This window comes from Gobius niger (genome assembly GCF_951799975.1).
Source record: "Gobius niger genome assembly, chromosome: 4".
Taxonomy (NCBI): domain Eukaryota; kingdom Metazoa; phylum Chordata; class Actinopteri; order Gobiiformes; family Gobiidae; genus Gobius; species Gobius niger.
The window spans coordinates 12,565,136-12,831,348 of NC_136855.1; the positions used below are offsets into that span (position 1 = coordinate 12,565,136).

Here is a 266,213-nt window from a genome sequence, read left to right on the forward strand (position 1 = left end):
CTGCTCGTTGTGCGTCTCATTGAGGAGTGGAGTGGCGCGCGGTGTGGGAACAACCGCCAATAAAACCACCACTGGAGCCATTGATAAGATTACCAGAGGTCGAGTAGACAAATTATTTACTCAAGTAAAAGACTTGGAAAGTTTTTTACTCAAGTAGACTGGTGATAGTAGGGGAAAAACACACTCTTTCGGCCGCCTTGCACATGCCTTTTCAGCTCTGCCCACACATTTCACCTGGATTGAGATCAGGACTTTGTGATGGCCACTTCAAAACATTGACGTTATCCTTATAGGAATAGTTCACCAGTTTTCCATACTGAGATATGTTCTTACCTGAGCTTAGACGAGTTGATGCGTACCTGTCTGGTCTTTGTGCGTGCCCTCAGTCACGCAAAACGACCATAGATGTTGTTAGCATTTGGCCTCTCCCAGTATATTCCTATAGCTCCAAACGGGGTGAAGTTGGAAGCTACCACGCTCTTCCACGGGCACAGACAAAGACCAGACAGGTACGTATCAACTCGTCTAAGCTCAGGTAAGAACATATCTCAGCATGGAAAAACGGTGAACTATTCCTTTAAGCCACTTTGTAACCATATGCTTTGGGAATTGTCCATTTGGTAGATCCATCTGCGTCCAAGCTTTAACGCCTTGGCTGATGTTTTGAGATGTGGCTCCAATATTTCCACATAGTGTTCTTTCTTCATGATGTCATCTATTTTGTGAAGTGCACCAGTCCCTCCTGCAGTAAAACAGTATTTCACAGTTGGGAGGGTGTTCTCAGGCTTGCGAGATTTCCCCTTTTTCCTCTTCATCCTTTTTTTATTTGCAAACTCCAGTCTGTCCTTTTCATGTTTCTTTTGGAGTAAGGGGTTGATATTCACAATTCAGACCACAGCACGTTCATCTCTGGGACACAGAGCCCGCCTTCTTTCTGATTTTTCTGATCTGTATGATGACTGGATGATCATGGTTTTAACCAATGAACCTAGTGTCTTAAATTTACACCCAAGGAGCAACCAGACTTGTGCTTCTAAGGTCATGAAATCGCCATCTGATCTTTCCCAAATTGTTTAAAGGTATAGTAATCATATGTAAACTTCTGACTTTGCAAAAAGTAATAAAGAAATTGTGTAGAAAATTCTATCTCTCATTCTTTTTTTCAATTTGACTAATATATATATATTTTTTATTATTCTAATTGACCGAGGAAAAATAAAAGTTAATTCTGGTTTCATCTCAGACAGTGTGAAAAAAAATGCAAATGTGTCTTTTTATGAAGTGTAAACATATGGTTCTCACTGTAGATAGATAGACAAATGTAAACATCAAGTGTTTATTCGGTTCGACACGGAGAGTTCACTGGCACTTTTCCATCGAGGCTTTTTAAATTCTTTATGCATCATTGTATATATAACCATAAATCTCTGGAAACTGGACATTCTTTATAATTCACCCACAGAGACTGAGGTAAGGCAAACACGTCCTCATGATTGGACCAACAATCTGTTATGATGTGACCGATCATACACATTCAAGATGTTCCCAGAGAGCTTAAAGGCGTTATTCAACTTTTTATGTGGGGAAGAAAATCTGATATTTGTGAGTATTTGACCTTGTAGTGACCCAGTGGCTGCATGAGTGGTCAGCATGGCGCATTTACTTTCGAAACAATTCCAAACAATTGATCCTTGAGCGTCCTAGAGACCACCGTGATGGAAAGGCGCCATTCTGACCACTCATACAGCCATTGGGTCACTGCAAGGTTGAATACAAACTAATATCAACTTGGTTTTTCTGCATAAAAAAGTTGCATAATTTACCTTTAAGGTCAGAAAACATAAATGATCTGTCCTCCTTTGTCCGATAGATCATAATTACACTTTTTAATGTAGTTGTTCTTCTCATCCTGCAGCTCCGTACAGTAAACAGAGCACACATGTAACAATTGCTCAACCGGCTGAACTCAGGCGAAACACCACCAGGTCGTCCGCATACAGAAAGTGATTGATTAAAGCACCTCCAACCAGACAACCTGTTTTGCACATATTCAAATGTCTAGAGCCATTTTATTTTTTACAGCAAGAAAGTGGCTTATCTTCTGCTGTTGTAAGAAGCATTAGGCCAAGTATTGAAATGAAGTAATACAAAACTTGCCTTTGTGGATGCTGTTAGAGTGGCAAATATATCCGAGGCACTCAGATGGAGAGAGTGCCTCAGATTAAAAGTCTTTTATTGGGAGAAAGGGACGCGTTTCGACCAACACGCTGGTCTTCTTCACAGCCTAACACACAAGCTCTGAAGAAGACCAGTGTGTTCTACTAGTGCCAACATTGCTCCCTGACCCACAAGCTTGGCCTGGCCTATAAATACTGCCCGTGTTGTTCTGCAAATCAATCTAATTCAAAAATCAATGCTTCTTGCTCTGAATCATCATTCTTACATTTACTTCAGAAATGTCAAGGAGGAAAATGAGTTAGACTTATTAGCATTATTGGCTTTTTTCCTGAAAGGTGGCATGTTTTTCCCCCCTCCCAAGGCAAGAGAACAAAACACAGCCACAAATCACAGTTTGCCAAAATAAATAAATAAATGATACAGGAAGGCTGTTTGTTCTCACCTTCTAAGAACTCCTGAAAAAGCTTGGTACAAACACATGATGACACCATGGCGTAATTGGCACAAAAAGCACAGAGTTACAGCTGAGGCTCACCACGTTTCAGTAGAAAAAAAGAACAATATGGTGGCTTGGGGGATTCTGCGTTTAAAGAAATTTCTTGCAAAGTGCACAGTCTGAATAATTTGTCATCAGTATGACATTAGTACTAGGGATGTCCCGATCAGGTTTTTTTGCCCCCGATCCGAGTCCGAGTCATTTGATTTTGAGAATTGCCCGATACCGAGTCCCGATCCGATACCTAATACATTGTTTAAAAAATTAAGAAAAAAAAACTATATTATTCAACTTATTTTCATTCATGGTTATGGATATAGAGAGTAACTCTACTTTGTCTGTTTTTTCTCAAGTAAGCAAGACTATTAGTCTTTACAGTGTAATATAGTTTTACACAGAGAGGCTGATCTAAAATCCCATTCTTTATTAAATGTGTTTGTTGATTGGCAATGAAAACAAAACTTGGGCAATACATTTCTTATGCACTGCAATGTAAAAAAAAACTGTCTGGCAGCACAGAAAAAAACACTGCAGTAATGTGGCCAAACAGTTAAATAACACAATATGTTTGGCCAAAAGCTAAATGTGCCATGTTAACTTGATTACAGTCTCTTTAATAAGTAGATATACGGTGACCACATTTCCCAGCCTGAAAACCGGGACGGGGTCGAGGTCGAGGTCGAGGTCGAGGCGCGCCGTTCACCGTGGCTTGAGCGCGTCATCTACTGTGGGCGTGTACAGGGTGCGTGTGTTTTATTAAAGGTTTAAAACAACCAGGAGTGACAACAAGTGCTTCAATTCACCTCCTGAACATAGCGCGGGGATAAGTGAAGAGAGGAGGCAGTGGTTATCAGGTTGTAGAGACGAAGTTTCCCCTCGTCTTTCAGCGTTCGCGCACGTATGAGCGCAGCGGCCATCACGGACTTTTAAACATCTCGGCAGAAATGCGTGGAGCGTCTCTCTGCTCAGTGCGGGTCTGAGTAGGCATGGTTTAATCACATGTAGCGGGGTAATAGCGATTAAAACAGCCGCTTGCTACTTCTTACCGCTCTCCCCGTGTCCTGTCTTCCCGTCCGTTCTCACTCCTCTCTTAGCCTACAGTAAACTCTGCACGGGTTATCAGAGATGTTGTTGTTGTTCTCCTGCGCTGGAACTTGTGTGGATTTGTGGATTTCTCAGACGAAGGGGGACACGGACTGAGCGATGGTGTGAGTGGTTTGACGCAGCAGGTGGAGTGAGTGACAGAGGCGCTGGGGGAGGGGACAGAAAGTGTTTCGCCGTAGCTCGAAATCTGATCAAAAATAAGGAGAATGGACACGCATAATTATCCGAGTCCTGATCAGGTGTTGTCCGATTCTGATCGAGTCTGTAACCACGTGATCGGGCCCGATTTCCGATCCCGTGATCGGATCGGGATATCCCTAATTAGTAAAGCAATATGCAGCACCATATGTCCCTGCTCCCTGTATAACAATAAACCAGATCTTGCAATTATCTCCTGTAGTTAAACTATGTCGCTTAAAAGCTTTTGTCCACATCCCATATAGTGCAGTGTATGACTCACGTTGGCTGTTACACTGAGAGAAAAGGGTCATCACTAAGCGTTCAACCTGCACAAAACTCCTCTTTCATGTGGTGATTTTGTGCTGAAACCAACATGAAGACACGGTGATGAGCAGAAATCCTGTTTCATGTGCACAGGGGAACAGGCATGGATAATCACAGCGTATCTCTGAGGTGGAGTGGATTAGCCAGGACATTTTAAGAGGTTTACAATGTCCAGAGTGCACAGCAAATAACAGGTTCCGACGGGCCTGATGTCTTTGTGTGACAAGAATAGATATCAAAGATTCGAGCACCCCTTCATTCGAGCACTCCTTTATTGGCAAAAAGGCTCCCCTGAGAATGAAGCACTTTATACTGCTTCGCTGTGGTTGCAGCTCGAACTATGGTCTCTGGTTCTGGTTAAACCTTACAGGTGAAACTCGGAAAAGTAGAAGATCGTGGAAAAAGTTAATTTATGTCTGTAATACAACATCAAATGTGAAACTAATATATGACATAGCCTTTGTTATAATTTGGATGATTTTGGGTTACAGCTTGTAAAAAATAAAATTCAAAATCTTTAGAATATTACATGAAATCAATTGAAAACTTGTTTTAAACAGAGAAATGTCGGTCCTCTGACCACTATTATCATCCATATGTACTTAGTACTTGGTTTGGGCTTGAATTACTGCCTTAAAGCAGTACTAAGTAACTTGTTTGCCTTAGCAAATCCTTTCCGTAGTCCCTCTGGGGGTAATACAAGTGTTTATGGGATGATTGGGAGGTCTTTCATCTGTCCCTGATGTCTCTGGCCACAAAACCGCAATTGCAACTTCACTGCCACCGGGTAGGGGTCGCCAATACACACTAATGAAATCACGAAGAAGAAGCTAACATGCTAACGGGCAAAGCTAACTCTGGGCTAGCGCCACTTAAACAGTATTTACAGCCAAGTTTGAGTGAAAAAAATGATCTCCATTATGTAATTGGATGTACAATATCCCTCCCTCCCTTTGTCTTTTCTGTCAGTGTAGTATTTACTCTCACGGACAATTAATGAGTAAAAAAACATGCTACCACACCTGCAGTGGAAGTTATGGCCTTTAGGGCATGAGTTACGTAGAACTGTTTTAATGTGGCTTGGCATGGATGCTATCAGCCTGTGGCACTGCTGAGGTGTTATGGAAGACCAGGATGCTTTAATAGCTCCTTCAGCTCTTCTTCATTGTCTCATGTCTGTCTCTCATCTTTCTTTTGGCAATGCCCCATAGATTCTCTATGGGGTTCAGGTCAGGCGAGTTTGCTGCCCAATCCAGCACAGTAATGAAGTCAGCATCTCCATAAAGCTTGTCTGCTGAAGGAAGCGTGAAGTGCTCTAAAATCTCCTGGTAGACGATTGCGTTGACTCTGGACTTAATAAACCACAGTGGACCAACACCAGCAGAAGACATGGCTCCTGATCAAGACAGCTGGTTAAAAACTATAATCGGTTTCTTTCCACCAGAGTGCACCAGAGAGCTACAACATGGTCAGTGCTCATGCTTCACAGCTACAAGGTCCCGGGGCGGGTTCACTCCCCGAACCGGACAGTTCCTTTTTATGTGGAGTTTGCATGTTCTCCCTGTGTCTATAGGTTCCCTCCGGGTACTCCGGATCCCCCACCACTAAAAATGTGTACAATAAGCCAGGATGAATGAGAGTGCCTTTCTGTGAATCAGTTGTTTGAGGCTATGTGTTTGTATTTTCTCTGTACATTACGTTATGTTCAGAATACTTATGGTGGTGACCGTTGTCTATCAACTCATCTCACTGACAGGGTCTTCATGTTCTGTAGCGTGTAAGCAAAGCATGAGTCAGAAGTTTGTTCAAATTTCCTGACAACCCTTACAGTGCAGTATATTATAGCCTGAAACCAAGGGCATAGTTGGCCAATCAAATCCCTATTCCACCTTCAAATTGTGTGTGCCAGGCTTTGATCACTCCTGACTTTTAAAGTCTGTTCACATGATTCTCATTTTGCTACACAAAGTGTCACCTCATAAGGGTTAGGAACTTGAAAACCCCATGAAATCGGATTAAAAGTATGTATAATAGACCATTTATGTACAAACTAAAAACATATTTGTCCAAACAAAAGTGACAGATGCAGCTTTCCACAGTAGTTCCTAGCCCTGTCCACAAGAGTACGCCAAAGACCTTTAAATTGTGTTCACATATTTTGATCACTTCTAACTTTAACCTGCAAGGAGATGTTTTAGTGCAATCAGCAATCATGTTTTCAGTATAGGCCAAGTTTATCTTCCTCATAATCAAATGGCTTTGCACATAGTGTTTTATTGATGTACGTACCATTTTAAAGGTCTCTTGTTTTGTTTTTTTATCTGTGGTGCAATAAAAGTTTCTAGTGCATTTACAGTGCATTTACAGTACATTGTATGGAAGCCCGTTTCTGCCATGTTAAAAAAATAAAAGCCCAACGGGAAGTAGAAATTACAAGATTTAAAGTCAGAATTCTGTGTTTAAAACACAAAATTTTGAGTTTAAATCTCAAAATTACAACTTTTAAACTCATACTACGAGTTTAAATCTTGAAATTATGAGTTTAAATCTCGAAATTTCGAGTTTAAATCTCGAAATTTCGAGTTTAAATCTCGAAATTACGACTTTTAAAACTCGGAATTTCGAGATTTAAACTCGGAATTACGAGTTTTAAAGATCCGTGATCATAGACGTCACCCCTATTTTACTTTGAAAATCCGGATGTTGTTGCCGTTCTCTTTCCCGTCTGATGCGTCTGAACTGTGGAGCTTGATCTGGCCAGCCTAGCCGTATCTTGGAATCGTATCATGCCTGAAAAACAATTGCTATTTTGGGGCAAACTCGTGCCTCTTTGCCTTTGCCATATCCTATGGACGGAGGGGTTCATAGGACATGGCAGAGGCAAAGATGGTTTGATAAAAGGGCGATGCTGGTGGACAATGACTAGTCTAGGTTTGCCCGGTTAGCATGTGTGCAATCCACCTCATTGTTGATTAAAAAAAAGTCTGCAATCAACCACCAATGGGTCAATCCCGACCCAGCGTGTGATAATCTTCAAGGCTGCATTATGTGGTTACGGCTTTATTGACGTTTTTAGTGTATAATACCTAATTTCACAAGATCCATTATTGGAGCTGGATGCTAGAGCTGCCAAGAAGCTACGGCTACGGCCAATTGTACATGAAGTGTGAGTAATAAACTGCAAAATCAACCAGCACGGCTCAGTGTGTGATCGTTGTTAAAGGGATGCTTTATGTAGACGGTGGTTTTATTGACTTTATTCAGGCATGTTTCCCATTTTCACATGATCATGATCATCCGAAGTTCATCGAAGTTCATAATGCTACGATCGTAGCATTAGCTTTGGGAATGCCCCTGCATCATCAAGGCCTAAACACATTTCTATCGTGGATACAGCCGTTTTTAATAACTTTTCTTGTCACTGCTTTTAATCCTGGGTGTTGAGGTAAAATAAACACTTCTGTGTGTCTTTGTAAAAGTCCCAGAGTTGCTGTAGCTCCGGTTCACAACACGATGAAGCTAATCCTCCATGACTGTTTACATCTGCACCAGTGGTTCCACTGTCCCGCCGTACCGACGTCTATGATCACGGATCTGAAAAACTCGAAATTCCGAGTTTAAATCTCGAAATTCTGAGTTCTAAAAGTCGTAATTTCAAGATTTAAACTCGTAATTTCGAGATTTAAACTCACAGTATGAGTTTAAAAGTCGTAATTTCGAGATTTACACCCGAAATGTTGTGTTTTAAACACAAAATTATGACTTTAAATCTCGTAATTTCGACTTCCCGTTGGGCTTTTATTTTTTAACATGGCGGAAACGGGCTTCCATAATATTGTAATTGGACACATGTGTAAAATAAAATAAAAACAAGGTGCATCTAATAATAAAAGTCTTTTATCTAAAATCTCTTTTTGAAAATAAAAATATAATTTGTTCCAAAGTCTAAGGGATACAAACTTTCACTCTTCATCAGTCACTCTTTTTTTTGTCATTCTCTTTTCATTTGACACTATTCAACCTTTAAATAAAAAAAATGAAATAAAAAAAATATATCACAGAATATTTGACACACTACAACGACCGAATTTTGACTGAAAAATAATGAATTGCCGATGTTTAGTCCAAAGTTTAAGGAACGAGAAGAAGATCCAAAGGCTCGTGACGTCGTTTTAAATTTAAAGTTGACTGTTTTAGAGGAAGGCGCTGTCCACGTGGCGGTGCTGAAACGTTTCCTCCACTTCACTCACCAATTGTTGAGATGCAGAGTTGTTCCTGCCCATTCCCTGGACTAACCGGAGGCGCTGCAAAAACCAAACAGAAAGTAAATCCCTGCACGTGGCTAATGACCATAAGTAAACCCCGCTGGATTCACAAACTTCTTCTTGTTGTCTATAATGTTGCCTATTTAAAAAGAAAGGTTTAATATGTGGGCTATAGTTTTATCCAGATATGGGGGGATACTGCAGTAGCCAACTTCGCATAAGTTGCTGGAACAGCCAACACAGACTGAATCTCTTGAGTTTTCCCCACAATCCTATTATTAATGGGATTGTACTGTGTGCTGTGGTCAAAATGAGTTGAAGAATAAAAACAGAGTCCTGGAGTGAAAAGTTGGATGCAACAAATTATATTTTGTTTTTCCATCACATTTTGGTGCTCCTGCGGGAGGTGTTCCAGGCATGTCCTAGTGGGACAAGGCCTCGTGGAAGGCCCAGGACACGCTGGTGGGACTGATGTAGGGCTGAAACAACTAATCGATTAATCGACAACTAATCGATTACTAAAATAGTTGTCAACTATTTCAGTAATAGATTAATCGTTTTCTAGTGAACACAGACAAAAATAGAGCAAAAATGACATGACAATTATGTATTTTGGATGAAAACCTACTTTATTTTGAAAGTGAGGGTCTGCAGTGTTTTGTACATTGTAAATTTCATAAATATCTGTCTTTGTCTCGTCCAATCAGAAAGCAGAATTAGAACAAAGAGCCTCCAACAAATGTTTACTTTAAGTTTACTCCATCAACATGTCCTCAAGCGCCGCCACTTTAGCTTTATGTGATAAAAAAATTGAAAAAATACAATTTCCATGCACCTTTCACAGCCAAGCGATTAATCGATTAATCGTGAAAATAATCGGTAGATGAATCGATTATCAAAATAATCGTTAGCTGCAGCCCTAGACTGATGTCGCCTCGGGGTCCCCCCAGAACAGCTGGAGGAGGTGTGTGTGGATCGGGAAGTTTGGGCATCTCTGCTGAGACTGCTGCCCCCGCGACCCGGCCCCGGATAAAACGGAAGAAAATGGATGGATGGATTTTGGTGCTCATATGCATTTAATAATTTTAGTATTCGCCACAGAAAGCTCACTAAATCTCAGAAATGTGATGATACAATCCCGAGCTCACCAAGCAACCAAATGCACAAGACTGTCAACCTCTTTTAGACTAGCTATTGTATCCGAATGTCCACACTATTCCCTACATGTAGTGACTATAGTGGTCACGCCATTTTGTAGGACTGTCCGAATGTCCAGAGAGATAAAAGTAGTGCACTCGAAATTTCCCACAATGCATCTCGAAAAGTAGTGAGCATGAAATTTCCCACAATGCATCTCGAAAAGTAGTGAGCATTGATGGTCACTGAACGGGTCGATATAGACCACAATGCATTGCGAGAGTCGGAGAAGAGCCTGACAGCGACAGGTCTTTGAACTAAACAACAGACTGAAGTAAATCAGATGTTTCAGTCGTGTGTTTGTATTTGTCATGAATAAATGCTAATGTTAGCTGCTTACCTTTAGTCTGAGCTGTTAAATGACCGATTGTTTCCTCTCGAATAATCCAAGCCATTCATGTAAAATCCATGTGAAATAAAGTGTATCTGACTATTATTATATATTTATTTATCCATAAATATTCCACTGTCTCTGAGATTGGTTGGTCTTTATCACAGAAATACATTATTCCCAGAGTTCAGCGAATTTATAGCAGATGTAGTGCTACAAATAAAACGCCTGTAAAAGTGCCAAAACAGTCGTTCTGTTTCATAAAATAAACGTTTGTAACAATAAATAAATTCAGATTAAAAAAATTAAAAAAACACATCTGCACGCCGCAGCGCGCGTGACGTCACGCAGCGCAGAGAAAGTAGTGGCTTGTGTCCGAATCGCCAACATTAGAATCAGTGACTATGTAGCCTACTCGACTATATAGTGCGGGCCTATGAATGAGGGGTTAGTGTGGACGTTCAGACACGTCCTTGTTTGAAAATCAGTCGCATTCCATGTTTTTGATCAAACCGCATGACGTCATGAACATTCGTAGTTAAATAGATCTGTGGGTGAGGATTCTAACGGGGGCGCGGTGGCCTAGCGGGTAGCGCGTCGCGCACAACCACGCTGTCCGTAGGGCGCCGCAGTGTGTGGATGCTCGCGACTTCGCGCCGTATCTGCATGGGTATGTAGGACGGGCTCGCCCTGCGGTAGAGACAGGTTAGGTACCTTCTAGGGGTTAGATGGATTAGAGCTCTGGCTGCGCCTCCCTCTTTTCATGTACAAGGCATGTTCTTTAATTCAGTCTCAAGGTCGCTGGTTCGAATCCCGACTTGGGGAATATGTTGAATCTCTCTCCCCGCAATTCAGTCTCTTAACAGATCATTCGTGAGATCAATAAAGGTTTATCTTATCTTAAAGTAAAGCACAGATAAAGGTAAAGAGCTTTATTTAGTAGATTGTACAACGAAATTGCGGATATCAGATGAAGAGTTACACGGGGGCCACACCGCCGTGAATAAAGTGGGGCGATGATTGTGGCCACACCACCAGCAGCAGCGTCCGGCCGCGCCACAAAGGAGAAGAGGCTTCCTGTCAAATAAATGTTTGTGCTTGACGCACGCCTCCAAAAATAGGATTGATTCTATCTTCTAAACGCGTGGCGCCACTAGCGCCCTGTGCCTCGGGCTGAGTAAGAACTCAGCTGATGCCAGCAGCACTTCGCACGCGGTGGTGTGGCCCGGCCTAGTCCTCAGCCGACTAGACAAAACGCAACTTTTCCATTTCAAAAAAATTAACCTAGAAAATGAATGATGGATCATCTTTTGCCAAATGCGTTAGAAATATTTGTATTGAATCAGTCTCGTGTTATTGTGACCTTGCTGTGCTCGAACCCGTGACCTTGAAGTCGGCGTGTTTCCTAAAAAAATCCTAAAAATCTTTAGCCACTGTACGGCTATTCGAAGCAGAGACCCCCTTTCCCCCGGTTACTACAGCTCGTGTGAGCGCGCACACGAAGCCGAGTGCCGACGTCCTCAAGGTGTGCGGGGCTCTACCCGGGCGGGCGTTGCGCATGTGGCGGCGGAGCGCGCTCTCCGCTTGGCCACCGCTCGCCGAGAGAATCCAGGACCACGAGTCCTTTTATCATTAACGCATCAAAACACTACGGTGCCCATGGAAACCTCAGTTCTAAGTGATGACGTGATTGTTATTATTTAAATGATCACACAATATTTAACACATTAGACTATCAACTTTTCACTGAAAATAATGGAGGATAATGTTTAGTCCAAGGTTTAACCTCTTAACCCCCACGTGAGCCGAGTAGCCTACATGTTCTCCAGTTTGGCATTACCCAAATCTAAAAGCTTTGTAAAAAAAAAAAAAAAAAGAAACAAAAACGTGCAGGAAAGGCAACAATAGCACAATTAAAAAAGCGACAAAACCACAACTTAAAAGTGACAAAAACATGACAAAAAAGCATAAAAAACTAAGAAGAAAAAGCGAAAAGAAAGCAACAAAACATGGCAAAAACGACACAAAAAACCAATGAAAACAACATGAGCCGGTGCATGATTCTAAAGAGCTTTAGAGCAGCTATAGCTTCACACTTCACGGTTCGACACTTGTCCCGAACATCAAAATAATCAATGTAGGCCTATCTAGATACTAATCCTTACACCAGCATCAAAACTCTAGATACTCATCTGGACTTTCAAGAATCTTTAGCAGAAGTGGCGGAGGTTAAGAGGCTAAAAGCATGAATTTGTCATATTCCTAATAATCAACAATTAACAGTTTAAGTCTTTGGGATATTATTTTTAAGCCTTTTGAAGGAGTCCTCTAAAAAGGTTGGAGACCCCTGGCCAGGGTTGGACTGGCAGAAAAAATCGGCCTTTTTGGGTCAAGACTGGCCCTCTAAAAAAAACAGTCATGTTCAATGCAACAGTCGAGGTGATGAGCAAAACAATAGGCCCTTGGCTTGAACTAAAACAGTATAAACTACGAATCGAGGACAATGTGGTTTCTGCCGAAGCATCTCATAGCACACAACACTTTAATCTTGTCAATTACAACTTGATGGAACTTTTGTAAAATTACTTAACAATCTTAAAATGTGCGTTCCGTTAATGAAGTTCCTCTCGAGACTGTGACACAAATAAACTTCTCCAAACCAACCAAATGATCCCGCTGTAGATTGAAGATGAAATGGTCAAACTCACCACGGATTTAGAGAAGTGCGGAGTGAAAATAGAAGTCCCCAAAAGGCCAAACATTGTAAATCCTTTCAATGGAAACTAGAAGATTTCCAAACTGCGCGCAGTATTAGAACATAATTATCATTGTCGAGTGTCCCACATGGGTGTAATATAATACTAACCACACGAGGGCAGTATTTCTTCAGAAATAACAGCTTCCTTTATTGCTAAGAAATCTGAATTCCTGCTCCTTATCCATCCATTCTTGCTTACGGTATTCCCATCATTTATCCAGGATTGATTACATTTCTACAACTGAACGCGACATCCAAAAAGTGTTTCAAAGGTTGTGATTGGAGAACCATAAACATGTCTCCTTGACAAAAAGCTGTTTGTGTGTGACCGGCGGATTCTTCTCCGGGACCCGCAGCCTGGAGCCCGTGTCCGTTTGGTTCCATCTCCAGGCAAAAATGGCAGCTGACTCTGTAGCACCTGAAGAAGCCCTGGTGTTTGTGAATCACTGGACTTGCAAAAACAAGGACGTTGACTCTCTGTGTCTGACAACTACAAACTCACCTGTTATGACCAGACCACTGGAATGTAATAGTGGCACAACTGAAAAAACAAACTCCTCTGTCTCTGCTCTGTTTATAACACTGTACTTACAACTCCCCAAGGCTTTCTAAATAAGCCATGAACAAAAAAGACAATACAAATCATCTTTCTTATTTACTTAGGTTTATTTATCACTGCTCAAAGTGTTCTACAGGTGGCGCTGCAGAGTCAGGGGGACACGGCTGCAGCGCCGTCTCACCTCTGCCGGAGCTCCTCTACGGGCAGGTCAGTGACATGTGACTTCCACAAGACAGGAAGACAGTGGTGCAGATGGTAGAGCGGGTCGTCTCGTGACTGGAGAGTCGCTGGTTCAAATCCTGCAGGTGCAAACCGTCATTGTGTCCTTGGGCAAGACACTTCACCCTCCTTGCCTCCGGTGTCTGTGTACACTGGTGAATGAATGAGAGAGTGAGTGGTTCCTTGATGTAAAGGTGCTTTACAAATGTGACCATTTACCATTTAGAGCGGGTGGTCTCGTGATCAGAAGGGGGGATTCCTGGCTCCTGAGCGTTGTGTCCTTGGGCAAGTGGCCCACCTGGCCTCCAGTACCTGTGCACATCGGTGTATGAATGAGAGTGTGAACGGGTGAGCGGCTCCTTCTATATATACAGTATATACATATATTATACATACATTTAAAGTTGAGACAGTTTACCATTTATAAAGAGCAGTGGTCTCCTGAGAAATCACAGGTCACTCCGAGGTCGTGTGGTGTCGGGTCAGGACGTCCTCTGCTGGTGCGGCGAGCACTCCCAAATGTTTCCCCTGTAAAACAAAACAAACACACACAACCCCACCGACGAAAACACAGTCCTATTCATCTCTAATATTCATGTATCCGTCGTAAATGAAGGCATTAGGTGAAGATTTCACAGCAGTTTTGGCATATTTAAAATTAACTTTTTATTATAATATTTTTATGAAATGATAAAAAGCTCCTTCTCTGTCACACCTTTTAATGTTGGTTTTGTTTCTTTTGCAAACCAAAATCAAGTGCAAAGAGACAAGTCAAATCTTTTTATTAAACATATTAATACAGTTAATACAATACCAAACAAAAACATGAGAAACGGGGGAAGTAGGGAGTGTCCCACAAACTGCTGAGTTCATTGACAAACCCAAATCTCTAGTTGATTACAGTCAGATTACACTGGGGGCAATGCGGGTCAAGTGTCTTGCCCAAGGACACAACGACAGTGTGCACTGCCAGTATTAGAGATCGAACCACCAACCTTTGAGTTAGAGGTCGAACTCTACCAGCTGAGCCACTGCTGCCCCAGAACAACGTTCAGTTTACAACACACACACTATGGTAGAAATCACATCGAAAAGTTTGACTGAAAACACAGAGAAGCAGTCGCACCAACAACCCTCTGGTTATGGGACGTCCTGTCTAACCCTGCCCAGAGTGGAAAAGGGCCCACACAGAGATGAAACACACACAGCTACTAAAACTAGAAACACAGATACCTACTACTACTACTACTACTACTACTACTACTACTACTACTACTACTACTACTACTACTACTACTACTACTACTACTACTACTACTACTACTACTACTACTACTACTACTACTCTTTTGGTGTTTTGAAGCACACGCAGACACGACTAAGTGAAGGTTATTTACAGGTCAAAGGTCAGCGACGTGGACGGTGGTAAATGTCGCCATTCTGGACTTTCCAGGTCGAGTTCAGAGGCTAAAATTCAGTCCGAGTCTGAATCCGGGTCCTGGAGCAGGTGGGGGTGGAGGAAGTAGCGGGTGAAGCCCCCGGGCGTCCCTGCTGCAGTGGAGGGGCCGTCGGAGCCGTCTTCAGAGGAGGAGAGGCGCGGGCGCTTGGCGTCGTCTTCCTCGTCTTCATCATCTTCATCCCTGCTGCGCTTGGATCCACCGAGGGGCAGGAAGTCCAGAGCAGGGCCTGAAGACAAATCCAGGACGGGACGGGAGGGTGCAGGGGGAGAGAGCATCCTCTGCAGGGCGCTGAAGGCTGGAGACGGGCTCTCTGCTCGCTCCTGTGGGGCAGGGATCTGGGGAAGACCCACCGGCTCCACAGCTTGAGCAGGAGGGGCCCGGAGCTCCTCTCCAGGAAGGCGCTGGTCTTCATCTTCCTCTTCCTCTGCCAGACTTCCATAGCCAGAGTCCCCGTCGTCCCAGTCCTCCTCCTCCTCCTCCTCTTCATCAGAAAGCACGACCACCTGCAACAAAACAGGAGCCCAATGCACATGAACCTCACCTACGTCGTCCTCGTCTGAGTCGACCGCCTCCTCTGGAGCGTCCCACAGGTCGTCCCACGGGTCGTCCCACCACGGAGCGTCCACAGGGTCTGAAACGTACAAACATGAGCAACTCGCACCAACCAGTGTTCATTGTGACAACATAATTTTAGTTCTAGTCTTTTGACGGAAAGGCAATTCAATTTTAGACACGATTCAGTCAAATAGTTCTCTTCAATTTCACTCTAGTTTTAGTCGACTAAAATTGTGGGTAAAATTTTGTCGACCAAATCTAAGACAAACCTTTTATTTATTATGATCATTTTGAATCAAGGTCCTCGGCTTCATGGAGCTTCTCCTCATGAACAAAGCTCAGAGCTGCTCCTTTGGCACTGACTGTAAATGACATGAGGCTCTTTCAAACTGTCATTGGAAGTTTGGATGATTTTAGTTTCTTCTTTACATTTTTATCTAATATCTGGACATTCTAGTTATAGTTTTAGTCTCTTAAACAACTTTTCATTTAGTTTTAGTCCAATTTTAGTTGACAAAAATATTCACAGAATAAAATTATGACTAAATATTTGAGTCAACAAAATTAACACTGGCACCAACACATGTAAAACCAATTCATGTTAATAATTCAATATGACTGACCTCAGGCTGGCATCTCTTGTGTAAGTTTACAGGGCACCTGGTAATGCTGTCCAAACCTAAAAACGCAGCAAAAGTTAACCCATATTAATCTACTTTTAAGCAAAGCAAATGCATTTCTGAGAAATAATCGACCAAGTTAGAATGTTGGGCTGGAAAGGTTTACATCAAACAACAATGATTTTCGACGCCCAGAAACTAAACTATCTCCTACTGATAAATTTAAAGCATTTTTATCAGGTATTAACCACGTCCAAAATAGAAATAGAGGAATGAAAGTTACCAAGTGCTCTCAAGACTGACCGTTTCGTTAACTTGACCACGTCGTGAAACTAAACTACATCATGTTTCCAACAAATTCCTGCATAACCTTTTACTTAGGACTCCTGCTGATAAATGTCAGACAGTTTTATCAGGTATTAACCATGCTCTAAAAAGTTATCGTCGAGTGAAAGTTACTAAACCTGACCAGTTTCATTAGCTTTAGCCACTTTGAGCACTTTCGACAAAAACAATAGCATTAGCAAAAGCCACACTGCCCCCACACGGACAAAACGGGTACTAACATTGAAAATTCAAGCTATTTTTGCAATATTTGTTGATATACAGTATTATAAAGACACTTACCACCAGGGAAGGGGTGCAGATTCGGTGCCATGATCGATCAGAGTTCAGCGTTTGTTTGTAAATCTGGGGGGAAAAAACACATAGAAGCACAGGAACAAAGTGTTAGAAAGCGTTTTGAATGTGTCTATGAGAAAGAACTGACATAAACTTGGTGAGAAATGACGATACAGACCTCTCGTGTAGTCTCTCAGTCGAGCTCAAAGTGACAGTGAAAAATGACGTTCCAGGTGCGGTTTAAATAGTGCGCCCGTTGCCAATGGCAATGACGCCGACGACGCAGAGGCCATGAGTCATGACACACACGTGAGATTTATTAAAAGCAATAATAATAATGATAATAATAATAATAATAATATTAATAATAATAATAATAATAATAATAATAATAATAATAATAATAATAATAATAATAATAATAAATATAATAATGAATTTTAGGCGAGGGAATAATCAGTTCTGCTCCATTGTTCTAAGAGGTGGTCCCAGGTCTTATTGTACTTTGGAGACTGACTGTGCTCACCAAAGTTGTATGATCTGTTAGCAGATTGTGCCATTGATTGACGTTGGTCATCTTTGGCAAAGCAACTTTTTAACTGGGTTGTTGGACAGAGTAGGCTGGCTAAAATATGTATAACTGTGTATCATCAGCATAACTGTGAAAGTTGACTGTGTCGAGGGCAATGAGTAGCTTACTGTTAAAATTGTCAACAATAAAATCACAGTTAGCAGATAAAGTCACTGGAGGAATTTGTTCTAAAGCATAAATACATTTTGCAGCCACTTCAGGGGTCAAATGAAAATTACTCACAGTTTTTGCCGAGGACTTTCGCTGTATCAAACCGGTGACATTAAAAAACCCGCAGACGCAGTAATGGTCAGAGACAGCCAAGTGGACGATAGAGGACACAGTAGTGGACAGGCCATACGTGATGACCAGGTCCAGACTGTGTCCTTTCTCGTGAGTTGGCTGCGTGACGTGTTGTGTGAAATCCATGTAGTTAAGAACATTCAGAAACTCGGTTGAAATGGGGTCTAAGAGGTTGTCTATGTGTAGATGAAAATCACTGGTTAGAATGATCAGATTAAAAGAGCTATGTAAAATTGATAGAGACTCTGAGAATTCATTAATAAAGAGGGGACATCTTTTGGGCGGTCTGTAGATAGTGACACATAAAATCGGGGGCTACTAAAAATAATTGCGTGGTGCTCGAAACTCAAGTATTAATCAAATACAATAGGTTTTGTGGCAAGAGTGTTTATGCTTATAGAGGCAGTCCCACCACCCCTTTTTCCATTTCTAGTTGAAAAGGCACTATGCTAGAAGTGAGTGAATAAACAAGTAAGTGGCGTTTTTGTCATTGTACAACCATCAATCAAAATCAATCAAAACTTTATTTATAAAGCGCTTTTCATACAGAGTTGTAACACAAAGTGCTTTACAGATTAAAAGCAGTTCCCGCCCACCCAACCACCCACTCTTCCAAACAGACAACAACACTGCTCACCCCACCCCCCTCCCCATAGCCACATACACACACGCAGGCACACACACACACACAGCCACACGCACACACGCAGCCACACACACACCCATACACGATGAAATAATGGACGTAGTGCTGAGGCTGGATACAGATGAACCAGGTAAGGAAATGCCATCAGAGGAGCCGTACAACCATACAACCAAACTGTGTCCTGAGCGTCACCATGTGGGCCAACCTGACCAGCATGTTTTTGGAGGTAGTTTTGGTTTTGGTGGCTGGCTGCCTTCAGTGCTCCTCTGATCCTCTGAAATGGTGCACCGCCTCCTCCTTTGACAATGTTTCAGAGCATGGTGTCCTGCACTGGTCAGCTCCTCCTCCTCCTTCTTCCTCCTGCACAGCTCCTTACGCTCCACAACAGTCTTTCACCATCTTCTCCTTTGTCCCTTCCTTGTTCCCTGTTGCTCCTCTTGTGATGCCTCCATTGTGCTGCAGGTGTGAGGGGCTCTCGGTGCCACTTCAGTGTTTCAGAAGAACAAATGTGTAGGTCTCATATGCCCTTAGAATAAGAATAAAGTATATAAACACAAACTACATCTATTTTATGTGTCAAAGTAAAGTTGTTTTTTCTAACTGTGGAACGAGTATCATTTTTACTCATATAGAAGTACACATACTTCATTAAAATATTACTCAAGTAGAAGTATAAGCTTGTTCTATCAGCTCTCAAGAAACACTCAGAGGGTGAAAAACAGGCAGGAAATGTGTAATCAAGTAATGGTAACTAGACGTATTACTTGATATATCCTGTGGGTTGTATTCCTCGATCCCTGCACACTAGGAATAATTAACAGCAGGGGCGTAGCACCAAATTCTGGGCCCTGGGTACAAACTATCTTGGTGACATTACAGAATCCACCTCATCAAGTCACTGCAGAGTTGAAGCGCACGGTGCTGAACACCGGTGTGGGCTGAACCATTTGGCACATTTTTAAAGGGGTGTCAGGGCCCTGAGATATTATCAATCAGTGTTGTTTGTGCAAAATTCTGTGTAGCAACCATTGTATTTTAGCCCGGTTGTGTTCAGTTCTTATAGCATCAATTATGAGGAAACTATAGAAAGTACAATACAGAACGCTTTTTGCAGCATTTTTGAGGGCCCCCACCCTGCTCTGGGCCCTGGGTACCTTTACCCCCCCATCCATTACTGTGCCCAGCTAGGTAATTGTACTGGTTAACTACCTCCACGGTGTGCCCATTTATCAGAACTGCAGGGAGGTCAATGCACATTTCTTTCGTCTTGGACACATTTTTGTGCAAAAGAGATGAACGGCACCACTCAAAGAAGTCCGACAGCACAGGGCCACAGGAGCATCACCATTAAATACAACTTAATCTGCGAAAGGACATTTTTTGATAAAATTTGTAAATCAATTCCACAGTCTTTGATTCAGTTAATTCAAAACACACTTTTGTATTCTCAGGTTGCAATTGCACTGCCAAAATTGAAGATAAATGATTTCAAATGTAATAATAAGTTCATCAACAAGTGTCTGAGGCAAATAATTTATCACGACTATAATGGAACTTCTTTCAGGAAATTGGACTGTTCAGTCGATCATGAAGCCAAACTCAAGGCACACTCGGCCTTTATTAAATGGCCAGTTTCTCCTAAAGTGAAGGAGACTCATTTTAAATTAATAAATAATAAGATAAGATAAGATAAACCTTTATTCATCTCACAAAGGAGAAATTCACTTGTTACAGTCGGCGTTACTTCACAGTCTTATTGTACAGTCTGGCAGCAGTGGGGATGAAGGCTTTGCGGTAGCGCTCCGTCCTGCACTGAGGGTGTCTCAGTCTGCCACTGAGAGAGCTGCTCAGCTCTTCTACAGTCCCGTGCAGTGGGTGGGAGGTGTTGTCCATGATGGAGGTGAGCTTGGCTAACACCCTCCTGTCCCTCACCTCCTCCACAGAGTCCAGGGGGCAGCCCAGGACGGAGCTGGCCCTCCTGACCAGCTTGTTCAGTCTGTTCTTGTCCCGCTCTGTGCTGCCCGGGGCCCAGCACACGACAGCGTAGTGGAGAGCAGAGGCCACCACAGAGTCATAAAAAGTCCTGAGCAGAGGCCTGCTCACTCCGAACGACCTCAGTCTCCTCAGAAGGTGGAGGCGACTTTGGCCCTTCTTGTACAGGGAGTTGGTGTTGTGGGACCAGTCCAGTTTATTGTTGAGGTGAACACCCAGGTAAAACTAACGATTATCAAATGTCATTAATATTATTGTGCTTTTAGCTAAATATCATATTCATTGCTGCAAATGGAGGGGAAATAAGCCATCCTTTCCCTGCTTTATCAATTAATTTAAAATGTTTTACAGCTCCCTAAAAACACTAAAAGACTGGAAAACAATCAGCCAGCAATTTTCAAAATTGCTTGTACTGTTAATCACATGTCTCCCAATGCTAAATGCCTTAATATTATATAGTTGTTTGCTGCCCCCTAGTGGACGGATTTAATTTAGGTTTTGTTTTTTGCTACGTGCAGTCAGTAACAGCATGGCCAGTCTACGGTGCGGTTCAGGTGTCAGTGTCTCTTCGGCAGTTTTCAGCCTTGGAGTATCTTAGTCCGTAAGTCACAAAATATGCATGTTGCAATATTTTGCTTTCTAAAATGTGTAAATTGTTGTCGATTAGCAAAAGTGTTCTGTTAGCTACTGTTTAGCTCCTGTGTAATAAGCTACTTCATGCTAACTATACCACATTTTTACCACATAATTAATTCATATTGTGTGCTATTTGTGCGTTATTTTCTTTATAATGGTACACTGTCTGTACAATTTATTCATACACAATTTTATGTGTTTTACAGTTTTACAAAAAAAAAAAAAAAAATATTACAACTGCCTGATGCCAGTAAAGACACAGCAACTCTACATGGCCTCCGGAGTCTTTTTTGTTCGCTATCTGTCTAGCCCTGGTAGTGACACCATCGTGAGGACAGAATATTGCTCTTATTTTAAAAGAATTTGCTCCATTATTGTAAAAAAAAAAAAAGACTTTCTTCAGTTAATTAAAATAAGAAGAAAAAAAAGGACCATCAGCATTTACCAGACAAACAATGACTGAAGGGCGATGAAATGCAACCCCGCGGTGCTCCAGTAGAGGACGCCAAAGAGTCAGACAAAGTGCCAATCTGCAGTCAGTTCTGTTTGTTAAAAGTCAATTAGCCAAAAGATCAGATTCACACTGATAGATTTCAGTCTCTCGGCCAATACGCGTGGCTGGATAGAGTTAAATGCAGATTTGAAACCTATAACGAGCAGGGGAGACACTGCCATTGAAGGTCTCTTTTACTCACTGGCTATTGCATTTTCCTGATTCTCACCCCCATTACGCATGTGCACCAGTCCCGGGATGTGTGTTTCCCATCCAACCAGTTTGACAGGTCCCATAACACTTCGCCTGTTGTTCAAACTTACTTCTCCATTACCGCACCACCCCCAAAGTCTACTCTCAACATTACGCATTACTTTGTCTTTCACCACACCGAGTTAATTGTTTAACCAGCCACGATAGGCATTCGTCTGACTTAATCTAATGCAGTTTTACGCACAGCACGTAGGCTCCAGTGCAAGCCTCAGTCAATTCCCAAAAAAAATAACATAGTAGTTTATATCCTGTGTTGTCGGGACCAAAAACTAAGCCTACTTTATCTCAGGCCGTGTCCCCCAAATGCCAGGGATATTCTGTGAAAGGGACAAGCTCCAACAAGTCACGCAACGCTCAAGCAATCGAGCTTCCTCATTGGCTGAAGCACCTGTCCGTCACGAAAGGTTGGGCACCCGCCTCCGTGGCGTCGGTTGACAGGACGCCTCCAGGTTTCGATGCAAATACTGCAGGTCTTGGGCGGCTCCGGCTGCCAGTGTTTGAATTTAGATAAATCTATTTTCTGTTGTTGCTTTTTCTTTAGATCGCACTTTGATAGAGGATCGCAACGATGGGGTGCTTGATATTTCCGCTGGCTTTGCTGTGTTTGAGTGAGTAAACATCTTTACCCGTGGTTTACCTGCGCCTTGCCACACCTGTTTTCGCGCTCCTCAGGACAAACAGGCCAAAGGCTTTTCTCCACTCTGCTATTCCTTTGTTTCCTCGAAAATAACAGCCTTACTTCAACTAAATGTGTTTACAAGTCCGCATTAAACTTGACTTTAGCAATTTCAGCATTTTTACGAGTTAAATATGTAGGTTAACAGACACATTGTGCCAATACATGGAGGTAATTAAAGCCTATATTTCACATTGCAGTTTTATAGAGACAGAAAGTATGAAAAAATACGGAACATTGAAATGTATTGCCATTGAGAGATGTAGCCACAGAGGAGCTTACACAAAAGTGTTGCGCTTGTGAACAGTTTGGGTGGGGCTTAGAGTTTAGTAGGTCGTTATGGTTGAGTATAGGACATTTTTGACATATTTGCATATGTACCTAGTAATGTGACCAGATTCAGTGTCCAGTCTTAATTTAAAATAATGACCAATGAATACATTACTTTTGTTTCAAGTACAATTGTGTGAAAAAATTACGTTTGCAACTCCAGACCAGATGCATAATACTTCGCCACCTTTTTGTTTTCTTCCATGAAGCCACAATACTTGGCAAAATTGCTGAGGCTTCCATCTGAGATACACACACACACACACACACACACACACACACACACACACACACACACACACACACACACACACACACACAAAAACTCTCATTCAAATCAGCTGGTTACGGCTGCAGTGAGAGGTGATTCCTGAACAGAAAAGCTTAAGTAGATTATATCCACTTCAATGGCATTTTATCTATTTTTTCTAATTAAAATGTGTCAGTTACTTGGTCAATCACACATTTGCAGGACATGTACACACAGGAATGTGTGCGGTAATAGCATAAAGTATGTGTCATTGTCAGGCTATTTTGTGTATTTATTGTCATCCTGGTTGCAGAAGAGGAGGAAGCACTTATATTCCCTCAAGACTAATCCTGATGACTCAGTTTTGAAGCATCCGTTCATCACTTGTTAATACTTCAAGTTTGCTGAGGTGTTACTTCAGTAAGGCTTGGTTTCTGAAGTATTGGCTAATCTATGGCTACAGAGGCCCCAACCAAACATGTACTGAAAAGCTGCATTTATTTTTCTATTGACATATTTTGTGTGTAAAAGTGTAGCAATGACATTCTCAAACTTTCTCACCAAGTAACGCCTCCTTAAACCGTCGACCTTTCGAGTAACCATGAACCTAGATGACGGTCCAATCAGGATTAAACTAAAAGGAGTAAAATGGACCCAAATTGGACAGAATGAATGATGGTGTAATGATGTTTAAGTGTGACTTTCTGAAGCGTTGTTAGGCCAATGGATCAAAAGCAGAGGACAAAGTCTACAAATACAAATGTTTTTATCCACTCTTGTCAAACATTTTGGTATCTGGCACATTGATCATATTTTATCATTTCCTCTCTCTCAGCTCTTGTGTCAGGAGTCGGCAGCCTCGAGGTAATCATTCCACAGAAACTGTATGAGCACGCCAGAGGAGACAACATCACACTTCCCTGCACCTTCACGTCCAAACTCACCACTCCCGGTCTGGTCATCGTCACCTGGAGCGCCCTGAAAGTGAAACAGGAAACAGAAGATGTGAGTATTATATATACTCTAGTCGCAGTCCTCAAACTGAGGTGATAGCGGTGGGTCATTGGCAGTTAAAGAAAAAATCCAAGATTTTGGATAATGTCTTAAAGTTATTGTTATGTTTGTGATGAGATTTGCAATTTCTTAATAATCAATCTTCAGTTCACAGTGGACATTTTAAACATGTCCTGGAGCATTTACATTTGAGAGTAGACTGAAATACAAAATGTTGAGCTCATACAAGAATCACATGCTGCAAAAACAGGAAAAATAAATACGAATCCTGTATTATTATGTAGCTGCAACTACGTGCAATTGTGTTTTGTGATTTTGGTTCATAATCCTGTATGGGGCACCAATTGTAAAAAAAAAAAAAAAAAAAAAAGATTAGATTAGATTAGATTATTTAAAGGGGCTAGATGCAAGTTAGCCATTTTATACCCACTACTGCCACCTCAGGTCATACATGTAACTGCAGCTTCTATATTAAGCTCGTGCATGACGGCACTTAGGACCCGAATTAACACCTTTTTTAGAGGCAGTTGTGGTGAACAGGTCTGGGCTCATTCTACACATTAGGACATGGCTGGAACATGTAGGGGGAGGAAAATACATAATTTTTACATTTTTAATCTCCGTATAGTCCCTTTAATGTCACTTCTTCACATTATTGCTACACTTAAGTAAAAAGTAAATCTTCAATCAAAATCCAAGTAATATACCTGAATCAGGACTATTTTTCTTATATGACTATGCAAATGAGTGAGCGGCACCTAACGTGAATAATGTATCCTAAATATTTATTTTTAAATGTGAAGAAATTGTCATAAATGTTTAATAAAGGAAGAAACTATCATATCTGTTTGTAAAGAAATGTGAAGAAATTATTGTCCTTTTCCTATAGACCGTGATCGCGACCTTCTACTCACACAATGGAAGGACAGACTACACCTCGAAGTATGAGCGCCGCGCGAAGGTGGACGTGAAAGTAGCCACAGGAAAAGCTGACCTGAGGCTCTACTCCATCACCATGGACGAAAACAGAAGCTACGAGTGCAGAGTGCAAATCCCCGGGGACGATGAGGGGACACCGGCCGACATCGCTGAAATGGTGGTGCTGGGTAAGACTGTGGATGACCCTGAACAGCCACTCTTGCAATTTCACAGACAAAAATCGGTGATGAAAGAGCATGTAGTTCATCAATTGAGAAAGCAAAAAGATCCACACAGCTTGAATGCTCCAATCTATTTTTTATGTTTATGGCTGCCATAAGTCAGCCCTTCATCAGACTAGTCTAGTCTAGTCTTGTGGCCCGAAATGTCACTTTCGTGGTGCACAAAATAAAAAATTGATTGGGGAGCATTGTAGCTGTGCAGATCTTTTGGCTTTCTCAACGAGTTCTTTGGATCCTGCACACTTTTTTATGTGCGTGTCTGCTCATAGCTGACACGCACATAAAATATATCACGAGTTAATATCATCAACTCGTGATATATTCTTGTAATATCACGAGTTGATGATATTACAAGAATATCATCAACTCGTATATTTGTCTTGTCCACAGTGGCTCCGTCGACTCCCATCTGTAAGGTTGTCGGTGAAACGGTGTATGGTCAGGACATCAAGCTGACCTGCCATTCTGAGGAGGGCTCTCCACCCCCGACCTACAAATGGGACAGTCGGGATGTCCGCAACATGCCTAAAGTGAAAGACGCAAGGACCACAGACGGTGGGTACAGACACCACCACAGCAGGGATCACAGGGAATTGGGCTGCATATTTTGTCCCATCACAAAGCCTCATGGTGAACACTCCAGATCAGTCAGTGGCGATGTACAGGTGCAATTCCTCTCAGGAGTCTCCAACAGGTGGCCCATGAAATGATTCAATCCGGTGGTAGAGCACAAATCCAGAAGTATGTAAAAGTACATCTCCAGCCCATTCCTGTGCGGAGAGAATTTTTAAAGAAATAAATATCCAGCTCACCTCAGCAATTAGGGGGCAGCTTCAATAAAGTGTGGAGTGAATATTTGATAGATTTTAGGAATGCGACATAATCATCACATCAAAGTTGGGCTTCATTTGTGCTAACATAAAAAGTAATTTGGATAACTTTTGAAGTTCTACTTCTCAAGATTATTTTCCACATAGATTTTGTACAAAATGGCCGTCATCCATTACAGCAGACGGCATTGCCGTAGTAATATTTTTTGCTCAACTTGTCCTTTTACATCTGTACAGATTTTTTTAATTCTACGACAAACTTAATTTTTGCCTTTATCCTATCTCACAATGTTAAAAAAAACTGAGGTGGCGCTATCGTACCACTATTTTGAAATTCGAAATCTGGAAATAGCCAAAAGTTGTGTTTGATCGAGTTTAAGTTTTGGACCAAAAAGTGTGAATTTTCATGTATGAAAATTGTGCCGTGGTGACGCTGGGCTTTTATGGGCTCTGTACAATTGCAATGTTCAGTTTTGCATTATATATGTATGTGCACGGGACGTTCACGACGAGAAGAGTGCGTTAGTGTATGTTTGAAAGGAAGCCAACGATTCGCGCTTGTTTTTTGTGCTCCGCACGTTCTATATGATTTCAAGAGCCCCTTCGCCAGCCCTGATAGCGTTCGGCCTATTTACTGGGAGAAACTGATGCAAGCACAAAGAGTCAAGCTGAGCTGATCACCGCAAATAGTCAATCTACCCAAGCTTTGACTGGGCGCTGTGGCAATCTATTCGCAGATGTTAAAGAAGTCAAAACTAGTGTTGAAATAGTCCAAACAGCCAGCCATCAACAGAGGGTGGCACATCTGGAGGAGAAGACTAACGAGATGGAAGAGATTAACCTGAGGCTGTACGGTCTCCCAGAGGTGGAAGGGGAGAACGTGAAGCAGCGGGTTTTGGAGATCTGTTCCTGGGTGGTGCCTGATGCCCGACACGCCGTGCTTACCCTCTTTGTGGATGTGTGCCAGAGAGTGGGCATGCGGCAAGAGAACAGGACGCGCCCTGTCATCATTCACTTCACATCTAGAGAGTTCAAGGACAAGCTATGGAAAAGCGCCAAGGGGTCTGAGTACTTGATATTGAGGAAACTGAACTTCGGACAGGACCCGGCGGCCAAAGACACACGACACAAGTTATGGCATTACAAGGGTGCGGCAAAGAAGAAAGGTAAACAGCTCTCTGTCAAAGGAAAACTGGATGGAAAGTGTTTAAAAGTATAGTCAGCCATGCTTAAAATGGATTAAAAGCAGACAATGAGGAAGGTAATAAGGTGCAATAATTTAGCAAGTTTCTCTCTGTTTCTTGTTGCCTTTGTATTTTTGCATTCATTTTTGGCTTCTTTCTTGTACTATCAAAATAGCTTTCCTGCCTTGTTTCATTGAAAATGTCTTATTTGTCTCGACAGAGGGAGGAGTCATGTCCCTGTTCAACATCACCAAAGACACATCTGGGTACTACACCTGCACCTCCAGCAACAAGATCCGCTCAGCCTCCTGCAACCTCACACTCACCGTTATGCCGCGTAAGGAGCTAAACTTCAACTCCATAGACAGCTTAATTTAACAAACATTCCACATATTGTGGCAATATCTTAAACTAGTGATGGAAAAATGAAGGCTCAGAAGCTTGGTTCACTTCCTCTGTATTTGCCTTCAAAGCCTGAGAAGATGGTTCGATTGTGCTCCACTGCCCCATCAAGTGGACAATAAAATGTAATGCAGCTGATATATAGCTTTCATGAATGATCATGAACCACGTACATGTTTACTTAGGGATATAATTAAACCAAAACGCCAGAAAGGCTGATTGAGAAAACAAATCTTATGAGACAGATAGTCTACAGCGCACAACAATGGCAAATCATGTCCGGTCGGTAATGTGTCTGTTCCTTCCTTTAGCCTCGATGCTGGGGTCTGTGGGTCAGACGGCTGGCATCATTGCAGGAGTAGTGGCCGCTCTGCTCATTGGGATCATCGTCATCTACTGCTGCTGCTGCAAGAAGAAGGCCAAAGATGAGGAGTATGCCATGGGGTGAGTTCAGCATCTCGAAGACATGCTTGACTAATCATTGTTTTGTGTAATGGTGAACAAGTAAAGATATAATGAAGCCCCATCCACAAGAAGACAAGCTCAGGCCTTAACACATTCATCAAACTTTGCATTTTGGGGTTCTGTAAACGATCATTTTTGAAGCTAGGTCCCAGAGTGGAACGTTCTAAAAACACTGTTTACATGGCTCAGTTCTGCCTCTATGCAACATGTCCTGACATTATAGTGCCATTATAGCATTGTATATGCTATTTTTATAATTTATTGACCATACATAATGACTGCATAATCCACCGCACTGATATTGTATTAAGTCCAGACCATCAACTGTCTAGTTCTGTTTTTGATGCGTTCAGAGCATTGACCTGTTGTGTTGTGGCTGACAGAGTGCGTGAGGAGGAGTACCGCGACAAAGAGCCGACAGAGAACGGCGAGCGCCGTGAGCTTCGAGACGAAGACCACGCTGAGAGAGATCCCAGGGACGACCGCCGCGACGAATACGGTGATGGCCGAAGCGACTACAACGATCGCCGCAGTGATTATGACGATCGCCGTAGCGACTACGATGATCGTCGTAGTGATTACACCGAGAGACGCAGTGACAATGACGACAGACGCAGCGACTACACTGAGCGCCGTGACCGCTATGACGATGACCGAGACCGCCGCTATGACGATGACCGAGACCGCCGCTACGATGATGATGATGACCGTGACCGCAGAGACCGCCGCGATGACGACGACAGGCCCCCGCTGCCCAAAACCAAACCTCCAAGACAAGACTACGATTATTAAGATTTAAGTCACAGTTATGCTCATAGCCCGGTGTACACTGCACAGTTTATCTTCCTCTAAAAAGACTTTTAAATGTCACACTCCAAGACGTGGGGAATGTAACATCATGAGGTGCACTCGTCTCTAATGTGCGATGGCCCAAAGACTGAATCACCGCTGTGAGTGACCAGAGTCTTTCATAGCCAGTTAGGCTCTAAACGGCATGAGGCTAGCACAGCCTGTCAGTGCTGTTTATTTTTACAGAAAAGTGCAGGGAGGATAAAATACAGTCCCATCCATGCCAGGGCACTGTTGCTTTTGACTCCGGCGGTGCTGGGGCTGTATTTTGTCGATAACCTGCCTGTCAGAGATCATCGCTGCAGCGAGAGGATGATTCACTCTGCAACTAGCGTTCAAAGAATATCAGACACTGCTGGAGGTCTGTCACAGCTTGTCTTTGGTCGTACAAGGGTTGGATATTTCATCTTTGTCTCACTGTGAGACCTACGACCTGCTTTTTTGAGGTGCAAAATAAGATTTTCCCCATGACGAGTGATAGTCAAATTGTGCAGCGTACACCTGGCTTAACTTAAGCCAAATCTGAGTTTCTGCCTCAAAGAAACTACTGTAGATCAAGTCAAATGTAAATGTCCACGTCACCTGGATCTTTACTTGATTTGTGTCAAAACATGATATGTTATTGATTTATTTTACTTTTAAGCTCATTTTGACAGCTAAAGATCTGCCTAACGTCCACAAGTACATGATATTAAAATGCTAATACACGTGACCAAAGACCAAAGATTAACGGACTAGCATGATTAACTCATAAATTAAACTACCATCAACACAGGGTCAAAACTCATGACCTTCAAGGGAATCAGATGGAATATTATTATATATTTTTTTTTACTCAATCAGGAAGAATTGTACCAGCTTTGCACCTGTTGCACATTTATCTGTAATATAAGCCATTAGAATAAAGGTCATAATCGACATCAGTCTAATGAAACGGATTGTGTCGCTATGAAATGTTCTTTGCCTGAAGCTGTTGATGTTTTTTGTTTAATTTTAGTACGTGTGTGCGTTATGCGACAGTTCTCAAGTGTGGTTTTAAAGTAAGATTAGCATTTTTTTGTTTAGTTTTCAATTCACACAATCTGCATTTTTAGTACATATATATATTCTAAATGTATGTTTTCATTGGTATGGGGTTTGGATTACTTCTCTATTATGTGGACTTTTGTGTGGACCATGTTGTACAGTTTATAGCAGCACTATGGAAACACCTGCATCTCTCTTCCCTTTTACATTGTTACTGAAACTGAATGAACATGATCACAAATAATATGATGGTGCCTCTTTTTAACTGAATGCTATTGTTCGATGTATTTTTTGTTTTGTCTGAGTTTAACACAATGAAATGATATTGTACTAGAAATAAAAGAATAGAAAAGAGGTGTGTGTGTGTGTGTTTTTTTTTTTATTCTGACAAACCTGATGACAGATTTCACAAGTTTTTGGTTTCTCAAATGGAGTTAGGGCTTGAAATTAATCAAAAGGTCTATTTTTTTCTTGCCCCTTTGACCAGATCTGACTTTGTATAAAATAAAGTTAAACATGTTACACCTATTTTATTTTATAAATAAGTTATAACCGACCATCTATGATCTACACATAGGCTGAAGTAAACAAGCTCAGTAAATAATTAAATTGGTGTTTGAGTAACACTTGATAAGAGCCACAGTGGCCAGAGAAAAAATAAATCTTTGTCAAGCCCTGATTATAAATGAATTATCCATAAACATGAACAATCTGGTACTATATTGATGTCAATGTGCTTAAATCATTATAAAATAGTAAAAGTCTGTTGAAGCGAAATGTATTCTCTGAAAATGTTAAATTAGAGCAAAACAAAACAACAAATAATGCCATTTGGGTCAAGACATTTCGGAATAGGCTTTGTCCATGTGTATACCAAAAAAATAAAAAGTGAAAATGCAAAAATCCCATTCCAATTTAGTGCCTATGCATTTTTTAGGCCTTTAGTTAATTCATATTTGCCTTTTTGTCGCAGTAGTTGTTGCAATCCACATTCTTTTGCTCAATGCACATGAAGACATACACTACAACTATTGGTCACATGGACAGGTGCCTCTATTTGGGTTCAGTGGTCACGAATTTGTCATCTGCAGCTGGAGTAGAGTAGACTTCCCCTCAGTGCTTCGTGTCTTAGCGCCTTCCAGGAGCAACATTGAGACCATGAACACTTTAGTGCTTTTACAATTTACTCTGCATGTTTGGGGTGAGTCAGGAAATCTAAATACTTATTACTTGGGACGGCAGAGCATAAATGTTGCTACTTCTGTGATTTTTTTTTTTCTTTAGGTGGATTTATATCCCAAAATACTGAAATGTTTGGATCAGTGTTTAGTAGCCTATGATTATAACTTCAGTATTTCCCTTAGAGTTCTTGATGGATCCATTTTGGTGTGGTGTTGCAGTCCTATATCCTTCCTATGTTACTTTGTAGCAGATCAAAACGGAAAACAACCTGGTTTTGCTCAGGGCCGTTGATACAAATGGGACCAGTGAAGGGGCCCTTATTTTATATCCAGTCATTTTCTCCACTCTGATCACGCTTTTTATCCACACTGATCATATTTTACAATCTTCTCTCTCTCTCTCAGCTCTTGTGTCAGGAGTCGGCAGCATCGATGTAGCCATCCCAGAGAAAGTATACACGCACACCAGAGGGGACAACATAACGCTGCCCTGCACCTTCCAGAGCAAACTCACCACTCCCAGTCTGGTCATCGTCACCTGGAGCGCCCTGAAAGTGAAGGAGGAAACTGAAGATGTGAGTACTTTATAGTCGCAGTGGTCTTCTGTCGATGAGCAGTGAGTCATTGCTATTTAAAGAAAAAGTCCTTATTATTCTGATCACACTTTATTTTACACTACCTTCATACATTGCACCTGCCAAATTTAGTACAATGTAATCTGCTTTATAACAATCTGTAATAACTTGTACCTGTTACATAGCACATTACATTGTACTAAATTTGTCAGGTACAATGTATCAAGGGTAGTGTAAAATAAAGTTTTACCGGACAATTTAAACATGGAGCATTAACATTTGACAGAAGACTGAAGTAGCAATTGTTGAACTCATACAAGAATAACATGCCACAGCAACAGGTTTTTTATAACAACAACTCATGTAGAAAGGACATTGTGTTTTTTTTTTTGCATAAATCCAAATCCTATAGCTTTAACTGTATATGTGATTGTGGTGAATTTGGCTCATAAATCTCAGTTGTCTTGTCCTTTTCCTATAGACCGTGATCGTGACCTTCAACTCACACAATGGAAGGACAGAGTACGCCTCTAAGTACGAGCGCCGCGCAAAGGTGGACGTGAATGTAGATACAGGAAAAGCTGACCTGAGGCTCTACTCCATCACCATGGACGAAAACAGAAGCTACGAGTGCAGAGTGCAAATCCCCGGGGACGATGAGGGGACAGAGGCTGATATCACTCAAATGGTGGTGCTGGGTAAGACTGGGATACTATTTTTTTTCAAAACCATTATGGCTAAACCAGGAAAACACCTAATGTAAATGCATTACTAAAACATCTGTGTAATGGCTGACCGCCCATAAAGTAGCCACAATAAAAAAGGTCAAACGATCATCATTTGGTTGGACCACTTTTAGCTTTGATTACAGCACACACTGGCTGTGGTGTTTATGTTTATGCTTATTAACATATCATTCTCAATATCATGTAACGTCACAACGCTGATATCACAGATTCTGTGTTCATAGGTATCGTGAACATCCCACAAATGCGTTATCAACATGTCAAAGGGGACAACGTTGCCGTCCCATGTCACTTACAGAGCAGAATCCCGAACCCTCAAACAGTCTTCATCTCCTGGTCTGCCCTCACATTTAAGCAGGACAATGAGGTTTGTGATTAGTGTATATTAAAAAATGTATTGTTATGACTATGTTTGGACTGCCCGGCTTGAACTTCTGACATTTAGAAGATCTGTGGTGAAATGTATATAATAATCACAAATCTATCTATCTATCTATCTATCTATCTATCTATCTATCTATCTATCTATCTATCTATCTATCTATCTATCTATCTATCTATCTATCTATCTATCTATCTATCTATCTATCTATCTATCTATCTATCTATCTATTATCTATCTATCTATCTATCTATCTATCTATCTATCTATCTATCTATCTATCTATCTATCTATATATATATATATATATCTTTTTCCTCAGGTCCTCTACCAGAGATAATAGCTCTGGGCAGGTAAAACAATGTTCACAAACAGGGCATTACTTCCTTTGCGCTGTCAAAGATCAATAATTTCATGAAACTGCATGAGACGGATGCATCAGTGGTTGCCTACAATAACAGTAATCGCTCGCACAACATGAAGACATTGAAGTGACATTCAAGGCTCTCACATTTATTCTGTGTCAGACTCTCCTGTCCATCTCTCGATGTAACCCTTTCGATGCTGGGATGGGGTTTCTGGAGAGGGGCCGCAGCACAAAAAGGACCTGCAAACCATCCTGCTGTGAGGTAAGACATAAAACATTGCAGTTGTGTGAACTTATAAGCTGAGATACTCGGAAAATAAACCATCCATGGTTGGAACATGTACAGAGACAGGATAGTTTACATGTTGTGCTTGGGAACGTTTTTGAAAATTATATATTTTATAAACTCAACAGGTTTCAAAACTATTATTATTAAACTCTTATTTTTTGCCTGTTACACATATGAGATTTCATTTTTCACAGTTTTTAAAATAATAATCTTTAAATGTCAGCCTCTATTGTCAGTGCACTGATTCAGAATATTTTTTAAAGTTTTGGTCAACTCTTTCAAGCATGTTGATCGGTATATTGATAATTTCGGGGCAGATGTTTTTCAGAAGGTCTTCACTCAGGGTCTTTGCACAATCACAATGAACCAGGGATTTGACATAACCCCACAGGAAATAAGCAGAGGCTAAATCTGGCAAGTTTAGGGGGCCTTTCAGGGAAATCAGTTGGCTGTGACACCATCTGGCCGGAACCACACACTGTCCAGTTCCATTTCTTTGAGAGCAGGTGAGAAAAACACCTGGATTATTGTCTAATAAAGCTCTGAATTGGCGGTCACACCATGTCCAAAAAGGACCAATGATCCCTGAAAGCATTCACGACAATAAAATAGATTTGTGATCGGGAACATATAGCCTTGTGGTGATATAAAATAAGCGTTGCCTGGCGATGACAGAGTGAAAATACACCTCTATGGCAAAAGTCTCATAGCATATTTTTGTAACAAACAGGTATGGACACAAACCATCCATCCAGTCCCTTCCATTGGGCCCTCACCTCACTGTGACCCTCCTTAGCATCACCACACCCGTTTCACAAAGTTCCCGTGCCCCACCCTGTATTTGGGTTGAAGGGTGGGGTCAGTGGTGCTGACTTTGGAGCTGCCAGGAAACAGGAAGTCCATCCATCATTCACCAAAGAGAGAGAATTATGGATGCAGTGAAAGAGAACTGCTGATGGAGAACATTCAAACTAAATTAGTTCCTTTCTCTTCTGCAGGAGATTCCAATTCTTATTCACTCATCGACATCGACTGAAGAGACACCTACAATCTTCCAGCCTGAATACGAGGGTCGTGTGGCGGTGGAGCGTTTGGATGGAGCGTTTGTTTTTAAGCTGTTCAATGCCAAAGTGACAGACAACACATTTCTGATGTGTCGAGCCCAGATCCCTGAAGACGACGACGTATTGGAGGCAGTGACCAAGCTGATAGTTAATGGTGCTGTTAATCAAACTCTTTCTACTATTGCTTAACACTGTCTTGCCCGAGGAAAGTTTTAGACAACTTATTTTCTTTCCAGCGCCTCCCTCTCCACCCGTGTGTAAGGTCGAAGGTAAACCAGAGCAGGGCCAGAACATCAGCCTCAGCTGTTTGTCGGAGGAGAGCTTTCCACAGGCTGTTTACTCCTGGGACGTCCCGGATATGACCAACGCACGAGGGAACACTCACAGTGAGCATCAGAAAGACAGGTTTTAAGATTGAGTTTAGATATAGCAAAATACAACTTCTAACTGGGAGTTCTGTGACTATGAAGTACTTGGTGGCGAAGAGAGACTAATGATGCAAAATGGGTAAGTCTGTCTCAGGACATGTTTAGGGGGTGAGTGGGAGTGGGACCGCCACACATCGTCATCCAATGCTCCTTACGGGTTTCCCCAGCGGCGTCGAAGGATGGGTCAAAGGACCGACTTCCGGTTGGTTTTATTTCATTAGATTAGATTATGAAAGGTCTTGTCTTGCAGGGGGGAGTGTCCTGTTTTTAACCAACATCAGCAGTGACACATCTGGACTCTACACCTGCACATCGAGCAACAAGTTGAAAGCTAAGACCTGCTGCATCTGTCTGTATGTTAGCCCAGGTATAGGAAAGTTTTTTTTTTCCATGTTTTTACTTTCTGACAAAAAAGAAGTTGCCACGGAGATTTAAAGCCGGGGTACTTGACTTTTTGTTGTTGTAGATGTAGTTTTTCCATCACAGATTATGTTGTAGCTTCTTGACCTCATTACAATATCTTCCTGTGTTATTGTTGCATCCCTAAATTAAATGTCTCTTTTCCCAACAGCTTCCACTTTTGAAGCCTCCGACTGTGGCCTCAGCGTTTGCATCAACAGAGCCATATCTACGGCCATTGTTTTTGTGATAATCTGTGCAATTGTTGTTTATTTTTTCTGTTGTCAGAGGAAGAAAAGTAAGAACAGGAAGGAGGAAAGCGATGCACTGTATATGAATGCTGTGGTGACTGAGGACACCATATAACATTAAAAACTCTGTCTGTCGGGGCAATGTATTTTATGCAAAACAGCCAACCACACACCGCCTGGTAAAACACAATTTGTAAATGTGTTTTTCTATCAGAATAAATACATGACATGTATAAAATGTGTTTTGTTTATTTAGGCCTAATGATATATATTTGTATTCTTTTTTTTTTATCTAATGTTATAATGATTAGTATTTCTTGTCTAAATGTAATTTTATGTACCTACTTTAAATAGCACATTCTGTAAAGCGCTTTGTCTGCACGAACTGAGCTCCACAAATAAACTTCCATTGCCTCATTATTTTTCCCTGATTAATAAGCTGATCTTTTTAGTCACTCCAATGACGTCTCAGCCCACACAGACAACACGACTTTCAGCTTTTCACATTTTGAGGTGAGAGCCCTCCTTCTGTTCTGCTCTATTCATTCATTTGTGAGAGCCTATAACAGCAAGTGCAGCAATAAACCAAAAGTGTAATAAACCAAAGCCTGACTAAATTTGATTGATAATGGGGAATCAAGGCAAGAATGAACAATCAAAAATAAACAAGATTGTAACAACATTGTGATATGGACATTAGTGTCGCTTCGAGGCTGAAAACTGCGCATTAAACCTGGCAACCCATGTCCGCAGTGCGCGTGTACAGCGCCTCCGCTCGTTTACAGCGTTATTAACCACAGCGACCTACCTGCGCGATGTATGTATTATTCTAACCATGCTCATTCCGTTACATTGCCTTTAGCTGTGCTCTAAAAGTCGCCGCAGGATGACTTGCTGGTTGTTCGTGGTCGCGTCGGTTTCTTATTTGGGCGCGTTTGGGGTCCACGGCCAAAGGCAAAGGGACGTGTTGACGAACCACTGGGCAGTGCGCGTCACAGGTGGCCCCATCCAGGCGGACCGAGTGGCGGCCAAGTACGGATACAGGAACCTCGGGCAGGTCAGTGTCAGTGGACGGGACACTTCTGGGTTAACTATTACAAGTGCTTCAGAAGTTTGCAAAGATATTAGTTTCTGTTAAACTTTGGCACGAGCTTGAGTTTATAATATAGGCAAATATAGTTTAAACACGCAAATAGAGGAAGAAAACTTAGCTGCAGACTACTTGATCTTTCACAAACACAATAGTGAATTACTGTATAAATGAACACATTTTGCTCGTGGGCCATGGTTAACATTAAGGAGATTCCTTCCCTTATAGTGGATGAATGTGAGAGTGCATGGTACTTTTCCTACATGCATGTCTCAGGGTTTTCCTCCACCTTCTTTATTATAGCCATTAGAGGCAAATACCTGAATTAAAAGTGTAGAAATGGGAAAAAAACCTGCAGTCTGAGCCAGGGCACGTTGCAGGAATATATTACTGTCAGCTGTTTCTAAATTCCTGCTCGAATTCTTGGTCCAAACTCAACCCAGAGAAACGTCTTTACTCCTGAACTGACAAGGCTTTGGACTTGACTTGTGAGTGTTTAAACTGAAGAGTAATCAAAACCAAAACAAGTGCAGTCGAGGCAAGTGGAAAACAGAATAAACTTGATGGTTTAGTTTACTGACTGATGAACTGGAAGACTACAGTATGTATAACAGTGGAAAATACTGCTGTAGCGACCTCAGATCATAACAGTTTGTTTACCAGGTGGCCTCTATTCACTTTTGGTCCGTCAGTGTAAATATCTCATCTCCTGCAATCATCTGACATTCACTCACTACCTCAAAAATACCATAATGTCCAGATGCAAGCGGGACTAAACCGAGTCTAAGTGAAGTTCATGTATTCAGCTAATGTTGTGTGATGTGTGTGTTGCCTGTGGGCCAGATAGGGAGTCTGAAGGACCACTATCACTTCCATCACAGCAGAGTGGTTCGGAGAGCGGCGTATTCCTTCAGAGGGACACACAGCTTCATTCACATGGATCCACAGGTGACTACGGCAACTCTGAGTGATAGTATGTTTCAGTTCGATTACTTGGTGAAGAACAAGTGTACTTTAGGGCATATTTGGTGTTTTCCCTTATTCTTTTTAATCTCCCCGTCTTAACCGAGCAGCACAGTTCTCCAGTTTGGCTTTATCCAAATCTAAAAGCTTCATGAAAAAAACAATTACATCAAAATAGAGACGGAAAGGAGCCGGAAAAGCAGAAGTAACATGATAAAAAAGTGAGGATAACGCAACAAAGAAGAGGCACAAAAGCAGCGATAAAGCAGTGAAAAAGAGACAAAAAAAAGAGAGAAAAATGCCTCAAAAACGTGGATTCGTTTTGGCATTACACTTGTCCGGCTGTAAGCTCCAGCCCAGAGGCTTTTCAACTTGGTTAAAGCTGAACTGGTTATGGTTAAGTTCGAAGGGTTAAACCAGTTCCAGATTCCCTTTGGTAGCTTCTCACAAATTGTGCTCTCAACTCGCTCCGCTTCACCAGCTCTAATCACTTAAAGACGGGGTATTATGCTTTTTTCAATCACATAGCACCAGTCTATATCACACCACAATGATGACGAAACCTTCTGTTGGTCTGTAAATGCAGTAAATTAGAATAACTGCCTTGTATAAAATTGCTCTCTCAAAATGGCTGTAGTGAATGTCTTGAAATAGGCCTCTGTCTCTTTAAGAACCTCTGACCCTTTCAGACACGCCCCCTCCACACTCTGTCTGTGGCATCAGTGGGGAGGGGGTTCTGCTGAGGAGCAGTGGTTGGTTACTCGGCTGGTGACGAAAGCTCGGAGGCGTCTCCAGGAGGTGGGGGCGTTCCTAGGAGGACTCAGGCAAACCTATCCCTAAAATGGCCGCCATCAGAGTTTTTACAGATTACTCAAAAATACGTGAATGTGCCAAGGCAACACTTCAGGCATGTTTTTATTGAGGGAATGACATAATAACATGATGTAAAGCTTGAAAAAGTCGATTTTGCATAACACCCCCCCTTTAATCAAAAGATCTGTGGCGTCTCAAAATATGTAGTGTTTTGGTGTTATGGTCTTAAGAAATATTTGCGAAGATTATGCTCATAAAAACCTCAAAATTGCACCAAACTTTGATATATTATACAGAATGGGATTCACAAGATTTGACATCATTAGCAAATAGAAACAACATTATTTTGGTGCGTGAAGTGAATTCATATTTTGGGATGAACTCCCTGGCTTGACTAGCCTGGCTAACACCAGACTAAAATCACAAGTGATAGTGATTAGTCTGGGGACCACCAATTCATTTTCTCGTAGGAGAGGTGTGGCTTACGAGCGTCCATAGTCGTTTATTGGGCGATACGAAAAAAAAAAAAAAAAAGTCTCATGCGTCTGCACGCAGCCCCAGCCAATCATATCATCGTATGAGATGACGTATGACGTACCCGCTGTAAACTTTTGAGCTAAATTATTTAGAACAAGGTCTAAAGCTTGATCAAAAAATACCATCGTGTCTGCTGCTGTCATGTTGGATCCGTAAATAAACTTTTTTTTAAATTATCCGTAAATAAACTACAAGCTTCCATATATCGAATAGCGCGTCATCGTCTTGCCGTCCCTCCTCGCTCTGTGATTGGTTCCCAAATCCACCGGAGATTTGGCCATGGTCCCCAGGCTGTTGTGCAGTTCGAAATAATTCGAGCGCACACAGCAGCCTGGTGTTAGCCAGGTTATGGCTTGACAGTGTTGTCTTGTATCCCCTTACGTACCGTTGTGACCACTTTATTGTAAATCTTCAGGTGCACTGGGCTGAGCAGCAGAGAGTAAAAACCAGAGAGAAGAGATCTGTTCAAAGTGACCCAAACTTTAACTTCAACGACCCCAAATGGTCCAGCATGTGGTACATTGTAAGTGTGTAGATGAAGTTCTCACTCAGTATTGCTTTTACTAATATCATTTTGTGAACAGCACTGCAATGACAAGTCCAGCCCGTGCCGCTCTGACATGAACATACTGGAAGCCTGGCAGAGGGGCTTCACCGGTAAAAATGTTGTGGTCACCATTTTGGACGACGGTATTGAAAGAAACCACCCGGACCTCGCTCCCAACTATGTACGTCCGTGCGCTCAACTTCAACTCTGAAATCGAAAAGAAAAGATCTATAACTTTGTATTGATCTTGCAGGACCATCTGGCGAGCTATGATGTGAACGACAACGACTACGACCCGACACCTCGCTATGACTTGCGCAATGAAAATATGTACGATTTGCACTTCTGGTCCTGGTTCTCTGTTGATTTTATATTTATTTAGGTTAATTTAGAGACATTTACGTTTTTTGGTCGATATAGATGAGGCCTCAGACAGATTAAACAGCAAAAATAATAATAGAAACCAATGACAAAAAGAAAAAACCATGTCGTTTCTTCAGTCAGATGCAATTTTCTGACATAATCAAACAATATTCGGCCTAATAGGAGTTATAATTAATATACCAGAGAGTCGATACATGACCATATTGACCATAGATTATAGAATTTAATTATTAAATCAATGAGAGTTTAATTTTGTTTGTCACTAGACATGGGACTCGATGTGCTGGAGAAGTGGCTGCTGCTGCCAATAACTCGCACTGCATTGTAGGAGTGGCCTTCAATGCTCATATTGGAGGTAGTCACTTATTTCTCCTTCATTTTATTCATGCTTCTTATGAAAAAATACACTGGTTTCTAGGATTTCCGACTAATACCCTTTTTTTTTTTACAATAACAGCCACACACAAAAAGGCCGTGTTTTGTTTAAAGCAGTTTTTAGAAAACATTTCAAACTTTGTACCACCTTAGAAAATGCTGTGCTTTCAGTGTCATTAAATATACTTTTACATACTTTTTTTTTTTACCATGTTACAATGTTGTTCTCTTATCAAAAACTTACCCGGAGTATCTTTGAGTAGTCTTTGAATCTATTACATTTATACAGTGTAATACATTGTGTCCTTGGGCAAAACACTTCACCCAATGCCTATGTGTGAGTGGTTGGTGGTGGTCGGAGGGACCGATGGCGCAGATGTGAGCAGCCTCGCTTCTGTCAGTCTGCCCCAGGGGAAACTGTGGCTACAAATGTAGCTCACCACTATCAGCATGATGGTGAACCCCCTCCCTTTCATGTGTGAAGCGCTTTGGGTGTGACTTATGTCATATGAAAAGCGCTATACAAGTAAGATTCCCTTCCCTCCCTAATACATTTCTGAAACAAAAATGCAGCAGAGACATTATGGCTTAGTCACTCATATTTTTAGTTGTTATTTTAGTAGTGAGGGCAGCACACACCTTTTCATTTTGTTTATGAGAGTAAATAGTATAGTTATTTTACTGAATAAATGATCAGTATTCTTTTATCTGATATCTGTCTGCATGTCCACACTGTCTCTGCTTCGCAGGTATCCGCATGTTGGATGGAGACGTGACTGATCTGGTGGAGGCCAAGTCTCTGGGCATTCGACCCGACTACATCGATATCTACAGCTCGAGCTGGGGCCCCAAAGACGACGGGAGGACAGTGGACGGACCAGGCCTTCTGACCAAAAGGGCCTTTGAGCAGGGCATCAAGAAGGTCTTTCCAAACAAAAAATTACCTTCTTTTTTCTTCTTTGGTAGCCGTAAAATGTCACCTACATAATATAGTTTGACCTTCGTAATATAGTTTAATCTATGGAAAGTTTTGAAGGCTTTTATTCCACAGAACTGTAATAACATTTAGAAAGTTTACCATAGTTCTACATTGGCTGCCTTTTTATGAATTTGTGTAAATATGGATATATCGATAAAGTGTATTGAGTGTATTCTGTGCTTTCCTATCTAGAGCTTTATTATAGATCTGTGGGAGGAACATCCAATAGACTGTCAAACTCAGGACTCAAACAAAGGTCAATTTTCCTCCTCCAGGGCAGGAAGGGCCTGGGCTCGATCTTCGTGTGGGCGTCGGGGAACGGCGGCCGCCAGTTCGACCACTGCTCCTGCGATGGCTACACCAACAGCATCTACACCGTGTCCATCTCCAGCACCACGGAGCACGGCAACAGGCCTTGGTACCTGGAGCCTTGCAGCGCCATCCTCGCCACCACCTACAGCAGAGGAGAGCTCAACGACAGGAAGATCGTGAGTGTGGCTGCACAACTGAGGAAAAGTCATTTGAATGTTTTAATTTGCAGATTGCAAAGGATACAGTCGTTTACTTCAAACAATATCCGTTGCAAACGACTAAATCTGTGTCATCTGTTGTTCACCCTGATAAACGTGTAGTTCATTGATTAGTTCAGCAGGTCATATTTCAATCCTCTCGTAAATGTTTATGTTCCTGGACCTGTTTAAAATACAATGTGCTGAATCTGTACATTACCACTCTAATATCCATCAATACACTCTGACCCTAAGAACTGCCACCTTAACGTGATGGGGGTGTTTGAGTGCCCGAAAGATCCTAGCAGCTGTGTTGTCTATGGCATTATGCCTCTGATAGGGTCTCCCATGGCACACAGGTCCTTGGTGACGGGTCAGACTAAGAGCAGTTCAGAAACCCCTATGGAGAGAGTATCAACGAGGACGGTGACATCGCCCAGTATGGCGCAGCCGGGACCCCACCCAGGCCTGCGGTTGGGGCTCGCATGTGAGTGCCTAGTGGTTTGAGGTAGGGTGAGGAGCTCAGTTACCCAGCTCAGAGTAGAGCTGCTGCTCCTTCACATCCAGAGGAGCCAGTTGAGGTGGCTTGGGCATCTGTTCCTAATGCCTCCTGGTCGGGAGGAGGCCTTGTGGAAGACCGAGGTCTTTGAGCTGGCCTGGTGTCGTCTCGAGGTCCCCCCAGAATAGCTGGAGGAGGTGTGCGTGGATCGTCTCTTCTCTGACTGCTGCCTATGCGACCCGGCCCCAGACAAAGCGTAAGAAAATGAATGGATGAATTGTACTGAATCCTAATTTTGAAACATAAATGTAATGCAGCTGGAGGTGGGACGTAAACAACAGAAAGAAGATAAAAGTAAAACTAGCAATCGCAAGTATAAAGTTACAACTCTAAAATGTCATCCAGGGGCTGTAAAATAATGTTTTGATATATCCAGCAACAGTAAAACACATCACAACTAATATAATAGCTAAGCTCCGCCCATCACATACAATTATTTGGCCGTGAATTAGAGAAAGCTACTATTTGCATCTGTCTAAAGCTATCAATTTATGATCACTGCCACAGATTGAAACAGTCAGTTTGCCGCTACATACATACGTAGTTTTGGCATAGATTGTTGTTTTTGAATGTGACTTAAAAAGCAACGTTTTAAAACGAAAACACAGAATTTACAAGATTATTACCAAGCGTGAATATCCAATGAATGAAACTATTGACCTGTACCTGACATTAACCTCATAAACCTCAGTCAGAAAAGCAAATATTAAGTGTCCACATGGCCAAAGGGCAACTGACTGTTTGTTTGAGCGGTGTGTGACCTGAAGGGAGATGTCAGAAAAGGCTACAACTTTCTATTATATACAACAATGTTCCCAAATGTTTGTGAAGATATACTTATTGTTATGACATGTACACCAACCACTGCACCACCAAAACAATAATGACTGTATTTAATATATTACTTATATGATTTCAAATTATTTTTTATGAACAGTAACAGTAACAATTATTTTACAGTGGGATTGTTTGCCGGTTATTTTGGGGGTAGCGACCTGAAAACTTAGTGAACTCCTGTGCGTGGTGAGAATTTTCTGCTGCTTAGTTTTTATTTTGATCTGCTGTCCTCATGTGTGTGATTTGTGTGCTCCTTTAGGTGACCACGGACCTGCGCCACCGCTGCACCGACGGTCACACTGGGACCTCTGTCTCGGCTCCCATCGTGGCCGGGATCATCGCTCTGGCTCTGGAGGCAAAGTCAGTCGAAAGATAATTTTGGGGGGTATTTTGCGCAGCCCTATTATTGTGTTCAATGTTTGTGCCTCAGCCTTCTTCTGACCTGGAGAGACGTGCAGCACCTGTTAGTGAAAACATCTCGACCTCTTCACCTCAGAGCGGACGACTGGAAAAGCAACGCTGCCGGACTCAGAGGCACACATTTAACACTCACATAGTACTTCACCTGTTTTATGCACACAGGCATACATAATACAGCCCGCTCTTGTGTTGCATTGAAGAAACTCGTGTTCTGTGTGTCTTCATAGTCAGTCACCTTTATGGATACGGCCTGGTCGATGCTGAGGCCATGGTCCGAGAGGCGTCAAAATGGAGGACAGTCCCGCCGCAGCATGTCTGCTCCCACAGACCAGTGAGGGCAAACAGGTCAGGATTTGTGTGTCTCCTTGTGTGTCTGAAGTGTGCAGCTAGTGATGTTCAAGGAAGTTGTGCTGTGTAATCTGGAAACATAAGCTGCAGTTAGAAGGTTTTCACTGCTGACAGAAAACCGACTAAACAACTGATCCTGGACCGTTCTTGAGACCACTGTGATGGAAAGTAAAGGTGCCAGGCTAACCACTCATAGAGCCGCTGGGTCACTACAAGGTCAAATCAAGATTTTTTTGTTTTTTTTTCCTCACATAAAAAGTTGCACCATGCACCTTTAAGAAATAGTGTAGAGCAGTGGTTCTCAAAGTGGTGTCCAGGGGTGGCTGTTAGAGACTGCATGGGTATATTAAACAAGCGCAAAGAAAAAAATCTATATTCAAAAGAAAATGTAAGTGTATTTCTTAAAATCAGCCTTTTAAGCCTACAGTCATTGCTATTCATAGTTATTTTTTAAGCAGTAAAAACATCCTCTCTTGAATTATTATCCACTGGTTGTATTTGACTACTTTTTAAACTAGAGTCCCGGGGAAAGGGTTAAATTGGCATAATATGGTGGCCTTTAAGCCGTTCTCCCCCAAAGCTTCATCTAAGAACAACTTTTCTTGTTTTCAAATGTCTTTATGGACTTGTATCAGAGCATCTCTCTGAGCTCTTGTCTGTCTATGTCCCAGTCAGATCAGGGACGTATCAGCTGCGCTCGAGCCCAGATCCCGCTTAAAGACCCGAGGACTTTGGGCTTTTGGTGTGGCTGCCCCCAAACTCTGGAACAGTCTACCCCAAAACATTAGAACTGCTCCAAACTTAGAAACTTTCAAAACCGCCCTTAAAACTTACCTGTTTGCGCTGGCGTTCGATTCAGGTTGAGCTGCATTTTGACACAACTGTGTGTCTTTTATGCTCTATTTTTATACTGTTTACAATGTGTCTTTTGCCTTGTATGCGAAGCACTTTGGGCACCTTGCACTGTTGAAAATGTGTCTTACAAATAAAGTTGACATTGACATTAAAACAGACACAGCTGATATTGTGGGTAAACTATGCAGAGCTCAACATTCCCATCCACCTCCGGTCCAGGTTCACTTCTCTGATTAATTGTTTTGCTTGTCGAGCTATAGTGTTCTGCAGCAGACTAATGTGGGTGCAATACTCTGCTGTCTCAGCTACATTCACGCCGGTCAGACCCTGAACAGCTCCTCCGTGTCCTTGGGATGTTCGGACGAAGCCGATCGACAGGTGACTTTCCTGGAGCACGTGGTGGTGAGCGTCCTGCTGACACACCCACGACGCGGCGACCTCCAAATCCACCTCATGTCTCCATCCGGGACCAGGTCGCAACTGCTGGCCAAGAGGTGAAAACAGGAAAAGGAACAAGTACAAGGCAATGTGTGACTGGTAAAAATATCAGTCTAATCAAAGGCCTGTGTTTTTTGCAGACTGTACGACAGTTCAAATGAGGGCTTCAGAAACTGGGAGTTCATGTCGGTTCATTTCTGGGGGGAAAAGGCCGAGGGCTCGTGGACTCTGGAGATCAAGGACTCTCCTTCGAAACTACGAAACACTGAAGTCCTGGGTAACACCTGTTGTATACTGCATTTTCATTAAGAGTCACAGGCTAGTTCAATGTAACTTAAGGCGAGACACTGCAGGTGATTGCAAGTGAAATAATCTGTAAAAGTTCAAATGTTGCCTTGTGTTTTGTGGCTCAAAGATAGCTCAAATTCAGGCAGGAATTAGAACTTGAGAAATAGTCCTAAAATAAGCCTCATCATGGGAGAATTTTGTCTATTTTTACTATGACATTAAAACTAGAATGTTAAAGGACATAACTAAGCTAAAAATGTGAATAATTGGCATTTCCACCTGCCATGTCTCGCCTAAATTTCAGACTGTGAGGTTCAAAATGTCAGTAAAAAAGTAAAAGCAAAAGATATAGTTGAAATGTGTGTCTTAGGTAACCTCAAAGAGTGGTCACTGACTCTTTATGGCACGTCCGAGGACCCGTACCTTCAGCACTCCAGCTCCAAACACCAGGACATAGAAGTCGCAGATGAACTGGATCTACGGGAGGATGAAGAGAAAGAGGAGGCAGAGTACAACGGTAAACCTTCACTGCCAGACTCCGACCCGTATCCGCGACAAGTTCACTCACTTCATTTTTAACACATTTGAATTGGGGGGGGGGGGTCATGGAGTATCAGGCGCAGTAAACATGAAATATTCTCATAAATGAAAGTGTATTTTGAACAAAGGGCCATGTCACAGTGAGTGCGGCGACCAAGGCTGTGATGGACCTGATGCCGAACACTGCCTCAACTGCATTCACTTCAGTCTGGGACGGCCCACGACTGGCAGGTACCCGCTTAAGGCAGATTCACATTGTTGTCATGTACTGTGATAGCCAACTGTGTGTCCGTGTGTGCATGTTTGTTGTTGAACATATACATACATATACATTTTATACTAGCTTATTAGAAATGCATTTTTACAACTTTTATGGCTAATATATCTCAAATGTGTGGGCTTATCCACATGAAACACTAACTGGCTCAAAGTTTAAGGCCCTTCTGCGTGATGTTGGTCTGTAGAAAGGACTTACAGCCATAAGATTACCATAATATGGCAGGTTTGGAGATCCATTAACTACCAAATGCCCTTCTTCTGTATTATGTCATTATAACTTATTGACTCATTAGACCCCTGATTTTAGCCTGTAGGGGCAGAATATCTAAAATGACTTTGCTTTTAGGACCTGCGTGAGTCACTGTCCTATGGGATATTTTGGAGACGTTGGAGCCCATCGCTGCAGACGGTGCCACAAAAACTGTGAGCACTGCCTGGGCCGGACACAGACGGAGTGTGTGTCCTGTAGAAGAGGCCTCTACAAGAGCCCTCTGAGCTCCAGCTGTGTCCACACCTGTCCCGAGGGGTTCTATGGGCATGAGAGTGAGTGCACAGTCTTTAGGAGAAACAGAAATCCCTGCTCACTTTTGAGCTGTTGTTGAATTCCAGCAATAATCGCCTGGTTTCAAAGCTTTTATTACAGTTTGTTAGGGTGATACAGTTGTATTTTTAACTAAATAACCAGTATACTCATTCCGGCCACTGGGGTCAACTTAAATAAATAAAAAAGAATTCCACACGTGTCCAGCAGAGGGCACTGACATAATAAGAGATTAGGATATAAACAACACATTATAGCCACGTGGTAAATGAAGCTTAACCACCACAGTGTGGAGTGAATGAATAATGACGACAGTACTTTGAAAAAGTTGTGACACAGGCTTGTAAAGCACAATACAAGTGCAAGCAGTTATTACTTTGGTCACATTGCGCTATGTTTTATTTGAAAATAAAAATGACTGGAATACCTGTGGTATTTCAAATTTAAACAAAGTGTGAAGACTTGATTACTATTTTTGCAAACCACTACAGATAAACAAATATGTGCCTGGAATCAAGTGCTGATCTTGTGGATATAGTAGTGAGGACGACTGTGCAGGCGAGTAATCTCTACTTCACAATGAGGCCTGTTGCATTTTGGTTTGGGTCATACAATTCTATTAAAATGCTATTAAAATGTATTAAGTATGACTTTCTATATCAATATTTACAAAGAAATACATGTCTAACAGCACTTAATAAGGTTACTACTTTGCCAGAGAGACAGAAATACATTGTGTTTATTTATTTATTATTTTTTCAGGGCAGCAGTGCCTGAAGTGCCACGATAGGTGCAGTGGGTGTTTGAAGGATTCCGACAGATGCACGGCCTGCAAACAAGGATACAGGTGACACTTCTAGGATTTCGAGTGTAAAAGCACATTCAATAATTTAGTACATTTTAAAGTACTGTAAATAGCATGTGTTAGTGGTTTATAAAAGATACTGTAATGCAATGACAACTCAGCCTCTGTTGCCTTAAGCAGCTGCAAATAACAAGAACAAAACCTGACTCACTTCTTCACAGTCTGGCGGGGATGACCTGTGTCCCACAATGCACCAACGGGACATTTTTTCATTTGGAAGAGATGAGCTGCAGCCACTGTCATCCGTCGTGTCAGACATGCACAGGTGGGTTAAATAATTTGAACCCAAAGTGTTACAATAATATCAATAAGTCCTAAGAGCTAATGCAAAACACGAAGCTCAGACACACACACATCCCAATACACGGAGCCACTGTACCTCAATTTTACATCCCATTTTTATTCCCATATTTGTGATGTCATTCGGATTGTCTTCTCTGCAGGGCCTGGTAAAGAGGAGTGTATCCGCTGTGCCGAGGGCCTCCTGCAGCAGGAGTGGAGGTGTGTTCGTTCCTGTGCTCCCGGATACTACTCTGGACAAACATCTGGAGACAGGGAGAGGAGGTGCCACAGGTGAAGCTTGACAACAAAACTCTTTCCCTTTGAACAACAAGATAACAAACAATGTTCAAATCATTCGTGTGCAGTGAAGCTGTGCTAGTATGTCCAGGGTTTGATGAGACGTTTGCATGTTCGCCCTGTGTCTGTCTAGATTTTCTAAGGGTGCTCTGGGTTTTCCCTACCATGAACAATATGTACAATAGGATCCAAGAATTGCCTGAAAAACACATTCTTGATCTCAGTGGGACTTTCCTGGTTAAATACAAAAAAGGTCAAATAACTAAATGAATTATTACATGGAAGTCTGACACCGAAGAAATGAATGGAATAAATCTTCACTCGTGTGAATTTTACACTTATACCTTTTTTCTATACAGGATATGTTTTAATTCATTAATAGTTAATAGATTTAAAAATGTGTGTGATATTCGATCTGACCATTACACACTACAATATTTACTACTTTCACCGACAGTGACATAGACAGGTAAGGTTTGTGTGTTTTTAGACTTTCCGAGAATCACATGAACTGTAATATTCATTCATTTTTCTCCCAAGTATCTTTACCATCTAAACAATAAATATTGTATTATTCTCTGCAGGTGTGAGGAGAACTGCCTGAGTTGCAGTGGACAGGGAACAGCATGTCTCAGGTGTAAAGACGGCTACATTCTCGTGAGCAGGACGTGTGTGATCAACTCCTCCTGTAACAATGGTAAGAATTAGTCTATGATGTTGAAATTTAAAAAGAAGCTTTCATTTGACTTGTATTGTCTTGATATGGCCTTTCAGTAGTTAATTCAATCCATGTCTTGAGTTTAAATGGATGTAGCAGACAGAAACAAGTTGGTAGTGCTTCATAATATGAGGAAAATGGAAATACTGTCTTATCTTGTGAATATTGCAATAATGATATTATTGGAATATTTGCCAGTTCACTCAGTGTGCTCCATTAACTTAAGCATATCTGGAAGCACATTATTCTTTCATCAAGTTATGTCAGAACAACACTTAATACCAACAAGTTTCTTCAACGTAAAGAATAAAATGCTGACATGAAATTGCGTTTTGGTTTTAGCGGATGAGGTTTTCTGTGAGATGGTAAAATCCAATCGTTTGTGTGAGAAGAAACTTTATCGTCAGTTCTGCTGCAAAACCTGCCTCATGAATGGATAAAGACCGGCTGCTTTTGACATCAAATCCCTGCTTCTTTCTAAAGCATGTCGTCAGTATCTCTGCTATAACTATGAATATTATGTAAAAAGTACTGTTTATATTTTGCAATATGTGTAAAGTATATTTTTTACAATTATAAACAATTATAAACAGTTATATTCTACTTAAATGTAAATATTAAAAGCATGTAAATGAAATTTACTGAAGAGTCATTGTCACTAATTATGTTTCAAACACAGTCACAGAAGCGGAAACACAGAGCTTTATACCAGATTGTAATATCAAAATAACGTCTCATTAACACAATAAAGATGGCCCTTAACGCAGAGATAACTTGGCTCTTCTTCTGATGGTACTCGACATTTTAGTCTTAATTTATTTTTTATTATATTGAATTTCTTTGAATATTCTTTAGTAGTACAGTCTACCCAACCACTAAAAACATGTACAATTAGTGAATCCTCTGGCTAGGTTCGCCTGGCTTCACATCGAGAGATGGCAGCTCACTGCTCCTACAGGTCGCCGGCGGCATGAGGATGGGTCAAAGGCAGAGAACGAATTTCCCTACAGGGATTAATAAAGTTTAACTTAACTGAAGTCAATTTTAGGCCCTTTTTCTGGTTTAGTCCTGATTTGGTTTTATTCTAGAACTCTTTAGCATGTGTCCACTAGGTGGTAGTCTAAGCCCAATAAACCATGCATGAAACTATTTTACAGTAACGTATTTTTGGCGCGGCCTACCGACCAATCAAGACAGACGATGGGAAGGGGTCTCATAACATCAAAGCCTTTTTTTAAATAAAACTGTCATGAAGTTTCTCTCAAATATTGCACTTCATAAAGAATATAGGCCATAGTTCTTTCTGCATCACTGACAAATATCCCACTGAAGAAATTGTGTTTAAAAACAATACAAGATAAAATAAACCATTCTTTATTTATTTTTGAGCATAAACAGTAGATCTGAGATTTGCCAGGCACACAGTAGAGGGTGTAGCTCGGAGCTGGAGCCACTGTCTCTGAGGCACAATCGTCTTTTGTTTTCATTTCACTGCAAGGAACAATAAAATGCAGATTTAGGCCATGACAAGAGGACGCTGCTGCTGATAAAGCCAAGACCCTACACTGTATAACAGGCTGTTAATGGACGGTCTCGCTAGACAGGCTGGGAAATTCTGAGAAACATGTGGTTCTATGTATTACACTTCAAAACTAAGGCTTTATAAACTCCTTTATTGCGCCTTAGCGTTGGTGTGTTATGGGTTACTTTTAATTGATACCAGTCAGGTTCAGTCAGTGACCACCGTGCAGCTCCCATCTCCAAATCTGAGCCTGGATAAATATAGGCTACTAGAGTAGTGGATCCACAGCTGAGAGCCTCCTCACAGCGCTAGAAGGGTACAAAAATACTTTATATAATGTAAAAGTTTGTTTTGCTTTATTCATGCTCTTTTCAAACCAATGATCCAATCCGAAGATTCAGAGCAAAATGAGTCCCACACTTTAGGGTCATCTTGGAAATGAACATAAGGGGACTCTCTCCTCAGTCTCAGGGACTAAACTCTGGAGGTCTTTTAGCTTTCAATTGAGGAATGTCATGAGTACATATATAATTAAACTTGTGCTTGTGTCTCGTCTGCAGCTTAAGTAAACTCATGTTCAGTAGTAGTGTAATGTATTTTATAAAACACATACTGTAGAGGACATCCTACAGCCATTCCCTTTAAATTCCTCATTTCTGATGCTCAAAATAAAAGTATGTAGCCTTAAGTTATAAATCTACAAGATTCAACATTATTAAATTGACATTTGAGACCTACAAATGTCTTCTTCTGAAACACTGAAGAGGCACCAAGAGCCCCCCACACCTGCGGCACAGTGGAGGCGTCACAAGAGGCGCTACAGGAAACAAGGAAGGTACAAACGAGGAGGTATGAGAGTCAGCTGAGTCCAGGTGAACCGGTCTTACAGGTAGAGAGAGAGTCAACACCTAACACCGTAAGTTTGTCAAAATGTCTAGAATGTAGGTTTATCTGTATGTTTATAATGCTTCTTTTCTGTTTGTATGGTTTGGTTCTGGTTTGGTTAGAGTTAGATCTGATTTCATCCTGGATTAGTTATAACTACCATAGTTAAATCCTTTTTTCCTTCATCAGTCCTAGTTTAGACCCCTTTCAATAAAGCTCTATTCCTGAAGGGTTCAGATTGTTTTTTTGTTGTTGTTTTTTTTTAAGGTTTCGAGGTTCTTACTTACCACAAGAAGGCACTAAATTCAATGGTGATACTGTATATGTTGGCCTAACATGTTTTCTGATTTTTACCCTCAGAAATTCACACAACAAATTTTGATTTAAAACACTGTACACTTGATACAAATGTCTCAATTTTAACCTATACTAACCTGGATAAATGCAAACGTTCATAGGCTATTTGTACTTGTTTGTATTGGGAATGTGTTGTTATTGTGTACAATATGTACATTCTAAATTTCGGGTGTGTTTTTGGTGAAGAAACATCTAGCCAATGTAGTATATATTATACCTGCAGAAATCCCCAAAACATACTTACATGATATGACCTGAATCTGGGAGAAGGATGGACCAACGAGAGCCAGACCGCAGCTATGAATTCGTGAAAAATGACTCATCCATGGATCAGCCACTGGCTTTCAAAGTTGGTTGTCCTATTCCCCTGAGGTCAGAGGTTAGACAGCATTACGCTCGCTCTGAGTTAGGCTTGGCTCTGAATTACTTTCCATCAGCAGGGAGAGTCCAGGCCCCAGCTGTGAGTCTATGAAGAGCGATCGGTCCATGAATCCTCCGCTGATTTTTAAAGCTGGCGACCCTGTTCCCTTAAGGTTAGTGTTCAGTGTCACTTCCATACAGGGTTAGTTTCAGAGCTGAACCTGTTCTGTTTCCATCAGGAAGAAGAATCCAGGCCCCAGCTGTGAGTCTATGAAGAGCGATCGGTCCATGAATCCTCCTCTGATTTTTAAAGCTGGCGACCCTGTTCTCTTAAGGTTAGAGTTCAGTGTCACTTCCATACAGGGTTAGTTTCAGATCTGAACCTGTTCTGTTTCCATCAGGTCCATGAATCCTCCGCTGATTTTTAAAGATGGAGGTTCCTCTGAACTAAGGTGAGGCTCAGTCACATGACTCTGTCAATGTCTTACCCTTGCTGAAGGTATCAGAAAGAGTACGATCAAATTCCAATATTTGTTTTTTTGTACTTTAATCCAGCAGTGACAAATGAGTCCAAAGACAGGAATTGGTGTCTTCTCACATTATTTGGTATGTGTTTATCTATTGTTTAATAGGGAGTCAGCCTCAGAAGCACCCCAGACCCAAATCCAGCTGGACGCCATTTTCACAGTGAGTACCCAATGATCGCAGCATGTGTGAGATTTCCTGTAAAATTCCTCAGTCTGTGAAACAACAACTAATGTGTGTTCAAGGAACTGGAGGAGCACATCATGATGTTTGTCAAAGAGCAGCTGAAGAGGCTCCACAGACTCCTGGCCTCAGAGCACAAAGAGAGTACCTCAGAGAGTGAGGAGGAGCAGAGCAGCAGCAGTGAAGCTGTGCTGAACATCACTCTGGACTTCCTGAGGAGAATGAAGCTGAAGAATCTGGCTGAGCATCTGAGCATCAGTAAGAAATGTTTGTGTTTAGCTGTCAGTCAGACAGGAGTTAGAGTGGGAGATAGAGCTTGTAGGAGAGGAGAAATGTTCCTTAACAGGCTGCATGAGCTACCTTTACAGTCAGGTTCTTTGCTTCTGCTGTCACTCTATTGTAAGCTCGATGTCATTCTGGCCCGTAGAGAGAAAAGAGATTTGGGCATAGAGGTAAAGCACGAATCCAAATCTAAATATGCAGCACACGCGTGAGAATTCTAGTTATTATAGTTATGCTAGAAATATAATTCTGACCTGTCAGTTATAATTATTGACACTAAGAGAGACCTCTAATGTGAGATATGTTTGTTCTTTCCGCTTTTCCAATTCAGTAAGTTCTGTTGGCGTGTGCAGGTCTAAGATGAGGACCTATCTACAGCAGAGGCTCAGTCATGGGTTTGAGGGTGTGACTCAAGCAGGAAACCCCATACCCTTGCACCAAATCTTCACAGAGCTCTTTATAACAGAGGGAGGGTCCTCAGAGGTCAATCAAGAACATGAGGTCAGACACATCGAGACAGCGTCCAGAAGACCAGCCGAGTTCACCATCAAATGTGAAGACATGTTTAAAAGCCCCTCACACAGACAGCCACCAATCAGAGCGAAGGTGACAGAGGAGGAACCAATCAGAACAGTGCTGACAGAAGGACAGGGAGCAAATAAAAAATCTATATTGAAGAAAGTATATGAATCAGTTATAGCAACATACAAAAAGGCTCCTTTACCAATCACAGCAGACCTGGCGGAGGCACCAATGAAAGCGGAGCTGATAGAGGAGGAACCGATTAGAACAGTGCTGACGAAGGGTGTGGCTGGTGTGGGTAAAACAGTCCTGACTCAGAAGGTCAGTCTGGACTGGGCTGAAGGCAGAGCCCACCAGGACGTCCAGCTGCTGCTCCCCTTCACTTTCCGAGAGCTCAATGTGCTCAGAGACACAGAGTACAGCCTGATGGAGCTGCTGCACCACTTCTTCAGTTTAACCAAAGGTCTCTGCAGCTTGCAGCAGGTCCAGGTACTCTTCATTTTTGACGGTCTGGATGAGTGCAGACTTCCTCTGGACTTCAGCCGGACCCGGGTCCTAACTGAGCCCACAGAGAGCGCCTCACTGGAGGTGCTGCTGGTCAACCTGATCAGGGGGAACCTGCTTCCCTCTGCTCACCTCTGGATAACCACACGTCCAGCAGCGGCCAATCAGATCCCTGCTGAGTTCGTCTCCATGTTGACAGAGGTGCGAGGGTTTGCAGACCCACAGAAGGAGCAGTACTTCATAAAGAGGTTTAGAGACGAGCAGCAGGCCACAGCTGTCATCTCCCACATCAAGAGTATTCACAGCCTGTACATCATGTGCCACATCCCAGTCTTCTGCTGGATCCTCTCCACAGTCCTGCTCCATCTGATGGAGACAAGGGAGAGAGCAGAGCTGCCCCACACCCTCACCCACATGTACATCTACTTCCTGGTGGTCCAGGCCAAAGTCAAGAACATCAAGTATCATGAGGGATCTGGAGCAGACCATCACTGGACTGCAGAGACCAAGAAGATGGTCCAGTCTCTGGGAAAACTGGCCTTTGAGCAGCTGCTGAAAGGAAACCTTATCTTTTACGAGAGTGACCTGAGCGAGTGTGGGCTGGACGCTGCCTCCGCCTCAGTGTACTCCGGAGTCTTCACACAGGTCTTTAGAGAGGAGCCAGGCCTGTACCAGGACAAGGTCTACTGCTTCATCCATTTGAGTGTGCAGGAGTTTTTGGCTGCTCTTCATGTCCATCAGACCTTCATCAACTCTGGGGAGAACCTGCTGTTGCCACAACACTCATCTACAAGTCCTGACCTTGACGCCTTTTACCGCTCTGCTGTAGACCAGGCCTTACAGAGTCCAAACGGACACCTGGACCTGTTTCTGCGCTTCCTTCTTGGACTGTCTCTGCCGACCAATCAGAGGCTGCTGAAGGGTTTGTTGAATGAGACGGGGGATAGCGCATGGAGCAATCAGGAGACTGTAAAGTACATAAAGAAAAAGCTGAATGAGGGTCTCTTTCCAGAGAGGAGCTTGAACCTGCTCCACTGCCTGAATGAACTGAACGACCACAGTCTGGTGGAAGAAATACAGGAGAACATCAGAAAAGGACGTCTTTCCTGGTTAAATTTGCCTGCTGAGTGGTCTGCCCTGTCCTTCATCTTATTATCCTCAGACTCAGACCTGGAAGAGTTTGATCTCAGGAAATACTGTTCCTCGGAGAGAGCACTCCTTGGTCTGCTGCCACTCGTCAAAGCATCCACCAAAGCCATGTGGGTATACATTTGATTTAAAAAGTTCAATCATGGTATTGTGGTTATTCTGTAATATTCTCTTAAAGTAATATAAAGCTGATTTTACACAGTCCCAATTCACAACAGGAGCTCCTTGCAGGGCTGCACCAATATCATAAATACAAATAGAAAACAGCAATATCACAGACATCAAACAGTGAAACAGATCTAGTGTCCACATGAACAGTCAGTAGTGGTCAAAAGCTCTAATTCCTATTGTGCTGTGAGAGACTCTAGAAGTCCAGCAGCCCTGCATTTTGAGGCTAATGTGCAGATCATCTTAGGATAGATTGGAGCCATATCAAAGTAGGCTCTTTAAGTGAGGGGAAGGATTTCAAAAGGAAGACAGAGGAGAGCCTTTAGCACACGGGTGATGTGCTCTCTTCTATTAGTTCCTGACAAACTGCACCCCCCACCCCCACAGTCTGTCCTGGTGCAACTTGACAGAGAGCAGCTGTGGAGCTCTGGTCTCAGTCCTCAGCTCCGCCAGTCTGACACACCTGGATCTCAGTGAAAACCCCCTCCGGGACTCGGGAGTGGAGCTGCTGTGTGATGGACTGAAAAACACCTCCTGCAGACTACAGTCCCTCAAGTAAGATGGCTCTATAATGTATTCTATTGTTATGTCCACAATAGGGGGTAATGTTGTGTGTCTTTAGCCTGTCTGGATGTCTGATCTCAGAAAGGGGTGGGACTTCTCTGGCCTCAGCTCTGAGCTTCACCCCCTCCCATCTGAGAGAATTAGACCTGAGCTATAACCATCCAGGAGCCTCCACCAAGCTCCTGACCGCTCTGCGGGCCCCCCACGGCCCCCTGCACTCACTCAGGTGAGTTTCTCAGCAGTGCGTCTAACAGTTTGGACCATGGTTGGTCCAGAGTTTGGTCTGGTCTACAGTTAACCGAACTTGTGTGTTTCAGGCTGGATCCTGCAGGAGAACAGTACATGGTCCCAGGTGTGAGGAAGCGTGAGTCGGTTTTGCATTAATTTCATGAGAATGGTGTCTGCTGCAGATCTTTCCTGTCAGAGCTTTTTAAGTGTAAAAGCACAAATGTAATTTCTCTCACACCTCAGAGAAAGAAGGTCTGTGTCTCTTTCATCAATCAAAAAAAAAAGAAAAAAAAGAAAAAACAACACATACTCTATATCAGGGGTGCCCAAACTATTTGTCTCTGAGGGCCAAAATGAAAAAGTGCCTGTGAGTCGCGGGCCAAACACGGCGATGTCAAACACGAAAAACACATATAGCTGCAAATTATAAAGTTACTTTAGTTTATTTACTTTTTATTTTTTCGATAGCCCCGATTTGCATTTGATTCTATCCATGCAAATAATATGCTATATTAAAACAAATGGTAACTATGGCAAAAGCCTAATTTTAGTATAACAAAATCAACAATTGTAGCAATTTAGTGCAACACCAGTGACTTTACCTCATTCGTTAACTCAAAGAAAATGCCACTTTAGATTATTAAGTGTAAGTGTATAAGTGTCAGTTCAGCTATATTCTTTTATTAGTAATTTTTTTAACATATACTGTTGTTAATGTTAACAACCTTCTCAATAAAAGTTGGAAAACTGTGAAAGTTGCTGCTACAACACTCTGCTATTGATAAATACCAAGACACCACAACAGTGTTTCCTTAACTTTGCGAAAGGAGTGAAACAGCGCCCCCAATTTGACGCTGGTGGTCAAAAAGTGTACTGCATCCAAATTTACCATTGAGAATGGATGGAAGAGAGTTAGTATACACTGTAGCGCAGAAGTAGGTCACCCTCTGGCGGGCCAACAGAATTGTTTCGGCGGGCCAAATTTGGCCCGCGGGCCCCACTTTGGGCACCCCTGCTCTATATGCTAAAACGTTTACTCGGTTACTAACTTACAACTGACCATAAACGTAGGCTAAGCTCTGAATAATTGTCACCCACTGCAAAGCCACCAATGGGTCTGACAACCCTGTTGACAGATTCAACTCAGATGGCCCGATCTTGTGTTTCTAAACACAGACTATTCACCTTATTCCGGAAGTTCGCGTGGGCGCCACCATGAATTGTGTCCGCCCCTTTTCTCCTATCAGTTAACATGGGACTGGAGAAGTCCACATAAAATCAATTACTACATGAAAACAAAGCCGTTAACAGGCCGAGTAGAGAAACGGTGCAGTGTTGACATGTTGGTGCAAATGAACATTGGATATTTTACACAAATCAATCTACTAAACATCAGATTTGAGCGGCAAACATTTTCCCTCTCGCTCGACCGGAAATGTCCGGACAACGGAAGTGCAGAGACAAGGCAAAAAGAGGCAAAAGTGGGCAGGGCGGAATAAGGTGAATAGTGTAACTTTTTGCGCTTAGCAGGAGTGCACTTTCAGATCTTGCAGACTCCCGTGGCCAATGGCGCTGTTATGTAGAACAACCTTTTTCCTCCAAACAGACTCTGAGGGCAAGAGAGAGGGGTGGTGAGGGTGAACACATGCTTTTGTTTGGGTCACGTTTATGAAATTGAGTGCAGACTGACACCTACTTTGGCAACAGTTTTCTAGAAACAAACCACACACACCTTCAAGTGCCCCGACATCAGCTGTTCAGCTCCTAAACATGACGCAAAAGCTGCGCCATGTGCAAGATAGCACGTGTCCAACATCGTGTTTGGAGTAGGGCTGTCTTTGCGCCAGAGGGAATCCTTCAGTGTCAACTGTAGAGAACACTTTATCCTGCACAGGACAGTAAAGTAAGCTAAAACTATGCACCTGAGATAAAGACGATCCCAGGTAAACAAGAACTGATTGTTTGCCATAATTTAAAGAATTTATTATTACATTAACAATCACAAGTGTTTCATTAATGTATCTTTTTAAGGATTAAGTACAATATTTCTGCTGTCCAGGCAGTTATGGAGTCATACGACCAACTACTCAGAAGAAGAATGTTGTTGATGAGCATGAGGTTTCAGTAGGATGTGTTGTGTTTGTGTTCCACAGATTCCTATGAGTTCTCTATGGATCAAAACACAGCTCAGAAACATCTTCTTCTGTCTGAGAACAAACGCACTGTGACCTGTGAGTGGGTGGAGCATCAGTATCCAGATCATGAGGATAGATTCATGGAGTTTTCTCAGGTCTTGAGCTCCTCTGGTCTGACCGGATGCTGTTACTGGGAGGTGCAGTGGAGCGGGGATGTTAATATAGCAGTGAGTTACCGAAGAATCAGACGGACAGGAGAGAGGGATGAGTGTGAGTTTGGAGACGATGATAGGTCATGGAGGCTGAGAATCTACGGTGGACATTATACTGTCTGTCACAACAAGAGAGAAACACCAATCTCGTCTTCTTCTCACTTACGCTCAGGCAGAGTGGGTGTGTTCCTGGATTTTGAGGCTGGGACTCTATCCTTCTATAAGATACGCTATAATGGGAAATTGTCCCACCTGCACACCTTCAGCCACAGCTTCACTGAGCCTCTGTTTCCTGGGTTTGGGCTGTGGGCTCACGGGGATTCTGTATCTGTGGTGGACTTGAGGAGGGCCCTTCCTGGTGGGAAACTGTGACACAGACAGTTTTTTTTATGTTTATTCCAGTCACCACGGAAAACATGATTCTAACAATCACTCACATTGGTGCATAGTTTTTACATTTTTTTTTCTCTACAATAAAAAAATCATAGGACACCCCAAAAAACAAAAATGTCACTGATAGTATATTTATTAAAATAGAGTAATCATCTTGTCAACATCTATTTAGATATGGGCAGTAGGATGCATGTGTCTCAATGGGGCGACCTGCAATTAACCCATTATGTAAGATTAGGGTACAATTTTAGGTATTTTTGTCATTGTGATTTGTAACACTAAAAGTAAATCTAATGGGGTTGTATTCCACATGTGATAATGAATAAAAGAAATCCTATTTTTGAATGAAATTGTTTGCAAACAATTGATGAAGTGAAAATGCGTTCAATTATGTTATGTGACTGGAGTCTGATGTAGGAATGTAAGATGTGGATTCCCCCTAAAACTGATGTACGTACTGTACTTTTTTGGATAGAAAGCCTGAGCTGATCCTCTGTTGGCACAGAAGGGAGTGAAGCAGTGTAAAAAACAGTCATTAGGTGGCACTTAATTGGAAGACGTTAGTCGTAGTAAAGGCAATTTGAGAGATGAACCTGAGAAGCAACACATTATGGCATCAGCAGGTGGAGTGTTTTGATCTTTTTCATGTGGGTATTTATTTATTATGTATTTGTACAGTCTTTGGGGAAACGGGTTGATTCTGCAGGAACTATGAATGAATAAAAACTCAACATTATGCCCAGTTAAGAGCCCAAAAGTCAGTTTAATATAAAGTCCTTGAGTCAATTCAAGAAGTGCTATAGTTCAGAAAGAACAAATATTGTTTTCAGCAGTCATTCATAAACTTATTAAAAATACAAAAATAATCACTGTATGATATCATTATTGTATTTACCAGCAAATTCACATTCAACTTTCTCTGAAATGTCTTGCCCTATTGATTGTGGGTTGTGCTAAATAAATAGGCAACCATTGTACAGTTCCAGTCAAATGTATTGTGTGACTGTGGACAAAACCATGAGCTTACACAGTCCATCAGCCGATTATCTCGCTCAGTGGTTTTAGTTCTGTGTTTCAGTCTCGTAATGACGGCAGTATCTTCTTGTAGACCTCGGTCAAATGAACTTCCTCAAACGCTGCGCAAAGCTCCGACAGAGATAGGCACTCCTTCACCACAAAACCCTGCAGACTGACACAGAAAATAGATGATAATAATAAATGATCAATAAAAACGATTAACTACCGGTGGATATACTGTATCAACACAGAAATATTCTTAATTTAATAAATTAAATACGCATCGACGTTGCTTATAATTTTACCTACTGTACACAGTTTTATACTAGTGGCAGCAAATAAAATGTAATACTTTTACACTATATTTAATGGCACAAAAGTGAAAAATCTGTGCTTTTTTAATTTGTTAAGATTTGCAAACATTCTATAAAATAAAGGAAAGAAAAAGAAAAAGAAAAAAAAATACACTGAAGACATAGCATACAACTAGATATAATATGAATGTGTTTTAGACCATCATTGTTGTATATGACATTATTCTGGCACAGCTAATGCTTTTTAAAGCCCCGCTAAAACCCTGTGTATAGTTTGTAGAAAAAAATCATACTTAATTCAATGCTTTGAGCAGGAACGTCTAAGAATGTATGTGTATATCATTTTTGGGGAGAAATCATAATGTAAATACATTAAACAAGGGCATTTAAAATGATGGCAATATTATAAAGCAACTTCATATTCAATACTTTTCAGTTGTTGAAATCATATAGCAATCATAGAATTGCATAGAGATAGGGTTTGAGTTCCTCTGTACAGCCAGTACCTGTTTTCAGTGGACAAAGCTGATGGTGTTTCAATGAGGACCTTCATCAGCCTCTCTTTACATTTTCTCCCCGAAGAATCCACATCCACCTTGACTGTCTTCAGGAGGCAACAGAACTCCTGAAAACACATCATAAATGTAATTAATTTAGTGTAAGGAGTATTGAATTGTGTCAAGAGCTGTGGTATAGTTTTTACTCCATCTGACTTGGGAAATGCAGTTTATCCCATGAAGAAGACGACAATTTAGTGGAAGCAAAAAAAAGACCAATTTTGGAGATCTATTGTGGAGAAACTTGACCAAATTACCTTCACATCCTTATACAGTGGAAGGAAACCAGCTCAAATATTGGGAGTTTGATTCAACAATTACCTTGATGCCAGCTCTGCTTCCCTGCAGCAAAACCAGGATGTTTCTTCCCAATATTAATCTCCCACTGAGCTGTAGCTGCTTGCTCCATCGCTCGAGCAGAGAGACGTAACGGTTTCTGGATCTGATGTGGTCCAGGGACAAAACTGAGATCCACTGCTCTTGGTCCTGGTCTGGTGTGATCGCTGACTCTGCTCCAGGACTGGACTCCGACACCGCTAAGCTCTGGAAAAGGGCGAGAAACCCATCTTTGCGTTTAGATTCAGATTCAGTTTATTTGCCATTTGCAGTATAAAAACCACATTGGAAAAAAAAAGTTGCAAGTAGCTGAAGGTGCACTGTGAAACTCATTACATCACTCATAACATAAAAGATTGTCTTAAAAACAAACAAGGCACATAGTTAAAAAAAAAAACATTACAATTGCGTTTAAAGATAAATTTGTCTTAGTTCTAACAAGTAACATGGGCATGGCACAACATTTTCAATAAGATATTTCAAGATTTGATGTATCATGGTCAATTCAAACATTGTTCTGTTTATTATTAATGCATTTGTGCTGCAGTATAAAGATGACGCATCAAATTTAAAGCTCTACCTGTAAGCTCTCGATCAGTTGGTGGATCATTGCTTCTGGAGGTAAAGTCCCAGCGTGTAGCAGAAGTTTTTGTCTGATGTCCTGACACTGGGTTCTGGACAGAGTGGAGGAGGAGACGGAGATGTCCGGAAGGCAGAGGGGGTATGTGGGGGGCAGGTGGAAGAGCACAGTCACCTTTTCTCCATTGACTACTGAGGAGGTAATTTGCACTGTCACACCATCAGCTGTAAAGAATAAGTAACACATTTATTCAACTTTGCCTACGGCCAAAATGTATTAAGTTGTTAGAGTTCTTTATTGTTTATTTAGTATAAAACATGTACCCCTATCACAGCCAAAAAACATTTTAAGTATATAAGGCTACATTGTAATATATTATTATCATTGAATGGTGCTCAGTGAGAACTTCATTTAAATCCCTACTTTTATGCATTGATGAATAACTGTATTGATTATTTATTTTTGCATTAATGCCTATGTTTGAATCAAAGTCTGGATAGTTTATGAGGGTGTTAATTACTCTATGGTTTAATGATGTAAATAATAGTGTCCGCACCACTCTCCTGCAGCAGCTCAAACTCTCCCTCCCCGCAGTAAATTGAAGACAAAACTGAAACTTCCTCTAACGCATCTTCAGACATGTTTTACTGAACAAGGTCATGTCGCTACTGAGGTGTGAAGATGATTAAAAAACTACAGTGTAGACACTCCAAAACACGTCTCTTTACATCCATGCTTCCGCTCAGTGCACGGAATGTTTTTGGCTAACTTCCGGTTGGCTAATGCAGGGGTAAAATTCTACTTCCGGTCGAAAAATAATAAATAAAATACATGATAAAACTTAAATAAACGTTAAGCCGAGTGTGTTTCTAAGAAATAATTTCAGATGCTGTCGCTATTTTAACATTTGTTAGCGTTAAATGTTAGCCTCAAGGTCATTTATCAAGACAGCTGCTAAACAGTGTGTGCAAGCCATTGACAGTGGCTTCTTCAGTCAGTGGTGCAAGCTGAAAAATAAAATTATGATTTTATGGACATGTTTCAATTAATGTAGCATTTGAAATTTCCTGTACAGTTTAGGGACCCAAATCTGATATGTAAATGAGGGAATGTTGTGTGAGAAATAATGTAACATGCTTTGTAACACTGTATAATAATTATCTATTTCTATTATTTCAGAATTTGTAGAGACATTTTTAGAATCATTCATCATCATGTGGACATTTCATTATTGATTGATTAATTTATTATTTTTGCTTACAGGACCAGCAATGTCAATTTATTTTTTTACTGACTTTTTCCTAATAAACACAGACAATAGTTCAGTGTGTTTGTGTGAACTTCATTTTAGCAAAAAACTAAACAAAAAAAAGCCCTTTCTTCAAAACGCTACAACAAACATCTATGTCAAGTCTCTGGGATTTGACTCTTCTAGGGTTCCCCATACGGAGGACCCTGGAAGAGTAAAATTTCAGAGTTTGTTGATCATGTGGAAGAAAGGGCTTTTGTCGCTGAAGTAAAGCTCACACAAACACACTAACCTTAAGCAGAAGTAGGATCCTGTGTGAATTGTCCATAAAAACAACCAACCTTCCAGGGTCATAATATGTTTACTGAGGTTTCTGGGTAATTATTTTTTCCCGTCCCTGTTTAGACCCAGCTTAGTCCTGGTTTAGGTCCACACTTGGCCCCAGTTCTCTGTGTAAGGTCATTCACGCAGTCGCAGCCCAGCAGTCGATCCCGTTCTGGTCTCTGGAAAACTCTGACTCGGTTCTTGGTGAGTGCCTGCAGTTTGGAGACGAGTGCCACGGGAAGAGGCACTGGGTCCTGCGTCTCCAGCAGCCGTAACTCCGTCAGTGCAGCCAGACTGAGGAAGGCCTCTTCTGGGACCCGCTCGTGTCGGAGGCGGAGGCTGCGGAGACCGGGGAAGAGACGCGGGAGCAGCGCCGTGACTGGGCCCAGAAAGACGTATGGCTCCAAGTGCAAGTGTCGCAGGTTTGGCAGCTGTGCTGACAGTGCAGTCAACTCGGCAGAGGTTATAGATTTGGGGCGCAGGGTAAGGTGTGTCACTGAGGAGGGGATGGACCCGACAAAGTCCCTGGCAGGTGGACCCCCTAACACCAACAGAGAGGACAGGGCAGGCAGGTTCCTTAACCAGGAACAAATTGACACATTTTTTGAGACATTATAACTATTGCTAAAAAACAGGGCTAGGCTGTGCAGAGATGGCATCATCTTCATAATGTCACTTGGTAAAATATCAACAAACTCAATGATTTCCAGGCTGGACAGGGAGCGGTGCTGCAGCAAAGGCGGCTCAGGAGGATCGTAATCCACAGGGTCAGTGTGGCGGTACGAATGGCCCAACACAGAGAGGTGTGTGAGCTGAGGTAAGGCTGACAGGATGGTCGGCAGAGCAACTTCAAGCTCCACACCAAAAGAACAGTGACAAACCAAAGATGTCAGGTTGGTGAGGTGTGGCGCTGTGACAAAATTTAAAACATTAATATAACATTTCCCAAACAACCTCCCCTTGTTGTCAAACTCACACACACTCAGATGCGTGAGCTGTGCAGGGAGGAGATCGAACAGCTTGTCCAATAACATGTTTTTAGGTCGTCTCAGATACAGACGCTCCAAGTTAGTGAAACACTGTAAACTCTCAAGAGCAGCTTCACTGTCATTGTCTAAGATCAGAGAGGTCAGCCGTGGGAGTTCGGTGGCGATGTGCGTCCAGCCACGTGGAGAGGACAGCACCGCGGAGGATACTCTCCAGCGGCGGAGTGTTCGCCAGAACTGCTTGTTGTATGCACCCTTCACACTTTTCAGGGTCACGGTCCAGTCCCTCCACAGACCGCTGCCGTCCACCAGGTCTCTGAAGTTTTTACAAACCGCCCGTACTCGCAGTCTGTCCGTGGGAGACAGGTATCCCAACACCTGGGTCCACACTTCACTGGGTAGCTGCCAACACTGACAGAACATGGTTCCTGTAGGAGACACGTTTGTTTACTGTAGTTCATTATCATTCACAGAAATATGCAGTAAATCATGTTTGGGAGATTAACTCAACAATAGTTTAATTCCATTTTGGGCAAAAACAACATTCACAATTAGAGCATCGTCTACCTTTGCACTGGAACTGTGGTCTACAAAAAATAGCGCAGGCTTCATGCACTTTTTGCGAATGATTTAATGCAAATACAGTGAAAATCACGCAAATAAACATCACCGACCACTCATACTATGGTTTATTATTATAATAAAATTCATAGTGCAAATTTAAATTAACACAATTGTATTGTGTGTTGATTTACAAAGGTTATCCACTCAACAGGTTTACTTTGTCATTTGTTAAAGTAGTGAAATTCCACGCTGCATTAACTGCAGAAACTGATTCATATTGGATGAGTACAGGAGTTATCCATCTTTAGTGGATATTCTTGAGTCATCATCTGCACTCTGTAGTTGAAGTGTAGGACACGCCTCTCATCCAAGGGGCTTCATCAGCAACTCTAGTTTCCAGCTCTGACAGGATAAAGAGTTTTGCTACTTAGCCAAGTTAACCTCTCCCAGGGGTCTTTATCTAGTCCACGTCAAAGCTGGAAAGTTTAGTGTCGCTGACGAAGCCTTGGATGAAGAGGCGAAACGTCCTACACTTTAACTAGAGCACAGATGATTCAAGAACCTACTGGGAACTTCGCTTGGATCGCTCACTACTGCCGAAGATCTGACAAAATAAATGCGACACTGACTTTATTGAGGAAGTATTTTACAGGCCTTTAAACCCCGTCTGTCCGTACCAATAAACCTTACCGCGGGAGAAAGTGAAGCTGTTGACAAAAAAAATCCACGTGCATTTACTGCTTGTTTCGACACGATCCTAAGGGAAGTACAGTCACGATTAAAAGACACAACTGCGCATGAGCACCGATAATTCGTTGCCCCGGGTTTCTTACCTTAAATGGTTGTCATGACAATCTTCTGACGATCAAAAATGGTCGTACATCGCTTTAATGCTGATGGTGAATATACCTGTATGTGTCTGGTAGGAATGTCTATGGTAGAAACGTGAATATACCAGAATATGCCTATGATAACTACGGAGCCCCCAAAGGGACATAAAAAAGAAAAGAAAAATCGAGAGCTTCAGTTTTGTTTCACAGAACAAAGACGCGCTCACTACTCAGGTATGAAGATGATTATTTTCTTAATGTAAAAAATAAAATAACTCCTAAAAGCATATCATGTAAAATGTATTTGACATCAGATCCATGCATCACCCACACCCAAACAGCCCGAGCTCATAACAAAGGTGCACCCGTCCGCACGCTCTTTGGTCCGACTGTTTGAAGAAAGTGATAAAAGGTTCCACTTTGGCAGCTCATCACTAATACATCCGTGGCTGAAATGAAGTTTGTTTTTTGTTTTCTTCTTTCTTTTTTTTTTTTTTTAATCTCCTCGCATTAGAAATATTCAGTTCTCATCAGTCATAATAACTTAATAGAAATTGTACTGAAATTGATTTTTACAAGGTGAAATTTACGTCATGTCTGTATAGCCTCTTTTTCCTTTGCCAATTAATAAACACAACACAACAGCTAAAATGTGGTGTTAAACTGTACAATGTTCCCAAAGTGTGAAATTCAGTAGAAAGTTGTAATAAATATGGTGTAAACACTGCTGCCTGTTGGTGACTCTGGGATTGTACATCTGGAGGAGACTGAATCTCGTGGATGCTTCAGCGACTAGAGAGTGTGTCGCCAAAACTAACTGTGATTTTCAACACTGTTCTTCTACCCACACTTAGTTTGTGTATCTCAAACCTTGGTCAATCCTATCCCACCGGGTCCTCGCTCTACCTCGCCCCTGATGATGATGAGACGCGCTCATCGCTGGGTGTAGAGTTGCCCCTCCTTAGTATTCAGCACTAAAATGCGAACCGGAAACCAAACTTTTTTTTTTTCTTCGAACTTTTTTCACAGTTGGGTCAAATGAGCGAAATGCACACACGCACGGGAGGAGCGTCAGTCCTTGTCACGAACTGAAAAACTCGTCGCTGCACAGTTCCTTATTTCTACGCACTCTTTTTTCTGTGGACATTTTTGGAGATGTGTCCAGCGCCCAGCAGCCAGCAGCGGAGAAGCGAAGAGTTTGTAGCCGGGATAGGAGCTTGAGGGAGCGGCGACGTCGAGTGAATTCAGCCCATATAACGGACTTTATCATGGAAGATGTGAGTAGAGTCGTTCACGCTGATCTGTCGATGCCTTTCTGGAGCTGTTACGTGGTTTTACGCGCAAATTGAGCCCAAGTTTTGCATTGAAGCAATACTTTTTTAGTTATGTTAGGAAGACCGCATCGAATTGAACTCACACCTTAATTTGCATTTGGACAACGTTTTAATAGAGACTTCGTTTTTTTGCACTTTTACATAATGCCCAATTATGGTTAAGACTATTTGGCACCAAGCACCTGCCCACCTGCCAATCTTGCTGCATCTTTATTGCTCTCTGGCGCATTGGGCGACGCTACAAAAACAAACTCCCTTTAAAAAAAAATGGTGTTGTTTAAGGTTTTACGAGGTGCTGGGTTAGGTTAATGTCTCGTACAACTAAAGATGAGACTTCTAGAGATCATTTCGGCGGCTGGAGTCATTTCGGAGTTGCTTTATCGCTCGTAAAACAAGCATTTGAAGTGCGTTTATTGGGCCACACTGGTAGGGGAGAGGTGGAGAGAAACAAGTCTTTGGTCAGAAATGAAGTTGTCAAATGAGTTTAGAGCGGCAGAACCTTATTATGTTTACAGGTGTGTTAATAGGCAGTTAATAACATTGCCTTTACACGAGGCAATCAGTTAAATTAGTGTTTTTGTATGCTTCCAATCCAGTGGTTGTCAAACTTTTCACACCTACCACCAACATTTGACCTTTCAAGTACCATCAAATGAAACGAGAACTTGACTGGGTGTTAAAGAGTCCAAAATGAACCATGTGTAACCTAGAAAAACACCTAACTGGAATGTATTACTAAACCATCAAGCATTATTTGTGTGCAGAGAGCGAGATTTACTTTGAGGAGGCCATGATTCCGCTCTCCTTGCACAAACTGTTTGTGTGTCGTGACTTGAATCTGCAGTATGTGTGTTTATGGAACAAAGCAACTTAATAGAGCTCCAGGCTACTAGTTGTTGAGGTGGGCACTACTGGTTAGTGGTCACCCTAAAAAACATAGGTGGTGCTTGAGCGGCCCAACTACCTGGGGCCACCGATAACTATAAAGTTCTTAAGCTACAGTATGTGTGCACAAAATGAATTGGAATAATTGCTCTGTAATGGAAAAAGTACAGCACGAGTCTGATGTATGAACAATTTAGACCAAAGTTTACTTCCTGCTATAACTACCACAGCACTACCGCTACTACCACTTCTAACATACACTTAATACAACATATTACTGCCATTTTATCCTATACTGTAGGTATAGCTAGTAGAGTATGTACATTCTTCTTACAGTACGTTGGAGGCCTGGTAAATAAAAGTAAGTTATATAATGAAGTAAGTAGTTGTTTCAGTTTATGACACAAATCTTGCTCACGATTGAGATGCCTTTTCTGAAAGGGTTGACAGGATCTTTTTCAATGTATCAACAACTTCTATGTCGTCAGATAAATCAGTTGTATTGGGGCTTTTCTCATCCCTTCGATAATGTTGCAACTTATGTGTCTTATATTAATTATTTACATCTGATCTGAAACATGACTAAACCTGAGCTTGGAACTCACTTTGAGGAAGCCAGTTCAACCGAAAAAGGAAGCAGCAGGACCACGCTTTGCTACCTCTTCAGGGAAGTTACAGCAAGCTTTCGAAGCACTGTATATGGAGCAGCGCCTCGACCCTTTTATTAGAAACATGAAGACGTTTATTTTAATCAAATAAAAAATGAATTAAGACCAAGAGTCAAATCCATTAAATAAAGGTAAAAGAAATGAATGAATGCAAACAGTTTTCTTTTAATATACAGAAATCTTGTTTAAAGGCGTAATAAATAACTTGACATAAAAAAGGAACATCGTAGTAGTAGTAGTAGTAGTAGTAGTAGTAGTGTAATGTAGTAATTTGTTGTTTTAGAAGAAATATAGCAGAGATTGCTAGTCCTGCAGGGGTCGGGCCAAAGTTTCACAGGCCTGTCCATGTTCAGAGAATTATAATAGAGATGCTATTTCGATGCTTTTACTAATTGTTCGATAATATTTAACCATTTAAAGTGATAGTCTGGAAGTCTAAATGTATCCTCCCGCTTTGACCAGTGTGACGAACCTGTGAACCAGCCTGTCAGGTCCAATCAGGAGGGAGGGGGGGAGTTGTCCCTTGTGACTGAAAGTCTAATTTACAAGAGAGACCTGTTACGAACATTGTAAACAGTACAAATAAAAATAAAAAATACAACGCATACTAAGAAGGGCTTTTTGGTTCAAGAGGGGAGGTTTACTTTAAAATTTCTCTTTAACTCCCCTCACTTTGCAAACTTACAGCCTGTCACTGTAAATTGAACTAATAATTGTCCTTAAGCTACAGTAGTTGGTCTGCGGTTAGAAAAGAGTGAAGTATCCATCAGTGAAAGGGGTCACTGTGAGAAAAAGGTTGAACGTTACTGAAATATAATGATGATGTATGTTATATTTTCAGACGTTTCTGCCACTAATTCAATTGTTAAACATTTTGGTAACATCCTGGTCTTAAAGAGTAAGTATCGTCACATAAATGAACTTAAAATGTGCAATAGTAATTTAAGGGTCTGTGCAAGAGTGCTTCTCCCATGCCAGAAGTGGTAAATAGGATTTCTTCTGGAATAGCATCTGACGTAATACCTTGACAAATAAATATATGAGTGATTACAGATTTGGAGGCCAAGGAAGAGTAGCTCATAGAAAAGACAGAGCCAAGCGATAGAAGTCATAAAGCAACTCTCACTAAAGCTTTGTAAACCTTTGTCATAAATAACTAGTTTACTCCCTGGACTCGCAGCTGCAGCCGGTGCACCTCGCGTTAGAAAGCAGTCGCAGACACATTTTTGGAGGTGATTCACTGGAAATGATGTTGAAATGAGAAGAGCAGAACCATGACGTCAGCGCAATCGAGTCAGAGGCAGGAATTTTATGGGAAACGGCAAAGTTCCCTCTCTGTACTTTCGATACCGCACTGGTGTTGGTTAGTGCAAAAAAGATAATACAGTACAAAGGATTTATGGTTGAACAATCTAACATATCTAATTGCAATTTTTTCCTTTTTCAACCAACTCCAGACTATGACCACATTTGTTAATTGTTTGAAATTTTAATAGTCTAAGCTTTTACTCGTATCTAGATGAAAAGACACAGTGAAATGTTAAAACTGACCTAAAGCTATATGGTTTTACAACACCACAAACATATGGAGACCTTATAGAGTATGGTGTGTAAAAGTACTTCAAATGAGCCCTGCCCCACCATGTGCAGTAGTAAAATAAAAACATATGCATACTCTTCTGTAATACTTTTTTTTTGTTACTTTTGTTACTACACAAACCGGGACATCATCATCATATAGAAAAAGTACAGAGGAGTTGGAATAAGCATCAATTTATGGCAGTCGTATCACATTAGTTTTATGTGTATGTTCTTTAAAGTTAAAGTGAACATAACATTTACAATTGTGGATTATTAACCTGAATTAGGGACTTCAGCTGTGATATTTATTATATTGTAATTCACCCAGGGATTTGTTGTTTGCGTCTCAAAGCTTTGTTGCTTAAAAACATTTTTGCGAGAGTTCATTCTTATTAACAAATCCACGGCACCCATTATGAATACAGTTTTAAGTTCAGTACAGCTCGGGTGATGTTTTATAGACTTTAAAAATACAGAGGACACTTCTCATGTGTATGTATGACTCAGAGGAAGAAGAAACAACAAAATGTAAACAGGATTGTTGCGTGAATGAAACGGCATATTACTCCACATTTGTTTTCGACAAAAGAAAAATGTTGTAACATGGTTTAAAGTCAACAAAGCATATGTTTCCTTTAGTGCGGCTATAAATCTATAACATGTATGAGCTGAATGTTGATGGTAAATACAAATGGGAAATCTAATTGTCAACTACAGTTCTCTAAAGTTGTGTAGCCCTGGTGGGAAATGTGAGAAAACCACTTTACATTTCTTAATTGTAGTGTGCCAAAATTAAAGGCCTTAGAAAACATTTAAAAGCATCATATAGGATTCCAACTGGCATTAAATCTTAATCTCTTAGAAAATAATGACATTGCTCGGCTATTTTTGCTGCATATGTTTGTCTTATATATCTTAAGAAACTGATTGGGTTTGTGGCATTAAAACCGTATTATGCATTTGAGCATAATGATGGAGTTAAAAGGCATTCAGTTTGACTTGCAGACCTATGTATGAAGTTTAGACACTAGTTTCAATATTGATTACCATCTGGGCACCGATGTTTTTTATCTACTGTACGTGAAAACATTTAGCCTGACTCTGAACATCTCAGCAGTGAAGTGGCCCCTAAACTTGCACTGAATCTCGTCCCTGTTTCCCAGAGGAGCCCCCTGAGTGTCTCCATGGGCACACACATGATTGTATTGTGTGGCGAGAGGAGCGCAGAGCGGCCCATAACAGATACAGGGTTAATTGTTTGGTGGCATGACGCATAATGTGGCAGTCTGTTTTCCTCTTCTCGCAGCGGGTCAGTGAACGCGTCACTCCATAGACCTCTCCGTAGAGTGAGAGGTCCCTGCCATAAAAGGCTGATTCAGACGGGCTCATGCGGCCGTGTTGCGGTGGGATAATGGCCACTGGAGAAATGACAAACGTAGCATTGAGGAGATAAGTGGTGCACAGCTGGTTTTGAAACGCACTGCGCAGAAAGAGCAAACAGCAAATCATTTGAGAGTTGCTAATCCGAGGGCTAATAAAGACTGGGATTATCAGATTGACCAGAAGCCACGATCTGTAAGACGCCCAGCAACACGTCCGCGACATGAAGCAACCTATAGTTTCGGTTTGTGGTGTCAAGAAGTAAGCTTATTCAGAAACAAAAGTATTCCTCGGATGTAAGGAAAGAATGGGAGGTCTCAGGTTCAAACTGCTGAGCCGCCTGATAATGGGGGAATGCCTACCCTCACTGTGACATTCTTAACCCAAAATTGTCATTGATTGCAAGCAAAAACTGCATTTGTGAGTTTCTTGATTGACAGTCTTACCCAACGTACTACTTCTCTGTGCCATTTTCTAGATAACTTCCCTATATAGCATTTACCCCGTGACCAAGTGTCTTATTGACGTAAATATTGTTCCACTGAATCACCTGATAAATTGGGTTTGTCTCTGTACTTTTGTGCCCACGCTCTGAATATGACAAAGTGTTGTAAAAATAGATTTCCTTCCACTTTGTGCCGAGTTGAGAAAGTGCCCCGCTTCTGCAACTCCGGCACTTTTATTATTTCTATTTATGGTGTAGTCTTAGAAATAAGCAGTTCTGTTGCGAAGGACCAGGGTTTTTTTCCCGGCGAGTGGAGATAAAGGGTGGTTCATTTGTCATGTGAATTAGCCTGACAGCCGCAAAATTAAGTGTGTAAGGGATCATCAAACAAGCAGAAAAAGGAAATTATGCCACCACATCCAGTAATAGGTGCGTGTAGGTGCTGATTTTGAGGTCTTCACAAATTGCATCAAAAAAACTGGCTAAAACACTAATCCTGGCTTACACTTGTATTGCGCTTTACAAGCCTGTGTTACCAAGTTTCTGAAAGAGTCATGATGTAGTCGTTATTCGTTCATGCCTTACTCGGTCAGTGGTGGTAAGCTATGAGCTGCCCTGGAGTAGAAATGAGGCTGCCAGTCTGCACCATTGGCCCTGCTGTCTTAGTGACGACACTCACCCTAACCCTAACCCTAGGCATAATGTATTACCCAGGCCCTGAGCCCCTAACCTGAACCCTAACCTTAACCCAATTCTAACCCTAACCCTACAACCACATCTTTACCCTCAAACAGTGAGGACCACCCAAAATGTCCTCACTTTACAAAAATGTCCTCACTCTGTAGGTTAAAAACTCACACTGGTCCTCACAATGTCGTAAGTACAAGAACATACACACACACACAGGCACTCTCACTCCTTCTGCTCTATTGTACATGTTTTTAGTGTTAGGGGAAACAGGAGAACCCGGAGGAAACCTACACTGGCACGGGGAGAACATGCAAACACCACAGAAAGGCCCTGTTCAGCCAGGGGATCAAACCCTTCTGCTGCTCACAATGATTCCCGGAAGATCTTATTTGTTTTTAAAAGGAGACTAGAACATGCCATTCATTTTAGCATTTTAATATCCCAATTAAACATAAAACGATCAAATCTAGAAAACTTGACAATCTTGGCACATTTTGTAACAACACAGAGTGCAGTTAAAAAGTCCGTAATAGTTTGCAAATGTCTGTGACTTCATCTTTTGGGAGTGATTTGTCTTACGTTATGTGCAGCCAACACCACCCAGTCCATAAACACGATCCTTCAGATGTGTCGTTCCAAATGAACCCTTTACTGCTCACTTTGTTTTTTCGGAAAATGCTGCGATTTTAATTTGAAATGTGTTTTTAGAATAAAGATTCAGTCGACAGTGCACACCTTAAAACATGTGAAGACAATTTTACATGTGAGTTTAGACTGAGATATGAACCACAAGCTTCTCAGAATTTACTTGTGGAAGTTAGAACTACAGAGTGACAAGTTGTGCATTGTCCTGGGACAAATTTGAGGAATTACAGCTTTGACTTTGCTGTTGTATTAATATTCAAACCCAGAAAGCTAGGACTAGGGCCTGACTGATTTGGATTTTTAGGGTCTGATTTGAAGAGGGTTGGCATGACCGATAGCCGATATATTAGGCCGATATTTGAAGTATTTAATGTAATGTATTTAAACATTTATTATTATAGTAAAGGTCTCATCAGAGAAATATATCTAGTAGAGGTTGACCGATGTGTTTTGTTTTGAGGCGGATCATTGGGGATTTGATTGGCCGATGCCGATATGCACCCCTGATATTGTTGGGCCAATATTTGTGGCCACATCTTTTTAAATGTCTCGTCTATAATTCTTTCCTTGAGAGACATAGCTTTGGTGATTTGTTAATGTTCAAAATGTGTTGTAGTTTGCTTGCAATTTATTATACAGCCCTACATTATTGTCACAAAACATTCTTTTCCAGTAAAAGCAAAAGCAAAAGCAAAAGCAAAAGCGGCGTTAAATGAGAAGTTAATGTTGAGCATAACAAATAAACCTGAAATTTGACTCATACTATTGTATAGTTGCTAAACAGCATCCAACTGTAAAGAGACACATCATCCTTTGTTAGTGGGATTTCAAATAGATTCAGAAATCTCCAAATTGGAAATCAAAATTTTAGGGGTGGAGATAATAGCCGAAGCAACTATGTACTGTGTGCATGGGACAATGATAAGAAAGATTCTGTTTTATCAGTTTGGCAGTTCATACTTCAGTCTCAAACGGCGATGCCCCCGGACATGTTTAAAAGTGTGAAAAATGTTTCTACCCTAATAACAGCAGCTGTGTTACTAATTGTAGTAGTGGGGCAAAGTATCAAGTATCAAGTGTCATCAAAAGTGCATCAAAAGCAGCTCTTTTTGTCACTTATCGACAACATTTTGTACTTGCACTTTTGTGAGCAATTTGTAAGCACTTTTACCGCTCTGCTCTGTGTATTTAAGCATTACTTTTTTACTTAAATTGGACACAGAGTGAACTGCAGTCAGTGATGAGTTCAGGTCAAAATGAATGGGATCCAGATGTTTCCCCTGTCCCAGATGTGGATCAGAAACATGTGTGGAAGAGGGAGTGAAAGAGGGAGAGGTACTTGTTTCCTCTTAAAACCACGCCTGCTTTAATAACACTAGATATAGTATTTCAACATACTATGAGCTCGCACAGAGCCGGGTGTCGGCCAAAAACTTTAGCATTGCTCCGTGTAACTAACCTGGCAAGCGCTTTTTCACTACATTCAGCTTTAAAGTAGAATTGAACATGTTGTGACGGGGAAAAATACATTGTCAAATTCAGCCACAACATTTATCACCTTTTGCTATTCACAATATGCATCGTCTGACCCAAAAAAAAGTTGTTTAAAAAAAAGGTCACAGACGCTAATATTTTGTTGGACCGCCTTTAACTTTGATTACAGCACACATTCACTGTGGCTTTGTTTCAATAATAAGCTTCTCTAATGGCAAAAGGTGGAGTGTGTCGCCTTTAATTTTCATCAAGGTCGAGTATTGATGATGGGAGAGAGTGAACACTGTGTGCATAGGCTTCTCCAGCACATCCCAGAGACTCTCAATGGGTTTAACCTCACCTTAACATTTGCTACAGCTCAGCTAGTAACACAATACAATCATGTGAGTAGCCCCTTATTTGACACTGACCTATCATCTAAACAAATCATTTTTCCTTGCGCTGTTGCCGTGTTGTCGTCACTTTTTTTGTTGTGTTTTGTGTCACGTTTTAGTCCCTTTTCCATCCCTTTTTTTTTATCATCACGTTTTTTTGTGGTTAGCTTCTGAATAAAATGTACATTGTTCATGTCCATTTGAACTTTTACACTTTATTTACTGTTATACATTCAATCCACATTTTATCGCACATTTTATCAACATGTTGAATGCTATGAAATGGTGTCATTCATAGCATTCAACATATTACAATAAATATTTTATCTCATTAATAGCCAGCTCTTTGCTTTTGCGCCGAGGTACGATCTAGGAGCTGCTCGATTAACGTGATATTAGAGAAGCCACAAAGGAAGTAGTTAAAGGACACAAATGGCTGTAGAGTCTGTGGCTGGTTTTGGTTTGTGCTCGATGTCAAAACGGACTTCCTGTCACAGTTTGAGTGGCTTCAGGCCCAGTTCATATCACGCCAGGATAAAGTTTCAAAGATGTATAAGAAGATTTACTTAATTGCTGGCCCATTTTTGTCAGAAGAATATCTGAAACTGGACATTATTATCTATTTCCTGAGAATTGTAGCTGGCCAAACCATCCAACTTGATGCTTCTCAAACCATGATTCAGGTTGAACTCGTTGCTTTGACCTTGGGCCTTGCCCTTTTAAGGTTCATGTCAAATTTAGTTTTTCCTGTATTTATTTAATGCTGAAATTACCATCTGGAATCTATTGAATATTTTTGAATTATATTGTGTCATGTACAAAGATAACAATAGATTTTTTTGTGGTGTAGTGTTTATTAGAGTTCAATTTAAGTATGAAGGGGGTGAACAGTGGGGAGAGAGACTTTCAGCAAATTGTCAGAGTCAGAACGCTGAGGTCGGCAAACTGTCCAGCACACTTTCTTTATTACTTTCTTCATATAGCACCATCTTGCCACTCTGAAGAGCTTTCTTTTGCAATGTAAACAACGGCTTGTTAGTCCCTGTCCTTTGTGACATTATAACTATTTCACATCCCCAGGAAATTACAGTTTAGAAACTATACACGCAAAAGTAATGCTTCTTTTTTTCGATGTTATGGTCCTTTCAACAGAGAAAGTGGAAAAAACAGAGATGACCTCCCACCTAAAATACAGTATATCCTGTGGAAATGACTCCAACAGAAACAAAGGCTGGGAAAGTTGCAGACACCTGCAAAAGATAGATTTAGTCACGCCACAAAGACAATATTTGGCTTCAAAGAAGAGAGCTTACTCTGCAGTTACTAAAAGAGTTTTAGCTTCATGGAGGCGGGATTTGTCCTAATGTTGATTAAAAAAGCTTTGATTCAGGAAGTATTAACTGCCTTGGTTTAGAAAGTAAGTAATATTAATTTGTGGATGAGGTTTGTGTTTAACGGTTTATAACTTTTACAACGCTCATATGAGTCATATACAGTACAAAGGGATCAGGAGCATACTTTTTTTTTTATCTTCATGTTTCAGATAAAATGAGGCTGAAAGTTAATCTAAATTGAATCAGCATTTGAATGGCTGAAATATATAAAGAGCAAAATACCATTGGGTCCTCCTCATAGGTATAAAATAGGGCTGCACAATAACAAACAATTTAACAAGAGTCAACAGGCAGTACATTTATTTCACTATGAAGAACACCTCCAGTTTCAGTTCCTATGTGTTATTTTCAGCTTCTCTGTTTAATCTATGTGGCCTTTTGTGGCCAAAGAGTCATTGTCCAACTAGAAACAGAGAAGTGTCACATGTACGTTTCAAAGTGAGAGGTAACAGGAGCTTGTGTCACTGTGTAGAGCTGCGTTTTGCTCATTTGTGCATTTACAAAAAATGCACAAAAACATCTCCTTTGTTTTATACCAAACTTTCTATGTTTTACGGCAATTTCAAAACGGAATCTCTTGTCAATCAATCAAAACTTTATGGAAAGTGCATTCATCATCCTTTTTGTGCATGAATCCTGTGGTAGTAACAGCACTTGGTTTGGAGTTTAGAAGAGAGTAAAATGTGTGTAAAATGGCATTGGAGTGGAAAGCGTTCATTCTTATTTAGTATAATCTGTATTCATCCCTGCAGTGGTCAGAGCGAGGTCAGAATCTAGGAAAAAGTGGTCCAAGAAAGACACTGCGGTGAACCTTGGAGGCGGTGATGCATGTGGGGAGTGAGGTTTTGTCCGTAAAGAAGGTAGAAGGGTGTGAAAGTGAAATAAGTGTGAAATTACAAAATTTGTTTGGGCGGATGATTCTTACTCACCAGGAAATGTTGATGTTATTCTATGATAGCTTCACTGACACCAATACCATACACGTGCCAACATTTCGATCTGTAACTGATTCAGATGCTAAATAGTGTTATAACTATTATATAAAGTATTATTTTTGTTGCACTTTTGCAGCTGTTATCACATTTTATTTTAATTAAGCGATGAAATAGAATCTTAAACTAGCACGATAGTCTAAGATCAGAGCAATTCACTCTCAGGCTTTTCAGTCCCCCAGAGCAGAAGGAGAGAAGGAATACGAGATTAGTGAATGAGGGTTGGGTGAACAGACCAGTGGAACCAGGACAGGTGGTACTTTCAGGGCAGAGATCGGCAATGGTGAGTGAGGTGTGGTCCTGCTCCTGAAACTTAAGATAACACTTATCTTCATTTATATGCAAAATGTTTTTCTTCTTGTGTCATTTTGATTAAAAGCCACACCACGTAAGAATACCTAATAAATGACCAAACAAACGTGTCTTTGTTCTGAAGACCTGACTGTAACTTCACTGGGAGCTGTAGCTAAACCTGCTCCTCCTGAGGATCTCACAGGCAACAGCAGGAATATATAAAGAACAGGAACAATCAACTTTAAAGTGATTGATCTCATCATCAAGTTACATCGTATCTTCTATTTCTTGAAAACTTGAAACTGTAAGTGTGAGACTTTCTTCCTCTTGTGACTCCGCAGAAAGAGGACCCTGCGGTGAGGACCAAAGCCGGGTTCCAGGGAAAGTGCGGGTGGATGAAGAAGGCCCACGGTCGAGTCCTGTCCAGCTACAAAGACCGCTACATCAGTGTGGACAAGACCGAGATCCTGGTCTATGAGAACGAGGTGCACTGGATTTACAGAATATGCATTACTTAAAGCAGTACTAAGTAACTCATGCCCCTAGAGGCCATAAGCGCCACTGCAGGTGTCGGAGCATCTTACTTTTTTTACTCATTAATTGTCCGTGAGAGTAAATACTACACTGACAGAAAAGACAAAGGGAGAGACGGATATGGTACATCCAATACAGATAATTTCTTTCACTCAAACTTGGCTGTAAATACTGTTTAAGTGACACTAGCCCGCAGTTAGCTTTGCCTATTTAGCTTCTTCTTCGTGACTCCATTAGTGTGTATTGGGTCTCCGGGTCGGAGCAGGGAAAGTTTCAAGTGTGTAAGTGCAAGTGTAATGCAAGTTAGCCATTTTATACTCACATCTGCCACCTCAGGTCATACATGTAACTGCAGCTTCTATTTTAAGCTTGTGCATGACGGCAATTCGGACCTGAAGTGACACCTTTTTGAGCGACAGTGCAGGATTTTAGAGGCAGTTGTGGTGAACAGGTCTGGGCTCATTCTACACATTAGGAAACTGTTGGAACATTTAGGGGGAGGAAATTAGATAATTTTACCATTTTTAAACTCCGTATAGTCCCTTTAAGGCTTTGAATGGCAAAATGGTGCGTGAGGGGGTATTTACAAGACTAGTCCAAAAAGTAGTGTTTAGTTGATTGGGGCAGGACACCCTCTTAATATGCAGATTTTGTTGGGGATAGATTTAACAGAACATTATGTGATGGCGGCACAGCGTCTCAGAGGTCAGCGCTCACAGCAATAAGGTGCAGGGTTTAATCCCCAGGCCATTCTGTGTGGAGTTTGGTTACCCCAAGCCACCACTAAAAACATTTACAATAGACCAGGATGAATGAGTTAGACTGGGACAGCAGAGGGGAAGAAGAGGCGGCTTACAGTGAGATCCTTCCTAAAAACAGGAAGTGAAACTGCTGGTTTTGGGACATTTTCTAAACATAAGATAAATATGTGTTTGACATTATCACCAAATACCTGCAAAAATCATAATACATGCTATGCCCGAAACAAATAGACAGGAAACAAATAAATCGGTCCCTTCTGACTTTAGTTTAGTATCATAGCTGTCACATGAACACGACAAATGTCACACCTTCACAGGAGTGTGAAGGTGTGCCTATACACAAGCTGTACACAGCTTGTGTATAGGCACATTGAGTTGTTAAAAAATAAGGTCCATTCTCAAGGCTTTTCTTGAATCCCCTGTGAATATTTTAATGGTAAAATGGTAAATGGTCACATTTACAGTTGTGCTTGAAAGTTTACATACCCTGGCAGAATTGTTTATTTTTTGACTATTTTTCAAAGAATATTAAAGATAACACACACAAAAAATTCACTCATGGTTAGTTGTTGTGTAAAGCCATTTATGGTGAAACAACTGATCAAAAGTTTATGATCAAGAGGAATGTGCTTTATCATTAGATTATATACAGAACCTTCTAAACAACTACCACAGAAGACTTCAAGCTGTCATTGACGCTAAAAGGGGAAATAAACAGAATTGGGGAATGTTAACTTTGGATCAGGGTAATTTTGGTACTTTCTTTTTTCATTATTATTTAAAAATAGCAAACTCAATTGTTTCACCATAAATGGCTTCACACAACCACTAACAATGAGTGAAAAAAGCCCTTTTGTGTTATCTTCCATATTCCTTAAAAATGGTCAAAATTTCTACCAGGGTATGTAAACTTTCAAGCACAACTGTTTATAGCGCCTTTATACCAGCTTTAGGCACCCAAAGCACTTTAAATCAAGGAACCAGTCACCCATTCACACGCTCATTCATACACCAGCGTACGCAGACACTGGAGGCAAGGAGGGTGAAGTGTCGTTACGACCCGGCTCTGCTAGTTAAAGGAAGTAACAAAAACCAAGATGTAAAATGGATAAATAAAGTTGTAATTTAATAAAAGGAGTGTACAAGGTAAATTTAACAAAGGAGTAGCAAAAATAACCATAAGAACAAAGGCTGCTTACAATATGTACAAAGGGTTAACCAAACCCAAGGTACTAAAACAAGTGTACAAAACCAACTAGACAAAAGCTTACGAGTGTCTCCAAAACTTGTCACAAAAGGCCTAATAACAAAACGAGTGACAAACAAAATGAGACACAAACTAACACGAGTGTTCCTGGAAAACACTGAAAGTCATTACTGACACGAAGGGACACAACACAAAATGGCGTACTGGCCACAAGGACCAGCGGCCTTGAATGAGCCACGGTGGAGTCCTTTTATAGGAGTGGCTGGCACAGGTGGCTTTAACGAGCTCCCCCCAGGTGTTGAGCTGCTCCCCCAATCAGGCGGCAGCAAAGCCCAACCAGCAGCCAGGACCCCAATGCACTCCACCAATCGCAGCCCAGGACCACAGCAGCAAATATACATGGGAGAAAACAGGTTTAGGCTACACTAACAAAAATATACAAAAAGAAAGGAGGGAGCCTGGAGGCCTGGGGCCGTAATAAGTGTCTTGCCCAACAGCCGATCCTCCGATCACAAGACGACCCACTCTACTATCTACAAAATATAAAGAGTAATGCACATTTATTTTACGTTACATTCAAATCAAGATTGACAAAAGACAAAGTTTACTGTTTCATTATTTTGATGAACTGAAGAAAATCAGACCCTTGGACAGACGACTAAACTGATTAAAAATGTGGGCTAGAGTGGCCACAGTTTGTGATAATCGGTGGAAGGAGATGGAGGGGACGGGAGAGAGTTCAGCTTCTTGATAGCCTTGCGAATGAAGCTTGTTCTTCAGTCGGCTGGACCAGGGGAGTGGGGAACTGAGGATCTTCTTCTCAGCTGCTCTCACTATGTGCTTTGTACAAGTTCTAATAGTCTTTACGTATCTTCCAGGACCAGAAGAATTGTCTGGAGAGAGTGGATCTGGAAAACTACGACAAATGTCACGAAATGAAAAGCGGCTTCAAGAGGAAGCACAAGCTCGTCCTGATCCGGTCTCCCAAATCTCCAAACAAGGTGAACCGGGCGCTCCCTCACGCTGCTCAGTGTAACAGTATTTTTAGGGGAGGCGGTAATCTTGTATTTTAACAGGTCAGTATTAATTATCAACTGGTCCATCAAATCATCACAAGACAAGCAGCCGAAGTGGCAACAACAGTGCACAGACTAAACTTACTAAAACGCACATAGGGAGTGCAAAGCCTCAATTTGGAGTAATTTAGAGACCATTTTCAGACGAGCCATTGCTTAATCGTGGATATACGCCTACACGAGATGAACTTTAACTTGCAGGCCAGTTTCACGTTGATTGTGGGCTGTTGTTTTCAGTACTTCCTTTTTGTGGTGAAGTGTTTGTGGTTGCTTTTGTGGAGGGAGTTGGACAGAACATTTAAATGAAATGTGTTTTTCTTTACATGGTCATGCATCATATTAACATTACGCCTTTAAGAATGAAACACTTTGCATCTGTAAACGCACACGTCTCCTCCTGTGAAGCATCATCGACATACGTAAAGTTTTAAACATCTGCAACACCGTCTGCATATTTTCTGCCACTTTGTGTCTAAATATTTTCATTTCAACGAGACGCGGCTAACTCCCCATAGAAACAAAACAAGAAGAGGAATGCAGATGAGACTGGCGGAGAAAATGTACTGATGTGTGTGGAGAAGGGCACTGATCATCTTTTTTTATTTGTCAAAGGGGGGGGTAGAGGGGTACAGTACATAAAACTATCACAGAGTATAAATGCACCACAACTTGGCTAAATCATGACTAAAAGTGGTTTCTTGTTTGTAAAATTTTGTTCTTAATTCCCGTATTTTTCAATTGAGTAATGTTCTATTACCAATTTTAGTGTTTAAGTCTCCAGTGTTTCTTCCCAGTGCAATAATGGCCAAGGCTTAGGTTAGGACTCGGTCTGGTCTTCTTACGTAAGTGTGCCCGGAGTTGTGAATGAAGTGAGCGGTTCCTGGCTGAGTCCTCGCATCTCCGTGGAAACCGTCTTTAATGAACAACACAAAAACCTATGGTTCTGACCCAAACAACACGCTTTCCCTATAGATTTCGGGATCAAAAGTTAGAAATGCAGCATTACCGCTGAAATGAATGTCAGGGGTTTCTAGCAAGTGTTGTCCGTAGACTAACGTGTGTTAAAAACAATATAAAGAGAGCTGCAGAACACGTCCTGTTTGTTTTTCCTGGCTGTGGTTCGGTTTAGGTCTTGGGCACTCAATAACCTCGTGGTACAGTATGCCCCAAAAGAAAGTGGAAACTTCACTTTTCATTACATTTGTGGAAAATAGTCTCCAGCTGCTTGTAAATCTATTTTTATAGGATTTTATACCTTCAACATATTGTCTCTTGTATGATGTAACACGTTCTGTGCCATTGGCTCGTTGCAAGTTATCTCACCTTGTATTTGGACATCTATACTGTATAATTAGGGTAAAGTACGGCAAGTTTTTTTTGTCATGCCAGAAGCTATTTCAATGTAATGAGTCGTGTTATGTTTTCGTTTTGTCAATTTGTTTTCAATATTCCATAGGTCCACGATTTGAAGTTCCAGGCCCAGTCGGCAGAGGAGAAAGAAGCTTGGATTAAAGCCCTGAGTGACGCAATAAACCGGTCAAAGAACAAGATATTTGACGAGGTACGATAATGTTTATTATTTTATTGCAATATTGTTCTTTATCAGGAATGTAATGGGGAACTACAAAACATTTGACCAAAGGTGGCAAATGTATGTAAAAAGTCAAGCAATGGATATGTGGGGGATTAAAGACAGAGTGTTTGTTATGCAATGTCTCGAACAAATTAAGACATGAAATCAGGTGGTCAAAAAATTACTTAATTAATTTTGTGAATGTACTGTATTATTTGCTGTTGAAAATACTAAAGTATTCAGAGTGGAAAGCACAAATCAGCTGATGAACTGTATAAATGAGTGTCCATAGAATTGTTTACATATTCTGTCACAATTTTGGCATTTTCGTGCAAATTAGTTGAAAGATCAAACCTAAAATCGTAAGTGAGGCGCTCTCTACAGGTGAACTGTCTGTACTGCATTAGATTTTTGAAGTTGGCGCCCCTATTCGCGTAGGCGTGAGGAGTGACGTCAGTTGCCCCACCGCTGTGGGCTGTAAAAGCGCCCCAGCCCTGGCCCTGCCTCGAGTGAGGGGGGAGCGGGGGAAGAGGGCTGTTTCAAGCAAAGGTCGTTAATATTTTAGCATAATTTCTCCAGTGGTATGAAAAATAACATGGCAGCTTCAAACACAAAGATTTGTGCTCTAATTCACTACCCCCGGCAGCACAACGAGGACAAACATTCTTCCTTGACAGTGCATCATTCGGCACACTGCCACCTACTGCCCTGGAGTGGCCATTTTGAATTTGAACTTTTCAAAAATAAGCAACACATGGTCAAATTTACTTTTTACTTTGGTGAATTCATAGAAATGCAGTGGAGTTGTCAGTATTATCTTTATCTTTCAAATGTACTGGAGTAAAGTGTACATCCTCAAAAACTACTTAAGCACTGTACTTGAGTAAATTAACTTTATTACAGACCGCTACTGCATAAATAGATAAGGACGGTCTCTTCTTGCTGATGCTATCAAACCTGAGATCCACATCTATCTTTATGTTTTCACATCCTACATCAGGTGCCTAAACACACAGATAATTTGTCCCTTTTTGTTGTTTTCTATTTTGATAAATGATGTGGTGGTTAGTACAAATCTGGATACACTGCTGCCTGCCTCAGATACCTGCAGGTTTTTCCCATGATGGTTGTTTCATATCTCTTGTTTCCCAATCCGGTGTATTACCCCCTCGCTAATGTTCTCGTTTATGCACAACAACAGGTGAAAGTGGACGAGACCAGTAACTTGGAGCATGTCACTCGAACCAGACCCAAAGGAAACAGAGGCCGCCGCCCCCCGACTCGCATTCACATGAAAGAGGTCTGTGTAGGATAAATAGATTATAAATAAGCTAGCACAATCTCTCAGTATTACGTGTCTTTAATGACTGAATATATTTTCAACTGACAGATTGAATTAATATCAGTGCCTTGTACGTTTTATTTATACATAATGGCTTGAACTTTTGCTTGTTTTCCAGGTTGCGGATGTTTCTTCAGACGGAATCCTGCGTCTAGACTTGGATCTTGAAGATGCCATGATGCCCAACGGGACCCACTCCTCTTCTGCTGTGGATGGAACTGAGAACCATGAGAAAACAACCTCCCCCTCCTCCAGTGACTCGACCGAGGACAAAGCTTTATCCACTGTAAACGAGGCAGAAGACGAGGATCAGAGTCAGACCAAGGTCCTGAAGCCTCCCATGCCGCCATCAAAACAGACAGCCCTCATCGAGGAGGGAAGGGAGGAGGAGGAGGTGCCTGAGAAGAAGGTTGGTGCATCAATAAGGATTACATTGTTCTGTATTGTGCTGGCCTTAAGCAACAAACCTGGTACAAACAAAGCACTAAGACCATGGACACTTGCGAGGATATTGTCTGTTAATTTCTGAAATGCAGCGTCTTTTACTTCTAGACTACAAAAGTCAAGTATGAACCAGATTTGTAGAAAAAAGTATTAAAATGTGCAAAACTCCTGAAACCAGTCCCACCAAAAAGGCCAGAATGTGCCACCTATTCACACCAAGAAAGAAATCGTTTGTACTGATGTTTTACAGTTAAAAGCCTAGTGTCTGAAATAGATTTTTGATCATAGTTGAGTCAAATCCATTTTGCCTTCTTGTTGTATGTGCAGCGACAATAAAAAGGTGGGAGGTGTGAAGCAATAATGAAGTAGGGCTTGGAAATAGATTTGGCAAAGACCATTTAAGTAAAGGATTGACATTTTCTGTAGTTTTTGCTGCTTGTTGTAAGTATTATTTTAGCTTTACTTAGTGATGGACATAGTGAAGCCGCGTGACGCTTTCCTTGCAAAAGACTCGCTAAAGACTCTGAGCTTCAGTGCTGCTTCATTCTGTTTGAACACTGACATCTTGTGGGCAAACTTTGTTATTGCGACTTCTCATAAAACGACTGCAGCACAGACACACCCAAGTCAATGTGTGCAATATAAGTTTTGAAACAGCATTTTCTTTAATTGCATAGACAACCTGCTATTGATGTTTGAATGGTCAAACCAATCATAGGCCAATAAATAAGAGTATTTTTTTTGTAATGTGGTTCTGTGCTTCCACGCTCCATACATTATCCACGGCCCAGTGCTGAGAACTTGAATCTATCAAACCAAGGCAACACACTGAAACGCTCTAGGTTCAGCAACACTATGTGCCCAATCAGCTGACGACCCGAACATCCTGAATGACCAGGTTATTATACAAAGATGACAATGCCAAGATTCATGGGGCTCACATTGTGAAAGAGTGGTTCGGGAGCATGAGACCACATTTTCACACTTGGATTTGCCACCACAGAGTCCAGATTTTAACCCCATTGAAATTTTTTGGGATGTGTTGTACAAGGCTTTGCACTGTGGTCACACTCTCCCATCACAAATACAAGAACTTGATGAAAAAATGTATGCAACTTGGCTTTTTAACCTGGCAGAAGCTTATTGAAACAATGCCGCAGCGAAGGTGTGCTAAAGGCTAAAGGCGGTCCAACAAATTATTAGAGCGTGTGACCTCCTTTGTTACGGCGACTTTTTGGGGGGGTCGGCCATTGTATTTGCAATAATACCTTGACTTATATTCCTCTGACTGTTTTTTGTTTTGTTTTTTTCAGATTGTGATGCCTCCGGTGCCTCCTAAAGACAGGAAGCCGTGTGAGACTACAACGGACAAGACTCCAGAGACCAGTCCCGATTCGAAGAAGAAGATTCCGCCGATGCCGCCAAACAAACCGCTATCTTCCCTCATTACCCCAATAGACCCATCCCCGTCCAAAACCACTGTGCACCCTCCCACTCCCCCAAGCAAGGAGAAGAAACCCAACGCGTCTGCTGAAATAAGCCAAGACTCCACTGAAAATGTAGAAAAAGAAGAGATTGACAAGACAGATCCAGAAAAAGATAACGCAAATGAAGAGCTTATTACTCCGCCAACGCTTGCGAAGAGCCCAAAATTGCCAACTAAGCAAGAAGAGCGCCCTAAATCCGACGTCCCTGACCCAGTAGAAGAAGTTGGGGAGTGTAAAGGGGATGTCCCGGTGGTAGAGGTGTGTCTAAAAGATGAAGAAAGTGTGAATTTAAGTCCATTGCTTGGTCGTATAGGAGAGGACAAGGAAAAGAGAGCGGAGGAGAAATCGCTGGACAGTGGTCAGCATTCGGACGAAGATGGATTGGAGGATTCTGTGAGTGACGATGCGATGCCAACCGGGGAGAGCAATAACAATTTGGATGCGTTGAATAGCAAGAATAACAAAACAGAGATTTTGTTAAGTTTAAAACCGCAGATTTGCTCTAGCAAGGGCTACACGGCATGGGATTTGAAGCCGCCAACTCCGCTACAACCGAAGACGAAAGCGCGGTCCGCTTCAAGCAGCGATCTCCTGTCCTCCGATTTGAAGACCGGAGACGTGAGAAACCTAGAGACTGAGGTCGCTTTGCAGATGGAGGACACCAGCGAGCTTCTCAGCAGGGCGTCCCGAGCGCAGACTGTCCCGAGAGGAGACAAAAACCCGGAAAACCTATTGGCCGAAGCGATGGAGAAATTGAAGACGGCGGATCACATGCTCAGAGAGGTCAAGAAACTCAAACTAGCAAAGGACACAAGCCGCAGGAAAAGCTGGTAACAGAAATATCCAGGCGTTTGGTGCAGTTTGTGAAAAGGCATTCGAGATATCGTATATTCCGTCCAGTGAGTTCTACAGCGAATGTCAGCCCCAAAGCATGCAGTGTTTTTGCATATTGTTTGTGCCTTGGTTTGGAAGCTGGATGCCGCTCCGAAGGGTTTTTTCAGGCTTGGAACTGAGTCGGCTTGTTATGTGTCCTTTGCCTTGACTCATGTTTTGTTGACGCAGCTACCTATGGTTATTTCCTTTCATAGAAAATACACACCCTGTTGCCACTCATAAAGTTATGTTTTTAGTAAATTGTTTTTGGACTAAATGGGAAAAAGCCATTACTTCATGACAGATGTAGAAATGAGAATGGGAGGGGAAATCCAGTCCATAAGACAACTTTTCATTGGACTTTATTGGATTCTGGCTGTAGCTGCTTATCACTCTCATAAATACACTTTATCAGTTTATTGTTTTTCATCAACGATCAAAAGAGCTGCACCAGAGGCTTTAAGGAGCGGCATGTGACTCTTGAGATAGACATTGCTCAGCCCCTGTGTATGCTCTCGTTATTGTAGAGATATGAAAATGATTGAGTTGGGTTGATTACATTGAGGACATTACGCTTACAGAAGCTTCTCCTCGCTCTTGTTGACAAAATGTAAGACTGATTGAACACACAAGCTCTATTGATGTTCAGAGTTGTATAATTCAAATTAATGCCCATGCGTGGAATAATAAGCACTGTATCTCGTATGTTGCTTGGAGCACTGTCCGCTGGAAACTACATACAGTTTTTTAGCCAAAGGCATGTGAACAAATCAAGGGCGCTGTGATAAAAGCAGTTTGACTGTCCGGCGATAGTTAAGGGGTTTGACAATGCGATGGACACTTCTGTCTATGACACAAAAAAAGTCCAGAAAATACATATCAGAGCGCTTTGAAGACACGACCAAAGTAAACAGCATTACTGCGAGGAGGGTTGTTTTTGTTGAGGGAGCGACATTTTAACATGGTTAAAAGCTCAAAAGGTTTGCACAATATGTCACCTTTAACATGAAACAGTATATCCCCAATAAGTTTATCATCAGCTTGATTTAGGGTTAAGTCAGTTACTTAAGGTACGAGTATTAAAGCACATAAAAACTCTTTGGTTGATACAGAATTTCCTTTTCAATGGGTCAAATCAGTAAAAACAGGAAGCGCCGCTCATGTCTGCGAGTATCACTTCCTGAAAATCTCTCACAATAAGTAAACAGCATTTTAAATAAACATTATAAATATATTTTTATAGCGAGGGGGAAGACTTGTTGACCAGTCTGTTCCATAGGTGGACTAATACGTGAACTAGGCCTTAATGTAGCTTTTTTTTTTTTCTATCTTTTTTTTTTTGCAACAGCATCACTGTGCTACTCATAGTTTGTTTTACTATTAACTAACAGAAAAAACAATAATATCACAATACAGTTTGGGAGTAAGAGTGTTTTTAATGACATGTTTTAGGGAGTCTGCCTGTACTGCACATTGCTTTTTTTAGGCTGCAATATTTGCTCTTACTGCAAATGATAAATGTTTACCAACTTAGCTCAGGTTTTGTATCAAAATGAAACTAATCATGTGAAAAACTGCTTTGCATAAAGAGGGAATACTTATGTTAGTAAAAAAAAAAAAAAAGAAGTATTGTAAATAAAGTAAATATAACAGAGCGGAGACTAAACCTGATTTTTCTGAATTGACAAAACGCTTACCATGTCTGTGTAAATGTCTAAATATAAAAAATGTCTAACTGTTTTTCTAACGAACTGTATTTTGTACTCTTTGATACAAAACTTGTATTGCTCAAATAAACAAAGGTAAGCAGCAGTCTTGTGTCCTCAGATTATTGTGAAAGTGCTTCTTAGTTTTATATGAATTTATGATGATTATACTACATTTTCTTTTTCTTTGTACCATCTTGATAAGCTTCTCAAGGCGCTTCACTGTTTTGGCACTAAATTATTTTATTTTGAAAGGAGTGACAGGAAGTTAAAGCAAACCGTTTCATCGCAGGCTTGACTGATCCATCCCACTTACTCCAGGGGTTTGGCTTGTGTTTTACGCGCTGCCAGACTCTGACATGATTTCGCCCTGAGATAAATTAATGAAGATGAGAGGAGACATGGCGACGCACAGAGGCAGAACTCGTCTCTGAAACACACGAAGATGGAGGACGACCTCGCCTCAGAAGATGATATTTGTGAGTAAAAGAGCCATTATTGATGAAAACGGGGCAGGTTGTGGATGTGTCTGTCAGCGCGCGGCTGCAGGATGTCCGTGTACTGTTCCATTCAAGCGCGTAAATAATGAAAAAGAGCTTTAACCCAGTTATTCCTTACAGTCGATAAATGACAGAAAGTAATATGATGACGGCAGCCCTATAGCTGTTGATACAGTGAAGAGGAAAGTGTTATGAACAGGTTGCCATGTTAAATAAATTGCCTCTATTGTTGCTGTCCGTGTGCCCTGATTTGGTTCTTGAGTAAATATTTGCTTATAACAACAATTACATGACAGTTTTCTGTGAGAATGAGCAGTAATGAAAAGAAAAACAATAGTAGGCTGGTGGTTCAACTCCCATTTGCCCCAGAGGAAATGCTGTTCATTTGCTCTTGGGCAAGGCACTTTCTGAAACTGTATGAAAGGATTTTAGTTTTTTTGACTCCTTTAGACAGGGCAATTTAATCTAGAAGGGGTGAAGATTCAGAAGAGACAATCAGCAAATGGCCAGAGCCGAAGCTGAATCCATAACACTGAGGACAACAAAATGCCCATAGCAGGATGGCTGAGTATCTAACCCTCAAGGCCCCTCCTGGTTTTATTTCCTGGCCTGGTGGGGCTTTTTGAGTGAAGTTTCCATTCTCTCCCAGTCTGGGTGAGTTTTTCTCCAGCTGCTCCTGTCGCCACCATCAACCTGCATAAAACTTACAGCTATAGGCTCATCCTGACCATGAACTCAAGGCATTTTCTGGGGATGACTCCCAGAGAGCTGCCCTGTGGTCATTGCTCCTCACAGGTTGCCCTGGGGGCCTGATGGAAGGATGGGTCAAATGCAGTACGTGGGCATATTTCAATAAAGTAACATATATAAGGTTAAGGTTAAGGTGTACTTTATTAATCCCCGTAGGGAAATCCATTCTTTGCATTTGACCCATTCTCTGCATTTGACCCATCCTCAATGCCGCTGGGGCGACCTGTAGGGGCAGTCAGCTGCCAGCTTGGGCCGGTGCTCGGGGACCCATCTCCATGATGTGCAGCCAGGCTGGTGGTCAGAAACACCTGGCTGGAGGATTCACCTATTGTACATGTTTTTAGTGGTGGGGGAAACCAGAGTACCAGGAGAAGACACAGGGAGAACATGCAAACTCCACACAGAAAGGCCCCGTCCCTGGTGGGAATCGAACCCGGACTTTCTAGCACGAGCGCTAACAGCTGTACTACCGTGCCGGCCGTACACATATATGGCAAGAATGCACAGCATAAAGCAACCCACCTATTGTGCACTTTGGGTTTAGAGCCTTTTTCCATGCCTGATCAAGCATTTTTATTGCACTTATAATGTCATCTTACAAACAGGACGTCCGTTAAGTGATCTCTGTGACCAGGATGCGAAATGTTATATCCAGCTTCAGTTCTATGTCAACAACGTGGCTCCAATGCTGCGCTTAAGTTAATCTGTGTGTTTGTTTGCCGACAGTGCTGTGCTCAGAGAAGGAGTTTCACGATGCAGCCAAGAGAAACGACACCAACAAGATGCAAGAGCTCGTCAAAAAGGGCGTGGACCCCAAAGCCAAGAATAAAGTAAATACATGAAGACTTAATGCGCAGTTTAACGAGGCTTTGACACACCACAACAGCAATGAATAAACAGGCTGGGAATGGTATTTCTCAAACACTGCGTGGGAACAAGTCAAAGAAGCTGCGCTCATATGCATTTAGTCCATCATAGAGAGTAAATATTCCAATTATAGAGCTGTCTTAAATCACACAAGATGAGTAAATAAATAATGTATTTAAAAATGTAAGAGTATGAATAAACTATAGGTGGAGTAGACCAAGTTAATCATAAAAGGGGTAAGTTTGTGAGTTCTCAGTCATGCATATAATGTGTCTCTAGCCACCACTGCCGATGTTTCCGTGTGGTTAACCCTCTCTTCCTCTGGCTGTACTTGTGCAGGTCGAGCGTAAAGCAATGCACTGGGCGGCTGGAGCCGGGAGTGTCGAGGCCATGCGATTTCTCCTTCAGCACGACACTGATGTGGACGAGCAGGATTCTGTGCGTCTGATATTTACAAAAACAGTTACACAGGACAGTTATGTAAAGTATAAAGTATAAAGTATAAAACAATCAAAACAGCTGGATATTTCGTCAGCCTCAGTTACATTCCTGTTGTCTTTTTAGCATACAACAGCGAGATAGTGTTGCATAAATAGTCCATGATTATGTGTATTTTTTTGACATTTAGTTGTGTCATTTCAGTACGGGATGAATGCCCTGCTCCTCGCCTCCTGGTTTGGACACATCAAAATCCTGCAGATGCTGGTGTCGTGTGGAGCCAAGCTGAACAGTGAAAACAAAGTACAGGCCTTCAGCTGCCAAAGTGAAACAAAAATAACAGTGATATCAACCATAACGGCAATGTTTTTATTTGTAAACTTAGGATGGACTGAGCATGCTCCACTGTGCTGCTCAGAGAGGTCACGCCCACGTCCTGGAGTTTATTATGGAGGATCTGGAGGGAATTCATTTGGACAGAGCTGATAAGGTGACTTTAGAACTGTGGACTTTTGAAGTATTGATCAAGTTATACATAACTGAGTCAGTATTTTGTGACAACTTAACTGTCTTATCAGTTACCAGTTGGTAATAATTGTTAAAGGGAGGGTGTGAAAGATGTGCAGAATAGTGACAAGCTGGAAATATGCACATATCTATTTGTGGGCATGTTGAACCCAATTTACCATTTGAAATTGTGTGTATTAGTATTAGTGCTGATGTGATTTGTAAATGAGAGAATGCTGTGTGTGTCAAAAATGCTGTTTTGAGTCAATCATGATCAATCAATCAAATGACAGTGGTTCTCAAACGAGTTAACATGATACTGTATATTTGACCTTCCACCAGGCCTCAGATCAAATCAGGGCTGAACCAATCTAAAATAGATCAAAGTTTGGCAAAAATATTGGCTAAAACGGGTGTAAACTAGGGCTGCACAATATATCGCGAAAAATATCGTATCGCGATATTAGCTGATGCAATATCCATATCGGGAGAAGCCACAACATATCACAAAATCACCATAGCCTTCATCTGACTGAGATCGACCCATTTTTTTGCAAACTCAAACTCATGCATTGAAGTCATGTGTAAAAGTTCAGTTTTAGTTTAACATTTACTAGCTTTGTTAAATTCTACCCTTGTTTTGGTCCTGATTGGGTGTTTTTAAAATCTTTTTTTGACACAATTTGCTGAAAAGAAAATGGAACATTTCGTGTTTGGTGAAATATCGCAATAATATAGTTATCGCGATATTACACAGCCATATCGCATATCGCAAGTCACTTCAATATCGTGCAGCCCTAGTGTAAACCATGTCTAAACCAGAAATAACACATTACTTATATTACTAAAGCATAAACAACAATAAAATAAATAAAGTCTGATGAAAATTACTGATTTATAAATCCTACATTCCCAGCCCCCTTATTCGCAATGTCAAACATACTTTATTTTTTAAAGATGTAATGTACCATAGTGAGGCAGTTGATAAATGTGAACAATTCTGTGTGTACTGTTGGTTCGGTGAATATGCTGAGAAAATTAATAAATAAAAAAAATATGTTTTACTTTTTAGTTGGGAAAAACGGCTCTGCATCTGGCCTCTGAACAAGGACAACTGGAGGTGGTGGACTTCCTGATTGGGATGGGCTGCAGACATGGACTTAAGGACAAGGTACACATTCATATAATATCTCAATCTCAATAGTAGCTCCTACAGTAAATGTATAAATCTTTAAATACCTGTTAAAACACGTTCAAGTAAATATGGACTCTCCAAGCTGCTCTGAGGGGGAGTTTCACTTCACTGTAGTTAATGTTCGCTTCCTCTGTTGACGAGTGTGAGCGGAGGAAGCAGTGCTGAGTGAGTGTCATGTTTTGGTCTGAACTGAAGGAGGAAAACACTGCGATGCATTTAGCGGCGAAGCATGGCCACAGCGACGTCCTGCACAAGCTGCTGGAGATGGGACTGGACGTGGACGAGAGGAACATAGTGAGTTTCAATGCTATATATTATTCAAATTTACTTTTAGGATGTCAGTTTCATTTATTAGTCACATAAAAGGGGGGGGGAAATACATACAAAAGGTTGCTCAAAACCTGCTTGTTGTGTCAGATTGACTTTTATTTGTGCAAGTTTTGACAATTTAATGCATAGAAGTTTTGTATTTGTGACATTAAAGATCATGTTTCTGTGATAATACAAATGTCTGAATTTCAAGATATGAGACTTTTCAGGCATTAGTCTGGTCATAAAGCGTTAATCATATTTGTTTTTGCTGTAAGATGATAATGATTCGTGGTTGTGTCTCAGGACGGTCTGACGGCGCTGCACTTTGGGGCCGATGGAGGCCACTCTCTGTGCGTGCGGCTCCTGATCGAGGCCGACTGTGACATCAACGCTCTCACAAATGTAAATATGAAACAAACCTGACGCGGATGAGTCCACGGCAGCAAAGATCAAAGTCAGATCATTGTAAATGTCACCCCATGAACAACTGCACGTCTGCTAATTGTCAAACTTTACATGAGGTGCTTTGTTAGTATTGTCAGACTTTTGCAAATTGTCCTTGACCCCCTGAATTTTTTGCTAGAAAAACAGAAACGCGCTGCACTTTGTGGCTGAGCACGGCTGCGATCGAGAGGCCAGTTTACTCCTCGAGGCCGGAATCAACATTGACGCTGTGGACAATGTAAGTTTCTATTAAATGAAAAAACAAACAATTACATTCACAGTAAACGATACTCTCTTTTAAAATAGCTGAACACCACGCCTCTTCATTTGGCTGTGTCCAACAATCACACTGATGTGGCCCGCATCCTGATCGATGCTGAGTGTAACTTGGACATCACTGATAATGTGAGTATGAAGATGTCCGTCGATGGATGTACATACTACTGTATTATTACAATGTCAAATATTCTGATTCACAGAGGCTACAGACAGCTTTGCACATAGCGGCAGAGAACGGATGGCAGGACTTGGCTGAAATGATGCTCATTTCTGGTGTGAACCTCAATTTAACTGATAAGGTAGGTTTTCGGCCACATGTGCGTTTTACTTGCTTTACTTTGCTTCACCTGGCTCTGTGTTTGGCATTGAACCACCTATGGCAGCTCTACGGTGAAATAATTAACAAAAGTACCGTACGCTTGTATTTACATTTACAAATACAGAACCAGAAAAAGCAACAATCAAGCATCAGCATCAGCATCACACCTCTGATGGGTTCTATGTCATGGTTTGGTGTTTCTATGTTCCCCACAGCAGGATAAGACGTGTGTGGAGGTGGCGTCCAGAGGAAACCACGTCGTCCTGGTCGACATGATCATCAAAGCAGATCGCTTTTACAAATGGGAGAAGGTGAGTTTTTTTAGACAAAGCATGAGTGCTAAGTGCTCATAATTCTCGCTTCCATGTTTTTGATGTAATCGCATTCAAGTGTAATTGAGTTAATTTATGGTATGTTTACGTATGTAGTACTTTTACTTTTATGTAGAAACTGGTTTCAGCGATAGGATCTGGCTAGCTTTGGTGTGGGTTACATATTGTGATATAAAGTAAATAAATCGCCACCAAAAAAAAGTCACGCACTCTAATATTTGGTTGGACTGCCTTTAGCTTTTACAGCACACATTCGTCGTGGCGTTCTTTCAATAAGCTTCTGCGGTGACAAAAGATCCTGTTTTGTATACATTTTCACTTAGATCTTGGGTCTAAGATCTAAGTCATAAACGCATGCAAAAGAATTAAGAATCAAAAGAAGGTTTGCATTGAATGGCACACCTAGTATACTTCTACTAAGGTAGCATGTTGTTTCGTATCTGTCTGCAGGATCAGGTGAGCAGTGACCCGGAGTCGTGCCTGTGTAGACCCCTCGGTTTTAAACAGGACCGGAGCCCAGAGACGCAGCACATTCGCTCGGTGCTGTGGACTTTAGCCACGAAGCACCTCTGCAGAGGAGAGTGGAAACTACTGGCTCAGCACTGGGCCTTCTCCGACGCTCACATCCGAGCCATAGAGCACCAGTGGACAGGTACAGGCACTGCAGGGGGTCAAATGAATGTAATGAAATAAGTTGCCGTAGACTCGCCTTGGTACCAGGGAGTTCTCGGTTCAAACGTTGCCTGAGCACATACTGATTGTTGTCTCTCTGCATAAGGCACGTAAACATAGTTTTTTCCAGTTAAAAAGTAATATTCATCACAACATTGACAATCAGAAAAGGGTAGAGCCAAGTCTTTTCTTTTTCTTTTCTGAGTGAAAAGAAGTGAAAATACAATTGAGTAAATTATTATTATTTTTTAAATACATACTTTTACTTTTTTCAATATGAAGCTTTTTTCACTACTCACAGTGACTCACAGTGCACGTAACTCTACAGTATTTCATTCAAGTACAAGTTTTGATTTGACCTTTATCTAACCAAGTCCCACTGAGATAAAAAAGAAAAGAAAAAATCCTGTCCTGGCCCCCTATTGTACATACAGGTATTATCTATCTAAATCTACACAGTACGCAGACCCGGGTAGAATATGCAAACTCCAAAATCAAACCTGGGTCCTTCTAGTTTTAAGGCACAAGCACTAACCACTGTGCTATGGTTAAAAGTACTATGTGATAATAAAACTACTCTTTACTTACTTCATAAAGTCCAGTCAAATCTCTTGTAGGACTCCAGGCCGCCACTAAAAGCTGTGGTTGGCATCAGAAATAGTATGCACCATAAATGACACATGATGTTTCTAGAAGCACCCTCAAGTCCTCCATCCTTATGTGAGCCAGGGGCACTCAGAAGAATCACCAAGCTCTTTTTCAGGTATGAAGAGCTACAAAGAGCATGGGCACCGGATGCTGCTGATCTGGCTTCATGGTGTAGTAATGGCTGGAGAAAACCCGATCAAAGGCCTTTATGAAGGACTGGTAGAGATTCAACGCACTGATTTAGCAGGTAAGATTTGCATACATTGGATATACAGTAATTTAAATGTCCTTTAAGTCTTTAAGTAGCTATAAATCCTGCTATTGCTGTGCCCTTTAAATGTTGAAAGCAGTGAGTTAAGTTAAACCAATGCAACTTTGTTCGAGCTCAGGGAGTGCAGCAAAAAGTGCATTATCTGCTGACTTTTTTGTTTTCTTGTTTTCTTTAATTATCCCCCAGAGTCCGTGCGACAAAAGGCCAACGCAGACACCAGCTCGCCCAAAAAATGCGTGGCCATGTGAACGGCGCGGTGAGTGAGTGGACGTGGGGACCAATAAGGAAGAAAAAACGTGGCACAACAAGAGCAGCTATGGACCGAGCAGCTTTACATTAGTGTACGTCCATGTTCCTGCACAGTAGTGGGATTGGTCACCCTCAATTCAACTACAAAAAAGAGACAGAAACTCTACTGAAGCTACGTATGCCACATGCTGTTACAAAGCACAAATCACTGTAGAAGCACAAAATTCCATATAGTTGCTTTGGTCCTTTGTGTCATTTGGCAAGACACTTCATACTCCAAGCCACTGTGAACAAACGTGTGACCGGTGGAGGTTGTGTGGGTCAGTGTGGTTCACGGTTTTCAGAGTCGCAATACACTTCTTTTTGTTGTTCTTCTCAATTGGTGGGCCGGGACCAGAAAGTGGGTCGCAAGCCTTTACCAGGAAACCTTTCATAACATTTTTATCAACTGAAAAAGTAGGAAAACACTACCTGAGTCTGTTGCAGTCGGTGATCACAAATCACAAAAATATAACATATTCAAGCTGGAAAAGTATATTATGGGCTGGAATAGAGCAGCTGATCAAAGGTATTGACAGTAATAATGACACAAACGACACTATGTTGTATGTGTATGGTGCTTCTCGTGACACTGCCTCTGTGTTTTGCAATTGGTTATGGTTGTTGTGGCAACCTATCCTTTTTTTTTTTGGTTCAAAAGTTTGATCAGGACACACAACAATTGCAAAATATTTGATCAAATGACAGTGTGCAGTAGATAATTGGATTTTATGTATTTATTTCTTAGGCTTCTGTAGACATTATAGACTGTGGTAGACACAGAATGGTTCACATCTCTGAGTCTGCCCTAAAGAAAGTGGATAAATGGACTTATCAAGACTGACATATTAAAACTGCAATGTAACATGACTTTATATGATCAAAAAGGTGCTTTTTTAGACCAAAGCATTAAAATGAGTATTAACCAAATCAATAATTGAAATCCTTGTATATAACATAACCAGGAAGCTGCACCCGATCAACACTAATTTGTTTTAATTTTACATAAATTACAAGTTAGTATGGCAGTTGTTATAACATTATAGCGTAAGAAAAAATGCACTCTCAAAAAACGTCAAGATAAAGCATGACAAACATGGTTGAGACCACTTTTATCTTTCTCTGCAGTTCTTCCGAGGCTGCTGTGTAAATACAGATGACTCACCTTTGTTTGAGTAAGAGTCATAAACCACAAAAGCACACGTCAAAGGAAGCCACCAGCATCTGCACCTCTGCTCTCACTGCGCCTGGTCATTCACAGGGTTAAAAATGTTGCACTAAAGAAGACACTGTATGAAAGATATAGGCTACATGTTTCTGTGGTATTAGTTTCTGTTTAAAATAAATTGTTAAATGTGTGTTTCATTTAATATTTTAAATGTCGCAAAATTATTATTCTCTATTAGTCTTCTATTAGAAAGCAATGGGGTAGTTTTAATTACACTTGTATTATCATTTTCTTTGTAAAGTAAACATTATGCAATTCATTTTGTACTTGAATGAAAGATGTACGCAAGCCTTGCAGTATATTGCTCTCAAATGTTGCATGGGACTTGTTTTGCATGTAAAATATATGATCTATTCTTATCCTACAACCTTTGTAAATATATAAAACTATATTTGTATAATTTAATGGTTGTCAGCTGCTGCATGAATGTCTTTGCATGGAAAAACTCTGGATGCTTTTGGCCTGCTGTGCTTCATAGACTTGGCAATAACGTGCTCGAAAACCAAATAAAGTCTAAAACTAACCAACTGTGAAAAGGCGTCTTTACGTGTTACTCTTTGATATAATAGATCCATGGTTACTCTGAAAATGTTCTTTGGGGGGAGGGATCCATGGGAGGGGGGCGTTATTGCCGCATTGCATTCTGGGTCTTGTATTTAATGACTCGTTGCCACTTTGTCGCTCCTTCGCTGCTGCTGGAGTAGATTTTGCAAACTAAATGATGTCTTCGGGAGATGTGGCCGTGGAAAACCCACTGCATAGAAATGAAGGTTCGTGTCAAACAATGCAATACATTAGTAACTGTTAATTTATGCACAGCGGGGTTTATGTTATGGTATCCAGTTGTGTTATGCTAGGCTACACGTAGAGCTAGCTAGTTAGCATGTTAGCACTAGTATGTTTTTAAAGTTCTCTGCTTCTATATATTGTGAATTTCAGGAAACAACAAGAGAATGTCGTGTCCTCTGTACGGCTGTAAGCGTGCATACCCCGATGCAAATGCTCTTCAAAGCCATATAAAGGACCATGAGCTCCCAGCACAGTCTCTCCCTGGTTAGTTTTGTTTTGTTTTCCTCTTTTCAAGATCACGACAGACTTTGAACCGAATCTACAATGTTTTATTATGATGGTTTGGACAGTCACGTTGGCGTCGTTGTTCCTCCCTAAGTGATCCAGAGACCGAGACACAAATAAAAACCCTTATGTCCAAGTTTCGACGAGACTGCTGCTGCAGATGAACACAGGAAACCAAATCTACTTTTTATCAGTCAGTGTGTTTAATGGCAACGGTAGGATCAATCATGCCCAAAAACATGAGATAACACTGTAGTAGATACAGGTCGTTCAACCTAAATCTAGCTTGTATCTAAAACTGGAATTTAGCCACTGGTTTCCCCTACCTCCAAAAACATGCTGGTCAGGTTCGCCCACAGTGGCCCAGAAACCCTGCATCAGAGGATGACCCACTCGATCAATAAATATTGTTATAAATGAAGTACTTACTTACCGCTGGCTGTAGCAAGGTGAAAATATTGAACTTCGTATAAGTTGGAGAAAAAAAATAATACAAAAGTAACAATTCTCTGCATTTCCTGGTGTTTGAGACCACATTTTTAGCAATCATTCAAAGAAGCTCAGATATTTGCTGTTGCCTATTTTTGGATTTCAATTATATTTCAAGCAAGCAGCCTGGGGCGACAGCTTTTTGCTATAATATGCACTGCTATGGTTTGTCAGTGTATTATTTACCAGAAACTCATGTTTAAATGTCTTTCTGGGAAAAGCTTGCCTGGAAAAATCCAGACTCACCACTGTACCACCGATTGAGTCTAGTAAGAGACGGCATCAACTACATTTCCGGCGTAAAACATGCGCAAAAATATATTTTGGCCATCTGTCTAACAGTTGAAGCTTAAAAGAGGATGGGTGCTGCAACAAGTCAATGACCCAAAGCACTCCCTCTGTAAATAAATATAAATAAAGAATCAATATAATAAATATATAAAAGGGCATTTAATATTAATATTAATATTAATATATTGTAATTGTAAGTGAATGGTACTGTTGTCTAAATTTGTAGTCGTTCCTCTGCAGGTAAAACGATGATGTGTTCAATGATCGGCTGTGGTGGCACGTTCCCGAACATGCAGAAACTGATGGAGCACCTGAGGCACCACCACAAACCAAACATCTACTTCCTGTGAGTTTCATCCAAGTCCATACAGTCACGGCAAATATAAAAAAGCATGTAACAATTTAGAAATGTTCAACTTAAATATGACTTATAATTTAGAAAACATTGCACGAGATAATGCTAGATCAATGTATTATTTCTGATTACCTTGAACACATGTCTGTGTTTCTGCAGGTGTGAGAGCTGCCACGCCAAACTGCGATCGTACCGAGGCCTTCTCGTTCACCTGCGCACCTGCTCCAAAGCGGCCCGACCAAAACAAAACCTCGCGCCCTCTCCCTCCACATCCTCCTCTGCCACGGCCCCTCCTGTCCCAATGGATGTTGACCTTGCAAACACAGCAGCGCCCCCACAGGATCCTCAGAGCTCTCCACCTCCACAGCAGTTGAACCCCGACCCACCACAGCTGAACCCCGACCCACCACAGCTGAACCCCATGCCACCGCAGCTGAACCCCATGCCACCACAGCTGAACCCCATACTACCACAGCCTGACCAGCCCCCTCTCCTCTCCCCAAGCCAAGAGCTCACACCGCCAGATTTAATGCAGCATGTCATTGATTCAACAGTTAACGCTTTATTTTCCAAGAGCAACCAACAGTTCTCGCCGACCTCAAGCCCAGAGGTCCAGCCCGGACCAAGCACGAATGAGGGACAGGTTCAGCAGCAAAGACCAAAGACCCCAGAGCTATCGGGACCGCCCAAAATTATGCCTCAAACAGTCCCTACAAATGCATGGAGGCCTGGCCAAGGTGGGTGGTCTTTTACTCAAGCTGTGAGCAAATGGTTACGTTTGTCACCAACATTGAAATACAAAATTTTCTTTTCTTCAATCTATTACTGTAGCTATTTCTATTGCCTCAGTTTTCTTTGTGAACACTGAACTATGGTCAAATACTTTCATCCTCTGGGAACAATAAAGAAAAAAAAAATCAATCAAGATTATTTTGATCTATAGCCATTGTTTCAATGTTGTAGCCGGCAGCTCTATGTATAAAAACAGCAATTATTTTCTTTAATAAAACCAATTAAATAATGCATCTTTATTGTTTTACTCCTCAGGCCCTGCCCCAGAGAAGCGCGTTCACTGGCAGCACACAAGGGGGCGCTACACGTGTGTTCAGTGCGGGCATACAGTTACCAACAGGAGGGAGATGACTGAGCACAGCGCAGTTCACAGCGACATCACCCCCAAAGAGGAGCCGCCCAGCCCTGCCTCCACCAGCGCTTAGCTTGTTATTTCCACAGTTGAATAAATACTAAGTTATAAATGTACTGAAGGCTTTGATTTAAACTTGAAGTTGTTTTTCCGCTCCCCCCTCCATGATGTAAGAAAAAATATTCATTGTCATGTTATACCCGCGGGAGGTGTTCCAGGCATGTCCTAGTGGGACAAGGCCTCTTGGAAGACCCAGGACACACTGGTGGGACTGTGTCGCCTCGGGGTCCCCCCAGAACAGCTGGAGGAGGTGTGTGTGGACCAGGAAGTCTGGGCATCTCTGCTGAGACTGCTGCCCCCGCGACCCGGCCCCGGATAAAGCGGAAGATGGATGGATGGATGTTATACCAATGTATTATAGTAAAAGTAAATAATTAAATGTGTAATATCAAAATTTCTGTTGTCTGTCAGTGTCTCATCTGTCTTGAGATGTGCTTGATGACTAAGTCGGGCTGTCAATAAATTTGATTTTTTCAAATATTTATCAGTTTTTGTCATTTCTCCTTTACTAATACTAGGCCATGCATAAAAAAATACGTAAAACACCCAAATGCAAAGAAGTTGCTCACATTTCATTTACAAACTATTCCATAAACCAGGTGAAAAGCCTCACTGCTTAAAATGTGTAAATGGTTAACTTATACAGCGCTTTTCCTCCTGATTTAGGTACTCAAGACACTTTACCAAACCCAATCACACAACAGTGAATTTCTCCGTTGTGAGATCAATAAAGGATTGTCTTATCCTAATAGATACTTATATATAAGTGTCTTGCGCAAGGACACAATGACTTTAATGATTCGAACCCCGATCACGAGACGACCCGCTCTACCGTCTGTGCCATTGTCGTGCAACTGATGTACAGTTGTTGTGGATAATGTTTGCTCAAGATACAAGAGTGTGTTAGGTCAAAACATGATGCAATTAAACAATTGGTTAATTATCTTTCAATTAATCGTGAGCAAAAGCATTAGCTTTGACAGCCCTGATCTAAATGTCATTTGCGTCAAGTTGACCTACAAGATTTCCTAAAACATCTTTGTAAATAAGGACAACGTACTTTAAGTGTGACCGGCCTCATCTTTGGGACAGGGCAGGTAAATATTATTCCAAGAAGGTTCCAGTTTCAACTAGGGCGGCACAATAGATTGCAAGTGATATTGTGCTGCAATATTAGGTGATGCGATATCCGTATCGCAAGAAGCCACAATATATATTTATTTTAAAAAAAAGACTTGCATGAAATATGCCTCTTTTTTTTGTAATTTAGCACATCACCTAAGAACAGCAAATCGTTAAGACAACTTCAAAAACATTATTTATTTGGGTCAGTCAATGATTTCATACAAGCACTTTTCAACTATGTTTAAGAGGTACAAGCTTCTCCATGCCCTCGGTACATCACACATGCGCCACAACCAATTCACCGACTCCTAACATCCCACTGCCCGCTCAGACACCAGCAGGGTCGCAACAATAATTAACATTTAACGAGACAAAAATCACACAACAAGGTCCCCTCTGTACTTTCATTATAATAATTTAACCGAGTCAATTAGCAGACCACATGCAGACTGAGCTGTTCAAATGAAGTCTTTCCACACGAAAAAGTAGTCCATGGATTAATATCTATATAAAAATATGGGGCACTTAGACATTATTTCAACATGTTACTTTGACATGTGGTAAAAGTAAATGCTCGTTATATTCCTGCAAATTAAAGTAGCCAAACAGTGATGGGAGTATGTAAAGAAACAAGTATAAACAAGTGCATACAAAAGAAGATTTAAATGCCAAAGCAAAGATGAGGCAAAAAAAAAAAAAAAAAAGTTGATTTCCTTTGTAGTTTTTAGTGCGTTTATTCCAACTATGATTGGGTTGGGTTTATGTTTTAAAAAAATCTCTTCTGCTCGAGCGCGTATGTCTTTCCCGGCGGAAGCTTTCGGAAGAATAAACTGTTTCCCCGGCTCATGTTGCCCTGAAAAAAAAAGTAAGAGTTTGTGTAAGAGTTCTGATTGATAGGTCACCTTTGGCAAAACACATCATAGGAATATTGTATGGAATAAACTGCATTGAGGTAATAGGAAAGCATATATTCTCTATGCATATTACTGAATATTACCAAACATGGATGGTCATGCCTTAAAAAATGATTGTAAATATAATACTACTTAAACATATTCACATTACTGTTTCAGACTCTTGAAAGAGAATCTACGTACCTCTCTGCTCAAGTGCCTCCAGCAGTCCACCCAAGTGGGATACACTGAGGCATAAGGGGGAAGACCTCCGGCAAGGCTACAAGAAGTGGACGCAAAGCATGAGCGCGATTCAATTTAAAATACTTTATTTAGTAACAAAATGATTACTTACGCGCAGTTATTGACCGCCATAAGGTTTGACACCAAAACGAAGGGGTACGTGAGCATACTGGCGAAGAACTGTAACGAGACATGATAAGTGGTAACTCTCAGGGGTTTTAGTTGAAATGTTGAATGTTGAGACTTACCCCGGTCACGGCCTGAGAGCAGTTTTTCATTTCTCCTGTGTGACTCATCTAGACACAAGACAAGTATAAAATAAAATATTATTGTTATTTTTTTTTTGTTAAAGCAGCCTTCCATCATCTTGCAATTATTAAGATAAGATAAACCTTTATTGATCTCACAAAGGAGAAATTCACTTGTTACAGTCGGCGTTACTTCACAGTCTTATTGTACAGTCTGACAGCAGTGGGGATGAAGGCTTTGCGGTAGCGCTCCGTCCTGCACTGAGGGTGTCTCAGTCTGCCACTGCCAACTGGTCGTCAAATTTTGATCTGGAGTGTTTCATTTATTAAAAAGGAGGGTTTTGTGATTTTGTAGGTATTTGATAACAATGTCAGAACAATGGGCAAGGAAAGCACTTCTCTGTGGTCCTCATGGCGGGGGGGCTGGTGTCTTTCTATCTTCCAACCAACCTTCCAATGATCCCACTCCTTACATTGTTCCAACCTTAACCAATTTGTAAAACTAAAATATTGACTTAATAAAGGCAACTGAAAAAGCAAAATTTGGAGTGTCGTCTACTGAGAACTCGCGGGGGCATGGCTTATGGTTCACCTTTGTTGGAAATCGAAATTAAGCAAGAGTGACTAAACGCAGCTGATTGAGTCACATGATCAGTGGAGCTCCAGACCTTCACAGGAAATGACGTCATATCATATTTTTAACCATGCTGGTTATATTTATTTTTAGTCTTAGCTGCGATTGACAGGCCCTGGAGCATCGTGGAGGCAATTTTAAGTTTGCTTTTTGTTTTTTTTTCATACTTTGTGGGAAGAGATTGAGCTGCCATATTGGATTCTCTATCAAATGGAGTAATTCATGTCAATGGGGAGGAGTGAGCAGTCAAATATAACCGCAAGTGGCGATTATCGGCCCCTGCCGAGTGCACTGCCTAAGTTGGATCACTTTTGATCCTCAGGTGGCGCTTGCGCTTCACGCAAAACCTGCTGCACTGCACACATCTGTGAAAATTATCCAAATAAGTTGAATAACTTTGAATCCTCATTGGACAGCAGCCAGTACGCACACAAGAGTGCATACTGTATGTTTGAGGGGAGGCGAGCGTTTTGCGATTATAGGAGCCCCTTTGCCAGCCCTGATGGTGCTCGGGCTTAAATATTAGGTTTATGTGTCAAACACATCTTTATCACTGTCTTATACTTTGTTGGTTAGAATATGCAATGATGATCTAAAACAACTGAAACTAAATATCCAATAATTTAACTTTCTGATTTTAAAGTGATCTGCCTATAAGCCCCCACACCTTTCCTCTTGGTCTCCTGTTTCAATATAGAGCTATGAATAGCCACCAGTGATCACCCAGAGATGAACGTACCGAGTCATCGATTGCATATGTGTTGATAAAATGGGCCAGCATGTTACAGATCCACAGAGACAGGACATCTCCGAGCAGTCGAGGGATCATCCCACTGCAAAACCATGAACCAACTGTAAATGCTAAGGCAGATGTCCATTTTTATTATTATTATTCAGCATCCAAACTCACGCAAAGAATCCTAAAATGCCCTCTTCCCTGTAGATTGTGACGACGGAGTCAAAAATGCCACTGCAGAAAGAATGAATTTCATTACTGTAATATAGAGCCTCTTTTCATATCACTCAGAGTGTGTCTCAAAGTGTACCTGTATTTTGTTTCTCTCCCAATAAACTGCACCATGCATCTCAAGGTTATCACTGAAACAGAGCAAATCACAAGCACATTAGCATATTTTGCTTTATTCAGCCTTTTAAAACTACATTTGGATGCCTTAGTCTTGATATTGTCATATTACTTAAAATAGTGCATTTGTCCAGAAAACAGAGGATATCAAGTGTTGCTATACAAAATGCCAGCAGAGGGCGCACAACTCGCTCCTAATGCTACAGTTATTGGGGAAGTGGATACAATTGAAGTGGTTACAATGATGGAAAGGCAAATTTGCTAATCAGAGTCAGAACACGTTTGGTGAAAGTATCTGAGAGTATACAAGCATGGATTTGGTTAGAAGCAAAAACAATAAAGCATTTTTAATAAACTTTACATAAATGTAAGCTCCTTTAAAATCATTTATATCTCAATGGCTTGTCAACTAAACATGGAGGAAAATGACAGCCTTAAAATGTAATAGATAATAAATCAAAAGGATATTGGAAAATAAAGGGCTCTGTTGTGTTAGAGCGTTTTTGGGTTAAATATCCATGTTCAAACAGAAAGTCAGAAAGTCAGTGCACAAATACAGGAACAGAAAAGGGACGGTTGAGCTTTACCGTGAAAAGGATGTGTGACGACGGTGGCACAGGAGCGAGCAATCATCTCTTTGGTCGTCTGTGAAGAAGGAAATCATATTTAGTTCATCTGAAACAGTGAAAACTAGTATATTGGAGTTTGATTTGCAGTATAAGTGTACTGCATGTAGTTCATTGCAACACCTCATTAATAACATGCTCCAAAGATCCTGCTGGAGCTTTTTGTGGACCGCCAGGGAACTGAAAAACAAAGACATGCTTAGACCTCATTATGGAGAATTTTGATCAGAGGTTACATTAACTGAAAATTAATTTAGCTTAATTTATCCTGCAATCTAAGAACTTTTTTAATACCTAACAAAAATGCATAATTGGAGATGAATTAATGATCCCCTCTGTCATAATGACGGAAATTATCCCAAGCGAAACCGCTGATTAGATGTTTGTTTCACATAGAGGGACGTCTTTGTTCGTTTATATAAGTACTGCGATTACAAGTTTAGACTTTACACCAACATGATTTGTATTTCAACTTACCCGAATATTGTCATTCTCATGGCATTTCTGAAAGCAACAGAGAGAACAGGGTTTATACAGGAAGAAGCAAGTTAGATTTAATGCTTTTAAATACCTAAATACTATATTTTAATGCTACAAACGCAGAATAAAATCTGTTCATATTTAATTTCTTAAAGGAACAGGCCACCGTTTTTCCATACTGAGATATGTTCTTACCTGAGCTTAGACGAGTTGATGTGGACCTGTCTGGTCTTTTTGTGTGCGCTCAGTCACGCTTTAAGACCGAAGATGTTCACGGGGGTGAAGTTTGAAGTGACTAAGCTCTTCCACGTTTTCCCTATTTAAATATGATTACAGGATGCAAGAATACTTACACAAAATTAAACATGTCGACTTTCTAAGTGGAAAAAAAGGGGCACTACAGGTGAAACTCGAAAATTAGAATATCGTTTAAACGTTTGTATATTTCTGTAATTCAACAAAAAATGTGAAACTGATATATGATATAGACTCATTACAATATTATAATTTTGATGATTATGGCTTACAGTCCATTTTCAAAATATTCAAATTGTATGAGTTTTTAATAAAGGCTATACGTATCACTTTGCATGTAATGAGTCAATCATAGGAGTTTCACAGTTTAAGTTGAACAACAGAAGTGACTGCACTTTTTAACGATATTCTAATTTTCAGAGTTTCCCTTGTATATTGTAAAGTGTCATAATACCATAGGAACACTTCGACGTCCGTGCAGTAATATGTCCACTTTACTGCGCGGACGTCAAAGTGCTCTTAAGGTATTATGATGTTTTCGAGGAGAGGAGGAGAAGCTAAATGCTAACAACATCTTTGGTTGTTTTGTGTGACTGAGGGCACGCAGAAAGACCAGACAGTTACACACTCGTCTAAGCTCAGGTAAGAACATATCTCAGTATGAAAAAACGGTGGCCTAAGACTTTAAGATTTGCCAATATTTCATCAAACAGAGGAAAGAGTTGTTTACCGTCACCACTTTGCTGTGCACCAAGGTGCCGATGGTGCCAGCGCAGAGCCTTGGACCAAGGCCTTTGAAGAGACCCGCTTTTCCATCAATCTTAATGATATGTTTGGCTGCAACAGGACAAGACACAAAATGTTATAACTTCGATTCATATTTAGTGATGTTTAGTTTGGAAAACAGGGGAAAAACTAGTGAGTGAACCACAGATTATTTTCAAATCTATCTCTTGGAAAAAAATAGTTTGACTTCCCTAGATCACTGCACGGCTTTATGGGCTTTCCACCACACATACAAAAAGGACTTGTTTTTGGATGCCGAGTTTGCAAACAGTCTCTGGCTGTTTGACTGAGAAGGACTAAATTAGATTTGAGCAGTTTCATTATGAACTTTAACATTGTCACATTGCTTAGTTATCACATAGTTTTTATAAGCAAAACCAATGGCCGCTGGTTGCACTGCTTCATGACCGCAGCGCTAGGGGCCGACATTGTCCACCATATGTGGGCGGGGGGAAAAATCGTTTTGATTTAAAAATCGAGTTGGTAAGTCAAATCGATTCATATTTTCCAAAAAACATTTTTTTTTAGCTTTCTGCCCTCTGCTCAGAGGAAGACCCGACTGTACAAATGTGCCAAGAAGAACAGAGCCCACCTACTGATTTTTTTTGTTTTATTAGCTCAATCCAACAATCTTTGTTACACAGTGACTTTTCAGTTAGAGAAAGGGTTTGCCTTTGCAGTTTTGTTTATGTTGATGCACATTAATTAAATACACCAAATATATATATTCAAAATATATTTACAGTTCGCAGTTATTTTGTTTTAAATGGAGGGGAAAAAAACTAATGGAATCGTAGATTGAGTTTTTTCATTTTAAATAAAAAAATCACCCGGCTCTAAGTAGAGCTTTGACTTTCTGCAAAGTCTATCACTAGGCCTGTCACAATAACAAATTAGAAGTTCGATATATTGAAGTAGGAAAGTATCGAAACAAAAGATATTATAGACTCTACTGATACTGGATACTGTCAACTCTAAAGCATAGTAATTACAGTAAACCTTTGTTCTAAAAGTGCTTAGTCATATCCTAAAATACCACACAAGCTGCAATAAACATGAAATATAATGAAACCTTTATAAAGTTTTACAAAGAAAAACTAGGGGGGAATACTACTAAATGTACAGACGATAAATATCGAGCCCAAAAATGTATACTTTATCTGTTATTTATTGAACGATAAGTCAATATACTAACTTGTGACAGCCCTATCGCACTACATATCACACTACGGTCAATCATTACGGCCTCTGAGATAAACTCAGACGACCTTTGCAGCTGCTCTCACCGTAAGCAAACAGCCCCGGCAGCTGGTAGACCTGTCGGCCGAACAGGTTTCTGCCCAAAGTCGGAGGGAGCGGCTCATGTCCTACCTGGACAAAAATAAACAAAAAACTAAGTAGCAGACATTTTTCACATATATTCACATTTGTAACAATGCTGTCGTGACGGCTGTAGCATCGTGAAGAGTCAGAAGCATCACACGACAACAATGGTCGACACAGTGAGGTTTGTGAAAGGAAAGATTGTCCAGAGCAGCAGAATATGAAGCTTAACCATTCTTAAGAATCAAAACTAGAATCAAGAATTGTGGACAGTAGGTCATTAGTAACATTTTTAATGTTGTAAATATTTTCTGCATGAATGTCAAGCTTCACTGCTTTATTATGTGCTTCCCCGCTTCCATTTATCTGGTTGGGATTCAACCTGAGAATCCCAACCAGGATTCTCTGGTTGAATTATATGTAACTTTATAAACACACATACATACATCAATGTCGAGAACCTTTTTGGAGGAAATAAAGTAGTTTCTACATTACATATAAAACTAAAGCAAAACTAAAAACATAACTAAACTCAGAAGTAAACAACAGTTATAAAGTGCTTTGAATGATCATACAGTGATTGAGGCACAAAATAATCATATTTAAGATGCAATTACAGGAATGATAAGCACTTTATGATACTTAAATGAATGAGAGCTTTCAGCTATGACAAAAAACAATATGATGGATAATCCCTTGACAACTGAGAGTATTAACAAAAAATAAATCACCGAATGGGCAACAGTCTGTATCTCTACAGGACAAATGACCTCTCCTGCAGCAATGTCAACAATACATACAAGGGTTTCAGGTTTACATTTCTTCCCTGTCTCTTAAGCGAGTGGTTTAAAGTGTATGGTGGTAATTTCACATAAGAAAATCAAAATTAAAGTAACCGTTTTCTTACGTTTTCTTAAGATCAATATTTACAGTAAAAAAAAACACACACACACATTATTGCCAGTGTCTAAAACCCTCTTGTTTTATTTCTATGCCTGAAACTATACTTTTAGCATGTCTTGCTTTTGTCTTGTCATTTATTGCGCCCTTTACATAATAGACAAGGGAGGGAGGAGGAGGAACTAATGGCTTACTGATAAGAAACATGAAGGTTCAGGCGATGCCATCTTTTGCACAAACAACAACAAGGCGCGTTGAAGATATTACCCCATAAATCAACTTTTCCATGTGCTCAGTATAGTAATGATGAATCTAATAACTTGTCTATTGCGTGTAAACACTTCCTGCTGTTGACAGTGGGGTATTTTGATACGGAAGGTCATTGGGACAAGGCACTTAGTAGCAACACAATTATCAAAGTTACGAAAACGACTGATTTATTGTGTGTTTAATAATTAACGACCTCGAAAGACTTAGCCAGTTTGTCAAAGACACTGGTAATAGTTGTGCTGAAAGGTAGACATAGTCAGTTAAGAGCTAAATAAGGCTGTAATTAGATCATTTTCACTTGATTGGTAGGTTCCGGTTTGGGTGGCTTTCGAGTTAAGTAAACAACAAACGCACACAGTAGCGATAATCCCGTGACTTTTGGATTTTCTGAAATAGCCATAGCCATGTGTAAGAGCCCAGCCCCTACCTGGATGAGGACTTTGATGTACATGAGCGGGTGGGACAGGACCGTGAGCCCTGAGCCCAGCAAAACCTGGCCACACGTGTCCGCCATCTTAGCACAGACACGAGACACCGGATGTGGCTTTAACTCTTCTTCGTGGATCACAGCGCTACCACAACTCAAAGCGCCATCTAGTGGTCAGCGGTAAATCAGAAGACACAAACCAGATGAGATAAGGACAGATGTCATGTGAGTGCAGGGCCGTTGCCAGGATTTAAAAAACTGTGAGGTCCGGATAATTCTTTAAACCGGGGGGGTCTGGAATTTTTTAAAGATTCCGATGTAATTTCCTGTATTTTAAGTGATCAAAAACACTTTTGTCTCATCCTTGAGCCATTTTCAATTGCTTTTTGTTGCACCGTTTGGGACCAGGAGGCCTGAGTGAATGTGGTGAGTGAGTGGACGGTGGTCGGACATGGAGCAGACTGGCCTCACTTCCATTAGTCTACCCATGGGCAGTGGGTGCAGCCGTGAACCCCCTGAAGTGTTAGGTGACGAGTCACGTACCCCATACTTTGACATGATGAATATCACAAAACAAAATATCTATTTAATATCTATTTCATCCATTATTACTGTGGAGCAGGTTTTCCAAACAGTTTTACTCGCCTGAGTGAGAGGCAATAAGAAGGTCTTGTCCTAAATAAATACTGAAATATTAAATGAAAATTGTTTTGAAAACGAGGCTGTGGGTGTGAATGGGTAAAGCTGAGGGTTTTGCTTTGGCTCATTCTGAACATCAGACTCTGGTTTGGACACTGCGCTCTGGCCCCGCCCCCTCCTCGTCACCCTCACTGTCAAACCACTGGAGCTACAAAGGTGAATGCGCTGGTTTAAGCTCTCATTAAAGCGAAGATCATTCATACGCAGGACATTCTTTGCATGAGACAGAAACAAAGTGAGCAGCAGAGGAGGAGGCGATGATGAGGCACAGACGCTTCTCCTCCTCCTCTCGCTCCTCAGATCAGAATGAGGAAAACTCCTGTTGTAAATCGAGGTCACCGTGACGGCGCGCGCACTGGCTCCTCTCTCTTTATGACAGAGAGCAAAGAAATTGCATCTCAATCAAACTTTGGCGCGGTTCATGCGCTGCTGTTGTAGTGAGGCTGACGCACAGCCGCGCCTCCGCGGAGTTTTACGCACTCGGGTCCAAAGCGGCTCATGAGGTCCGGTTTCAGAGTGGACACGTTTAGGTTCAGAACAAGCTCATCCACGTCTGAACTAGAGGCTCTTCCGCCTGTAGGAGCGCGTGTTTACAACATTCATTTGCGCAGGATTCAATGTGTAAAAAAAAAAAAAAAGCTAAAATTTTACCGAGGTCCGGACCTCGGTGACCTCAATGGTAGATACGGCCATGTGTGAGTGGGAGTGTTGAGCATGTTCTTTTGGAGTCTGTATGGTGCAGTGCAGTGAGCAGAGCGATACAGCCCGAAGTCAGTAACAAAAATATTTATTTTATTTTATTTTATTTTATTTTATTTTATTTTATTTTATTTTATTTTATTTTATTTTATTTTATTTTATTTATTCATTTCATTTCATTTTATTTTATTTTATTTTATTTTATTTTATTTTATTTTATTTTATTTTATTTATTTATTTATTTATTTATTTATTTATTTATTTATTTATTTATTTATTTATTTTGTTTTGTTTCGTTTTATTATGTTTTATTTTATTATGTTTTATTTTATTCTATTTTATTTTTTATCGTGTCAAACATTCTCAAAAGCATCATTTCAATTCACCATCAATACAGTAGGTGGCGCTCGCAGTCTGCCATTAAACTGAAAGAAGAAGAGAACAGCTGTGTGGTGCTTGGGTGTGAGGTGCGTGTTTTGTCAAACCTCATATAATCGTCTATTTTCGCGAGTTATTAATGTCAGTTATATATTTTTAACGGTGCTGCATGTCGCTCGACAATTCTGTGGACCAGTCCAACAGAAATAATGTGTCATTGGTCAGAGATTGCAAACAATGTAGAGCTTCCGTGATCGAGGTGAAACCAAAACAGAGGTTCATTATTCATCAATGTGCTGCTATCAGTCAAGTTTAACAACATTGTTAAATGAACGTCTTTCTGACTTGATTTGTTTAGCTGCTTGTTTTATTCTGAGGCCTTTACTTTGATTAGGAGCCCTGGACCAATTATAGTCCTACCTTATAATTGGTTATTTATTCAATTGATCCCTCACTTGTGTTGTGCGATTACAATTATTGTGCATTCTGTTAAGCTGTAGCAAAAGGTCAGGGTTGGCTATATTAAATCATATTAAATTGTTTTTAGCTAATGTATTCAGTTGATATTAGTGATAGGTTATTAAGTACTGCTAGTATAGCATTGTTAAGATAAGATAAGATAAGATAATCCTTTATTGATCTTACAAAGGAGAAATTCACTTGTTACAGTCGGCGTTCAAGAAGAAGAGTTAATAAAGTGCAGCTGATACAGAGATTATTGCACATGTTACTTCACAGTCTTATTGTACAGTCTGACAGCAGTGGGGATAATAACCTAGATTTCATATTCTGGTAAGAACAAAAAACATATTCAGTCCAATATCATAACAAATAAACATAAAATGAGAACATGTAAAGTGATTAGTGTTGCATTGCATGTATTCTGCTACTACTTTTACAAACTGTTCCGTAACATCTTTGCACAGAAACCGACGGCAGTAAGATGGAGAAAGGGAAGACCTCGTCAGCCACCCTGTTCCCCTGTGACAAATGTGGAGAGGTTTTCCTTGATTCGCTGTCACTGAAGTCGCACGGGCTCCTTCACTCGGGCAGGAAACTGCACAGCTGTGACTTCTGCGGGAAACTCTTTCGGAGTCCGGCTCATGTACTTCGACATTACAACGTGCACATGAAAAAGGAGAAGGAGCCTAAACGCCAGTCTGTGACATCAAGTGAGGTCAGTGAAGAAAAGATAATGAATATGTATAAATGTGTTGGGCAAGGTTTAGCTTTGATTACAGCTCACGTTTGTTGTGCTATTGTTTTGATAAGGAGAGATGAAGGGTGTCTTGTGCTCCCTGAACTAGCCCAATGATAGCTTAGAATGTGCCCGTGACAGACTGTGGAAGTGGATTTGCCTTAAGTTCTGATTTCAGCTGTTGTGTCACTTTCTTTGCAGGATAATAACGCTGCACTGTTGAAGATCACGGTGAAAGAAGAGGATTGTTTGACTCCCATCTCTTCCTACACTTCAATACTCGATCATTCGGATGAAGACAGAGTGGACTCGTTCTCCTGTGATACCTGCGGAGAGACTTTCACTTCTTCCAAAGACCTTCAACTGCATCAGCACGTTCACTCCGGGAAAACAGTCCACGCCTGCAAACTCTGCGGCAAAACGTTTCTCAAACAGTTCAAGCTGCGCGAGCACGAGCGGATCCACACCGGGGAAAAGCCGTACAAATGCGACACCTGCGGCAGCACTTTCACCTCTTCGTCCAACCTCAAGACTCACCAAATTGTCCACACCGACGCCAGGCCAAACGTGTGCGCCAACTGCGGCAAAACGTACAAGAGCAAAACGGCGTTAAAACGGCACCAGCTGCAGGAGGCTCTGAAGGCAAGTATTACGAAAGAAAATACTTATTAGGTTTTCCTTTTCCCTATAAACTGTGCATATAAAAAAGTAGATGATAATAACAATGTATTCCTAATGGATACATTGTTCTGCCTCGCTAATTCAGTAGCAGTTTGTAGTTTGTAGCAGTACAAACTACAATTTATACACATCAATTTATAAAAAGAGCTGCAAGATGAATTATTATTGACTTATAATTGCAATTTGAAAAGTAACAATTAGGCCGGTCACACTGTCACTGTAATCGTGACAAAATACAATAATACAAAGCAATAAACAATATTATTGAAGACCGTTTTGTGCCACTGAAACTCAAGGAAAAAAAGAAAAGGAAATAATCCCCTGTTTTAGATGTGTGCATTAGCATATCTTCAATAAAGCAAGGTGTAATAAAGAAGAAACACAATTAAACACTCTTTACTTCAGTAAAATTGTTCAAATAGGACAAAAATATAATAAAAATACTTTAGATAAATATTGAGCCCAAAAATATATCACTTGTCTGTCATTTATTGAAAGATAAGTTGATGTAGTATTTATTGTGACACACCTGGTCATAAATATGAAATTTCAGTGGCTGAAATAATTAAGGTTTAATATCCAGGTTTAATATAACAAAATAGTCAAGATCCATCAAAACCTGCTGACCCTGTTGTTTGTAGTCTCATTTGAGTAATTCTAAGAGATTTTAAAACATAAACCAAGCTGTCCACGTTTTTTTCCATATTATAGATATTTTTTCCAAATTGTTCTCTAGTAGTTGCACGGTAACAAAACTTTTCTTTTTGTCTCTTTGCAGGAAAAGAATGCAGCTTTGGTTAAGAAGGAGGAGCAAACTGACCTCACCTGCGACAAGTGCGGAAAGCAATTCACCGATGCCAAAAAGCTTCGAATCCACGGACGCATCCACCGCAAACCAAACATCTGCAAATACTGCGGCAGGAATTTCCTCAAACCGTCGCACATGATCCGCCACGAGCGCGTTCACACCGGCGAGAAACCCTTCAGGTGTGAGGAGTGTGGCAAGTGTTTTCATCTCAGTTACCTTCTCAACACGCACAGAAACTCGCACTCCGGAGAGCGGCCGTACGTGTGCGATCTGTGCGGGAAGGGTTTCGGCAGCCCACAGACGCGGTCCAATCACAGGAGGTACGTCCACGCCGAGCCGGAGCAGCTGTGCACGTGTCCGGACTGCGGGAAAACCTACAGGTCGGAGTCTGGGCTGAGGACGCACATGCTGCAGCACACCGCCAAACTGGTGACATCAGCGGAGGTGTGTAGAATTAATATGGTGGTACTTTTTAAAGCAGGGTTTCTGCAGGGCATCAAAAAGTGTTACTATATACAGCAAGTTCAACTAAAATACAAATATCCTGGTCCAAAATATGCTCCACTGCAGCTTTAACTAATTTCTTCTGTGCATTTTCTATTTGAGCTTTACTGTCATCAACAACAGCCAGTTTGTTCACAGTGGATAGAAAGACTTTATAATATAATGGGTGGATTAGCCGAAACACTTTGCTTTAAAATATTTTTACTCAAGTAGAAGTAAAAAGTAGTGGCCCAAATAAATACTCAAGTAAGAGTAAAAAAATACTTGACAAATGATGAGAAACAAAACTTGAACGAAGGTGAAAATTGTATTGTTTGTAATGGAAATACCATAAAAAACCTATAAAAAAAAATCATTATGGGGAAGTAAGTAGCAAAACACAAAATGTATCTATTTTATGCATCAAAATCAAGATTTGTTTTTCACTTAAAGATTTAGTCACAGTTACTATTTTTTTTTACAGATCATCACTTCATTTTAATATTACTCAAGTACAACAAAAAATTAAAAGTACTGTATAAAAAAACTACTTGCAAAAGTACAAAAGTACAGTTACTTTAGTACATGTAACTGTGTACTACATACCTATGCACTACTTTTTGTTCTCACAAATGTGTCCTAAAATATACTGAAGAACAAAACAAGTTTGATTTTACGACCAGAAAAAAAAACGTGTAAGGAGAAAGGCTGCATTGTCTCTATTGATTTAAACCAATGCACTGCAAAATGTAATCTTCATACAATTCTTTTGAAATAATTAAATTGACCTTGATTTGATTAATTAATTTGAAGAAATCTGTTCATAATGCTAGTTCTGAGTGTGATGACATCTTTTTGTGGATAAATCTTGCTCTTTGGACAGATTCCTTGAACTTATTTCAGGATTACATTTTGTGGTATGGGATCATTTTCACTGTACAGCACCTTCATACATGTGGAATATGTCCCATAATAAAATGCTAATGATACATTTATGTCATTCTCTAGAAACCTTTTATAAAGTTGTTGCCTTTCTTTCAGATAAATGCTCCATCAGAAGGGGGCCGCGCTGAGGACAATTCTGCCACGCCCGTCCCGATGAGTAAAATCTTCACTTGTGTCAAATGTGGAGAGACGTTTCCCATGTTGCTGAAGCTGAGGCTGCACCTGCGCCTGCACTCGGGGAGGAAGGTGCACAGCTGTAAGGACTGTCCCAGAGTCTTCCTGTCTCCGAGTTTTCTCAAACAGCACGAGAGGACGCACACCGGGCAGAGGCACGAGTGTGAACACTGTGGAAAGGTTTTTAAAAATATCATAGTTTTCAAAGACCACATGAATCTGCACACGAAAGAGGTGCTGCGCCCCTGCGAGGCCTGTGACAAAGTGTTCTGGACTCGAAACAGTTACAAGTGTCATGTCAAACGCTACCATGGAGGCAAAAACTCTGCTTTGTAACCACTAGGGCTGGGACAAAAGATCGGATCGGAGTTGGATCGCAATGCTTTGCTGCAATACCAAGAATTGATACTTTATCAAGTATCACAATAACTTCAATACTTGTGTTTGGGGGTATTTTTATCGTTACTTCTTGGTTTTCCAGAACAGTTATACAGCACTTTGTTACATTTTGTGTTAATGCACTTTTCGATCTCAACACTTCAATAAATGTCAAATGGCATTTGTTTTATAAACTTTGAACGCATGACTGTTTTCTTTTTACACGTTTTAAGGTAAACATGTTTCTTTTCATAATTACTTACTGTGTCTCAAAACGTAGCGGATCGGCCCCTAAGTATTTTAATGCATCGTGACAAAAGTGGATCGTCCCAGCCCTGATCACTACAGTAAAAAACTAAACTGCTCAGACTTGAAAACGTGTGTATTTGTAACATCCAGAAGGGGGCAGCAGAGGCTTAAAACTTGAAGGTCGCACCACCACCACCACCACCACCACTGCATTAAAAATACAATCTTTAGCATAGTGGACAGCACTGAGGCCATGATTGCAGTGAAATATCTCGCAAATCACTTTAATGTTAACATTTTATGATTAAAAAAAAATGCATTTTGGGTAAATTTTGAGCACTTTGAATCCAATTTACTTGTCCTTTCAGCATAAAAACTAACTTCACCTTGTACGTTACATTTGTAAAGCATTGGTAAAAACCTGATTCACTTCATTGTGCATTTATGCACTGCTTGACTAAAAAAAAAGTCTTAAAGGCCACTGTTTTTCTGCCTGTCTGGTCTTTGTGCGTGCGCTCAGTCACGCAAAAAGACCAAAGATGTTGTTAGCATTTAGCCTCTCCTCTCCTCTATGGGGCCAAGCGGGGGTGAAGTTAGAAGCGACCAAGCTCTTCCTTGTTTTCCCTATTTTTCCCTATGTTTTCCCCTAACTCAGAAAATTAGAATATCGTTAAAACGTGCATTCACTTCTGTTATTCAACTTAAACTGTGAAACTTGTATACGATAGACTCATTACATGCAAAGTAAGTTATGTATAGCCTTTATTTGTTATAATTTGTATTATTATGGCTCAGGTTGTAAAAACCCCAAATTAAACATCTCATAAAATTAGAATATTTTGAAAATGGACCGTAAGCCATAATAATCAAAATTATAACAAACAAAGGCTTGACATATGACACTCTGCATGTAATGAGTCTATATCATATATTAGTTTCACATTTTAAGATGAATAACAGACAGAAATGAACTTTTGAACGAAATTCTCATTATCCGAGTTTCACCTGAAAATATGGTTACATGAGTAGTTACATTCAGAGAATTCAATTGGAGTGAAGATATTACTGCATGGACGTCGAAGTGCTCCTAAGGTGTTATTACGCCTTACAATGTAGTGCCTTTGTATTTGCTTAAAACAGTGGACATGTTTAATTTTGTGGAACTATACTTGGATCGTGTAACTACTCACGTAACCGTATTTAAATAGGGAAAACGTAGAAGAGCTTAGTCACTTTTAACTTCACGCCCGTTTGGCCCCATATGGAGAAGAGGAGAGGCGAAATGCTAACAACATCATTGGTCTTTTTGCCTGACTTAGCGCACACACAAAGACCAGACAGGTGCGCATCAACTCGTCTAAGCTCAGGTAAGAACATATCTCAGTATGGAAAAACAGTGGCCTGTTCCTTTAAATAACTGTTCTGATCTGGGGTTTCTGTAGTTGGTCAGGTCTAAACTTAGATTCGGCAACACTATGTACCCAAAGAATCAGCTGAACATCCTGAATGGCCAGGTTATTCCATCAATGCATTGCTTCTTTCCTAATTGGTTCAGGGAGCATGATCAGCATAATTTGAGAGTCTTCGGGATGTGCTGGAGAAGGCTTTGCGTTGTGGTCACACTTTCCCATAATATTATTGAAACAATGCTACAGCGAATGTGCGCTGTAATCAAGAGGCAGTCTGACAAATATTAGCACAAGTGGCCTGTTTTTGTGCCAACTTTTTTTGGTCAGGAATTGTAAAACCGTCATGGAGGGTTTTGTGTTTCAGGGCTCTTTGAATCACTGACAACAATCTCAGACACCAGGGATAATTAGCTGTCAGGTAAGCCCAGTTAAGGGAAAAACTACTGACAAAGGCAATTTTCAAGCAATAAAGTGAAGAAAAAGGATTTCTCTGCTGATGAAAAGCGTGAAGTAGTTGAATGCCTTGGACTAGATATGTTAATTGCTGTTAATTGCTCATGAGCAGAAATGGCTCAGAAATACATGAGGACTCATTTTCAAACAGTCTTGTTCACTGATGAGGCCGTGTAACCCTGGATGGTCAGATCAATGGAGTAGTGGATGGTTGGTGAATGGCCACAATGTCCCAACAAGGCTGTGACGTCAGTAAAGAGGTGGCAGAGTCATGTTTTGGGCCAGAATCATGGTGAGAGAGTTAGTCGGCCCCTTTAGGATCCCTGAAGAAGTGAAAATGACTTCTGAAAAATATGTGGAGTTGACTGACCACTTTCTTCTATGCTACAAAAAGAAGAGCCGTTTTTTCCCCGAACAAAATCATCTTCATCATGACAACGCACCATGTTATGCTGTAAAGAATACCTCTGCATCACTGGCTGCTATGGGCATAAAAGGAGAGAAACTCATGATGTGGACCCCCTCCTCCCCTGACCTCAACCCTATTGAGAACCTTTGGAGCCTCAACAAAAAGAACTTCTATGAGGCAGTTCACATCCAAACAGCAGCTCTGGGAGGTTATTCTGACATCCTGCAAAGAAATCCAAACAGAAACGCTCCAAAAACTCACAAGTTTAATGGATTTCAGAATTTTGAAGCTGCTCAAAGAAGAGTCCTATGTTAAAATATAACTTGACCTGTTAAGATGTTTTTGATTGAAATAACTTTTGATTTCAGTAACTGTGACCTCCTAATGCTGCAACAAATTACCATTATCAATTCTTTACAGCCTATAAAATGTATTGAAATGCTGTTGTGTATTATCATTTGGAACAGTACATTTTACATTATATTTATTTTTGAAAAATGTACTGTTTTCACTGGGAAGTTTTTCAATCACATTCAAATGATCCTCTAACAGTTAAAGACTTGGAATTTATGTGGACTGTCATTTGAGTTGGAAATTTAGAAAATCTAGAAAATCTGACAAACTGTCATTTGCCTAATAATTTGTAAAACTCTTTATATGCTTCATTAAACTATAAGAATCTCTTGTCCTCATGCAACACATTCATCACAAGAAGAGACATTGGCGACAGTGTGGAAACTCTCCATTACACGAGTTTCTTGGGACAGTCCCAAGACTGTGTCATGAGAGGAGCTTGGAGCAGCTCTCCTTCAGGAAACGTTTCTCAGACATTTTATCTCTTCATCGTTTACCATTTGACATGCGCTTCTTTGACCTAGTGGGGTTAGCACGAGTCAACACAGTCTGGAGATGTCTTAGATTTATAATGTAGCTCTCTTAAGCAGTGCGGTTTTCAAATTATGATATTAAATGTGTTTTATTGTCAGCTGCCTGCATCTGCACTATGCCCAGAACAAATTTCTGCGAGAGGGACAATACATTTTAATTCATTCAACTCTGAGATCTGGTTCCTCAGGCGCTGCACTGTGCCTCACAGGTTGCCCCTGCAGCGGCACTGAAGGATGGGTCAGACAACAATAAACAGTAAAACAGGCTGTGGAGCTTATAAAATAACCAATGTAAAGTTTAAAGATAAACCATTTATTGCTCAGAATTTTTAGGTGTAATAACATTTTTCAGGAGACAGTTGTGTAAGAAGGTGTCAGCATATACGTCAAACCAAGTCATGAGCGTTTACACCAAATTTTAACATTTGATTTGACAACCACGAGACACCGACAGAAAAAAGATCGTCTGGATGTGACTTCTAGTGTGGCCTCAGTTGTTTAACCAGAAAATGTCAAGCATGACAATAGCCTGCGTCATGCTTTTCAGAGAAAGTCAATGCTTATGTCAATCCATTTGGAACATCTCATTGATCTTTCTCCAACGTGATGCCTTGTGTTTTCTATGAAAAACTGTCTATTACCTTGTAGTGAAGATGAAAGCCATTTATTTGTTATATAGTTTTACAAATAAAAGTTCAGTGGTGACAATGATTAGATTTTTTTTGTAACTATTTATTTTAAATGTTCTTTTTTTTCTTGACAAACAGAAAAGAAAAAAAGAAAAAACAGCAAGTACAACAATTGTTACAGGTCTACAGCTTGTTCATGTAGGTGTCAAATTGTATTTAAGTTTACCACACATTTCATTTAGATTAGTTTTATGTCAAACTCATAAAACCTATAAACCTATAATTGATTTTGTGAATTTTTTCACATTGATAAATTTAACAACGCAAGGGTATTTAGCCTTTTAGTCTTTTTCAGCTTAAACTACATCAATTATCGATCTAAACTTTTTTTTACTTGCCAAATTTAACACTTGATTAGATTTTATAGTGATGAATGCATGTGGCATACGTCTGCTAAGGTAATTTATGTCAAGTGAAACTGTGCTGACTGTTTCACTGCTGACTGGAGGAGATATGGGGAAATCATTTAAACATCAAAGGTCTGTTAACTATTTCATACACATATTCTTTTTGTGTCTCCAGATATGAGGTAAATACTAAGGAGGATCCTATGGCTTAAGCCAGTTTATAAACATGAAGTGACAGACCCTCAGAGTGCATGAAGGGGCCCTCCAAGAGTGCCTACATTTTGAAAGTCTTGAAAACAGTTTTTAGCCTATAGCCATATTCATTGAAACATGTGTGTGCAGTAAAAAAAAAAAATGTTTTAAGTGCTCAGTTTAAGGACCCTTCCCTTGAAATCACTCTCGCCTCACAAACAGAAATATTCAGGTTACTTTCTGTGTGGAGTTTGCATGTTCTCCCCATAAGCATATACTGTATGTTCTGTACAGTTGCTGGCATGCTGTTGAATTAGCTGCTTTATGATAATTGCTCTGTTCTTGTAGTTAATACCTCACAGGGAGCTGAGAGGGGCCCTGTTCCTGGACATGCTGCTCTTTCTACTGCAGTCACGTCTCTGTCACACTCCTCTCTCCCCTTTAAACCGTGATGTAGCCATAAAGTGGAATTAAATGCTTGTCTATCTGTATCAACTCAGATTGTGGCCAGTGAAGTGTGCAATGATCCGAATGCTGCAGTTTCAATCACGTGTGCTTCATATTGACGTCTGCACAGTAAACTGACTTTTTAAGCTTTTTACACAATAATAATGAGTACGACAATGAACAACCTCTTGAAAAACGCAGCTTCTATTTACATATCAGATTTGGGGCTGGAATACTGTAATACGGGCAATTTCAAATGCTAAAGTCTGTGTAACATCTCCATAAAAAGCAATATCCTGTTTTCCATCTTGCACCTGTTTTGTTAAATGACCCCCAAAGTGTACAGTGTAGGCCTATACATACCAGTCCCCAGCCTGGATAAATAAACACATGCAAAGTTATAACAAGTCTTATCAAGTTTGATGGCGTGTGATGGTTAATGTATTCATCCTTTCTTTTTAAAAGGTTGATGATGAAACAGGATGGTGCACGCCTAAATGTTATTGCTTAACACCTTTACACCAAGTCCTGTCTAAACCTACCGTGTCTAATATATCACATGAAAGGGAGAACATGAAAACTAAACGCAGAAACAACACAACGTCTTAACCCCTGGACGACTCGGAGCCTCACAAACTCAATGAACTGCAGTGTAAATATAAATATGACAAACTCAAACACAGCTTTGGCTTCTTCCGTTTCATTCCTGAGGTCAGAAAACTCCAAAGCAGCTTAACATTTGGGGCGAAACCACGAGGAGCTGTGAAATTGTGTGAAGACGTCCAAAGAGGCCAGACTCTCGATTGTGTAATACATGTGTTTTATATAGTTTTATTGTGGACTGAGTGCTGCCAAAGTGAGTGGCACAGATTCTGACCAATAAAACTGCAGATAACTGCCCTACATATATTGCAATTGTAATGAAAGATACAGTGACAATGCAAAACATTTATGGTAAAGCTTGCGTGCGAGTATGGATTAAGTGGTTGGGGCAACGGTGGTGCAGTGCGTCTGTATGTACTCTCTAACCAAAAGGTATCATGGAGGTTGCTCAACTCAAACGTATACAGAGGTTACACGGGATAATCCATGCGATGGGGGAAACAAATGAAATTAGCCTAAAGAAGGATTCACACCAGCCTGACGCACTGTCGCTGCACTGTGCACATTATGCATAGTGCACGTGTGCATATTGATTGTAATATGCATTTAGTGGTAAACTGTAAACAAAATGCCGTTCAACACTGTGTGGTGGTAGTCTCTGGCAAGTGAATTGTATTCAGAGAGTCCCGTCACCTTTTATTTCTGTTTATGTCACAAAGAAATCTGTATATCTTTCCGGCTAACTGATTAAACAGTGCGAGGGAGCCAAATTTAGAGTTTAATAACTCAAAGACACAGTAGAAAAGCTCTCCTTCTAATATTCAGCTGATTCGATGGCCAGCCTGCCACACTAATTTACGGTGCTGTCCAAACCAAACAGTCAGCCAAAACCGGGCCAACTACTCCCGACCGGCGATTATTGCGTTGGTGTGAAAGGGCCTTAAGGCTACAATCTGGTGTGGTGTGTTTACAAGTGCTGTCCCGATCAAATAAACAACATAAATATGAAATTTAAATAGGCTAGGTCCTCATCCAAATCCATTCTTTGATCACCTACTGCAAAAACAGCATTTTATGTGTCGAGCAAGTTTTGTATTGCAGTAGTTTCAACAGTAGTTTCCAAAATGTTCCACAGTGTGCCTTTAAATAAATATATATGAATGAATAAACCAAAGCGTTGCTCAAATCAATAAAAAAAAAAGGACAGATGTATACTTTTTCTGTGCATAGTATTTTTTTACTCTCGTTTTTGTCTTAAAAATGGAATTGTGATCTGGCCTGCATTTTTTGTGTGATGTCTTCATGATTCTGTTTTTAGGTATAATTGAAACAGCCACTTTTAACCACTGACTGCTCCTGCCGCTCGCCTTTCAGAAGAAGATGCTTCAGCTACTTCCAAAAGACAATGCAAACACTAAGTGCGCTTAAATCTACAGGAAAATGATCCCAATACAGCACATGTACCTGGAGGACCCTTCTGCAAAATGAACTTACAGTGACATAACATCAATGGCTGTCAGCCATTGGGCCAATAGGAATTACCCTTAGCCCCAGTTTGAACTGGGAGAATTAATAAGCATTAGCTCTCTGGCCATAGGATAGCTGGTTCAAATCTTACCCAAAGTGTGCTGCCTATGTTTTTCTGGTAAGACACTTCCCCTATACTGCCAACAATTGCAGTATGGTGGCTGATTAGCAGAGGCGAGTAGTACTCATTCGTAGTAGTACTACATTTACTACATTTACATATGGTACATTTTTACTTGAGTACTATAATAATGAAGTATCCAGAATGCGTAAATCTTTGGACCTGATCTTCCGCCTGGCGCAAAAACAGCGTTCCTCAAGATAAAGTTGGTGTCTTGCGTACAAACAACTTCTTAGAAAAAAGGGGTCAGCTGGTGCTCCACGAACCACGCTGACAACAACGAGCACTTCCTCTTCGCTCTCCTCTTCTCTACATTAACGTCACTCGCAGCCTCGTGCATCTTAGGACAAGCTACAAAGTATTTCTCCCACTGTGAGTTAAACACTGTCCAGCCTCCGGTATATTGATGGTCGGGCTCTAGCGCCAGTAGTAAAGTGCACGGGGCAAAATCCATGCCACAGAAACGTGATCAAAACAACATTTAGGTCACTACTATAAAGTTACTTTTGCTACCCACCTGATTTAAGATGGAATGCTTGAAAATGAGACAAAGGGGTGGTTGTTAGCCACATAAATCTTGCAACTTTTCTTCACATGCCCATTTTCAAACCAACAAAATAATTGTTGAAACAGAGGATGTAAAAAGTCAACCAACCAGATACAATGACAAACTTATCTTCCCTCAAGTCACGTCATACAAAATTAAGCCCATAAGCTGTGACGCTGCGACTTCAAGCCTCGAGTTGGCTTCCTACCTACAAAATTCGCAAACAACAAACTAAAACTTTTGCCACTACAGTACAAATTGTTCTTGGTGGGGTCGTGAAAAAGCCTGGGTTTATGTGGGAGGCAGCTGCGGCCTAAACCAATGAACGCTCGAGACAGTGCAGTTCCCCCAGTCGCCTGTAGATGGTGCGTTTACAAAGGTAATGCACTGCCATCCTCCTTGTGCAAGAGTAAAATCCTGGAAAACCTGCATCACTACAGCATTTCTACTTTTATTTACCAACAACAGAACAAAGAAGCAGAAGTAAATGTACGCAAATAGCCTATGTGAAAGAAATCTACAAGGCCACATGTCTCCTTGTTATGCCACCTAATAAACTACAGAAGTGCTGCAGTTTTGAGGTGTGAATCATGCATCTTAGCTTCACCACTGAATCCAGGTGCCATTCTTTATTATTGCTTGGGTTTCAAAACATGTCTGAGTGTCCAACAGTGCAACAACATTATGGCCTTTTGCACTCACAGCTGGAAATAACCAGGTTGTCCCAGTTGTCAAAACACAAGTACAGTCCAACAGCAGACGACTCACACACAATTCCTTCCCCTTAAATGTAATAGTTTATGCAGACTCTAACCATTAAAGGGCGTCTCCGTGCAGCGGTCAGAGAGGAAAGTCCTGCGGCAGCTCTGTTTTTGAAGTAAGACTCACCCAAACAGTGGTACAAATGACCAAGAATGTGCAAGGGGGGGGGAAAAAGTCTCAAAATCCAAAATATTTACAGGCCTATTAATCGGGCTATGAACAAGAGTGTTTTCAATGGTTCATGATTTAAAGAGCAAGACAGTGCGAGATTCTGAAAACCAGAACAATTCATTAGTTTCAAGCAATGTTTAAGCAAAATGGGCCAAATTGAAATACGTCACCAATTCATCACATCTGCAAATGCTGCATTTCCCCCCCAGTCCTTTCAAAAGGTTATGCAAAACTTAAGTACATTGCGCTACATACTTTGCAAACGAAATAGGTCAAAGCAATGTTATTATATTTCAAGTTGCATGTATGCTCACAGTAGTGTTTGAAAGCTCTATATCCATCATCAAAAATGTGTTTCTGCATTCTGAATATTCGTGGTCCAAATAGGCAACCCATTTACAAAGTGATTGTATTTTTGCAATGTATGAATGTTGTCATTCATAATAAGCCCATTTGTTCATTTGTAGACATTTCCCCCCACTTTTTCAAAGGTGTGCAGCACTGCCTGTTTTATTAGTGCTTGCTTTATTAATTAAAACTAAATAAATAACTAAAAATATATAATAATAATAATAATAATAATAATAATAATAATAATAATAATAATAATAATAATAATAATAATAATAATAATAATAAAAAATAACAAACAAAAAATAACAAAAAATAAAAATAGAAATAAAAAAAATAAAATTAAAAAAAATAATAAAAATAAAAATAATAAATACATTATTATCGCCTAATAATAAAACGTATCTAATCAGTTATTCGCATCTGTTCTGCTTTGGTTGGTTATTGACTTTTAGGCCAACACAAAAATACCTATAATTTCTCTTACGTAACTTCTTGGGGTTTTTGCATATCAATCTATGCCTCCTTTTCTCCACTAAAATCCAGTGTGGCATCAATGGTTACCCTGTGTTATCCTGCGGTCTGGCGTGTCTGGCGCGCGCAAGACAAGGGCGCACGCGGACAGCGGAAAGAGCGTCGCAGTGTGGGCGGGGCCTTGCGGTCTTCGGAAGCTTAAATATCCAATCACCTCGCTCCGTTGTCAGCATGTCTACCAGCTCCTGAACCGCGCACGTCCTCTCTGGGTGGAAGACGTCGTCCGAGTGGCCACGCTCCGTCTCTGCCTTGTTAAAACTCAACACAGCTGCCATGGAGGAATCGAGTAGTTGACGTTTTTTGTAGTAACCTTCTCTTTTAATAAGTGTTCCACGTCTGATCACTGTGCTCCCGTGCCGGTTTCATTACCCACCTGACGACTCTTTATCGCAACCAAGCCTCACACCACGAGAAGCAACCATGAAGTACATTATTGGCATCGGCGGGTAAGTCGACTTCCCCTTTAGTAATGAATGAGCTGCTACAGCTAACGCCCCGGCTCTTCCCCGGGCCTACTCCACGTGCTACTCGGAATACCAGGAAATGCATGAATTTGTTGAATGGGATTGTCTTAAAATCTCACGTTTGTGTCACGTAACGAATCTGTAGTGTCGTTATAGCAACATATTTCGATGTTTCGACTGTTTGTTGACAAATGCGTGCCCAATGCTGAGTGTAGCGCGCGCCTGTTGGCCCGCTGATAAGATGAGGGAAATGGGTGACGGGGTGTTATAGTAGGTTACTAACTGGTTAAGGACTAAATTCCCAAAAAGGACCACTTTTTTTTTTGTGTGTGTGAAAATTATATATATGTTGAACTACATAGACTGACTGCTCATTTGACTATTATATATCTATTTTATTAACTTAAACAGTGCAAAGTGTGGCCCTCGAACCATGTAGTAAAATATTGGACCTCCCAAGTATATCCAGGCCTTGGTCCAGATCAAATCAGGGATACTTATTCTAGGAAAAAAAAAAATGTCTAGAACATAAAATTGACTAAATTGTGTTTAAACTGGTTGTAAACTATGCGCAAGCTAATTATAAGGAGTACAGAGTTTTACAGCTGGCCACACTTTGTCAACCATGGGTGTAAGCAGACAAAAGCTGCCCCAGAGTGAAGGGCATTTCCAGAGCCGGCCTGCATTCATGCACTGACTTTGACTGCCCGTGCTCACTCTCCCTGTTGAGCTATCTGTTGCCTTATCACCGTTTTATGACACATTTAATGACCATTGTATTGTTTCGCCAGCGTTACCAACGGAGGGAAAACCACCCTCACCAACCGACTGATCAAGAACCTGCCAAACTGTTGTGTTGTGCATCAGGATGACTTCTTCAAGGTGAGTTTGCACCAAAAGTCCCGTGTTGTAAAATTGGAAGGAATTGTTGCTAGGTAGTTAAAAGGCTTGGCGTCCTTTGCTACTAAATATAGTGCCTGTACAGTGTGCTCTTGAGGGTCCAGGGCCCTCCATAAGAACACTGAACGTTATTGTAGAATGAGAATGAGGAGGAGGAGTAGAAGTAGTATGTGCTTCGGTACATTTTATCAATGTATGTTTCAGCCACAAGATCAAATTGAAGTTGGCGAAGATGGCTTTAAGCAGTATGATGGTAAGCATGGGTTTTGTGGGGACTGTTTGTTTCCTGTTCATGCCAGGGTTATCATAGTCCATTTTTTCATTTATACCTTGATTTTGTTTGTTCTATGGAAATAATGCAATTCCACACTGTAATAAACACTTAATAATAAACATTAATGAACAGTGCCAGGCAACAAAGGCTTAAACTCTATGTAGACGTTGATTCATTGTTTACATAGGCGTTATCTTATCTTGTGAGTCATTGTTATATGGCAGTGATGACTGATAAAAAATGGTTTAATTGATAATAGAACTAATATAATTTATTATAGCTGTGGTAGCCCATATAAACCTCAATTGTGTTTGCACTGCAGTTGGTGCATTTGGATACTGTACATTATTAAAATGAGTTGACTTCCTTCTTTTAGATTTCAGTGCTTTCCCAAATTAGAGCCCATTTAAAGTGTAAAATAAATTAAGAAATAAAACCACGTAAATATAAAAGCTTAGCAAAAGAAATTAATATGGTTTAAATCCCCATCTCAACATTGATCACATTTTTGGACTTGATGTGAAGGCAATAAAGTTTTTAAGCAGACAGTACAGCCATAATACGAGAACATCTAGGAAAAATGTAAATCGGTGATCAGTTTCCACCTTTTTTCAATAAAAATACTCAAAAACCATCATTTAAAATAATAATGGAGAAAAACATGATCCTCTCTAAATGTAAACTTTCTTCAAAGTGCCTCACAGTAGGGATGTAAAACCCTCTGACTATAATAGCCCTGGCTTGTGATCCACTGCTGTTTTGTTGTGGCTAACAGTCCTAATGCATGCCTCTACATCATAACCTTTCATCCAAGCTTTTTTTTCTCATTACTGTGTGATTTCTCTACTCACACTTGCCCTCTTCTTCCCCCCCTGTAGTCATTACTGCTTTGGACATGGACGCCATGATGAGCACCATCTACGCGTGGCTGGAAAACCCGGTGAAGTTCGAGAAGTCTCACGGCATTAATAACACCCTGGATGACGAGATCGTGCCCAAGTCTGACCAAAAGGAGGAGGAAACTCACATCCTGATTGTGGAGGGCTTTCTGCTTTACACCTACGGGTTAGTCCAGCCGGCAATTACACATGTGGCCCAAGCATTTCTTTGGTTTAGCGGGAAAATAAAGTTGCAATTACAATGTCTGTGTCCTTTTGCAGACCTTTGATCGACGTGTTAAACCAGCGTTTCTTCATTTCCATCCCGTACGAAGAATGCAAAAAGAGGAGGTGGTAAGTGTAAATCCACTATGACCTCTTTTTATTTAGAGATTGCCACATTTTCAGTCTATTCTACAGCAATGCAACAAAAAAGTATTGTGCAGGAACTCTTATTAAACCCTGAACACTTGTTGAACATACTGTAGTCGACTTGGAAGGAAACATGTCAGCCACAGATTGAAGTGCCTTGTATTTAATGTATTTTTGTTTGTTTTTCAGCTCAAGAAACTACGCTGTGCCTGACCCGCCGGGCCTGTTCGACGGTCATGTCTGGCCCATGTACTTGAAACACAAGACCATCATGGAGACAACTGCGGTTGATGTTTGTACGTTTCAGCTTGGATTCTGTTAAGACCATACTTGCTGCAGCTTGGATCAGTTGGTTCCTTTTCCCCAACAATCTGATATCGAGCAGCAGCAAAGAGTCAAAGCAAAATTATTATACAGTACAAGGCCAGTAATGTTCATCACAATCAAAATGAATGTTGTGTCTTTGTGTTTACAGTGCAGCTAGATGGAACCAAGTCAAAGGAACAGCTGTTCAACTTTGTCTATGGGGACATCCTCAATAACATTCAAAAATCTCTCTAACAACAAAGGTGAACCATTGACTCTTTTGGCCTTGAGCTCTCATTTTAATAAACACATTAATAATACAACCTTCTATTCCTGTTCAGGTCCTCGATCGACCAAGAGCATACAGCCTGCATATCCAACTTGCAAGAAGCAATACCAACGCTTGCCTTAAGTTTCTACCTGGCAGCTCTTTGGCTGACTGCTATTTTTTTGTAAATTGTTAAAACGGCATGAAATGCTGCTTTTTTTTTTTTTATATCAACAATATTTATTGCTTATTTCAGCCTTTTATTGATGAGAGATTTGTTAAAGAGGATGCTTGCATTTGGCTGTATCATGTCAATAAACAATCCTCAAATGTCAACATTCTCACGTGGTTATTTGCATAAAAAGTAGCTTAATCTGTCAACGCACATGTCCCCAATGTTGCATTTTATCTGGCATTTCCGAGTTAGGGTACATGGAGTCTACTACAGTCGTTATCGCACTCCCAGGCGACATTTGGCATAGATAAGCGGTGATCCCATGACCGTGTAACACACCTCCTTATCTAAACGCTCTGTTGTGTCGAAGCCATGTGTTCTACAGCCCCTTCAAAGTGAAAGTGCAGAGGAAAATAAATAAAAGACTTTCCTTTTCTATTGCAGGAAAAAAAAAGCACATTTTCAATTCATAAGTAGATTTGAGAATACTTAAAGGTTTAACTGGCTGACAACCAAATCAGTTATTGGCTATTTTTTAGACATCCAGTGGTTTCAAATGATGTAAAATCAGGACTATTTATTTCAAACTCCTTCAAAAGCTGTCCATTAGAGGAAAGTCACTGAAACCCAACAGAATGAGATCATTTCCCATGAGTGTATTCCACACACCACACTCCTGTAATATGATGAAAACTATAACGTTATCAGTCATGTGCTTTTTTTTTACCTGGCCAGGCCTCTGCTTGCGAATCAATTAAGAGCAGTATTGCGTAATCTATCTTCCCACTCTCAAAGCCGTGGATGGAGCATGTTCCAGCATCAGTTGGCAGACAGACAATATTCCTCACCTTCATTTTACCGTATGCCTATCTTTGAATGTTCTCAATAAGCAGAGATGAGACTTTATAAGATCATTTGCAAAATTAATGCAAATACAGTTTTAAATGAATTAGCCAATAACATGCACTATTAAAAGTAAACAAATATACAAAATTGTCACTCAATAAGGCTGTTCATTATGTCCTGCTTTAGAAGGACAAGGCAACATCACAGTTTGCAAGTCCTGGAGTTTTCCATTACTTTTTGCAACACAGAATTCAAATCTTGGTTGAATGTGGGTTTTTGCCATAGGTGTGTCCAGATCTTGATCTATCAGCTCAAGTATCAAGCTAGATTATAATCCCATTGTGCATGTTTTGGGTTGAAGGGAGAAAACTCACCCAGACACATGGAATATAAAAACTCCTGACTCACTACAATCCTGAAATCTAACCCAGGACCTTTTGTTGTGAGGTAAGACGAAATGCATGAGGCAGCAGAATGGAACAGTACATTCTGTTGCTTTGATCAAAAAAGTGCATAACAGCATAATGCACGTTGAAACAGTTGTCCAAATCTAATGTTCTTTGCCAATCTGCTCAAAATTAAGCTGTATCTTGGGAAATTGTAAAGTCTATAGTATTTATGAGGTTATGCAAGTTGATGAAAGGACAACTGCTTGTCCCGGCCCTCCTCCTACTCCTCCTCTGCCTACACAAATGTTTCTGTCAGATGTTGCACCGAGGACAAAATGTTCAGAGCGGTTTTCATGTGCACAAATCTCACAGCCAAACCTGCAATGCCACATGTTTAACCTAAATACTCAGATTGTGTTGTTTTCATATGGCGATCAGTCACATATATAGAGTTATGATGTAATTCAGCAAGTTTAGACCAAGTTGTGGGTGTGTCCTGACCGCGAGGGGAGGAAGTCTTTCTTTTTTCTTCTTCTTACAACTCTCTGTGAAAGAACATTACATAAGCTCTGTATAGAAAAGTGGGTCAGGGCGACATATAGAAACCACATGCTAAAAATCCAAGTGCCCCACTTGAGTGCTTTTCAAAACTCTGGTGTGCAAGTTTATAGGTAAATCTTAGCTCTTACATTTTATAGCTACAAAATAATGCATTAGTTTTATCCTTTGAAAATAAAAAGTTGCAAACAACACTTTTTTTTTCAATCAGAGTAGAAGATGTATTCTTATTTATTAAGTGCAAAGATTAATTAGATTAGGTAAGATTTAGATTTATTTGTCATAGGCAGATTAACACAGTAACAATAGAATGAAATGCACTTGGATGAGAAGAACCTGTCAGCTCACTTTTATTTAAAAAAAAAAGATAAAATAAGTAGTATTGCGACACATACATACATCGTTATACAGTCATACTCACATGTTAAATGTGCAAAGAAAGAGAGAGGAAGGAAACATACTGTCCAAAAATACTCTGACTTCTTGTGCATGTGTTTTGTTTTGTTACTTTGAGTTCAGGAGCCTGACCACCTGATGGTCAAAGCGGTTCTTCAGCCTCTCGGTGTGTGTTCTGGCAGGTTCCTTGTTCCGTCTGGATGGATAGTCTCTGATGATGCACAGTGTAATGCTCCCAAACCTGAAGCAGGGACACATTCATAAGACAGTAATAACACATGATAAAACTTATAATTTGCCACAATGAGGAAGACCAGACTCAGTTGGTAAGAGCTGATCTGGTACAGACTGTTGTGTCCTTGGGCAAAACGCCTCACTGCCTGTGTGAATGTGGTGTGAGTTAGTGGTTGGATCACTGAGTGTGCAGAACTTTGAGCAGCTTGTCACCTCAGACTTGTAAAGCACAATACAAGTGTAAGGCATTATTATTACGTAGTTCCTCACATTTAGACAGCGCTTACCTACACTGGGAACTCAAAACGCTTTACATCAAGGAACCTTTCTCCCTCTTACACTTTCAATCATAAACCAAGGCAGGTAGCGTGTTTTGCCCAAGGACACAACGACGATTTCTATCAGTGGAAGCCAGCATTATAACCATAAACCCTCCATTTATATATATTTTTTCCGACATTGAACTTGTCTTGACCTGACTTTAAGCAACCTTTTCTCTTCTCTCTTGGCACCAGGTTCATGCTTATCGTATATTTAGTTCATAAAAGAGTGAAAACCGTTGAAAAACCTCACAATATGTATTATGGTTGAAATCCTGGGGTGAAAATTATGAAAGAAATGCAGTGGTGCCTTAAGTCTTATAACTGTTTTTCACTTCTTGATGTATTTTTAGAGCATATTTCCACTTTTTGGCGCAGTGTGAGTCACTGTGGTGAAGGGGAGTGTTGCTGTAGTCGCTCTATGGTAAGCTAGCATTGGAGACACATGTTGGGATTAGTGACTGTACACAGTAACACGAGGACTGATGAATATTCACAGTACTCTTACACCAAAATCCTACATCGTGAATTTGTTGTATACGCCTGGAAGTCAAGCGTTGAATGAAATGGCATGACTAGACTTGCTATGGCAGATCACAGAGGAGACAAACTGATGAAGCGTTTATCTATGTTGTATTGATGCCACACTATTTTGTGTTACTAGGACAAACCTTTGTTTAAATTATTGCATTATTGTGTCATTTGAAATTTGAGACTAAGCTTTCCAGATTCACAAAAGCCCATTCAAATGCTGGCAGCCCTATAAAATGCATGTATAGATAAAAATAAATAAGCTGTTGTGACGTTCCATGCCTATACACTTACTACAGTAGTACACCATGTTATATAAGTGCTATCAACGATCTCCAGACCGGTGGGCCCCATTGAACTTACGCAACCTATGGTGTCATCGAGTCTCTACATTCTTACATCTTGGAGCATTGATGCATTCTGTACATGAAGCTGTGCTGAGAAAAACTCCATTACAATGAAATTACTGTTAAATATCGTTCTGATATAGCCTTAGGGATGTATTATCATCTCTGTGCAGATATACGCTTGATATGATTTCTCTAAAATGGGCAACATGGTAAAGTGACAGTGAGGGGCCCCAAAGCTTCAGCAGTGGAGCCATTGCAATAAATGATGAAGTGTGGTTTGGTTCTGCTTTATGTAGTATTTATACACTTTTAGACTTTTTTTCACTCTTCATACTGACTGTAGTTCAAGTTATACAACAATATATTATATATTATACAAAACACCAATGTTGCCAGCAGACAGCGAAATGGACTTGAAGGGCTTTTACCTGATTTTTTGATTTTTTTTATTTCAAAAAAAATAAAAAACAATGAAACAGGGAGCGCATACATTTTAAATTGTTCGTTTTGGTTCACACTAGGGTTGCACGATATTGAAGTAACATGCGATATGTGATACCGATGTGCAATATTGCGACAACGGTATTACTGTGATATTTCACTAACATTTAACACTTGAAAAACACTACAGCAGCACCACAACAAGACTATCATTCAATAGATTAGGAAATGTTTAACTGAAACTTTTAACTTTTATACCTTTTGTATAAATTCGGTGCATTTTTTTGGTTTCCAAAAAACTATGTCGGTCTCAGTCAGATGAAGACTTTAGGGATGTTATGATATATCGTGGCTTCTTGCGATACTGATATTACATCACCTGATATCGCGATGTGATATTTTTTTCGATATATTGTGCAGCCCTAGTTCAAACTTTCCTAAGGCATTTCTTACAATTCTTCGCAGGGATGAACACTTTTCACAACTTTCAGGGAAGAACAATGTCCCGGGATTATTAACAGCAACTTTCTGCTAGTTTAATAAAAGGACTTTTTAATTTGATGCACTGCTCACAAACGCTTTTCCCACACATGTTTGCTAAAATTACAATATACTGAAAGACAAAACAAATGAAAAAAATCAGGCACAAACAAACATAAATAATGATAGTTGCTAAATCTTAACATAAGGCATCGTTTTTTTTAGGCAATGTGGAGGCAATTTGAGAGTTGAAATGTACTCAGCATGTTCATGAAGCTGAGAGGAATACCACCTTGTGACATCAGAAGGTGGAGGCTATTGTTTAAGCTCTCGAGAAGGAGATGGACTGAATATGCAGGATTACTCAGACACGCAGCTGTTGAGCCTAATATGGTCCATTACTGTGAAAAAGCAGTGGTTTATTGAACTTTCCAGCCAAACGATGTGGCGGTGCTCTCAAACCCACTGTGACCAGGACTGTAGCGCTCATATCACTGTCACAAAAGTAGAATCACCGTTCACAGCTGGGACCCTCTGTAACTTGCATAACCTACACATTTTCGCACTGCGCTCCTATCTGCCTCACAGTGTTGACGTAATTACATACACAAGCATGAAGTCGGTGCAAAGAACAGCCGCGTCATTTTAAAAGTGTAGTGCCACTTCACACGATGTTCCCGGGCCGTGCTCCGGTGCAGGCATGGAGGGAAAGATAAGGACTTGCGTAACCCTGCTGCAGCCGCCAAGGCCCCAACCTGAAAAAAAAAGGGGGAAAAGTGTCAAGCCCTCCCACATTTGAAGCACTGCTGGTGTTTCTGTAATGCAGGTCAGTAGTACATCAGATCGTACAAGCAGAGGGGGAGGAAATATGTGTCCAGCAGATAAGTTGTTGCTCTGGGCTCTGGGCACTGATAAGTAGCAGCATCATTTACCCCTTCCGTCCCATACCCCAGACTATTTTCTTTCTAAAATATGATCATAATTTGATTTCTTGAGTTCTCAGATTATTGACGAGGCATGTAAACAGCATAATCTGATATACATTATGTGATACAATCTGATTTCTTTCTGATCTTTCACATATGTGCACAAAACTAACCAGGAAAATACGGCAAAGAGGCCAAACTGAAGTCACAAAGATAGAAGAGCGGGTCATCTTGTGATCGGCGGTTCAACACCAGTTGTACACTGTCGTTGACACTTCACCCACCTTGCCTCCAATGTCTGCGTACTCTGGTGTGTGAATGAGAGTGTGAATGGGTGAGTGGTTCCTTGATGTAAAGCTCTTTGAGTGCCTAAAGCAGGTAGAATATTTATTGTTTGTTTATTGTTTAATCTGATTATTCACTATTTATATTTGACTTTACTACTAAAGAAAAGAAGACATGGCCAACTGAGTTTGAACCCTAGACCTTTGAGTTCCTACGCCTGTGCTGTATCCACTAGGCAACCAAGCACAAGACACCACTGCCACATGGACGGCACTTTGACTCCAAGTCCAAACATGGAGGTGCAGTCATTCTCCACCTGGTTCTCCAGCTGGGTCTGATTGAAGGAGGGGGAGATATTTCACTTGCTCTAAAATCTGCACTGGCACATGTAGAACCCGGAGTTTTGGATTCTCTGATTACCGGGTTATCTGATTTCTCCAGTTATCTGATTTTTGTGACCACGTAAACGCCTTGCCTCCTGGTTGACTGCAGCATGCTGTTGTTTTCCAGAGAATCCTGCCTCGCTTTGTGTTAGACGGTGTTAGATGGAAATCCATTGGCATCCAGGCCTCATCTCTCTGGTGTTTTCTCTTCTCTCTGAACATAATGACAGTATTTCCTGAACAACTATATAAATTGACCTCCACGCCGTTTCTTCAGACGCAAACAACATTTTAAGTCGCCGTAATTCTGGGTTATTGAAAGTGGTGTTGTTGTCAACAGGAGAGACCGGGCACGCCGTATCCTCACACCCAGACCGCCCCGGGACTTCCACAAACCCAGGATTTAACGCAGACCAGCGAACAGACCGAGACCACACGGAGGAGGACTCTGGATCTAACCGGATCAACAGTGCTTTGTGGGACTGAGCCTGAGGAATCGCGACAAGCAAAGAGAGACACACCAAAGGCTTTATGGGAATACTTAGAGTGGCAAAGAGCTGTATAGATTTAACATTTTCTCGTTTATCAATTCACTTTTTACACGTCTTGCCCCTAAATGTGTTTCATTCACACCTTAAGTATGGTTGTATTCTCTGGCAGTGGCGGACCCAGAAAAGGTTTATGGGGTGGCCGCACGGGTGGAGGCACTGGTGAAAAAACTCTTTGAGAAAAGTTAAAGAGGGGTATTATGCTTTTTGCAGGTATTTGGTAATAATCTCAAACACAACTTTATTTATGTCGAACACTTTGTTGGCTATAAAATGCAACATTGATGTGAAACGGCTGAAACAAAATGATGTTCACACAATATCCCCACAAGCTCCTCCCACTGCTCTCATCTTGCTCCCCTTTGCTGCGCAGCTTGGATATGAAGGCCCTGAGGAGGAGCTTTTTGAGAACAGGAGGACCTTTTTTGACACACGCTGACTCTAGTAATAGTAAAAGCTTTATTATCAACTTTCAAAACCTCTAAAACATGTACACAATATATGCACAAATGTGGAAGGCCGAAATAGGGAGGGAGGAGAAAGAAAAATCAATATTCAGCACATCAGGTAGAAGATGATTTACTCAGAAATGCAGAGATAATGAACTGTATGTGAACTTCAGTAAGTAAAAAAAACGGTAGGGGGAGAAAATTGGGCCCCACAATGAGACAAGCTGAGGACCGCGTGTGCTTTTAGACAGGTCTTTTGCAGTTGGCACGATGGAGCTGTTGAGAAGTTGATAAGTGAGCGCGTAACCTCAAGAATCCAGCACCCAAAATCATCAACATTCTCAGACAAACGACCGCTCGCTGCCAAAGATGCAGATTTTACAACAAAACAAAAGTAAAAGATAAAAGCCCCCTCAAACACGTAGTTTTATTAATAACATTTGCGCTAAACCACTGTGAAATTAGAATCTCATGAGGAAGTGTGTGAGATACTATTTTTTTTTGCTAAGTTGATTCCTTAACTGCTGAAATAGTACAGTTCTAATTCAGTACTTCGACTTTTTCTATAATTGCCACAAATAATAACAAGCACGATCAATTCCTTACCGCTATTACGACTATTTACCAAATGATCGTGTTTTCACCGATATTCAGAAGCCCCTGATGACTCCTTAATTATTTACTTTAATTACCGCAATACTACAAACCTTTTGTACTTCATTGTGATGAAGCTTAAGGCGAGACACTGCAGGTGAATAGGGAAAAAATTTATATTTACAGATTTCAATTTGAAACTTTTGCTGTCGATCACTGGCATAAATGTAAGAAAAAAATACATTGCAAGTTTTCTGTCATTTTATCTTTTCATATAAGAACAAGGTGTTTTATGCCTAAAAATGGCGGCACGGTAGCGCAGCGGGTAGTGCTCTCGCTTCACAGCTAGAAGGTCCAGGTTCGATTCCCACCTTTCTGTGTGGAGTTTGCATGTTCTCCCCGTGTCTGCGTAGGTTTCCTCCGGGCACTCCGGTTTCCCCTACCACTAAAAACATGCACAATAGGCCAGGATGAATGATGTGTGTGAGTGAATGTATGGTGGTGGTCAGAGGGTCCGTTGGCGCAGACGTGTGTAGTCGCGAAAGCGCTTCTGACAGTCTCCCCCAGGGGAAACTGAAGCTACAAACGTAGCTTTCCACCACCAAGTATGGAGTGAATGTACAATTGTCTCATGTAAAGGGCTTTGTGACCATGTCTGTGAAAGGCGCTATATAAATAAATATAAAAAAAAAAAGATCTTCTAAAAATGCCCCAAATTTCCCATCTTTTCGGCGACGAAATCTGAATAATGGATAGAGCTACATTCAAATTTATGGTTTAATTTTATTGATGAATGAGTGACCAAGACTTTTTCAGAGGGGATTTAGGATTTCTTGTTTAGTTTTAAAATAATCTGTTTTTAGTGGAAAGTTTTGCAAAAATTTAATTTTCGCCTTATTTTTTGACATTCAAAACTCAATAAATGGGGCTAGGGATTAAATAATAAAAAATCCCTCTGAAAAAATCTTCCAAATATTGCTCAGTCCAAAGCTGAAAAAGTTGAAGTCTTTAGGTCCTACTGACGTGGACATCGCCACAATGACAGAAAAATGTGTTTTGAGAAAAAGGCCTTTGAAATTGCATTCTCCCATATAAGTCTATGGGCAAACACTGAATCAGCGCAATATTTAAACATGTTATTGTGAAGATTAGGCATATTTTCTGTTTCCGGGTGAAAGCTTATATGTTAAGAGACCAATTTGGCCCAAAACCTGAAAACTGAAAAAAATTAGTTTTGCCTGTAGTGTCTCCCCTTAAATCGTCGACTGGGGATGTTGAGGATGAGTTGAGGACGTTTCACTTCTATTCACAGAAGCTTCTTCTTAACTCTTGTGGCCAGGATGTGAAACTGTACCCACCCAGAACGGTCTTATATCCAAGCCCTATAGGAGGAGAGAACCAAATCTTCAGTACAACAACAACACAAGCTAACATCGTATTATTTACATGATGATTATGTCTATTCTATATTTTCAAAGTTTATTCTGTCTGTTGTCTTACGTCCACCATTAATTGTCTTTTGAAGAACAGTATTGCATTAGTTCTAACATTGCTTGTCTTATGTTTGTACTTGTATTGTGCAGTCGCAACAAAGACAAGTTTGCACGCTCTAATATTGTGTTGAAGCGCCTATAGCTTTGATTACATCGCACATTCGCCGTGGCTAAGTTTCAATAGGTTAAGCTTCTGCAAAGTCAAAAGATTCATTCATTCAATCTCCAAGATCTTGTATGGATGATGGGAGAGTGTGACCACTGCGCTTTCTCCAGCACATCCCAAAGATTCTCACTCTCATTTTACTGTTAAGTTCCCATGTTCCCATTTTTGATTTGGGACCGTGTAAGCCAAAAGAGTGTCGCAGAGATAGGAATATTCTGCTACCTCATATTACAATGCTCACAAACTGAATAGTAATATACTCAGACAAACACGCACTCACAGATTGAATACAACCAAACAACTAAAGTAACAGGAAAAAACTCAACCACAAACACTTGGAGTTTAATCAAATGCATTTGTACTGAACCGCCACAAAATTCTTACATCTAATAAGGAGCCAGTTTAATTGCTACCACAGCTGTGTTTATTTCCCCGGCTTCCTGGACTAAATTTACATCCTACAGTGTGTGAATATTTTGGTGTTGAGCTGGCATGTTGTGTCTGGCCTGTGGTTTCCTCTGCGCGCCGTAAACACAGACGAAAAAAAAAGGAGAAAGCTCAGGGCAAACTTTCACTCACGGGGCGCAGGTGCAGGGACACTAGCCCCTATATGTGGGACGCCAGTTGCATATTCTCAAAACAACACGAGCTGTAATTGACACAATAGGTTTTATGGCACGGACGCGTTGGTCTGGTCGGCTCCGCTGGGACCGTAGTAAAGCTAAATTTAGTAGGAGGTTGTGTTAGTTGTGGTGAAGGGAGAGGATGATTTGATTAAATGTGTACAGAGTGAGTTGTTTTTCCTATTTCTTTGACGTAAACTGACGTACATCCAGGCAGACGCTACATTTGGGCGGTTGTGTCCCCGCATCCAGATACAACTGGATAATGTTGATGTACTTTGTAAAGAAAATAGTGTCGCAGCTGTGGGCGGCTGAGAAGGCCTAACAATGAGCCTTTTGAATGATTCAGTGAAGCTTAGACAAGTAAATGAAGGATGTTTGCGCATAGTCTTAAGCACACATCTCCTAAATTTAAAAATGATGCAACTGGGCTGATTCTTGGACAGATTCCACTTCAAAAAATTAACATTTTCCTTGAAATAAGTGAATTTGTTCTTGATTTGAGGAACTACCACTACTGTTCATGCGGCTTTGAAATTAAGAAAAAACATCAACAATCTAATTTCAAGTCGATTGTTGTTGTTTTCCCAAGGTTGGGTCCAATTAAATCTTTTTCCACTCTTTTCTCTTTATTTACTCAAACCAGGGACAAACTTATTGCTAGATTACATTTTGCAGTGTGTGAAGTTTTTGTGCCCAATGTGCGGCCCGTGGGACAAATGCGGCCGTCAGACCAGTTTTTGGTGGCCCGCAGGCTTCCTCCTATATTGGCCAACACACACAGACATAGAGATGGTATTTATTTACTGCACCTTAATAGTTCTACACAAATATATAACCTCAAGCAACATTTTATAGTGAAACAGGGCGGACATCAAGGTTCCATCCAATATAAAGGTAGTTACATTGTTTAAAGAGGGGGTATTATGCTTTTTTCAATCACATAGCACCAGTCTGTATCACACTACAATGATGACGAAACCTTCTGTTGGTCTGTAACTGCAGTAAATTAGAATAACTGCCTTGTATAAAATTGCTCTCTCAAAATGGCTGTAGTGAATGTCTTGAAATAGGCCTCTGTCTCTCTAAGAACCTCTGACCATTTCCGACACGCCCCCTCCACACCTGTCTGTGGCATCAGTGGGGAGGGGGTTCTGCTGAGGAGCAGTGGTTGGTTACTCGGCTGGTGACGAAAGCTCGGAGGCGTCTCCAGGAGGTGGGGGCGTTCCTAGGAGGACTCAGGCAAACCTATCCCTAAAATGGCCGCCATCAGAGCTTTTACAGATTACTCAAAAATACGTGAATGTGCCAAGGCAACACTTCAGGGATGTTTTTAATGAGGGAATGACATAATAACGATGATGTAAAGCTTGAAAAAGTCGATTTTGCATAATACCCCCCCTTTAAAGATCTGCAAGTAAACTTTTTGACCACCAATCAGTGGCCCTCCCTGCTGTGTATACCCTTCAATGTCTGGCTCATGATGAAAAACGCTGCACTAGGAGCCACCTGGAGATGATTGAGTTGAGAATTAGCACCCCATAATTTTAATAGCTCGGCCCTGGTGGGGGCATTAATCTACACCATGCACAAGAGTAATGTCCTGGTTCAAGATCCTGAGACGGGTCCCTGAAGGCTGACTCAGCAGTATTGAAGGATTGGTCAAATCTCCCTGAGCTTGGAAAAATTGCACCTCATTCTTAAAATGTCGCAGATATAAACCGCACCATTGTTTGTCCTCTGGCGCGTGCATATATTCGAGAGACGCGCAGAGTTGGAGCAACGTCTCTTTCACTGTGGACCCGGGCAAAGCACCGGTGGAAGCCACTGTCTGCTGCGGTTCAAGTCAAACAGTCAAAATAAACAGCTCCATAAATCCTGCTGCAGCCGCGGAGCTCTGTGTTTTGGGGTTTTGGATTCACACCTCGCGGGCCCGGCACTGACCACGACTGTCCCGTCTGGAGATAAGACTGTGAGCTCACTGTCTCCCTCGCTTTCTGTGAGTGTTCAAACAGACCGGGAAGTAAAAGGGATTGAAAGGAGCATTATGTGAGGTCTTCAGGATTATTCCCACATGGCCACAATAAAAATGTCCAGATCAATATGATGCACAGTATGTGTTTAAACAAGTGTGTGAATCATGATTTTAGGGTATGTAGAAATTCCAACAGACGCAGTGATGCATTCATTTTTCCATAAAGATCTTGTATTGATGATGGGAGAGTGTGACCACAGCCCAAGCCTTCTCCAGCACATCTTCTTCAGAATGATGTGACGACATGAGTTTGCTCCCCCGGGTGCTGCGCTGTGGCCGCCCACGATAAAGTATATACCTTAAAGTACAAGTCTGCATTAGTCTAGACTCTTAACTCTACGTAGTGATTAAGGAGTTAGGGACAGCCAAGGGGGGCGTGTTCGGGTTGCCTGTAACTTGATTGCTCTAAACAAATGCATAGAACAGTCTGGCCTCCTCCACCACCAGACCCTCTGTGTAAACACGGGTCTGAACCACTGACACAGATTCACATAATACCGGTCGACTATACTCTATACGATGTGTGTGCTCAGACTGAAAAACAAACACTAAAAAGAGCTTTGACCCTGCGGCTTTTGGAGAAACTAGGTGAATTACATGTTTACACGCTACAGATCAGTAAAGGGGACGGGGCACTTGAGGGAAATCACTGATTGCAGGTTCGCCGTCCAGCCAAAACGCCCTGCCGTTGTGCCCCTGAGCAAGCCACCTCACTCACATTGTCAACTCCAGTCCAACAGTTCACACTGGTAACCTTAAAGGACAGCAGAGTACTAATAAATCGGTCCAAATCCATTACATAAGTTTATTCGAAGTGCTATTATTACACACATAGCCTCTTACCAGACGGGACAGCTCCCACTCAGTGATTAATGTGAGGCAAAAACAGATCTTTGTGGCATCTGACCAGACCCTAGTGACGGGGGATAGAACCAGGCTTGTATAACTCTGAATACGTAAGCCGGGATCAGTGGGCGCAGACAGCATCAGTAATTAGGTTTTAGTGACTCAGCAGGTAGAACTGCCCATGCAAACCACTGAAGCTCCCCTTTGACTTTGTGAGCAAGTGACATGGACCACAGAGACATTAAGACGTAGTAAGGGGAGTCGTGCATGAGCGACACAAAAATATTGACCAAGTGTACAAAGGCGTTAAAGAAATACTGTATAAAACGTTTACACTAGTGCACACTAACAGACCAAAACAGCTGTTCAAGACCTCCAAATAAAGAGTGAAGAGTCTATGGTTTGGTGATGAGGTGGTGGGGCAGCAAAGAACTCCATGGTGGTAGGCGTCTTACCTGTCAAAGTGAAAAGTGAAATCAAAACGCTGATCTAGTGCTGGATTATAGCTGGTGTCTTCATGGGCTCATCCAGATGGTCCACATGGGGCAAAAAGCGGTCACTTGGGATTCGACATCAGCTCTGTCGGCATATTCAAATTCATGGTCAATTATTTCCTATCTATTTTTATACAAAGTGTTTAGACACATACATTTGATATTTGTCAGTGGAATTGAGGTTAAGACATCAAACTCTAGAATAGGAGTGCAACTTATCCCTCATTTATATTTTTGTATTTTTGTATTTATTTATTTATCTATCATCATTTTAACATATTCTTTACTCACTTGGTGTAAAAAATAAAAATAAAATGCGTCCTCTGTTTGTTTTGCTAATTGTGCACCTGCAATATTGAAGCTGACACAAGAAAGTATTAAAATAAAAGTGTTGTCAGTTTCTTTTAACAGTTCCTGAGCGAGGACCTCTACAGCCCCAGTTAAGGTATATAGTATATGCCATAGTATTTGTACATAATGGTAAAAAGGCCTGAGCGAGAGACTTCATTCCCTAAACTTTAAAGGTGCACTTTGCAACTTTTTATGTAACAAAAAGTTGATATTAATATGTATTTGACCTCTCAGTGACCAATGGCCTGTAGGGCTCCAGGATTTTTTCGTTTTTTAACTGCTGATTGAACCGCATCCATGGCTACATATACATTGCATTCCAAAAACCTACCAAAAACCCTAAAAAACCTGAAATAAAATTGATCCGGGAGCATCATTGGAGCCACCGGGATGGAAAGCGAAGGCGGCAAACTGACCACTGGGTCACTGAAAAGGTCGGATACACACTAATATCAACCTTTTTTTGTACATAAAAAATTGCATAGTGCACCTTTAAGTATGTTTTTGTTGCCGTCACCGCTGTGTGTTTTCTCCTCACTTAACAATGAGTAAGATCTACCACATATTCTATAATAAAGACATGATGCTGTCTGTGTTGGACCATTTCCTGTTTTGGCCTGGCACTACCACTTTACCACCGACTCCTCTCTGCCCCCATCTCTCTCCCTCTCTCCCCCACCCTGCCTGAATCACTGCTGACTCGAAGCAGGAAGCCCGTGCGCTACAACCTCATCATCTGTGTCTGTTACGAGTTTGCGGCTCTGACCAAAAGGAGGCGACTTGTGTTTTTCCCGACGTCCGACTTTCTAAAAACAGACAGTCTGAAAAACCCCAAACCCACGCGGTCGTACACCTCATGCAGCCAGGACAGAGGGGCCCATTCAGACTGGATCAGGGCGGGTCCAAGCGATTGTAAATATAGGAACAATCCATCTGACAGGTGGCAATGCACTTAAACCGTATAAATATGTACAGTATGTGCCAGCCGGGACGGGGCATCTGCAATTCTCTGTGATGTGTTTTGTTCATTACAATTTACTAACATTCGATTAAGCGTCTGTGACCATTGTGTCCACGGGCAAGACACTTGATCCACTTTTAGTGTCATGTTACACAATGTCAACCACCTTTCTGTCTGTCCCAGGGCAGATGTGGCCACAGATAAAGCACACCATGCATCTTAATGGAACTATTAGTGATGGGAACTTGATTTCAAGCCATGCAAACAAAAATAGATCCAAAAAAGGCCCAATAAAGGCTCAACTTAGCTGCACTCTGGCTTTTGGTGAAGGTGGAAAGCTGAAGCGGAGATTAGCTTGCAGCTACAAACACCTTACACATGTAAACAGAGAATTCAAACATTGAAATAACATGAACACAGCTTAATCTATGCTGATGATGCAAATTGTTTTCACACCCGTCGCATGTTTTTTTGTGTGTTTTCTTTTTGTGTTCTTCAAAATGATGATGAAGAAAAACTTCCATTTCAATTTGTGAATGCAGTGTGATGTTCTCTCTTTTTTCCCCCTTTTGTCAATGAGCAACCTTTACAAAATAAAAAATGGCATAGATGCCTGAGACTGAGGTGGAGTACAAGAATAAGAAAGAAGGGTCCGCACAATTATATAGCTCGGGGAAAAAAACTGTGTTTATTACTTACACCAAATGTCACATTTTGGGCATTCCCCTTCCCCAGACATGAAGGAGGTGAACTTAACTGTACATCTTGTACAGTTAGTGTCCAACGTTAACACAAGGAAAGAAAAATCATAGTTTCTGACTTATCTGTATTACGCTAAAAGTGCTTGATTGAACAAATCACTTGAGGAGCTACTTAGAAAGGATTGAGAGCTACAGTACTAGCTATAGGATGGAGACCCCTATATTGGCTGTTTCTACAATCACTATATGTATCAAATGACTGGGCTGAACGATGTGGACAAAATTTCATATCTCGATATTCATACCAGATATCTCGATATTGATGCGATATGATATAGGTATGGGTTGGGTAAAAACCACAAAAGAGTGCAGAAAATCTGTATCGTTTATCTATATCTTGCTTTTTCGATTTTAATATTTTGAATGTTCATATCTCGAAAACTTTGATTCTAACCATGATGATGACAATTATGATGGTGGTGCTGTAATTTATTCAAGTGAATTCGACAGGAAATCTCAGACATCCATGAGGATACATAAACAAAATCCATTTAATTGTTGAAGCTGGTCTTGATTTATGGCCTTCTCCTACAGCAGAATAGCAGGTTAGTTTGGACTCTCCTGAAGACCTACTTACATTTGGGGTCAAAGCGTTTGCTCAAATTATATTTTCAAATCAAGGTCAAGATTTTGTGGCTATATTTCCACAAAATTGGCAACAAGAACCAACCACAAACACCACCATCTAACACTACATTGTTTTGTTACACATTCTGCTTTGACACACATCTCGGTCCAAGTCCAGCCATGGTCCACTTTGGCTTCTGTCTTTCCCTTTGCTGACCCAATTTGAAAATTAAAAACAAAAAAAGCAGCAAAACCACAATATTTGGGACCACAATGACCAAAAACCCCGTGCTACTTAAGGTACAGAAGCTAAATGTACACATGTGGTTGGGCCAGTTTCATTTTGTGCCCCCCGTTGCTCCTGTGGGACCTCTTTGTGGTGCATCTTTGCCCCAGACCATTGGGAACAGGCAGGTTTTTGGTTTTAGAGTTAATTTTGTGTTTTATGTGAATTGGAGCGACTGGGAAAAGGAGGAATGCAGCCTGGTTTATTGTCAACAAACTCCAGGCCTTATAAACATGACAATATAAAAGCGTGCTGTAATGTAGGTTGCATTGTTAAGAAGACAAATTTTAAGGATAAAAACAACAAATTAAAGGTTTATATGGGCAAAAACAAGTGTGGAAAGCTAATCTGACCAAAGCCTCAGCCAGTAATTCACTAGAGATTTATTCAGTGGCGGATACTGAGTTTTTGAGGTATTGCTGGGAGAAGTTTTCTTATAAAAATTTGGCTTGATATTATTTTTTAATAGTAATCCGTTCTATATTTTGTATATACTATAAACTCAGCCTATATTGATATAGCCTATATTTTTTTTCTTTTCCTTTTTAGATTTTATTAACCAGGAAAGTGTCAGATCCGGACCCTATTGTACATATTCCGTGTGGTAGAAGAAACCAGAGCTATTTCCAACTTCTGAAATATTTTGCTACTTCATTTGACATGGAGAAACTAATTATTATATACATTTACAGCTTAATCATTTCTCTCTCCATAACTTTAGATTGAGGTTGACAGACAATGCGTTTTACAGACTGTAAACCCGATGCAATGCTGACACCTACTGGACACATTAGCCTTTTGCATCTGCTTAATATTTAGAAATGCAAGAATAGCCTGTAAGTTCATGAAATTCTTCCAAATGCTTAATAATTAAAGGCACAATGTTACCCTCCCCCCTACACTTTATTTACATTACCAAATGTTAACTTTGTTAACTCAGATCTAGTAAAACTATGCTCTCCAGTCTAGAAAAGCCGCACTCACATTTGGATCAAGAGGTAGCAGAAGCCGCAGGGAATATATTTGATCTCTCATCTTATACATACTCACCAAATCGTGTTTGCCTCACTCTTTCATTTGTCCTGTTTTTCTTTCTAAGAAAACTAAGGTGGATTTGAATCCCGGTCGAGCAAGGTGTACACAGTGCGTTGTGTGATTCACCACATGGGGCTGTTCACGTTGAGGTTGGCCAGTACCCCGATCCGTTAAGGACTCGAACCCGAGTTCGAAGTTTCCCAAGTCCCACAAGGATAGCGGTGAGCCAAAGGCCGCCTAGTTATATAGGCAGAGCAATGTTTAAAGGGCACCAAATAAACATCTCAAACTGCTTTATTTTTATTTGTCAAAGCTTGTACCTCTCGTTAATTGATGCATAGAGCTATTTCAGATAAATATTTACATTACATCAGACTTAAAATTAACTTATCAAACTTTTCAACAATGGACAACATACAAATAAAATGGTAGGTACCGTATCTTCAGCGTGATATGTTAGAATACAGAACAATTAGCATGTTTGGCAAGCATAATACTGAAGCATGAAAAACAAAAACACACATCACCTTTATGGCATAAAAAGTTTGGCTAAAAAAGGTAAATGCTGAACTGTTTCTACTTGTCAAAGGCCCCAAAAACTAAGCTCAGAGCTAAGTAGAGATGTGGTTAAACAAACATGCCGCTTCATTGAACAAATGGCTAATTTTGGCCACATATTGGCTGTCCTCATCAAAGACGAATCACACTTGACACTAAAAAGGCAGCAGTGCTTTGGTAATAACACGAGAAGTCCTTGCACAGGATTTAGTGTCCGTCATCACTGAGTGTTTTAGGTCCTTTTGGCTGGTTTCGCCGTGAGCTGCCGTTCTCTCTCCAGCTCTTTCTCCTTCTGCTGCTCCTTCTCCAAGAGATCCTTCTGCTTTTGCTGCTGCATCTTCAAAGTCTTTTTCTGTCGAGAAGAAAGAAAAATATTACATCTGTACAACACTGTATCTAGTGGGATACAGTTTTCATTCATAAATGGATCCATAATAACAGGATCGCCTAATAAAATCTCTCTGAGGAACACTTTGTTGACATGACAAAAACGTGTTGTCTGAGCAAAAATAATAATAATAAAGTCACCGGAACTGTCATGATCTGGGGTTTCTGCAGTTGGTCAGGTCTAGATTTAGCAACACCCCGTTTTTAGCCCAAAGAATGAGATCAGCTGACTACATCCTGAATGGCCAGGTTATTCCATTTATGGATTTTTCCTGCCCTGATGGCGCAGGCATTTTCCAAGATGACAAAGCCAGGATTCATTGGGTATCACATTGTGAAAGAGTGGTTCAGGGAGCATGACACATCATTTTCACACATGGGTTGGCCACCACAGTCCAGATCTTAAAGGAAGCCACCGTTTTTCCATACTGAAATATGTTCTTCCGTAGTAATATCTTCACTCCTATAGAATTGTCTGCGCAGACGTCAAAGTGCTCCTAAGGTGTTATTAAGGTGTTATATTCAAAAGACTCATGGTGAGGCGTCTTTTCAATATCACGGCCCTCGCCTCTGGAATGACCTGAGGAGGAGCTCAGGGCTGCAGAGAACGTTCATGTTTTTAAGAGCAGGCTCAAGACCCACCTTTTTAGCTTAGCTTTTAACTAATGTATTTATTTAATCCTAATATATAAAATATATATATGGGAGGTGGTGCCAGGCGTATTGTTTTAAATGTTGTAATCTGTAAAGCACTTTGTGATACCTTTCGGTATGAAAAGCGCTTTATAAATGAAGTTTGATTTGATTATTACGTCTTACAATATAATTACCCTTTTTATCCGCATAGAAAATCGACTAGGGAAAACACGGAAGAGCTTGGTCGCTTCTAACTTTACCCCGTTTGATCCCACAGAGAAGAGAAGAAGCCGAAATGCTAACAACAGCTTTGGTCTTTTTGCATGGCTGAGTGGACGCACAAAGACCAGACAGGTACACATCAACTCGTCTAAGCTCAGGTAGGAACATATCTCAGTATGGAAAAACGGTGGCCTGTTCCTTTGGGAAGGCTTTGTGCAGTGGTCAAACTCTCCCATCATCAATACAAGATCTTGGTGGAAAATAAATGCAACATTGGATCTTTGAAACTTGGAGACAATGCCACAGCGAATGCGTGCTTCTCTTTGGTCCAATTGGGGGGAGCTGACATTGCTGTAATACCACCTCCTGGTGGCCAGAGGCAACTCCAAAAGAAACTTTGGAAAACGGATTCCAATGCAGTACTTACACATCCCAAACACAGCTTAAAAGCCTGGTTGTATTTTTGTCTAAGACTTGCTATGACCCATGTAACACCGCAGGGCAAGGTATTCACTTTTTGTCCACGTTGGTTTTTGTGCTGCACAATTAAAAAGTTTAAGCTTGAGTTTGAGCTTTGAGTGACAGGCACTGGAACGCTGTGGAGGCTTGTAGCCAGTCCACCCGTCCTGCAAGGGCAGGGGTTCTTGCCTTTTTCTCCTTTTTGGAACGTGCTCTGTAGGAGGAGACTATGAGCAGCCATCATGGATTTTCTCTCAAATTAAGTAATTAATGTAAATGAGAAGTGAGCACAAGAGGTTTATCAATATACAGGTGCTCGTCATAGAATATCATGAAAAAGTTCATTTATTTCTGTAATTCAACTTAAAATGTGGAACTAATATATGATAGAGACTCATTACATGCAAAGTGTCATATGTCAAGCCTTTATTTGTTATAATTTTGATGATTATGGCTTACAGTCTATTTTCAAAATATTCCAATTTTATGAGATTTTTCATTTGGGGCTTTTACAAGCTGAGCCATAATAATCAAAATTACAACAAATAAAAGCTATACATACATGCTATTTGCATGTAATGATTAGTTTCACAGTTTAAGTTAAATAACAGAAGTGAATGGAATTTTTCATGATATTCTATTTATATGACGAGCACCTGCACAGTCTATGGTCTAAACCAGTGTTTGCCAATTGAATTTGCCTGAGTGGCAAAATCTTTCTCGACAGACGTTATGTGGGAAAGCTGTGCTCATAAAATCAAACTAAATAAATTTTGTCTATTTAATAATAAGAGATTTTTTGTGATTATGCTGTAGATGTTTTGCATGTAAAACCATTTGTGAACCTAAACTTAGAGCATGTTCACAAGCATTTAGCCTATGACAAAGGCGCACTACATTAGAAGTAAATAGAGACCCTTGAAATTAGCATGAGCATTATATACATTGCTCCAGTTGTTTGCTTTGATATTTTACTGAATAGTGTGGGAAATTTCCAGCCCAAACAAACTTTATTAGAGTAACACGCAAAACTAAAATGTATCAAATTGAGCACAATGATCCCACCAGAAAAAGAATGACCACAGTGTTACCTGTCTCACAGATTTCAAGACCTCTGTAGTAAATTGATATTTTGAGAAAACCTGTTACACTAAATTACTACTTGCCTTTAGTTTTGTTGTTTTTTCGTGAAGCATGATCATCTCTTTTCTGATATTCAGCAGCTTGTTGTGGTAGATTTTGGCCTCTGTGAACTGTAACCACATACAACAATAGCATTTACACTTTTTCATCACTACGCACATTTATGCATAAGCTTTGGGTTAAGAATGAGACATACCAGAGAGTTTAGATCCAAAAGAGCATTACAGTCTCTGAACTTCGTCACTTCTTGGTCCAATGTGTCTAATAAAATGACCTGGTTTTGCCTGTTTCAATGACAAGAAGCAGCACAATCATGATATTACGTAACTCTGAATACTGGTTCATATAGTATCATAGTTCCATGTATTCTCTGACAACACAATATGAATATACGATGTGTTGAGGTACCAGAGCAAGCCACTCCAGATTGATATTACTGGGTTAATAACATTTGCACTTAAATATTGTTCTGACTGCTTACATGCAGTAAGATTGCAATGCGTCCTTATATGTGTCAATCAATCATAACAATATACTCACGTGAGCTCTTGCAGGACCCTTTTGGAGTTCTGTAAATCGGGTAGATAGTGAGAGAGTAGCCCGTCTGCGAGTCTATCCACTGCTCTCCGGTCGATATACATTTTCTCCTCAAGCACTGGGTCTGGAGGAGGCTCTGGATCCTGCGCTGACCCAAGATCTGATCAAATAGTATGAAACGCATACAAAAATTAGTCAGTTCAAATCAACACCAATATGAAATAGACGCTGCGCACTCGACATTGTTCTTCATTCTGGAAATAAAATGTATGCATCCATTAACGTGTCTGTGCTAATGAACACATTTTTCAGCTGATATAGGGATAAAGAAAGGACATTTTATTGGAAGGCAATCAAGAACTGAGCATATCTTCAAACCAGACGCTTAATACTCACTAAACATGTGTTACTATCTACTATTTTCATTATTTACTTACTATCCTTTTATATACACCCTCATTCGCCTATCGCCTAGTTCACATCTTTCTTTTCATACAACACAGGCCTTTCAAGCTGCATTCTGGCGCTATGTTCACAGTCTTTTGGAATTACGATCACTGTCCCTTGTCTCATGTTATATCCACGTTGAAAGCCATGCACTGAAGCCTAATGTTACAGAGACAGCCATTAGATCCATCTTCCAAGTACTACTGCACATATACAGTGCCTCTCATGAGTATTCATACACCTTGAACTTTTGCACATTTTGTCATGTTTACAACCCTAAACATGAAGATTTTATTTTGATTTTTTTACTGAACGTTCACACACAAGTAACCGACAACTGTGAAGTGAAAGCAAAATGATACATGATTCTGTTAATTTTCAAAAAATAGAAAAGTGAAAAGTGGGGCTTGCATAAGTATTCATACAGCATTTTCTGAGTGCATTAAATTGCCTTTAAAACATTTCTATTGACTCCAGAATGTTCACCTTGGCCTAACGGTTAAATAGAGGCCACCTGTGTGTAATCTACTCTCAGTATAATTTCAGCTGTTCTTTTAGGCCCTCAGAGCTGTGGTCGGAGTGTGTTGGTCACTGAACAGCATAATGAAGGTCAAGGAGCACCAGAGAGGTCAGGGATGAAGCTGTGGAGAAGTTTAAAGCAGCATTAAGTTATACAAAGATTTCCCAGCACTGTTCAATCCATTGTTCGGATATGGAAAGAGTATAGCACCACTGCCAACTTACCAAGGCGTGGTCCTCCACCTAAAATATCGGAGCGAACAAGGAGAGCACTGGTCAGAAAGGCAACCAAGTGCCCCATGATAACGCTGGAGGAGCTGTGAAGTCCTGCTGCTGAGCTGGGGGAATCTGGACATGGGACAACTATAAGTCGTATTCTTCACAAATCTGGCCTTCTTGGACGAGTGGAAGAAGAAAGGAGGCCATAAAAAATCCTGTTTGAAGTTTGCTAGAAGTCATATGGAGGACACAGCTCCATGTGGAAGAAGGAGCTTTGGTCAGATGAGACAAAAATTGAACTTTTTGGCCCAAATGCCAAACGTTATGTATGGAGCAAATCTGACACTGCTCATCGTCCTGAGTGCACCATCCCCAGTTTAAAATATACGGGGGGGAACATCATGCTGTGGGGCTGCTTTTCCTCAGCGGGGACTGGGGAGACTGTAAGAATAGTTGGGAAGATGGATGGAGCCAAATACAGAGACATTTTGGAGGAAAACCTGCTGGAGTCAGCAAGAGAACTGAGGCTGGGGCGGAGATTTACCTTCCAGCAGGACAATGACCCGGAGCACAAAGCTAAATCTTCAATGGAATGGTTCAATAAAAACATATTAATGTTAATGTGACCTAAATCCTATTGAAAATCTGTGGAAAGGTCTGAAAACTGCTGTTCACAAATGCTCTCCTTCTAATCTGACAGAGCTGGAGTTGTTTTGTAAAGAGGAATGGGCTAAAATGTCAGTCTCTACATGTGCTAATCTTGTAGAGTCAAACCCCAAAAGACTTTCTGCTGTTATTGCAGCAAAAGGGGGTTCACAAAGTATTCATTCATGCTGTATGAATACTTATGCAAGCCCCACTTTTCACTTTTCTATTTTTTGAAAAATAACAGAATCATGTATCATTTCGCTTTCACTTCACAGTTGTCTGTTACTTGTGTGTGAACGTTCAGTAAAAAAATCTAAATAAAATCTTTATGTTTAGGGTTGTAAACATGACAAAATGTGCAAAAGTTCAAGGTGTATGAATACTCACGAGAGGCACTGTACAGTAGCTGCTGAAAATACTTCATAATGTCAATGGTTTTACCGTTGTTGTTTGCACGTGGAAAGCTAGTAAAATGCTACATGATGAAACTAAACTATTGGTAAATCTTCAAACTAAGCGCATTGCTCAGTGCCCTTTCTGGGAGCAATTTCTGAAACTGAAAGAGAAGAGTTTACAAAAATATATTTAGCCAGAATATCCTCCAGCTCGCATGGGTTTGAACTCTTTAAACCCATCAGAAATAGAGCATGATGGTTGCATAAAATACACAGGACACGACTCTCTGATATCGACGTGATGAGCGGAGTGCAGTGTTGCTCTTGGCAGATACCTGTGTTTGGGATCAGATTTTTCAGCTGCGTCCTAAAGACAGTGCTGTGCTGAAGACTCCAGTAAACAAGAGACAAACCAGCAACTATACACATCTACGCGGGTAAGTAAAGCTACATTTCTGCTCATATAACTGTTGACCTAATGCAAATAATTGGAACCAGGTTGCACACTTTAAACGTGGTCAGGAGGATTAACACTTGAGAGAAATACCAGAACCACATGCATTTCAGTGTGTGTCTTTTGTACAGGCTTTTGGGATTATAATTTCGGCTCATGCTAAATGTTTGGTCAATTAGAGTCAGAGATTGAACTGGTTTGGACATGTACAGGGAAAGAGATATTATGAGTAAAAGAATACAGAGGTAAAGGCTCTCCTGGAAAGACCATAACAACAAGCTAAACACTATAAACACTGATTTAAATTTGCTTTTTGTTGCTACCATGCACTTCTGTCCTATGTCTATTGTTGGCGGCACAATTATTAGGGAAGACCAAGAGAAAAGAGGAAGTTGCAGCCAATGTAGAGCTGAACCACAAACCTTCACTTTGCTGATTGAGCTCATTGTAGGGCGGTGAAAGTCTCTCGTCTTCTGTCCCTTCTGCCTCCATGGGTAAACTTTCTCGCAAAACCTGAAATAGTCGTCAAAATCAGGCATACCGATCTTCACCAGCACGTGGATATGATCAGTACAAGCATTTTAACTATGGACCTCAGTCTGTCATAACATAACACTGAGGAGCTAGCAAGGCAACTCAAATGAATCTCCAAAGTACGACAATAAAATGGGCATGTATTATGGGCGTTTTGTTGTTGATAAATACACTTACGGTTTGTCCGCTTTATCTAGTGAAAATGTGTAGCTTGAATCGAGAGGAAAAGGGGACAGATTTGGTTGTTTGTTGCTGCGTCGGGGCAAACCCTCATGTGACTGTTGAGCTCCCGCACTCACGTGACTACGCGTGTGCGAGATCTTAAAAAGAGAGGAGATAACACGCTCCTTTTATTATTGTGGGACAAATGCGAGACGTTTTATTTGAGTTTGATATAAGATATGAAAAACGGTATGCAGGGCTAATTTCACATATAGCACAGGGGGGGGAAAAGTAAAAACGCAAAATCAGGGAACAAAACGTGTTAAGCTGCAGCTACCAAATACAATCACGCGCATCGCAGTTAAAATCGATACCGAAAACTTTAAATACATTTAAAAAAAAAATGTATATAATAAGAATAATAAATCTCCGAAAACGTCATATTATGATAAATGCAAAATATCAACTGTGACCTTTCTTGTTGTTTTTTGCAATCTCCTCACGTCAAAACAATCTCTGGCGGGACTTCCGGGTTGAGGCGAGTCGAGAGCGAGGAGGCGGTGAGTCTATTTACTCCCGCAGTACGATGACAGTTTTCTGGCTAAACAAGACAACGATTTATCAAATTAATAAAGCGACTTGTAGGTAAGTCCTGCTTGTGTTTCTAAACGAACTACCAGAGTCTTGTGTGCCTTCCTTTGGGCCAGACATGAGATAGAAACTGCGCTAGCGGTAACTAGCCCGTTACTGTTTAGCCAAAGCTTTAGGTAAAGTTCAGCTCAGCACTTGTGACACTTGTATCTGTTGTGCTCGGTCTTGTAATGGGGGGGCACTAAATTGCCTTTACAGATGCTGACACGCACGTTTTGGTTCCATAAAGCTACATGCGTGAAATTCCTTTGACTTTGTAGTAGAAGGTCATCTCTGTCGGCCCAAGTCCAAGATATTAAGTGCTTTATGGAAAATTTCCCCATAAGGATTAAGATTGCGTCCTAGATTTTTACAGTGTGTTGCTTTACACCAGTGTTTTTGCTTCTATGTATTGGTGTAGTTAGCTTAACATTTCAGCTAAGTTAGTGAAGTGTTTTGATCATCTTTTCCCCTTGCTGTGTTTACTGTTGTTTTTTGCTGGTCACTGTTCTTAGATGTTTTAGCTTGGGACAGTCTACTCTTTGTTCGCAAGTTCTATACTTCTGTCTACTGTCTAATCAGGTTCACGTGGAGTGATGCAAATTCAATAATGTACCCAGGAAAGTTGGGCTGTCACGATCATTACTACATCGACTAAACGATGCATTTTTGGGTTCGATATTTATCGTCTGTGCATTTGTTAGCCTTTCCCCCCCAATGTTTTCTTTGTAAAACTTTGATTTCCAGCTGAAGCAAATTGAGTCACATTGTATTTCATGTTTGTTGCCGCTTGTGTGATATTTTAGGATATCACGATGCACTTTTAGAACTGTCATATTTATGCCCGAGAATTGACAGTATAGTATCGTTAGAGTCAATAATATCGTTTATCGCGATTCTTTCCCGCCTCAATATATCGAACTTCAAATTTGTTTTCGTGACAGGTCTGCAGGAGAGGAAAATCTGCTGCTCAGACATGATATACATCCAGTTTATTGATTGACACATGCTTTATTTCACTCTGTCTTGTAATTCACTGAGTCATTCTAAATTTTCCAACCTGCTTGTAATTGTTTAAAGAGGGGGTATTATGCTATTTTCAGTCACATAGCACCAGTCTATATCAAACTACAATGATGACGAAACCTTCTGTTGGTCTGTAAATGCAGTAAATTAAAATAACTGCCTTGAATAAAATTGCTCTCTCAAAATGGCTGTAGCGAATGTCTTGAAATAGGCCTCTGTCTCTTTAAGAACCTCTGACCCTTTCAGACACGCCCCCTCCACACGCTGTCTGTGGCATCAGTGGGGAGGGGGTTCTGCTGAGGAGCAGTGGTTGGTTACTCGGCTGGTGACGAAAGCTCGGAGGCGTCTCCAGGAGGTGGGGGCGTTCCTAGGAGGACTCAGGCAAACCTATCCCTAAAATGGCCGCCACCAGAGTTTTTACAGATTACTCAAAAATACGTGAATGTGCCAAGGCAACACTTCAGGCATGTTTTTAATGAGGGAATGACATAATAACTTGATGTAAAGCTTGAAAAAGTCGATTTTGCATAATACCCCCCCTTTAATTAACCCAAAGACTTTGTTTGAGCTATTTCTAAGATGAATGAGTAAAATGGTGTATTACCTTTGACTGTTGCATATTGGGGAGTGCAATGCCAATCTTACTTGCTCTGTTTGTGCTTTGTTTCTGAAGTTGGCTACTGGAAACTCTTCATGTGTCACACTACTTCACCATGTCTTGTTTCCGTCCCACAGGAGCTAAATACAGATTGAAGGACTGAGATGCTGTTTTCCACTCATCACCATCGTCGCGTCCTCCTTCACCTGTGTCAATGATTACCTGAACGGCTACTGAGCGATTTGCACACTTTACCCCACACGTTCCTTCCCCTGGATAGGCTTTGCCCACCAAGCTTTTTTTTTTTACAGCCATGTCGGGTGGGAGCTTCCTGAACAAGATGAGGTCCGCCTTCCGCAAAGACCGCAGCGACTGGGACTTGAGCGACACCGCGCCTTTTGACCTCTCGGACGAACTCGTGGAGGATGACGGACCGAAGTTTAACAAGCTGAGAGTGGTGGTGTCCGGAGAAATGTCCGATTACTCTTCGGGGGCCGCTTCCAATGGCGTCGCCGTTAATACTTTGGTTGTCGGGGGCGACGACGACGATTCGTTGCTGGACGCGGGTTCGGGGAGTCCCGGGACGAACCTGGACCCGCCCTGTGAAAACTGCATCAGGAGAAAAGAAAAACTAAAGCACAAGAAAGTGATGAAGAGGCTGGTCATCGCTGCAATGCTGTATTTTCTGTTCATGACCGGGGAGATTATAGGTAAAAGGATTATAAATGTTTCCATGTCTTTAAATCTGTCAGAAACACGGCTCTAAAACGTTTTCTTTTTCAAATAATGCCACAGTAAATTACAAAGCTTAGACGAAGCATTAAACTTTTCTAAACTGGAAAGTGAGGTTGCTGAACTTCACGAGGGCATGAGTTACACAACACTCTGCTCAGTTAATCATAGACGATGAGTAACACGAATGACAACGCCAAGTGATGTTAGACTGTATTTAAGTTTGATCCTAATAATGGCTGGCTGTGACTAAAAAACATGTTACTAGCTGTAATGGAAGCTCAAGTTGAAGGACAATAGTCTGGTTAAAATGTAATACAAAAGTAGGGCTGCACAGTATATCGGAAAATAGTTTTTGTTGCAGTCTTTGGTGACGCAATGTTTATATCGCTCGGAGCTACAGCATATTAAATTTACTGAAGTCTTCATTTGTTTGAAAGTTACACATTTTTTCCAACACAGCCAAAAACAAAAATGGCTTGCAATTAATGTTTAATTTACTTTGAGACCATTTTGTAAAATATTGCAATAGTTGTGGTCTATTATCACATACTGCAATTTTCTCCTCCTACTGTCCAGCCCTAATTAGAAGTATTTCAATTCAGCCAGATTCCAGACTCAAGGTTCAATGTAGAAACAAAAAACCCTCAGAATTTGTTGGGGAAAAGATCCGAATGTGCAAGTGACTAGTTTAGTCGACTAACTGTTGAGTAAACAACCATGTCAAAAAGTAAAGCTGTTAATTTGACGCTATAGTACTAGTTGCGAATGTAGTACCCTTGTTCGTCTTGTCAGTGAGCGCGAAGGATTATATTACTGTATTAAGTGTTTAGGGCTCGCATGACACAACAAAAGAACAGGTGTGGTGAAAGTATTTTCAGCTTTACCAAGTGAGACCGTGCCACTCCCAAACTCGAGATGAACTAAATGATCTGCTTCACATGAGTTATGCAACAACAATGTGGCTGCAGAGAATTAAGAGACATGTCGGGTGCGAGTGACAAGATCAGATAAAGAAGCCGACTCAGACTCCAGTTATCACATGCTGTGCCAGTGTAGAAATGCGTGTAAAAAATATGTGCTTAAGAGATGAGCGATCACTATCTCATACGCGTATTTTACTCGTTTTGAACAGAGTCGCCAGACTTTAATTCCTGTGTGCTGTGCTTTGTCCTGTGTCTTTGGTTTATGTGTGTTTTTGGTGAACAGTGTTTAGCCCAAACAAAGACCATACTAGGGCTGGGTAATTAATTGAAATTTAATCGAAATCGCAATCTCTACTTTGGTCAACCTCAATGATCGTCGTGGGACTTTATGCTATGCTATACTGCCCAGCCCTAGACCATACTCTTGCAATCAACAATAGATCAGTGCATTTTCGATACAGCTTCAGTCTCATCACACTAAGTAAGTGCCGCAACAGAAAATGGCCCGAGTCAAGATCAAATTAGGAAGTCTAAGAAGAGTAAAAAAAAAATAGACCCACATTGGACTGAACTTGATGTCAACCTTGTCTAAACCAGATAAAACACCTGACTTAATTACATTACCAAAGCATAAATCGCATTATCTAAAATTAAAATGATCACTGATGATACCAAGTTTGAGAACCACAGTTATATGGTTTTGATGTAAGAAAAAAACAGTATTTAGAGATAAGTTTGCTTATTCAAGGCAGATTAATTTAGGGCACATTTCATACAATCCACTTTATTTCTATAGCACATTTTATGAACAAAGTGATTTCCAAAATAAAAATAATAATAAAATTAAACTTTAAAATACAGAATGTATTAAAATGTCTAAAATGGCAACTAAATGCACCTTAGCTAGACAGCAATAAAATGGTTAATAATTAAAAGACTAAAACCAAATGGTATAGATATTACAAGTTTTTAGCCTGGCTTTAACCCCTTAACCCCCGCCTTAGCCAAGTAGATTTTCTCCACTTTAACATTACATAAATAAAAGCTTCTCGACTGGAGCTCACAGCCTATAGGCCAACAAAACGCCTCATTTGAAAGCTAAGACCTACAAAACTCACCACAACTTTTTGTCACCACGTTTTTGTCACATATTTGAGGCATTTATGTCATGTTTTCGTAGTTTTTGTGTCATATTTTTGTCACCTTTTTGTTTTTTCATCACTCTTTAGTTGTGCTTTTTGTTGCTTTTTTAGTGTGTTATTGTTGCTCGTTTTTGCCGCTCCTTTGACACTTTTTTGTTGCGTTTTCATCCTTGTTTTTGTCGCTTTTTTCCAAACTGGAGAAAATGCACTTGGTTCATGTGGTGGTTAAGAGGTTAACCATTAACCATTCCCACATTAGACGCTTGTCTCCCATATTCAGTAAAAACACTCAAACGCCGTTTCACCGTTTAGTCCTGACTCTGGGCACCGGCAGAAGATTAACTTTCTGATGTTCTTCTAAAAGCCCGAGATTGTTCATACGGCGCTAACCACTGCACAGTCGGAAGGTCAAGGTCCGATTCCCACCTGGACGGGGCCTTTCTGTGTGGAGTTTCCATGTTCTCCCTGTGTCTGTGTAGGTTTCCTCCAGGTACTCCGGTTTCCCCTACCTCTGAAAACATGTACAATAGGCCAGGATGAATGAGAGTGTGTTTGAGAGTGCACAAGGGGAGGACGGATAGAAACTAGCCCAAGGCTACAATTCGGTCTGGCTTGTTCATTAAATTAAACTTAAAGGAATAGGCCACCGTTTTTACATACTAAGATATGTTCTTACCTCACTTTAGACGTGTTAATATATCCCCGTCTGGTCTTTGTCCGTGCGCTCTGTCACGCAAACGGAGCACATACGCAGCCTCTCCCACATGTCACATAGCTCCAAAAAAGCTCACGATAGAAGCTACCAAGCTCTTCCACGTGTTCCCTATTTAAATAAAGTTACGTGAAGTGTTTTCATGCGAAGTATATTTACCCAGAAATGTAACATGTCGATTTTATAAGCAGATAAAAAGGGGGACTATATTGTGAGGCGTAATGACACGAGGGGTAAAACGTCCGCGCAGTAACTCCTAAAGGTTATTGACGGAAGTGAGCGGGGGAAGTCTTTAGGAGTTACTGCGCGGACGCTGTGCTCCTCGTATCATTACGCCTCACGATATAGTCCCCCTTTTTATTTGCTTATAAAATCGACATGCTACATTTCTGGGTAAATATACTTCGCATGAAAACACTTCACGTAACTTTATTTAAATAGGGAACACGTGGAAGAGCTTGGTAGCTTCTATCGTGAGCTTTTTCGGAGCTATGTGACATGTGGGAGAGGCTGCGTATGTGCTCCGTTTGCCTGGCAGAGCGCACGGACAAAGACCAGACGGGGATATATTAACTCGACTAAAGTGAGCTAAGAACATATCTTAGTATGTAAAAACGGTGGCCTATTCCTTTAAACTCTACCTTATCTTCTCTCGATTTTCAGTGCTACATAATACTTGACTCTGTCTTACAGTGCTAAAATGCTGGGTTTACAGGTTCTAGAATACGATGATGTTATCGGACCCAACAGGGGGGAAGGAGCCAGTTTTTCCTATTAACAGCATTACACTTTCACAAGTCGTAGCTAAAAAGAAAATATATGAATTAAAAAATGATCATTAATATCAGCCACTGGGTCCACGATCTCTCTGTACAAGACCAAAAATTTCCTCAAAAACAAAATAATTTTTCCTCTTTAAACGGTATAGGCCTTTAGAATGCTGTGATATCACCTGCAACCCAGCAATATCATGTTTCCCCTCAGGTGGTTACGTGTCGAACAGCCTGGCGATCATGACGGACGCGGTGCACATGTTGACTGATGTGGTGGGGATTCTGTTTTCACTCCTGGCTCTGTGGCTTTCCACAAAACCCCCAACGAAACGCTTCACCTTCGGTCTGCACCGACTCGGTACGACTAACCCACGCACACACTTTCAACGTTTCCTCTTGAACCTGCCTGGATATGCATGTTTGAACAGGTGGTTTATACTACCAGTATTGAAATGGCTTAGTCAATGTTTGGTCTATCTAGTTTAACAAGTGATAACAAGTGCAGTCAAGGTACTTCTTATGATGTTCCCAAGATACAGCTACATCTTTGTTCCCTGAAAGTTGTGAAACAGGCTCCTAAAATTGTCTGATTGATCTGGATGTTCCAAATGTGTTAGAATTAAGTTTAGACCATAACTTATACTTTAAAGGGGTGGTATTATGCATAGTCAACTTTTTACAATGTTACTAAGTTGTTCTCCCATCCCAAAAAAATACCTGGAGTTGTGTCTTAACCTTCTTGCAAATTGTTTATAAACTTTGGCTGTTATTGGCTCCGCAGTTCCCAAAAAGGTCCTGCGTATCCAGGAAATGCTCTCCTCACCTCTCGATCTCTTGCTAAGGTTAATCCTTTCATCGCGAAGAAAAGAATCTCGCCATAGAGCGAGATTACGTGAACATTAGACAGTCAGACTACTGGATTTTTTGTTATTGCATTTTCTAACCAACAGTGTAAGATAGTGACAAAGAAGCCTTTGAAATTATTGCCAAATATCCACTAAAAGCATAATACCCCCTCTGTAAGATGTACCCGCTCCATCTTTCAAATCAAGTAATGGGCCTTTAGAGAAAACAAGATTCAAACTTGTCTATAAAAAGCCCTTATGTGATTAAAATGTATAAGTTGAAGGTCTATTCTTTCCCTCCTACTTACGAGCCAACAGTAGCTCAGACCCAAGCTCGGACTAAACCTGGACTTGAAACTGTTTTCCGCCTGTGCCTCCTCCAGAGGTGGTGTCTGCGGTGCTCAGTGTGATGCTGATCTACATCCTGACCGCGGTGCTGCTGTTCGAGGCCGTTCAGAGGACCATGAGCCAGGACTTTGACATCGACGGAGACGTCATGCTCATCACCGCAGCTGTGGGCGTCGCTGTCAACCTCATGTACGTACAGTAAAACTTCAGATCATGTGTTTGAATATAGTTTTCTATTAAGACCTGTGTAACTAAACTGTTTGCTCATTTTAGTGGTCTATGATAGGAATGCACAATTTATTAAAGTTGAATAAAAATATTTGAAGCCTTCAATTATTCGGGCAGGACAATATAATTTGCAACGAAATGTTCCTGTCTCCATAGACTGGTATTTTGCGTTACTTATTATTACTTGTTATTGGCCTGTGGTACGCCGTACCAGGAGGGAGAGGAGGAGCGCTCTCTCACCTTACGCACAAAACCATAGTCTGCCTATATTAGACCCTTGTCTCAAAGTGTTGAAGTTTAGCCACTTAAATGCAATGTAGTGGGCAGATGAGGTCTGATTTGCCTTCTGTCCCTGAACTTTCTGCACACACGGTAAAGGATGTTTGGCTGTGAGCCGTCTTTATGCATCACTGAAGAGAGCCGTAAATAATTATGCACATTTACAGATATGTTAAATGATATGAGTGATAACACATGTTATAAAGGCTATTTGGCACAGTAGATGTGCCTTGAGATTTTTATTTGTCCTTTGCTGTGCCTTGGGCAGAAAAAGTTTGGAAACAACTGATTTAGACAGTTACACATTTTGTATGACCTTAAATGCATTGGATTCGTATTTCTTTACCATTTCAGTCTCTCAGATGTCATACACTTGATATTTAAAATGTGTTTGGGGAAATGAATCTTGATTTTTATAACAACTTATTGCAACTGTAGTAAGTATTTCCCCAAATTTGTGCTGATTTGTTACAGCACAAGGGAAGCAATTCTCTGTTTGTGTCTGAACATTGTTTCTGCCTATCATAGAGCTATTTGTTATTTATTTGATTTTTTACATCATGTTTTCTACCAAAGCCCCAGTAGCTCATATTGCACAGGAAAACGCACTTGGGAACAAAAGAAATTATACTACAATACTTATATATTTTATTTTTATCCTATTGTGTTTGATCTTACTTACCGCTCCTTGTTATTCTTTATTGTGTTTTTTTTTAACGAAATGTACACACCTGCTTCTTGATTTTCTCCATACATATGGGTTTGTGCTCAAACCAAGTCAGCTTACCAATCCGGGGCACATGCTGTAAGGCAAGACATTGGCGTTTCCATTTTCCCAGTGTTTGTTTTTGTGACAGGAAGCACAGCAACCCTACGGAATAAAGTAAAAGAAAAAATAGGAGATAGTAAAAACAAAAGAGTGATTACAACACAGTGCGTCATGCCCCTCATCTTCACCCATGTCAAGTACATTTGTCCATTACTGTTAATAACCCACGTATCTTCATGTGTCTTTGTCTCTTTAGAATGGGTTTCTTGTTGAACCAGAGCGGGCACGGGCACTCCCACGGTCACGGTCACTCTCACTCTCACGGTCACTCCCACGGCCCAGCGGCAGTACAGGCCTCTGGGTCACCGTCGCAGCAGAAATCTCATGGGAGTCTGGCCGTCAGAGCCGCCTTCATCCACGCTTTGGGAGACCTGCTGCAAAGCATCGGGGTCCTCATCGCTGCATACGTCGTCCGGTTTAAGGTACAGCCCAATTTGCTCCTTTGATCATTACTGTGTTAAATCTAAAAGATCTAAAGGAATACCTGCTTTTTGCATTTGGTAATAATCTCAAACACATCTTTATCACTGTCTTACACATTGTTGGTTGGAAAATGTGATTTTGAGATCGAAAACAAAATATCCAGTAAGGCTGGGTTGGTGCACTTTTACCACAATCCGATACTTAGGAGATTATTAGACTATATATATATATATATAAATGCATTTACTTCTGTTGTTCAACTTAAACTGTGATACTAATATATGACAGACTCATTGCATGCAAAGTGAGATATGTATAGCAGCCTTTATTTGTTATCATTTTGATGCATGTATTTTGATTTGCATGTAATGAGTCTATATCATATATTAGTTTCACATTTTAAGTTGAATAAAAAAAGTAAAAGCACTTTTTCATGATATTATTATATGATTATTAATTATATAATGAGCACTGATTCTGGGAGCTCCGGTAGCCTCTGGGGAAGATCCAAAGAGTACTCAAAGATGCGCAAGTAGGTCAAAACATAGCTCCAGGTATGTTTTTGATGAGAGAACAACATTGTACCATGGTAAAAAGACTTTTTCATAAAATTCCCCCTTTTAAAGGTAAGATTTTTGCAAATGATAAACATGGCTCGTCTATATGAGGTAATCATGTTCAAATCAAATATTGGTTTTACTGATTGCAATTGTAATGTTGATTTATAGACCATTACAAAACATATTTCACTTGATGTGACTGTGTGGAATAAAATGGATGGATGGTTCTCAAGATCCAATAAGAATCTGCAGAATGAGCACCAGACTTGACGTTGCCAGTTTCAAATTTCTAAATCCAGTTCAGAAATGAACCCCAATCCCCCAATTAAGTCATAATCAGTGTTCGTGCAGGCCACCAGTTAAAGCCCTGAACTTTGGATGTTATTAGCTTTCAGGTGAGGAATGGAAAGTCCACATATACTAAAAATTGCACTTGTGTCTTAGCAGCTTTAGGCGAACCCAAGTTCAATCGCAGTGCCTTTTTAAATCACAAAGAAGATCTACAAACATTACTGCATTACTACAGACTTTCAGAGCTTGAACCTTTCGTGTTTTGCTGCCCTCTACTGGTTGTTTAAGCTTGAGACTTTGAGTTGTATGTCTGGTGGCAACTTAATAAACCACTCTACTTTTTTCTGTCTTCTCAGCCGGAGTATAAGCTCGCAGACCCCATTTGCACCTACATTTTCTCAGTGCTGGTCATTTGCACAACATTCCGCATCATTCGAGACACAACCGTCATTGTACTTGAAGGTAAGTCCCAATCCATTTATACTTCATAGCTCCATTCAAGATTTAGAAATTTTAGAAATTTGTCTTGACTTTGGACAATTGACTTTTTTGGTCCCAATTTAGGTGTTCCCCGACATTTGGACATTCAGCGAATCAGGGAAGACCTCCTGAAACTAGAGGATGTCCAGTCTGTGGATGAGCTCAACGTTTGGGCTCTGACTGCGGACAAAACGGCAGCTTTAGTTCATCTACAGCTCAGTGAGTCTCTAACCTCTCACTCTCTTCTCTTTCCTTTGAAAATCTCATACTAAGCTACTTTTTCCCTGTATAGTTTTCTTTCACTTCTCTTTCACTGCATACAAGCTGTTTCCTTCCTCTGTACAAGTCCAAACCATCTAAACGTGACCTCGTCTAACTTCATCTACAAAAATTAAGCTATACTGCTAATATTTTTAGTTCAGTGTAGTGACAGATTTATTTCCAGTCATTGAATCCTACTAGCCATTCCACCATGTGAGCAAAGCAGGACTGGATCTAGATCAGGGGTCTTTCACATTCGACATCAAAGGAACTACTTTCGCCTGTTTCAAATGAAATGAAAGAGCCCAAATACTTATTTTCAATGGCAAACAACAAAGCTATTGACATAATTCAGATACCATGATAACAGGAAATTCTGATGTTGATATTAATTCAAGGTAAAACTGTAGTGCAGTTTTCAAAAAGAGGTCTGGGGGGGGGGGAGTCCCACAGGAAAATCTGAATGAATCTTTGACACTTCTGGTATTCTTTTGCACATAAACATATTATTTCATGGGGCCTATTACTATGATCATATTTGATGATTTTTAATGTGAAAGAGCCGCTTAACCAAAGCTTAAGATTGAGATTTGGGTTTCCTATGCCTGGGCTAGTTAGTTCCAGGATAGTAGACTGTCTGGGAATACCAGGCATCATCTGGAAGTTTACCAAAACCAAGTGAATGTGAATCAATAACTGTCCCTTATGAAACTCATTTGGTGACTTGTGTTTGTGTGCTATACAAATAATATTCCCGGTCCTACTATCGTATGGTGGTGGTGGATTATGCAAGGGCTTTTTGAGCATGTTTTGTTTTGTGCATTTAGAGTAGCCTTCTTGTTCTTGCTAAATCTTGTCAAATGAGGGCCAACAATGTTCTCTGGTGCTACAATTTAAGACAAACTAATTCCAGTGTGTATTTTCTGGCTGATAGACTCACAAAAACAATCCAATCTCCTCTTATGATCTGCAGCGCCCTCTGGTGACACAAGCTGGGAAGAGGTCCAGTCCAAAGCTCGCCTCTTGCTGCTTCACACCTACGGCCTCAACAGATGCACAGTTCAGGTCCAAACGTTCAGACAGCGCCTGAACTCTAGCTGTACAAACTGCCAGTCTTCCACCGCATGAGGGCGCTGTGGAGCTGACCTTATCAATATTGTGACTGTGCTTCTACAATCTGCCTCTACCGGACCAGAGTAGAAGACGTGTGAGGAGATGGTGCCAAAGGACTCTAAAGTGGGGGAATATAAGAGGTTTGTTTATAAAGAAAATGGTTGGTTTGGTCTCAAGAGATTTTATTCTCAACTGCTTAGATTTGGCCCAGTCACCGCTTCAAAACACACGGTAATAGGAAGATTTTGTCATTAATAATAAATACATTATTGCTGCATGTCTGTGAAGCTTTCAAGTATACAGTATTTAACTCTCAATCTCTGCAATGGAACGATTACACTTCCTACCTCACAGCAATAGGAGGGTTTTCTGTGGTCATGCAGGTTTCCCCCATCTTCCTAAAACTTAGAACAATAGAATTAGGATTGTAATGTTAGAAACTCAACTATAGGAGTATGCTAAGTTTAAAGGCACTTGCAAGCATTGTCCATAGACTAACATTAGCTAAAACAATATGAAAAATAAAACGGATAAGAGCTGAGGAAATCACTCCACGAGCTGCCATGTCACTTCTGGTAAATTCATTTTACACACACTATAATGCCCACATGCTCTTCTGTGAATGATAACTCCAGTTTTTAACATAATAAAATCTCCTTTGAACACATTTCTGAGCTCTATCGAGAGTAACGCATTTTATTTTATTAAAATAAAACGCATACATTTTATTACCCTGGTGATGAGCCATTAATCTTTGTGAGTGAACATCAAAACTTAGCACTTACAGCCCAAGGGGCCCATGTACTCTATCACAGTTTGAGAGTCACAGTCTCTGCTCTAACACACTGCAGTGTTCAAGTCCTGTTATGGGAACAATGCTGAGTAGTATCAGTATTCATTAGAGTTCTGTAGCAAACAATGTAGTGTTGCATTTGGACACATTTGACTCACAGCATTTTCACCGTATGAAAGTGCAGCTGTTCCCTCAATGTGAAAGTGAAACAGTATTCCTCTTAGATGATTCTCCTATTGGCCATGTTTTGTTTTGGTGACTGGGATGTAGCTAAAGCCTTTAACCTGCTGAAGAAAGCGGATTATCTTAAACTCTTGAATCACCACAAAAGCCTGTTTCTCACATGAGTTTCTTCCTTTTGTACGTTTCATTTCTCATGTTTTAAAATGTAAAAGTCTTCTTTTTTAACTAAATGATTTATTAATTTACTAAAACACTCTGCACTTAGAAATTTACCTCATGCAACAAGCTTCCCAACATGCAATAGAAATGATTCTGAAAAACCGTGACCAAGTGGATGGTTTTATACTAGAGCTGTGCCATGTGAGAGAATATATTGCGATATTGAATACGTGTCTTTTGAGTATTGCGACAAACCACTTTGACACGGTAGGTCCCATTCAATTTGAACAAAAATGGTGAGAAGGGGATATTATGCAAAATTGATTTTTAGAGCTTTTTGCCATGTTACAAGTTCGTTCATCATAAACAAATCTGGAGCAGTTATTTTAGTCACCTCTCAATCGCTTACCAAGCCTTTTCTTTTAGCTGTTTGAGATCAATATTGCATTTTCTAACCAACAATGTGTAAGATAGTGATAGAGAAGTGTTTCAGAATATAACAAAATACCTGCAAAAAGCATAATACCTCCTTTTTAATACAAAATAAAACGGACTCACTTTCTGTTGTGATGTTTTCTTGAACTAATCCGAGATTTGTTCAAGACACCACTAATCCCTCATGGGGGGAATCTAACGCTCACGTGCAGGAGCCCATAGCTTAAAAATTGCATTGCAAATGATATCCTTTTTTATCCCTGACATCGCAGTGTCTTTGTCCACAGGCCCCTTTAAAATCATGTGCACCTATTTTCAGAGCATTTTTGGCTACTTTCTTTTACCTTTAGCAACTGACAATCGTGATAGCTGACTTTTAACATTGTGATATAAAGTAAAAGGTGTTTGGAGACGTGCAGTGCATTTCTCATATAAAAAGGTTAAAAGTGGCCCAGTATTTCAAATGCGGTTCTTTTAAATGAAAAGCTGCTGGACATTTATTAAACAAGTGTTCATTTTGTTTTGAGAAAGAGAGTTTGTGAATTCTGTCTGAAAATATCAAGAATAAATTATCAAGAACTGGATTATTGTTTTTTCTTTTTTGTAAGTAATAAAATATTTAATCTTATTCCACTTTGAGTATGATGCATTATTTCACCTATAGTTTTACACAGTTCATTTATTTATTTATTTTACAGACTATTATATTTTTTTATGCTATGGTTACAAAGCAATGTGAATGTAGTGAATAAGGGTTTAAAAAGTCATTAAAATGATTGTGCTAAAGTTAAGGCTTTAAATCAATCCACTCTGTATATGCCACACGCATGAAGAGGAGGGTTACAAATATTTACAGGGACAGGACACACCCCGGACACTCACTGTTTGAGCCCCTGCCCTCAGGCAAACGCTTTAGAGTGTTACAGACTCACACCAGCAGATTGAAGAGCAGTTTTTACCACCAAGCTGTTGGCTCTAACACACCTTAAAAGCACTTAAGCACCACATTGCAGTTGCTACTACTGTTTTTTCTGTTTTTGTCCGCAAGTGTTTTTGTTTTTTATTATTCATTATTGAGACCTTGAGAGCCAAACAAATCTCATTATGCTTGTGTTTAATGACAAATAAAGCATTCTGTTCTATTCTATTCTATTCTATTCTATTCTATTAAATATCATTAAAAAGCAAGTGGATTTCAACTGACATAAAATCTAAATTTCTTGGAAATAAATGGCATTGCTGGACTATTCTGTCCAGATTGGCTGGAGCTGGCTCTGTTTAAATTATGATTCAAAAGACAGTGGTCTTGTGATAACATGGTTGGCGAGTCGACCATTTTCTCACCGCATGAGGGCGCTGTACAGCTGACACATACAGCAAGCCAAACTGGGCCCTTCGATGGGTCTGATTTAGGCGAATACGAAGCGGTGCTGAGATGTTTAATACTTTTGTGCAGCGCTGTCAGAGGTTGCAAGAGTCACAAGAGAGTTTCACTAAAGAAAGAGTTTCAAAAGGAACAGTAATGAATGACCTGTTTACAATAAAACCTGTTTGCATTGGAACCTCTACCTGCTGAAACTGAGCCGATTTGACCTTTTACTTGTGCTATGAATTCAGATGACCTTCACATCTTCAACTGCACTCTCCTGTTTCACCGCAAGGTGGTGCCATTTTAAAGTACCGGAGGAAAGGAATAGGCCACCGTTTTTGCATACTTGAGACATGTTCTTACCTTATTTAGACGAGTTGATTCGTACCTGTATGGTCATTATGCGTGCGCTCAGTCATGCAAAAACCCCGTACATGTCGTAAGCATTTAGCCTCTCCTCCTCTCCTCTACGGGACCAACAGCGGTGAAGAAGCGACCAAGCTCTTCCACGTTTTCCCTATCTAAATACGGCTACGTGAACGTTTGCACCTTTTTATCCGCTTTGAAAATCGACATGTTTAATTTTGTGTGATTATACTTGGATCGTGTAACTACTCATGTAACTGTATTTAAATAGGGGAAACATGGAAGAGCTTGGTCGCTTCTAACTTCACCCCTGCTGGCCCCATAGAGGAGAGGAGGAGAGGTTAAATGCTGACAACATGTACGGTGTTTTTGCATGACTTAGCGCACGCGTTAAGACTAGTCAGGTACGCATCAACTCGTCTAAGCTCAGGTAAGAAAATACTGTATTTCAGTTTGCAAAAACGGTGCCCTGTTCCTTTAAATCACATGCCAATCTTCCTCTTCCCATTGTGACGTAACATGTGCCTTAGAGCAGTTAAGCACCCTGAGGACTTAATATATTTGTACATATTTCTTTAAATTATTCTGTGTGCACATTATACAATCTACTGGAATTGGCTTAAACCAGAAAAAAATATTCTTTACACTTGTCCAACTGGAAAAGCAAAGACATATTTACAATAAATGAATTAAATGATGATTACTAGACTCCTCGTCATTGTATCTCATTTATTTATTTGCACAGGCCTATAGGCTACTTTTTTTGATCTCCTTGGACTTCACGACATACCCTTGTCATTTTTCATCGTCATCATTATAATGCTCCTGCTTTCGCTCGAACAATAAAAACTAATCTAGACCAAACCCAGACTAATATTGAATGCATTCTGAAACAGCAAAAGGGCAGAAACATTATGAATCTCCAAAGGACTCGCGAGTCCCACCAGAGATCTGACCACCACCACTGGGACCCGCACCATAACTTGAGAACCATCATCATAGACTAGCCTAAACCCACAACTTTAAAGTTAATGTTTTCTGCTTTGGTTGTCACAGTGACGATGGGACGCCCCTGTTTCCAGGCACCAGGAGGAAATTGGTAATAAACCTACAGGGACCTTGTGTTGTTTGCTCTCCTTTGTTGTGTGGCCTCAGACCCGTGTCTCTTTTATTGAACCTCCCCGGTCCATCTGTGGGTCAGTTTGACTTTTAACCAGTTTGGGACATTATGATGCCCTTTACACGGGTCACAGATTAAACAAGAGCTGATGCTCCTGTGAGGAGTGTTTGATTCCCTTCTTCAAGCTTTGATACTATGAAATTTTACTACTACCATCATACAGCAGCTACATATATATTATGGTAGTGCTTTATTTCAGAGCAGGGGTGTAGGAACTGATAACGTAATAATGGGCAATAACGTTATAAATTTGGCCTGTTTCAAAATGTAATAAACCGATAAAGTAACTTTGTTGAGCCAATTAAGTTATAACATGTTACCAGCCGATAATGTCATTATTATTACTGTATTGGTTGGTTATTGCACTTTTGGGCTGACAAGAAGAAAATCTTTCACAATAAAATCAGTCAATAATGTAATAGCCTAATACACTAATTTGAACACATTAAACATGTTTTTGTGCTGTTTTCTGTAAACTGTATTTTGCTGTTTTTATCGTTTTATTCTTTCACTTCCAGTAACTTGTCTTATCTCACTTGCCTTTTCCTACGTCGGTGGCCCAGAGTGTAAAGCGGTGTATCTTTTGACAATGGCACAGTTTGGCAGCCTACCCAGGGCAGCTGTGGCTACAATAGTCTGAAGCAGAAATGGAGAGGTTTTGTCAAGAGAACGAGCATCATCATTTCTTTTTTATCATGATCCTATTATCATTGTTCCAAGCTGTGTTTAAGTTAGTGGTGGAAATGTAACTGAGTACTACAAGCCTCTGACTGCTTAACATCCTTAATGCTCAAGTTAACTTGATATTCCCTTCCTGAAGTGAGGACTGGTAAAGTTTGATCACAGTTAAGAGTTCTGGAGCAGCTGCTTCATCATCAACACAATGAGAAAAGTAACACAGCTGCATGTTTTCAATTCCAGGCTATTGTTCTTTCATTAGACACTTTACATTGTAGGGACCTTAAGACTAAATTCTGCTTCAGAAGACTTTAATGTACAATGTTTTATTATATGCCTATTGTTTTCATCGACTCAAGACAAAATGGAGACCAACTTTAGTGTTTGTTGAAGCAGGTTCAGGTGATCTGCGATCCAAGAAAGAGGGCAGGCTCTCAAACTTAACTCACCCCCTATGATCATGTACAATGTTGGCTGCCTGTCCCTCTTCCTGCATTATTCATTGTCATTCACACCCTGCAGGACCTGCCGTGTCCTCCTGGTGGCGCTGTTGAGCAGCGATGCCTCTCCATGAAGTGTGGTGCTACCTGCTGCTGGTCACGTGGTGCCTTTGACAGCCTCAGTCACGTACACAGATAGGAGCACTCTTTAGTATATCCTTCCTCTGTTGCATTGTGTCTTTAAATAACCGCAGTGACAGAGACAATGTCATAACTGTGGGCTCCTGTGGGAGTGCCAGACCTACAATGTCACATGCACAAGTTCATTTTTAGGACAACAGGCAGAGTGAAAAAAAGATCCAAGTGAGTATAAGTCCAATCAATTAAACCTGTTGAATCTTTTGACTTAACGCTGACGTTTCACCACAAAACATAAACTGATTGACGTAATAGAGTACGTTTTATCATGTGGTATGACAAAATGTAGAATATCATGTAGGGAAAATAGTGGAATGACATTTGTTTTGTCCTAGTATTACCTTTAACTGTGAGAATAAAGTTGTGAAAGTGCTTGTATAGACACAACCCTGGACCACAACTAATAACAGAGAATTTACAGCCTTCCTCTTTTATTGTTATTAAACAAAATAAGGGCCTTTAAGCATGTCTGTTGCACTGAATCACCATTCAGCTCTGCATCTGCAAAGGCCAGACCGATCTAACCACAGCCATTCAATGAGCAACAGTGTTTCCTTTGACACAAGCCCTGCACATTTGCATCGAGTGTGTACATCCCGGGGTGAAAGATCAAATCAATATGGGCAGTGCTTACGTCACCAGGTCACCAATAAGTGAGATCACCAGCGAACGGGCAGACAGATGGCTTTAGGAAACTGCCCCATTAGAGAGACAAAGGCTGTCAAATTGATTTATATGTTTAAATAGACCGTTTTCTCTGGCCATTCCCTTCACCTGCATCAATGGGTGACTGCTTTTGGGATCATTGAGAGTGAAAAGTAATATTTGTTCCGTCAGATAACATCTTGTCTAAAACTGCTTGCTCTGGAGTTCTTCAGGCGCAGACACTGGACATGTGATCCATTTTTATTTCTTTATTCCTTCAGGCAAAACTGGATTTTTAAAGATTTTGTTTTGGGCCAGTCTGCTCTCTTAACATGTGGACAACCAACTATTAACTAAACATAGATTAAACAAGCAGCAAAGGTTTCCAAGCGGTACCTCAAAATGTAGGCTATTGTTTCTATCTATTCACCTGCAATGTCCCGCCTTAAGGCACAGTAGAGTCATCACCAACTACCTTTTACACCACAACACAATAGGAAGCGCACAGTCACATGATGCAAAGCCCAAACTGCTGCATCACCGTGAACAAGAGGAATTCCATATTTATAAAAGCTCTGCCTAAACCTGTCAGACGGGTATGATCGATGCTGATGCTAAGTGTCTGCAATTAAAGCACCAGCTGGCAAAGTCACCTGGTCTGTAATACTCCGAATTTGGTCAAGTCTAAGCCTGACCAAGTTTATGATTGTGTGACGAAACATTAAAGCTGGATACACATTTGCTGTGCCACTGTCGGCTCATTAGGCTATATTTCAAATCGAGGAATTAATGTGGGGAAGACAACAACATTGTGCCATTAAATTGGATAAATTCATGAAAGTCAAAATGAGCACAATGTATCTCTATGGCGGATTCACTTTGCTGCCTGACAAAGCTGCACATGCGTCCGAACAGTGCACAATTTCCATGAGCATTCTGGTTATGTGAGCAGTATTGTGAGATCTAGAAAAGAGTTGGGGCATCCTCAGGAGAGAAGAGGAGAACATTGGGTAGAGCAGCTTTAAAGGAATAGGCCACCGTTTTTACATTCTGAGATATGTTCTTACCTAAGCTTAGACGAGTTACCTGTCTACCGGTCTTCACGTGAGACTTCAGTCACGTAAACACAGCACAGACGGCGTTAGCATTTAGCCTCTCTTATATAGCTCCAAACAAGGTGAAGATAGAAGCTACCAAGCTCTTCCACGTTTTGCTTATTTGAATATGGTTACGTGAAGTGTTACACGATAAAGTATAGTTACACATGAAACAATGTGGATTTTCTAAGCAGATAAAAAGGGCCGTCAGCATAGTTAAGTGAATATATTACTGCGCGGATGTCGAAGTACTTCTGGTATTATTATGCCTTACAATATAGTTCCCCTTTTTATCCACTTTGAAAATCCACATTGTTTAATTTTGTGTAATTATACTTTATTGTGTAACACTTCACATAACCAGGGAAAACGTGGAAGAGCTTGGTAGCTTCTATCTTCACCTCGTTTGGAGCATGACTGAGAGCACGCGTGAAGACCAGACAGGTACAAATGAACTCGTCTAAGCTAAGGTAAGAACATATCTTAGTTTGTAAAAAATGGTGGCCTATTGCTTTAACAGATAGGTGGACACAGCTGGAATTAACCCGGAACCTTTTGTGTGAGCTCCTGACTTGTGCAGGGTTAGATAACCTTTGCTGCAAAGGTTATCTAAACCATTGACATACTGTCAATGATCTAAACCAGCGGTTCTAAACTGGTTTGGTGTCGGGACCCACAATCACCCTGGGATGACAAGCCGCGACCCAAATGCGACTTAGACTTGTGAAATATAATGTAAAGTACTGTCTTTTCCTCAAAAATAGTTAATGAATAAGCACTAAATAAGCAAAATTAAAGCTGAAGTGAATAAAAACAGCGACAGAGCAGTCATTTTAACAGACTCAAATGGTGATTCTATCCTTTTATTTTTTACATAAAAAAGGCTCGTGACCCACTGAAAGCGGTTTTGCGACCCGCCAGTTGTGAACCAGTGATCCAAACAACCCAATAGGACAAGTTTATTTCGGAAACCTCATCGGTCCGGGTCCTGGTGCCACCTCTGGACCACCCCCTCTATCCCTCTCGGGTTTTTAAAATTGATTCATGTCAAGGCCATTTTATGAACACAAATCCTTTAAAGTTATGAGGGCTGTGTGATCCAGGGACATTGCAGAAGAAAATGCATATAAGGCATTTGCCACAAACCCAAGTGGGAGCTGAACCCCCAAAAGACTGCTATTATTAGACAGTTTAAAATTACTTTGCGATGGGAATTTCTAATTACGTGCTGTTTGAAACGTTAACAATTGAATCATATCTGAGCTCACTCCTCACCAGTGTCAGCCCATACTCCTGCACATTACTCTCTATATCGTCATAGAAACTCAGGCTTACCTCACTCCTTGACACTTCCTTCAGCTTTCAGATGGATGTTACGTCATTTTAAAATCTCCATGTTTATCCCCTATTGCAGCTCACCATTGTTTTGAAAGACACTGACCACAGCAACATGGGAACAACCCAAGAACGGACATTTTTTAACCATTTTCCTTCTTCTGGAATCAAAAGTAAGGTATTCCATGATGCTTTACGCCCAGTTTTTAATGCTTTTTTGACTTAGCAGTGGCATTTTATAACTTAATGTGTGTGGATACGTGTCAAAGTTGTATAGCCATTACCATCAGAAAGTGGAGCCAAGCCATTTAATCAAGACTCAGAACTACTAGCAAGAAACATTGTGTCATAAAATTTGAGCACTAAAATCAGGAAAATCGGGAAAGTGGACCTTTACAAATAATACCTGCAGAGGAGGACTTTCTGGAAAAAGGAGGAGGCCGCCTTATGACATCACCAAGTGGAACAAGGCGTCTCAAGCGCTTGAGATGCACAAGAAAGTTCCGGGTTTGTGTGGCCTTTGTTAGTCATGTTATAAACGGATGACTGTGTAAATTAGTGCAGCTATTCTTTTCACTATAACATGGTATATGCTGAAAATAGAAAGCATGAAAAAGGTGCAAGTGTTTGTGACTTTTTTTACTGACTTCTTCAATCTAAAAAACATGTTTGTCAAACTATAACAGGAAGAAGGTTTTCACTGTGACTAAGACTTTCAGCTTTGTGGCCAAATATAAGAACGCCCACTTCCTGGTTCTTTTTACGGAAACACAGCCCCGGTCCTAACCTGTCATTGCTCTGTGTTAAAGATTGATGCAAGTTACATTCACTGGAAACGGGTTGGGCTCATGTGTTTTTCATATTCGCTGATATGAAAATGGGCACAAAGAAGATCTCACTCAGCCTGATAACACTGAGCAGAGCGGCTTTGGAAGAACAGGCCTTTAATTATGTTATAGCCATGACCTCTTGTTAACCAGAGAGAGACCAGACTGCACTGAATGAATGGAGGGCAGGGTGATGACAGGAAATCCACAAATGTTGAAAGCAAGTGAACACATCATTATTTGTCTTGCATGAATTAAACACTTTGACTAAAGATGTGCAGCTGTTTGATCTGCTGGGTGTGAGCAGGTTTTGGCAACAAACTTCCCATTTCTGTGTGCGCTTTTGACCTCAGGCTATATCCACACAAGGACAAAACAAAATAATATTCTCCATAAACAGGGCTTTAGTGTTTTTGAGGAAAATGCGTGCTATGTGTCAGCATGTGAAGTAGTGTCTTATCAGTGCAAAACAGATTGGGGGGGGGGCCGAGTCGCACGCAGTAATTCTTAAATAGACTGTCATCACCTAAAAACATGCAAAACAGCAACAATCTCTGCTCTTTACCTGCACTATTAGAAAAGTAATGTACAAATCGATAAACAAATGACACACAAGGGCACGCAAAGGGAAATTTACCGATTTGAAATAAAGTTTACGCACAGTGTTTTGGCTTACTCCACCACCAACTGCAGGGCATCATACTTTTATAGAACATGCAGTGCCCCCAATAAAAAATGTTATGTGCTACTTTATTGACTTATGGCTTTCTCTTAGTGACTCACAAGTTCAACCACACTCACTGGACACGCCCAACGGCCACCTCAGACTCCTTATTTACAGCATTTTCGCAATAGTTTCATCAGGAATCATGTCTGAAAAGTATCAAAACCACAAACAGGCCTGTCTAAGTAGTAAAAAGGCACTCAATGGCTTTAACGTAAAACCACCTGGTGAACACAAGTCAAAATAAACAGCTTGGTTTGTTTGGTTTATCTCGGCAATAAAGTGATCCACACCCTAAACCTTTACAACATCGCACACCTGGTTTTTGCTTCTTCCTGCTCTCTGCCTTTTAATCAGCGCTGTATCGTAGCTGTATAGAAGTTGTGAGCGTTGTGACAGCGTTGTGATCAGTGCCTTGGTAGTGGTCGAAAAACAAAAGTGACACGATCGACCAGCGATTGTTCAAGTGGTCAATAACTTTATCAAAAATAATCAGTGCATTACAGACTTTTTTTTGTCCCTCATTTCACAATAAATATATTTCCATTCTTTTAAATAGTATCATCTACGTTTAAAAGCTGCACCAGTTTACAAACACACAAAACAATGGGATGTTGAGATGGAAATAATCCTACTACACAATCCTACTAACACCTTGGCGTCTCTTTAATAACTGTCCATTTCCCTGATCACAGCTGTTATCTGTTAGTTGATATATTGTATTTGAACTAAGCTGTCCTTTACATTTATTCACATTGGCTAAATATTGCAAGCATGCCTGCAGCACATAGACTTGCTGGTCTGCTCTCATCGTTTCCCTGATAAAATATTTACAGCATAAGCCCATAAAGTGGGAATAATATATCAGTAATCCTTTGTGATGTGTCCCTCCTGGTTACTCAAGAGAAATCATTTCACCTTAAGCCTTTTTTACCGTTTTATGTGCTGAGATAAGAGTATTTCATCCACTGCGACCTGTTAAAGTCAGAGGGCCATAAAGCAGTGCCCAGGGACCTTTTCTCTAGACCTCGAGCCAGGATCCCGGTCTGGATCTGACAATTATTCCAACTTTATGAACATGAGTGCGTTGAATCCAGACCTCGTAAAAACGAAACAAACTTTAAAAAATGAATGGTTTTGGAAATGAACGGCGTTAGACGAACGCAGTAGCGATGTGCACGGGCTGCGGCTAACCCCACCAGTGGAGCAGAAGCGTTTCCGCACACTGAGCGTTTGAAAGTCGAGTTTGTGCAGAAAGGATTCTGTTAGACTGATGGGGGCGCTGTAGAGCAGGTCCGGGGCTGATGGAGGGTTCACTTGTGCATGCTTTTGACCGTCTGCAGCTCCTCCACGGGCTTCCACTGCTGGTTTATGGTGAGTAACTGAAAGAGGAGAAGGATGAAATAAATATGCGATTAATATAAACATGTATAGAATAAATGCAATATAGTGTGTATAAGTAAAAGGATATTTTAGTTCATTTTTTTGCAACCCAAACACAAGGGATCTCAGAATTCTTAAAATATTTAACCCTCCAAGTGCCACCGAGGTTTAAAAATGATGAGTAGAATTCTGTCAGTAATGGAAAAGAGGAAAAACTGAGACATTTCATTCTGGAATTGGGGTAAGTAAAAAAAAAAGATAAATAAATAAAAAATCAATCAATTATCAACACTGCTACTGACTGTTGGTGAACGATATTACTGGTAGTGTGCATAAATGTTGAGAAAACACGGACTAAAAGAGCTAAACATCACATAATAATAATATTAATGGCTTACACTTGTATTGCGCTTTACAAGCCTGTATTAACAAGTTTCTCAAAGCGCTGCACTGTCATCATTATTCATTCACAACTCGATTTATTGATTCTAATTAATTCAATTGATTATTTTACACCCTCCCGCGCCATCGACCCGTCCACTCTTAAGGGCGTTTTTGCTTGACGAAAGGAGTAAAACGGCAAAGGTTGTAGAAATGGTTAGACTTGATGCTGAAATTAATTTAAAAGATGCTTAAAGAGACTAGATGCAAGTTGGCCATTTTATACTCACTACTGCCACCTCAGGTCATACATGTAACTGTACCTTCTATATTAAGCTCGTGCATGACGCCAGTTCGGACACGAAGTAACAACTTTTTGAGTGACAGTGCAGGATTTTAGAGGCAGTTGTGGTGAACAGGTCTGGGCTCATTCTACACATTAGGACATGGCTGGAACATGTAAGGGGAGGAAAATACATAATTTTAACATTTTTAACTCTGTATAGTCCCTTTAAGGTCTAAAAAAACCCAAACAAACAATTAAGTTTCTACATTTGGTAATAGAAAGTATGATGTATATTGATCACTGTTTACAAATCAAGGTTCCTCAAATTATGGGCTTGAAACTACTGTAATTACAATAAAGCAACAGGTTGAGGCCAAAGTCGGAAAACAAAACAAGCCTGTCCGTTTGAGATGAGAGGAAACATGAGCCTTTGTGGAGCGGACCATTAATTTGCCTGATGTCACTAAACAGATGAAGCAATTCTGGTAAGTGCTTCCTACAGTGACTATGCAGGTTTGGCTACGTCCAAAACTATGCCCTTAGATGAAACACATGTGCTCAAAATACGAGCCACCTCATGAAACATTTGCCCTCCCAAGTAACATGAAGTACAGTGAGTCAGGATCATATCAGGACTATTTTTTCTAATTGAAAAAGAATAAAGGCTATTTTGTCTTTTTATATACTCGTCTTTGAGTTGTGAGCATGAAGTGAATTATTACTAAGATGTCATAAAGGAGGGTTAGGTAGGACATACTTTTATATTCCCCACATGAGGAGAGAGGGGGGGGCAACTACTACAATCCAATTACATCCATCTCACAATATTCTGCAGCGTGATAATGATCATTTCATTCGAAAGCATCTTATCAGTGCACACTTCCTATTGCAGCAGCTTGTTGTTTATGAAATGTTCCTACTGTGCGAAGATATGTCTCACTAACACCATTCATTTGATTCTGTCTGAAATGTCCAATCAATTCGCATAATAGAAAACACCATCTTCCATCCATTAATGTGACTCAAATTTGTGATTTTTTTTTTTTTTTACCTTTTGCGGCTTTCTTGGGTCCACCCTTTCCCAAGGCTCTGGGTTGTTGGTCTTATTGAGGCTAAAAAATAACAACATCACAGTGCTGTCCGTCAGAAAATGCAGTTCAAAATTGAAATACTTTATATAAAATGATTTGCCAGCAGCATTCACAATGTGGAAATGCTTACGTGATCTAATATTGTCCCTTCCTGTTGCACTCAACTGAAGTAAAACACTGGCAAACGCAGAGGAGGAAAAGAGGAAAAACATTCAATTGATCACTCACATGACATCCGTCTTGGTGAAGAGAAAGTACAGCGAGGCAGAGGTGGCAAAAGTCGCAGCGAAAGCCATGAAGCCAATCAAGGGGATCAGCTGGAAGGAACAAAAAGATCATGTTTAATTACAATATAACTACAAGCAATTCGGGAGTCAATTAAAGAGTGACTTAATAATGAAAAAGCAAGTAGTATAATCTGATGTGGCCTAAATCAGGACTTTCAAACCTTTTCTGTCCCAGGCACCCTTTGAGTCAAGTGTAACCCCTACCTCGAGGATCCTGCCAATATTCTAACAAAGTCATCAACTAAACAATATTCAGTGAGTAGAGTGTAGTGTTCAGAATTAAGCTAAAAATACAGAAGACACACTTTCACCTATTCACCCATAATTTCTATTTTAATCTGCAAGTTTAAGCCCACTGGTTGGGAAACGTAGACCTTCAGAAATAAAAGAGGATTTTTTGTTTTCGTTTTTAATCAACCCCAAAATATGAATATAAAAAAATCAAGTCAATACAAAAACAAAAACAAATCAAACAATACAAAATTAACAATAAAAACAGGCAAGGAAAATGTATTATTATTTTTAGATAGCTACGACTTGAAATGACCCAGGACAAATCTACCAAATTCTTAGGAAATAACAAACTAAACCAGTAACTTTTAGTTTTTCTGTTCTGTGACTATGTAATGTAAATAATGTAAACAATGTAAATATAATGACTCAAATAAATCTAATCAATCAAATCAATAAAATAAACCAACAGACATATCCCAGTAGTCGGGAAGAAGGAAAATACTTTAACTTCCATGGGCACAAATTATGGAACAAAAAAAAAGAGGGGAAAAAGCCCTACCTCCTTCTTCTTCTTCAAAAGCTGCAAAAACCCGCTCATCTTTCCTAGTTGTTAGTGGCTCTCCGTCAATGACCTGTTGTTTTAAAGTCGGCAGAGGTTTCTGAGAGTCGTCATGTGTCAGTGGCAGCTCGCACCTGTCTCGAGGATGAAGTTGACCCTCCCTTTTAAACTCAGCATCCCTCCCAGACAGAGGCACGCGCTGAGACGCACGTAGACTAAACTGCGCCCATCACAGGACTTTGGGGGAAGATCGATACCAACTTGAATAGGGAACTCCGCCCCCTGCTGGACACTGTGGGGCGGTGAAGGTTCAAACAAGGACATGCAAGTCGAGGTGGGATGCCGAAATGCACAAGTACTGCTGTGGTGATGTTCTATTGTAAATGAAGTGTATAGGTCAGGTTAAACAACGACAGAGAACCTTTACTGTACCCTACATGTAGTAAAGATCAGAGCAAAATGTTATTTTATACATGTTTTAGGCCTACTATGACCCAAGCAGGATGCAAATATCCACACTCACAAATAACTAAGATCACTCAGTAATAGTAGAGCCAGACCCACCTAACACACACAAGGTTTGGCTTTGGGTAAGGTCCTGATTTTGATCATGTTGACTCCTGGTTTATTTTTTCAGCATAGAATTACATGTTTCTGTGTATAAATCCTCTTTGTTCTGTTGTTTGAGAACATGTCTATCCTTGGTTTAGGCATTTTTTTCCTTGTCATTGGGTAAAAAATAATGTAATGGTATCTGTTATCTGTATCAGTCTGCAATAGACATTTAAATAACAAACAAACAAAAACAAGCACGATTCAGGTTTAGATTGTTTGTAATATTTTTTATTTTAGCGTGTTATGCTGGTGGGTTTTGGTACATCTGAATCTGCTGCACTGTCAGAGATGGAGTCATTTTACTGAGAGACAGGAGAAAGTATTTGTGTCCAACTTGAGAAGCCTCCATGTTTTCTTCCTGCAGAGCCGACAGCGCCGCCTATTGGGGAGAAAAAGAGACACATCAGCTACTGTATGAAATGGTATGCAGCGCACGTTTGGTGATACAGTAACTAGCAGCTACATTTTACAGCATCAAGGCATCACTTTACAATGTTTTCTGTTGTATATAAAACACATTCTACATGTTATCCGATTTCTGTGCAGAATATAATAATCTGACCTCTTTGCAAAGATTTTCCAGATCTGCTCCCGAGAAGAGGTCCGTCTTTTGGGCCAGCTCCTCCAAACAAACGTCATCGGCGACCGGCATCAACTTTGTGCTCAACTGAAGTATGGACAGACGACTCTAGAAAGACAAAAGAAATCCACCTAAGTCTCATCTGTGAAACCTACAATAGCACCTGCGACCTGTTAGTGGGTGATATACATTAGGCAGTGTTACACAGTCTAGGTCACAGCATCTCCAAAGGTGCAGCTCCTTTGGGGGTCTTACTGGTCTTCAGTGGTCAGTATTTATCAACAGTGCTCCAAGTTTATACAAGTAGCATCAGATCAAATTCAATGCTTTTAATGCCAAAACACAAAAACTATGGCTATTTTTTCTAAATATTTGCAAACATTCCATCAAACAGAGGAATGAGTTATGTACATGCCACAGATTAGGTTTTGTACATGCCCAGTTTCTACTGCAGTTGTTTTGTGCAATGGACGTATAATGTGTGTATCTTGAGTGCCTAGAAACACCTACGTATAATAAATGACCGGTATTGACGTAGCAGCAGTACCTCCAGGTCGGGTGGCGGGACGTAGATGATGTGGTCCAGTCTTCCCGGCCGCAGCAGAGCGGAGTCCAGGGCGTCCGGTCGATTTGTGGCAGCAACAACCATTACCTCAGAGTTACACACCTCCTCAAAGTCCAGCTGGAAATGAACATAAGGCGTGTGTAACCACTTGTAATAAACACTTTGACATAAATTGGGAAATTGTGAGAATCTTTGGGTTGTGCCGGAGAAGGTTTTTTACGCCATGGTCCGACTTTCACACCTTTTCACCCGGAGGCCCCTGCTCCTCCCCTTCCACCTGCAGCACTCGCTCTCCCCCTCTCCTCTCCTCCGTCTTCAGCCCGATGCCGTCCATCTCGTTCAGGAGCACAGACAGGAGCCGAGTCTGGACCCCACTGCACCCTGCACCCTCGGTCCGACTGCCAATCAGAGAGTCGATCTCATCCAGGAACAGGACACATGGGGCGCAGGAGCGGGCCTGACGAAACAACTGCAGAAAACAGGGGAACAAAAAAAGCATTAGTTGTGCATTGTGTAAGAGTGGAACAGAAAACCTATGAATTATAAACATTACAAAACGTTCTGTCACACTATGTCAAGACCATTTAATCATCTGCCATTAATGGGGTATTTGTTTGGACTGTGGCAAACTACAACATTGGTTCTAATGATGCTCTTGGCTGCAACTGTAGCTTCTCCTTAAATCATAACTTATCAAAAATACCTAGTTTAAACAATAAGCTAAACAATAAAAACAAACCATGATCAGTGCAAAAATGTGAAAGATTTCCACGACTTTAAAAATATGTATACCGTACATTTTGTATCAAATTCATATAATAGTGAATACAGTTTTGTTGTGGTCAGTATTTATCAACAGTGCTCCAAGCAGGGTCAAGTCAAATTCAATGCTTTTAATGCCACAAACACAAAGCAATGGCTATTTTTTTCCTCAAGGTTTGCAAACATTCGATCGAATGGTACATTCCATTCCACATTCCATTTTTTGGTACATTACCTGACCAAAAAAAGTCACAGCAAAAAAAAGGATCACATGCTCTAATATTTGATTGAACTGTCTTAAAGTTTGATTACATCGTATCATGCATTCGCTGTGCATTGTTTCAAAAAGCTTCTGCAATGTCAAAAGATCCACTGTTGCATTCATTTTTCACCACAATCTTGCACTGATGATGGGAGAGTGTGACCACTGTGCAAAGTCTTCTCCATAAGTGAAGATCTGGACTCTGGACTATTTTTTTTTTATCCGACAGTGTGACAATGTGTGACAATGTGTACATTTTAGATCTAAAGGATACATGAAATCGTAAACATGCCAGTAAAATCAACACTTTTCCTGAATCCCTATGACATGAGTATTTTGTTGATCGTCGTGTATCTTACCTGAGCCAGTGCTTTCTCGGAGTCTCCCACATAGGGGGAGTAGAGGTCCGCTCCACTGACCGACAGAAAGGTGCAGTGACTGGATGAGGCCGCGGCTCGTACCAGGGAGGTTTTGGCGCATCCCGGAGGGCCATACAACAGCACCCCACGAGGACGGGACAGTCCCAGTCGCCCGAACGCTTCAGGGTACAGCATAGGCCACTCTATACTCTTATGCACAGATAAAAAATGGGAATCGTTTTGTAATTAGGCGAGAAAATTGTTTCAAGCAGAAGACAATGATTGACAATGCTATGTAAACTACAGATAACAGTTAAACAAACTTGTAAATGTAATCCTAAGCTAGATTCGTTTTGCATTTGATCAAAATTAGTTTATGTTTGTGTTGTACCTGTCTGAGTTTGAGTTTGACCTCGTCCAGTCCCCCGATCTGTTCCCAGGACACAGGGGCGAGGTCTGTTCGTCCCAGACTGCTCCTTAAACACGAGGGGGCCACAGTTTTTAGGGCTTCACAGAAATGTTTCATATTCAGTGTCGGCTCTTCAGAACCCTGAAATGACAAGGACATGGTAAAATAACATTCACGTCCATGTACTGTTTGAAGTGAGTGTGCGCCCCCTTGTGGTTTATAATGAACAAGCCCAAACACACTGACCCGATTGATTAAATACATACAGATGACTCACCTTTGCCATCTCTCGTATGCCGTTCATGGCTGCCTCTCTGCACAGTGCGCTGAGGTCGGCTCCCACAAATCCCGTAGTTCTCTGAGCGAGTTCATCAGTGTCTATAGAGGGACAAACTGGCATCTTCTCAAACAGGACACACAGAATCTGTCTCCTCTGCTGCAGCGTGGGTGCACCAATGATCACCTGAGAGAGACAGCACATACATGTAATTTTTATATTGTATACAAAGTAGAAACGCGGAAGAAAGAAGAAACGTTATCCATCCTTCTGCTTCCTACTATATGAGTTAATTATGAGAACTGTAAGATACTGTAACTATGTGCTCATTAATCCCAAGACCTCTTTCTGTGAACTCTGCTAGGAAAGCATGCATAGAGATTTGTGCATTTTTGTTTACATTTCCACAGGGAGTTAATAGTAATCGTAGTTTATTGATTATTTCCATGTCGTCCTATACCTCTCTGTCGAATCTCCCCGGTCGCCTCAGCGCTGAGTCCAGGCTCTGCGGCCGGTTCGTCGCTCCTACGATGAGAAAGCGGTCGGTTTGGTCCATCCCGTCCATGAGCGTGAGCAGCTGAGCCACGAGACGGTTCTCCGCTGCTGTGGACCCCGCTCTTCTGGGGCACAACGAGTCCAGCTCATCCAGGAACAAAACACAGGGACCCTCCTCCGCCGCCGCCCGAGCGTTTGCAAAAACCCCACGGAGTTTCTCCTCACTCTCACCTGGTCTTGAACCTACAATCTGGAGCAGACAGGGAAATTATTATTATTATGACATATTAAAAACATATTACAATCGTTTTTTTTAATAGGAAAGTGGTAATATTACATGTTGCAGTTTGCTGGGATGAAGGATTCTAGTTTCATAGTATCTAATTTAGTAGTTTTCATTATCTGTTCAGGATTTGATGAACTAATACAGCATTTGATTATACAGAGTCAGTAATACTAAACCAGTTGTTAAGAACAAAAAAACGTTGTTATATAAATGTTATATTTATATTTAATGTAAATAAGCAAGACATAGGGAATCATTGCGTCTCATTTCACGCACATATTATTACTATTTAATCATATGCTGTACCTCAGGCCCATGGACCACCACGAGGCTGGCTCCCACTTCTCTGGCCACGCTGCGAACAAGCTGGGTCTTTCCCACTCCGGGAGGTCCCACCAGCAGCACCCCTCTCGGACAGGACAGGCCCAGGGAGCCTAATGTCTGTGGATAAACCAACGGCAATTGCAGCATCTCCCTCAGAGACGAACGGACCTGAAATACGAAGAGTGAAGGGTGTTTACTAATTAAGGATTTGGGTATTCTACACATCAATCGCATGGCTATTATGTAACTAATAATGTCCCACTGTCAGGTGAGTTTTGATTATTACTATTGAGATCTAGCATCGTCTTCAATATTCCATGATCGGGGAAATCAAGAAATTAAGAGGTGGTTAAGCCATTTGCAGGGCTGACAAAATGAAAATAAAGCATGCAGAAACAGACACCCATGTAATTCTCATACAATGATTGTTTTATCATTTCAACGACAGTACTGACCTCGTCCAGACCACCCAAAGGGATCGTGCTGTTCTGCTGCTCGAGTCCTCCCCTGAAGTGTCTGAGCGTCTTGATGCCTGTAATCTCCACTCCGGTTTTAGACGTCACAAGTCCACAGTCTGAGTCTAGATTTATTTCTTCGATTACCACATACTTAATCTCTGTCCCATAATCTCCCAAGTTAATCACATGGTTCTTATGGACATACACTCCTTTTAACATGTCTTTTACAAGTTCATGAACAACACGTGGGGGAGTGTTTCTTCTAAAATCTGAAGTTTGCACCACTATTGTAACTTTGATGCCTTTAAGTTTGGAACATTGTACTGGGGATATTTGGCGAGGGTTTACACTAAGGTTTGAGGTAGGACGAAAAATAAGATTTGGAGAGCAGCTTTTAATGTCCAATTGAATGAAGCCCTCTGCACAGTCCGGACGGGGCCATGCAGTACACAGGCAGCTTGATCCAGAAACAGAGACCAGGAGAGGGGAGCCCAAAGTTAAGCCTAAAGTCGACATCAGCCCCGGGCCCAGTCTGCACCGCTGGGAGCCTCGATCACACGGATCCACGGACAGCAGCCGTAAAGTGTCCATTTTCGCGACTTCAATTCAAGCTAGAAAACACAGATTTTTGTTAGTACTCAGGCATGTTCTGTATTAAAAATGAAGTAGTAGCAATGTAGCATATAGAGGGGGTGAAAAGTAAGGCCATCTGGAGAAAAAAAAAGGACATGAAGATGCTAATCTATATTTGCACATACATAAGTTAAAGATGATTAAACAAGCTTGATGACTGAAACACCTTAAAACTGATAGGCCACAGTAAAGTTTTCATACTAAGCCAAAATAGTGATCTTTTTATACTGTTATTTGTTTTTAAATGATGAATCAAATGTCTTCTGTACTTTTGTTTGTTTGAGAGATGTACATCTATTTGTATCAAATGTAATCAATGATCAGAGGAATATGGCTAAAGGCTAAATGCTAGTTATAAACCTCTTGTCCCCCATTATTAAATGCATATGACCTGTATGAAAACCGATGATCCTTGCATGAAGAAGAGGGGTTTCGATCCTTAACAATGTAATGACATAGTTATGAAGCTGTGGCAGAAGCAACGCGACTGTTTACAAAAGTCCATGTGGTGTGTCGGAGAGGTTGGCCAAACATCCGGAAACAACCAACTACGACATCCGCTCAAAATGTAACTATTAATTTGGATTTATTAATCGGAAAGATCATAAAGCACGCATACAAATACCACTATTGCTCACGCTATTATCACAAAACTAATTTATTTCACCGTGATATTCAAAGCCATAACTAGGGCATTCATCCATGGCTGTTTATTGAGCACGGGAATGTGACGTCATGTCGCTAAGCATTATGGGAATAGCAGCAATTGTAAACTAATGGAGATTTTAGAAGTTAAAATACTGGAGTTATTGTTCACATTAAAACACTTGGACACCACAGTGAGTTAGATGTATTTACCAGCAGTAACTCAGCCGCTAACGGAGTTGTTCCACGGCTATTTTCTCCACTTTTTATACTGTTTTTAGCTAATGTTAATCAATGGAAATGTATGCTAACAGCTGCGAAGATGGCCGATCTCCATGGTAACTGTAACTGTAGACTTTCCCGGATTATTGAGCACGGCTGCCACCCAGTGGTCAACAAGGGAAAGTACAATTTCATGCTGAATGAAATACACATTAATTCTGAATTATACAGATTTATGACGTTAATCTGGCCTACAAAGAAAAAGACACACAACAATCCAGGCACTAATGAGAAATTGGATCTATTTAATTTACATGATTATAATTAATAAAATATATTAATGAATGATGTTTGAAATGTCACAGTAAATATTTTATCATACAACGTTTTTACATTTAGAGGGGGAAAGTAAACGAGAGAGCGAGGGGGGAAAAAAAGCTTGACACAGTTTCTGCCCTGTCATACTTCACTGGATGTAAAGCTTGCGCAGTAAAGACGGACATATGGTTCATCATCGGACTCTCACTTGTACTTTGTAAGTACTTGGTCAGACTGTCTCGTCACGTGGTTCCTAAATCTCCACAAATAGCGCAGCAGCAGCAGCGCTATCAAACTACGGAAGGCCCTGTGCGCTCGTCTCTTTTAGCAGGAGCAGCGCCGCGACCACTTTGTGCTGGGCCGGTCGTCTCGTCGGTGACCTACAGCTGCAGACAGAGGTGAAAGTGCTCCATAAACCCGCTCTGTCTCGACGCTCAAAGGCAAGTCTGTAGATAATGACAGTGGGCTGCAGCTATGTGGGTCGCTGTACGTGCATTAGCAGTGGATAGCGCCGTGCAACGTAGAGGACAAGGGCGCATGGCGACTTTCGGTGAACAATGAATGACAAAGCGGAGGCTCCCGTCAATCGTTGCAGTCGGTAATCCGTGCCACATATGACGGAAGTGTAGTCGCTGCAAGCTTCACATCATGCCTCGAAAGGCACACAGTGTTCCCAAATATCCAAACAACACATCACTATATATAGCCAACGCCACGTCAAATCCAGCTTCTGTTTTGTGCAAGCATCAAAGGCTGCTCCCACAACGTTTGCTCTCGTATTGAGTGTCTGCAAGCATCTACGTGGTCGCACTTCTTTTGCAAAACCCTCGACAGTCGTGTTGGTCTGCCCTTGGTATTTACAGGGTATATGAGGCCGTGTGTCATGCAACTGCTGCTTTCCAGTGGGTGCACCCAAATCATGCATGTAGGTTTAAGCGCCTCACAGATGGCAGCAGGGTAAGTTAAAAGCGCGCCATGTTTTATTAAACAAAATCAAAATATTTGGAAGTTTAAAAAAATGTATATTCACAGAGTAGGCTACAGATTGTTTTTGTTGCCAGTTCTAACTTTTTTTTTGTTTTGTTCTTACTTTGTGAAATGAATATGTTGGAACTTTTTACTTTCTTTTTTTTTTTTTTTTTTTTTTAATGAATTTGTTTATTGAAGAAACACATTAATGATAAACATTACAAGTTTTTACAAAGTATTCCTCGTATTTATTTATTTATTTTCCCAACAGTAGGCCTACAATTAACAAAAATCAAGTAAATTTGACTTGAAAGGCGAACTTTTTATTTTCTGTGGTATATTCATAGTTTTGTTAATGTATATTTTATCATATGTTGTGTTAAAGGATTGGCTCCATAAACAAACTCACTGAAGGTGCATCAAAGTTTTAAGGAGAACCTCGTCATTAAAATGCATTGTGAATCACAATGCATTTCAATGCATCTAGAACGGACATTTGAAGGTTGCGACGTACCCTTTCGCTCCCCTGGAGATCTGGGCCTGTCCTTCATTGTCCATGTGACCCACACACAAAATATGTTTCTCTATCATCGCCAGTTTCATCTACAGAATAGTGCGCCCTGAATTAGTGCTTAATGCATAACTTAGGTGGTGTATCAAATTGAATTGTAGGTAAACGTCCTGCTGCTTTGGCTGTACCCTCGTTCATTCAAAGATTACCAGAGCTCTCCTGCCTACACAAAGTTGGCACAGCTCCCTGTTCTGTCATAACCCTCCCAAGTCTCGCGAACAGACCCACAGTCTTTACCCAACCCTGGCCCTCAGCAAGAGCAGAGGAAGGAGAGAGTGAGCGTGTCCTGCAGAGCTGAAATGTCACCCTGTTCATAGGCCTCAACGCACGGGATGGGGGCACGGTTTTGGATATAATGCAGCCAGGAGTAGTAGAGTCGGTCTAACCTGCTGTGTTTACTGTGGTCCTATCCAGAGGCTTTGGGAGGAGCAGCCATGTCGACCCTTCTGCGCTGCGTCTCCTCTTCGGCCGGGTTTATTCGGCACGGGCCCCGGCTGAGGTTTCCCACCAGGAGACAGTTCAGGACCTTTCCAGTTTTATGGGACCAAAGCATCTCCAAAGGTAAACAAATGTACCTGTTCTCGCATTACTTTGCACATAGAGGACACCTTGACAATGACATATGGTTGAACTTGGGATTTGCTGTTGGCTAAAATTGGTACATACTTTTTTTTTCTTAATTCAAGGTCAATGGTGGTTGTTGACATTTTAAACAATTCGCTTGAGGTTGTGATAATGGCTTCCAAAGTGGAAAGCCTTTAACCCACTTAGCATTTCACACAAGTGAGGTCAGATGGAGGTGACATAAGAAAGTTGGACCGTGGCCCCTTGACCTTTCCAGTGTTTGTCAAAAGGCTTTACGTGTATGTCTAGTTAAAGTGACTGTTTTGATCATTGTAATGTGTGATGTACCATTGTCTTGGCCCTACACTGATAGTGACTTACAGTTGAAATTTGGAACATTTGAACCTTGTAATCAATCACTCTTTTAGTCCACATTTCAATCACATTTAAACATATTTGTTTCTGGTCGGCTTAGTTCTGCCTTCGTCTTGCTTAATCTCTGATTAGATCTCGTTTAGCCTTTGCTTGGGGTGCAGTGAAATCTCTGTATTGCAAGAAGCCACTATATATTAAAAAAATCTGTGTGGTCTTCCATTTGACCAAGATTTAGCAGCTTAAAGCTCAGTTTCAGTCCTGATTTTTCTTATTTGATTAGAGTTGTTAAGTCTTGTCTTGGAACAATTTGCTGAAAAGAGCAAAACAAATTGCACATCATTTTTCTTGAAAGTCAGTGGTTTAATTTAGCAATATTCAACAGTTATTAAATATCACATCTTCTTTCTAAGCCCTAGTCCTGACCAAAGTCTAGTCATTTCATGCATGATTTTTCTGGTTTAAACTGGATTTAGTCATTTTTCTGAATTTGTGCATGATTTAATAAAAATAGAAAAAAAGCAGTGTTGATCATATTATCTAAAGACAATAGCTGAGTATCCAGGGACATCATTTGACTTGAAACTATGCTGTTAGCAGTTTCGTCTCTGTGTGCCTGTAGTTTGGCCCACAGCCAATCACCTGCTAATGCCGTCTCCATGAGATCGGGGTCACTCTGCCTTGTTTGGATAGAAATGTGAAATGTGATACTACGCGTCCAGTCTGCACATGCACCGGTTTTACACAGATTATACTACCACGAGGGCTTTTGTCTCTCGCTATCAAGTTGTAGGAAAGTTGGAATAGAGTTCGACTCATTCATCCATGTTTGTGAAAGCTTCCACTGGCTTATGTTATGAGGTTGTGCTTCTGAGTTATCAAAGTCTAGACCGCTTCTCCAGACTCATCAGATCACTTCAGCGCTCAGATTGCCTCCACTTAATGTCCCTTCAATAATTCAGTTTGATCTATAAAAGTTGATGTGCTTGAGTCATGCTTCCAGGTGTTTGGGGCATTACAATGTTTGGCAGATATATCCGAGAAACTTTGCCTGCCCTGCAATTCCGATAATCATGTGGCACCTAAAGTCCTCAATTTCCCTGTTAATTTTACTTTTCTGATATCAATACAATTTTTCCAAGTAAACCCAAGTATCTTTGGATTATCTGAGTGCTAAAATGCCCATCTGTTTTTCTTTACACAACCAGATAAGTCTGGCAGCATGTAGTCTTTCCCTGACTGAACTAGCCTTTACCACCTCAGTCCTGAATGCACACAAACTGGCCACTGTGCAAATATGTTCAGGTAATTTTCTGCAGTTCCAAATTCAGTCCAGATAAAGATGTGTGTGTTTCATGTTTGTTCACTCACTTTGTTGCTACAAATTCAAATACTAGAGCACAGCATTGACCCGGTACCGACAGACACACACTGACCTATGTGTAAATAATGATGCTGCCAATGTTGATTGACATACCGCTGTGATCTACTTTCACTTAATAAAAATGGTCAGAGAGCGGCTTCTGCATTGACTATACTTGAGGTGGAGGGGCCTCTGGATCTGGAAGGTTGGTCACCAAAATGATCGCGACAAGGAAAATGATCTTCGTTTCCTCTTAGCACTTTTCTATACTGACCTAAATGTTAATGTCCATTGTGTACTTCACAAGTAAAAAATCTGAATCTATACATTTGAATTGATGCATGAGTTGTTCTACAAAGACTGTAAATCAAGATCCTCAAGCTTATGTAGAGATGTTGACGACTTTGAGAGCTGCTTGGAAAGAGTTGGGGAGCTTATCAGCTGGAAAATTGTACACTGACGGATAGATCTTATACTGAAACATCAAATCACTAAAGCGTATAATTGCTAAATGTAATGTGAAAGATAAGTTTAAAGGGCGTGATGTAGACTTTAGTCAATATAAAATGCTGTTGCTCTTAATTAAAATGTTGATTTCAAGTCCAAAAGTTATAGAGACTTGGTTAAGTGGAATGAATAGGGTTCTAATGAGTTGTCCCACACCAAAAGTTCCCTGTAAAAAGCTACCTGTAATGAATATTGTAGTTTCCTTGTATGCTTACTCAACACGCTAAACTCACTTTTCCAGAATTTCTCTTGGTTCCATCCCTGTTTTGGAGTAATGTAAAGGCCATGGAAAAATGCATTATAAAGAAAAGTATTAATTTGGCTCTTCTAGGAGAGTGACAATCTCCCAGTATCGGTCTTGAGTTTTTTCTTGGGCACTACGGTAGCATATCTGTTGGCAATCTAGCAAGAAAGTCCTAGTCCTAGATGTGACAAGCCAAGGCCTTGTGTGTAGTCACATGTAGTTCTCTCCCTGTATCTGCATTCCCATATTACTCATCTTTGACGCAATATCTGTCTTAAATGGTCTCTGTGGGACTTTCCTGATTTAAATAAAGGTTTAAACTGGTAATATTCACACATGTTCAACCTGATACTCTGCTTAATTAACCGTTTGCATCATAACAGCCATGACCCTCATCCTGGTTGTATATGTTTTCTAACCACTGTGTCATGACGCATTTGCCTTAGGTGTCCCATACAAAGACGTGGTGGTAGGTGTCCCGAAGGAGACTCTGCAGAATGAGCGGCGCGTGGCTCTGTCCCCGGCCGGAGTTCAGGCTCTGGTCAAACAGGGCTTTCAGGTCCAGGTGGAGTCTGGAGCTGGAGACGCCTCTCAGTTCTCTGACCAACAGTACAAAGACGCAGGCGCCAGCATCACTGACGTCAGCGGGGCATTGGGCTCTGATCTGGTACTCAAGGTGGGTTTGAGCAAGAATGAGGAGCTGGACCCATGATTGTTTCCACCCAACACCGCTCTCTCCTCTTCTGCAGGTGCGTGCCCCCAGTCTGACTGAGGTGGATTTGCTGAAGCCCAAGTCGACTCTGGTCAGTTTCATTTATCCGGCCCAGAACCCGGAGCTCCTGAGTAAACTGTCTGAGCGGCAGAGCACAGTGTTGGCCATGGACCAGGTGCCTCGAGTCACCATTGCTCAGGGCTACGACGCTCTCAGCTCCATGGCTAATATTGCAGGGTAGGCATTTGTTTCATAGAGTATTGGTTAGTCAGATTTGATCATTTGTATTCAGATAAACAAAGATGTGTTCTGTACAGGTACAAGGCGGTGGTGTTGGCTGCAAACAACTTTGGGAGGTTCTTCACAGGACAGATCACTGCAGCTGGAAAAGTGCCTCCAGCCAAGGTGAGCAAAGCTACAATACATGTCCATTGTCCACATTTGACCAGCATGTTCTTAGTCTTGGAGCTCTTCTGAATCTGGGACTCTCTTGATTAAATATTTTTCTTTAGCTGATAATCTGTTAACCATTTCATCTCTGCACTGAAATTGAACCCTTTGCTACTATCACCCACGCTCCAAATTTCACTCCTGGAGCGCTCCAATGCTGAGCCACGGCCAACTGATGTCAGCGTGTGCCCTGTACCTCTCAAAACACCACGCGCGTAACACCGTGTGCCCCTCTCTCTCATTAGTTTATGCACGCTTTAGGTTGAGGACAACAAGTGACCACATGAGCGTTTATATCGCGGGTCGTTGTGCATTTGCGGGAGCTGGGATTCAAACCCACTGCCGTTGTGTCCTTGGGCAAGACACTTCACCTGCCTCCAGTGCGTACATTGATGTATGAATGAAAGTGTGAATGGGTGACTGGTTCCTTACTGTAAAGCGCTTTGGGCCTGATAAAGGTAGAAATGCGCTTTATAAGTTGTGTCCATTTTTTAAATTAATTTTTTTACCTGTGACAACGACGTATTGGGTAATTTCTTTAGCATTGACGTAGCTTAAAAAAAACCTACAGTTTGGTACAAGCATTTTTGCTCACGAGCATAATGTAATTGTACATTGTCTTAATAAATGAAGGTTTTGCTGGTGTTATAGATCTACATATGATCTATAACAAATTAAAAATAGTGCTCAAGACAGAGCGAATCTATACAAGACTTAAAAATGCATATAACTGAAAGTATTTTATCTACACTCTTGCCTCTTACTGTAATTGATAAATTTTATTTTGATGTTTTTATTGATTCTAATTGCTATCTTGTATTTATGCAACTGTGAAGCACTTTGAATCGCCTTGTGTATGAATTGTGCTCTACAAATAAACTTGCCTTGCAATACTTTGAGTCATGTCACACAATTCAGTTTACAGGCTTAAAGTCATTTGATTGTGGCGTTTTTTTGGAAACGAGGGAAGGCATTTGTTTTTAGTTTTGTAAATTGTGTTTTCTTTTTTCGTTTCTTTTTTCTCAAGAAAGAAAAACTACAATGGCGGTTTTCAAGCCTGTGTAACCAAGTTTCTCAAATCACCATAATGTAGTCATTATTCATTCATGCCATGCTCTGTGGTGAGTGACTATCGTAGCCACAGCCACCCTTGCGTTAGACTGACGGAAGCAAGGCTACCATCTGCACCATCAGCCCCTCCGACCACCACCCCCCATTCACTCCTATTGTAATTCAGTAACCCATGTGAAAACAGAACCTGTAATGTGGTTGTTTATGTACCCAGGTGTTGGTCATTGGTGGTGGAGTGGCAGGTCTAGCTGCAGCAGGAGCAGCCAAATCCATGGGAGCCATCGTCAGAGGGTTTGACACCAGGTAGAACCTCTTCAACCCTGTATAAGGACAATAAGATTATGATCTTTAAATATACTAAATGCATTTTTAATCCTCAGACCAGCAGCTCTGGAGCAGTTTAAGTCGTTCGGAGCGGAGCCGCTGGAGGTGGACGTCAAAGAGTCCGGTGATGGTGTCGGAGGTTACGCCAAAGAAATGTCGAAGGAGTTCATTGAGGCTGAAATGGCTTTGTTTGCGAAACAGTGCAAAGAGATAGACATTCTCATCAGCACCGCACTCATCCCAGGTCAGGAGCCTTTAAATGACAGATTTTACTTCTGCATTAGTTCGGAGTACTGCCAAGTCTTCACTCATGAGCTTCCTATTGACGTTTCTTTTTGATTTCAACATGTATACTTTTCTTTTTCAGGAAAGAGGGCACCGATCTTGATCAAAAAGGAGTTTGTGGAATCGATGAAGGAAGGCTCTGTGGTGGTGGATCTTGCAGCTGAAGCCGGAGGCAACATCGAGACGACCATACCAGGAGAGCTGCACGTTTACAACGTAAGGACAATGCTCAATCCATGGTTCTATTGGTTTCTACTTCAAATCAAACATTTATTGTGAGTGATGACCTTGGCTTTAGCTCACTGTTTGACTACCTGAATTACTTTACAGCAGCAATACACCTGTTGGCCTACTTTCACTTTACTTAGTTTTATACTTTGAACCATGACTTTCATTCTATAAAAAGTGGAAATATATACAAGGGACACAACTGTTAAATATTAATTTCAAATGACCAGTGTGTTCTTGCTGCTATGTTGTGACATCACTTGCATTCCCTCGATTGCGCTCAACTAATTTTGGGGTAGGCTTGACAATATAACTGCATAGTAAGACCACCTAGGCTGTTTTTTTCTGCTCTCAATGCATTTAATTCAATCTGTATTTTTTATTTCTTCTCTGGAACATTTTGTATTACTTTTTATTTTAAACATGACGCATGTTTTTATTCAGCCATGTTGAGTGTAAGCATGACCATTTCTCTTATTTTGTCCACGTTTTGACCTCCAGGGAGTGACCCACATTGGGTACACGGACCTGCCCAGCCGGATGGCGACTCAGGCCAGCACTCTGTACTCCAACAACGTCCTGAAGCTGCTCAAGGCCATCAGCCCCGACAAAGACGTGTTCCACTACGAGCCCGTGGAGGAGTTTGACTACGGCACCATCGATCACGTCATTAGGGGCACGATTGTCATGAAGGTACGGGCTCTGTTCTCTACGTTAGATTAAAGACTAAAGGGCAAAAGCTCATTGTTTTTCCTTCTTCCAACTCCTTTTTGCGCGCAGTTAGTAATTCTGGGGATTATTTCTGATATGACCCGTTTTTAATTGCCTGAAATAAAGAAATACAATAGAAATGGATCTATTTCATATAATTCACTATAGTACAAGCAGTATTTTTTCATGTTAAGATGCTTGAATTTCTTCAAACTTTTGTGAAATCTTTTCTTACCACACATTTGAATACTGTTTGAAAATTTTAATTTTAAATGTCCTTGAGGTTTATATTGATCCAATTTTAAAAGTTCATATCACAAATCAGATATTGTCAGTTTCTTTGACATCTCCCAATATTTCTATTTCCCAATATTTCTGACAATATTTAGAATTAATTTAGTTTATTTGCAGCATACTGTACTTGATCCCAGCTCAAGCAGTTTTCCGAATGTCATTCATGCAGCTTTCTGATGTCATATAAAAGCTTCAAGTCAAGCTATTTATTAATTTCATCTTTTCATACTTGCCAATAAAGGCATTATGCGTTTATCAAAAAGTTCAACATCTTGGTTGTCTCATGCTTACTCTAATTCTATCCATTGGTTCTTTCCCCACAGGAGGGTCAGAACATGTTCCCGTCTCCTCTCCCTAAAACTTCTCCTCCAGCTCCCGTCAAACCGAAGTCGGTCGCTGAGATTGAGGCTGCAAAAGTTGCGTCCGTTTCTCCATTCACCAAAACTATGACCTCGGCCGGCGTCTACACTGCAGGTCAGTCTCAGCCCCTTTTATATGACATTCACCTGAGTTTTCTATAGTGTGAAAAAAAAACTACAGTAAAGTTCAATCCAAATTTAATTTTTTCAGACAGTCTTTTGAGAAACACCCATATTTGTTTGTTCTTTAAGCCCAAATAAATCTTCTCTTTGTTTGTTCCTGTGAAGTGCTTGGGCCACCTAGAGTAACCTGCTGTTAATATGCCAGATAATATAGTCAATATTGTAAATGTCAAAGTGGACAATGCTGTAGAAATGCCGCTTTTTACATTTAGTGCCATCATTATTTTCATATTCAAAGAAATTAAGAATATATTCATGTTGGCTGCACTGAAAAAAACATGGTTTATATAATATGCAGTACTGTTTATTTTTTTTCCTGCAAATGTATAATAACAGTCCATGATATTGTGTGACCTTGTTATTGTGTAGGCCTTGTACTGCACTGACGCATCCTCTCTCCACAGGCCTGTCCACGTGTTTGGGTCTGGGCCTCATCTCTCCAAATGCTGCCTTCACTCAGATGGTGACAACATTTGGTTTGTCTGGCATTGTGGGATATCACACCGTGTGGGGCGTCACTCCTGCTCTGCACTCGCCCCTCATGTCTGTGACCAACGCCATCTCAGGTGAGGTTTAATGGTGTAAATGTGTAAATTACATTAAGGAACACACATTTGTAAAGTAAAAAAAGGCCTTGCACCTTTCCTGATGTGCTCCTCTGTGGCTCATATGTTGGGGCCACATATACAGTGGGGAAAAAAAGTATTTGGTCAGTTTCACATAGACATTGTATTGGACTTTGGCCAAATACTTTTTTCCCCCACTGTATATATATGATAAAATAAAATGGTACCCGTTTTGTGTGCGCTGCCTTAAGTCAACTTCAATACTGAGATGTTAAACCGTTTAAAACCAACAAACTTTTGAGAAGACGGTCAATAGTGGCAGAATGCACACACTGGTTTTTGATGAATGTTTCTCCATTTCCCTTCTGTGCTTAATTCTGTAAAGGAATAAAGCATCGTGCTCTTGTGCCCGACAGGTCTGACGGCTGTGGGTGGTCTGGCGCTGATGGGAGGAGGCCTCACTCCCTCCTCGTTACCACAGTCTTTGGCTTTGGCTGCTGCGTTCATCTCCTCCATCAATATCGCAGGTCTGACATCACATTATTGAACATTTAAACATCCAAAATGGATTGGGGTTTAAGCCACTCACAGACTGGTGTATGCTCAGTCAGTGTTTGGTGGTGATGATTTCTGTATTTAAAAAAAAAAATTTTTTGACACATAACATCTCAGTTTTGTCAAGACTGTTCTTGCTTTTAAAATAAGCAAAACAACTTTTCACAACCCCTCATGCAGCTTTGGTGTGTAAAGCTTATAACCCCTGTTTTTAGGTGGTTTCCTGATCACTCAGAGGATGTTGGACATGTTCAAGCGTCCCACTGACCCCCCAGAGTACAACTATCTCTACCTCCTCCCTGGAGGCGCGTTCGTTGGTGGATATGGAGCTTCACTCGCTGCAGGATACAGTGTTGAGCAGGTACAATTTGAGATGGTATTAATGGAAGTGTTACAGATTATTACGGTATGCAAGGGCTGCACGATTTAGGTAACTGATGAAGATGATGTCCACAGTGCACATTTTACACATGTGTCTTCACTCACACGATAACCGTGTGAGTGAAGACTTATGGTGAACTGCTTGATCCAGATGTATCAGTTTGAGTTTGGATTTTAAGGGATCGAAAATTTAAATCTCAAGACAATCTTTGTTGCTGCGCTAGGCAACAATTCTAAAGGTCAATGTTATTTCTATAGCACATTTACAACAACACAAAGTATGATAAAACTAACATCAAGAATAAGAAAATGGAGAATACATTCAAAGGCAGCTCAACTTGTATAAAGGGGAAAGCAAACAGGTTTAAGGGCAATGACTCTGTATATTAATATTCTACTGTGGCACAAACATGCCTGGTCTTGAAGTAAGATTGCCAATGGAACAAGCATTAATTTGCTTAAAATGAGAGAAATGTTCTTCACTTGAAATAAGATGGTCAAAGGAAAGAAAAATCCAATTCAGCACATGTTCTGATCACTCAAGCACTTTTAAGTAATTTTGTATAAGAAAAGATGTCATATTTTCCCAGTGTACATTTCAAACTTTCTACATAAAGGTTTCAGTCTCTTGAACACTTCTAACTTTTTATTCGATGTATTCCAGATGATGTACCTTGGCTCTGGTCTGTGCTGCGTGGGCGCGTTGGCTGGTCTCTCCACTCAGGGCACCAGTCGCCTCGGTAACGCTCTCGGGATGATGGGGGTCGCGGGGGGCATTGCCGCGACACTGGGAGCCCTCAAACCCTCCCCAGAGCTGCTGTCCCAAATGTCTCTGGCTATGGCCTCTGGAGGAACTCTGGGTAAGAATTTCATCTGCTTAAGCTTTCTTAGCTGAGAGAAGTTAAAAGTGCAGTTCTAGCATTTGTTTTGTACATTTAGGAGACATTAACTTGACTTTAGTTTTGTTGTTCAAAAGTAATTGTGTAATCTCTTCAAAGCGGTCTCTGTAAAGCTAGAAACTTCTCCGCTTCTGGTGAATGTTCATGTGGAGCATGTATTAATCTCTCCTTTATCTCTAGGCCTGACGATTGCAAAGCGCATTGAGATCACGGACCTGCCCCAGTTGGTGGCGGCCTTTCACAGCCTGGTGGGTTTGGCCGCGGTGCTTACCTGTGTCGCAGAGTACATGATCGAGTTCCCGCACCTCGAGACCCATGCTGCCGCCGGGATGATCAAAACTGTGGCCTATCTGGGCACCTACATCGGGGGAGTCACCTTCAGCGGGTCACTGGTCGCCTACGGGAAACTGCAAGGTGATTGTCGGACTCCGCTTCTCATTTTTCATAAAGCTTTTCAATACTTTTAAGTGGTCGCCTTCATTTTCCAATCTTTAAAATTGTCACTTTGATCTTTTATGAACGTTTGAAAACTGCACAGCCATATTGAAAGCGATGCAAGAGGGACAGCTTTAGTTGACAACTATTAGCAGATCTGACTTCATATGGGCAATGTGATGCACTGTGCTCATCTAATGACAAAACCAAATCCAAAATCACGTTTCATCTTTTTTTGAGCAACATCCACCAAACCTCCTCAGCTCTTTGGTATCTTATAGCTTTCTTCCTGATCCTTTGCTAAATCCCGTCTTGGGACAGGGGGATTTGAGCTCATTACTTCAATTTGCCAATTCACATCGTCTCCGGTCTGAACAGGAGGAACGGATTGTAAGAGACGTTGATTTAGAAGGACAGTGTTTGGGGTTAAAGCTTAAACTGTTATAGGCACAGACTGAGTGGAGACAGTTCAAGTTCAAAGTCACTAAATTACACTCAAGGCAACTGTATGTTTATAGTCGACTATGCCTCCACACAAAAGTGGAAATAGTATATTTTTACATTTTTTACATAATTTCCTTTGTTATGTAGTTGGGGGATTTGTTATCGTGGCTTGTAGTATTCAGTCCCAAAATACATTTGTTGTTCTCTCATTACTTCAATTCAATATATATATCAAAAAGATTACTGCAGTCTACAAAAGTGTTTGCCAGTTTGGTGTCAGGGGTCACCTTGGGGGTGAAACTTCAAATTTTGTCTAGAACTTGTCACAAATTTGAGTGCGATCAGTCAAAAAACAAATCAAACATTGGTTTATGTTATGATGCCTGTACCTGAACAATACCTTTCAGTACATATCCTAGAGTAATCCCACAACCAGGCATCAAAACGTAGAATCTAAAGGGGAAAAAGAAATGGTACCTATTTTTGCAGTTTAACGATACCCACTTGAAATGTAAGTCTCTCTTTAAAGTTTACAGTGTGTGTGTGTGTAGAAAAGTTTAACTTATTGTGGGGCATGGAACTCCTTTGGTGTATCTTGTAGTAGATACTTCAGGCATCTTTTTGATTTACTGCCCTACTTAAGTATGTACCATAATCTACAATTTATTGGTTGCATTATCACTTGTCTCACATTGCAGGCCTCCTGAACTCCGCCCCTCTGATGTTGCCCGGCCGACATGCTATGAACGCGGGTCTGATGGCGGCGTCGATGGGCGGCATGATCCCCTTCATGCTCACGAACGACTACGCCACCGGGATGGGCTGCCTGGTCGGGGTCTCCGGACTCTCCACGGTCATGGTGAGGATGACTTGTTATTATCTTATATTATCAATTTTGCTCAAAGTGTTGTAAAGCTACTTGAAGATGTTTTGAAATTATAAGTGGCATAATTAACATATCTTCAAAAAAGGTAGAGGAGAGTGAATCGGTGAATTAATTTGAAAAATGTTTTAAGCTTTGAGAGTATGAATTGAGATTGAGCTGCCTGAGAAATAAAGAACACTGCTCTAAACTCTTTCATCCATGTTAGAGATAGATACAAATGTCTTTGCCATCGTGTCAGCGTCTAAATACAGCACATTTATTCTTCATCAGAAAATTAATTTGGTTTGGTTTGTTCATCTCTCTTCTGTTCCAGGGTGTAACTCTGACGGCGGCCATAGGGGGCGCCGACATGCCCGTGGTCATCACGGTGCTGAACAGTTACTCCGGGTGGGCGCTGTGTGCTGAGGGCTTTCTCCTCGACAACAACCTCATGACCATTGTGGGCGCTCTGATTGGGTCGTCTGGTGCTATCCTCTCCTACATCATGTGTGTGGTGAGTAAACTCGATCTCTATTGTTTAAGGTTGTTCGAACAGGGACTACGGAAGAAAACTAGCTATTTAGCTTTAATCTGGTGCAGTACGTCCCCTTAAAAAATGGTCAAGGTCAAATTTATTTATAAAGCACATTTACAAAACTGTCATCACTGCCCCAAAGTGCTGTACAGGTACACAGTGCAATACAAAACTACAATAAACACAACAAAATATGAAACACGATAAGAGAAGTAGAAAATTAACAGTAGAAATTTGAGAAATGCTCATCTCGTGTTAAAAGCCTTTGCAAATAGATGAGGGTTTAACCAAGTTTTGAAGCTCTCAACTGAATAGTCCCTCCAGGATTTTGCGCAACATCAAGCAAACTCCGCAAAATCAGTGTGTAGTTGCAACTTTTCCAAAAGCCCGCAACTATTCCAATAATCCGCAATTTCCTTCCCAACTTTTCCTTGACTCCCCAACTTAAGTGAGTTTCTGATCAGTTAAATCCATTTCACTTGTTATATTTTCACGTATATGCCCAGTGCCTCAGACTGAAGGACTTTTGCTTCTGCTCCGCCTGCTCTCACTCGCCTGTGCCTTTTGTGATCCTACCTCCTATCTCCTACCGCGCTCTGTCCAAGTTGCTTTTCTCTGCTACTGGAGCTTTATCTGGGGATAAAGGCTTTATCTGACAGAAACGCTGTGTTTTTCCCCCGTGATGCGGTGGTGTTAGTGTGTGAAGAGCTGTTGAAGCTCAATGTCGATGTGTGAAATAAACAGACATTCGTCCTTTGGTCTGGCCTCGGATTCTCATTCATGGCTTTATTTCATCAGATTTGTGTGGAGTTGGAGCCTGCGCTCTGCCCATTGGCTCTGCCCACTTTCTGTAGCTGAAACGAGGGGAGGGGGATTCATCTGTTTCATTTTTTAATTTATTTTTTTAAGATGATGCAACTATTTTAACAGATATTTTAAGTCTTTTCTCATTCCCCAGAGTCTCTTTGGTTAAAACTGATCTTTGCATTTTACGTGTAAAAATATATTTTAAGCAGGAAAAAATCGCAACTGTTGGAAAAATGGCCCCCGAAATCCTGGAGGGACTGACTGAAGTAGCCTGCCTAAAGAGTAAACATTAAAATAAAGTTGGACTAAATCAATATTTATAAATCAGAATGTTGGCTGTTTCTGAGATGTTACAGAATAAACCATAAAAGGGGAACCTCTTCAGTTCCAGTTAACACTATATACACCTCCAAGTCCAAACTCGACTCAATGATGTCCTGGTTTGGCTATTGACTCTTTGATTAAAAGACACTGTCAATATATCACTGGTCAATCTCTATTGTCAATCTGGTTAATTGTACAGCCCTTTGATTAATCATTATCTGTTCATTTTCCTTAAACATTTTTTTTTTTTTTAACAATTTGTTTTGGCCTGTACTGTAATTATAATTATACTGTTATTGTAATTATACTGATCACAGAAATAGCAAGTGAATCATTTAAAATATATTCAACATGAATTTAAAAGGAGCAGTAAGATGAATATACAAAAACAGAACGAGTAGAAAACATGCTTGCACTGCCATCACAGTCATGTATTTCTAATGCTGTTTACAATACCTGACTGTGTTTTACTGAATGTGTTTAGGCCATGAACCGCTCTCTGCCAAACGTGATTCTTGGAGGTTACGGCACGACGTCCACAGCCGGAGGGAAACCCATGGAGATCGTGGGCACTCACACTGAGGTCAATGTGGACCAGACCATCGACATTATCAAAGAGGCCAACAGCATCATCATCACTCCAGGTAAACCGCTTTGTAAATGCCACTAGAGGGAGTAGTCGGTCCATATATTCTTTACTTTTCTTCTTTACGTGAATGTGGTTTGCAATTTCATATTGAAATGAACAAGTTAAATAAGTTTCAAATTGGGATGTTGGCATCACTCACTCATTCAGTCATTTTCATTTACCACCACTAATTGTTGGAGGTAAATGCGGATGACTAGATTAAAGAATGTACTCCAATATTGGTGGACTGTACCCATCAGGAATGATACTAAAATTATATACAAAAACAATTGAGAGCAAAGTATACTAAAGGGGTAGAAAATGAGAACATCAGCAGGACTGCGCATGTTTTGGAAAGTTGAGGAGACCAGATTGAGCTGGTTTAAGGTGCCCTGTATTGTGCCCATGGATAAATCTGTCTGCACTTTTCCAGTTGCTGACAGGTGGTCATTATCCAGATCATGAACTAGGTTTAGTTAAGATTACCAAGCTGGAGGCTTTTGCTGATGTTTAAAGTGTAAAATTGGGGCTTTGAACTCGTGGATTCAGTCACAAGAGAACATGTTTACTCCTCATGGAAAGAACCACACAGTCTGAGTATCAAGCTTTACAGCTATGAGGCAAGAATGCATCATGCATGACAATCAAGCTACTTCCAGGTCCAAACTGAGCAAAGTCCTATTGAAAAACACAGCAAAAAAAACTTCATTTTATTCAAGTACGAGCGGATCGATACCAAACAGCTACTTTAAGTATTCATACTGGGCAAAAACTTATCAATGTTAATTTGCATATGTAAATTAGTATTAGTGTAATCACAAAAGGACTTTCACATGAACATTGTTTAAAGTACTAAGTAAGGCAAACCCCTAGAGGCCATAAGCGCCACTGCAGGTGTCGTAGCATTTTTTTAATTTATTGTCCGTGAGAGTAAATACAATGATGACAGAAAAGACAAGGGGAGAGAGGAATATTGTACATCCAAATTACACCAATGGAGATCATGTTTTTCACTCAAGCTTTGCTGTAAATACTGTTTTATGTGGCGCTAGCCCGCAGTTAGTTTTGCCCGTTAGCCTGTTGGCTTCTTCTTTGTGATTGGTGACTCCGACTGAGACACCAGGGGAGATGTAAGACCCCCCCCATCATCCCATTAGCACTTGTATTACCCCCAGAGGGACTACGAAAAGGCAATTTTGATTTACAGATTAATCATTTAAAATAACCTGTTTGAGAAATGTATATTGATTTAAAATAGGTTTTTTTTCATATGGGTGAATGTATCGGCATCGATAAAAATGACCCCCATAGTATCATATCGATTCCAAAACATGTGGTGTGGTATCGCCCATCACCTATCTTAATATCCTTGCGATTTAAAACCAAGTCCAAAAACGGTTTTGGACTTGGTTTTAATAAAAGGTGTACATATTTTTTCTCCAGTCAAAATATATTCTCATATTTAAGATAAGCTTTCATTGCGTATGGATTATCTTCAGCAATGCTTTTTTTTGACTATCTTTTTTTTCTCCAGAGTAAATAATCGTCAAATAAATGAAAAAAAAATGAAACAAATATACAGTATTAAAGACACGTTATATTTTATCTTAAATGTGTTTTTACGGTGAAGTTTGGGAACCACTGACTTGGGCTATAGTTGTTTTTAAGCAAAAAACCCTGAGAACGAGGCGCGGCTGTGTGGTCCATCATGCTGCTTTGATTAGGCCAACAGCGAAGCGCATTGAGTCCAGACTTGGGGACTCAATATTCACTGATCTGTCAACAACAAAAGCATGACAGCAAAGAAACAGAAGACTCGAATTTGTCTGTAGACTTTGAGGGGAAAAAAAGACATTTTGACCGACAACTCAATTATGATCCAACACTGAACTTCATAAACTCCAGGGTTACAGGGAGGTGAGGCGGTCGCATGGAAAGCGCCTCTTTGCACGCAGGGAACACAAGTGTGCACCCCGCGCACGCAACGGGGCAATATTATGGAGAGGAGGGAGGCCAGAGGGAAATTGTGGTTGGTGTGGTACAAAAGGAGTGGGATTTAGAATTACTGGTTTCTTTTGAATACTGTTGTTTTTATTTCAGAACAAACGGGTTTCTTATGACTGTTCAGATTCAGTACAAATGTGTACAACAAATCCTTGAATATAAGCACCATCTGGACAAACAGTTGGTAGATGGTAAGCCACGAATACTTTTGGCGTTGCTGCAATACTGGATTTTTCAGAATTATATTGCAACATTTTTGTTATTGACATGATTTTTTTAATGCACTGGCAAAATATGTAGTTTAGATGATAACATGAATTTTGCTGAAAATCATGAATCATTTTCATTACAAATCTGAGATTCTAATACAGAAGGTTTAATCAGATGGAAGACCTCCGTGATTTTGCGATATATTGTGGCTTCTTGCGATATGCCTATTGCCCCGCCTAATACTGTAACGACAATAATCTGGTGATGTTTTGAGCAGCCCCAGTGACTTAATGTTGTGTGAATGTGAGGCAAACATGCATTTTATTCTCCTGTGTTCTTAGGTTGGGGTCTGTGCGCAGCCAAGGCTCAGTATCCCATCGCTGACATGGTGAAGATGTTGAAGGAGCAGGGCAAGAGTGTCAGGTGAGTTGACATACAAAATGAATGTTTTACTGAAAAAATAATTATTAGGGTTTATTTGACTTTGCGTGACTGTTTTTTTTAATTAGGGATAGGTTTTTTTATTATGTTGAAAAAGTGTTGTATAAAGTAGTCTAGTTAAATTGCCTGACTAAAAAGAAGTTGTCACACGTTCTAATGTGATCTTGGACCGCTTTTTGCTTTGATTACTGCACACATTCACTGTGGCATTGCTTGAATAAGCTTCTGCAATGTCAAAGATCCAGTGGTGCATTCATTGTTCAAGATCTAGTATTGATGATGGGAGAGAGTGACCACTGTGCACACTGTCCCCCAGTGATTCTCAATAGGGTTAAGATCTGGACTCTGGTTCAGAGAGCATCATTTTCACACATGGATTTTCCCCCACTCTTTCACTATTAGGGCTGGGTTTAATCAATTTGAATCGATTTTCCTTTTAATAGGCCGATATCGATTAAAAACAAAAAACACTTAAATCGATTCTAAGGCTGTGTATTTCAATTGACAAAAACTTCGGAACTAAATGAGAGATGTGAGAACGATGAATCCTGGGACTGTCCTCTTGGAATCTGCCCGGAATACAAAATGGAAGAAATCATTGATGGAATGACCTGGTCATTCAGGATGTTCAGGTCGTCAGTCTTTGGGCACAAAGTGTTGCTGGACCTGACCAACTGCAGTAACTAAATCCACGTGCGGACTTTTGTTTTGGCCAGGCAGTGCAAGTGCTATATTAAAACAAGTGCAATTTTTCTTCATTTAAGATGGATCTGATACTTCTCAGAAGGAGGGAAGAATAAAGAAATAAATATTTGCACAAAAGAATTGTTCTGTTTCTCCTCCAGGTTTGGAATCCACCCGGTTGCCGGCAGAATGCCTGGGCAGCTGAATGTGCTTTTGGCTGAGGCTGGAGTCCCATATGATGTGGTGCTGGAGATGGAGGAGATCAATGAGGACTTCCCAGGTGAAAAAGACACGATATCAGTTGTTAGAAGAAATGTCTCAATTAACTCTTATGGAGGAAAAAAAAAATCAATCAAAGGCCCCATTCCTATGTTTACAGACAATGGATCTAGAATTTTTTTTAAGCCCATAGGCTTCATCTGACGGTCAAGTCCCTTTCACCCTGTGCTGTCCTATCAGCTGCATGGGAACACACACACAAATTATTACCTGTGGTCCAAAGTCATTCCTTACTTTCCTGATTTCTAACATCCCAATGGAGGTTGGTTTGTGTTGCAACAATATTCATTTAAAGGGATTTTCTTCTTATTGGATCTTTGAAATATCCTTTAAAAAAAAACTTTCTTCTAATTGTTAATATTTTTTACTACATAACTTTATTTGAATATTTCAGTATTTAGTCAAAGTCTGGTACAACATTTACCATTTTACCAGAACAATAAATATTTTCCTCCTCTTTGGAAAAGCACATTTCTGGCAGGTCTTTCCCCACACATGGTTTTGTTTGTGCAGCAAGTGCAACCGATAAATGTGGTGTTGAGGAGGTTGATGTTCATAATAATGGCCACAGCTGCGTGTTAATAAATTATTATGTTTTATCTACATATTTATTTGTCGACAGAGACTGATTTGACACTTGTAATTGGAGCGAATGACACGGTGAACTCGGCTGCACAAGAGGATCCGAACTCCATAATCGCTGGTATGCCCGTGCTGGAGGTCTGGAAGTCCAAGCAGGTTTGTAAAATCATACTTTTATTTAATTTAGAAATACAGTTAACTTTAGCTGCTTTGGCCGGCACTGGGGCAGCAATGTTTTCAAAATTAAGGCTATCCCATCTTAACAATAAGTAGGTCCGAGTTTTGGCCCCCAGTAATTCTATTAATCTTGCAAAAGACCTGTATTTAATAACATTATAAATGAGACTTTCAAAAAAAACATTGTATTGGTGTTACTTTTCTATGTATGTAAGGCATCGAAGACATTTTTAAAGTAAAAGACTTTGATTGAACCTGAAAGACCCTCCTCGTTCCCTGTGCACAGGAAAGCGCGTCTCATTGGTCCATGTGTAATCCTGCGAGAGTGAGATCAAAATCCTAATTTGTGCTGCTTAAAATCAAAAAGTAGGCCCAGAAGGTCTATTATATGCATCATAATAATAATTTTTCCAACTGCCTGTCTATCTTGATGCCACTTCACTGGCTGCCATCCATTGGAGAACATTCATTTTAATGCTTTGGCCCAGGAGAAATACTGTAATACCGCACAAGACCGATCTTAACTGAAATAATTAAAAAGTTGTAAAATGTAATCAATGTTTAAAATGTCCTGGGAAAGACTCCCAGCCCTGCCCGCTTACTCTCAGAACGATTTGTTCAAAGCAGTGCCTGACTTGGGGACACCATCTTTTGACTAGAAAAGAAATGGTCAAGCTCGCCCTTGCTGACATTTCACTGCATTTTCATTTCTTTGACCTCCTTTTGCCGGTTGCAGGTGGTTGTGATGAAGCGTACTCTTGGTGTGGGCTACGCTGCTGTGGACAATCCCATCTTCTACAAACCCAACACCTCCATGCTTCTCGGAGACGCTAAGAAAACATGTGACAATCTCCAGGCAAAGATCAGAGAAGCCTACTACTAAAAACTCCCTGTATTTCCACTTGCAATAAGTATTTGAGTAAATGTGATTAGTGAGGAAGGGACTTTGATTTAATATGAAGTGCACCTAGAAAGGTTATTTTTTAAAATGACAGTAATGTGTAACAATTTGTAAATAAAATATATTTAAATGTAAAGACTGTTTTGTGATTGACACCAAATTCATGAAGTTACTGACCGCCAAATGTGCTGGAGATTCCTTGGAGGTTATTCGGAGTTTTGGCAAATTTACCAAAAAAAGTGCAGCTGTTCAAGTACAAGTATCTTTTCCCCTGCTAAATGAGCAATTGTCTTTCATTACAAAAAGCACAATATTTTTTCAAAATACTTCAGTGTTTTTCATTAACGGAGTGAAAAAAAAGTTTGCCCTCTTTTGGTGACGAGAAGTTTATAAAGTCAGAACATGTTACACAAAATTAAAATACGAAGACATGATTTCTGAATGTTTGTAATTGTTGTCCATGAATGCTGTCCATGAATTTTCTATCGTAGAGGTTTTAAGTCATCAACTGGATGGGTAGTTTTTGATTGAGGGATGTGAAGGTTACATTTGTGAAGACTAATTGAACACTACAGGTGTAGACTGGGAGTCTGTCTCCCTTCTACAATGGTTTTCTCAGATTTAGATGACAAACTGGCCTTGTTAATGCGAAGTGTGTGGGTTTTGTCTCCACTCCAACTTTAGTATTTGTAGACTATTGTTCCCATTTTAGCTGGTTTACTGTGAGAAAAACTTGGTGAGGTTATGGTGGCTCTAACACAGTCCCTGAGGACGGTTAAGATGAGCTTGATTGGAAAAAAATCTGATCAGTTGTGCATGGAAAAGGGCAAAAAGTCTCCCTAAATCAACTTCCTAGTCCAGTTGATTACTTCTGAATATGTTTTCATTTTCATAATTTATAAAACAATCCCCAGCTTGACTGAATTTATTTGCAATTTGTTGCATTTATTGTACAATAGCCATAAAAATAAACCCACTCCCAAAGTTTATGAAGTTGAGAGTTTTTATATTATTTCTCCAGTTTTCCCGCCGCGATCTTGGCCTTGTTGATGACTGAGTGTAGAAAGGAGTAAAAAAACAGCACATTGTCATATTCCCCGGTGTAAACCTGGCCGAGGCAGAGTTCATGGAAGTCTTTGAGAAAATAGTAAATGGCTTCGATGGTGGCCAGGTAAGTGTCCGGTTTGCCCTTTTGGCGGCGCCAGAAACACGTTTTCCTTGTTTTCAGCTCCACCTGCAGTAAATCTAAAGGAAGAAAAACAAAGTTCTGTCAACGTTGGACAAAGATGAAAATGAAGTTGAAAGGAACGAATTGGCAAGAACTATGGAATTAGGAAAAAGAACAAGTCACGAAAGATCATTTCGTGATTTAATCTCAAGTTCAAGGTGCCGTCAAAATGTTTATTTTACTACATTATTTTTATTTGATGCATAATTTCCCATTTAAGAAAGGAAAACTGACATTTCTGTTTAGACCAAATATGCAAAATCGACTTTTTGAAGTTAACCTTGAACCTTCAACAAAAACAATTCTGAACCTGTTCATGTTCAAAGATTAGCAACTTTGCCAGTACCAAAGTTTGATCGGCTCTATGCACACGACCGACGCGTAACTTCCCACTGCTCTTCCTCTTGTTATTTTCATATCAGGGATTAGCAGTGTCTCTTACAATCAATAAAAGGTCAAGAAAACATGACGGACAGTAAGTAATTGATGGACACCGACAACATGTTAAAAATCGGACATAAATATTTGACCGGCAGAATCAACTGTTCAAATTATTTCAGAATAGCTAGCATTAAAACACTACACTAATTATACAACTAAGTATTTACACAGCTATTTTTTTAAGCAGGCTTGTTAAAAATCATGGTGCAAATTGCTATTCATTTTTTTTTTATTAAGTATCAACCGGACCACGGACGTATCCTCTAGTGAAGTCTTTGCTTCCAATGTAACTGTCCATCACTCACTGCCTGCCATGTAATCTTGAGCTATTTGTGCATTTGGATGAGACACGGCTAATCCCTAATGGAAAAATAATGGAAGAGGAAGAGCAGCGGCTTCTGGACAGTTCATTTGGAAATCACGTGTTGCTCAAGTGCATATAAACATTTTATCTTTGCAGCTCTGGTCATCGACGCGCAAGAGGAAGGCACTTGGTATATATAGTAGGGGAATTTTCTGACCACATGCATTATTTTAGGTTATACTACAAAGAATGCTACAAATAGATCTAAAGTAGTTGTAAAAACCCAAATAAAGAATAACATAGGACCTTTAACAAACATTAATTTAACTGCATTTCTTAGTCTAAATCTTTCCAATAAATCTGTGCAAATAACATGGGATTGTGGTGATGAAATACAAAGCGAGAGGGGTAAGAGGTTGAGTATTTCAACATAATTGCACATATTTCACGTGTACCTTGCAGTCTCTCATCCGTGCTGATCTTGTTGGTCTGGTTCCACGTGCTGTCGATGAAGACCACCTTTTTGAGGGGCAGGGCCTTGGACTCTGCTCCCTTTCCCTCATCTGAGCAGTCTGCTACCCTGGGTATGCCCATCTGCCCCCCTCCGTGTGTGGGACAATCAGCCGAATCCGAGCCCTTAAACCTCTTACTTCTGGGTTCAGCGCCGGGGTCTTGCAAGCGCTCGGTCAAACTCTGGATCATGTTTTGCACCGTGACAGCTCTCGGGCCCGGGAACACCAGTACCACCTGAGGAGAGGGGAAGATAAAAAGCTTTACTCCAAGGTGATTCTGTTACTGACACTATCTGCACAGTCTACTTCAAACTCACCGAGTCCCTGTCGTAATCAGGGATGCAGGGGTAGGTGTAAATGTTGACATCGTCCGGTGCCAGGATCTTTGCGTGGATCGCGGTGCTCTTCCCATCAGACTCGTTTGGATGTTTGATGATGTCTATTTTAAAAGGCAGCTAAACACAACGTACAGCAGAAAATTCAATATTAATGCTATGGCAACAGTCCTCATTTCACATCATTGTGAAATCCATATGTAGGTTTTACTGTGAGTAACATAATTATTAAATGTACACACTCCAAGTTTGTTCATTAATTTGAGTGTGCTCTTTTAGTTTTGATAAATTCCCATAGTTAGTAATACAAAGCCTTTGGCAACCATCAGCCAGAAATATCTCTGTCCATTAATCATTGGAGATTCATGTTCAAAGCACCATAGACTTGGACCATATTTTGCAACAGACTTTCCCACAAATTTGGCAAAGCATGAAGCACAACATTACGCCAAATCAGTTCAGCTTCTTTTTTTCCTGGGCTGGACTTGATCCATCCAATCTCTAAAATGGGTTTTGTCCTTGTTAAGTCCAACTTTTTCTTATTACTAAAATATCCACACATAGTCTTGATTAAAGTATGAAAACATTGCACATTTAGTGGTCTAAAAAAGGTGAAACAATCTCAAGTGAACTCAACCATATAAGCCTTATAAGCCTCCAGATTTAAGCCCTGAGCCTGCAATTGCACTTGGAGTCGATTTGGGACAAGTGGATGAATTTTGACAGTTAAAAGAAAAGTTATTTTTACTTAATACTGGTATTGACAATATACATTGCGTGGCCAAAAAAAAGGGCCAAAGAATGAGATCAGCTGACAACATCCTGAATGACCAGGTTACTCCATCAATGGATTTCTTCTTCCCCGATAGCACAGGCATATTCCAAGATGTCAATGCCACGATTCATCTGGCTCACATTGTGAAAGCGTGGGTCAAATGTGAGATCATTTTCACACATGGTTTGGCTGCCACAGAGTCCAGATCTTAACCAGATCTTGAGAATTTTTGGGATGTGCCGGAGAAGACACAGCGCAGTGGTCACACTCTCCCGTCATCGAAAAAAGATCTCAAAATTAAAGTGAATGCAACACTGGATCTATAGACATTGTAGAAGCTTACTGACACAATGCCAGAGCAAATGTTGTAATCAGAGGTAAAAGCTTGAATTAAAAACGTGTTTCGCAGTGACTTTTGTTTTGGTTCATGCAGCGCAGGATCTGGCAGCCCTAATTGTGGGGCTCATTCTGCTTTCTGATTGAACCTTGTAGCATTTGTTTTACCTCCTTCTAACTACACACATCCCCAAAGCCCTTTTTTGCAGCTCTACGGGACATTTTAAACTACATGTTCACACTCATAGCTCTGACAACACTCGCTTCTCACTCACCTTGACCAGGGGGACTTCTTCAGGACTGACACCCACTAATGAGCAGCACGTGTAGCAGAAGAACATCCTTGATCCGCCGCACTTCGCACACTTCAACCTGCCCCCCTCTTGCGCCTTCTCCAACCCTCCGTGCGATGCCAATTTTAGCCCCTGGAGTGGCTGTTTGGCAGGTTCAACCATGTCTGACGGATTACCAGGGAGTGTTGTTTTGTCAAGGCAACTGGGATGGAAATGCTGGTCCTGGTCCAGCGTGCTCATACACAGTCTCCCCTCTCTCTTCTTCAGGCCTTTGAAAAAAGATGTTGACAAGCCAAAAGCTGGAGCTACGCAAACCAGGCGCTCATAGCTGGAAAAGAATGACAAAACAAAAGAGGCGAGCTATTAGTAGCAAGAAAAATATGACACGGGTGGACATTGTTTTGAGAAGAAATGTGAAAAGGCTTTTATATATGCTGTACAATAAGCTGCTCTTGAAAGATACAGACAAGCTTCATAATGGACAAAGAATGTTAAAATATAATTACATAGCACTGATGAAAAATACTGGCTACTTGAAACATAATTCACTCTGGAGAATGGCCAAAACAAGGTCTTAATAACCTTTCTATTTTAGGTAACTTGAGATATTTTTTCATTTTTTTTTCATACAGTAAATAAACTGACACAAGTTGACATTTAATTGACTTGATCTATATGGAATCATACTTAGACATATTGCTTAAGAGAAAAAAAGAGAATACATATTATATAAACCAGCATACCTTTTGTGAATGAATGACTTTAGCATTTGCAGGTTAGCTTCGCCTTCACAACAAATGTATCAACGTGGTTCCAGTTTTGTCCATCAGTCAGGGAACATTTCTGCACGTAAGGCTCATTTTCAAGTTTATAAAAAAAGCTCCACGGACGCGCAGGGTTCAATAAGTACGTAGAAATACCAGTAAGACATCAACACAGGACAGTTATTATTGTAGACAGCTCCTACACATGTGAGGAGGACTTCTTCTTCTTCTTCTTCTGCAAACCCGGAAACGATACAGTCTGCGTGAATGAAACAGCGCCACCCACCGCCCGTGGACAAGGTTACTCCTGTTGTGTGTTTGGTAAGTTTTGGTTCGTTTTTGGTTCGTTATTATCATATACAATGATCAAATGTAATATAATAATATTCTCAAACTATAAACAATCTTAGAGCTCAGAGCCCAACGGTTGGTTATACTTGTTATTAAACTAATGTGAAGACTTTTTTTTGCTAATGATGTATGTGCAAATTACTGGCATGCTAAAGCTAACTGCAGGCATCTGCCGTAAAATAGATACAAAGTGAATTCGCGAAACAAAACTGCATTAATTGACCATCCCTCCATTGAAAAGATGGTATTTGGCTCTACACACACCACTGCAGTCCATGTATTCTTATGCTCGATTCGGCCCATGTGTCGCTTCCACTCTAAAGACGAAATGAAGGCAACATTTTATACTTTGATTATGACTAAAACCTGTCCATGGTTTAACTTGTCATTTTCCTAATTTGGTTCAACTTTTGCCTTGTTTTGATGTTTTTTAATTACAGTGTTGACAGACAATATTTTATCAAAGGACATTCTTGTTGAAATGTTTTTGTAAGACATGACAATATCTTTATCACAATACCCAAGATAGTTATTGAATAGCCCTTTTTCCCCCCACATTGTGCAGCCTTAATTTAAAGTAACCCTCACATGCCCCCAAGACTAATACTATGGAAAACCATCCGATACTGTTGCATTCATTCTTGTTGTCTAACTAGAATCCATCATTCTCCATCCAACTGTTGCCCTAAACCCCAGGGTAGTTCAAGGTAAACTCTCCGTCAAAATGAATATGCACTTGTCAGGTTCAAGGCTGCGGGCTGGTCTGATGAAACACAGGGAGTTTGATGTGGACTTTCAAAGATACCTGAGCTGTCACACATTTTTACAAAGCTGGAGATTGCATGCAGACTCGCACGGCAAACAGATGTGTGTCGAATTGGACCATCCTCCTGTCTGTGATATCTGACCCAAAACAATCACAAAACTGCCAAACCAGGATCCTGTGATCGAGATGTAGACAATTCGTATTAGTCACATCAATCTGGGGTTTCCCAGGCAATGCTCAAAATAAAACACGCAAGCGCGGTTATCCATCTACTACTTTTAATACAGTCAACCCGGGAACATTCAGCTCAGGTCTTTAAGGATTTTGAGAAAAGCATGAGAAAAGCGTTACGTCACGTTAGGACAAATCAGTATTGTGTTTTGAAAATAAGCTCAATTGTTAGGTGAGGGGATTTCAAAAAATGAGATCAACACAATAGAGAGTCAAAACAACATTTTCTCTTTGTGTCTTTCAAAAACAATAATTTTCCCATAAAGACCTGAACAGGTTGTTATGTTGCAGCATATAGAGCAGTGGTTCTCTACTAGGATGCTGTCAGGGCGCACCATTGTTCTAGGAATATTTAAACAGTCATGTTTAAATATTCTGATGTTTCTATACTTTTATTGAAGATAAATATTGAAAGAAATGTACTGAAAATGGTTCTGCGACCCATTTTTTGGTCCTAACCATAGACTGAGCACCACTGATACAGACCACTGATATAGGACTTAATTTGACCAAACCTGTTGTCAAAGTAAAGCAGCGACATCTCCAGGAAGACGAGCTGGTGATGTTCTGCTCTCTGCAAAGTTATGAGTCCGGTCTGAGGTGAAGTGAGCAGGCTCACAGTAAAGACATATGACGTTCTGTGGTATTTTTCACCCAACGCCCATATTAAAATGAATGCCTGTATTTTACTCTATTAATCATCTGGTGAAATGTTACGCAGTGTGGCTTTATTTCTGTGCGTGACATTACAATATAAATCCCTAACAAGTCATTGGTGTGTGACCCCTGTTGTATGTTGCGTGTGATGCTGTGACTCGTATCTTGTCAAAACTTTACATTCACACCTTATTTCAATTAACAGCGCACACGGCAGTGATTTAGTTTAATTGTGATAATAGCTCCCAGTCACCTGTGTGAAACAGATGGATCAGATCTAACTGTCACTTTTTGCTCTAAGATTTGACTTGATTATTGTCTGTTGTAGAGATAATGACTTCGCAGGAAACACCAAACCTCCGGAAAAACAAATCAACAATTGGCTGATGCGAAACCTCACAGCTTCCAAAGAATCTGGTCAGGGTGACTGATATAAAGGATCTGCGACGACGGTGAGTGACTTCGGTTGTAGCAGATACTCATGACAAGCTGCGACCCAAACATTCATTTCAATAATAAGAATAAGAATAAGAATTTGGCCTTTTTTTTTAGCATCTATAATATTTTTTTTTGTGCACAGACTTCTGTTGAATCAAGCATGGAACATTAATCAAACTATAAAAAAAACTATGAAAACACTAAGTGGTGCTAGCCCGCAGTTAGCTTTGCCCGTTAGCCTGTTAGCTTTTTCTTCGTAATTCTATTCGTGTGTATTGGTGACTCTGACCCGGTGGCAGCGAAATTGCAATTGCGGTTTTCTGGCCGGAGACACCAGGGGGAGATGAAAGTCCTCCCAATCATTCCATCAACTCTTGTATTACCCCCAGAGGGACTACGGAAAGGATTTATTAATGTTACCCTAAGATGACCAGGCGCGACCCAATGTATGAAAAATGTAATTTACCATATATCATGTAAAATATTGTGTTTTCCACTGTTTTAATTGAACAAGCTGTAGATATGCCTTTAAGACTGAATGTATGATCAAAACAACCCAATAGCATTAATTCTAACAGTGATTCCATGCAGTTTTAGATGTTTTAGAATGTTGTGTTTTAGGATGCTCCCTGGAATGGGCTTGCGACCCTCTAAAAAGGGTTTCCCATCCCACTTTTGGGTCCCACTCCCGACCCACCAGTTGAGAATCACTGGTCGAGTACACCACAATGCACAGCTGCGGTGGAGTGATCAGGATTTAACTACTGCCGGACTAATTGTGCGGTTACATAATAAATAATGCACGCCAGTTACTTGTCACTGACCATGGTATGAATATTATTTGATGCATTTTTCACTTATCAACAGTTGTCAGTTCACTTTTATCTTCAACTTGCGTTTTCTGGAGTTGTAGAAATGCAGGAATCGACTTAAGTTTCTTGTTCTGCCTTGAACTCATTGATCTTTCTCTTCACCTAAATCATACCAAAGTCAAATATTGCTTCGTCTGCGAGGCCTGTTTTATCCGATGCTCTGGGTTATTGGATTTTCTCTGCTTGTATCAACCACTTTACCTCGGGCGTCCCGTGTCTGTCGAGGTGTGAGAGCGAGGGCCGCTGCCGGAGGTCCTGACCCGAGCGCTCGTGAGATCTGGGGTTTCCGTGCTAAAGTCGAACACAAACACAGAACTCCCCTCTTGCATAACCGCACATTTCCTCCGGGGAAATGAAGTTTTATGGGCCTGAAATGTATCAAGTCCAGCCGCGCACACCACACCCTCCTCTAACCCCCAACTGCCCCGGGACCACCTCCTCCATCGCACGAGACTCCCCAGCCGCCCTCCTGTTCAACTTCAGGTCGCTGCGAAAGTGCTGCTCTGAGCCAGACCCCCCCTTCTATATATCTGTAGTCTACACCCCCGCCTTCCTTCTCCCTTTGGCTTTGCTCATAATATGGGACACATGTGGATCTCTGTCTACGCGAACGCTAATTCACTGCTGCTGTTTCAAAACAATGCAGTGAAGTAAATCCTTGTTACAGACGTATTTTTCATTCCGGAGGCCCAGTGTGTTGCTCTGTGCAATTTGTAACTGTCTGAAGAAACCTATAGCGATAATTGATCAGTTGTGGAGGCAAAAGCTAAAACACGCATGGGTGAAATATGACTGCGTTAAACAGACATGCACTTGCCTTATATAAATCTGCTGTATTTGGAAGTATTAGAGGAATTACTCACTGTTTCCCTCAGATATTTGCCAAGTCACGGACTCAGACTTGTGACTCGTTTTCCATGTAATTTCCGGACATCAAACATAGGTTCTGGGTAATGAGTTACAAAAATATATTACTTTTTTCAGTAACTAAGGAATATAACGTATTACGGAAACAAAATATGGGAATATATGAGTCATTACAATTCAAGTAACTGGAGGTACAAGTGAACTTAACTGCATGAACAGAAAAAAATCCCCCAAATGAAATGCAGCACCGAATCAAGTTGGACACTGGTGTCGCCTATAAGATCTGCAGTTGGGTGTAGTTAATGTCGTCAAAACAAAACACGAGAGAATGAGGATAGACAACGAAAAGGCAATTTGCTCAGTGGCATTATTACTATTTGTAGCTCAAAAGTACTCAAAGTAGTGTAACTCAGCTGCATTTATGAAACAGTAATATGTAATACAAACATATTACATTTTTAAAGCTGTAACTACTAATATACAATATATTACCATTTTAAAGTAACTTGCCCAACACTGGGCACTAGAGCATAAAACATAAATCGTATGTGTTTGATCATTTAAGAAGCAAAAAGTACTATTGTTCATGCCAATTTATTCAGCATTTTATCTTCTGACCATGGGGAACAAAATCAAACTATAGAGGCCACCGCAGTCTCCTTGACTTATGAAAAACACTGTAATGTTGCTAAGAACCATAAGGAGTTAGGAGAATAGTTAGGAGAATAAGAAATGGCCCAATTTCACACCTTACATATTTGCAATATTTACAAAGGTCCAGTGAGAGGTGAAATATTGAATGTTTTGAAAGATAGGTTGAACTGAATTGTGTTTCAATTATATTTTTTATGAAGTAAAGACAAGAAAAACAGTCACCACAAAAAAGGTCACACACTCTGTTGGTTTGTTGGCCCGCCTTTAGCTTTGATTACAGCACACATTTCCTGTGGCATTGTTTCAACAAGCTTCTGCAATGTGAAAAGTGTTAATTTTTTAATGACGGGAGAGTGTGGCCACAACGCAAAGTCTTCTCCAGCACATCCCAAAGAATAGGAATACCCTGCTCTCATTCAGGATGTTCAAGTATGCAGCTGACCTCAGGCTTTGGGCACATAGTGTTGCTGAACTTAGACCTGAACACAATACAATACTAAATTAGGAGTTTTATTTGATTACTTTCAAAACAATTGGTAGTGAGTACTCGGTGTATTAAAATAAAAGGCGGAACTACTGGTGCAAACTACAGGGTTACAAAGTTTTATAAGCTCCATAGCAACAGGATTTTTGATAGTTTGCAAAGGATACTGTACTGACTAAATAATCGCAGCCTTTGCGATTTTGATTCATTTGTTGTCAATTGTAAATACTTTTGTTATATTATATATTAGTGTAAACATATTTATTCTTTATAAAAACCCATTGACCCTTCTGAGAAAACCTTAGAAAACTGTGATTGTTATTCTTTTACTGGGAAACTTGTTTTTTGATTTGCTCATGCTAACTTTAACATGCTGCAGATGCTCGGGAATCCCACATTTTGAAACAGCCTTTTATAATAATTCAAAAAAAAGTATTGAAAGTATCGAAAACCAAATATTGATTTCAGAAGCAGTTTAAAAAACAGAATCTGCTGTTGTGGGAACCTGCGTGCATGTTGTTTGTTGTGCCTGGCATGTCTGCATACTGTCTTTTCTGCCCTTTAAAAGCCTTTTTTCTAACCATGACAGTTCTCCCTCACTCTCCATGGCTCCGGCCGCTGCTCGTCCTGTTGGGAATACACAGCCTTGAGTTCGAAAGCTGTTTACATTTTCAGCATGTTACAAATTATCTGCGAAGACTAACTTTGCGTGACTTGGCAGGAGCCTTCACCTTGCTCAGATGTTGTTTGGGTCAAAAGTATTTCAGGGGTTTGCGCTCTCAATTTGACTGTCTTTGTCTGACAGTCCTCGGTGCACCGATCCAGATGTGCGAGGCAGGGTATTTCGTGTGTTGGTTGGCGGATATTCATATGTTCACATGTACATTCATAATTCGCAGGCTTTTGGCCAGTGTCTGTAGTATGTACAGTGTCGCGCTGACAAGGCTCCTCGCATGCTCGATAAATACAGTTTAATCTCAGATGGAAATCCGGCTCTACTTCACCTGTGTGAAATATGGCGAGCTCCCGCCATAAATTATGGCTCATGTTGGTTAACCATTAACATCAGTGCAAGTATGGAAACCTTTTTTTCCACAGATCATGTAAATACACTATTGGCACTTACAAATACATTACTAATAAGTCTTTTTTTTTTACCAAAGAGATAAATTGCCGATAAATAGATACATTAAAAATCACTTTACAAAGTGAAGAAAATACCGAAGCATAAAACATTTTCATTTTCTTAAAGGCACACTGCGTAACATTTTGGATTATACTGTTGCCACAATACAAAACATACTCCTAATGACCAGCTCGACAGATCTGAGAGGTGCTGATCACAACAAACACACAGGTTTGTTATTTATTTAGGCATTTTTCAACAATAATAATATTTGTGATAAATTGTAGACTTTACTAAACTGCATGGGGTGAGTTGGACTCGAGCCCACAACGTTAAGACAGGAACAGCGTCTCGTGTACACAAATTAATTCTATTAAATAAACCATTGACTGAGCGCTTTTATTTCTGGTTGTCTACTTTATTAATTTTGATAAGAAATATCCATTTGGAAGTCCTGCTATTGCGACATACAGTTTGCTCTCATCATAAATTAAAGCAGCCTTCATCAATGTCTGATGTGAACCTTCTCAGACTCAGCCGTGGGTCCAACAGATTTTCCTAATAATTCTCATCAGCGTATGTTTGATCTAATATCCCACAGATCTGATTTTCTAATCGTTAAAACAACTCACGCACGGCCCTTTCATATCCCAGAGGATCCTGTGCTATGGTTTGGAATGAGAATTAATAATTGTAAGTAACTTTTTTCCCAAAAATGGCTTGTGCAGATTGCGGCTAAAAGTTGAAGGGTTATGTTTTGTCTGGAGATAAGGCCTGAGCTAATCCCAAATAATGTCCAATCCTAATGCAAAACATGCTCAATGAGATTTGTTTGACAGTATTCAGCTGAAATAGCTTTATCTTTAGAACAATATAAAAAAATGGTATAAGCCGACAATGGCTTGGGTTTGTTTCCAAGTCAACAGAAGAGACATGGAAGGACCCCCAAAGCTATATTCAACAAATAGCTTTGGGGGTCAGAGGAAAACACGTGGTAGAGTGGTCATCTTAGGGTTGGCAGAATGGCTTTTTTGCATCTATCCATCTTCTTTGTAAATCCCCTTTGTTGTTATAATAGACACACACGTGGTGTAGAGATAACATTTTTATATAAATAAAACCAATAATTTACAGTAAATTCACATAATGTTATATGGCAGTATTGTATTTAGCATCACATGCAGAGCTTAATGTAATATACATGGATGAAATGTGTCTCAAAATGGTTTATAAAAACAGATTTACAAATAACTGATGCTGCGAAAATGACGCAAAGTGGAAAGTACTTGATCTAGATTTAGCAGCAGCAGAAAATTTCAGCTTTTCAACATCACACCAGGAGCAGCACAAGGCCGAGATCAAAACTGCAAAATTCAGCGTGGTATTCAGGCTCTGTTTGAATTTATAAGCTTTCTCGATATTTAATATGTCCATTGTCGTAAGCATTTTGTATTTGTTTTGCGTCAGAAATGTTACATACATGTTAGTCGAGACGTTCTTTCAATTTTTAACAGCAAACAAATACAACAAATTATTGCATTTGTTGTATTTGTGGACGTAGCTCTGCAGCTTTATCGATGCATCTCCTCCAAAACTTTTGATATTACTTTTAGCTGCATTTACTTTGTTCTATCTGCATCTAACATGTATAAGTAGACAATTCAAGTTATTTTCTTACTATTCTGATCAATCTTGACCATAGACTCTAAATTAAGAATGGACTAATTAAAAAATGGGAAACGTTTTTGCCCCTCATTATTGAGCACAGGCTTGTCTTTCTGACCTCCACGTGTTGTCTTGACACTCACAACATATTGTGAGTGTCAAGACATTGCGAGTATATTGTGAGTGTTTATTTTCACCCTATTCTAAATAATGGAGAGAGCTGGCTCCAAAAAACCAAGCCAAATAGCTAGCATGAACAAGCCTCGGTTAGCCCGTGCTGAACACTATGGAAGCCACCTTAACTTTGTCCATTCTTCATTTACAGATGATCTTGACTAAAATCCACTTTGTCGCATATTTCTGCCATTTTTGTTTCATAAAAGTAACTCACTGGGTAAAAATGTAGACTATATGTACTTATTTGTTCGATATAAGGAGACGTGTCCTCTGCTTTTGGTCTATCCATTACCTTGGTTCTGGCGTCTGGGTTTTTCATTGATTGTGAGCCAGCCCAAGGGGAATGTGCAAACCCCCAACATGCCCCCACTCCCCTCCCTCCAGCCTGGGAATCGACCTTGGACCTTCTTATTGACATGTTGCCATCGCTCAACCACCAATGAAAGGCCGTAAGATATAGATAGAAATAAATCCCTTTACGGTGCTGAACATGTTTCATTTTAAATCCACAGTCGTTGTTTTGCAGTCTGACCTCGGCCTTTGAGTCTGGTCAGTTACATTATATAGTAAATAGGACATGTTATTTATGTGCGGTCGTCTTCACTCGTTTCACTGCATCATCCTCTGTGCATCTGTGGCTCTAAGCACATTGTGAAAGTCAAGTCCAGCTTGCTTTAGCTTCATTTTAGACAAATCTCCACTTGGGCCTGTCTGTGGCTGGTGAAACATCACTCAAAACTGTCTCCAATACAAGTTTACTATTTGTTATATAGAAAAAGAAAACAAGAAAATACATTAACTATAGCACTGACTAGGCTTTGTAAACTGAATAAAACATATTTCTCTTTATGTTTGTTGATAACTTGTCTGTACAAATGTAGTGATAATGATATCTTTGGATGATTCCATAGTTCTCATTTGTTTTTAGTCTATTCGCCTCTCCTCCTCTCGACACTGCCTTGGGATGAAGTGAGAGGCCACGTGCTCCCTCCTGGTCTTCTTCCCCCTCATGGGACGCCCCTTCTGAGACAGGGCAATGAACATCTCCTTCCCGTTTTTAGTCCACTTCACGGAGGAGTAGGCGTTGAAGAAGTTTTCTAGGAAGATCTCTTTGAAGTTGCAGCTGTCATTGTAGATTCTCTGTGAGGGTAGAAATTAATGGATTAATTTAGTCATTGGTCTTCATTGTGTGATCAATGAAGTTCTGTCTTATCTGTACTATAATAATAATAATGCATCGGTTTTATATAGTGCTTTTCTGGACACTCAAAGACGCTTTACATTGCACTATTCATTCACTCCATACCCGGTGGTGGTAAGCTACTATTACATGGGGTAGACTGACGGAAGTGAGGCAACCAGTCTGCGCCATTGGCCCCTCTGACCACCACCAACCACTCACTCACGCACTACATTCGCTAGGCTTCCTGGTGTTACTAAACGGTCTCCCATCCAAGTACCGACCAGGCCCTTCCCTGCTTAGCTTCCAAGGTCTGACGGGATTGGGCATCGCAAAGGTGGTATGGCCACTATTATTGGCTTTGGGTTAGTGCAGTCTATTCTTAATTCATATATCACCTTGTCAAAAGCAAGGACTTGATCCTATAGTTTTTGGCTGTTTGATTTAAGAGCTCAGACCTACTTTCCATTTGACACATTAACTCTTGGAGGCAACAGAAAATTTAAAGACAAAAAAACTTTAGATACAAAGTGATGTGAATTGTGATAAAAATCCAAAGCCATAATGTAGCCTCCAAGGCATATTGGCATATTGCCCATAGGAGATTTTTGCATCGTTTTAATCCAAACTAAATTAACTTTTTTATTTACATTTTATTTCCAGTCATATTTCACCTAAAATATTATGTTATATATTATGTTGCATATTAGTCGTCGGTAAATCATTTTGGAATATTTTTTCATCTACACACAAGGCAAATGAAGCATCAGAGAATGACAAAATATGCAAATATATCCTGTTTGCCTGGACAAACGTCAACAAGGGCCGAATGTACATGCCTTTTAACCATTGATTTTTCTATTAGTGCCTCAGTTTACTGTCATTTTAACATTTTACGCTGATCCCAGTATGAATATAACTCTCCTGCATGTTAACTTTAAAATGATGCAGTGACACCTGCAGTCTCTGAATCCTGCCACTAGAGGGAAACACTAATACGACGGCACTCAAAAACAGAACCAGAATACTGTATCTGTTCAATCAAATCAAATAGCAAGGTTTGTGTTTGCTTCTGTGATTAGTGTTGCAATCTTTGTGCAACTCCTAAATGAATTTGTCAGTGATGTTGAATTCGTTCTCCTTTTTATAACATAAATATCCAACATCAACATTATTTTACTGAATCTCCTAAAGTTTTGACGACTCTGGACAATTTGTGTTTCTTCACAGCCTGCAAAGCTTCACGGCTCATGTTTAAGGCGTCAGGGCTAAGTGTCGATGCCATCTTGAGTTGATTTGACATTTGCCATCTGCTTTAGTTTTTCAGCTCCAATGACAAACTACAGAAGCCCTTCAGGATCAAAAGTCAAGCTTCTTATTCCCAGTGGACATGAAGAAGTCACATGGGTTTGCATTTTTAACCAAACCCAAAACCAATTTACCAAACATGCTTTAGCTAACTAGCCAAACATTTTTCTATGGATCTATTTTACTCTCACTATCCACTTAGCCAGTACAGTTTAAAACCCTATACAAATAATAAAATATAGTACACCTACTTGAGTGCTAGATAGATAATGTTTTTTCTTTTGTATGGTCAATAATTACATGATCTATATAAAACCAAATGAGTTAAAACATATGAGTTATTAAATTGTTGCAAGTGGGCATGATATTTGAAAAAGACTAGCCAAAGTGACAAATCCTCAACATAGCGTATTCATACTTACCGTAATATTTGTTCTTATGTTTACTCTTGTCTTGTATTTCTACATTTGCATATTTAGAAATGTATTTTACCTGTTCTTCACATTACTTTAAAATTAGGACAAAATATTGCAATATCCAAATCAGCTACAATTTATCGTAAAATCCCATAGACCGGTATGGAAACTGCGTTCAATTTTCATCATGGTTTTCCTTATTTAGTTCCTTTTCAGCCTAGTTTTGGTGTTCATTTGTTTTCAGGTCTTCTTTTGGCACTGTGGTGACTTTAGCACCTGAGTAAATCCCAGTTATCAGATAGTGCCAATGTTTTCGTATATCCTGCATCCCTATATGAAAAGTCTCTCTGTGCTCTTTCGATATCGTACGTCTGAATTAGTCAGAGGTGCAAAGACAAAACATGAGGTTGGTGGTTGAGGCTTTACCTTGGCTTGCAGCAGTCCCGGCTTGTTCATGCAGATATAATATTGACTCTTGACTCCTTTGATGGCCAGGATGCCCCCCTCCGAGACCGTCCGAATCTCCAGGATACCTGCAACACGAACGGGACAGGGGACAGGTTAAGACTCTGTGGGACAGCCATTCATTCACCTCCATTTGTCTTCAGCAGAGGGAGGGGGCTCAGTTGGGTCTTTCTGAGTGCTCTGCCTTTGGTCTCGCCTTCAGGCTGGGACTTAACACTCTTGTTCTTCAATATTGGTTTGACTAGCACTGTATTTGGCACTGTAGGTTTAATTCTAGTTAATTTTTCATACCAATAACCATCTACATTTGAAGATATTTGGCTTTGTGTGCACCACCAGATCTGAACCAGGTCTAACACACAATGACACAAGGCCAAAACAATCACCATGTACACTATAAAATAGAACTGCATCATGATTAGAGTAAATTTATAAGTGAAATTGTTTCTAAATGAGGAAAAGGAGAACTGTTCTGCTGAAGTGCTTTAATCCCACTCTTCACTTTTATATTGATATATTATATATATTTTATTTGCCATCTAAGTGTAATGTTTCCCAACAAAAAGCAGGCCACATACCATAGTTTGAGAACCACTGATTTATTATTGCAAAAATGCTTTTTTCACCTATTGCCCTTAGGCAGGTAATACAGAAAAACAGACACAGGACAATTACAAAGTTGATGACAACACAGAAAAGCAAAAGGTCTTCACAGTCTTTGTTTTCCTTTATCCATTGCCTGATATCGGAGATTCTCTTGTTATTTGCAGGAGGCAATTCTTATACAATGTTCCTACGACTGACTGGACGACAGCCTTTTGTGAATTGTATTAATAGGGCTGAACATTATGCAGTTTATACAGTATCCATTTATCAAAATGTTGTTATCAGTTAAATGTTTGTGACATCATATTTGGGGACGGGAGACGCCATGCTGGATGATAGCAGTGATGATGGCAGTAATCATGTGTGTGCATTTGACCGACTGCAAGACGCAACAATATATCACAAATCTGTCGTTTTCCATCTTTCCAGCTACGCATGGTAGCTTAAAGAAGTTTCTGATTTACTTTTTACTTACTATTTTGTATTTGTGTTGGTCTTGAAATAGTATTTTTCAACTTTGTTCTGAAACAACGTACCTTTTCGGTTGTTTGCGCTACACATTTTCAAATCTCATATAATGGATCCCTAATGGTTACTTTTACATTGTAATACAGCAGACTTGAGGCACACCACAGATTTCCTCTTGCCCCTTATGGGAAACACTGTTTGGTCTTAATCTGGCTCAAATTCTTGGTCTCGTCCGTAATCTAGGTGCTGATTTTGTTCTGGTTTTGGTCTTAGTCAAGCCAATAATCCTTCTGGTCCTGGTCCTGCATCTTAGTTTGGGTCTTTGGTCTGAGCCTGTTCAAACAGCAGCCAGTGCCACTGCTGCACATCTGTAACACAGATCAGAGCTCTCCCTCAGGACATAAGGGAACCACCTCCTGAATTAAACTTTGCACGCCACACTTTCAGGCCGTCACTCAAACGGAGGGGTTCAGGGCCAATGCTGGGTAAATAAAATGACATGCCATTTCCTCAAAGACCAGACAGAGACTCGAATAGAATTACTATTATTGACATTGTGTTGCATCAATTTGTTTGTTATGCATCATTCTACAGTTAAAACAGACACATAATTGCATTTCAACCTGAATAGACTCAAACAGACAAAAGCAGTTATTTTGAAGATTCATTGACATGTATATCAGACCCCGGAGGTAGACATTGATGTATGAAAGTCGGTATGGATAAACATCTTGGAGTTAGGGATGTCTTCCCCAGAGCCTGGACACTGGTGGTGGTATGGAAGACCCGTGAAGATGCATCAGGTAGAAGCCGTGGACAGAAGAGGCGGGGTGGAGGTGGGTCGCAGCACAGCAGGGAAGCGAACAAACCATGATTGGCTGCTACAGAGGTGCGGCTCTTACACTGATGGCTGAGGTGGAGGTGTGGTCCTCTCTCGCCTAGGCTTCATTTCCCCCTGACATTTTTTCCCGTTATTTTACTGCACAGCACTAACATGGTAATCGGACGGAAATGGCATGATAACTGGGTTTGGGTGAGGATTAGCACCATTAAATGAATTACATGTGTGTTCTGTTTCCATTATTACCACTCTGTGCTATTAAACTTTTAAGTACCATTACTAGAGGAGACTATGGCCGACCGCATAGTCTTTATTGCCTCCTCCATGTGATCCAAAGCTGATCGTAGTGTGTTGGTTTCAAAGTATTGCGTGTGCCACTAGTAACAGCAGAAGTCTGTGAGAAATGCTGTAGGTACCTTCAATGAAGATGTTGATCCCACCATTGTATAACATACTGTAGACTGCTTTAGCTTTGCTGTTCCCCATTTACAATAGACAAAATCTCAAATCCAAGGCAATCAGAGCTGCTTTTTTAGCAAGAGAGGTTCTAGAGGGACGTCCCGCATTGTTGGGAAAGTGCAGCGGCGCTGCATTTCCGTGGGTTTTGGCTGTTTTTTCAGATATTTTGGGCAGGTTTGGCTGCTGATACCTGACAACCATGCCTAGCATATAAAGAGATATTGGTTATTCCCATTTTGTAGCTGCCGCCGCATCTCTACCCGTGTACCTCGGTGTCAGTCCATGAGCCCTTTAGAATGTTTTGATGTCACGTGAACACAACACGCGCCATTTCTCCAATAACTATGTGATCCCATGGCAGCCCTCTCCCTCGCCGTCTGACAGCGGAGGAAGCGCTCCATTAGGACCTTTCACTTTGACACTGAGCAGAGCTTTAGCGAGGGCCAGATCACAAACAGATGGCAGTCCCCCAATGCAAGAATGTTGTTTGTGCTCTCTGATATTTCTCCACTTAAAACAGATTAGCGATACCTGGAAATGCTGAAGAGCTTTCCATAAATGCAGGTACTTGGCCTCGGCTCCAACTTTAGAAGGAAGATCTCCAGACACATTGTTATTGTTAATGTACTGTATGACACTATTGAAACAATAGCTTTTCGTGCATGTATAGACTTAAGAATCACAAGCCAGGAGTTGCAAACCTCTAGAGTCTCGACAACTAAATTATTCAAATTTGTGGGCTAAATTGCGGAACAAATTTCTCTTTCCACTGCCCTGGCTCTGCACTGTTCACATTTGTCTCTGTTTTTGTCTTGGTCTCTGCTTCTGCCTTTCTGTCTCGCCGTGGCTCTGATTTGTTAATAATCGAAAACTAAGATTTTCCCTTGACTTTGTTGTAAGTTTCCGTCTGACAATAATGTAATAATATCCTGAACGATCTGTTTAGTGGTTGCTAAAAAGCAGATCGTAAGCACTGATTATCTAACAGTGGATTATGTAACACGGTGAAGACAAACGTTTGAATTGCGCCGATGACAGGGGTCCATCCCATCGGCTCGTCCGATTCTGCTCTATGTCAACAGTTTGTCTTTGGGCTTCTAGGGGAATTACAGTAGAACTGGATTCGTTAGGGCTGGGCGATATGACAAGAACTAAATCATTGCAGTCAGATTTTTCTCCTCTTGAACAATCTCAATTTCTGCTTTGATTTTGTAATGATTCATGCTATAGACATGTCAAAATAAACCTCAACTTCAACGACGAAATCGTGGTTTCCAATCCAGTTACCATGCAAAGACTCTATACCTGATAAACGAAAGAGGGAGTATGTGAATTTTAAGTTGTTAGTTGTGGTTCAAACTCTCTTCTAACTTTTCTAACACATTTCTTTACATGGATGAATTCATTTTTATCTTTTAGGGAGCAATGCTGTCACGGTGATGCAATACTAATGATGATATAGCTGATACATGATGATGAAATAGCACTTTTATTGATACTCAGATGCTTTACATTGCATTATTCCTTCACTCCATACTCAGTGGTAAGCTACTGCTGTAGCTACAGCTGCTGTGAGGAGGAAGACTGACAGAAGTTACCACCATCCTACCACCAGCAACCACTCACCCCACATATTCTGTACCATCATTTCAATAAGAGCTATCATTATTATTATTTATCACTGCAATTAATGTTTATACCCCAAGTCATCATCATTTAAGGTTTAGGTTTAGGTGCATTATTTGTCATTATACATCAAAGAAATTTGTCCTCTGCATTTGACCCATCCCTCGACGCCACTGGACGACCGGTAGTGCTCTCCAGATATGGAGCCCGGCTGGTGGTCAGAAACACCTGTCTGGAGGATTCACCTATTGCACATGTTTTCAGTGGTAGGGGAAACCTAGACATGGGGCAAACATGCAAACTCCACACAGATAGGCTCCGTCCAGGTGGGAATCGAACCCGGGACCTCTAGCTGTGAAGCACGAGCGCTAACCGCTGTACCACCATGCCGTTTTAATTGAAGCCAAAAACAAGGGCATAAAAAGTGTCACGCATGTCAAGTAGGCACTTACTGTAAACGTGACAACACAGTATTGAGAAAATATCCCAGATATTCCCTACTTTCCCTCTAGTGTTCAAGCGCTGATTTACTGCATATTCATGTAGGCCGCAGCTCTTTCTTCAAAGGCTCTTGGTTGGATCCCTGCGTGCTTCTCGCGTGCTATTGTCAGCCACATATGCGTGTATCAATTCGCCTGTCTCCCACTGCCAGTTGCGCAAGCTGCCTCTGTTCCATCGAATTTGGAGCATTTTTCGTGTTCGTGCCAGGATTCCTGCCCTGGCCGCACGCTCTGATCGGCGGAAATGATAAGCGCTTAAAAACATCCTCGCTGCTGCATCAAAATAAAAGGGGGGGAAACTACAAATGTGTTTACTCTGAGGAGAAAATAGCCTCAATCTGATAAGCAGGGGTTGCATGTGTTCATACTATGTTTACTTACACAGGCTGCTAAGTCATGGTGAATGTTATGAAAAATGACCATCCATTTCCAATACATGACTGTTCAAAAGAGTTTATGTACTTCTCTTAAATGTGGTTTGACTGAAAAGCTACACTGCGCAAAAATATTAAATATTTAAAATAATAATCTCCTTTCCTTGCTTGCGTTGTAGATGGTTGGAGCTCATCAAAACAACTACAGACCTGGTGCAACAAGACGACCCTGAGTAAGTTACATGGTTCACACAGCGTCATCACACTTTTATATTTAGTTTTACTTACGTTTAATTTCAAATGGAGTAAACATTGGAACAAACAATCTGGTTTGGCTATACAGACTTAAAATATGTTGCCAAACCTTTTGTTTTTGTTTTGTTTTACATTCTCATTAGCTTTTTTTTTTGCAGAGACCGAGACAGCAGATATGGACCACATATGGACCACACTGACCCAAAGCAGGAGTCACCGCTACCAGGTAAGCCACAATGCTCTGATCCAGCCTAATATAAGGTTCTCATTAACAATAGTGCTGCTGAATTGATGAGGGGTTTAGGCAGCAGGTGCCACAGAGTAAATACTGCAACGTGGGGAGGCCATTCAAAGGCTTGGGAATTGTACATCTTCCCCTTTCTACGTTGCTAATAATTTTAATCACCTCAGTGCAACTACAGACAACAAGTCAAGAATATCTTTTAGAACAGGCATTGTACTCCTTTGTCTGGGTGATGCGTTGTGGTTTGCCAATCAACTCAAAGCATGCACGGAACCTTTCTATACACGTATGGCTGGATGTTATTCTCCTCAATATGAAACGATTGTAGCTCATGATCTTGAGGGTCCGTCGGTGCAGCACTGCGGTCAATCCACTGCTCAGGTTATCCCAGCAGCATTGAAGGTCAAGTGAACAGATTTTCCTTCTGGGACAATAAGTAAAGTGGCCCTTACTTTTAACACTGACTCAGCCCCCAGTCCCGGCATCACTTGACTCTCTTAGGGGTTCTGTTTTGTTTGGTATTAAAAGTTGAAAAGGCCAGAGCTGTGCACCTGCTGCATGGTCCCACTCTCTGCCCTCTCAGCTCCACTCTGTCCAGTCACACCTCCCTCACTCCGCTGCAGACACTTGAGCCCGGTTACTGGCAGTGGACAGAGAATCAACTACAGGGATTAATGTGCGCAATAAGAAGAACAGGGGGATGAAGAATTATTTATAGAAATGGATTGGAGGAAGGCTGTGATGAGTCATAGGGTGGCGTGTTGAGGTCAGTCAGATCACACTGCCGATCTTGTATCTGTGACACATCGGGCGACGCATACTGGGGTGTTTGAGTGTAACTTCGTTTTGAATGCCAGATGTTAACTTTAAAGAGGATGTTCTTTTCAGATCACGCCATTGATTTGCATTTATTCATTGGATGTAATTGTTCCTCTCATTTTACAGTTTTCAAAATGCCAATAATTTGTTCCTCATGCTTGCGTGGTTTGACATAGCATTTCGTGTCAAAAAAAATTATTGCAAATCATTTGTCTAAGTCCTACTCCTATTAGAAAGGCTTGTCTGTGATCTGGTTATTGCTGATTTTTTTTTTGTTATTTAAAAGCAGCTTTGTCTCCACACATGATTTCTCATCTCATGTGCAGCACTTTGGAAACATTTTGTTGTTGTTTAAATGTGCTATTTAAATAAAGTGGATTGGATTTAGGCAATTTGTTGCTAATTTAGGCCTGTTTGAATTTCGATGTTATCTTTGTTTATTCATGGCTTTGTTAGTTACACAGATTACTTCAGCATTTAAGATGCAATTAAGTTAAAAAGTTTATGGTCATGATCTTTGTCATTCCTAGGCAATGTAACGGAATCTACATGAAACTTAAACTTTCATAGAGTTAATCATCCTACCTGACAGAACAATATAAATTTGTTTAAAAAAAAAAAAACATTCAGTTATTTAATTAACTTTAATTTGATTTTACTTGATTTACTTGATTTAATTTTACTTTGATCCCATGATTTATAGCACAAATGCTGAGGACAGTGATCACCAATCGCCCAGTCTCAGCAGGTCTCGACTTCTAACTTCTTTCTTGACTTTGGTCGTAAATGATGATGAAGTAAGTAAGTAAGTAAGTAAGTGAGTGCTTTATTTGTCCTTGTACAAGCGTCTTCTAAAAGGGTTGTTTTTTTAAATGAAGCTTATGTGCAAGCAGAAAATGTATTCATGAAATAATCACTTGTGTCCATCGAGAAGCTGTTTCTCCCTCGGACAAATATGTTTAAGCTGCAGCACATATGCTGGGCACTGCCAGTCTCGGTGACATGAGCTTCACTGCTCGCTTCAACATTTTGCTAAAAGTCTCTCCCCACTTTTCAAGCTGTCCCAGCCTTATTTTTACAAGACAGGTTGGACAGGCAACAGATTATCTGTTTAGACACTTGCTTTAAAAGAAGTCTGATATTTACTCCACTTCTCTACATGAAATTTGATCAACCAGTTCATAGAAACACAATATGTTAGGACAGAAAAACACGTCTTACTATAACAGTTGGTGGGGTCCTGTGTCCCGGTGATGTTCCCATTGTCGTCTATGGTCAGGAACCACTGTGTCCGACTGAAGAGCTGCCGTATGCGCACGTCGCCCCCCTCCATGTAGTCGTAGTTTCGTGTGTGGCGCTCGTGTTTGGAGCAGTTCATGATGGCGGCCAGCTGCTCCGGGCTGCAGTCACCGTAGGCCAGGCGCACGCTGCCGAACAGGAACAGAACATGGAGGTACAGGCCCGAAAACACACGCTGGCTCCATGTCACCATCCATGTGCGCATTATCTTACAGTGTAGTAGGGGTCATCGAGAAACATACTGCAAAGAAAGCCGATGTCCCGTTGTTTTGGGTTGTTGTGACCTTTTGATCCCCTAAAACAAATCCCAGTCAAGTTGTAAAGTTCTCAAAAAGTAACAGGGGAAGCAACTAGTGGTATGGAAAAGGTCTGATGATAGTTCGGAGCCTCGTCTGGTTCAAGTCCTGGTTCAGTTTCTAGTTCAGGTTTTAATTTGTCTTTGGTTAGTCTTGATTGAAACCAGGTTTGGACTGGGTTTAGTCCCTCAATAACTGACCTACTCGGCTGTTCAAAATTGTAGAGCTGTGGCCAAATGTCCTTGTGCAGGCCTTGATTTGTCTTGGATTAGACCTGATTCACAATCCTACATTCAGTCCAGTTTTGACCTGGCCCATCAGTATTAAATGACCAATATAATAATCCCAAAGTGATGGATCAGTGGTTCTCAAACTGAGGATACAAAGTCCTAATTTAGTACTCGTTTAGACCTTGTTACTTATCCTGGCTTGTACTTGTTTTGGCCCCAGTTTAAACACGATTTAGTCGTGGTTTAGTCTTTCATTGTTATTTCCTACTTTGATTATTGGCCTGGACTTAAGCTTTGCAATCTTTGGCGCATCAGTCCATTAAACACTTTAAGGTGAGTAAAGATTGATGATTTCTGTCGTTGACTTTCTTGAAATTGCAAAACTTGCATTGATGCAGATCCAAAAAGGCGCTTATTATGTTCGTAGATAGTCCTTAGCGATATTCCGGCGGGTTGCCCCGAGGTCATATTCCAACTGGGGACGTCATAATAATCCGAGTCAGGAGAGGTAACCCAAGACGTCACTAGAAGGAATGCAGCAGAGACATGTGTTATTCTGCAGTAAACAAAAGCTCTGATCGTGTTTCTGCCCATAGAGAAAACATGTCCCAACATTCACACATGGACTCACACGCAACACGCTGGCAAACATGCAACCACTTAAGGAGCTTTTTCCAAATGCATCTGTCAGATCAATTCAGTCAAAAATGAAATACTGGTTTTGGTGCATAGCAATAAGCATTAAGCAATAAGAATTTGATTATTTGTAAATGATAAGTCATTACAAGTTTGGGAGTAACATAAGGTTAGACAAGTGCTCGGAATTTTCTCTTTTCTATGCCAAAAGTGTTTTCTTTTGTGTTGTGAGAGGCACTGACTGGATTTAAGCCCATAAATACTTATCTCACTTACTAAATGAGGGATAGTCTTATCATGTGAGAACAAATGTCTCTCACCAAAATAACAAAAGCCATCCCTGCACTACATGAAAATTGCTGCTTATGGGGCTTTTGTTCTTCAGCACCAATATTTATTTCATGGTTATTTAGCGTTCAAAGATGTTCCAAGTATTTATGCAGCCAAATTTCTTTTATTTATTTTTTAAACAAAGTGAAAATTTGAAAATTTGAAAATGAAATTTATACATTAGACACATAAAACACTAGTTGTCACAACTCATTCCTATCTTTCCTTCACATTTCTAACATCTTAATCCATTGCTTTCAGGGAGCATTACTGTAAAGCTGTAAACAATATCAATTATCCTGTGAGTTCACTATCGATGATGATTTATGATTAGATGCATTTCAAAACAAAACTACAATTTAATTTCAGTATTATAAACAAAATCAATTACAGGGCTTTAAGTCATTGTCAAGTGATAGTCCAGTGGTTAAGGCTGCTGCACTCTGTTCTGTCTTAAGCGTCATGGGTTCGAGTCCCGTCTGTGACAAATTGCTGCATGTCTTCCACTGCTACACCCTCTTTCACCCTGCGCTGTCCCATCCAATAAAGCCTATGCTAAAAATCTTTAAAAAAAATTAGAAATATGCAAATTTGAGACATACATATTTCATGATGCATTTAAATACCTTTGCATGACAAGATGAATAGGTTTTTATGAAGAGACACTCAATTTTTTACTTTTGTTTCATTTTTCATCATATTTTAACTCAAAGTAAAGTTATTCTCTATAACACGAAAACAGTGTGAAATTGATTTACTTACATGACAATTATCCAGAAACTGTCCCAAATAGGATCCTTTTGAGCCAAAGTTTTGATTTGTGGTAAAACCTCAGTCCACTGCTGCAGAGTGATATCCCACAGACGTTGCGTTCCCGGCGGCTTGTGCATCCTCTACCCCTCTCCGCACCGCACAGCTCTGATAAATGCCTCCCGCTGACCTCACTTTGGGGCAATTAGAGCGGGACCAGTCAGCTGTCCCGTCCTGGGATGGGGCTGAGAAACTCCCCTGTCCTGCCTCCTCCTGTCAGTCAGCCCACAGACATGAGAGGGAGCTATAAACGCCAAAAATAGAGGGACGTCCTTGGTATGCGCTCCTAAATACCTCAGGATTTGCATACTCACTCAGGGCAAAGCGGCTGCAGCCTTTCAAGAAACAGTCTGAATTTTTTTTGTTATGTCTATGCGAACACTGCCTCAAATGTAATGTGATAATAGATGTACCGTTTAGATTTTGTTCTAACTACTTAATTTCTGCATTTTTTTTGTTAATAATTTTAGTTTTATAAAGTTGTATGTCTGTTTTTATTTTTATCAGGGATTAACTTCCAATAGCTCTGTCAGGTCTGTGCTTGTTATTTAATAGCAATCTGTAGAGAAATATTTGACTTCTAACCTTCTTGAAGTTTGTGATTTATCTCTGTGTCGCTGTTTTATCACTTAAAGCTGTGGTGATCAAATCATTTTCTTGTAGTAGAGTAAACTTCATTTGGCACCATAGATCTACAGTGTAAACCCGACGATAAAGAAAAACAGACCATGTGTGGCTTGGGCGCTGTTGTCCAGAAGTCCAGCGCAAGCGAGGAAGTCAGAGGCCAAATCAGAGGAGTGTTAGCATTGGCAGTCCACCCTGTTCACAGCTCAGCTCTGTCTCTCATATGAACGGCTGAGATCAGGATGTGTGTGTTGGATCCAACGCATTTGGGCAACAGCCGAGAGTACAACTTTCACGGTTTGATTCAGGTAGTGCAACTTTAATGTTGAAACAAGCTTGCTAAGATCCATGATTCACACATAAAAATGAGACTGAATATAAATGATTGTCGTAATAAGCTTCATTTTTTGAGTGAAAATACAGATACTCTTGATCAAGTAATACTCTAATAAAAGTAAATGTAAAGTAAATTGACAGGACCTCTGCACAGCGCCACCTTCTGCACTGGAGTGTGCATTTTAGAATAATCAAAACACTTGACCAAATGGACTTTTTACTTTGGAGCCTTTATAGAAATGTAGTGGAGTAGAACATTTTAAGTTAACAATAAAAGTACAGATCCTTTCTAACTACTTCAGTGCAGTACTTAAGTAAATGTGCTTACCCCCGACTGTTTTGAGGGAAATATAACTGCGACGGTGAATAATAAATCTCTAAATGGTCATTTGCAGAAGTTGTTTCACTTTCTGCAATTGTATTTAAAGCCACAGTTTATTGCCTAACATGCTCTGCTTCTACTTGTTCTCCCACTTCAAAAGTTTATATGGGCCATGTTGGTGAGCTCCTGTGGGGAGGTCATGAGGGGGGCGGACGGAGCGGGACGTCCTGAAAATGCACGGTCGTAAAGAGCTGATGTACGAGGTGTCACCTCCATCACCTCAGACACCCCACACTCTGAGGTACTACAAGTCTCCGTGTTAAAGTTTTGCAACAGCTGCTTCACCATTCGGGACATGTTCGTTATTGAACAGCTACTATCACTTATATTTATTTACATTCATACTTTATTCATTGCCTTACCCAAACAGCAAAGTTGCCAAAAAAAACATACGGTCATGAAGTCTAATATTTTGTTGAACTGCCTTTGATTAGAGCATGCATTTGCTGTGGCATTGTTTCAATAAGCGACTGCAATGTCCAAAGATCCAGTGTTGCTTTCATTTATCACCAAGATCTTGTATTGATGATGGGAGAGTGTCCACTCCAGCACATCCCAAAGATTCTCAATGGGGTTAAGATCTGGACTCTGTGATGGCCAATCCATGTGTGAAAATGAGGTCTCATCTCTCCGATATCTGTCATTGCAATATGCCTGTGTCATAAGGGAAGACGAAGTCCACTGATTGGCTATCATGGTCATTCAGGATGTTCAGGCAGAAAGCTGATCTCATTCTTTGGGCACATGATGTTGCTGAGCTGTTGTAAACCCTTTTGAGGTGACTCCTGTTGTGATATTGGGCTGGACAAAATTGAATTGAATGATGCTTTTTTTGGATGCATTTCCTGCCGCAATCAGCAACAAAACAAAGACTGGAGTGGGCGGTTGGAGTCTTACTCGGGAACACATCTATGGTATGTGCTCAGACTGGGGTCACACCGCCATCCTTCTGATTCCACACAGTGAAGACTTATACAAGATGCAATATGTGGACACTTTTCTTGGTATTTGTTTACGGCTGGAACTCACAGCCAATCATGACTTAAAGATGCAAAATCAATATACCTTATACCTGCACTTTGCATCTCTTTGGCTTAGTATTGTCAAATTTGCATCTATATTTTTTTGTAAAGCAGTCAATTAACACTAATGGTTAGCAATCTCTTCAGAGGACAGGACAGGTCGGTGACAGTATATCTGTGTAAAGTGGAGGCTGTTGTCACTGTTACAAGCTCATAAAAATATTTCACGAGTGGTTTGTTGACACAAGAAGCCCGCGCTTGGAACTGCTTCGGGACTCAATAAACCTCAGTCAGTCTTCCAGGAAAAAGGGTCCGTGGTTCATAAGTGAAGACCTAAATCTCAGAACAACTCACGTGTGAACAGAAACGTGTGCTGCACAGCCAATATCATTTCAAAATTAAAGTGCAATACATTCTATTGGGAAACATGCATATGCTGCCCGGAACATATTCATAGTATTCAGATAACAGCAGTGGAGGGAAGGAAGCACTACTATATATAATATATATAAGCATTATTTGTGTACTTTGTGTCATTTTGCAACTCTCATTTTATTTTTTTAAGCTGAGTTGTTGTTTTTTTACAACTCAGCTTAAATTTTATTCACACATTCATTATCTTTAGATTAGTAATCATTAAGAACTTTAGTCTCAGTTAAGACCTATGCTTGTGGCACTCGGAAAGCCAAATATTGTGTCATGTAGTGGTTATTAAGATCAGGTGAACGATCAGGAAATTTGGGCAGGCTCCAGAAGTTCTTTGCTCTAATGTACTTAACATTAAAGCTCTTTTACCCCTTTACGTCTAAGTCCTTGAACTACACAGGCTTGTTATTATTCTTACCTCAAAGTGTCTGTCTTAACGCTCACAACATCGTCCTCTGTTTTTATTTTTATTTCCGCTCTATCTAAGCCGACTCCAAAAACCCAGCTATATTGCTAGCATGAACAAGCTTCAGTTAGTCCGCACTTCTTGATTTACAGTCTATAGTTTGTGCACTGATTTGCAATTTATGTTTAAAAATGAAGGGTCAGAAAATGTTTCAAAAGCATCAAAGCTGAACTAATTCAAGAATCACTTACATTTCAGAACATGCACCAATTAAAACTGCAATTTTGATTCTATTGTGAATAATTTACCTACTTGGTCATTCTGTCATGGTAGTCAACAGCCAGCCCTACAGCAATAAAATTCCGGTGACATACCGGTACATTTTCTTTTATTATCACATTTTGATCAAACCTGCTCCTAATAGAATTTGAATGAACACACTCAATTTTAATCTTTAAAAATGTCTAAGGTCGCTTATAGGTCGCACAGCAGTTAAATGTAACCAGGAGCGTTTTACTGGTGCCAGAGGGTCAAATGTTAAGGACGGCGTCGGTGACCTCACACATAATAGAAACACAATACAGGCACATTATGAGAACCATGTTGTTCTGAGTAAATTCACATTTGAGATGCTCTTTGATGTTACACATTATTTTATGATAACTTTGATCCATTTTGTTGGTTGTTTTTTAGCAGGTTAGGATTTTGTGTCTACTTGGGACACGCTAAACTTTTGTAAGACATGTTTTCTTTTTCTTTTGATCTGGGGCTGCTGCTGTTGGTCAGGTCTAGGTTGAGCAACTTTATGTGTCAAAAGAATGAGATCAGCTGAATACCTAGCCAGGTTATAATTATTATTTTTTTGTTGGTTAATTTGGTAGGGACAGTGCATGTTAATGAACGCGCCACACCAGATTGTAGCCATGGGCTAATTTGCATCCGTTGTCCCACAGTCACACTCTCAAACACACTCTCATTCATCCTGGCCTATTGTACATGGAAGGGGAAACCGGAGTAGTAGAAGGGGAAACCGGAGTACCCAGAGGAAACCTACGCAGACAAGGAGAGAACATGCAAACTCCACACAGAAATGCCCCGTTCAGGTGGGAATAGAACCCGGGACCTTCTAGCTGTAAAGCACAGGCACTAACCGCTGTGCCACCGTGCATTGATATTCCATCAATGGATTTCTTCTTCCCTGAAGAGACGGGCATTTTCCAAGATGACAATGGCCGGATTCATTGGGCTCACATGGTTCAGGGAGTGTGAGACATCACTTTCACACATGGATTGGCCACCACAGAGTCCAGATCTTAATCCCATTGAGAATCTTTGGGATGTGCTGGAGAAGGCGTGGCGCAGTGCTCACACTCTCTCATCATCAATACAAGATGTGAAAAATGTTGCAGAAGCCTTCAGAAAGCAATGGCACATAGAATGTGTGTAATCAAAGCTAAAAGTGGTCCAATGAAACTAGAGTGTGTGACCTTTTTTTGTGGTGGCAACTTTTTGGTCAGGCAGTGTATATGTTACATGGTAGATTTAAAGTCATTACCATCTGGGTCTGGGTGCTCCCTTAGTATAGTGTGAGGAGCTTGATCACTCAGAAGTAGGTCTGGGCAAAAATTTAGTTTTGAGTTAAAAACCTCAAATCGACTTGTATTTTGTATTTTTTTGTTACAAACTGCACAGTGACTTGGAGACCTGGAGTTGAGTAGTTGCTTTTCTGCATTAAGAGGAGACGGTGGCGGTGACTTACAGGTATTTGTTTTGAACGCCCCCTGTTGCGGTCTTCTCGGAAGGTTTCATCAGGAGCTGGCCCATGGGAAGACCTAGGATCCACTGTCTCACAGCTAACCTCATTACACCTCAGGAAAGATGTCTGGGAGTCCCTGCTCAAACCGCAGACCTTGGATAAAGCGGTAAAAAAGATGGATGGATATTGGACAATTAATAACACACAAGGTACTTTTGTCCGTTAAAGTTTATTAAACATGACAGCACAGCAGCGCTGACTGAATTAGGAGTAGGTCACCTTCTGTTGTTCATTAGCACTTACTGAGTAGTGTGTGCGTGTTAGCATTTAAACGGGACACAAATGTTTCAGCATCAAAGACATCGACAGTATTAATCAATGAGCAAAATATCATAAGCTTTATTCTTTGCACTTACCATGCCCAAAGAAGGCATTTATGAAACGTGTATTGAAGTCATGCTTTGGTCTCGGCTGGTTTGATCTCCACTGCACATAACTGGTCTGGCCTCTTTGTGTATTATATTTATTAGTGGGCTTGTGTTGGAGCAGGTACTTCGGTTTTACAGCCTCACTGTGATCAAAGCTTTGGTGCAGATTATAGTTTACAGTAGCGGAGGAAGTGACATGTCCGTGAGGCAGGCTGCGTGAGGAACCGTCTTTAAAAAGTTCAATCACATCGGACTGCATCTGTTTACCTCGGCCTTCCTTCCTCTGTTTTTAGGTCAAAGTTATTGAATGTTTTTGATGAATGGGATCAGGCTTTTCCTTTCATTTATTCCCATTGTGGCCGGGTTGTGTTGCGTGTCGGGACTGAGTGTTGTGTTGGATGCTAACAGCCTGTGAGAGTTTATAAGATTGGAGTGATGCACGCAAACTTTGTGCAACTCAAGTGTGCAGGGTTAAACTCGAATTTGAGCTTCAGACACAGATCTCATAAACTCACAAATCAAATTGTCTTCAGTTTCATCTTAATAATTGAAAATTCAAACGCGGGCTTGTCCGTGAGATGAAAATAAAGAGAGGTTTCGATCAGTAGCAGCCAGCTACTACGGGAAACTTTTTAGAATCCTGTAGTCTGTTCAATATATTATTACTAACCATTAGCATTAGCCATCAAGCATCGCAATTTATGAATAATTCAGATATTTTTTGTTATTGACTGTTGTTCGCCTGTCGACCACATGAAGCCAATTCAACAGTGAATGTGCAAACCATTTAATATTTTACTTTAGACACTAATTAGTGTGTGAAACTAAGTAGCCTGGGAATATCCAAGCTGCTTGTGCGCTCAAATAATTTCGAACTGCTCTGCAGCCTGGAGACCAAGGCCGAAATCGTCACATGGAATGGGGGACCAATCACAGAACGGGGAGGAACGGCAAGACAAAGACGCACTATTTGACAGATGTAAGCTTGTAGTTTGTTTACGGATTCAACATGACAGCAGCAGACGCGAGGCCATCTTTTGAAAAGTTTTACACCATGTTATAAACAGTTTATTTTAAAAGAAGAACAGCTTTTGGCTGACGTGTTTTATCGGATACAATTGATACGATTGGCTGTGGGCTATACGTGCAGACGAATATGATAGACATTTGTAGAGTCCAATAAACGGAAAAGGAAAGAAAATGAATTAGTGGTTTCCAGACTATATAATTTGTGATATTTTGGCTGGCGTGAGCCAGGCTAGTGTGAAAGTGTCATCAGAACTAAATGCTAATTAATATTAGATTAAGTTTTCAGCTTATTGTTTTTTTGTGTAAACTCTTTTTGGAGAAACCACATAACTTCTGGAGATGTCTTTACATAGAAACTGGCTTCACCTTCATTTGTCTGTGGATAATACGGATTGAATGATTGATGTCGATTAGAACGGATCGTTCTGGGAAGCCAAATGCCCGATAGCTCCAACTGCTTATGATTTATGGTAAAGGCTGCTTCTTTTGAACCACTGTGAAAACTCTGATTCTTTCTGACAAACTCAAATATTTTTTCATCTTTAGTATCTTTCAAGAAATGTGTTTTTGCTTGATCTGAACACATTTAATCATCATGGGACAATTGTTGCTCAAGCAAGTTGTGGAGTGGTCATCCCATTGGTGGAAATTAGTTGTCACACATTGACAGAATCACACAAATTTTGCACAGTTATGGGTTATAGAAACTCCTGATTGAATAAAGGCCATCACTGATGAACATTTTAATTGTTGAGAATCCTCCTTGTTAGAGAATAATACTTTGAACTTGTTGATTTACTTCAGTCCAGCACATTGTCACAGGGTTACAGTAGGACAGTAGTATTGTCCTGCGCTGCTTCTGAGAAAGCTTTTGCTGTAATTTATGTAGTTTCCACTATTAATGCGGCCCATCTGCCTGCACACGGCGTCTAAAAGCATTCCTGCAGAGTGTGTCCTGTGTCTTCCTCTGATCGCGCTCATTTAGGTGGCAGAGTGGATCGTGGCTAAAATCAAGTTATTCTTAGCGCCGGAGGAGAGTGTTTGGGTTTAGCTTCTGCTTTCTAAATTCCTCGATAATTGGGGATCGAGCCTGGATCTCTCGGGATCGAGCCGAGCGACATTAGTTTTGCCTATAAATAACCCCAGCGACAACAAACACAGTGACACGCTGCCGGCTTTTCATCATCTCATTTGCCAGGGTCAATAAAGCTGAAACACAACCTATTGCACAAGATAAAGTTTGTCACTGCAGCCAAACCAGGATGGCAGACCTTGGTGTCGGGAACTTGCTGCTGAGTGATTGGACTGTCCAATGGTGCAGATTAGCAGTCGCGCTTCCCTCCCCAGGGCAGCTCTGATTACATATTGGGCCACCAATGTAGCGCTTTGTGACCTATGTCTGTGAAAAGCGCTACACAAATTCCTTTTGTCCTACCTCACATTACTCATATCCTTACACATTTATTGATAAAGTTGTCACCGGGATACTATTTAAGGAATTAAAATGACAAAAACTAGTTTTGTTGATTGATGTAGTATAGTACGCGAAAAAATGTTTAAATTACCATAATTGTGGAGACCTATCTGTCTTGTTGTATGCATTCTGTTTTTAGGACCCCCTCAAAAACGAGATGTCTTGGGATAAATGCGTACATAAATAAATAAAGTATTTATATGCATTCCAAAAAATTGGATAATACCACACACATTTTTTTTTACTGTTCAAGCAAATTTAATTCAATTAAATTTAACTTAATTTAATCATTTCATCTCTTGTTGTTAAATTTGATAAATGCATTTAAAAATTACACGTTTCTTGACTGAAAACACAGATGTACAGTATTCGTCTTTGTTCTTTTAGTGCTTTATGTGTAGGATCCGTTCTGTTGATACAATGTCCTCATGTTTAAATGAAGAGGTAGAGCCGACCATTTAAGGCAGTGCCTCATTTAACACCACTCTATTACTCTATGGTATGTCCACACTCATATCTGCTTCATCTGTACATCTGTAAATCCATTCACGCGTTTTTTTTTTTAATCTTAATTTATTTTTATGCCTGCTCTTACAGTTTTATCGTTTTTATAGTTTACTATATATCTCTACCAACAGTTATCTTTCATGTTTGCACCAAAGAAAATTCCTAGTTTGTGAACCTGTTCACTGACAATGGAAATTAATCTATTCAGATTTTGATTTATTGATTTATTTTTCAAATTTTCTTTTATAATTGCAGTTTAGAAAATGCTAGTTTTCCATTGGCTTATTTATATAGTATAATCCGAACCTGCTAAACTCCAAATTCAAACAATTATGACCAGTTTAAGATTGTCTTTACAGTATTGTAGCTGTAGACGTAGCAACAGTAGATGTAGATGTAGTGAGCAGTACAGCAATCATAGGCCTGCAGAATGTGCTTCGCTGTCGAGGGAATACAGTGATCCAGTTTAAGTCCTGAACAGCTGTTGAGGATCAGCGTCTTAGCTCCGTATCTGAGCGAGTATCAGAGAAAACCGGCCCCGAAAGAAAACACAGACTGCCCCGAGAGAGCGGCTAAAATAAGACCATTTACATAGAAACACCTGATTTAGAGGCTATTTATAGATCTAAGGAAATCCAACCCTTACGTCACACTAAACTCTTATACATACAGTACATACTGGCCTTAACTCATAACAAAGCATTTAGACACTCTCTCGATGTGGACGGATTAGTGACAGAGACGTGTCTGACTATTCCCTGTCCGACCACATGCACAGACAGACGAGGTGTGTGTTGCCTTAGGACACAACGTCTCAGCTGGTATCAAATCACACATTTTTTGCAGATCAGCAGGAATACCCTATTGCAGATTTGAATCACCCCTACACTAGTTATGTCTTTGTGTAAGTCAATTCACCGACTTTGCCTGTATGAGACAACAGTTGTTTTAGGCTTTTTGGACATTTCATTTTTCACATTTTGCACTTTTTTCCCACTGCCTGCAGTGCCCAGAGCTGGGCTGGCGTGCCGTTGGTTTTACTGCCTCCTGCACGACCAGCTTTTAAAAACACGCTACAAAGTCAGTCTTATAAAACGGCACGACTCAATTCTGTTCACATCATAAAAACCCAGAGCACTCACAACAACAGGCCAGAGCGATAATAACATTATGCACTAATGCACTCCCATCAGTTCGAAGGAAGGGCGCTAAATGAGGCACTAAATGGAGTCTGCAGCACCGGAGCCCAGAGGACAGAGCCTAGGATTAAACCATGGCTGTGGAGTGTCTGTTACAATAATGGAGTTCACTTAATAGCACTGAATTGTGATTTAACTTGTCTGGGAGTTGATTATGTTGCAAACATAACTTGATCTGAGCTGAAAAACAAAACAAAAACGTACATACAGCACTGTGACCACCTTCTTTTTGTCTATTTTTTTTTTTTTTGTCAATGGGGGATTATGATGAAATCTGTCATTTATCGATCCATGGATTTTCTTCTGCTTTACCTGGGACCGGGTTGCAGAGGCAGCAGTCTCAGCAGAGATGCCCAAACTTCCCAATCCACGGGAACCCCGAGGCGACACCAGGCCAGCTCAGAGACATGTCCAGCGTGTCCGGGGCCTTCCACGAGGCCTCCTCCCAATAGGACATGCTTGGAACACCTCCCGCGGGAAGCAACCAGGAGGTATCCGAAACAGATGCCCGAGCCACCTCAGCTGCTCCTTTCGACGTGAAGGAGCAGCGACTCGACTCCAAGCTCCTCCCGGGTAACTGAGCTCCTCCTCACCCGATCTTGCAGGGTGCGCCCAGCCACCCTGCAAAGGAAACTAATTTCATCCATGATCTTGTCCTTTCAGTTATCTCATGACCATAGGTGAGGGTGGGAACGTTGATCGATTGGTAAATTGAGAGCTTTGCCCCCTGACTCGGGTCCTTCTTCACCACAACAGTCCGATACAGCGACCGCATCACTGCTGACGCCGCACCGATCCGAACTCCTCCACTTGAGGCATGGACTGTGTCATATAAAATATCAAAATTCAAATGACTATTTGCAGCTAGTTGTCAAGTTAATGCTGCTGCACATACAATATGGTGGAGCACTGTTCTGTCCTCAGTGTCCTTTGCTGAATGTCTCTCCCAGCTCTTCATCTTTCATCTGGTGCTGTTCTGTCCAGTTAAGCCTTCGGGCCAAAAAAATCCTTGAATAATAATAATTCATGACAATAAAACTATTACTAAACCTTTGGCAAAACATAACTTGCTTTGAACTCTCCATTTAAGCGTAACACATTTCTTGTGAAACCTGCCTTTTATGGCACATACACAGAACACCGCAGTTTGAGGAAAAACACATGGTATGTTAAGGCCCACAGAGTTTGTAAAGTGAAATATATTTTTCATAAAGTAATGTAATGACAAACATGTTTCGATGTTGATGATTTGTTTTGAATAAAGAAGTGACAAACAACACATTCTTTTCAACTCAGTTTTGATGATCGCTTCTCTTTCTGTTATTGCTATAGGAAACATTTCGTGTAGGAAACAGTGATTTAGCGCAGTTTACCCCAGATGCCCGTCCAGCATGGGAACACCCTCCCCATTCAGTCTTCATAGCAGCACTTTGGCTTTTCAACATGTGCCTACATTTGAATTAGGGTATGTTTATTTGGTGCATGTTTATTGCTGTGGTAAACCATTTCATAATTTTACAAATGAAACTTGAGATCACATGGTGATGATTATCTCAGCTGGAAATAACCAAAACGGTTTCTCCTGAACAACTTCAGAGAAAAAAAATGACTTTAATTTATAGACTCCCCCAGTCTTGGGACAAATTGCATTCATTGTGGTTCTAAAATAAGTTGAAATTGAGTAAAAAGTATCACATTAGCGAAAAAACAAAACAAAACGAAGAACATTACACTGTATGAACCAGAAAAGAAACTTTGCATCCTGGTGGTTTTGGTTTTGATCCAGTAAAGTCATACAATGGAAATTCATGAAAACAATGACTAAAGATAATGCATTAAGAACTTTAGACTATATTGTATTGGGGCTAAAGAAACACTTTTATCAGCGTTTTTTTCTCAATGATTTGACAGTGAAATAAGGTTTATACATTTCATTTGCAGCTTGTCATCAATGAACCATAGAGCAAAAAGTGACTTTGACTTAGGGCCCAACCAATATGGATTTTGGGGGTCTGATATCGATATGAAGAGGCCGGTATCTGAAGTAATTCAATTTGATTTGTGATATATATACATATATATATATATATATATATATATATATATATTGGCTGATGCCGATAGGATATTTTTGGCCAAATTAAAAAAAATGTCTCATCTATAATCCTGTGTATAATGCTTCTAAATGGGGTTAGGCTGATGTTCATTCTTAGTAGGTACTTATGTAGCCTGTTTGAAAGACAAACATCAACAGATTCCGAAAACAAAAAACGTTAAGTTTCAGTATCTTATGGTTCCGTAATTATACGCAAAACTCTGCAACATTAAATGTATAAAATAGGTGCAAACTTGTGAACGATTTTCACCACAATGTTTCTCCGCCCCCTTGAGGCCTAGTTTGTGGGAGGGCTCATTTAAAACCCTGACTGAGCTCTTTCCAATACAAAAATTGGAAGTCTCTTTCATTTTCATTGCTGGAGATATCATTTAATTTATTGGCCAATAGCTAATATTGTAAAATACCCAAACATCCTCCCGATATATCATCCGCCGGGCCCTAAAGAAACACTGTAATGATTGCTGTCAAGACATTAAAAAGGATTGATATGGTTTACATATCAAGGCATGACCCTTGTGAACACATTCACACAGCAGGCCAAAGTAAGTACTTTTTGCTCCCACGCAACTATTTCTTATTGTTTTGGTCCCAAGTCCAATCAATCTTATCCTTTGACATGGCACTTCAACCTGAAAGAAAGGTCTCATTCCTCCACGCTATCGAGAGGAGCACGTCATTCAGACAGGACATCAGAAACATTCAATTAGACATGCCACAAGATGAAATTCCCCCTCAAAATGAATCACCAGGATCTGCAGTATGCACAATAGCCAAGCAACAACATAAATGTGAAGAATCAGGAGTACAGGGCATTAGCGTTGGGAGCGTGAGGAGAGGAAATAAATCCAAATGACAGTAGCTTCATATAGGTTAAACATTTACAGGAAAACATTTTTTCAACCACATCTCTAATCTTGATGCATTCAGAACCATTGTGTAAACTCTGATCATTCTTCTTCTTCTTGCACTTGACCGTTTCCTAATCCAGAGCTACTGACGCAAAGTCCTTTCCTCACGTCCACATCCATGAGTCACTCCTCTCGGAGCTGCTGAGGGGAATGTCTGTGTCATGTGTTAGGGAGTGAGAGCCAGTTGGACCACCATTTCATAACGTTTATAAAAGAGGATCTAGGATTTTTCGATTTGGTTTATCCACAATGCTTTCAACACTCATAAGTGTAACGTGTGTGGCTTCATTTGCAACTCGTCAGGCGGGTTGGACGCTCTGACAGGAACATGCAAGAAGGACATTACAGTTTGAATACAAATGAGTTATTTTAGTGTGGGTAGTGTGCCCATTAGTGCTTCCATAATGTCAATAAACACAGACATAGCAGCTAAAGTTCACATGCATGACTTTACTGTTTCCTTATTACCAATGTGGCAATTTCTGAGAGTGGTCAGCAGTCTCAAATTACAATGCATTCCTCATGTTTCATCTAGTCGAATAATGACCAGTTTGGACAATGGGAATAAAGTGTCCTTCCACAGGGAACAACAGCACACACATAAGCAGGATTTGAATCAACAAATAAACCCATAGAGGTTTTAAGATGCTGTGTTTTAACTACTAACAAATGTTTCTAATCTCTAGTCTCGAGCTACTTACAATCCTGTAATAACGTGGAAGATGAATGCGTGCATACATTACCCGGACATCTGTGGATTTTTTGGTCTGATTGTTGAGAAGAAGCGCCTGTAACTTGTTGATTTTACTGATAACCACAGTGTATAGTCTGAGCAGTGCTGCACAGATCGCCCATGATGAATTTTTAATAGCAGCGTGTGAGAAGCAGAGCTGAGCTGGAGAAAGGCTTATGTGCCGCTCAGATTCTCCAAAGACATGAAAATTTGGGAATCTTTATCACCCAGTAGCAACTATTGGAGCACGCCCCTGATACACTCATATTATCAGCTCAACTATCTCAAGCTTCATCTCCACAACAAAAGAAGACATTTAGAAGTGCAGTCCTTCACCAGTTTAGAAGTCTTAAGAATAAGAAGTTATTGTCCATTCCCAGTGCAGCCCTAATATAGTTTCAATTGAAAATGCTGTAGTGTGGAGTTGGTTAACTGAGGTGGGTGATGGCAGAGGTTTATGCTTCCATCTCAGCATAGAGGTTGTGCGTTCAATCCCCACAACATCTTTGTTCACTCAGGGACTGCAGATGGAAACTAGCTCAAGCTAAATCTGGTGCAAAGCATCTTTAATTAATGTTTTTTGCACATTGCCCCTGTTGAAATAAACAAATAAACTAAACTAAACGTTGTGTCTCCTAATCCGGAATAATGACGTAGGGGTTGGCGACAAATATTTACTTGAAGTAACATTTTCTAAGCTAGGCTAAACTACTATGTACCAATGGGGTAGACTAATGCCCAAACTTCCCGATCCACGCACACCTCCACCACGCTGTTCTGGGGGGACCCCGAGGCGACACCAGGCCAGCTCGGAGACATAGTCCCACCAGCTTGTCCTGGGCCACAAGTAAGTGAGCTTGGTGAAAGAATTTGACCAAGGATTTAACAACAATATGTTGTTAGAGCCTAAATCATTCGGGATGCACCAATTCCAGTATCGGGTATCGACTCAATACCACAAGTTTGTACTCATACTTGTATACTCATGAATGTGTTACCGATACCAGAAATCAATACCCCCTCACGATGATATTCAATGAATATCGAAAAATATATACGGAATTGAAATAACATTTTCTAAATAAAGATCCCAAAAAAGGCTTACTTTTCTCGGGTAAACGTAAATGAGTAACTAATTACTAACCAATCTGCTATGAAAAAGTCAGCCTATAAACAAGTCTATACACTAAAAAAAAAAGAAAATGCCATGTACTCAAGTCAAAGTATTGGTACTATATTGGTTTTAGAAAAAGTGGTATTGGTGCATCCCTATAAATCATAATGACAACTTTTGTGAACAAATGCTTGAACCATTGCGGCTGTTTTGAATTGATCACTTCATTGACCGTAATGTTGGATAATAGCGGGGCATAGGTCAGTAATTCCTAGTGTTTCATTTAAATACTATATTGGTGGGAAAGATCTCTCTGCTTTCAGAGTTGTTTCGTGAGCTGAGCAGGTGTCATGCCTTACATAGAGCCCCTGTGCGTGTGGCGATGTGTCATGCTGACCTGTGCAGACCAGGCATGTCCTGAACCAGAGGAACTGCTTTACAACCTGGAGGTGTTCTGCTGCTGCCGCTGCTGTGGGCCACTGCTCCCACCAAAACAAATGCCCCAAACATATTGGCCACATGTGCTTCTGCTTACACCGGTGACATCTGCTCTAAAGAATTAGCCATAAAAACACTTAAAACATTTACTTAACGGCCTTTCTGCGTGGCAACAAAGCACGCACATGCAGGGCGCACAGGCCTGAAGAAAAATTGAAACAATTTATTAATGCCTTGAGAGTGGTAGACAGAGTTTATAGCGGCCTACATCATATAGGATTAGTGTTGGGTATTTCATGTGAGGTCATAGGTACAGTTTGCCGGCACATTATCTTGCTTTTACTGCTCTTAAATCTGGTTTATAATGCTCTTGATTTAAGTGGTAATTGCCTGGAAAACAGAACGCATTACTTCATTATAAACGGTTATCTTTCGGGGGAATAAATGAATGTACCATGAAAAGTATGAAAAATAAGCACTTCTGCAAAAGTCATAGGCCATGGCAGATGGCCTTCACATATCTAAATAGATGTATGTGTGAGATATGATGGTTTGCTTCTTTATTTTTACTTTGTTACATTGCTCTCTCATCAAAAACATGCCTGAAGTAGTTAAATGCCTCATCCATGCAGTTAACATTTGTTTCTTCTGCTCTGATCGGTACTAGCTGGACTTTGTTCCACAAACTGTCCTACACAGTTTTAAAGCCCTTAATCCATCACTTGACCTGTTCTGTGCGCTAAGTGTGTTCATCCCGGCCTGGCATGCCCACAGCTAAAAGTGAAAGCTTGTTTTCACTGTTTTATAACCTCACTCCTCCAACTGCCTGCAGCACCGTGCAGGCCAATTCATGATTTGATCTAGGTCCATTAACAATGGTATGTTCATTTCTAAAAAATGTATATCTTACTTCTTTATTTTTTTAGAATTGTTTTGATCACAATGTGATAAAAATATCACAACCCTATGGGACAGTGTCCACCTTTGGTGGATCCTTGGTTGAAAGTTTTTTCACTGGCTACTGTTTATACATTCATGGCTTTTATCTCTTGCCTTGGTCATCGGTCTGTAAATCAATGTTGCATTTGGATTGTGGCATTGAACGTGATCATTTCTATTTAACGACTGACCCTCCCTGTCTAAACCATAACAGACGCTCCACGATTTGTTGCAGCAGCGGTGCGTGCTTCGTCAACTCTGCAGCTGATCCCAATTGGACCCGTCAATAGCCTTAAACGGGGAGTAAACAGCACAGCCAAATGGAGGGATAGCATGTGTTTAGCCATTAGCCCGTCCCAGCGGCGGCTTTCTCAATGTGCTTCCACTCAGCCCATATCTCGACTTGCGTGAGAGGTTTCCATATCTCACACAGTCTTGTAAATCACAATTGAACAGTAGTAACTCAGAGAATAAACTCCAAACACGTCTGCTTTCAATTTGGGGTGCGGGGGTCCTGCCAAGACTGGGGCAGGCGCGCAAGACCACCGCTCGGAGCGGGTTTTACAACTGGCCTCGTCACCTCTGGGCAACTGGAGGGGAATGAGTCTGCCGACTGGGACGAACACCTTCAGGGCAAGAGAGGGGTGCGGGGTAACAGAATTGCCCTAAACAAGGGGTCATAGCCTGGGGCAAAGAGGACAAGGCGCCTGAATTACACAGTTCAAGTCTCGTACAAGCAGAAACGTTACCAGCTCTACCAAAAAAGTGTTCTGATGTGACAACTACAGCTGCATAGTAAATAGTAAATGTGTTGAATCTTGATCAGATGGAAGACATCTGTGATTTTGTTGTAGTAATAAATACTTGTATTTGCATTGCGCTTTACAAGCTTGTGTCACCATTTTTTTTTTCAGTCGCTATAGTCATTATACATTCACTCCATACTCGGTGGGGATAAGCTACTTTTGAAGCCACAGATTAGGCCACAGCCGCCCCAGGGCTGTGGCCTAATCTAAACCCAATTCTAACCCTAACCCTAGAACCACATCTTGACCCTCAATCAGCCCTTAAACAAGTGAGGACCACCCAAAATGTCTTCACTTTACAAAAATGTCCTCACTCGGTTAAAAACTCAAACTGGTCCTCACAAAGTTGTAAGTACAAGAACATACACACACAGACAAACACAACAATTCATTCTGGCTATTGTACATGTACATGTAAATATAAATGTGGAGTACCCAGAGAGCATGTAAACTCCATGTAGTGAGGTGGGGCAGGTGCCCCTGCATCTAGCAAATGGAGAGTAGGGGGCACACTATAAAAGGGGCCTTTTCCGCATCACCTGCCCTCTCACCTCTCTGACGTCACACCTGCTGCGGGGCACGGCTTGGCTAGCGGCTCGTCTGGGGTTGTCTGGTTGTGCGTTGTGTTGGGAGCGTCAAGCCGGCGATGTAGGCTTAAGGCCAACAACTATAAATGCAACTTCCATGCCTCGATGACAGCACAATGCCGGTCCGAGTGGTGCTGTATAGCTGGACAAGGTCTGGGGTCTGGGGTCTGTGGGCTCATAGGGTGTCACGCTTCATGTAGCCACCTGGGTCCTGGCAGCACCATCATGCCTCCCCTCTCTGTCTGTCTGTCTGTCTGTCTGTCTTGTCCTGCTCTTGTCCGTATGCTCTGGCCTGAACTTTAAAATCAAGCAAAACACGAAATGAACTTAAAATATAACGAAGCATGCTTTTGTAAATCATTTGCCTCTGCCCGGTCCTTTTAACGTACCTGTGTGGCTTAGACTTGTTGTAAAAGGTATTTCCCAGTTACACCGGGTGGCGTGGCAACATTTATTTATTCATTTTTGTAGTCACCTCCACTTACATCCACACTTTTCGATCCCTCGAGCTCAGAACCTTTTAGCTGTGAAGCATGCCGCCGCTAACCGCTGCGCCACTGTGCCACTGATACGTTATGGCATCTTGCGATAAACTAATTGCATCAACACATTTTTAATAGCAATTATTTGGTGGTTTATTGCCCTCTAGTGCTCTTGGCTCTATAATGAATACTGAGGAGTAGCTTTGTGCCCTGCAGTGCTTTATTGAGATAGGAACAGGTAAAATGCTGACTGTTACGCTGATTTTATCGTGTGGTTAGACGAATAACCAAACTCACCACACTTTCAGCTTGAGCTGGGACAAAATATCGATCACAATACTTTGTGCTGCAATACCCAGATTTTATCATGCACTCCTTTATTTTCCAGCAACAGTTACACCAGCACTTATTTTGTTAATGCATTTTTCAATCTTAACACTTCAATAAATGACAAATGGTATTTGTTTTTTAAACTTTGGACATTTCACACATTTTAAGGTAAACAAATTACATGTCATTGTTACTTACTGTATCGCAATGCGCATCGGATCAGATACCTGTTATCAGGCCTGGATAAATTGGGTAACATGAGGTCCGGCATTATCTGGTATATAACATATGTTACATCAATAGTCCATTTTTAGCACAATAGATTTTCATGAGTAGGCAAGTAGATTTTGGCTACTATACAACGTATAGTGGAAGTGGCCTCGCTTTTCTTCATTTTCAGTGTGTAATTTTGTGGATAAATGTTTGTTGTAATCACATGAACACCATAAACAAAATCATGAAGCAATAACTCATTTTCAGTGTGCTTTTTGCCGATGCATGTAAACTGCGGTTGCACTGGCAAAGGGATGAGTACAACAGACTCTGCCCCCACTGTTTTGGATGCTGTCAGATAAGCATTTTTTTCTTTGTCATCAAATCTAAATTGTTAGTTTTGTTTGTTTTGTGAGATTCTTCTCAAAGCGGTTACATATCCAGACCTTAAGGCTCATGTTGCTCCGCAGCTTTGTAACAAAATAATAAACTTTCATATCGGCTCTTAAAACGCACTGGAATCAAAATCTCCAAGGACCAACCCATTGTATTGAAATCTAGTGGTTTATAGTGTAATCAAACTTTTATGGTGAGAAATGAGCCACACACCGAGTCCAAGTGCAAAAGTCTTTAGAAAAATGTCCTTACTAAAAATATGGACATGTTACCGTTGAATGAAAATATGGGATGTCGCCTTTAAGTTATTGATTAATTATTAAAATTACCCTCTTATTTCAAGTGATGAAGTCTGTAAGATTGTGAAATAAGGAGAGATGTGGACATTTCAAAAGTAAGCGAACAAGCTCTCTCCCCCCTGATTGGACATGACAGGCCGGAAAGTGCGTCTCATTGGTCACAATTATAGCACCGGGAATTCTGATTAGTTGTTGAGAAGGGAGAGACTTTCGGGGAAAAAAAATATGACTTGCATTACGTCAAATTGCTGGCCCCACAGTCAATTATATGCATTCTATAATAATTGTAAACTTACAGACTATCACTTTGAATTCAGGATCAATTATTTTATCAAACATTATTGTGTCAATATTATACGTTAATACAGTGTGAGCCAGATGTTTACATACACTGTATAAAAAGACACATATGCATTTTTTTTCTCACTGTCTGACATGAAACTTGGGCCAAGCGTTTTGGATTTCCTTCCACAAGCTCCTCACAATAGTTGGCAGGAATTTTGGTCCATTTCTCAAAACAGAGCTGATGCTACTGAGCCAAACTTGTAGGCCACCAATTTCAGCATCTTCACCAGGTCTTTTGCATTTGTTCTAGGGTTGATTTTCATATTTCCGACCACAGCATGTTCATCTCTGGGACACAGAACCCAACTTCTTTCTGATCTGTATGATGGACATTTCCATCTTTTCTATACCCGCGTTTAATTGTTTGAACCAATGAACCTGGCACCTTGAAATTGCTCTCAAGGCTGAACCAGACTTGTGCTTCCAAGTTCATGACATCTTCATCTGGGCTTTTCCAAATTGTTTAAAGGTTTTGTTATCTTAGTGTATGTTAACTTCTTCTGGCAAAAGGAAAAGTTAATTATGGTTTAAAAAAGAATGCATATGTTTTCTTATATAGTGTGTATGTAAACATCTGGTTCCCGCTGTAGGTCTTGTTAGTCTCTAGTCACGTTCAAAGCTGACACAGTCTATATGTGCCAGGCCAAGGCCTGCTGTCCAGATGCGACCCTAATGTGCATGTTTTAGTGATAGGTGAAACCAGAGAAACCAAAAATAACCTGCACAGACACAGCGAGAACATGCAAAAGAATCAAACTCACAACCTTCTTAGTCTAGATTTAGTCTGTTTGGTCGTGTTTGGCCCAGGGGGGCTTTGATGTAAGAAAATGTTGAACCACTGATCTGTGTTTGCAAAACGCATTCTAACTGAATGAATGTCACGGCTTTGATTTTGTGTTAATCATCCAGCACAAATGGCCGATAATTAAGTGATTTGTGAGCTGTCACATACTGTCCATCATCCACCACAGAGAAGAAAAGAAGTCGTCTCCCAAATCCAGCCTCGCTCACACGAATCACGCAGTCGTGTGTGGTGCGAGCTCCATCTGTGGATCCCCCTCACGTCTGAAACTAATGTCTGATGGTTCAGTTGCTCTGTGCGTTACATAAAGACCGTCTGTAATAAAACAAACTCACGCTCTGGATGTCTCCCCTGAAAAAAATAAAGCGTGACTGAGTTTTCTAAGAACACCAATAATCAGCTTACATTGGAGTTAAGTAGGAACAGAGGCTGAGCGACGTGTGTTTGCTTTCCATTTTCAGCTCTGGCACAGACCAGGGGCCACCTCGACGCGTCTGAAAACCATTACGCTGCCGAGGCCGATGGTCAAAAGTGCAGCGTGTATAAGATATCAGACTGTCTTGATGAGGCAGACGGAGAGGGAAGGAGAGGCGGGGGAGATCTCGTGCGAATACAAGAGATTCGGGCTAAACAGGGCTAAACAAGAACAAGGCCAGGACTAAACCGGGCCTAATGCTCGACCATATCAAAGCCACACGGCGAAACATTCTGGGATGTTGATAGAAAGACGTGCCTTACTTGTACTTTAAATTCAATTTCAGTGGATTCCAGGACTGATATTGACGATTCATATACCGGATAATTCAATCACAGCTATTTTTTATCGTTGCTTGTATTCATTCGTGCGAAGTTTTTGGTCTTGATTGGACAGGACAAGACAGGGTGAAAGAGGCCGAAGAAATTCAGCAATTTCCCGGAACTCAACCCCAAAACAATCTCTTGCAAATCCAGACAAATGGACTAAGACTGAACCAGGTCTACACAAGGGCTGAAAAAGGGCCAAACCCCCGCCTGAACACGAATAACAAACTGTTGAAAGATTGGGGTTGTAGGGATGCCATCTCGTGCGAATCCGCGAGAGCTGAGCCTGATAGAGGTTCGTTGTTGCTTCCTGCGCCTCCGTCTCGGTTACAGCCAGCGCGCCTCGTCATTCAAGCGCCTGTGTTCAGTTTCACTGGCAACAAAAGCCTCCAACGCGCTGATGTCATGCCTGTCCATCTGAAGTTACCACCGAGCCGCTTCCCCTCTCCACCTTTAGCATGCAACGGCAGATTAGGCACAGACAGAGGGCTTTTCCCACCATTGTCTGGCCCACACGCACAGGGCTAGAACATGAATGACTCCTAGCTAGAGCCGGTGATGGACAGCTCCGAAGAGTGAATAAAGACGAGTGCGTGTCAGTGTTTGGGGTTTGGTGAGTGAGAGCGGGATGTGGCATGTCAGCTGTTGTGCTCATGACGTATACTGTGCTTGATAACAATAACTCAAGCAGTTTCATGCTGTCACGATAACTGAAGAATAAGGGTCAGGCAGTGTGTTTCTTTAGACTGATATATAGCGGTCGATAGGAACCAGTTAATTAGGCATATGGTGTGTGTCATGTTATTTGTTAACCAACGTGTGCATGTAAACAGCAACGAAGGATTATCTGGGCAATTTATATGTGACACATTGTATCTGGACATCTACAATTAAGACATCGTCATGTAGCAAAGATCAGAGACAGACTCATCATCATCATGTAGTTATGCCTCATGCTGACTATTGTCACTAATAATAGCTCTTTTTCACTGATTGAATAATACAACTGTTTCTTTTATCTGAGAAGAAACAGAAAGAAACCAGATGGACTTTCAGGAACAAATTGATAACAGGAAGGAGTGATATCTTTTTAATATTAGCTCATAAATGAGGTCAGTGAGCAATAATCATGCCTCGGCAGCGCTCTGGACAGACGTTTAGCAGTCTACCTTTAGCTCTCACGCTAGCGCTCTGATGTCATGCTAAACTCTTCTTCTTGTTCTGCGGAGGCACTTTGACGTTAATAGGACTTTCAGGACGCACTGTTTTGGCCCCAGGTGTTTGGCAGCTTCACGCCACAACATGGATTATCTCGACACCCTTGTAAGGATTTTTTTTTTCTTCAAGGCATTTCTATGAGATTCATTCTTTTGTCTGGGGCTTGGAGTCCTTAAATGAACAGGCAAAGATCAGAACAGGTCTGATCTTTGTGCGTGGCCGTGGAAGAGCTTGGCCGCTTCTAACTTCACCCCGTTTGGAGCTATAGGAATATTCTGGGAGAGGCCAAATGCTAACAACATCTTTGGTGTTTTTGCGTGACTGAGGGCACACAGTTCATTTATACTTTGATATGTTCTTACCAGAGCTTAGAAGAGTTGATACGTACCTATCTGGTCTTTGTGCGTGCCCGTGGAAGAGCGTGGTAGCTTCCTGAGCGCACACAAAGACCAGACAGGTACGTATCAGCTCATCTAAGCTCAGGTAAGAAAAGGTTCCTTTAAAAGGTTCCTTTAAAAGGTACCAGTTTGTATCACCAAGTTATGGCACTATGAAGTTAATGATCTTTTGGCACAGGAGACACCGGTCATGAGTGCAGTGAAATATCTTGCAAAATCTTTATTTTATCCATATGCATTGTCTTCCGCCTTATCTAGAGCCAGGCTACGGAGGCAGCAGTCTGAGCAGAGATGCCCAGACTTCACCTCAAATGTTACAAAAAAACATTTTGAGAACTTTGAATCCAATTTATTCTTTATTTCTTTAAAGTCAAAATTGTATATGTTCAGCAGGATGGCAGTATACTATATATTATGAGGCCTCAACAGCCGCAAAACATATTTAAAACACTTTTCGGGCCAATATTGTGCACTTAAAATCAGATTTTCTCAGATTTACTTTGCAGTGTCTTAAAGCTAAAACTTTGTCCGGTTCAAACTGACATTTTTAGTTCAAATTCATTTCTAGCTCTCTCAGTCCCTCCTGCACATCCAAATTGTTCAAGCAAATTAATTATATGCACATTTAAAAAAGAACAACAACAACAAAAAGTTTGATACCCCAGCTTTAGTATAAGATATTAAAAAATAGTATCTCAATAAACCATCAGTGCAGATCCCGCTGGGGCTGTGGGGCTCGAGAACCACCCAAATCTTTGGACAACCACGCGAACTGTAAACCAGGAGTGCTTTCTTTTCTTCTCTTCTCACATGCGTGGGTCGGTCTATTACATTAGGTGCGGTGGAGGTGCAATGATCCACTTGTTTAGCTTAACAAGGAGAGTGCCTGACTTGTAAGCAGAAGTTTGTGAGATCAGGCCTCTTTTTTATAGTAGTTTGTTTGTTTATCTGGGCGCCCACCGCGAAAAACATAAATCGGCGCCTCTGGTATATACTGTAGAAGAAAAAGAAGAAGAACCTTATTTATATAGCGCTGATTTATGTGTAGGCACTGGAAATACAAATACATACAACTGAATGTACCCAGCCCTACTTGGATCAGTATTTTGTCTGTTGCTTTATTTGTAATAAATGATGCTGATAAGGCTAAAGTAAACTTTATTGTCCTCGTTAGGAAAATTGTCCTCAGCATTTGACCCATCCTTAAATTCAGCAGTGCAGCCACAGCGAAGCGCCAGTGGACCCATAGATCTTGAGCTCTAGGCTTATGGTCAGAATTACCCAGCATGTTATGCATGTTTCAAGTTGATGGAAGCAAACGGAATATAGACCCTCACCACTCTGCCTCTGTGCCACTTCTACCACCGTGCCGCTCCACACTTAGCCCTTGCCACATGAAAACATTTCTATGCGTAATGCCAGTAAACAAACTCCAGTCTGCACGATTAATAATCTTCATGATGTACCTGCATAACGTTTCTAATATACTGTTATTAGGGATTTGGAAAATAAACTCACAGCCTGCTACATGAAAGGTTTGTGAACAAGTCGTAATGTTTTGTTTTTGTTTTATAAAATCACTGTCTTACCACAAGACAATTTAACAAATCACTGAAGTGCCGTGTGTGTTGTTCAGAGTATAATTACATAATAATTGCTTTGCGGCCAAACCGAGATCATGATGATTGTATGTCATCTCCATTACAAGTCCCGTCGTCTGCTTTTACATTCCTTCTCATTCCTCATAGCGTGTTCTTTTGTAAACCTCTATTACTCAGTGAACGCGCAGAAATAAGTTCATAAAAGTGCTGCATGGCTTTAATACACTGGCTGTGAGGCAAGTGCAGGCTCAATATGTTTTCATACTGCTTCATCTTGTGACCACCTGGTGCCAGCGGAGACGTAAAGTAAATCAAAGCCAGCCGCTCGCTCTGGGCTCCGCGGCGGTTGTTGTAAAGAGAGAGAGGGGGGACGCGTAATGGGAAAGTTGCGCGCTCCCCTCTGCACTGTACACAATAGTCATTAGCCATCCCATCTGCTCAACGCTTGCATGCTAAGATGTAATTTTGAGTCTGCGCTCCTTGTGTGTGCGCGTGTGTGTGCTTGGGGGAGCCGGGACAGGCCCATGGTGGCGGGCCCATTGTAAAGGAGAGAGGGCTATTATCTCGATGTCATCATAGTAACCACAGCCTGATAGGATCTTTCCCCTGGCTCCCCCCCCCTCCCGCTCCTCTCTCCACCCCTCAATCCAAGTCACGAGATACACAAGCTCCTCTCGTCTTGACCACACGCAAGTATCGGCACAGAGGAAATCTGTGCTCATTGAGTGTGGTTTCTGCGAAGCAAGTATTGCTTTACTCACACACAGGACGGCAGCGGCTCAGGCTCATAATCCCAGCTCTGACCATTAGATACTGTTGTTGTTGTTGTTGTTGTTGTTGTTGTTGTTGTTGTGTCCCTGAGCAAGACACCAGCCGTGAACTGTTTCTGCAAATGTGAGACGCAAGTAAGTGATTGGTAGTTGTCAGAGAGGCTGTTGACGCAGATACTTTTCTGTCAGTCAGCCCCAGGGAAGCTGTAACTGTGTAAGCAATGAGGGTAAGGAGTGAAGGAATGAATGACGGCCTGTTACGCTTTGAGAAGCTTTTCGAGTAACCGTCCATCATTCCAGAGACCAGGCTGCATATACTATACGGCCAGTCACCCATCATACCAATGCATCATCCTAAGACTATACTTTAAGGCCCTATACCATATATCATTGTTTGTCAATATTTAGTTGTGTCTGGACTAGGGATGGGACGATAATGAAATTTGGGGTCATGATTATCTTGGCCAAAATAATTGCGATCAACGATATTATCACGATATTTGCCTATGGTTTAAAAAATCACTGAAACTGCAAAAATGTTCATTGTTTGCTGTAAATGTCATACAAGTGAGCCATAAAGTAAGTATCTAAAGGCACACTGTGTAACATTTTGGACTATACTGTTGTCATCATTACAAAACATGCAGCTAATGAGTGACTCGACACAGAAAATAATATTTCTGCAGTGGATGATCAAAGAATGGATTTGGATGAGGAACTGACCTACTGAAATCTTAAATACTGCTGACTTAGGTCACATCTCCATGGAGACAAACCCACTCCCGGTAAAGTTACCGGCACTGATTGTCTGATGGATTTAGCGATTATCTTCTAACACGATAATCACAATAATAAAAAAATGTGGCGATCGATTAATTGCCATACGTTTTATCGCGATTAAAGATACTATTGGATATCGTCCCATCTGAACTCATTCCCAACATTCTTAATGCATTTCTAACATCCCAATTCTTTTCAAGGATCAGCACATTTCAGGATCACTGTAGTAATGCTAACAACAATTTCCTGCAAACTCTTAGGGGAAAAAATCATTTTAACAAATGTCTTCACAAATTTCTACTTTCACAATACACTTGAGGAGGGAATGAAATAATAATAATTTCACAAAAATATCCGGTATAGCACCTTGAAGGGGTTGTACATGCACGGTAAAGAAAATAATAGTGTGCAATAAATAAGGTCATTATAGATATTTTTATTTTTATCTGAGCTTTGTTTAACCAAGATTTAGAATCCCTTTGTACAGGAGAGTTTTGGCCTATCAGGAGTCTCCATTGTACATGCTTTTAGAGGCAGGCCGAAGCACCCAGAAGACACCTACACAGGGGCGTGTGGGCGACAGTGGCTCAGGGTTTGTCCAAAAGTCAGCTGTTTTGATCCCAGCTCCTCAGGCAAGACACTTCATTCACTGCTGTGTTTGTAAATGACCACTTAGTGTGGAGTGAACCTGTGACCTACAGCTGTGAGGCAAGAGCTTTAGCCACTCATCAGCCCGTCATAAAATCAAAAGAAGATAATTGATGAAAATACAATTGTAATGGCAATTGATAAGTTATTAAGCATGAATTATAATGTGAATGCAAGTCATCATTCTGGAGTTGTAGCACTGGGTATGGTGCGACCCTCAGGATAAACGTGTCCAGACTGGAGGAGGTTCCTGGCTCAGAGTGGGACTCGTGCCATGGAACACTTGCGCTCCTCCGCTGCCGCCTCTTAACTGGTTGCAGGTTGTAAAATCCTTATTTCTATATTAGGTTACTCTGTGGAGGTTCTTGACCCCCCCTTCAGTGGGTCATGCCAGAAAAGAGAAAAATCACACCACACCAGACGGCGGGAAGTGCATTTATTACACAGTTTCAGGCTAAAATCATTCATCTTACTTTAGTTACTGATGTCTAAAGCTAAAATCCACCATCTGTGCAGAGTAATATAGTCATTTGCAAATAACTACAAATAGCTACAAGGCATGCCATCATATTTCTACATTTGCGTGCCACTGTGGTACCTTTATAAATGACAAAAACAAAAACAATTACAACATAAACCTGGACTGAAGCTGGGCATACCAAGACAAAAAGCACATCTAATTAAATCTTCGCATTCCACGTTATTTACTTCACAGTAACCAATAACAGCAAGCTAAATGAATCTCTGTTCCGCCTCATTTCAGATGTATACTCGGCCGCTAGCTCCCGTGTAAATATGCGGCGAGCGGACTTCCTCATTACATAGACAGTTTACATGAAGACAACACACTGAATTATGTATAGGCCTGCTGCACTGAGTTGTATAGCCCTCATTACACCATATAGAGTGCGGTGTTTGCAGTTTACAATCACGCGTCGTTGGCAGGAGTCCCACCTCTCCTGTGGTCGCTGGCTAAACTTGAGCCACATGCTGCAACAAAACAGGTATTAGATAGTGATGCGCTTACAGATATTTATCGTTATTACACTTAGCACGAATCTTCCACTCATAAATATCTTTTGGCATCCAGCGTTTAAGGTCATAAAAACGCTGGCACGCTCAGGTGTCAGCCGATGTAGCGATGTACCGATGTATCATAAACAGATCCCACCCAGTTTGTTTTGGATGTGCAACACTCAAGCAAATATATATATAAATGTCTAGGAAATTTCAAATTCAGGTCTAGTCACTGTTGTGGCTGGGCCCGAAGGCAAGACACGTCACCCATGTTGCCCCGTGAGTTAATACACAATGTTTCCAGGACAATCCAAATACATTAGTCTGATATCTCCAGGCAGAGAGGGGGTTGTTTCAATCTGCTTGCAACACGTAAAGCCAACTTGCGTCAAACATAGGCTACACGCTCGGAAGCTCTAAACCAGTGTTTCACAACCAAAGGTACGGGGACCCCCGGGGGTACTCGATGACCTAGCAGGGGGTCCTTGGAACTATTTCAAATTGAAAAAAGGGAAAACTGAACATTGTCTTGATAGAAGAAGCTATATTTGGGGCGACAGTGGCGCAGTTGGTAGAGTGGGTCGTCTCATGATCGGAAGGCCAGGGGTTTGAATCCCCCATCCTGCAGGTGCACGCTGTCATTGTGTCCCTGGGCAAGAGACTTCACCCTCCTTGCCTCCAGTGTCTGCGTACATCGGTGCATGAATGAGAGTGTGAATGGGTGAGTGGTCCCTTGCTGTAAAGCACTTTGGGCCTGATGAAGGTAGAAAAGTGCTATATAAGTTGAGTCCATTTACCATTTATACTGTATATTGCAGTGAAATGAGAATTTTCCTTTTGTTTTGAACACATCATTATCATTTTACTTACAAACACTGCTTTTATGTTGCTTTCTAAATAAACTGCAACACCCTTGAGGTAGGAGGTACACGGACTAACAAAACAAATTCGATTAGTATGATCAACATTATGATAAAATAAAACTGACTTTTTATGAATAGGTTTTTTAATGCATCATTTACATGTGAACGCTACTATTTTCTTGCATAGAAACACAAAACTGCTCTGCATATCTAATAGTTGTTTGGGGATTGGAGTTGATAACAATAAAAACCCTTCCATATAAATGGTGTATTTATTTGTGAATTCATTAACGTGACAATTGTAATCAACAAAACAGTCTTTTATCTGTACTCGTTTACTTCATATGGGAACGCTCTTGAGTATTGTGAACATAACCTTGGTCTGTGCCCCTGCTGTGATCTGTCCAACTCGTTCCTGGTTGTTTTGGATCAACAAAATGCTGTTAGCTGCGGCTTCTCAGGAGGAAACAAATGTGGTTTTGATGTGGGTTCGCTGGAGCGTCTTTCCAAATGTTTCTTTTTATGGTAATCCACGAAGACGGGCTTGTTTCAGTGAGTTTGAGTTTGTTTAAGTCATAGCAGTGGCTGGAGTGTTGACAGGACGGTGCAGATCATATCTTTGAGGAGAAAATGCTCAGCCAATTAATGCTGCTTCACAAAACATAAAACGTACCAGGGTTTGATCAGTGGCCAACAGAAGTTTATACACAAAAGTGGAAGATGTACTCACTGCTTTCGGTGGTATTTAGGGTCATCTGCAATTTTAGACTTTATTCACTTGAAGATAATTTAATTTATGCTTTAGTATTAGTGTTTATTTATGGTTTATTTAGTTTAGGCATAATCCAGCCCAATTTAGGTGTATTTCAGACCCTTTTGAGACCCAGTTTAGTCCTGACTTGATCTTGATGTTGGCCGGGTGGTACTTGAAAAGTCAAAAAATGGATGAGGTCGTACTTGGTGTGAAAGGTTTGTGAACCACTGGCATAGGATACACAGTAGATTTAAAGGTAGTATTTTCCCCTTATGAGTGTGTTCTCTGCATATGACGCACCTAATACTACTTGGGGAAACCTGTCTGGAGCAGTGAGCAACTTCATGCTTGAGGTTTGTGGAAGAAACCACAGTATCTTAGTACACACGGTGAGCATTCCTACTCCACACTGGATAACACAGCATTAGGATTTCAACTTCTATATTGTTGGAAAGTGCGACTGCACACCACGGTGCAACGTTGCACAATTTCCCATGATTATTACCAGTTGCCAAATTTTGGTGGGTCAAGCTAAATTGCACCAGCAGCACTGAAAAAAGAGGGTCTGAATGCAGCCGATGGAGGGGCACATGACCAGTGGAGC

At 40.7% G+C, this 266,213-nt stretch overlaps 19 protein-coding genes across 24 annotated transcripts; 11 read left to right on the plus strand and 8 right to left on the minus strand.

The window, feature by feature from the left end:
- The first annotated feature begins 22,248 nt into the window (after positions 1–22,248).
- On the plus strand, positions 22,249–29,133 carry LOC306962120 (cell surface A33 antigen-like). The gene is made up of 7 exons (XM_079555189.1): positions 22,249–22,389; positions 23,873–24,042; positions 24,941–25,157; positions 25,602–25,766; positions 27,446–27,562; positions 27,939–28,071; positions 28,476–29,133. The coding sequence occupies exons 1-7, from the start codon at positions 22,350–22,352 to the stop codon at positions 28,882–28,884; spliced, it is 1,251 nt and encodes a 416-aa protein (XP_079411315.1). The 5' UTR covers positions 22,249–22,349; the 3' UTR covers positions 28,885–29,133.
- A 1,969-nt stretch (positions 29,134–31,102) lies between these two features.
- On the plus strand, positions 31,103–35,870 carry LOC306962121 (cell surface A33 antigen-like). Its single transcript, XM_079555190.1, has 6 exons — positions 31,103–31,168; positions 31,554–31,723; positions 32,205–32,421; positions 34,808–34,957; positions 35,250–35,366; positions 35,571–35,870. Exons 1-6 carry the CDS (start codon positions 31,126–31,128, stop codon positions 35,762–35,764), a joined length of 891 nt encoding a protein of 296 aa, XP_079411316.1. The 5' UTR covers positions 31,103–31,125; the 3' UTR covers positions 35,765–35,870.
- Positions 35,871–36,444: 574 nt separating this feature from the next.
- Positions 36,445–49,582, plus strand: pcsk6 (proprotein convertase subtilisin/kexin type 6). The gene is made up of 21 exons (XM_079555634.1): positions 36,445–36,706; positions 37,583–37,687; positions 39,468–39,575; positions 39,637–39,780; positions 39,853–39,929; positions 40,250–40,338; positions 41,108–41,280; positions 41,613–41,825; positions 43,502–43,602; positions 43,673–43,776; positions 43,890–44,007; positions 45,171–45,359; positions 45,444–45,580; positions 45,962–46,108; positions 46,260–46,362; positions 46,757–46,953; positions 47,714–47,798; positions 47,978–48,081; positions 48,260–48,389; positions 48,980–49,092; positions 49,456–49,582. The coding sequence occupies exons 1-21, from the start codon at positions 36,536–36,538 to the stop codon at positions 49,551–49,553; spliced, it is 2,706 nt and encodes a 901-aa protein (XP_079411760.1). The 5' UTR covers positions 36,445–36,535; the 3' UTR covers positions 49,554–49,582.
- Positions 49,583–52,866: 3,284 nt separating this feature from the next.
- On the plus strand, positions 52,867–59,133 carry LOC306962278 (protein NLRC3-like). The gene is made up of 7 exons (XM_079555386.1): positions 52,867–52,924; positions 53,008–53,203; positions 53,559–55,512; positions 55,958–56,125; positions 56,193–56,360; positions 56,452–56,498; positions 58,516–59,133. The coding sequence occupies exons 2-7, from the start codon at positions 53,026–53,028 to the stop codon at positions 59,079–59,081; spliced, it is 3,081 nt and encodes a 1,026-aa protein (XP_079411512.1). The 5' UTR covers positions 52,867–52,924; positions 53,008–53,025; the 3' UTR covers positions 59,082–59,133.
- An 855-nt stretch (positions 59,134–59,988) lies between these two features.
- On the minus strand, positions 59,989–62,630 carry rwdd3 (RWD domain containing 3). Its single transcript, XM_079554639.1, has 5 exons — positions 62,463–62,630; positions 61,907–62,130; positions 61,312–61,533; positions 60,940–61,058; positions 59,989–60,291 (listed from the first exon to the last, which is right to left on the minus strand). The coding sequence occupies exons 1-5, from the start codon at positions 62,545–62,547 to the stop codon at positions 60,177–60,179; spliced, it is 765 nt and encodes a 254-aa protein (XP_079410765.1). The 5' UTR covers positions 62,548–62,630; the 3' UTR covers positions 59,989–60,176.
- Positions 62,631–63,466: 836 nt separating this feature from the next.
- Positions 63,467–65,069, minus strand: LOC306961895 (uncharacterized protein). The gene is made up of 2 exons (XM_079554849.1): positions 65,033–65,069; positions 63,467–64,893 (listed from the first exon to the last, which is right to left on the minus strand). The coding sequence occupies exon 2, from the start codon at positions 64,886–64,888 to the stop codon at positions 63,557–63,559; it is 1,332 nt and encodes a 443-aa protein (XP_079410975.1). The 5' UTR covers positions 64,889–64,893; positions 65,033–65,069; the 3' UTR covers positions 63,467–63,556.
- A 1,839-nt stretch (positions 65,070–66,908) lies between these two features.
- Positions 66,909–87,431, plus strand: plekho2 (pleckstrin homology domain containing, family O member 2). Its single transcript, XM_079554841.1, has 7 exons — positions 66,909–67,136; positions 78,377–78,520; positions 81,416–81,538; positions 83,070–83,174; positions 84,388–84,486; positions 84,647–84,937; positions 86,286–87,431. Exons 1-7 carry the CDS (start codon positions 67,128–67,130, stop codon positions 87,291–87,293), a joined length of 1,779 nt encoding a protein of 592 aa, XP_079410967.1. The 5' UTR covers positions 66,909–67,127; the 3' UTR covers positions 87,294–87,431.
- Positions 87,432–89,331: 1,900 nt separating this feature from the next.
- On the plus strand, positions 89,332–96,874 carry ankdd1a (ankyrin repeat and death domain containing 1A). 2 transcript variants are annotated; one of them, XM_079555408.1, is made up of 15 exons: positions 89,332–89,517; positions 91,015–91,118; positions 91,495–91,593; positions 91,798–91,896; positions 91,979–92,083; positions 93,173–93,271; positions 93,491–93,589; positions 93,911–94,009; positions 94,191–94,289; positions 94,358–94,456; positions 94,531–94,629; positions 94,865–94,960; positions 95,432–95,633; positions 96,417–96,548; positions 96,759–96,874. In XM_079555408.1, the coding sequence occupies exons 1-15, from the start codon at positions 89,484–89,486 to the stop codon at positions 96,818–96,820; spliced, it is 1,527 nt and encodes a 508-aa protein (XP_079411534.1). In that variant the 5' UTR covers positions 89,332–89,483; the 3' UTR covers positions 96,821–96,874. The 2 variants fall into 2 exon arrangements, with proteins under 2 accessions (XP_079411534.1, XP_079411535.1); XM_079555409.1 differs by having other exon boundaries at positions 94,868–94,960.
- A 1,837-nt stretch (positions 96,875–98,711) lies between these two features.
- Positions 98,712–105,139, plus strand: LOC306961715 (uncharacterized protein). Its single transcript, XM_079554578.1, has 6 exons — positions 98,712–98,858; positions 99,028–99,141; positions 100,183–100,288; positions 100,457–101,034; positions 101,345–101,582; positions 105,127–105,139. Exons 1-5 carry the CDS (start codon positions 98,807–98,809, stop codon positions 101,512–101,514), a joined length of 1,020 nt encoding a protein of 339 aa, XP_079410704.1. The 5' UTR covers positions 98,712–98,806; the 3' UTR covers positions 101,515–101,582; positions 105,127–105,139.
- Positions 102,802–110,924, minus strand: mtch2 (mitochondrial carrier homolog 2). Its single transcript, XM_079554579.1, has 13 exons — positions 110,796–110,924; positions 109,162–109,246; positions 107,820–107,926; positions 106,832–106,858; positions 106,478–106,534; positions 106,316–106,373; positions 105,691–105,742; positions 105,555–105,614; positions 105,384–105,477; positions 104,011–104,058; positions 103,875–103,942; positions 103,724–103,799; positions 102,802–103,479 (listed from the first exon to the last, which is right to left on the minus strand). Exons 1-13 carry the CDS (start codon positions 110,880–110,882, stop codon positions 103,393–103,395), a joined length of 906 nt encoding a protein of 301 aa, XP_079410705.1. The 5' UTR covers positions 110,883–110,924; the 3' UTR covers positions 102,802–103,392.
- A 2,577-nt stretch (positions 110,925–113,501) lies between these two features.
- On the plus strand, positions 113,502–117,303 carry LOC306962348 (uncharacterized protein). The gene is made up of 4 exons (XM_079555467.1): positions 113,502–113,748; positions 113,971–114,411; positions 115,229–115,702; positions 116,783–117,303. Exons 1-4 carry the CDS (start codon positions 113,515–113,517, stop codon positions 117,194–117,196), a joined length of 1,563 nt encoding a protein of 520 aa, XP_079411593.1. The 5' UTR covers positions 113,502–113,514; the 3' UTR covers positions 117,197–117,303.
- Positions 117,304–117,585: 282 nt separating this feature from the next.
- On the minus strand, positions 117,586–182,308 carry cUnh15orf48 (chromosome Un C15orf48 homolog). Of its 2 annotated transcripts, XR_013792796.1 has the most exons (5): positions 182,088–182,308; positions 181,236–181,324; positions 180,968–181,028; positions 178,986–179,248; positions 117,586–117,601 (listed from the first exon to the last, which is right to left on the minus strand). XR_013792796.1 is itself a non-coding variant. In XM_079554865.1 (4 exons), exons 1-4 carry the CDS (start codon positions 182,124–182,126, stop codon positions 179,180–179,182), a joined length of 258 nt encoding a protein of 85 aa, XP_079410991.1. In that variant the 5' UTR covers positions 182,127–182,308; the 3' UTR covers positions 178,550–179,179. The 2 variants fall into 2 exon arrangements, 1 of the variants encoding a protein (XP_079410991.1); XM_079554865.1 differs by lacking the exon at positions 117,586–117,601 and having other exon boundaries at positions 178,550–179,248.
- On the plus strand, positions 127,110–130,734 carry mibp2 (muscle-specific beta 1 integrin binding protein 2). The gene is made up of 8 exons (XM_079555630.1): positions 127,110–127,382; positions 128,192–128,282; positions 128,505–128,553; positions 129,453–129,639; positions 129,735–129,806; positions 130,014–130,120; positions 130,300–130,393; positions 130,472–130,734. Exons 1-7 carry the CDS (start codon positions 127,357–127,359, stop codon positions 130,383–130,385), a joined length of 618 nt encoding a protein of 205 aa, XP_079411756.1. The 5' UTR covers positions 127,110–127,356; the 3' UTR covers positions 130,386–130,393; positions 130,472–130,734.
- On the minus strand, positions 148,246–155,368 carry bloc1s6 (biogenesis of lysosomal organelles complex-1, subunit 6, pallidin). Of its 2 annotated transcripts, none has more exons than XM_079554858.1 (6): positions 155,257–155,368; positions 154,968–155,058; positions 151,867–152,023; positions 151,523–151,610; positions 151,350–151,436; positions 148,246–148,831 (listed from the first exon to the last, which is right to left on the minus strand). In XM_079554858.1, the coding sequence occupies exons 2-6, from the start codon at positions 155,035–155,037 to the stop codon at positions 148,712–148,714; spliced, it is 522 nt and encodes a 173-aa protein (XP_079410984.1). In that variant the 5' UTR covers positions 155,038–155,058; positions 155,257–155,368; the 3' UTR covers positions 148,246–148,711. The 2 variants fall into 2 exon arrangements, with proteins under 2 accessions (XP_079410984.1, XP_079410983.1); XM_079554857.1 differs by having other exon boundaries at positions 148,247–148,825; positions 151,343–151,436.
- Positions 154,456–167,995, plus strand: slc30a4 (solute carrier family 30 member 4). 2 transcript variants are annotated; one of them, XM_079554851.1, is made up of 8 exons: positions 154,456–154,528; positions 157,633–158,205; positions 161,992–162,138; positions 163,009–163,162; positions 164,506–164,731; positions 165,940–166,045; positions 166,148–166,282; positions 167,298–167,995. In XM_079554851.1, exons 2-8 carry the CDS (start codon positions 157,809–157,811, stop codon positions 167,450–167,452), a joined length of 1,320 nt encoding a protein of 439 aa, XP_079410977.1. In that variant the 5' UTR covers positions 154,456–154,528; positions 157,633–157,808; the 3' UTR covers positions 167,453–167,995. The 2 variants fall into 2 exon arrangements, with proteins under 2 accessions (XP_079410977.1, XP_079410976.1); XM_079554850.1 differs by lacking the exon at positions 154,456–154,528 and adding an exon at positions 155,793–155,886.
- Positions 182,309–182,933: 625 nt separating the features above from the next.
- On the minus strand, positions 182,934–188,639 carry afg2b (AFG2 AAA ATPase homolog B). Its single transcript, XM_079555162.1, has 11 exons — positions 188,504–188,639; positions 187,477–188,090; positions 187,004–187,189; positions 186,377–186,661; positions 185,917–186,102; positions 185,622–185,780; positions 185,231–185,440; positions 184,089–184,316; positions 183,830–183,964; positions 183,265–183,390; positions 182,934–183,081 (listed from the first exon to the last, which is right to left on the minus strand). The coding sequence occupies exons 2-11, from the start codon at positions 188,068–188,070 to the stop codon at positions 182,944–182,946; spliced, it is 2,247 nt and encodes a 748-aa protein (XP_079411288.1). The 5' UTR covers positions 188,071–188,090; positions 188,504–188,639; the 3' UTR covers positions 182,934–182,943.
- A 928-nt stretch (positions 188,640–189,567) lies between these two features.
- Positions 189,568–210,503, plus strand: nnt2 (nicotinamide nucleotide transhydrogenase 2). Its single transcript, XM_079555703.1, has 22 exons — positions 189,568–189,737; positions 191,252–191,398; positions 194,334–194,563; positions 194,637–194,836; positions 194,917–195,004; positions 196,335–196,423; positions 196,501–196,688; positions 196,812–196,945; positions 197,459–197,650; positions 198,286–198,436; positions 198,909–199,070; positions 199,487–199,597; positions 199,841–199,986; positions 200,671–200,866; positions 201,086–201,319; positions 202,483–202,643; positions 202,984–203,163; positions 204,800–204,959; positions 207,499–207,580; positions 208,444–208,562; positions 209,184–209,299; positions 210,057–210,503. Exons 2-22 carry the CDS (start codon positions 191,272–191,274, stop codon positions 210,201–210,203), a joined length of 3,213 nt encoding a protein of 1,070 aa, XP_079411829.1. The 5' UTR covers positions 189,568–189,737; positions 191,252–191,271; the 3' UTR covers positions 210,204–210,503.
- Positions 210,504–211,143: 640 nt separating this feature from the next.
- dtwd1 (DTW domain containing 1) lies at positions 211,144–215,430 on the minus strand. 2 transcript variants are annotated; one of them, XM_079555164.1, is made up of 5 exons: positions 215,413–215,430; positions 214,428–214,773; positions 213,024–213,161; positions 212,650–212,941; positions 211,144–211,466 (listed from the first exon to the last, which is right to left on the minus strand). In XM_079555164.1, exons 2-5 carry the CDS (start codon positions 214,683–214,685, stop codon positions 211,231–211,233), a joined length of 924 nt encoding a protein of 307 aa, XP_079411290.1. In that variant the 5' UTR covers positions 214,686–214,773; positions 215,413–215,430; the 3' UTR covers positions 211,144–211,230. The 2 variants fall into 2 exon arrangements, with proteins under 2 accessions (XP_079411290.1, XP_079411289.1); XM_079555163.1 differs by lacking the exon at positions 215,413–215,430 and adding an exon at positions 215,189–215,288.
- Positions 215,431–224,421: 8,991 nt separating this feature from the next.
- fgf7 (fibroblast growth factor 7) lies at positions 224,422–234,562 on the minus strand (the record flags this gene model as incomplete). Its single annotated transcript, XM_079554859.1, has 3 exons — positions 224,422–224,637; positions 226,828–226,934; positions 234,280–234,562. The coding sequence occupies 3 exons, from the start codon at positions 234,560–234,562 to the stop codon at positions 224,422–224,424; spliced, it is 606 nt and encodes a 201-aa protein (XP_079410985.1).
- Between the last annotated feature and the right edge of the window lie 31,651 nt (positions 234,563–266,213).

Excerpts from the sequence above, each read along its gene's own strand:
- LOC306962120 (XM_079555189.1), top strand. The coding sequence starts at position 22,350 with ATGGGGTGCTTGATATTTCCGCTGGCTTTGCTGTGTTTGA. Across the intron at positions 22,390-23,872 it reads GCTGGCTTTGCTGTGTTTGA|CTCTTGTGTCAGGAGTCGGC; the intron begins GTGAGTAAACAT and ends CCTCTCTCTCAG. Across the intron at positions 27,563-27,938 it reads CACACTCACCGTTATGCCGC|CCTCGATGCTGGGGTCTGTG; the intron begins GTAAGGAGCTAA and ends TCCTTCCTTTAG.
- LOC306962121 (XM_079555190.1), top strand. The coding sequence starts at position 31,126 with ATGAACACTTTAGTGCTTTTACAATTTACTCTGCATGTTTGGG. Across the intron at positions 31,169-31,553 it reads ATTTACTCTGCATGTTTGGG|CTCTTGTGTCAGGAGTCGGC; the intron begins GTGAGTCAGGAA and ends TCTCTCTCTCAG. Across the intron at positions 35,367-35,570 it reads CTGTCTGTATGTTAGCCCAG|CTTCCACTTTTGAAGCCTCC; the intron begins GTATAGGAAAGT and ends TTTTCCCAACAG.
- pcsk6 (XM_079555634.1), top strand. The coding sequence starts at position 36,536 with ATGACTTGCTGGTTGTTCGTGGTCGCGTCGGTTTCTTATTTGGGCGCG. Across the intron at positions 44,008-45,170 it reads AGACCAGTGAGGGCAAACAG|CTACATTCACGCCGGTCAGA; the intron begins GTCAGGATTTGT and ends CTGCTGTCTCAG. Across the intron at positions 48,390-48,979 it reads AGGGAGAGGAGGTGCCACAG|GTGTGAGGAGAACTGCCTGA; the intron begins GTGAAGCTTGAC and ends TATTCTCTGCAG.
- LOC306962278 (XM_079555386.1), top strand. The coding sequence starts at position 53,026 with ATGATGTTTGTCAAAGAGCAGCTGAAGAGGCTCCACAGACTCCTGGCC. Across the intron at positions 56,361-56,451 it reads GGCCCCCTGCACTCACTCAG|GCTGGATCCTGCAGGAGAAC; the intron begins GTGAGTTTCTCA and ends TGTGTGTTTCAG. Across the intron at positions 56,499-58,515 it reads GGTCCCAGGTGTGAGGAAGC|ATTCCTATGAGTTCTCTATG; the intron begins GTGAGTCGGTTT and ends TGTGTTCCACAG.
- rwdd3 (XM_079554639.1), bottom strand. The coding sequence starts at position 62,547 with ATGTCTGAAGATGCGTTAGAGGAAGTTTCAGTTTTGTCTTCAATTTAC. Across the intron at positions 61,534-61,906 it reads AACTGATCGAGAGCTTACAG|AGCTTAGCGGTGTCGGAGTC; the intron begins GTAGAGCTTTAA and ends GCCCTTTTCCAG. Across the intron at positions 60,292-60,939 it reads GCTTTGTCCACTGAAAACAG|TCTGCAGGGTTTTGTGGTGA; the intron begins GTACTGGCTGTA and ends TTTCTGTGTCAG.
- LOC306961895 (XM_079554849.1), bottom strand. The coding sequence starts at position 64,888 with ATGTTCTGTCAGTGTTGGCAGCTACCCAGTGAAGTGTGGACCCAGGTG.
- plekho2 (XM_079554841.1), top strand. Across the intron at positions 78,521-81,415 it reads TCCTGGTCTATGAGAACGAG|GACCAGAAGAATTGTCTGGA; the intron begins GTGCACTGGATT and ends CGTATCTTCCAG. Across the intron at positions 81,539-83,069 it reads CTCCCAAATCTCCAAACAAG|GTCCACGATTTGAAGTTCCA; the intron begins GTGAACCGGGCG and ends AATATTCCATAG.
- ankdd1a (XM_079555408.1), top strand. The coding sequence starts at position 89,484 with ATGGAGGACGACCTCGCCTCAGAAGATGATATTT. Across the intron at positions 91,897-91,978 it reads AGCTGAACAGTGAAAACAAA|GATGGACTGAGCATGCTCCA; the intron begins GTACAGGCCTTC and ends TTGTAAACTTAG. Across the intron at positions 94,630-94,864 it reads ACCTCAATTTAACTGATAAG|CAGGATAAGACGTGTGTGGA; the intron begins GTAGGTTTTCGG and ends TGTTCCCCACAG.
- LOC306961715 (XM_079554578.1), top strand. The coding sequence starts at position 98,807 with ATGATGTCTTCGGGAGATGTGGCCGTGGAAAACCCACTGCATAGAAAT. Across the intron at positions 100,289-100,456 it reads AAACCAAACATCTACTTCCT|GTGTGAGAGCTGCCACGCCA; the intron begins GTGAGTTTCATC and ends GTGTTTCTGCAG. Across the intron at positions 101,035-101,344 it reads TGCATGGAGGCCTGGCCAAG|GCCCTGCCCCAGAGAAGCGC; the intron begins GTGGGTGGTCTT and ends TTTACTCCTCAG.
- mtch2 (XM_079554579.1), bottom strand. The coding sequence starts at position 110,882 with ATGGCGGACACGTGTGGCCAGGTTTTGCTGGGCTCAGGGCTCACGGTC. Across the intron at positions 107,927-109,161 it reads GCCGGGGCTGTTTGCTTACG|CCAAACATATCATTAAGATT; the intron begins GTGAGAGCAGCT and ends GTCCTGTTGCAG. Across the intron at positions 103,800-103,874 it reads ATGGCGGTCAATAACTGCGC|CCTTGCCGGAGGTCTTCCCC; the intron begins GTAAGTAATCAT and ends CACTTCTTGTAG.
- LOC306962348 (XM_079555467.1), top strand. The coding sequence starts at position 113,515 with ATGGAGAAAGGGAAGACCTCGTCAGCCACCCTGTTCCCCTGTGACAAA. Across the intron at positions 113,749-113,970 it reads AGTCTGTGACATCAAGTGAG|GATAATAACGCTGCACTGTT; the intron begins GTCAGTGAAGAA and ends CTTTCTTTGCAG. Across the intron at positions 114,412-115,228 it reads AGCTGCAGGAGGCTCTGAAG|GAAAAGAATGCAGCTTTGGT; the intron begins GCAAGTATTACG and ends GTCTCTTTGCAG.
- mibp2 (XM_079555630.1), top strand. The coding sequence starts at position 127,357 with ATGAAGTACATTATTGGCATCGGCGG. Across the intron at positions 129,807-130,013 it reads GAATGCAAAAAGAGGAGGTG|CTCAAGAAACTACGCTGTGC; the intron begins GTAAGTGTAAAT and ends TTTGTTTTTCAG. Across the intron at positions 130,121-130,299 it reads GACAACTGCGGTTGATGTTT|TGCAGCTAGATGGAACCAAG; the intron begins GTACGTTTCAGC and ends TTGTGTTTACAG.
- bloc1s6 (XM_079554857.1), bottom strand. The coding sequence starts at position 155,037 with ATGGAGGCAGAAGGGACAGAAGACGAGAGACTTTCACCGCCCTACAAT. Across the intron at positions 151,611-151,866 it reads AGGGTCCTGCAAGAGCTCAC|GCAAAACCAGGTCATTTTAT; the intron begins GTGAGTATATTG and ends TCATTGAAACAG. Across the intron at positions 151,437-151,522 it reads TTTTGGATCTAAACTCTCTG|TTCACAGAGGCCAAAATCTA; the intron begins GTATGTCTCATT and ends ATGTGGTTACAG.
- slc30a4 (XM_079554851.1), top strand. The coding sequence starts at position 157,809 with ATGTCGGGTGGGAGCTTCCTGAACAAGATGAGGTCCGCCTTCCGCAAA. Across the intron at positions 158,206-161,991 it reads CATGACCGGGGAGATTATAG|GTGGTTACGTGTCGAACAGC; the intron begins GTAAAAGGATTA and ends GTTTCCCCTCAG. Across the intron at positions 166,046-166,147 it reads AACCGTCATTGTACTTGAAG|GTGTTCCCCGACATTTGGAC; the intron begins GTAAGTCCCAAT and ends GTCCCAATTTAG.
- cUnh15orf48 (XM_079554865.1), bottom strand. The coding sequence starts at position 182,126 with ATGAGCGGGTTTTTGCAGCTTTTGAAGAAGAAGAAGGAG. Across the intron at positions 181,325-182,087 it reads TTTTGAAGAAGAAGAAGGAG|CTGATCCCCTTGATTGGCTT; the intron begins GTAGGGCTTTTT and ends TGTTCCTTCCAG. Across the intron at positions 181,029-181,235 it reads TTCACCAAGACGGATGTCAT|CCTCAATAAGACCAACAACC; the intron begins GTGAGTGATCAA and ends GTTATTTTTTAG.
- afg2b (XM_079555162.1), bottom strand. The coding sequence starts at position 188,070 with ATGGACACTTTACGGCTGCTGTCCGTGGATCCGTGTGATCGAGGCTCC. Across the intron at positions 183,965-184,088 it reads AGGGGCCTCCGGGTGAAAAG|CTGGACTTTGAGGAGGTGTG; the intron begins GTGTGAAAGTCG and ends GTTCATTTCCAG. Across the intron at positions 183,391-183,829 it reads TCCCGCCACCCGACCTGGAG|AGTCGTCTGTCCATACTTCA; the intron begins GTACTGCTGCTA and ends TTGTCTTTCTAG.
- nnt2 (XM_079555703.1), top strand. The coding sequence starts at position 191,272 with ATGTCGACCCTTCTGCGCTGCGTCTCCTCTTCGGCCGGGTTTATTCGG. Across the intron at positions 196,424-196,500 it reads GTCAGAGGGTTTGACACCAG|ACCAGCAGCTCTGGAGCAGT; the intron begins GTAGAACCTCTT and ends TTTAATCCTCAG. Across the intron at positions 204,960-207,498 it reads CAGCATCATCATCACTCCAG|GTTGGGGTCTGTGCGCAGCC; the intron begins GTAAACCGCTTT and ends CTGTGTTCTTAG.
- dtwd1 (XM_079555163.1), bottom strand. The coding sequence starts at position 215,214 with ATGCTAAAGTCATTCATTCACAAAAG. Across the intron at positions 214,774-215,188 it reads AAGTCATTCATTCACAAAAG|CTATGAGCGCCTGGTTTGCG; the intron begins GTATGCTGGTTT and ends ATTCTTTTCCAG. Across the intron at positions 212,942-213,023 it reads CTGATTACGACAGGGACTCG|GTGGTACTGGTGTTCCCGGG; the intron begins GTGAGTTTGAAG and ends CCCTCTCCTCAG.